At 45.2% G+C, this 219,855-nt stretch overlaps 5 protein-coding genes across 8 annotated transcripts; 2 read left to right on the top strand and 3 right to left on the bottom strand.

The window, feature by feature from the left end:
* Positions 1 to 1,972: 1,972 nt before the first annotated feature.
* SPATA1 (spermatogenesis associated 1) lies at positions 1,973 to 51,256 on the bottom strand. Its single transcript, XM_048497846.1, has 14 exons — positions 51,073 to 51,256; positions 45,165 to 45,271; positions 41,416 to 41,533; positions 36,393 to 36,446; positions 36,086 to 36,305; positions 35,139 to 35,223; positions 34,259 to 34,395; positions 32,434 to 32,545; positions 32,056 to 32,107; positions 30,185 to 30,308; positions 28,010 to 28,135; positions 26,311 to 26,474; positions 2,959 to 2,965; positions 1,973 to 2,058 (listed from the first exon to the last, which is right to left on the bottom strand). Exons 1-14 carry the CDS (start codon positions 51,106 to 51,108, stop codon positions 1,973 to 1,975), a joined length of 1,428 nt encoding a protein of 475 aa, XP_048353803.1. The 5' UTR covers positions 51,109 to 51,256.
* A 1,973-nt stretch (positions 51,257 to 53,229) lies between these two features.
* On the top strand, positions 53,230 to 57,758 carry GNG5 (G protein subunit gamma 5). Its single transcript, XM_048496771.1, has 3 exons — positions 53,230 to 53,458; positions 56,037 to 56,178; positions 57,520 to 57,758. The coding sequence occupies exons 1-2, from the start codon at positions 53,378 to 53,380 to the stop codon at positions 56,160 to 56,162; spliced, it is 207 nt and encodes a 68-aa protein (XP_048352728.1). The 5' UTR covers positions 53,230 to 53,377; the 3' UTR covers positions 56,163 to 56,178; positions 57,520 to 57,758.
* Positions 57,759 to 58,621: 863 nt separating this feature from the next.
* RPF1 (ribosome production factor 1 homolog) lies at positions 58,622 to 65,041 on the bottom strand. Of its 2 annotated transcripts, XM_048496770.1 has the most exons (9): positions 64,780 to 65,038; positions 63,739 to 63,795; positions 62,371 to 62,451; positions 61,747 to 61,842; positions 61,118 to 61,271; positions 60,400 to 60,482; positions 59,927 to 60,108; positions 59,637 to 59,763; positions 58,622 to 58,760 (listed from the first exon to the last, which is right to left on the bottom strand). In XM_048496770.1, the coding sequence occupies exons 1-9, from the start codon at positions 64,987 to 64,989 to the stop codon at positions 58,719 to 58,721; spliced, it is 1,032 nt and encodes a 343-aa protein (XP_048352727.1). In that variant the 5' UTR covers positions 64,990 to 65,038; the 3' UTR covers positions 58,622 to 58,718. The 2 variants fall into 2 exon arrangements, 1 of the variants encoding a protein (XP_048352727.1); XR_007244548.1 differs by lacking the exon at positions 58,622 to 58,760 and having other exon boundaries at positions 59,680 to 59,788; positions 59,873 to 60,108; positions 64,780 to 65,041.
* Positions 65,042 to 65,069: 28 nt separating this feature from the next.
* Positions 65,070 to 166,816, top strand: LOC125432806 (uricase-like). Its single transcript, XM_048496769.1, has 9 exons — positions 65,070 to 65,251; positions 89,682 to 89,731; positions 154,755 to 154,973; positions 157,386 to 157,502; positions 157,738 to 157,816; positions 159,498 to 159,687; positions 162,471 to 162,594; positions 163,600 to 163,683; positions 164,379 to 166,816. Exons 1-9 carry the CDS (start codon positions 65,197 to 65,199, stop codon positions 164,520 to 164,522), a joined length of 1,062 nt encoding a protein of 353 aa, XP_048352726.1. The 5' UTR covers positions 65,070 to 65,196; the 3' UTR covers positions 164,523 to 166,816.
* A 3,048-nt stretch (positions 166,817 to 169,864) lies between these two features.
* On the bottom strand, positions 169,865 to 205,823 carry SAMD13 (sterile alpha motif domain containing 13). Of its 3 annotated transcripts, XM_048495714.1 has the most exons (4): positions 205,753 to 205,823; positions 190,885 to 190,969; positions 180,554 to 180,665; positions 169,865 to 171,724 (listed from the first exon to the last, which is right to left on the bottom strand). In XM_048495714.1, exons 1-4 carry the CDS (start codon positions 205,820 to 205,822, stop codon positions 171,581 to 171,583), a joined length of 411 nt encoding a protein of 136 aa, XP_048351671.1. In that variant the 5' UTR covers position 205,823; the 3' UTR covers positions 169,865 to 171,580. The 3 variants fall into 3 exon arrangements, 2 of the variants coding, with proteins under 2 accessions (XP_048351671.1, XP_048351670.1); XR_007244453.1 differs by lacking the exons at positions 180,554 to 180,665; positions 190,885 to 190,969; positions 205,753 to 205,823 and adding exons at positions 173,000 to 173,126; positions 175,967 to 176,679 and having other exon boundaries at positions 171,590 to 171,724; XM_048495713.1 differs by lacking the exons at positions 180,554 to 180,665; positions 190,885 to 190,969; positions 205,753 to 205,823 and adding an exon at positions 175,967 to 176,679 and having other exon boundaries at positions 171,613 to 171,724.
* Between the last annotated feature and the right edge of the window lie 14,032 nt (positions 205,824 to 219,855).

Here is a 219,855-nt window from a genome sequence, read left to right on the forward strand (position 1 = left end):
GAGGTGGCAGGAGAGAAATAGCTGAAAGGTGAAAAAGCTGAAACACTTTGCTTTTTAAGACTTTGGCTATTTAAGCTCTGCCCAGATAGTTGGGTGATTTGTTTTCAGCCAAAAAATACCCTCTGGAAAATGCTGAAATAGCTTTTTTCATTATTTTTTGGCTCAGCTTTATCCAATTGCACAGCCCTACCTTTAATGCCCTGTATGGCCTGGGACCAACGTACCTTAAGGACTGCCTTCTCCCAAATGAACCTACCTGTACAGCATGTTCATCTTTGTAGGCACAGCTTCATTTGCCCCACACAATAATTGGCTAGACAGGTTGCAACCCGAAAAAGGGCTTTCTCAATTGTCTGCCTCGAATGGTGCATTTCGCCAGTGGGTGAAGACATTTTTGTTTTGTTTGGCATATCCATAGTAATGCTTATGAGCCTTCCTTCTTGTTTCTGGTGTTGCTTGTATATTTTTACTGAGTCATTTTATAATTTAAATGTACTTGTAATCGTTCAAATGTTCTATCTTTTTAGAAAAAGACCATTTTTTTCTATCTCCTATAATACAAGAACTCAGAAACACCTAATGAAGTGGATGGGAAATGGGTTTAGGACAGAGAAAATAAAACACTTCTTTAATTGAGTAATTAAGTTGTACAATTTACTGCCCAAACATGTAGTAATGACCATAAGCATGCATGGTTTTAAAACAGAATTAGGCAGATCAATGGGTGATAGGTTCATCAATGGCTGTCAGTCATGGTAACTAAGGGGCACGTTCAGTGGTGGGATTCAAATAATTTAACAACTGGTTCCGGGGGTGGGATTTAAATAATTTAACAACTATTTGTTAACAAGCACCATTTTAACAACCGGTTCTGCCGAAGTGGTGCGAACCTGCTGAATCCCACCACTGGGCACATTTATGTTCAGTGACAGTGAATCCCCAAATATCAGTGCTGGGAGCTACACCAGAGAAAGGCCTTGCTCTCTTTGCCCTGTTTGCTGGCCCTCCAGGGCAAATAGGTGGTCACTGTGTGAAACGGGTTGCTGAACTAAATAGAGCACTGGTCTGAACCAGTAGGATTCTCTAATGTTATACAAATAATTAAAGATTACATCATCAAGGAGTCAGTTCTAGTTTTTGATCCTATCCTTGGGTTAAAGCTTTTCCCTTACTGAACAGCCAATCTCCTTGTTTAAATTAAAAAAAACTCTTACTATTAGAAGTGAACATATAGTAAGCAATGACTTGAAGCTGATACATAAGTAAAATTATGATGCTGAGTGTGCCTCTACTGTACCTTGCTAAAAGGACATCAGGAATGCTTCCATGACTGTCTGGGATCAGGGACGGAGCCCCTTCCCGGAGCTGACAGGGACCCACCATCAGCCAGGGACGCACCGTGGGAGGAGGTCGCAGCGGGTGGATCCTGTCGACACCTGGGTGGATCGCGGGCCGACGCAATGGCATTGGGGCAACCTTGGAGGGAGGGAGTAGCCAGCCAGGCTCCCTGAGGCTTCCTGCGGAAGCTGGGAACCACCAGATCGCCGGGGAGGGTGCCAGGACCAGTCGGCAACGTGGCAACGCTCCCAGGGACGTGCCCCAGTCCCTGACCTGTACCAGAGGCTCTGGTCAGGTTCCCAGCGGGGAGGCGGGGCCAGGCTGACCTCTCAGGCCAGGGAGTTGGCAGGCAACCAGGTCCCTGGGGGGCGCGCGCGGGGGCGGAGACCGGTCAAGCTGCCGGCCGAGCATGGCCACAGGTGTGGGAAAAGAGACCGGAAAGATGAGGAGGAGAAATGACCTTGGAGGGAGGGAAAAGAGATATAAGGAGCCCTAAGGAAAAGGCGGGGGTTGGTTGGTGAGAGGGACGGTGAGAGAGAGTAAGGAGGGTGTAGAGAATGTGGCAAGGAGTAAGAGGGAAGTAAAGAAGAGTAACGTGGAAAACCTGGCGAGGAGGGAGGGAGACAGAGAGTAGTCACTCCACAGGCAAACTGTGGGTCAAGTGGGTGCTCAGCACTTCACGCCCCCAAGACAGTGGGCCCAGGACGGACAGCACACCGCCTGAGCAAGGGAAGGAGGGAAGGCAGAGAGTCCTCTGGAGGGGGCTGCGGCGGGGCTTCACCACAGTGACTTAGGACAGGGACAGTTTGGCATATGGAAAGTAAAGTTTTTCCACTTGAGAATATTGTATTGTATTATTTGATTTGTATACCACCCTCCCGCGAAGGGCTCAGGGCAGTAAACAACGACAGCATAATGGCAAAACATCAATAATCATAACATCAAACTACAAAACATCATATAAATATAGCATTATAAACAGCAAAACATTTATGATAATAATATCATAAACTATAAAACATCAACAAACAGCATCATAAGAAATTTAAAAAAACATTGCTACATAGGATAACATTGCTACATAGTTGTACCGTGTTTCCCCAAATATAAGACAGTGTCTTATATTAATTTTTGCTCCCAAAGATGCGCTATGTCTTATTTTCAGGGGATGTATTGTTTTTCTGTGTTCTGTTCGTCGGGCATGCTTCCAAACAAAAACTTTGCTATGTCTTACTTTCGGGGGATGCCTTATATTTTGCACTTCAGCAAAACCTCTACTATGTCTTATTTTTAGGTGATGTCTTATATTCGGGGAAACAGGGTATATGGCCACAAAACTATTTTGTTTTTTAAAAAATTCTTAAAAATCCATTTCTAGCATGTAATTGAAAGGGCACGCAAGCCATAATAGCATGCATAGCAGATCTAAGTTAAAAGAATATGTTTATTATGGTAAAAAAATGCATTGCTGTTTTAGAGCATGTTGTTTAGGGCATGCCAATAAATATTCAATAAAGAATTCTAAAGGAATTCTTAATCCTATCTGTGTTTACTTTCTGGTGCAATCAAAGTTACACTTTTAATAACAGTGAATATCCTAAAGACTCATTTGCAAGTTGCCTTCTTCCTTTGAAAAAAGGGATACAAATGATGAAGAATTACCAAAACTGACCTAACAAAAACAGTGATCTATTATATCACGCTAGATGGGAAAGGAGACAAGCATTGGTTGCAGCACAGATTACTGTAGAGTTTTTGCAAATGAATGGCAGCTTCATCATTTTTCTTTCTCATCCAAAAATATCCCATGATGACAATGAGCTGTCTTTCATATTTCACATCTTCTACTGTTTGAGGTGATTAATACTACCTTGTCAGCTTTCCATCTGCAATACAGTTACTGTATATCTTGATGCTTGGGCAAATCTACAGCTTGGCATCATGCAGGAATAGATGCAGGAAGGGCTTGCCAAGATTTACCAAAGAGGAGATTATTATTAACCTTCCAGAAATTTGTTCTCTACAGACAAGCATACTCCAAGATCTGAATTTGCATTTTTTCATCAGACATCACCCTGTGACCTAGCAAAAGACATTCTGTTTTCTAACAGAACTTAAGAAGAAGAAAAAGGAGCCAATGATACATGACATTAAGACTGATTATTGCTATTTCATTTTCATGTACTTCATACATCCCTGGCCACAATGTTACATCTCCAGAAGAATTGTTCCAAATGGGTTTAGTGAACAATAGCTTAGATATATTCTTCACTCATCCCTAGCAGATGCAAACACAGAGAAATAGTGTCTGGATTTATACCCTCCCACTTTCTCCCCTGCAAAGAGACTCAAAGGGGCTTACAAACTCCTTTTCCTTCTTCTCTCCACAACAAACACCTTGAAAGGCAGATGGGGCTGAGAGAGTTCTGAGGGAACTGTGACTAGCCCAAGGTCACCGAGCAGAAATGTAGGAGTGGAGAAACAAGTCTGGTTCACCAGTTAAGGCTTCACTGCTCATGTGGAGGAGTGGGGAATCAAACCCAGTTCTCCAGATTAGAGTCCATCTGCTCTTCTTAACTACTTCACCATGGCCCTTTCCGCACGGGCCAAAAACGACGGCCTGGGGGCGGTAAAAACGCCACCCCCAGGCCACCGTTCGCACAGGCGGCGCTGCTGCAACGCAGCAGCGCAGACCTGACTGCGCTCCCCCTCCCCCAGGGCGGCGTCAGGCCGCCCTAAAAAACAACCCTTTAAAGGGTTGTTTTTCCCGCAACAGCGTGTTCCCGGCGGCGCGGTGCGAACAGCACCGCCGGGAACACGCTGTTTCCCCTCCCCGTCCCACTCACCGTGTCCCCGTCGTCGGCCTGCTGGCCGTCGAAGCCCCGCCCACGCTGTCCTCCGACCCCTGGAGGTCGGAGGGCAGCGTGGGTGGGGCTTCGACGGCCAGCAGGCCGACGACGGGGACACGGTGAGTGGGACGGGGAAGGGGGGGGGTGGGGGGGGGGGGGGGTGGGGGGGGGGGGGGGTGGGGGGGGGGGGGGGTGGGGGGGGGGGGGGGTTGGGGGTGGGGGGGGTGGGGGGGGGGGGGGGGGGGGGGGGGGGGGGGTGGGGGCGAGGGGCGGTGGGGGGGGGGGGGGTTTGGGGGGAAGGGGCAGGTGGGGGACAGGGGGGGGTGGGGGGGGGGGGGGGTGGGGGGGGGGGGGGGTGGGGGGGGGGGGGGTTGGGGGGGGGGGGGGGTGGGGGGGGGGGGGGGTGGGGGGGGGGGGGGGTGGGGGGGGGGGGGGGTGGGGGGGGGGGGGGGTGGGGGGGGGGGGGGGTGGGGGGGGGGGGGGGTGGGGGGGGGGGGGGGTGGGGGGGGGGGGGGGTGGGGGGGGGGGGGGGTGGGGGGGGGGGGGGGTGGGGGGGGGGGGGGGTGGGGGGGGGGGGGGGTGGGGGGGGGGGGGGGTGGGGGGGGGGGGGGGTGGGGGGGGGGGGGGGTGGGGGGGGGGGGGGGTGGGGGGGGGGGGGGGTGGGGGGGGGGGGGGGTGGGGGGGGGGGGGGGTGGGGGGGGGGGGGGGTGGGGGGGGGGGGGGGTGGGGGGGGGGGGGGGTGGGGGGGGGGGGGGGTGGGGGGGGGGGGGGGTGGGGGGGGGGGGGGGTGGGGGGGGGGGGGGGTGGGGGGGGGGGGGGGTGGGGGGGGGGGGGGGTGGGGGGGGGGGGGGGTGGGGGGGGGGGGGGGTGGGGGGGGGGGGGGGTGGGGGGGGGGGGGGGTGGGGGGGGGGGGGGGTGGGGGGGGGGGGGGGTGGGGGGGGGGGGGGGTGGGGGGGGGGGGGGGTGGGGGGGGGGGGGGGTGGGGGGGGGGGGGGGTGGGGGGGGGGGGGGGTGGGGGGGGGGGGGGGTGGGGGGGGGGGGGGGTGGGGGGGGGGGGGGGTGGGGGGGGGGGGGGGTGGGGGGGGGGGGGGGTGGGGGGGGGGGGGGGTGGGGGGGGGGGGGGGTGGGGGGGGGGGGGGGTGGGGGGGGGGGGGGGTGGGGGGGGGGGGGGGTGGGGGGGGGGGGGGGTGGGGGGGGGGGGGGGTGGGGGGGGGGGGGGGTGGGGGGGGGGGGGGGTGGGGGGGGGGGGGGGTGGGGGGGGGGGGGGGTGGGGGGGGGGGGGGGTGGGGGGGGGGGGGGGTGGGGGGGGGGGGGGGTGGGGGGGGGGGGGGGTGGGGGGGGGGGGGGGTGGGGGGGGGGGGGGGTGGGGGGGGGGGGGGGTGGGGGGGGGGGGGGGTGGGGGGGGGGGGGGGTGGGGGGGGGGGGGGGTGGGGGGGGGGGGGGGTGGGGGGGGGGGGGGGTGGGGGGGGGGGGGGGTGGGGGGGGGGGGGGGTGGGGGGGGGGGGGGGTGGGGGGGGGGGGGGGTGGGGGGGGGGGGGGGTGGGGGGGGGGGGGGGTGGGGGGGGGGGGGGGTGGGGGGGGGGGGGGGTGGGGGGGGGGGGGGGTGGGGGGGGGGGGGGGTGGGGGGGGGGGGGGGTGGGGGGGGGGGGGGGTGGGGGGGGGGGGGGGTGGGGGGGGGGGGGGGTGGGGGGGGGGGGGGGTGGGGGGGGGGGGGGGTGGGGGGGGGGGGGGGTGGGGGGGGGGGGGGGTGGGGGGGGGGGGGGGTGGGGGGGGGGGGGGGTGGGGGGGGGGGGGGGTGGGGGGGGGGGGGGGTGGGGGGGGGGGGGGGTGGGGGGGGGGGGGGGTGGGGGGGGGGGGGGGTGGGGGGGGGGGGGGGTGGGGGGGGGGGGGGGTGGGGGGGGGGGGGGGTGGGGGGGGGGGGGGGTGGGGGGGGGGGGGGGTGGGGGGGGGGGGGGGTGGGGGGGGGGGGGGGTGGGGGGGGGGGGGGGTGGGGGGGGGGGGGGGTGGGGGGGGGGGGGGGTGGGGGGGGGGGGGGGTGGGGGGGGGGGGGGGTGGGGGGGGGGGGGGGTGGGGGGGGGGGGGGGTGGGGGGGGGGGGGGGTGGGGGGGGGGGGGGGTGGGGGGGGGGGGGGGTGGGGGGGGGGGGGGGTGGGGGGGGGGGGGGGTGGGGGGGGGGGGGGGTGGGGGGGGGGGGGGGTGGGGGGGGGGGGGGGTGGGGGGGGGGGGGGGTGGGGGGGGGGGGGGGTGGGGGGGGGGGGGGGTGGGGGGGGGGGGGGGTGGGGGGGGGGGGGGGTGGGGGGGGGGGGGGGTGGGGGGGGGGGGGGGTGGGGGGGGGGGGGGGTGGGGGGGGGGGGGGGTGGGGGGGGGGGGGGGTGGGGGGGGGGGGGGGTGGGGGGGGGGGGGGGTGGGGGGGGGGGGGGGTGGGGGGGGGGGGGGGTGGGGGGGGGGGGGGGTGGGGGGGGGGGGGGGTGGGGGGGGGGGGGGGTGGGGGGGGGGGGGGGTGGGGGGGGGGGGGGGTGGGGGGGGGGGGGGGTGGGGGGGGGGGGGGGTGGGGGGGGGGGGGGGTGGGGGGGGGGGGGGGTGGGGGGGGGGGGGGGTGGGGGGGGGGGGGGGTGGGGGGGGGGGGGGGTGGGGGGGGGGGGGGGTGGGGGGGGGGGGGGGTGGGGGGGGGGGGGGGTGGGGGGGGGGGGGGGTGGGGGGGGGGGGGGGTGGGGGGGGGGGGGGGTGGGGGGGGGGGGGGGTGGGGGGGGGGGGGGGTGGGGGGGGGGGGGGGTGGGGGGGGGGGGGGGTGGGGGGGGGGGGGGGTGGGGGGGGGGGGGGGTGGGGGGGGGGGGGGGTGGGGGGGGGGGGGGGTGGGGGGGGGGGGGGGTGGGGGGGGGGGGGGGTGGGGGGGGGGGGGGGTGGGGGGGGGGGGGGGTGGGGGGGGGGGGGGGTGGGGGGGGGGGGGGGTGGGGGGGGGGGGGGGTGGGGGGGGGGGGGGGTGGGGGGGGGGGGGGGTGGGGGGGGGGGGGGGTGGGGGGGGGGGGGGGTGGGGGGGGGGGGGGGTGGGGGGGGGGGGGGGTGGGGGGGGGGGGGGGTGGGGGGGGGGGGGGGTGGGGGGGGGGGGGGGTGGGGGGGGGGGGGGGTGGGGGGGGGGGGGGGTGGGGGGGGGGGGGGGTGGGGGGGGGGGGGGGTGGGGGGGGGGGGGGGTGGGGGGGGGGGGGGGTGGGGGGGGGGGGGGGTGGGGGGGGGGGGGGGTGGGGGGGGGGGGGGGTGGGGGGGGGGGGGGGTGGGGGGGGGGGGGGGTGGGGGGGGGGGGGGGTGGGGGGGGGGGGGGGTGGGGGGGGGGGGGGGTGGGGGGGGGGGGGGGTGGGGGGGGGGGGGGGTGGGGGGGGGGGGGGGTGGGGGGGGGGGGGGGTGGGGGGGGGGGGGGGTGGGGGGGGGGGGGGGTGGGGGGGGGGGGGGGTGGGGGGGGGGGGGGGTGGGGGGGGGGGGGGGTGGGGGGGGGGGGGGGTGGGGGGGGGGGGGGGTGGGGGGGGGGGGGGGTGGGGGGGGGGGGGGGTGGGGGGGGGGGGGGGTGGGGGGGGGGGGGGGTGGGGGGGGGGGGGGGTGGGGGGGGGGGGGGGTGGGGGGGGGGGGGGGTGGGGGGGGGGGGGGGTGGGGGGGGGGGGGGGTGGGGGGGGGGGGGGGTGGGGGGGGGGGGGGGTGGGGGGGGGGGGGGGTGGGGGGGGGGGGGGGTGGGGGGGGGGGGGGGTGGGGGGGGGGGGGGGTGGGGGGGGGGGGGGGTGGGGGGGGGGGGGGGTGGGGGGGGGGGGGGGTGGGGGGGGGGGGGGGTGGGGGGGGGGGGGGGTGGGGGGGGGGGGGGGTGGGGGGGGGGGGGGGTGGGGGGGGGGGGGGGTGGGGGGGGGGGGGGGTGGGGGGGGGGGGGGGTGGGGGGGGGGGGGGGTGGGGGGGGGGGGGGGTGGGGGGGGGGGGGGGTGGGGGGGGGGGGGGGTGGGGGGGGGGGGGGGTGGGGGGGGGGGGGGGTGGGGGGGGGGGGGGGTGGGGGGGGGGGGGGGTGGGGGGGGGGGGGGGTGGGGGGGGGGGGGGGTGGGGGGGGGGGGGGGTGGGGGGGGGGGGGGGTGGGGGGGGGGGGGGGTGGGGGGGGGGGGGGGTGGGGGGGGGGGGGGGTGGGGGGGGGGGGGGGTGGGGGGGGGGGGGGGTGGGGGGGGGGGGGGGTGGGGGGGGGGGGGGGTGGGGGGGGGGGGGGGTGGGGGGGGGGGGGGGTGGGGGGGGGGGGGGGTGGGGGGGGGGGGGGGTGGGGGGGGGGGGGGGTGGGGGGGGGGGGGGGTGGGGGGGGGGGGGGGTGGGGGGGGGGGGGGGTGGGGGGGGGGGGGGGTGGGGGGGGGGGGGGGTGGGGGGGGGGGGGGGTGGGGGGGGGGGGGGGTGGGGGGGGGGGGGGGTGGGGGGGGGGGGGGGTGGGGGGGGGGGGGGGTGGGGGGGGGGGGGGGTGGGGGGGGGGGGGGGTGGGGGGGGGGGGGGGTGGGGGGGGGGGGGGGTGGGGGGGGGGGGGGGTGGGGGGGGGGGGGGGTGGGGGGGGGGGGGGGTGGGGGGGGGGGGGGGTGGGGGGGGGGGGGGGTGGGGGGGGGGGGGGGTGGGGGGGGGGGGGGGTGGGGGGGGGGGGGGGTGGGGGGGGGGGGGGGTGGGGGGGGGGGGGGGTGGGGGGGGGGGGGGGTGGGGGGGGGGGGGGGTGGGGGGGGGGGGGGGTGGGGGGGGGGGGGGGTGGGGGGGGGGGGGGGTGGGGGGGGGGGGGGGTGGGGGGGGGGGGGGGTGGGGGGGGGGGGGGGTGGGGGGGGGGGGGGGTGGGGGGGGGGGGGGGTGGGGGGGGGGGGGGGTGGGGGGGGGGGGGGGTGGGGGGGGGGGGGGGTGGGGGGGGGGGGGGGTGGGGGGGGGGGGGGGTGGGGGGGGGGGGGGGTGGGGGGGGGGGGGGGTGGGGGGGGGGGGGGGTGGGGGGGGGGGGGGGTGGGGGGGGGGGGGGGTGGGGGGGGGGGGGGGTGGGGGGGGGGGGGGGTGGGGGGGGGGGGGGGTGGGGGGGGGGGGGGGTGGGGGGGGGGGGGGGTGGGGGGGGGGGGGGGTGGGGGGGGGGGGGGGTGGGGGGGGGGGGGGGTGGGGGGGGGGGGGGGTGGGGGGGGGGGGGGGTGGGGGGGGGGGGGGGTGGGGGGGGGGGGGGGTGGGGGGGGGGGGGGGTGGGGGGGGGGGGGGGTGGGGGGGGGGGGGGGTGGGGGGGGGGGGGGGTGGGGGGGGGGGGGGGTGGGGGGGGGGGGGGGTGGGGGGGGGGGGGGGTGGGGGGGGGGGGGGGTGGGGGGGGGGGGGGGTGGGGGGGGGGGGGGGTGGGGGGGGGGGGGGGTGGGGGGGGGGGGGGGTGGGGGGGGGGGGGGGTGGGGGGGGGGGGGGGTGGGGGGGGGGGGGGGTGGGGGGGGGGGGGGGTGGGGGGGGGGGGGGGTGGGGGGGGGGGGGGGTGGGGGGGGGGGGGGGTGGGGGGGGGGGGGGGTGGGGGGGGGGGGGGGTGGGGGGGGGGGGGGGTGGGGGGGGGGGGGGGTGGGGGGGGGGGGGGGTGGGGGGGGGGGGGGGTGGGGGGGGGGGGGGGTGGGGGGGGGGGGGGGTGGGGGGGGGGGGGGGTGGGGGGGGGGGGGGGTGGGGGGGGGGGGGGGTGGGGGGGGGGGGGGGTGGGGGGGGGGGGGGGTGGGGGGGGGGGGGGGTGGGGGGGGGGGGGGGTGGGGGGGGGGGGGGGTGGGGGGGGGGGGGGGTGGGGGGGGGGGGGGGTGGGGGGGGGGGGGGGTGGGGGGGGGGGGGGGTGGGGGGGGGGGGGGGTGGGGGGGGGGGGGGGTGGGGGGGGGGGGGGGTGGGGGGGGGGGGGGGTGGGGGGGGGGGGGGGTGGGGGGGGGGGGGGGTGGGGGGGGGGGGGGGTGGGGGGGGGGGGGGGTGGGGGGGGGGGGGGGTGGGGGGGGGGGGGGGTGGGGGGGGGGGGGGGTGGGGGGGGGGGGGGGTGGGGGGGGGGGGGGGTGGGGGGGGGGGGGGGTGGGGGGGGGGGGGGGTGGGGGGGGGGGGGGGTGGGGGGGGGGGGGGGTGGGGGGGGGGGGGGGTGGGGGGGGGGGGGGGTGGGGGGGGGGGGGGGTGGGGGGGGGGGGGGGTGGGGGGGGGGGGGGGTGGGGGGGGGGGGGGGTGGGGGGGGGGGGGGGTGGGGGGGGGGGGGGGTGGGGGGGGGGGGGGGTGGGGGGGGGGGGGGGTGGGGGGGGGGGGGGGTGGGGGGGGGGGGGGGTGGGGGGGGGGGGGGGTGGGGGGGGGGGGGGGTGGGGGGGGGGGGGGGTGGGGGGGGGGGGGGGTGGGGGGGGGGGGGGGTGGGGGGGGGGGGGGGTGGGGGGGGGGGGGGGTGGGGGGGGGGGGGGGTGGGGGGGGGGGGGGGTGGGGGGGGGGGGGGGTGGGGGGGGGGGGGGGTGGGGGGGGGGGGGGGTGGGGGGGGGGGGGGGTGGGGGGGGGGGGGGGTGGGGGGGGGGGGGGGTGGGGGGGGGGGGGGGTGGGGGGGGGGGGGGGTGGGGGGGGGGGGGGGTGGGGGGGGGGGGGGGTGGGGGGGGGGGGGGGTGGGGGGGGGGGGGGGTGGGGGGGGGGGGGGGTGGGGGGGGGGGGGGGTGGGGGGGGGGGGGGGTGGGGGGGGGGGGGGGTGGGGGGGGGGGGGGGTGGGGGGGGGGGGGGGTGGGGGGGGGGGGGGGTGGGGGGGGGGGGGGGTGGGGGGGGGGGGGGGTGGGGGGGGGGGGGGGTGGGGGGGGGGGGGGGTGGGGGGGGGGGGGGGTGGGGGGGGGGGGGGGTGGGGGGGGGGGGGGGTGGGGGGGGGGGGGGGTGGGGGGGGGGGGGGGTGGGGGGGGGGGGGGGTGGGGGGGGGGGGGGGTGGGGGGGGGGGGGGGTGGGGGGGGGGGGGGGTGGGGGGGGGGGGGGGTGGGGGGGGGGGGGGGTGGGGGGGGGGGGGGGTGGGGGGGGGGGGGGGTGGGGGGGGGGGGGGGTGGGGGGGGGGGGGGGTGGGGGGGGGGGGGGGTGGGGGGGGGGGGGGGTGGGGGGGGGGGGGGGTGGGGGGGGGGGGGGGTGGGGGGGGGGGGGGGTGGGGGGGGGGGGGGGTGGGGGGGGGGGGGGGTGGGGGGGGGGGGGGGTGGGGGGGGGGGGGGGTGGGGGGGGGGGGGGGTGGGGGGGGGGGGGGGTGGGGGGGGGGGGGGGTGGGGGGGGGGGGGGGTGGGGGGGGGGGGGGGTGGGGGGGGGGGGGGGTGGGGGGGGGGGGGGGTGGGGGGGGGGGGGGGTGGGGGGGGGGGGGGGTGGGGGGGGGGGGGGGTGGGGGGGGGGGGGGGTGGGGGGGGGGGGGGGTGGGGGGGGGGGGGGGTGGGGGGGGGGGGGGGTGGGGGGGGGGGGGGGTGGGGGGGGGGGGGGGTGGGGGGGGGGGGGGGTGGGGGGGGGGGGGGGTGGGGGGGGGGGGGGGTGGGGGGGGGGGGGGGTGGGGGGGGGGGGGGGTGGGGGGGGGGGGGGGTGGGGGGGGGGGGGGGTGGGGGGGGGGGGGGGTGGGGGGGGGGGGGGGTGGGGGGGGGGGGGGGTGGGGGGGGGGGGGGGTGGGGGGGGGGGGGGGTGGGGGGGGGGGGGGGTGGGGGGGGGGGGGGGTGGGGGGGGGGGGGGGTGGGGGGGGGGGGGGGTGGGGGGGGGGGGGGGTGGGGGGGGGGGGGGGTGGGGGGGGGGGGGGGTGGGGGGGGGGGGGGGTGGGGGGGGGGGGGGGTGGGGGGGGGGGGGGGTGGGGGGGGGGGGGGGTGGGGGGGGGGGGGGGTGGGGGGGGGGGGGGGTGGGGGGGGGGGGGGGTGGGGGGGGGGGGGGGTGGGGGGGGGGGGGGGTGGGGGGGGGGGGGGGTGGGGGGGGGGGGGGGTGGGGGGGGGGGGGGGTGGGGGGGGGGGGGGGTGGGGGGGGGGGGGGGTGGGGGGGGGGGGGGGTGGGGGGGGGGGGGGGTGGGGGGGGGGGGGGGTGGGGGGGGGGGGGGGTGGGGGGGGGGGGGGGTGGGGGGGGGGGGGGGTGGGGGGGGGGGGGGGTGGGGGGGGGGGGGGGTGGGGGGGGGGGGGGGTGGGGGGGGGGGGGGGTGGGGGGGGGGGGGGGTGGGGGGGGGGGGGGGTGGGGGGGGGGGGGGGTGGGGGGGGGGGGGGGTGGGGGGGGGGGGGGGTGGGGGGGGGGGGGGGTGGGGGGGGGGGGGGGTGGGGGGGGGGGGGGGTGGGGGGGGGGGGGGGTGGGGGGGGGGGGGGGTGGGGGGGGGGGGGGGTGGGGGGGGGGGGGGGTGGGGGGGGGGGGGGGTGGGGGGGGGGGGGGGTGGGGGGGGGGGGGGGTGGGGGGGGGGGGGGGTGGGGGGGGGGGGGGGTGGGGGGGGGGGGGGGTGGGGGGGGGGGGGGGTGGGGGGGGGGGGGGGTGGGGGGGGGGGGGGGTGGGGGGGGGGGGGGGTGGGGGGGGGGGGGGGTGGGGGGGGGGGGGGGTGGGGGGGGGGGGGGGTGGGGGGGGGGGGGGGTGGGGGGGGGGGGGGGTGGGGGGGGGGGGGGGTGGGGGGGGGGGGGGGTGGGGGGGGGGGGGGGTGGGGGGGGGGGGGGGTGGGGGGGGGGGGGGGTGGGGGGGGGGGGGGGTGGGGGGGGGGGGGGGTGGGGGGGGGGGGGGGTGGGGGGGGGGGGGGGTGGGGGGGGGGGGGGGTGGGGGGGGGGGGGGGTGGGGGGGGGGGGGGGTGGGGGGGGGGGGGGGTGGGGGGGGGGGGGGGTGGGGGGGGGGGGGGGTGGGGGGGGGGGGGGGTGGGGGGGGGGGGGGGTGGGGGGGGGGGGGGGTGGGGGGGGGGGGGGGTGGGGGGGGGGGGGGGTGGGGGGGGGGGGGGGTGGGGGGGGGGGGGGGTGGGGGGGGGGGGGGGTGGGGGGGGGGGGGGGTGGGGGGGGGGGGGGGTGGGGGGGGGGGGGGGTGGGGGGGGGGGGGGGTGGGGGGGGGGGGGGGTGGGGGGGGGGGGGGGTGGGGGGGGGGGGGGGTGGGGGGGGGGGGGGGTGGGGGGGGGGGGGGGTGGGGGGGGGGGGGGGTGGGGGGGGGGGGGGGTGGGGGGGGGGGGGGGTGGGGGGGGGGGGGGGTGGGGGGGGGGGGGGGTGGGGGGGGGGGGGGGTGGGGGGGGGGGGGGGTGGGGGGGGGGGGGGGTGGGGGGGGGGGGGGGTGGGGGGGGGGGGGGGTGGGGGGGGGGGGGGGTGGGGGGGGGGGGGGGTGGGGGGGGGGGGGGGTGGGGGGGGGGGGGGGTGGGGGGGGGGGGGGGTGGGGGGGGGGGGGGGTGGGGGGGGGGGGGGGTGGGGGGGGGGGGGGGTGGGGGGGGGGGGGGGTGGGGGGGGGGGGGGGTGGGGGGGGGGGGGGGTGGGGGGGGGGGGGGGTGGGGGGGGGGGGGGGTGGGGGGGGGGGGGGGTGGGGGGGGGGGGGGGTGGGGGGGGGGGGGGGTGGGGGGGGGGGGGGGTGGGGGGGGGGGGGGGTGGGGGGGGGGGGGGGTGGGGGGGGGGGGGGGTGGGGGGGGGGGGGGGTGGGGGGGGGGGGGGGTGGGGGGGGGGGGGGGTGGGGGGGGGGGGGGGTGGGGGGGGGGGGGGGTGGGGGGGGGGGGGGGTGGGGGGGGGGGGGGGTGGGGGGGGGGGGGGGTGGGGGGGGGGGGGGGTGGGGGGGGGGGGGGGTGGGGGGGGGGGGGGGTGGGGGGGGGGGGGGGTGGGGGGGGGGGGGGGTGGGGGGGGGGGGGGGTGGGGGGGGGGGGGGGTGGGGGGGGGGGGGGGTGGGGGGGGGGGGGGGTGGGGGGGGGGGGGGGTGGGGGGGGGGGGGGGTGGGGGGGGGGGGGGGTGGGGGGGGGGGGGGGTGGGGGGGGGGGGGGGTGGGGGGGGGGGGGGGTGGGGGGGGGGGGGGGTGGGGGGGGGGGGGGGTGGGGGGGGGGGGGGGTGGGGGGGGGGGGGGGTGGGGGGGGGGGGGGGTGGGGGGGGGGGGGGGTGGGGGGGGGGGGGGGTGGGGGGGGGGGGGGGTGGGGGGGGGGGGGGGTGGGGGGGGGGGGGGGTGGGGGGGGGGGGGGGTGGGGGGGGGGGGGGGTGGGGGGGGGGGGGGGTGGGGGGGGGGGGGGGTGGGGGGGGGGGGGGGTGGGGGGGGGGGGGGGTGGGGGGGGGGGGGGGTGGGGGGGGGGGGGGGTGGGGGGGGGGGGGGGTGGGGGGGGGGGGGGGTGGGGGGGGGGGGGGGTGGGGGGGGGGGGGGGTGGGGGGGGGGGGGGGTGGGGGGGGGGGGGGGTGGGGGGGGGGGGGGGTGGGGGGGGGGGGGGGTGGGGGGGGGGGGGGGTGGGGGGGGGGGGGGGTGGGGGGGGGGGGGGGTGGGGGGGGGGGGGGGTGGGGGGGGGGGGGGGTGGGGGGGGGGGGGGGTGGGGGGGGGGGGGGGTGGGGGGGGGGGGGGGTGGGGGGGGGGGGGGGTGGGGGGGGGGGGGGGTGGGGGGGGGGGGGGGTGGGGGGGGGGGGGGGTGGGGGGGGGGGGGGGTGGGGGGGGGGGGGGGTGGGGGGGGGGGGGGGTGGGGGGGGGGGGGGGTGGGGGGGGGGGGGGGTGGGGGGGGGGGGGGGTGGGGGGGGGGGGGGGTGGGGGGGGGGGGGGGTGGGGGGGGGGGGGGGTGGGGGGGGGGGGGGGTGGGGGGGGGGGGGGGTGGGGGGGGGGGGGGGTGGGGGGGGGGGGGGGTGGGGGGGGGGGGGGGTGGGGGGGGGGGGGGGTGGGGGGGGGGGGGGGTGGGGGGGGGGGGGGGTGGGGGGGGGGGGGGGTGGGGGGGGGGGGGGGTGGGGGGGGGGGGGGGTGGGGGGGGGGGGGGGTGGGGGGGGGGGGGGGTGGGGGGGGGGGGGGGTGGGGGGGGGGGGGGGTGGGGGGGGGGGGGGGTGGGGGGGGGGGGGGGTGGGGGGGGGGGGGGGTGGGGGGGGGGGGGGGTGGGGGGGGGGGGGGGTGGGGGGGGGGGGGGGTGGGGGGGGGGGGGGGTGGGGGGGGGGGGGGGTGGGGGGGGGGGGGGGTGGGGGGGGGGGGGGGTGGGGGGGGGGGGGGGTGGGGGGGGGGGGGGGTGGGGGGGGGGGGGGGTGGGGGGGGGGGGGGGTGGGGGGGGGGGGGGGTGGGGGGGGGGGGGGGTGGGGGGGGGGGGGGGTGGGGGGGGGGGGGGGTGGGGGGGGGGGGGGGTGGGGGGGGGGGGGGGTGGGGGGGGGGGGGGGTGGGGGGGGGGGGGGGTGGGGGGGGGGGGGGGTGGGGGGGGGGGGGGGTGGGGGGGGGGGGGGGTGGGGGGGGGGGGGGGTGGGGGGGGGGGGGGGTGGGGGGGGGGGGGGGTGGGGGGGGGGGGGGGTGGGGGGGGGGGGGGGTGGGGGGGGGGGGGGGTGGGGGGGGGGGGGGGTGGGGGGGGGGGGGGGTGGGGGGGGGGGGGGGTGGGGGGGGGGGGGGGTGGGGGGGGGGGGGGGTGGGGGGGGGGGGGGGTGGGGGGGGGGGGGGGTGGGGGGGGGGGGGGGTGGGGGGGGGGGGGGGTGGGGGGGGGGGGGGGTGGGGGGGGGGGGGGGTGGGGGGGGGGGGGGGTGGGGGGGGGGGGGGGTGGGGGGGGGGGGGGGTGGGGGGGGGGGGGGGTGGGGGGGGGGGGGGGTGGGGGGGGGGGGGGGTGGGGGGGGGGGGGGGTGGGGGGGGGGGGGGGTGGGGGGGGGGGGGGGTGGGGGGGGGGGGGGGTGGGGGGGGGGGGGGGTGGGGGGGGGGGGGGGTGGGGGGGGGGGGGGGTGGGGGGGGGGGGGGGTGGGGGGGGGGGGGGGTGGGGGGGGGGGGGGGTGGGGGGGGGGGGGGGTGGGGGGGGGGGGGGGTGGGGGGGGGGGGGGGTGGGGGGGGGGGGGGGTGGGGGGGGGGGGGGGTGGGGGGGGGGGGGGGTGGGGGGGGGGGGGGGTGGGGGGGGGGGGGGGTGGGGGGGGGGGGGGGTGGGGGGGGGGGGGGGTGGGGGGGGGGGGGGGTGGGGGGGGGGGGGGGTGGGGGGGGGGGGGGGTGGGGGGGGGGGGGGGTGGGGGGGGGGGGGGGTGGGGGGGGGGGGGGGTGGGGGGGGGGGGGGGTGGGGGGGGGGGGGGGTGGGGGGGGGGGGGGGTGGGGGGGGGGGGGGGTGGGGGGGGGGGGGGGTGGGGGGGGGGGGGGGTGGGGGGGGGGGGGGGTGGGGGGGGGGGGGGGTGGGGGGGGGGGGGGGTGGGGGGGGGGGGGGGTGGGGGGGGGGGGGGGTGGGGGGGGGGGGGGGTGGGGGGGGGGGGGGGTGGGGGGGGGGGGGGGTGGGGGGGGGGGGGGGTGGGGGGGGGGGGGGGTGGGGGGGGGGGGGGGTGGGGGGGGGGGGGGGTGGGGGGGGGGGGGGGTGGGGGGGGGGGGGGGTGGGGGGGGGGGGGGGTGGGGGGGGGGGGGGGTGGGGGGGGGGGGGGGTGGGGGGGGGGGGGGGTGGGGGGGGGGGGGGGTGGGGGGGGGGGGGGGTGGGGGGGGGGGGGGGTGGGGGGGGGGGGGGGTGGGGGGGGGGGGGGGTGGGGGGGGGGGGGGGTGGGGGGGGGGGGGGGTGGGGGGGGGGGGGGGTGGGGGGGGGGGGGGGTGGGGGGGGGGGGGGGTGGGGGGGGGGGGGGGTGGGGGGGGGGGGGGGTGGGGGGGGGGGGGGGTGGGGGGGGGGGGGGGTGGGGGGGGGGGGGGGTGGGGGGGGGGGGGGGTGGGGGGGGGGGGGGGTGGGGGGGGGGGGGGGTGGGGGGGGGGGGGGGTGGGGGGGGGGGGGGGTGGGGGGGGGGGGGGGTGGGGGGGGGGGGGGGTGGGGGGGGGGGGGGGTGGGGGGGGGGGGGGGTGGGGGGGGGGGGGGGTGGGGGGGGGGGGGGGTGGGGGGGGGGGGGGGTGGGGGGGGGGGGGGGTGGGGGGGGGGGGGGGTGGGGGGGGGGGGGGGTGGGGGGGGGGGGGGGTGGGGGGGGGGGGGGGTGGGGGGGGGGGGGGGTGGGGGGGGGGGGGGGTGGGGGGGGGGGGGGGTGGGGGGGGGGGGGGGTGGGGGGGGGGGGGGGTGGGGGGGGGGGGGGGTGGGGGGGGGGGGGGGTGGGGGGGGGGGGGGGTGGGGGGGGGGGGGGGTGGGGGGGGGGGGGGGTGGGGGGGGGGGGGGGTGGGGGGGGGGGGGGGTGGGGGGGGGGGGGGGTGGGGGGGGGGGGGGGTGGGGGGGGGGGGGGGTGGGGGGGGGGGGGGGTGGGGGGGGGGGGGGGTGGGGGGGGGGGGGGGTGGGGGGGGGGGGGGGTGGGGGGGGGGGGGGGTGGGGGGGGGGGGGGGTGGGGGGGGGGGGGGGTGGGGGGGGGGGGGGGTGGGGGGGGGGGGGGGTGGGGGGGGGGGGGGGTGGGGGGGGGGGGGGGTGGGGGGGGGGGGGGGTGGGGGGGGGGGGGGGTGGGGGGGGGGGGGGGTGGGGGGGGGGGGGGGTGGGGGGGGGGGGGGGTGGGGGGGGGGGGGGGTGGGGGGGGGGGGGGGTGGGGGGGGGGGGGGGTGGGGGGGGGGGGGGGTGGGGGGGGGGGGGGGTGGGGGGGGGGGGGGGTGGGGGGGGGGGGGGGTGGGGGGGGGGGGGGGTGGGGGGGGGGGGGGGTGGGGGGGGGGGGGGGTGGGGGGGGGGGGGGGTGGGGGGGGGGGGGGGTGGGGGGGGGGGGGGGTGGGGGGGGGGGGGGGTGGGGGGGGGGGGGGGTGGGGGGGGGGGGGGGTGGGGGGGGGGGGGGGTGGGGGGGGGGGGGGGTGGGGGGGGGGGGGGGTGGGGGGGGGGGGGGGTGGGGGGGGGGGGGGGTGGGGGGGGGGGGGGGTGGGGGGGGGGGGGGGTGGGGGGGGGGGGGGGTGGGGGGGGGGGGGGGTGGGGGGGGGGGGGGGTGGGGGGGGGGGGGGGTGGGGGGGGGGGGGGGTGGGGGGGGGGGGGGGTGGGGGGGGGGGGGGGTGGGGGGGGGGGGGGGTGGGGGGGGGGGGGGGTGGGGGGGGGGGGGGGTGGGGGGGGGGGGGGGTGGGGGGGGGGGGGGGTGGGGGGGGGGGGGGGTGGGGGGGGGGGGGGGTGGGGGGGGGGGGGGGTGGGGGGGGGGGGGGGTGGGGGGGGGGGGGGGTGGGGGGGGGGGGGGGTGGGGGGGGGGGGGGGTGGGGGGGGGGGGGGGTGGGGGGGGGGGGGGGTGGGGGGGGGGGGGGGTGGGGGGGGGGGGGGGTGGGGGGGGGGGGGGGTGGGGGGGGGGGGGGGTGGGGGGGGGGGGGGGTGGGGGGGGGGGGGGGTGGGGGGGGGGGGGGGTGGGGGGGGGGGGGGGTGGGGGGGGGGGGGGGTGGGGGGGGGGGGGGGTGGGGGGGGGGGGGGGTGGGGGGGGGGGGGGGTGGGGGGGGGGGGGGGTGGGGGGGGGGGGGGGTGGGGGGGGGGGGGGGTGGGGGGGGGGGGGGGTGGGGGGGGGGGGGGGTGGGGGGGGGGGGGGGTGGGGGGGGGGGGGGGTGGGGGGGGGGGGGGGTGGGGGGGGGGGGGGGTGGGGGGGGGGGGGGGTGGGGGGGGGGGGGGGTGGGGGGGGGGGGGGGTGGGGGGGGGGGGGGGTGGGGGGGGGGGGGGGTGGGGGGGGGGGGGGGTGGGGGGGGGGGGGGGTGGGGGGGGGGGGGGGTGGGGGGGGGGGGGGGTGGGGGGGGGGGGGGGTGGGGGGGGGGGGGGGTGGGGGGGGGGGGGGGTGGGGGGGGGGGGGGGTGGGGGGGGGGGGGGGTGGGGGGGGGGGGGGGTGGGGGGGGGGGGGGGTGGGGGGGGGGGGGGGTGGGGGGGGGGGGGGGTGGGGGGGGGGGGGGGTGGGGGGGGGGGGGGGTGGGGGGGGGGGGGGGTGGGGGGGGGGGGGGGTGGGGGGGGGGGGGGGTGGGGGGGGGGGGGGGTGGGGGGGGGGGGGGGTGGGGGGGGGGGGGGGTGGGGGGGGGGGGGGGTGGGGGGGGGGGGGGGTGGGGGGGGGGGGGGGTGGGGGGGGGGGGGGGTGGGGGGGGGGGGGGGTGGGGGGGGGGGGGGGTGGGGGGGGGGGGGGGTGGGGGGGGGGGGGGGTGGGGGGGGGGGGGGGTGGGGGGGGGGGGGGGTGGGGGGGGGGGGGGGTGGGGGGGGGGGGGGGTGGGGGGGGGGGGGACACCAGATGTTATCTCCGCGTCTCGTCTCGTTCTTACGCTGACCGCGTGGGTCGACTACAAGCTGGTGCCGAAACCCGGGAATCCTCGAACCTCCACCCTGCTCACCGTCGCCTGGGGAAGGGCCGCGATACCGAAGTCCGCTGGATCGGCGCATCCAGGGACCACCGTTTCGGTATCGCCTGTCCTCTGGATCGGCGCATCCAGAGACACGCGTCCTAGGACACTCTCTCGTCCGACGGAACACCGGTGAGTATGGGAGCTTGCAAAAGCAGGGCTTATGACAAGCACGTTGACGAACTGAAAGCGTTAACGAAATGCGGCAGGGTCCCCGTAAAGAGAAGGGAGCTGCGCAAATTGGTTGAGGAGATTGAAGCTCAGTGTCCATGGTACCCAGAGGGGGGGACATTGAATCTTAAGGACTGGGAAAACATCGGGCGCACTCTTCACACAGAGCCTCGCGCGCCGATGTCGCTGCTACTGACGTGGAGACAATGTTTTGTCGCCATCAGCCTGCAGACCTATGGCTCCCTTGCTGTAGGCCGCCCTCCTTTCGATCTTTCACCTTCAATTTCAACCCCGGAATTTTCTCTATCCACTAAATTGGACGCCTGTCCTCCTTCTGCCCCCCTCACTCCTTCACCCAATTCAAACTCTCCCGCGGCTCAGCCGCCCCCTCCCCTTGCTCCGCCTTCATTTTCCGAAGCCACTGCACCTCCGTCAGCGCCACATAATGGCGCGGGTTTCAAAACTCTCGCAGAACGTATTAGCCACGATCTGCAGAAGAAAGAAACCCTGACGGAAGACGATGCCGAGATTCTTGCATTGTGCCCCGTCCACTTCACAGATACTGAGGGGGAGGGTGGCGTCATTCGACGGGTTGTCGAGTACCGCCCCTTAAGCTATAACATCCTCACTGAGCTCCGCAAAGCGATGCGGGACGTAGGAGTCACTAGCCCCTACGTGAGAGGCATGCTGGAGGCTATCGCAAGGAACCACCTAATGGTTCCAGACGACTGGAAGACCACCTTTCGCATGCTCCTGAGCCCTGCACAATTTGTGATCTGGGAAAGCGAGTTCCGCCAGCAGTGCATCAGCAGGGGAGCCGCCTCCGGCGGCGCCTACACAGCCGCTCAGCTTTACGGTTTCGATGCTTTCGCCAACCCCAACGATCAGATTGTCCTGCCTGAGGCCACCCTTACGGTCGCCTCTGAGTGCGCCTATAAGGCATTTATCAAAGTCCCCAATGCCGGCCAGCCAACCCAGAGTTTCTCCACCATCCAGCAAAAACCCCAAGAGCCCTATGCCGAGTTTGTGAACAGGCTCCAGGAGGCCCTCAAGAGGCAGGTTGACAACGAGGAGGCCCAGGGCGAACTCCTTAAGCGCCTTGCCAAGGAGAACGCCTCCGCTGAGTGCCGCAAAGCGATCACAGGCCTAGGAAGGAACCCCGAGCTGGCCGACATGCTCAAAGCTTGCCAGGATATCGGGTCTTTCGCCCATCAAGCCAGCCTTCTAGTCGCCGCCCTCTCCGCTGCCATGAGGCAGCCCCGAGACGAGTGTTTCAATTGCGGCAAGCCAGGACATTTCCGGAGGAATTGTAGGCTGCCCGGCGGGGGGGCCTACAACCCTGACGGAGGAGGGTCTCTCCCCAGAGGGCGAAGACCCCCAGGAAAGTCTAGGGCCGGGCGCTCCCAATGCCCGCTGGGGAGGCCCGCGCCCGGGCATCTCCCCAGCCCGGAACCAAGATCCGCACCTCAAACCCTTCCCCCGGAGCTCCCCCATGAGATCTTCGCTGCTCCAGCTCAGTATAGTGATCCCATCCCCACGGAGACCATTAGGCTGGTCTTGCCAAAAGCTTCCGCCGCTGAACAGGGGTTGTTCATCATCCCAGGGGTCATCGACCCCATGCACCAGGGAGCCATCCACATCCAAGTATGGACAAACATCCCGCAGAAACTGCCAAGTTCACCTGAACACCCTGCCTCTATGCTCTCACTTGAGTCTAATCTAAGTTCAGCTAATCTAAATCTCGTTGCTCGCTCCCCCTCTACGTCTATACTTCCTGCTCTGCTAGCCCCTTCTACTTCCAAAGTCACCATGCCTCCGCCAGTGCCCCAGAGTGGCACGCATTTCAAAATCTCTGCAGAGTCCACAGTCACTGAATTGCAACAGAAAGAAATGCTGACGGAAGAGGACTGCCGTTTTGAACCCTCCTCAGAATGCCCCATAGCCAATCCACAGGACAATGAGGCATGGAAAAGGGAAGATGCTCACACAATGGCCTTAAGCCAAAAGTCCTTCGTGAAGAAGAAGCCCCCTTGGCCCTCTCCAGCTGTAAGGTTCAAACCAAATCTCATAGCCTCTGCGCCTGTGCAAAGCCCTAAGCTCAAAGCTCCCAGTGGCAGCAAAATCGTCAGTACCTCAGAGAGAGCAAGATCTCAAATCAGAGTTGTAATCCTCCTTGTTACTTTATATGTGCTCTGTATGCCTATGTATGTTCTGTATGTCTTGCCCCCTTTCAAGAGACCCCTAAAGTTTTCCCCTCATAGGGGGGATTTTTCCATTGCTTCCAAGCTATGCTCTTGTGCTTCAATTAAAGTTTTTCTCCTTCTGATTATGTGTGCTAATGCCTTGAAAGGCTTCGCCCATTACAGCATCCGCCTTAAACGGGACACAGCTCGTGCGTGCTCCCCAGGATACCGATGGGACCTGCTTCAAGCCGCCTCCATCTTAGTTTAAACCTTCAAAACTTTTCTTCAAACCTCTCCTTGAGAACCTTTTCCTTCGTCCATCTGAGCCTACACTGCCACATTGGCGTGGCGCAAGTTTACATATGAAGCCAAAATCATTTTCATGCTCCCACATTCTCTGCTGAGCGCTCCCTGGCTAGTCACAGTGCCAAGGGGGGGTCTCTCAGCCACACCTATCTTACACAGCCTCCGCTGTGAAGGTAGGAAACGAGCTCAAACCGGCCAAAGTCCCCTTACGGGAGGGGAAGGTAGAGCTGACTTCCAAACCCTTCCCCCCCCGCCTTCCTTTCTGCACACCCTCCCTCTTTCTAATGGGCTGACGCACCCCACCTCTAGATCTAGGATCTGATAAAGGGTTTTTTGCAAACCCCTCTCAATTTGCTCCTGTGATCAAACCTCAAGCCCAGGAACTGTTTTCTTTGCATCTTCTCTGTATCTTTCCTATAGATGCTATATTACGATATGACTATAATTGTGAATTGTTCAAGTTACTTTGCAAAAAACCCACACCTTAGACGGTGATTGGGATCGTTTTACAAACAAACATCCGACCTGGATATGACCTCTCCCTTCTCCTAAGCCTTCGGGCAATTCCCTGCCTTGTATCTCTTAACGCCTTGAATGTTGCAAGTGATCGTTGTCGGAATGGGCCAACTGCGCCTAACGAAAGCTTGGCCAAAACAAACGAAAAAAAGGGGAGTAGTTCCCCCCCCCTATTGACCCAATCAAGGTCTCATCCAGCAGACCATATCCAAAGTACTCTTCTCTATTCTCTATCAAAAAATTGCCCGCCCCCCCACTCAGGGCTCGAGCCTTCCACTGTCATCTATAAGGACTAACTCAGCCAGCACGCAAAACCCCTAGGGGAAAAGCGTTGCTTGTCTTTTCTCTTCCATACAGGAGTCCAGCTCGCCATGCCAGACCAGCCCCATCCCGGAGATGGAGCGGGGCCTCCCTGGAGGATCCGACCCCGCCGCCCTGTCGAGAGGGCCCGATTGCCCCCCAGCCTGGGCCGAGATGGGAGGGATCTCTCTGGAGCCGGCACACCCATTCTTCCACAAGGATCACAGCCCCCGCTGGGGCCACCCCCCTGGGGGGAACGGCAGCCTGGGCCAGCTGTGGCTCAGAGGTTGATGCCGCGTGTTGCTGCTCCTCATCTACAATCGCTATTCTCTCTCCCTCTCTGCCGCCCCCTGGCTGAGGCTTGGAGTTGCAGCCAGGGACATTCCTGATAGATTAACCCTTGGAACTCTCCGCTGTTCTCAGCCGCTTGAATATTGTTGGAACACGCCTTCTCTCACAACCTTGCTCGTGAGAATCACTGAACCTGCAATGCTAAAGACTATCAGTAGCTCTCCCTACGTTCTTGAGAAATCCATGGACTCTAACGCCATCGCTCTGTAGCTTTGGTAGTCAAACAGCAAGAGCCATGCATTGGACAATTATGCAACCACGGGTTGCCTTCCTTCCGTACATCATCCAGCCTATGTATCGTTTAGCCATGTTTTATTGTTTGAATTTATTGCATGCCCTAATTTTTGAAGTTATGTTATTTGTTATTGCTGCATTTCCGCCTGTCTGTCTGCCGGGACTCTCTGCTACCCCAAGCTCCACCCCAGGAGCCCGGCCGCCGCCGCCGCCGCTCCGCTCTGCCTTTCGATCCCTCCTGTCGAAACGACGCGGTCGCCCTCTCCAAGGCGGAGCCTGTCTCCCTCGCAACTTCCCTTGTGGGAGCCCCCGGACTTGTTTCCTGTAACACCAAGACTATTGGCCGGCTGGCCTGTGCCCTTGCGAAGCCCATCAATTCTACCTCCATTGCTCTGGACGCTCTGGCCTCCGAGCAGCAGGAACTTCGTCAAGCGACCCTAGACAATCGTGCCGCTATTGATTACTTATTGTTATTACATCACCAAGGTTGTGAGAATGTACATAATATGTGTTGTTTTAATCTTTCTGATAATTTCCAATTGATTCATATGAAAGTACGTGAGCTGCAAGAAGTTGTATCTAATCTGAAGTATGATGTTTTGCCCCATTGGTGGTCAGCCCCTCTGGAGCTGGCTGCCGGGAGGATGGTTGAGTGTTATTGTACAGCTCTGCATTGGTTTAATTGTGTGCCTCGTTATCGGATCTTGTTTCGTTCAATGTGTGTCTAATATTGCCTGTAACGTGTGCAAGAAGCCCCTCGAATTTCCCTTACCCCGCAGCCAAGTTCTAATGTTACACAAGCAGCTTGGTCAGCTTGACCAGATGGCGGAGGAGACAAGCGTCCCTTTAAATCGCCCCTTAGCATTTCGGTCCCCCTTTTTCTAAAATGTAAAAAAGGAGGAGATGTAGTGATGCACTGCTGACCCAGCAGCACCGTGGTAGAACGTTGGGACGCCAATGGACCTACGGCCTTGCTGGTCGCACCGCACCCCCACTCCTCATCCCCCTATGAGTCACGGGTCATGAACTGTCTGGCTCAGTCACCGGGCGCAGGGACAATGGTCTTGCCCCCAGGTGAGGATTAGGCTCAGACGCTTACGCTCCTCTCCGCACGTAGCCAGGTGAGATCATGCATCACATGATGATCTCCAGGTCTCCCGGTCTCCCGCTCATCTCCCTACCCACCTCCTTTACACGCCCACAATGAAACCCTAATAAAAGGTGCGAGAGACCAGCACAGGGCAGAGTTGTCAGGATCATGAAAACCCGCGCTTCCTGTTGCTGATGCTCTCCGCCAGATGAAACCTCCTCCGCGTCTCGCCTATTCCTTAGCGACGACCCTGCGGGGTTGACTACAGCTACGAGGATGCTGGCATGTCTAGCTTGGTCTTTAGATGTTACTATTGCTGATGCTCCAACTGCTGTGTTTTTGAAGTTTTCTACCCTGAACACGCCTGATCTCGTCGTATGATAGTTACCTGGGAAATACCACCCTCCCCAGCAATCAAAGCCATGTAACATGATTTTCTATTTAGGGGCAGGCTTCGAATCAAACCAGCTGGAGAGTTTATAGCTCTCAGTTCTTCCTGATATTAATGGACATAGGTATCTTCTTCCCATTGTGCAGGCCTAAGAATAATTTCCTGGGAGTAAACCACTTTGAGTAAAATGGAACTGACTTCTGAGTAGAGCTGGTTAGGATGGCTCTCCCAGTACTTAAATATAAATAAGTGTTTTAAAGGACTGAAGCCTTTGTTTCATTCTTTCCTCCACCATTATTTGGAATGCCCTTTCTATATGATAATAATGAGTTTGTTAAGGCTGCAATTCAGAAACCACTGATTCTAGAAAAGTCCAACTGATTTAGTAAAACTACTCTGGAATAACGAATAACAAAGTAGTAAACAAACATAACAGATACCATTTCATATGTGTGTGTGTATGAATGTAGGTATTTATGTATCAGCCAATCACTGACATTGTAGGTACTTTATTTCATTATAGCGTAATACCATATGTGTGACCTTACATTGATTTTTATTCTACAGTATACCATATTGTGGTAAAACATAACTTTATGTTAGCTGCACTTCAAGGTCAGATCAACAAGCGCAGTACATTTTATCACATTTCATCTTCATTTATATTCTTTTTTATTGTGCCCTGTTAACGTTTCTTGTCATTTTAGCATCTGCTTCATAGCTAATGATCCCTTCTCATTCAGGTTTTTTGCTGAACACATTACCAATAAAGGAAGTTACTTCCACCTAAGTGTATATTTAAACCTCCAAGATGAAAGTTATGAATGGACCTTTTGACATATATAAAAGGAATACAGAAGATTAACTGTCTATTGTGATTTTTCCAGATTAATGCTCTCATTCAGGGACTTGAACCTTTTAAATATAACCATTCCTTCAAAAATACCAGCTCAAGAAAAACAAGAAAAACTGTAATAATGGAGAAGATTTTGAATATATATGGAGGCTCTCTCTTATGCTTGTACTTTAAAACGTAAAACATGCTTATTTGGATATACCATAGGAAGATTTCATAGAGGAGTTTTGCATGGTGGCAGAAGCCTCCGGAGCAACAAAGGGGCATGTCCAAAGAACCTCAACCTTTGAGGTTCAGGAAATTCATCAATCAAAGCCATTGCTGTGGGGCAGCTCAGGGCAGAAACATGGCAGCCACACTGCAGCACGGGGGGGGGGGGGGGGGCTGTGCAAACTCCTGATTGCATTGGGCCATTTCAGCGTGCAATATCGGCCATAGGTAAAGAAACTAAAATGGAACAAGCAAAAGTACCTTTGTTAAATCATTCCCTCTCTTCCGGACATGCCTAGCTTGTAGCTTTACCAATACTTTCTGGTAACGAAGCTCCAAATTTTCCCGCAGTTTGTTTAAATCTTCCTCCAAGGAAGCTGTGACTTTCTTGGTTTCAAAATACTTTTTCTTCCATAAGTTACGGGCTGTGAAACAACCCATATTAATACACCAAGAATAAAAGTAATAACAAATATTTTTCTGTATTTTACATGTCTGAAATATTAAATTCCATATATAAATATCAATCACTATGCAGCCACTATCAAGGCTTTCATAATAAAATTTACTCATTGATCACTAGCATATGCAAGCTCCAGGGGATATGGCTTCTGGCAGGTGTAAGACTTCCTCCCCAACCCCTCTCCAAAGCTCAAATGCAAGCCAGAGCAATGTGGGGGAAGGGTGGAGAAATGTGAGGAAGACACCAAGTAGACTTGTAAACGAGGCTCAAGCTAGAGTAAATTCAGGTGGACTTCTGAAGTAGGGTATACGCGTAATTCCTACCTTAACCCCCAACATTAACACTTAGGTAGCATCTCCATCCTCCTGAGGCTATGTGATTTCTTCTGATTGAAAGAAACAAAATTACTCCCCACTTCCCCTCTTTGTGCTCTTCCCTTCCACCAAAGAGGAGAGGTATCTTGACAAAGTGTAACTGCTTGATTTAAAAAATCATGGAGAGTCCTGAAAGCAACAAGAAGGGGAGTTCAGAGTAGGATGATACACCAGTGCAAGGATTATGAGTTCTTCCCCAGTCCCAGAAAAGTTTATTCCCAGGGCTGAGTGACTTGTGTAAACCAATAGTCAGCTGTAGTGAGGAGGGGGAAGGGGTTGAAATTGTTCCTTTATCTCTTCCTTAAGCATCTCTTAGGCCCCTTCCTCACATGCAGAACAATGTACTTTTAATGCACTTTTGCAGATGGATTTGACTGTGCAGAATAGCAAAATCCACTTGCAAATGATTGTGAAAGGGGACTGAAAGTACATTGCCTTCTGAGGGTGGGAACCACCAGGGTGAATCCTCTCCAAGAACCACACTGGACACTTAGCTGGGATAAACATTTGGCCATAGCCTGTATGGACTTCGCTCCGCTGAAGGGCTCTGCCGGGCAGACGCTCCTGGCAAGAGGTGATCCCCATTTTGCCGGTTCGGCAGGGCGGTTGCCTCTTGCCGCCATCGGCACTTCCAGATCATTACCCATGTGCCACCGCCAAACGGCTATGACAGAAAAATGCAACAACTGGATAAATCCAGGGAGAGGTGGGTGGGCAAATCGCTGGCTGGCCAAAGCACATGGCCAGAACAAAGGAGGGCTTCCCCTTTAAAGGGTCAATCTGCCCTCCCCCTTGGTGACGTCAGCCCTTGCCCAACATGGCCCGGGCTTCACTTCCGCCCTCAGTTAGGCGGAAGCGGTCACCTTGGCTCCACCCATCCCACCCCCAGAGGCAACGGCAGCCGGTGGGTGATTCACAGCTGTCTTTATTCTGCATGTGCAAAAGGGGCCTTAGATCTCTATAAACCGTTTTCAGAGATCCATGCCTTTATATTTATCTGGGTCTAGAAGCTTTATTGATATCATATTGTACATCTTTTTCCTCTATTTCAAGCCTTTTCTATAGTTATTTTGTAGTTCATTTATAAATATATAAATAACAATTAAAATCAGTATCAGCATACCATGATATCTCCTTCGTTTGTTCTGCTCAAGCAAGCTTTTCACTTTTTTACCCAGCTCTTCTCTAGTCTTCTCCAGATGCTTTCTTTCTGCCTTTATGTACTGCAACTGTCTACTCAGCTCATTTCCTGATGAAAAGAAATCCAACATGCAGCCAATTTGTGAAGATTAAAGGTGGAAACAACCTACCATAAGCAATTCTAAGTGTGCAGTGCTTTTAAGAAGGAAAGCCGGGGGTGGGGGGATCTGTAACATTGCTGTTGGCCAATTCCTGGGGGATTTAGAGCAAAGGGGTTGCTCTAAATCCCCACCCACCCAAAGAAATTTAAGGAACATTCACATGTTTAAAGGAGGGGAAGGGGGTATTGACAGAGTGATCTGGTTTGGAGTATTTGATCCCTGCACCTGGCTCACATCCAGTGGTGGGATTCAGCAGGTTTGCACAACTTCAGCAGAACCAATTGTTAAAATGGTGCTAGTAAACAACCAGTTGTTAAATTATTTGAATCCCACCACCGGAACCGGTTGTTAAATTATTTGAATCCCACCACTGTGTCACATCCCTCATGGATACCCTGTCTATTCATATAGCAAATGCTAGGCATTGTAGGGAAGAAGTGGTGCTGACACACAAAATCACACATCATAGAATATCTTCTTTGGTATTTCATTCATCATTTCAATTTGTATTAAAGCTCCAGTGCCACTTTAAATATTTCTCACTAACATTGTTAGAAATGGAACAAGAAGGAGTCTGCAAGGACTTGTGAAGGGCATCTCTCTTGCTCTCCTCCTATGGCTTTGCTTTACAGAAACGAAGGCTTAGAAGGCTCAGCAAGACTGTTGTGGCTGCCTAGCCAAATGGCTACTTCTCAGTGAATACTATTTCCTTAAAGCTACAGATGCTGTTTCAATTATTTGGGAGAATTTTAATCCCCCACTTGTACTTTTAAAAAAGGATTTCAGTTCTGCAAACTTGGTAGTTCCTTTGGGTTTGTATGGAAATCTGACCTTTGCTTCATTTCACAGATCTATCAATCCAAACTCTAAAGTCAGTTCAGAATTATAGATATGAGTCATTTTCAAATGATGTGTAAAATCAATAAAATATCCATTCAGAACAGCTCCAACTTACTAAACCTAATATATAAGGTGTAGTTAGCAGAGGCATACCTAGGGAAAATGGAGCCCGGGATAAAATCTGAGTTTTCTGCCCCTCCACCCCGTCCCTGGCTCCATTTCTCCTAGATATGGAGGGAGGGAGAGATTGAGCTGTCTGCCAATCTCATGAAGGAGCGCCAAGTTGGCGATGGCACCCAGGTCTACTGGCCGAACCACCGACGGCACCCAGGTCTACTGCCCAGACCCCAGGCCCAGTGCACCCTCCCCCACATGATTAGATGGTGTGCACCCAGGGACATGTGATACCCCATGTTCCCGTGGTCGGTACGCCCTTGGTAGTTAGAGATATAGTGGAACAGATTATCTCTGCAATTGCAGAGGAATTAGTCCCATTTTCACTCACTCATTCAGGATACAGTTAGCTAAAGAAAAGGCAGGCCCTTACTCTTATTGGGTTTAATTTTTGGAAACTGCTGTTAGTTATAAATGGCGAATTAAAGGCTCATAATCATGAGTATTTCTCAGAAGACATGTTGAAGCAATGCACAGTTTGGGTCATTGCCTTTAAGCAAATTTACTAGATAGGTGAAGTAGCAAAAGCCCTGTACCCTCACTGCTGCAAGCTTATGCCACTTAAAAAAATAAGTTGCTATTAAACTTAGAATTAAAATAATCACAATTACAGTTAATAACAGTTGGTCTAGTCAATTATACATAAAAAAATATAATTGGCTTCCATCTCATTAGCAGAATGTTCTTTATCCTTAATTACATTTTGTAACAAAAAAGGTTATTATAATAAAGAGAAATCAAAATTTTATGCTATTAAGCTAACTTCCTTATAAAATCTTATATAACCAAAACTCTTTAATATTCCACTTATTTATTTATTTATTTATTTATTGTTTGGACTTTTATACCGCCCCATCCCCGAAGGGGAAACTTAACATTTCATTTTAATGTCAAAGTATTTAAGCCATGTTGTCAAGTCAAAGTTCAACTACTTTTACTTAAAATATTCATTTCCATATGATATCTTGGAAGGATTCACTTACCCTCTGTTGAAAATACCCTGTTGGGAATTTGAGGTCTATTTATGCACAGAGCTAGCAGAGGCGGAGTAGGAGGTGAAAGATACTGGCTTGGATGTGTAAAGTTATTTATGTTATTCTTGTCAGACTAGAACCAAATGAAAAGTTATATCATGTTATTCCTATAATTCATGAAATAGAAGATAATAGCCAAATCCAAATGAAAGGGTAGCTCTGGCTTTACTTTTCATCTAACACTGAAACATTCTATCTATTGAAAATCCTTTGACAAAGATCCCTGCAAATCTGCCACAGCACCTCTGCAGAGGATTTTGTGGCACAGTCAAGGGCACACACTGTTCTTGTAAGTTTCTGGCTAGGCAAGCTGGATTATACCATTGATCTCTGTGGCTGAAGGTACGCCCTAGAATACATCAATGCTTCCCTGTGACTGCACATTAAGAGTAACAATGAGTATTTGTAGGAAAGAAAGCTGCATTTTGTTCCATTATTGATTCTTTCATCTTAGAATTCTCAATATGATTCCAAGGAATCCCAGAACACACACTTTGGGTTTAATTTTCAATGTGTCAGCACTTGCCAGTAAAGCAGGTGTGTATCTAGGATAGGATAGGCTGGGCTCAAACTCCACTTGGCTTGTGCTTGGGCTGGTCCTTTGTGATGCAGAAAGACTTGTGCAGGCAGTGGGTGACATTGGGCAGATGGCAGTGGTGGCTCTGGGGGGCCGCAAAAGAGCAGCAGGCCAGCACCAGCGCCCAGCAGTGCCACCTCCGCTGCCAGCCAAGTGCTGCCCTGCTCCTGTGGCCCCGTGCTCTGTAGTGCTTATTGAAGGAGTCACCTGACATCAGCCAAACTGGAGTTGCCCCTCCTGATTGGCAGGGCTACTCTCCCAGGCCTGGCCACTCATGGGCTACCTGACAGGAGCTGCACCGAGCCAGCTTTGGGGCTTCAGGGAACCAGGGGCAGAGACAAACAAAGCTGTGGGAGGAAGGCTGAAATGTTATGCTCGGGGGGGGGGGGGCATTTTCATGCTGTCTGGGAGGGTGCCATTTTTTGCTCTTGGGGGAACGCACTTTCATTGTATGTCCTCAGCACCATTTTCATAAGATCATGCAAAAGTGGTGCTTCTGACCAAGAGCAAACCCTGACATTTACTCCTCGCAGTTGTCATCATCAAATCATTTCCTCCATTTCATTCATTGAAGCTGATGTTTTTGCAAAGGAATAAAATGCTTTGCAAAACTCACCACTTCACCAGGTTGAGTCTCCCTCACTCTTCAGTAAATTTATTTGGTCCTGTGTAAATGCAGTATCATTAGCATATGTGCTGTTTCTGTTGCATGGTAGAAACATTGATTTCATGATGCAGTGTCTGGGTCAAAACTGCAGAATAATCACGCTCACGTGAAACCAGCTCCTCCCATGCAAACCTAGCTGACTACTACAGTCGTCTTCCTGGGCTCTGCTTTGTGTTTCCCCCCATTTTGTGATTAGGTGGGCAGCATACCCAGAAAGGACCTTTTTCATTGTGACACCAAATCTAGAATTTCCTTCCTTGGGATATTTATCTATCCACATCTATCATAGTCTTCAGCTAGTTGGTGAAAACTTTTTTGTTTCATCTGGTGCACTCTCAATAATTCTTTCTCCCTTTTTAACTGATATATCTCCACCTTAGCTGCTGGAAATGCTGGTGGCCCTGATTGGGTTGAAAGGTGAGATACAAATATTTTAATTTAATAAATAAAGACAGCATTAGTTCCATGTTACTGTACCAGTTTTTAGTCAGAAAGAACATAGCTCAAGTTACTGGAATTATGATAATAACCATTTTGGCCACCTCAAGTTTTTCACTGGATCCTTGAAAAACATACCTGGTTATCGTGCATGTCAGCAGCAGTCTCTGTAATATCAGGATGCTGTTGGCTATAGATGAAATCAAAGAATACTGTAACAACTACATTTAAACTAACAATACTAATTACATTTGGGGAGACGTTTAATAAGTCTAGCAAACAATACTCTGGGATGACAGGTTTCTTTATTTCAGGGTGGGGAAGTGAGCTAACGACAAATTTGGCAAGGCACAAGTAGTCTGAGGAAGCACTGAAGGAAGAGAAGTTATGAGAACAAATTCACAAGTATAATTATATTTGCCTGAAAATTAATTTACGCGTTTACTTTTTCATGTTAAGAGTTCTCAGCTGATTTTAAAGAACAGTTAATATCGTCAGGAAACAATATTTCATTACCTTTTCTTGCTGTGTAAATATTCCAGATCTCTATCTTCCAAGGATTCTGGGATCCCAGAATCTCCTGTAGTACGTCTTCCTTTTGCATTGTCTCCATTTTCTGTATTTGCATCTAACATTAAAAAGATTTCTTCTACATCAAACAAAATTCAATATTTAGCAATCTAACAACTAAAGCAGCATCATTAAGCAAGAACAAAAAATGGGAGAAGTGGAAGCTCAAAATAAATAAAATATATAAATAATTTATCAAATTGTCAGCTTCTATGGAAACAAAATTTAAGTATTTTATCTGGATCACACAATCTGGTTAAAATAACCCTCTAAAATATTATTTGGAGAACTGTAAATGTGCCAGAGGTTTGCACACACTGTTTTGTTTCAATTCCCTCCTCCAGTTTCAGGGAGCTCTAGTCTTAGTTTGCTGAGATTCCAAATAGAGCAACTATGGTTAGCTCTAACCTGCAAACTGTACTTTGTAAACCTACTTCAAATCATCATTTCAAATAATGATATGGTGGTTACTGCAAACCACCATTTGCTACAAAGTCCAAACCAGACATAGTTAGCTAGCCTTGAAACCAGGGGTCCCCGACATTTTTGAACCTGCAGGCACCTTTGGAATTCTGAAGGAGCATGGTGGGAATAGCTACAAAATGGCTCTCACAAAATGGCTAATGCAGGAAACGGAGCTAGCCACAAAATGGTTGCCACAGCTTACCTTCACTTACACAGTGAAAATCCTTGTGTTGTGGTGGCAACTGTTCCCAAATCAACATTTACAAAAAAAAAAAATCTACACAGCAAATCAAATCTCCAATATCCAATCAAAAGCCTTGCTGGGCAAAAATATCCCCTGGACCCATCCACTTTCTAAAAACACTCGATGTGTGCCAGAAAAGATGTCAACAGTCACCACTGCACTCCCAGTCACCAAACTGAGGACCCCTGTTTCAAACCATGCTTGCAAACCCATTTCAAGCAGCAGATTCAAATAATGATTTAAGGATTTATGCTCGTTCTGATTTGCCTAATTTGGATGTCATGCATTTAGAGCTATCCAGAAATCGAGAAAGGAACTGGTGCAGAACCATGATTCTGGGGATTGTGCAGGCTAAATGCTTAAAGGAAACATCACATTTTGTAGATATTGTAGTAATAGAGGTAAAATATGGTCCAGAAGCCTTTGCGGCTGGCCAAAGTTTTCTGATTTTAACATAGGCCAGGCAAGACATACACACATCAAGATAATTAAAGAACTCAGTTGATGTACACCCCTTTGTTTCTGTGTGACAGATAATTTCTCTAAGGAAAGGAGATTAAAATACCAGGTGCAAGCTGTTACCTTTTTGTAACAAGGTCTGATGTAATGTTTCAGGGAGTTAATGAATTTTGCTGAAGGTGTATTAAAAGTTTGTTTAAATAGGTTATATATTAGGATTAAAACGGTTTTAGAGAATAGCTATCTATGTATAGTTTAATAAATATATTAATGGAATTTATATAATATATTCTTGATTATGAATGAATAGAAAAAACTGTGTTCTTTGTGCCTTTAAAAGTTGATAAGCCTCTGCTTCACACAGTGTTTTAGAAAAAGCCTAGTTGACCAGGAAGAATTGGGAACCTGCCTAAAGACTCCCACTGAGATTTACCTGAAATGATAAAACTGAAAAATCAGCATTAGGTTTCATCATTTATGAAACCGATGCCAGGTTTTTAGAAAAGGGATAGTGGAAGTCAAAGCTGTATATTTGTTCAATGCTAACTTCAAATGCAAATGCAAAAGAATATAGAACATAATGCTGAAGAAAATCAAATGTACCTTTTTCCCTATGTTGGGTGAGATTTATTTCAGTCTCCTCTTGATCGCTGTTCTGATTTACATGAGGAACAGTCACTTTGTATTTCTCACTCTCTCTAGAAGAATCATGCTTTGCGGGGGGCTGTCTGCGAGGCTTTCTTCGAGGAGTTTTTACCGAAGATGAACTTTCAACAGAATTCTGTTCTTCAGAATTTAAATCATGCAGTATATAGGAACTTGTAGGAGGTTCCAGTTGGTCTATGTTAGAATGAATTTCTTCTCCAAAAAAAAGGGGGGAATATTATATATTGATATACTGAAATACTTCAGGTATACTATAGATTATGATCAATCGTTTTATGTAGTGTATGCTTTTAATTGACAAGAACTTTCTTTTCTATACAAAGCTGATTTTCTATTGCCATATTCTAGGCAAAACCAAAGTTCAGAGAAATAACAGATGAATCCAAGTCAATAATGAAAAACTACAAGAATAATAACCAATAGCTTTTAGGAACTGCCATATAGTATGCATTTGTAAGACGGGCAACTTCATCCAAGAGGCCAGGCTGCTGGCTACAATGCCACAGCTGTGCCACCCCACTGCTCCCTCACTGGCAGCAAAAAAACCTCCCCACTGCTGAGAAGCCCCCATTGGAATTAATTGACTTATGGCACCTTTCTAAGTACCATAAATCTGAAGTCCTGCCACTAGCATAAGGTGGTGAATGACCAGAAGGAAGCCAACTACTGTTGGCTCTTCCCCCGGCCACACCCCCATCCTGGCCCCACTACACTGGTGATGGCAGGGACGTTGGGCTAGCGCTGCCTCCGGTGCTGCGGCTGGCACCACAGTCCAGAGCCAGGGAGAGCCACAGCAGCTGCATGCTGATGGAATTGCCTCTCCAACAGGCAAGTGCTCTGTGGAGGGAAATCCACCAAGGCGGTTGCATGCCACTCCCACAGGCAGATTCTGTCCCCAATCCCTGAATGGGGCCACAAAGCAGAATTGGCCCATAAGTGAAAGAGTCCCTAGATTTTGTGGGTGATGCTAGAAATCTCCTAACTCCTAGACCATTCAGATAACAACAACATGACTTTCAACTCCCTCTGCTATTAATGCATCATCATAACTTGTCTGATTTGTGTAACCTTTAAACTACAGACTCAAAACCATCATGTTTATTATAGTAATGTTGCATTGCAAAGCTTTATGTTGCATGAAAAAAGTTCTTTATTGATAAATTATTAGGCAGGGCAGCCCTATGTTACATAATACTAGTTTAACATTTCAAGCTAATTACTTTTTTCACCAATATAATTTGCTGAAAGGAGGGTCTTATTCACATCCTGTTCATAACTAGTGAACCCAATTAAATACCTAGATATGTCATTCTCTACAGCAACAATCCAGTTTGCATACCATTTCCTTATACATCAAGTATATTAAATGCTTGTTTTGTGTGACAATTCGTAACAAACAATGGAAGACTGAAGCAGGTGGAAAATTTAAGACCATTCAACAGTATGGGCCTTCACACATTCGTTTGCCAACTACTGGAAGGCATGGTGGCAGTTCAGTTCTTACCAGAGGAGAAATAGATGAAAATCGTCAAAATTCACAGCAAATTAATGATTTGGCATTCATTGTAATTTGACCTGAATTTGAACATTAGAAGCAGCCTTAATCGTCTTCCTTCTTAAAACAAATTAGATACCTCATTGTTCCTTCTTTTTAAATTATGTTTTTCTTAAATCATTTCATTATATTATCATTCTGGACTCTGTTTTATATACAGAACCAGAGTACTTTCCTTTTCAGTTTCATTCTATCCTAAAAAAAACTACCTTTCTCTTGAGTCTGACTGAAATGATTTTTCAGGGAAGTCTCCAAAACTGCTGGATTTTGATCCAATTCTTGATCTGGAACAGCCAGACTAGGTGGTTTATGATTAAATGCATTTGCTAATTCACATTCTGCATTACTGGGAGGTCTCTCTGGAGTTGACAGTGAAGACGAATAAAAACTTTGTATTCCAGGTAACAAATAAAGCTCTGGATGAAATGCCTGAAAAATACAGCACGTTAATTTTAAAAGATTAAAAAGTTAGGCATTTTTTGTATACTCTTAAAAGTGATGTAGCAATATACATACATATGGAGGAGCAAATGATCTAAGTGTCAGTTCCATCTCTTGCTTGGCTTTTACCTTGTAATAAAAGCAGGAGAAACATTATTTTTTTAAAAAGAAACTGAAACAAGATTAGCATCATGCTGGTCAGTATCATTCTACTTTTTAAAAATCAAATTTTAAATTAACAATACAAAAAAGAAAGAGAAGAAAATAACATACAATTCATAATCGTATCCAATCAAAAGATACATAAGGCCAGGCTCCATCTTGCCAATATTCTTCAGTCATTACAGGATCTAGTATAAAGACCCAGTGTAATGTAGCAGTCTGTCAGAGTGTTAGACTAGGATCTAGGAGATCCAAGTGCTAACTCCCATTCTTCCTGGGTGACCTTGGGTCAGTTACACGCTCTCAGTCTAACCTATCTCACTGCAGTGCCGGGTGCTGTAGGGAACTCCCCATTGCGTTGAGACATTTCCCATGCCAACAACAGGGCACTTTTAACGTGCAAAATCAGCCTGAGAGAAAACATGGGGCATAAATGGAGTAAATAGAATAAATACGTCATTCAACCTTCTTATTACTCTTGAACTGATATGATTTTGCTTTTTGCAAAATAGAAAAAAATGTATAATGCAACTATGGAATATTTATTTGCGTGTATCTAAAGTGCTGATATGGGGACCCCGGAGGGTTTTCAAGGCAAAAGACAATTGGAGGTGGTTTGTAATTGCATGGGTTGAGTCAGTTCTGGAGAACTGTGACTAGTCCAAGGTCAACTAGCAGGATTCATCTGGAGGAATGGGGAACCCCAGTTCTCCAGATTAGACTTCGCTAGTCTTAATCATTACACCACACTGGCTCTCCCCATTTCCTGTATAAAGGCTATTGCTACTTTTATTGGCTTGAATTTACTAGTAATTTCCACAGAAAAAAGAAATTCACTTCCACTGGGCAGAATGTCTTTGCCTCTCCCCTCCTTGCAGTTGCATTTCATAGTATCCAACCTGTAAAAAGTTGCAAAGCGTCCTCTGAAATGCAACTTTTTATAGGTTGGATACTATGAAATGCAACTGCAAGGAGGCTGGAGAAGCAGATATTTCCCACATTGTCCACTACGATCTATGAAAAGTTGGCACTCTGTGGCAGGTAACACTGGTAAACAAAGTACCCATTTTCTCCTGCTTACTGTAATGTTTGGTGAGGTTTGGTTCAGGGGGTCCAAAGTTATGGACTCCCAAAGGGGGTGCCCGCATCCCCCATTGTTTCCAATGGGAGCTAACAGAACATGGGGGCTACACTTTTGAGGGTCTATAACTTTGGACCCCCTGAACCAAACTTCACCAAACCTGGGTGGTATCATCAGGAGAGTTTTCTAAAGATAGCCTGAGAGTTTGGTGCTGCTAGCTTAACAATTGCACCCCTGACAGCAGGCACCCTCTAAATTTCTCCCAGATTCTTATTTTAAATCCACCCCCTTCAGCATGGATTTAAAGGGAGAATCTGAGGTCCCCAGTTTAAACATTGAAAGTGATGCTATTTCAGGGTGGGGGAGAATCCACCTCAAAACAGCAACACTTTCAATGTTGTTTTAACTGGGGACCCCAGATTCTCCCTTTAAGGTGGATTTAAAAGGAGAATCCGGGCTCCCTAGTTTAAACACCACTGAAAGTGATGCTTTTGGGGGTTGATTCCAGCATCACAGCAGCCGCCCATGGGGTGGGGGTGCAAAACTCAGATTTTGCACTGGGCTCCATTTCCCCTAGCTACACCACTGCCCGGAGGGGAGGGCAGAAGGGACTGCCGGCTGGGAGCCCAGCCAGTAGGGGCGGGGCGGGGCAGGGGAGTCTGCCATCTCCAGCATCAGATAACTGCTTTTATAAACATTGAGGCCTGGGGGCGGGGCCATGTCCCCAGGGGTGGGTGGGGGTGTGGCCCAACCCCCCGAACCCACTCCATAAAAAAATCTATAGCCATGTCACTGCTGCATGGCATTTTGTCCACAATAGTCTCCTGATTATGAGAATCTGTTTTTCGGGAGAGTTCTAGGGCAACATTACAGTGAGGACATTCAACTCTGTAAATTCCTCGTGCTAGTGGTTTGGAGGATCTGGCCTATGCTTTAATAGACTTGCTTTACTGAAGTGCTGTATATCACTTTGATATTTTTCCCAAATGGTGTTTAATATATCTTTTAAATAAATAAAATAAATAAAATTTCTAAGGAGCTATTTATCAGATTAGCTGGTTAATACTTTGATTCATTTGTACTATTTGAGGTTAAATCAAAAGATAGTATCATCCTTAAAAAATGCCACCCAGGCCAATGGCTCCATGCTGCCTGAAAGCTCTCTGGAGGTCGCGGGGTGGCACTGTCCCTGGCCACTTCTGGGATTTGGACTGTGCCATAAGAGTCTTAGAACAGGAGTTATTGAATTCTTTCTCCTCAACTGTTTCCCCAGTCAAAACTGTCCTGAGTAGGCTGATGTGCTTTCCCTGCTGTATTTTCCTCATGAGGCAAAAAGTAAGTTGGATGAGATTATTTTGACTAAGAAAATATGAATTGCTACTCTGAAATAATCAACAATCTCCAGAGGTTGCATTTCAGTTTACTACAAAAGCCAGCAGTTTCACAGTGCAATTCTAAGCAGAGGTAAACCATTTTAAGTCTATTAAAGTCAGTGAGAATGTAACTCTGCCTAGGATGATTTCCCCATAATTTGTTCTTTGGTTCTCCTTTCAGTAGCTGCAAAAATAGCTGGTCCCCCAGCACAAAAAGAAATATGTTTTTATGTAGTTTGAGTAAAGCTATGTTGTGCAACTCAGCAAATGTCTGCTTACAGAGATATAATTATCAGGAGTTGCTATGAACTCTAAAACCCTATGAATCAACTTCAGCATTTTCTATAAAGCTAGAAAGGGTGTGTACGACAATTGTGTAATGTGCTTCTTCAGAATCCACAGAAAAGACTGAAACAATATTAATAGTAGCCTGGAACAAATGCAGCCTTTTCTGCACATAGCACTTAGATATCATGTTTATCTTGGAGGCTTGAAATTGTTTCCCACGATTTTTGACCACATACCTCCCTATGCAATATTGTTTTTGTTCACATTAATCAGTTTCATCTTGTTCACACAGGAAACAATTCATTTGGGTGGGGGATGATCATGCTGGACACGCCCCCCTATTTTTTCTCTTTTTGAGCAGGTGCTGTAGGGATGATGTGACCTGTTGCATCAGTAGTGATATGACTTCATTCAGTCTGTCCTGATGGATCATTGCAGGTGTGGTCCCTCAGTAGTGCCCGTAGTCGGTCAGGCAGAGCCACGTCCAACCAGGTGCAAGAAGGAGCCTGCTTCTCCCTCCCCCCGCATCTCTGAGTCCAAGAAACCAGCCCTGAGCTCGGCTGGAGTATCTCCAATGATCCAAACCAGATGAGCTGCAGATGCTGCTGCTTCCAGGGGAGAAGCTAGCACCCGCCTGCTGGCTCTTTATTCCCCAGCCTGACAGTCCCAATTGGGTCATCATTCCAACATCAGGTAGACCAGACCAGAAGTTTGGACAGTTAACAGAGCCCTGCAATCCTCTGGATATCCTGGAATCGTTTGCCTGCCATAGTTCTGTGAAGAGAGCCCTCCTAAGCAGAGCGAAGACTCACTGACTGGGCCTCCCTCTGATTGTGGCAATGCCAACAGAGCTCTCTCAATGAGTTGTGGAGTAGCCATAGACTCGCTCAGTTGACTTAGCAGGAGATGCAGGGGCTGCATTTGCTTGCTGAACTTTTAACGATTCCATTGTACAAAGCTGACCCCATTTGACAGCAGAATTGGCATTCCTGAGGTATAGCTGTCTATGACTGACTGCTTAAACCCTCAAGAGATAATAAATACAAGTTTTAAAAAGCGTGTTGATGATTACTTAAGGGATTTGGAGAATTACATTGTTGGGAGGTTCTCCCACCAGCCAATGGCATACCTAGTAGGGCATGAGGGGTCTCGAGACCCAGGCGCTACTCACCTGGGTCATGTGGGTGTGGCACATTTGGCCACCTGCCCGCTGCTACTCAGTTGCGACTCCCACCACCAGAAAGGCCCTTACTGATTGTCCCAAGCCACTGGCCTCAAACCCACCCACCCCTCGCAAGCCAGCCCGGCCCCAGACCTGGCTGCCAATATCACCACCATTGCTCTGGGTGCCAATGCCCTTCTCCACCAAGTAGGAGCCAGCCAGTCAGACTCTGCAGTCAGGCTTACTGCCAATCAGCACCACCAGCCCCTCCATGGCAGACCCAATTTGGTGGTTACCCTCAACTCAAGCAGAACAGGCCCATGATATGGGCTTCCTGCAAACCATCAGGGATGTAAGGAACTTTCCGTTGGGGATGGGGAATTAAAGTGATGATAAATTGTTCTGACACATTGTAGAGTTCTACATTTCTTGTAGACTTTCTCTAGGGTGGTCAGTATAGTGCAGAGGTACGTTAAAGGGTCAGATCTCAGCTGAGTTTGAATTCCTCACTCAGCCATGAAACCTACTTGGTGATTTTGAGCTTGTTACCTTTTCTTAGGGCAATCTACCTCATAGGATAATTGTGAGTCTAAAATCAAGCATACAAGTCTTTTCTCCTTAGAGAAAGGCAGGATAAAAATGAAACTGCTATAAATGAACTGTGATTCAAAATAGTTATGAGGCAGATATTCATTTAAATCCTGCTCTTAAAAAACTACCTACCAGAAGTAAAATGCAATTTGTGTTGCAGATTAGGGATTGAGGAAGCTATCTCTTGGGATGATTAAACAAATACCCTGTTAGGCAGAAACAGGTTTTGTCCCTGTACAAAAAGGTTTGCTAGATTACAGTGATAAAATATATTATTCAAAACATATTTATATATCATACATCATTTGGTCGTATATCTAGCCATTCTGAAATAGTTTCAGCCACCAAAAAAAATCACATCTTCAAAAGCATATAAACAACCTATAGCTATTCTCTGTAAACCATTGATAAAACTTAACAGAAAACACAAAATTAACTTACCAATGCAAGTTTTTTCCCTATACACTTCAGAAAAGTATACTTATTCACAACTGCATCTTCACCAAGGTGTTCGTGAAGATGCTCTCTCAGTGTTCTCAAGGTCATATGAGGCGAAACCCTAGAATGATACATTAGATAACTGCATTTGGTGCTGGATGGGTCAGGTTTTGAAGACGGGATGCTATAAAAGATGGTCAACCAAATCCAGAGCCCCCAGCAGCAGGACACAATGCCACTTTGGAGCCAACCACCTCCTCTAAGTTGTTGTAGGGAGGCAAAAAACAGAAAAAGACAAGGATTTTCTTCATTTTAAATTAGATTTTTTGTTATAGTGACAGAAATGAATTATACTAATATGGTATTAATGGTTTCTGTGATGTATAGAAAACATTGGTCCTGAAGCAGTAACTAGATGGGAGTAAGTTTCTTAACACGGTAACTTGTTTAACTGAAACCTGTAGAGGCAACTATATTCAATATATTCTACACACATTCTATGTGGAAATACTATGCACAGCTATTGAAAAAGAACTGTATATAATCTGCCATAGATGGTGATGATAAATCTTCTATACAAAGTATAGAATCTTACATCGACATAGCATAAAAGAGGAATGCATTCTACATTCAAGAACACTTAGCATATCTATGCAGTAGATCCAAGCTAGATTAATAGTCATTACATGGTCCCAGAAATGGAAGTTTTGTGAGGAGAGAGAAAGGACAAATTTCCACACCTGATCAGACTGTAATTCCCAGGATTCTTTAAGGCAGGGGTTCCCAATATAGTGCCCAAGGCAACATGGTGACTGTTTACACCTTTATTGGCACCCACCAAGTCTCTTTAGAAAGTGGGTGGGATCGGGTGGGGCTCTTGCCAAGGAAGGGTTTTGATCGGTCACTGGAAATCTGATTGTTTTAGCAGCAGCTGCCAACAGTGTTAGTCTTATTCTCCCTCATTTCTCGTTTCCACTACAGCTTCCTCCCTGTGTTTGGTTCTGCCTAATACCCATTTTTCGTTGGCTTCACCTCACGCAGCAGCCATTTTATGGTTGTGTTTACCACGTAGGTTGCCAGGTCCTCTCTGGCCTCTAGCAGATGATGGGGGAGGTAGGGTTGCCAGATCCAGGTTGGGAAATTCTTGGAGTTTTGGGGGTGGAGTCTACGAAGGACCTCAGCGTGGTACAATGTCATAAGAGTCAACTCTCCAAAGCATCCATTTTCTCCTGGGGAACTGATCTCTGTAGTCTGGAGATGCACTGTAATTCCGGGGGATCCTCAGGTCTCACCTGGAGGCTGGCATCTCCACCATCATCTTGTGTCAGAATTCAAAACCCGCTCAAAGACTTGAAAAGGATGGAGACCCTGGCTTTAGGGAAACCCATGAGTTGGATCGCACAGTCTTCTGAGCTGTCTACTCACTGCAGAAAACTTTCCCAGCCATAGAGAAATTCATTCCCAAGGTCACAAGACCAGCACAGAGTAGTAGTCATGTGATCAGAGGCTACAGTCAGGAGGGAGACAAGTTAGGGTTGCCAACAGCCTGAAGAAAAAATGTTCTGTCCCTTTAATAAATGACATTTACTAGTATGTTATTTGCCAGGTGATGTTATTTACCTCAATGCCATTAAAAAGCTTGAACTTTCATTTCCACGCATTAAGTTTCTATCATAGGGGTAGGCAGTGGTGTAGCTGCCACAGGGACATCTGGGGAAAAACACTGAGGGACATGTGGGGACAAACGCCCCGGGCTGGGCCTTGGGGAGATGTGCGTGTACCGCCCTGGCCAAGCAACTGCACTTCCCAGGAGACCTTGCGAGTCCCCCAGGAAGGCCTCTGCAGGAGTTGGGGCTCGCAAGGTCTCCTGGGAAGTGTAGTTCCTACCAGGCTGCTTTTTGTAGCCGGTTGAACTCAGGTAAGTGGAGGCACGTGGGGGTGCTGCAGGGGGTGGGGCCCGGGCAAGGATGTAGGTAAGGGTTCTCGGGTTCAAACCCCCCCCTTCATGTCTGAAGCTCTGCCCCTCTGTTTGTGGGTTTAAAAACATTTTTAGTGTTTTTTCAGTTTTTGGCCTGCAAGGGGCGCATTGTTTGGGCTAGCAGCACCAAACTTTCAGGGATTGTTTGGAGGGCTCTCCTGATGATACTACCCAGGTTTGGTGAGGTTTGGTTCAGGGGGTCCAAAGTTATGGACTCCCAAAGGGGGTGCCCCATCCCCCATTGTTTCAATGGGAGCTAATAGAAGATGGGACTACACCTTTGAGGGTCCATAACTTTGGACCCTCTGAACCAAACTTCACCAAACTTGGGTTGTATCATTAGGAGAGTTTCCTAAAGATACCCTGAAAGTTTGGTGCTTCTAGCTTAACAATTGCACCCCTGACAGCAGGCACCCCCCAAATTTCCCCTGATTCTCCTTTTAAATCCACCCCCTTCGGCATGGATTTAAAGGGAGAATCTGAGGTCCTCAGTTTAGAAGAAGAGTTTGGATTTATATCCCCCCTTTCTCTCCTGTAGGAGACTCAAAGGATCTTAAAATCTCCTTGCCCTTCCTCCGTTACAACAAACACCCTGTGAGGTGGGTGGGGCTGAGAGAGCTCCGAAAAACTGTGACTAGCCCAAGGTCACCCAGCTGGCGTGTGTGGGAGTGCACAGGCTAATCTGAATTCCCCAGATAAGCCTCAAGTGGCAGAGCAGGGAATCAAACCCGGTTCCTCCAGATTAGAATGCACCTGCTCTTAACCACTATGCCACATTGAAAGTGATGCTGTTTCAGGGTGGGGGAGAATCCACCCCAAAACAGCATCACTTTCAATGTTGTTTAACTAGGGACCCCAGATTCTCCCTTTAAGTTGGATTTAAAACGAGAATTTGGGCTCTCTAGTTTAAACACCATTGAAAGTGATGCTGTTTGGGGGTGGATTCCAGCATCACAGTATCACAGCATCACAGCGGCTGCCGGGGGGGGGGGTCGCTAAACATATTTTGCACCGGACTTTATTTTCCCTCTATACCTCTGCCCGGAGGGAGGGCAGAAGGAACTGCGGGCTGCCGGCTAGGAGCCCAGCTGGTGGGGGGCAGGAGAGGGCATGGCAGGGGAGTCTGCTGTCCCCGGCCTCGGAGAGCTGCTTTTATAAGCAATAGGCCAGGGGCGGGGCTTGGGGAGGCGTGGCCATGCCCTAGGTGTGGGTGGGGTGTGGCCCCACCCCTGAACCCACCCATAAAAAATCTATACCTACGTCCCTGGGCCCGGGCGCCATTTTGCCCCAGGCACCATTCCCCCCCTATGCCACTGGGGGTAGGGCATTTTTCCAAGACCTATTGGCAACCCTTAGCAAAATTGCTTTCTTCTGCCTCTTACATGACTGGAGTTCTTAGAAGACTTTGGAGACAAGGCATAGGAAAAAGGATAGTATGAATGTCACTTCCAGCTAAAACCAGGAAGTGTCATAACTGATGCGCTCGGATTTTGCCAATCTGTATTGTAAAACCATAGAGAACTGGAAAACCTACAGTGTCAATGACATTATTTCACAGTTTTTTCAGAACTCTCCCAGCCTATGGTCTTTATGATGCTACTGGACTCAAATCTTGTTCTTCTACTGTAGACCAACACTGACACCCACCTTAAATACAGTATAATCTGAACTGATTGTGAATGGAGGAATAAAATTTACAAAACTATTCTTCTGCCTTGTTGGACCTAAATTCTAGTTTTAAAAACCTACTATTTATTACTTCGATACAACTCACCTTATAAATCCAGCTGAAAAGAATTTGCTAGTAATATCCACTGGGACTGTATTCAACTTGAAGTTCCATACTTCTTCCGGAACATAAAAAACATGAAGTTCTAAAAGCTAAATGTGTAGAAAGAAAACTAGTCAAAAATCTTACCTGCAGCTGACATTGTCCACCGAAATATATTTTGTAGGGTTTTTTTTAAAAAAGGAAAGCTTCCCTTTTGCAACAAGAGTGTAAACTGCTCTATTTTTAATCACTTTATTTTCTGCTCTGTGGTGACAGAAGTTCTGATATGCTAACATGGATTCCCTCAACAGGCCATATAGCACCTCCCATCACAGGGCTGTTTCTGGTTTGGAAAACGACACATATGCAATGGGAAGATCCAAACTGGAAACTGTGAGGAACCTGTACCACATGCTTGACTTTTCCCATATATTATCTCCCTGAACCCCATTAACCTCTATAGTAAAACTGTGTAACACCACTGAACTTTGGGACAAGATGACTACAGCTCTGAATCCTACTGCTGGACCTCAGCAGTTCTAACACTATATTGTGCAATTTGCCTTAAATACTGAGGTATGGAGCTAGGTGAGAAGGAAGCTGCTCATCTTGAACTGAACGTGAGCAATATAACACAGAGGGAATGTGCTTCTCATTTCTGCCTTCTCTGTTTGCATCCCTGACCTTAATTTAAACCTCCATTATTGGACAAGAGCTCTATGCCCCTCACAGTGTAAAAGGTTCCTAAACAATATGATTAATTAAGATTGGAAACAGTGCTGTTCCTCCTGTTCTATCCTTTCACCAGGACGCTTTTAGCTTTGAATTACTTTTAAAAACTATGTTGGGCTCGCACATCACAACTTTGTTAATTTACAGCAGGTACATCTTTTCTTTCTTATTCCACTTTAAGCTGCATTCTCATTTCTGTGTAAGCAATACTCACACAGATTGACTTTTAGGCAGGAGCCACAGTGTAAGCTTGCTGTCAGGTTTTTTTTCCTAATAATGGTGCATTTTTAATTAATTGGTTTCATTCAATTGCACTGGTGTTATGTTTATAATTTTTCCTATAGGATTGTGTTTTGAAGTTATATCACGTTACATATTATGCATTTGCTTGATTTTCTGGTATATAAATGTTCCTTATTCTATACAATGTGTTCATATTAATGGTTTGTTTTATTTGGATTATAATTTATTACTTTTCTACAGTTCCTTATAACAGGTTTCCGAATTAACCAGTGCAAGGTTATTCATGATTGATAAAGATTCATACATCGAAACAGGAACTTAGCTGGCATCCTGTCCTCTGTTGGTATCTTCAGTTTGTAAATTGTTCTATAGAACTGCCAGAGGTTGTATCTAATATTTGTACTAAAATTGTTATTTGCTTGTGAATCTTTTGATGGTGTTTCTATTGGTTGCTATTTTGACTTTGGACATATTATGATATAATCTTGCATGTTTGTGATTACAGTGTTAATTCTTTGTATGTCTATTACATTTCACAATTTTTTAATTATGCATAGATACTTTTTGGTATTTCGATGCTCCTATAATAATTTCTAGACCTCTGATACTTTCGTTGTTTCTGTCATTCAGACATTTCCTTCTTTGTTGGAACCACCCATCTGCCCAATATTATGTACAAAGTGAATGCAAAACTATATCTAGACATCATGAAATATCTCATGACTCATCCTAAACCAGAGAAATGGTGAAATTGAATAATCAGGTTCTGCACATGCTTCTCTTGGATTCTCAAGGGGACACTATTTTCAAAAATACATTTTACCGGTTTGAGCTGAGATACTGGCTGTGCCCATGTTGCGGAAAATGCTGTTGGTTATGCCTTAGTATAGACATTAACCCATTACTGATGGAACACTTACCTTAGGCCTTTTAGCTGCATGGTGGGGCTGAAGTTGGGTCTCCTTGGTTTTCTCTCTTTACATGCAAGGAGGCAGCCCAGTCCTTCCCCACAGCTAATCTCAACAGTCCTCTGTTTCCTGGTTCTCTTAGTGCCACTTCTCTTAAAGGCACAGATCTAATTACTCTCAGTAGTCCCAATACTATAGAGCTGATATTCTCCCCTCCCTCCCTTGCTTTCCCCTTCTCTCTCCCAATCATCAGGGGGGAAGAAGCAGGGGAAGAAGTGGGGGAAGTGGGTTGGAGCCACAAACAGACCCTGCTTATGCTATTCCTTGCAAAAGTCAACTCTGTTGTATTGATACAGTAAAATGAGCATTAGAGAAACAGTAAGAAGCCAGCAACATGGAACAGGGCAAGGGGAAAGGCATGGACAGCAGTGTGAGGAGTGGGAAGGGTGGAGCTAGACAGGCTGGCTATGGGCGGATGTAAGACGTTTGGGGCAAAGCTGTGCTCCCTCGAAAATCTCCTTACTCTGGTGGTGAAGCAAAATTAAATTTGTGATACAAGTGGTTTTGCTTGCTGCAGAGAGACTAGAAAGTGAAAGTGGGGATTGAGAAATCTTGCTGTGACAGACACTCCCCCCCCCCCCTTCAATCGCGCAGCAGGTGCCTTGTGCATAATCGGCACTTAATCTTGTTTGGGCTACTTTAATATGTTTGTACATTGATTTATCCTTGAAAATAATTCAAAAGACTACTTGCTGCAGGAAGCATATTACACAAACTCCAAAAGAACTTGACTAGTTGCCAGTATACTTCCAGACTAAATTTGAGGTAGTTAGTTCTTTTCTTTAAAGTCCTAGGCTTTACAGGTCAGGAGTATCTGAAGGAAAGTCTTCCTCCAAGTCATGTTCAAAGAGGTTAAGTGGTAAAATCTTGTGAGTTCCTCCTCACATCACATCTCCTCAATGAAAATATGATTTACATTAGCTATGAACAAATCTTCTGTTTCTGGACGTAACATTTTAAATTGTTGTGTGCTTCTTCAAATTGAGAAGAAAGTTGTAAAAGGAAGGGGGTGAAAGGAGGATGAGAGAGCAAAGTGACTGGTTGACATTGGCAGCTTGGTCCATTCAGGCAGCCAAATGCCTTTCTTTTTAGGTAAGCATTTAGTCCTCATTTTTTTTGAGAGATAATGAATTATTTCATTTCTGCTATTGCCCCTTTTGGATTACTGATATGTTTTTAATTGGTTGGATTGAGTCAGCCATCAGCAGAAGGCAGTGACTGTTGTAGATCCTTTTACTGTTCTGTTCCTCCCAGAAGTCCCTTCCCAGGGTTGTGGGACCTGCATACACTAATCGTTAAGTGGCTGGGTGGGAAAAGGAAAGGGGATTAAATCATCCTATCTTTTCTCTTCCCTCTGTATTGAGAAAAGAGGTAGAAAAGACAACTTTGTAACAGAGAATAAAATAAAGTTTATTTGTTTTGTTTCCTAATTCCTCTTCTCTCTAGACTAGATTGTCCACAACTTCTGGTCTTATCCATTTCACTTGCAAGAGAAATGGGTGTCATTAGGAAAAGCTTTGTCTTCCATATTTATATAGTTAAATGTGCAATGCTAAATCAATGTCACAGCAAGAAAAAAGAGCTACTTCTGCTGCTTTAAATAAATTAGTCTGTACATAACCTGAACCGCTGTAATTCTCTAGTCATGCAAATAATGGAAGCTCTCATATGCCTAGCTAGCAGCTGTTGCAAAAATATCTACTCAACAGACTTGGAGTAGGAACTGTAACCCTCTGCTTACAGTTACCATTGTGAAAAACAAAGAACAGTAATATTTCAGCTTCTATTGTTGCTGCTCCTGCTGGACTTTTTCTTTGGGTTAGATTTTCAGTTATGCAACTGTTCTGAAGCAACTGGGCTTCTTGAAAGGAAATCCTCTCATTTTCTGAAAGTGGGGAAAACCTGAACTTTTCCCTCCTTCTCAGTAAAGGGAAAATAAAGCAGAACGTGTTGTGCCAAGCCTTCTTTGGGTTTCCCCCCTACCTTTGCCCCTCCCACAAAGGAGTAATTCCTTCCTTTCATCCCAGAGTCCTCCCATTTTGCTGCCTGCCCCCCCCCGCCCCATTGTTATTCCCCTGCAACCTCCATTTTGTTGCTGTTACTGGTTTGCAGGTGTGACACAGGGAATCTTTTTAATTTCTTGCTATTGCTGCAAGCAACTACCAATATACCGCTGGGCAAATGTGAAATGTACACAGATCAGATGGGGACAGGGGGCAACATGATCCTATTTTGTTCACTTCTTTCCCATTAGGGTTTGTTATAGGCACATACATCTCATCTCATCCATACACCTCAGGTGAGCTTCTGTGGTTGCCAGTCACCACTGCTACCAGTCACCTGTCTCATCTTCTGAGGTGGGGACATGACAGGGGAATTTGTGTTGCTGACCCAGCCAGCCCCTCCATCATGGCTCACATGAGGTCTATGGATAGTCGCTCACAGAAGTAGAAAAAAAAATAACATGAGAGACATGTATGTGCCTTCATCAAACCTGAATGGGAAAAAGGCAGACAGAATAGGACTGTGTTGTCCCTCTCCTGCAAGCCAGGGGGTTCCTATGAGCCCCCAGGGAGAGTGCTGGGGGGCCAAGGGGGGCAGCTGTGCTAGCCTGGCTCAGCTGGGGGGGGGGCTGTGACACAGTTAACTACAGGATTGGCATGAGTACTGAAGAAGAAGAGTTGGATTTATATCCCCACTTTCTCTCATGTAAGGAGACTCAGGGGGGCTCACAAACTCCCTTCCCTTCCCCCCTACAACAAAAACCCTGTGAGGTAGGTGGGGCTGAGAGAGCTCAGAAGAACTATGACTATCCCAAGGTCACCCAGCTGGCGTGCATTGGGAGTGCACAGGCTAATCTGAATTCCCCAGATAAACCTCCACAGCGCAAGCAGCAGAGCAGGGAATCAAACCTGGTTCCTCCAGATTAGAGTATACCTGCTCTTAACCACTACGCCACAACTGCTTGGGGAGGGAGGGGGGGAGGTCCGCAGGAGCCTCAACCATCACACCATCGATGGTTCTGAGCACAAACCAAAGAAAATTCCAGTAGCCAATATGGAGGTATACTGAAAACAAGGGGACATAGCTTATCTATGTAAGTCAGGGATGGGGGTGGGGAGATGGTCATTCTGCTGGTAGTAAATACAGATCAAACAAGTGGAAATTTCATGTCTAGATGCATGGATCTATTGATGTTTGGCTCTACTGTTAATACATATATAGGACAAAAATAATTTTTAATATTCGTGAATATACCAAGTTTATGAGAACTAACAAAGATAATCACTCCAAAATGGAAGCAAGATGGCCTTTAAACCAGACAGATTAAAGCAAGAAGAAGAGGGGGGAGGGGCAACAGAGGGCAATTTAGAACTATAATTGTTTGTTCTCTGTTCTTATTTTTAACTGTTCACATATTGTTATATTTTCATGTTTCAATAAATAAATAAATATTATCATTAAAAAGAGAAGGAAGAGAGAATAGGAAATGACAGAGCAACTGAAAAATCCCACCCACTAAGATTTGCACAACTGCGATTGATCTTTCCATGCTAATTTTTTTAAAAAAGAGGAACTCCTTCAAGCTGCACCTCATGGGATTCAGCACGAACTGGGGCAAGAAAAGGCAAATTCTCAGTGAATGGGCAAATCCTGCCCCTAGCAGAATAAAGAAAAACAGGCAGGGTATGCAGAAGTGCACAACAAAAAATGCTGCACAGGAAATTAAAATGAATGAACTGAATCTAAAGCGTGAATTAATAAGCGCATAATAGGCCTTAATCTATCCAAATACAATTAAACTTGCAAATATTTTGATTCCTACTACTGACAGTAAAATTATGTAGAGAAAATTAAAGATCTTCTTTATGTAAGTACTATTCTTCACCAGTCAACAACAGAAAATATTACAGCATAGTATATATTTAATTTTAAAATGACATATATTTTCTACAATTATTTCTCACCTCTGATGGCGGAGGTCTGATCTGACGGGATGGCATATTCCTTGGTGTTTGTTCTGACTTGCAGTGGTCTCTGGATGCCTTTTTTACTGTATTTTTAATAGCCAAGCATTTTTAACACATGAATGGTAAATCCTGTGTTTCAGAGACTAGATTTTGCTCATTTCATAATATTTCCGTGTTCTTCAAATGCTGCTTTTTGTGTGTTTTTTTAAAGGCAATTTTAGGACAACCTAAGACTTTGTTTCTTGCTAGCCTGAATGTTGGCTATCTTCCCTTTGATGTGAACACTCCCTCTGTACAAGTAAATATCACCTAAGTAACCGAGTGAATTGTGCAATCTAGGCAGTGTAACTGAGAATTGCTTTAGCAATCAAAGAACTGTTTTATATATGCCACTTTTCCTACAGGGCAACAATCATGTAGGATAAAACCTGTCACTTGAGAAGTGCAGTTTGAATTAAGACAATATACACTAGGAATCTTAGCAAGAATCCTATGTGAACGGGCATTCTGATACTTTACTGGGGTGGAATTAAATTTTAAAGTAAATGGACTAAAATATAAATTCCACAGATGGAAACAACACAGATTCAAACACATGTGAAATTAAGTTCCACTTACACTAAGTTGGGTGGTTTGCAGATCATATTGTGAAAATGTTTTAACATTCTGAGACTTTCTTTTGCATGGTACAGATTGAAGCCAGCCCCTGCACTCCAGCACAATGTTACATTACTCAAGCTGCACCTTACAAATCAGTTATACCTCATATACAAAACAAGGTGAACCAGGTGATTTCACGTGCAAGTGAATACAAAATATTTCTGATGTGTGAAATGCTTTCACAGCTTTTGGGAAAGGAAATTATGGTCACTGGATGTTTTATTTATTAAAAAACATTTTATACTGCCTTTCCGCCCTGTTCAGGGTTCCCAGGGCATGTATCATTAGCACAGCACAAGATACTGTTCATGTTGCCGACATCAAATACAGGTTCCCACCACACAAAGAACATTATTGAGGGGACCAATGAATATGGGCATCAACCGCTAAAGGCTTTATTATCTTTTGAAGTTTTGCTGTTTTATTCTCTTTCACACAGTACTTCATATCTCTTCCTTCCACATTAAATACACTGGCTGAAAAATAGATTGTAAACCTTAAATAAATTGATCCACATAGACTCAAGCTGATTGCCTGGCTCCTGCCCCTTCAGTATTGGAGAGTTTTTCCCTTTAAATAAATACATTAAAAATTGGGAATTTGCACAATTGCATTTGTACTATTCACTAATTTCTGAAGCTGACTACTTCACTATCCTGCCCCACGCCCTGCACCCTGAGCACACTGCATCATAGGGCACAATGTTGTTGATTCACTACATCAAACTTATAGCTATACTGCATAATTACAAGAAACAAAACTGCATTGTATTTTTGTATTCCTGTGCCTGAAGAAGCAGACCAGCACACAGAACTCCAACAGATAATACTTCTCTACATACCAGGTTCTCATTCAAGGCACATGAACAGAACAAATATGGAAAGCAATACCTGACAAAGATGACTAAGCTCATATGTATTTAAACTGCAAGGTTAACACGTTGTGGTGGTTACTTTAAAATAAATCTCACTGAACTAAATTGAACTTAGTCCCAGGTAAACATGCATGGGATTAAGCTGGATGGCAGTAAGCCAACACAAAATGAGCAGTGACAGGAGTGCAGACAGACATAGATGTCCTCTTATACTTATCATACACTATTTGTTACCACTTTCAACGAAGCCTCAAAAACAAGTTTTGGAGCAGAGCTGGAACATTTGGGACTAGAAACGATCCCCTAAGAGCAGGCCATTTCTTCGTTGACCAACACGGGGTGGGGGGGAAACACAGAAGCTGGACTGATCAAACTGGACAAATTTGCGTAATACAGTCTCTCTTGGTGAGAGGAAAGGAGATAAGATCTTTCAGAAGTGGTAGAGAAGTTTCCACAGCAACTACCTCTCCAAGTTTCTCTGTCACAAACTTTACATGGGATTTCCGGAAAAGCCGTTCCTCCAGCAGATGAGGCCCCTGCTTTTCCCCCTAAAGGCCAAGAGTGACCCCCGCAGGACAAAAACACTAAAACTCCCAACTGAAATCAGCCTTGCGCCCTTTCTTCCCCGGGCGGGCTCGTTGCGCAGGCGCGGAGGACCGAAGACTTTGCAAGGCGCCGGAAACTTTAGCGGAAAGTTTACGGGGCGGCTCCCTTAGCTCCGTACCGCCGTCGCCCTCTCGGCAGCAGCCCGTTCCCGACAAAAAGACCATGTCCAGCTCTTCCAGCGTCGTGGCCATGAAAAAAGTGGTGCAGCAGTTGCGCCTGGAGGCCAGCGTCAGCCGCGTGAAGGTGAGAGCTGGCGGGAGGGATTGGGGTGACTCGGCCGCCATTACACCGCCTCGGGGGAAGGCTTCTGTCGGCACTTCCCGGCTGGTGGCAGGGAACGCATTCTACTTTGCACAAGTAGAAATTAACAGGGTAACGTCGAGCATGTGCAGAATGACTTTGCCCGCGTTCCTTCCCCTTCCAGTCGGTCTGGCCGTTGTATGTTGCCCCGGCCCGGGGGAGGGGGCGTTGTGAGCCCACCCCAAATCGATCCCTGTAGGGTTCATCCTGTTCTGCTCCATTAAAAAAAAGGTTTGAGAATACGGGTTGGGTGGCTGTCTTTTCTGCAGTTGAGGCAGGGAGAGAGGAAGAGAATACGTGAGTCGTCGTCTGGCAACCTTATTTGGAGTCCGCCCTGGCCCCAAAATGGGGAAGTGTGTCAGTCCCGAGGAAGAAGGACCGCCCAGCACGGTTGACCAAGGCGGCTCTGACTTAAGCGAACCTTTGTGCTCCGGTTTAAAACGGGAGACTTGTAGTGGTAGAAATAGTGATATACAGGGTTTTCTCTTAAAACTATTGGCAGGTATGAAAGATCTTTGCATGGAAGGGAGACGAGCGATATAACCAGGTTCTTGGACCTGCTTTGAAAGGCAGAGCTTCGAACCAGAGACCTTTCACATTCATAGCAGATAAACCATCGCCACCCCCTTTTGTTACTTAAGGTTTTCTTTTCGCTTCTGGGAAAGGATTGCTAGGGAGCTAAGAGCTCTATGACCCAAAAGGTAACACCACAGAAAAAATATGGTTCGAGGCAAGTGCTTTTTAAAATGTGGGGATTTTTTTTAGCGACGACTCTATTAATTACAGGAATTGCAAGAGGTTGTTTCCACATATAGTTTGGAAAAAAAGCCTTACCTCTGTTCCTCTTTGGTAAAAATGTGGAGGTAGGTTTTTCTCAATTAAGACTGGCCTTTCAGAAACTTTTAAATTATGTACCGTGTTTCCCCAAAAATAAGATAGTGTCTTATATTAATTTTTGCTCCAAAAGATGCATTAGGGCTTATTTTCAGGGGATGTCTTATTTTTTTCCATGATTTTGCACACACACACACCCCCCCATGTGAACAGATCAGCTGCGCAGAGGAATCTGTAGGGCTTATATTTAAAACATCCTCCAAAAATCCCGAAAAATCATACTAGTGCTTATTTTCCAGGTATTTTGGGGGGTACTCTTATTTTTGGGGAAATGGGATGTAGGCCCTTCTGTTCTTTTAATCTACGGATTTGGTTATTATTGTTGATCAAATATTGTTTCCTGTTGTATGTATGTTGTACAGGTCAATTGACTGTAATAATAAATAAAAATAATTATGCATTTATTGCAGGCTTTAAAAATGTCACATATTAGTACAGTGTTGACTCAGCCCCCAATACCTATTAATGGTCACTAATAAGGATGTAAGGCAGGGATCGCCAAGGCTTTTGAGCATGCAGCAACTTTGGAATTCTCTCATAGGATGGTGGGCGCAGCAAAAAAAAAATGGCTGCCACAGGAGCCATCCACATGGAGAAAGTCCAAACACAAGGGAGATAGGATGTTGTGGGTTTTCCTGGTTGTATGGTCATGTTCCAGTAGTATTTTCTCCTGACGTTTCGCCTGCATCTGTGGCTGGCATCATCAGCTGAAGATGCCAGCCACAGATGCAGGTGAAATGCCAGGAGAAAATACTACTGGAACACAACGATACAACCTGGGAAACCCACAACACCCTAGTAGTTCCAGTGTTTTCTTGGGAATCGCTGCCCTAGTGATTCTGGCTATGAAAGCCTTTGACAGTACAAGGGAGATAATTTTTAAAACCTGTTGGGAGAAAGGAGTGACTGAGAACAGAAACCAGTACTGTGGTGGCAGCTGCAACTTAAACATTATTTTATTCTGTATAACCAATCTAATCTCCAGTGAAAAGTCAGAACCCCTGCTCCTGCTGGCCACAACCATTTTCTAAAAATAGTTAGTGGGCACCTCAAAAGGTGCCAGCTAGCATGATGCTGCCCATGAGACCTCATTGGGAACCTTTGATGTAAGGCTTCCTTTCTCACTGGCAGAAACTGGGTATCTGCAGAGCTGCTGCTGTAGACAAAGGCAAAAAGTACCTCCTGTCTGCCAGTATGGCAACTATATTACAAATTATTGAACCTTTTCAAAATAGCCATTACAATCTGTTGTCCAGTCTCATTCAAGACTGCTAGCCCAGATAGGTTGTAACTCAGGCAGCTCCAACTATATGTTTACATAGTATGAAACTGCAACTGCACAGTTGCAATTTAGGTTTCTCTCACAGGAACATAGTTCCCCTGAGGTCATAAGAGAAAATTACTGTCGTTTCTCAAAATATTTGGAGGGGTTCCCTTCCCCTTTCTGATTATATTTCTTTATACCCCACCTTTGTCCCTCAGCACCCAAAGCATTTTATATCATTCTCAACTCCATTTTATTAACTCAATAATCCTGTGAGATAGATTAAGGGCACTCAGCAAGCTTCCGTGGTACAACTGGGTCTGATTACAACTTTACTAAAAATGTGGATTTCTTCTATTCTAGGTTTCACAAGCTGCAACTGACTTAAAGCAGTTTTGTCTCCAAAATGCACACCATGATCCCTTATTAACAGGAGTTTCTTCAAGTACAAATCCATTTAGACCTCCCAAAGTTTGTTCCTTTCTCTAACTTGGTGTCTTTCATTGTAAGTTTTTTCTTTTTTGAACTTCATTGCATGATTTGAGTTTTAATCTATCCCTTGTCAGTGTGGTATAATGGTTAAGAGTGGTGGAGCCTAATCTAGAGAACTGGGTTTGTTTCTCCACATAAAGCCAGCTGGGTGACCTGGGCAAGTCTCAGAACCCTCTCAGCTTCACCAACCTCACAAAGTGTTTGTTATGGGGAGGGGAAGGCAACTGTAAGCTGCTTTGAGACTCCTTAAGGTAGAGAAAAGCAGGTTATAAAAACCAACTCTTCTTCCTTGTCCTATGACAGTGATAGCGAACCTTTTCGAGATTGAGTGCCCAAATTGCAACCCAGAACCCACTTATTTATTGCAAAGTTGGAGAGCTTCAAGCCGCACGTTATTCGGGAGTAAGCTTGGTGGTAGTCGGTGGCTGTGCAACTCTTCCAATGGGTGAATCACGACCCTAGGAGGGTTCACTCAGAAGCAAGCCCCATTGCCAGCAACCAAGCTTACTCCCAGGTAAAGGGTCGTGCTTTAGTTCTTCGCATGAAAATCAGTGGGGTTTAACAGCGCTTAACAGGGTTACCTACACTGCTTCCCCCAAAACTAGGTCTTAGGTTTAATGCTAATAATGAGCCCAGTGGCCCAGACCAGCCTAAATGTGTGTGGGGGAGCACTGTTTGCGCGTGCCCACAGAGGGCTTTGAGTGCCACCTCTGGCACCCGTGCCATAGGTTCACCACCACTGTCCTATGAAATGAGCAGTGCATACAACCCTATGCATGCTTTCCTGTTGTGTTGTTGGGTAGTATTCTAAGTAAAGTTTTGAATTTATGAGAAGCCAATGTCATTAATGTTCATAGATAATTTGTAATGATTTAACATAGATTTGAAGTATTTTCTGCAAGTGTTGACCCATATTCACACAGTCACAAGAAGTTAAGATTAATAATTCTGGAAAGGTTTACAGCAGTAATGTCAGTAAACTTATTTAAATCTGAACAGCTTACTTTTTATAAATTCTCAAACATGTTCAGACTATTGAATGAAATCCTGCTAAGTGTTATATGATGAAGGCTGGTAGATCTTGAGATTTTTTTTTTTGGCAGCATAACTCCCCACCCAGGAAAGGTTCCTTAAGAATGCTGACATTAAGACTAACCAAGATACTATTATTCACAAAGGCTTTTGACTCACTAAAGGGACAGCACTGTTGTTAATCTTTAGTAGTTAGGGATTTGGCTTTAAGTATTCCAAGCCAATTAATGTATCATATGAACTCTGTAAATGGTACGCCTAGGAAGATTTTTGTAAAGGAAAATAAGTATATAGTCACCATTCACTTTTGTCTGTTTTTCAGATCTTCAAATACCTTTTCATATTTGAATGTATGATGAAAGCAGAGTGGATTGAAACCTGCACAGGAATATCATCTTAATGTGCCACCTTAGTGCTAGTAATACTGTTAATGTTGTCAAGCCTACTACAATCTACCTCTATGAACAAACTGTATGTTAATTAGAATAACTTCTGTATCATGAGGGAATCAGTTTTATACTTAGCAATAAAGAGTTAACAATTTTGAATTTTAGTAGAAAACTTGTGTGAATCAGTATTTTTTCTACATTATTTTGAGTAACGATCCATATTTACCCCTATGAACTATTTGATGGAAGGGCACCTTTGAAAATTTCAGTATCCGCAGAACTATTCATTTCACTGATCTGTGCGATTACACAAAGAACAAAGCTGAATCCATCTGTATCCCATAATCTAATCATAGCGACCAACTACCTTTAAAGAAATCAGCTCACCTTATTTTGCACTTTTTGTGAAGCTAGTATTCAAACAATCTTCATTTTATATGACTGTTCAACTTCTCTTATAGATTATTGAAGGCTTTTAGCTTATAGTTCTACCTATTTAAAGCATTCAGTTGGAGGCTGTAAGAATGGAATTACTCTCTAGTTTTTACTTACCAAGTACGTTAACCACATGGATGCAATTATTCTTTTAGAGACAGTTGAAGAAACTTAAATCCTCTATTTGTACTCTTACCAATACTGTCATTCTACATTTCATAAAAATTACTCGTACCTGGCTTTCCTAACTACTATGAAAAATCTTTTTAGTTCTTGACATGGAAAAGATCACAAATCACGTTAAAACATTACTTTGGTCTTGTTTTGATAAGCAACTCAATTGCAACGTGTGGAATTCAAAATGTTGCCCGGAACCAATTCTGGTTGTGAGCTGTCTGCATTACAGGAAAAGTACTCACGGTAGAAAATTGTATTAAATGATAAGAAACTGTTGTGACCTCTTTGAGAAGGAGCCAAGACAAAGCACTATCAGGGAATGGAGTTGGTTACCACTGAAACATTCAGTAAGTCCTTCTGGCATCTGTAAATATTAGCACGTGGAGGGCTGTAGACCAATTGAACTATTCATACACATTGAGCTCTTTTTTTACTAAAGTTTTATTGCACCATAAAAGTAAGCTGACATCATCATCACTGGTTCTGTGTCCATGTTTCTGATCTGCTGCTGTAGATGCTCTTATAAGTGGAATTTCCTTCGACTTGTGTCCATTTCACGGCGCTGGAAAGTAAAGGAAACAAATACTATTCTATAAAAGAACAACACTTTAATATTAATATGTTTAAGGTCTTACAACTAGATCATTTGATTAAGGGCAACTGGTTAGTATACAGCTAATAACGGAAAATTACACCATTTTTAGGATCATTAACTGGCATATACAAACTGGCCTGTGCTGTTTATGAAGCAGTAATTGTACTATGTGCTTAGCTTACTTCTAATTCCTGTGGATGACAACTAGCGTGGTCTGGCTGTTGAGTGCCAACTAGGATCTGAATGTCCAGATTCAAATTCATACTAAGCCATGAAGCTTGTTAGAAGACCATGGACCAGTCACCTTCAACCTAACCTCCCACACAGGGCTGTTGTGAAAACAAAAGGAAGTGAACCATGGAAGATGAGTAAGATAAAAGTGCTCCAAATAGGGAGGCAACTTCATAGCTACCTCACATCAGCCTAGATTTGATAACGGGGCCTTTTCAGCCCTTGTTATAAAATGAGAAAAGCACTTCAGTCTCTCATATAGCTAATTAGTATGTTACCTTGAAGGGAACAGGCAAAGATATTATGAGGTACTTTAGGTATTTGTGTGTACAGAGGTCACTAAGCAGCAGTCAGTATCATTTCTGGAAATGAGCTAACAGCATAATTCTAGCCACTTTCCTGCACAGGTTGTGAATGAGTGCCACTCATATAACATATGAGTTATATGAGTAAATGTAATCTAACAATGAAGTGAATTTCACCATGAAGCATGCAGATATCATTTCAGTATTCTGCAGAGTTCAGTGAAATATCTATTGTTCACTTTGGTGCTGCCAAATTTTCAAGCATCTACACCAGTTTGTCTGTTAAAAGACTGTTAAAATATAATACCTTGTGAATCCACTCATATTCTCCAAACTTGGAATCAAATGTTCCTTTCTGAAGAGACCTCAATTTCAAGGTAAAACGTGGGCCAAGTTCTTGAATTGCCACTCTTTTTTCATTTTTAAAGATGTATCTTTGAAAGAAGATGAGCAAAATTATTATTATTATTTATTCGATTTGATAAACCGCCCTACCCCCGAAGGGCTCAGGGCGGTGTACAACAAAACGAGAAAACGAAATTAGTAGACATTAGCTAATTAAAATGACAGTAGTAACATAATGTTTCAACTACTCACCTATGAAATCGAAAAAAGATATAATCCCTCTGATTGTGAAATGTTGCCACCTGTCTACCAACAAACTGAGGATCATGAGGAAAGAGAGAAGCAAACATACGACCAATAGAATGTCCTAATCGTGTTGTAAAGTTGTTCAGAATTACTTCAGGCTTGTGTTCAGTGGGATCTTTTCCTTTTCGCTAGAATAAAGGACAAAATGTTGCCTTAAATATTAAACATAACAGTTACAGAAAGAGGCATACTATTCCAACCGGTATAACAGTTGTGCACAATCGAAGTGCAACCAACATGGCAATCCCAGGACCATGGTATTTTTAAGAAGAGATGAGCAGAGGTGGTTTGTCATTAACTGCCTCAGCACAGCAACTCCAATTTTCCTTGGTGGTGTCCCATCCACATATGAACTGTGGCTAACACTGCTTAGCTTCCAAGCTTTGACAAGCTTGGCCTACTCAGGGGTATAAGCTCACCTTTATTTCTTTACGTAGACGAACACTACTCATCTTAAAATGAGCAGTTGGACCATCAGGCAAATGACTTAACACAAGCCCATCTATTACAAGAGAGTTAAGGCAGCATCAATCTAATTATGAACAATGACATTAGTGTATAGATCAAAAAGTTGGCATAATGGAATCACATACAGTTAAGGTGATTTTTCTACAAATCCACAAAACACCCCTGCTTCTCCAAATTTCTTGCTGCTGTCGTCAGTTTTTGATGGGGAAGATGAAGGGAAAACCATGTCCTCTAATTCCATCTGCAAGATGTCAAGTGGTGGCAAGACTTGAAGTACAAAGTGCCTAGAACAGGCCTGCTTCAGTCCTGCCTCCTCACATCTGTCACCCAGCTAACTAGAGAAGACAACGTAGAAGAAGTGAGGGGAAAGGCTGGAAAGCCACAAAAATGGTGATGAGGGCAGGGAAGGAAGGGCTGGGAGCACAGAGAAAGTGGGGAATAGGATAGGGCATGGAATTCCCATCTCCATGAGTCTTGTGGGACTCCCAGTTACCTTTAATTTTTACCAAACAGCCACTAATACTATGAAGTAAAATATGTACATACAAACTACTAAAATAATATATGTACATACAAACTACTAAAATAATATTATCTGTAAGTTATTGTTCAATTACAACACTGATATCTGAATCTACTGCAGAAAGACTACTATTAGTTGAAGGATACTTGGTATTTTTCGATCTTCATTAATAACAATCAGGTCTGTGAAGTCCCTTGAAATACACTGTGGAATAATTCTTTTAAGAGCCAGTCCTCTTCGATAGTAAACATGTGAATTTGGAATGCACTTTGATAACTGTTCACAGAATCTCACAGTTCTCTGCAAAAAAAAGAGTTTAAACAGAAGAATTACGAGACATATTCTGATAATACAATGGATAAATCATCACCGCAACTCCACTATTGGGTCTCTTTAACTATTCAGTTCAAACCTGTTCCCAACTAACTTGTTTCAACAAAACCATAACTGCTGCTAAAATGACTGTATTAGATTTTAAAAGCTGTTATTCTTCAAACATAGTACAATATAATTCTTATGAAGCAGATATGCATATTTCAAGTTCATGGACATTTCTGTGTAGTAAATACTTTAAATGATCTGTCCAGCATCTAAGATGCAAGGCTATTGGAACCACTTGGGCTGTGGTGCTGAACTAGAAATGTTAGCTTTTGTCAGAAAAGAGACAGACTGCTTTAATTTGAAAATGAAAGCGGTTTAAACAAAGTAGTCTTCAACCTCACAATAGTTCAACTGCAAAACACTTTATCCACCAGTTTAAAGAATATGTTTTTACCCCTCGGGGCCTGTCAGATGTTGTAATAAGAATCTTTGGAACTGTCTGTCTAGTGAAGTATGGGGCAAATTCATCTGTGGCTTCATCCAAAGCAACCTAGAAACATAATGATTACATAAAAACATATTAAATGGTGTTTGCATTTCTTTTTAAAAGGAAACAAAGCCTTCAATTTAGGGATTGCACGTTTTATGGTACTAAGGCCCAAATACTCTATATTAGTTACATAAGTTTACTGCTTAATAAACTTGGGACAGCATTTTTTAGACATTAAGTAGAATGCATTCAGTTCAAAACTGTAAATTTCTTTCAGGTTTGTCTGAACGTTCAGACAAATTTTCAAGAACTCCAAACAAAACTGCATTTGCTTTGTCTTGTAAATCAAAAGGTCGGAAATCTAATCATTTATTAAGAAATGAGCCTTACTGCCTTGTGTGTCTTGACACAAGAGCATTTCATGATTTCCATGATTCTTTGTAGAATGTCATGGAATACAAAACAACATAATTTCTCAAGCACGAGCTGACTGTTAAATGTATGCAAAATCATAGCAAAAAACTTCAAAAAGATGTAATCCATCCTTGAGCATATTTTAATGAATACTATAGTTTTTCTAACAGTTACCTCTTCATCATTGGGATCTACTGTGGTTTCATCATATAGACGCTGGTTTTCAATTGTCTTTGGTACTGGTTTTGGTGGTGCCTTTAAGAAATACGACAATATTAATATATGAAATAGATGTGCTCCTAATTTCTATTAAATACTGCTCTATTTCTGTCATGTACTGGCAGCAAGATTAACACATACTACCTTAATACTAACTATGCCAAACTCTTAATATTAGGGAGGTTGCACTGAAATGCATCTACCTTTTGGTGGGAAAGTAGTTTTTTCCAGGAAATTTTAGTTCTAACTACTGAGGTTTGATAGCTTCTAAATAGAGATTTATAATGTTGCACATTATCACCAGCAAATTACAGTGGTTACAGTACAAAATCTTTCTCACAAGAGAAATGCAATGTCATAAACACTTCTACTGCACATGAAAAAAACCACTGATATTACACCACTAGCACATTTTAATGTCTCAAAACACTTCACATATAGTGGCATATATTCAACCTCTTGTGCACAGAAGGTACACAGGTGTGTTTTTCCTATGCTCACATTCATTTTTGTAGCCCCTGTCAACTGCTTAGAAAGCTCATTCATGGAGTCACACAATCCATGTGGCATTACAGCTAGGCTAGAGAGAGAAGAGAACAAGGAGATGATGTACTTGAAGAAAAGGAAAAAGTAATAGTCCCACTGCTTTGTCCTTCCTCTCTCCATCCCTCCTCCCCCTTCTTGGCTATTCCTCCTGTATTTGATGCTGATTTTTCCAGAAATCAGAAGGGGTTGCATAGACAGAGAAAAACATGGCAAAACTCCACATTCCATGGATGAAGCAGAATACAAGCCATTATTTCACTATTTATTATAGCCTTTCTGTAAGATAGACTAGTATTTAAATTTCTGCATTACAACTGAGGTGGTTGAAACCAAGACAGTAATTACTTATCAAAGGCCATCTAATGAATTAATCAAAGAGAGGATGTTTAAACCAAGGACATTCCAGATTAGAGCCAGCATGCTATGCCTGTTCCCACCGCTACTAGCAATTACTTTCAATGGAGCCATATAACACATGAGGGGGAGAAAGCTGAAATATAACATCATTTATTTTATCACTATTATAGTGATCTGATAATGCAGACAATTGGCTACTAAGTCCCCACAATCACACAGTCAGTGGTATGGCACCTAGTGGTTTGAAGTTCCCCAGCATCATGTACTACCAAGCAACAGTAACCAACTTCATGCTTGAAATGTAAGAAAACAAAAGAAAGTAACCTGTATTAGGAAACAAGTACAAATCAATGAACAGCTCTCAGGTTAATTAAGAACATATTAGATTCATCAAATCAGTCCCTAACCGTTTATTTCTACCTTGTCTCCAAGGGCTTCTCGCTCCTTTTTTCGCTTTTTCTTGAGGGCTAACCTTTCCTGGGAGAAGAAAAAAACAAAACATACAAATGAGTTGAAGAACAGAGAAAATTAAGAGTAATATATGTGTCTTCAAATGACTGGAAAGGCTGGCTTCATCACATACACCTCCTTACTCTCACCTTTCTGTTATTTGCAACTTTAAATATGTCTCAGTAATTCTCCCATAAACATACACTTCCCGAGTCTGATGAGCTCTGACTCATAAAAGCTTATGTTGAAAAAAGTTCTATTTTATTTAGTATGGCTTATGTAATTTTTCCCAGGTGTCTGATTAGAGGCGTAACAATTATCATTGTATAATGAATAATATATAATGTTTTATTTGATATTTCCCACTGCAACAAACAACTTTCCAATATAGGAACATGAAGGAATAAACTGCACTAGAAACTCACCTTTCAAGGAACTCAAGCCAGTATCCTTGAAGTCATCCTATTTTCTTCCTACTGCCATCCTGTCAATTAGGCTGAGAAGACTAGATATATCTTTACCAGCATGTCCTCAGTCCAACTTTAATACAATAAAACTGCCTGCTTCTCACTAAGTCTCCAGAAGGATACACATAGTGTTTCTCTGCAAACTCTTCTCTTTCCAAGATTAGCAAACTGGCACATATAATATGCTACCTTATTACACTCTGCAATTTATTAGCATTTGTCCACCTCCTCAAATTTTGCTGATGAAAATGGAGGAATGCCTGCAACATTGCACGTCTTATACTAAACAAACGAACTCAAAAATAAGAAACCACGTTTTTTTTTTTAAAAAAATTAACCACATCAGGCATTCCGAAAGGCAAAAAATTGGGAGACTGTTTTACCATTCTGGTAAACAGGTAAGTTGGAGCGCCTGCTTTCCTTTAATCAGACCCCTTTCCACGTACACTATTTCATCACGCACAGCCCTTCTCTACACACTCTTACAAAGCGCCAATGGATCCCCCAACTTCATAAAGCCAAAGCTGCTGTTCTTCCCTCGCACCTTCCTCTGCTGTTGCTTCCAGCGCAGAAACATGAAATGGCGCCGCTGCTTGTTCTTGATTTCGGAGACGCTGAACGACGGCGGGAACAGGACCTGGCCCTGCTCGACAGGTGCATCTCGGTCTTCCCCAGGGCTCGCAGCCTCCTCCGCTTTTGCTGCATCGCCTTGCATCTTCTGACGCTTCCCCCCTTTCCCCAGCTTCTCCGACATGTCGTTTTCACAACCCCTGACCTTTTACCCCACCTCGTTTTCTTCCGGGGTCATTTACCAATCGCTCACACGATGGAGCACGCGCACAAGATGAATCCGGGTTGGGCGTCTGCGATGAAACTGTTACGTTTACGGCGATAGGCTAAACAAGAACCGAATCATGCGCATGATGGAAGAACACTTTTTTAAAGCGGGGTGTTTGTGCGCATGACTGTAGAGTCCCGTTTCTCTGCTAGTGTCCAGCTGGATTATCAACAACCTGGTTGGTTTATTTGGTCTTAGAATGTCATAGAACATAGTTTGTCCATGCACAAATCTCCTGGGGGCTTCATAGGAAAAGGTTGGAGTCATCCACATACATACGCCCTAGTTATTGGAATCTTAAATTGCAGACCACGTGCATGCATGCAAGATTTGGGGGGAAAGATGGAGATGGCAACTTGGGCGGATTTTTTTTTGCAAATTACCGCTGGTCAATTTTAGATATATTAAACAGATCAGCAAATATATACAGTCAACCCAATACTGAAAGATATGAGGCCAGCCAAGCCTAAAAAACAAGGACTGTATATATAGGGATACAAGGCAATGAGGTATAAGCAGTTAGTTTGAGTGTAATTTCAACAGATACTTCATAAACCGTTCATAAAGATTGTTCATAAGGATATATTATGGTTATTTAACTGGATAGAAAGGTAATAAACACATATATAATGAGAGCATGTCATAAACATTGTCCATGAGGCACGAAACCTGCAATAGTCATATTGCGTTCCAGTCAGTAGAAAGAGTCAGTATCTCCAAAAATTCAATGAATCAAAGATATTAAGCTGAGTTGTGGTAGTTGACAGCAACAGCTCCAGCAAGTGATGAAGAAACTACGGCGACAGCAGCCACATTCGCAGAACGCGTTGCGCGCTAGTCCACGTTTTCAACAGAAATTTCTTCAGTGCGTTCAGGTAATTCTATTAGAAATAGAGATTGAATAGTAACTAGATGATTCACTGAATGTAGAAGCTGTATGCTGCTTTACTTAGCTAAACACACAAATAAGAGAATTCAATCTCTATTTCTAATAGAATTACCTGAACGCACTGAAGAAATTTCTGTTGAAAACGTGGACTAGCGCGCAACGCGTTCTGCGAATGTGGCTGCTGTCGCCGTAGTTTCTTCATCACTTGCTGGAGCTGTTGCTGTCAACTACCACAACTCAGCTTAATATCTTTGATTCATTGAATTTTTGGAGATACTGACTCTTTCTACTGACTGGAACGCAATATGACTATTGCAGGTTTCGTGCCTCATGGACAATGTTTATGACATGCTCTCATTATATATGTGTTTATTACCTTTCTATCCAGTTAAATAACCATAATATATCCTTATGAACAATCTTTATGAACGGTTTATGAAGTATCTGTTGAAATTACACTCAAACTAACTGCTTATACCTCATTGCCTTGTATCCCTATATATACAGTCCTTGTTTTTTAGGCTTGGCTGGCCTCATATCTTTCAATTTTAGATATATGCCAGGTGAAGATGCGTTCTATGCATCTAGTGGAGTACAAAGCTTATACCACCTGTTCTTGAAAGTCACAGAGCCTTTCTGGTGACTCCAGAACTTCCCCGACCTCCAGCCAGTGCAAGCTTCAGTAATGGACAGAGTGGGGCCCATACTCAAGCCTACCTCTGTGTGAAATAAATGGGTTTTTCTTCTTACCCTGCAAACTTTACACTACAGGAAACTGGAGTATAGCAAACTTCATGGCGATGGATGCTAAAACCCTAACCAAGGTGTCAAGACAATTTGCCCGTTGTAATGACCCACACTCTCCCTGTCTTGCAAATCAGTGGACATCAAGGAGAGTTTTTTGGAATTTCTCTGTGTTACAGATACAGCAGGAAAAGGGCTGGTAACAACTGTTGGGAAGGATGACAGAAAAGCACGGATTCTAATATTTGTAGCCAATGCATGAGATGGGTGAGAACAAAGTTGAGAGTTTTCCTGTGGGCTCAGCTAGGGATCAGGGTTCTGAGATAATTGGGAAATTCCTGGAGATTTGAAGGTGGAGCCTGGGGAGGGTGGGGTTTTGGGAATGTGGGGGGGGGGGGGGGTCATGACATGCCAATTTGTCCACCCTCTAATTCAGCCATTTTCTCCAGGGGAACTGATCTCTGTAGCCTGGAGATCAGTTGTATTGCTTAGGTCCATCTAATCTGAGATGAGCATTTCCGTGGCTGTGATAAACTTGTCAAACCTGAACTTACCTTCAAAGGAATAGATTGTATGTTCTTTATTGTTTGGTTCATTACAGAAATCCTTTTTTTCTTGGTGTTCTTCTGTCTGTTTTCTTTCATTCATTGGAGATATTTAGTGGTGCTGATCTCAACTTCCATGAGAAGACTTGGCCAGGAATCATTCAACTGTTGGGTTTTTTTTTACCAAGAGGCTCTGTTCCTTCAGATATTGATGGATTGCAACACCTACTACCACCGTGTGCTCAAAAAGAGGAACACACTTCCTTAAGAACTGATTTAAATACTTGCTTGGCAAACGGCTCCAAATATTCATTCTGACAGCACCAGGGCATGTAGTGTACTTCCATTCTGTCTCCAACCATTTTGTGCTGTTTAACAGTTCAGATCTTGAGTACAGAAAGCCTAAGACCACAGTTCTCATGCTCTAGGTTAGAATGGGATCCCTGGAACGGCAAATTTCACGTTAAGTGGACCTCACAACATTTAAAACTCTTCCTTCTGTGGACACCAATCCTGACTCATTTCACATTCTTCTGGTACATCATTACATGCTTGCTTTCTGACATTTACCTAAATCCCCCAATCCAATCTGCCGCCCACATCACCTGTTCCATTCCCAACACTTCCTTTTACTATCTATTTTAATGGATCCTCTATCTTGCCCCCAATTTTATCCCATTTTTTAGTTCTTCACCTCTTTTCTTTATGCTACTCTGGACTGAAATACGTGCTTCATTTGTTTTCATACAGAATTCAGTGTGGTGTAGTGGTTAAAGTGTTAACGATCTGAGGGAGGGAAGCGTTCCTCTGCAAAAAAGGTACTAGAGACTTACTTTATAAGAAAGCTAAGCATTTAGAGAACAAAACAAAGTTTGATCTAGTGGAAAAATTCATAGAAGATGTTAGCAGAGTGAATCTTTCCCTTGGTCTGAAGACTTGTGTTTTCCCCAATGCTAACTTTTAAGTATTGGAACAGCCTTCAAAATTTGCCACAAGATGGGGCTGCAATAATAACAAGTAATTGGATTAAAATGTACCCTTGTCTTCTGCAAACACAAACCATGAGAGGAAGAGAAAGAAAGATGATTGTACCACTCATCACAGCAGTACCATGCCCTGTGATACATTTTTCTTGCAATGCTCTTGAGATACCCAGAAAATGTATCTGGGACAACAGCTACTACAAGAAAGGAGGGAAAGGTCAGCTCTACCAGCTCCTTCTGTGAACTCTGTCTTTATATTTAACCCTTGATCTGAAACTTTGTCTATCTATAGTTTCAGTTTGGCCTCTGGGCACCAACAGAGTACAATTTAAACATAATCCAAAAGTGTAAGTTGTGTAGAGAGACCTGGAGATAAAGTATCATGTCAGAACAGACCCTAAAGCTCCCCCAACTCCGCATCTCTTTAGGCTTCTCAAGCCACTCTTCCTAGAAAGTGTACAATCGTAACATCATAAAACCGATAAACACATTAATCAGTGGAATATTCCACTTTTCCCAAAGCCTCTTGCGGAGTCATAATAGCTCCTAATAAAATGTTTGTGTGGGAAATTTTATATTTCAACTTCTCTGACCAATATTTTATTTCAACATATCTGACAAAGGGAGTTTTGACTCTCAGAAATGCATTCGCTGAAAATCTCTAAGGTGCTACTACACTTGAATGTTGCTGTTTTACTGTAGACCAAATAGGCTGACCACCCTGTGAAACTTCATTTCAAGGTGTTTGATTCAGAGCTGGGATTCAGCCGGTTTGGCCAAACCAGTTGTTAAAAGCCCCCTCATTCCTCCTACCCTGGGAGAGGAAGCAATACTGCTTTTAGCACCTTGAAGCCCAGGGCAGGAAGGAGAGCTCTGGCTCAGCATTCCTCCCTGCCCTGGGCTCCATCCTGGGGCGGAGAGGAGACTTCCCGAGCTGGAAAGCACTGGGGGGGCAGGGCCACCGCCGATGAAGATTGAGGTGGAGGCAGAAGCAACCATCGCCCTGCTGGCTGCTGTGGCTCCACCTTCCCCCTCGATCTCCATCAGTGGTGGTCAGGACCACCACTGATGGAAGTTGAGTCGGGGGGGCAGCAGCTGGTTCCAGTTGAGCGGGGGGGCTGCATCCCGCCTCTGCCCCCCCCCCGCTCAACCGGGACCAGTTGTTAAATTATTTTAATCCCACCACTGTTTTGATTCCCCAAAAGTGCCTTCTTCAGAAAGCCTCTGGCAACTGGTTGAAACTGACTGACTTGAGCAGCCTTGGATAGGGACTAGAGATTAGTTGTGTTAGCCATGTAATGGATCCTTCAGCATCTTTCAAGCAATTTGGAGGCTAGTGGATAAGACTGAAGCAAGAGGCCAGTATTGGAAGCCCATAGAAGTCACACGTAAGTGGGAATACAATGTTCAGTCCCACTTTGACAAATTGGCCTTGGAACTTGCAGCTAGAAGCAAGTGTCTAGGCATGCCAAATTGCAGTTGAACTTACTAGTAATTATAAACATGTTTTGTTGCATGGGTAGCGTGAGAACACATCCCCCCCCCTAAATCTATAAAACAAGAAGAACAATTGTTCTGTCTAGGGTCTCAAAAGACTACAAGGAGACTAGGGTTACAGTGCCTGTAATTAAAGTTACTGAGCTGTCTGGAAAAGTCTACTTATATAGAATAAATACAAGAGTTAGTAATTTCAGACAACAAATGAATAGTGTCTTTTCTTATGATCTGCTGCTGCACTTCCATTTATTACTTGTTTTATTATGTCTCCATAAAAGAGAAAATGTGTACAGTTTCTGGCATTTTCAGCTATTTTCATTTTATATTTGTATAGATGTTGTACAATATTTCTTTCTGTTTTTGATGGAGCTAATGAGGTGGTAAAACTTGAGCATGGTTTGGGGATAATGGAAATACAGTGTGTCATATTTATGTGCCATAAAACAATGTGTCATTGCATTTTTAAATGGAAACTAATTTTAGCTATTTTTAGCACACAGGGATTGATTAATGAAATGTATAGTGTTTACAAAGCTCATGAACCCTACAAATGATAAACACTATTTAATTATTAAATGAATAGCACTGAGTATGTAATTTAATGATTTTAAAATGAATATTACATTAGTAGTCTAAAGGGAACGATCTTAATTCTTATACATTCCTTATACACAAAGGGAAAGCAGCAATCTCACACATTCTTAAATTTGGAAGAATTAATATGAAGGCACTGTGGATGTATAATACTTTTGAAGTCTTTTCTCAGAGCAATCTTATTGAAATAAGGAATAAGTAGTGTAAGGATCAAAGTCTGGTACCTGTATCCTAAACCAAGTTTCTACAAATTTGTTGAGTTTGTGAGCTGTTTGGAATTCTGAGACACTATAGTGGAAACTGTGATTAAATTACACTTCACTGTATGAATGCTCAGGAGTTAAACTCAAGCTGCTCTTTCCAAGTAGTCTGTAGCTAGCCCTCATCTCACCCCTACCCTCCTTAATATCTTCTGAATTTAATCTTTGCTGTTTGGGACAATGCAGCCATTAATGGGAAGCCTGAGAGATTGGACCTATAGGTTATGTGCATGTATGCAATGAAGACTGAGGAGATTCTAGCTTTTTCCCTTCCCTCCCTGATTAATTTACTGTGGGAGTGGTCTTGGAGTTTTGTGGGTAGATGAAGCTTCCCTTGATGGGTGGGACAGCTATTATTAAAGAAAGATTGCCATTCTTGGGGAGAAGGACGCATGCTTTTAGGGTTGCCAGGACCCCCTGGTTCTTCTAAAACATTGAGGAGGTAAAAGAAAGGATCAACTCTTTGGTTTTGGGAAAATATGCTGTTAGTTTCATTTTCCAAAAGAACCTTCCATGGCTGCAAAGAGACATTTCCCAGCCCAGATATATATATATATATTTCTGTAGCCAAGCCAAGGGTACACAGCTGTGATGCACCACCCCAGTATGACTTCTTCACATTTCTAGTCAATTACCTGTAGGTTTGCCAGCCTCCGGGTGGTTTATAATTGTAATAAATCTGCACCAGAAAAGCTCAATGTACCACTGTATTTATAAACAAAAAGTAACAACATGGTAATGACACAATTTGCCAAATTCTTATTACAGTTAAACAATAGCAAACCAAAATTGGATGTACAATATCCTCAATTAACAAAAGACTTTAGACACAATTTATTCATGTGCATTATAACAATAAAGAATCCAATCAAACATAGTAACAACATAGAACAGAATGTGCATAATTTCATCATAGCCATACTATTTACTGCCTAGTAATTTTAAAGGTACCAGACCCTATGCCTTTCCAAGCTATACTTATTATGCTGTTTAATGGGCAACCAACCTCCATTTTTAGGTTTGATTTTGTAGTATTCTTCATAAAGTCCCAATTATCTGTGTGTCAAGAAATAAATCATTCAGTAAAATTATATAACCGAAAGGTGGTAGCTGGATCTCCTTGGATTACAACTGATCACCAGGTGACAGAGATCAATTCACCTGGAGAAAATGGCCACTTTGGAAAATGGACTGAAGTCCCAGCCCTCTCCGCACCCCCAAATCTTCAGTTGTTTTCCGACCTGGAACTGGTAATCTTAATTACCTTTTAGGGAGTGACCTGATGCTTTCTGATTATGTCTGTTCCATTCAAAGCTATTTGAATTTATCCCCAGGCCTGTAAAATACTTGGCCTAAAACAGGAAACACATAAACCAGTATCATGGTGCCCTGGGTGCCTCTGTCTTATTTGTTGAAAGCAGCTCTTATCAGTTTTGTTGGAGAAAAAATAATGTGCATAGGAATGAATTTTAAGTGGTTTCAAAACAGTACACTAAGATGTGTTGGTGAACAGAAATGTAACTGGGAGGGGCAAGAGGGGACTTGGACCCCAGATGCCACTTCAGTTTGTCATTTGGGGGCATGTTTGGCTGGCCATCCCTCTCTTCCAGTTGGGCAAGGAAGGATGATTGGGCTGGAGTGCATGAGCACAGGTGAGACAGGGGTTTCAGGAAAAGGTTTCAGGATTGCTGCTGGTGCAGATCTCCCAACTCTCTTTGAAGGAAACCTTCCTGGAAGAGCTGCACTTCCCCTCGCAGGTGCAGAGGGCAGCCCTGTGTTTCCTGGCAGTGCTTCTGTTGGGGATGTTAACCAGCCATGGTGGCTACTTCTGGCAGCAGGGAAGGCTGTGCACGCATAGCCACCTGCCAGTCCCCCTGCTTCGCCAGGTCACCTTTGCTTCTGTGATTGGCCTGACTGCTTGTCATGGCAAGCCTGTGGGTGGGGCTGCCCAGCTTTGTGCTGCACTCTCCTTCCCTAGTCCAATGCTTGTTTTTGTTTGGGGGTGGGGGAGCTGCCCTGCAGGGATCTTTTCCACCCTGCCCTTAGATTACTTTAGGAAGGAGGCAGAGATGGAAGGGTATTTCCCTCCACCACCTACCACTGCTGAAGCACCCCCCCTTTCTGCCCTTTCGCTCTTTGCTGTATTCTCTCTCCTGTTCCCTCCCCCTTTCTATCTCTTTCTACATTTTACATTCTTTCCCTCCTTTTTCCTCTCTTTTCCCCTCCCCCTTTCTTTCTCTTTCCCCCCTTTATCTCTGGATGGAGGATCATTACTAAGTAATAGTGTGTGAGGACAAGCTCTTGTGGTCTGGGTGGGTAGTGAGTTGAAAATGAACAGTGTGAGGCAGCAACAAAATACTGTATATACTCGTGTATAAGTCGAGGCACCTAATTTTACCACAAAAAACTGGGAAAACTTATTGACTCGTGTATAAGTCTAGGGTGGGAAATACAGCGGCTACTGGTAAATTTTAAAAATAAAAATAGATACCAAAAAAATGTTTTTAAATATTTATTTCAAAGAAAAACAGTATGGCATAACTTTAAAAGTTCTGAAGTGAAACCCATAACTCTCACAGACAGTATCTCTTCAGAGTTTCAGAGGGAAGATGCTCAACAAGATTCCCTTTTTAAAAAGTCCCTACAGGTTCTCCTTTATCACGGATAGCTTATCATTACACAGTGAAGATGCTTGCATGGTGATGGCAGCCGCTGCCCCAAAGCAAGTCTTTTTTGCAGTCTGCAAGCTCAGCTGGACCGAAGTCCCACCTGCTTTCCAAAAACACTGGGTAGGGGCCAAGAAAGGTGCTGGCAGTGGCTGTACCCCAGGGCACCCTGTGTGTGTGTGGGATTCCTGCCACCATGGGCTCCAATGGTGCGAATTTCCCAATGAGTATGGTTCCCTAGCATTCATGGTGCTTCCTGGCCTGAACAAAAATTCTGTAACATATAAATGTTATATTTAATATTCACACCTATTCACTGAATATTCACTGTGAATGAAGCTACTGGCCATATGTAGTGCAGCAAAGCAACAGACCAAGGCTTACTTGGGAGCTGCCTTTGTGTCCACATAGCAAGGAGCAGGTGCAGAAAAACACCCTTAGCTCCCAGCCTTTTTTTGCTCGCCACCCGTTCCCCCCACCTGCTCACCACCCGTTCACTCGCATATAAGTCGAGGGGGGCTTTTTTCAACACAAAAAATGTCCTGAAAAAGTAGACTTATACGCAAGTATATAAGGTAATGCAATATTGGGGTGTATCAATAAGGGCGTAACATCCAGATTTCAAAAGGTTGGAAGGGGGGTGCAATTTCAGAGCTTGCCCCATGTGCCATTTTCTGTAGGTACATCCCATTCAATGAAAACTTATTCTGAGTCACAACCTTTCTTATAATGACTGTACTCAGTGCCCAGATATATTATCTCCAACTTAGGTTGCTGGGCTTCTCACAATAGCAGGAGGTCTGATGACAGCAACCTTTATTGCCTGCTGTCACACTGAAAAGTGGCAGGAGAAAAATTGAAATGCTCATGCCACACATGGCATAATGTCAGTTCTGGGGGGAATCTGGAAGTGATGGTACATCGCTCTAGGGTTTCTAGCATTTCCCAGAGCAATGTAAAGTCACTTCTGGTTTTTCCTGAAAGTGAAGTCATGGTGCATCTGCTACCTTCACTCTCCCATGTCCTTTCCCCAAAACTTCTCTGGTAGTCATTGCTGTTTTCCCACAAACCCACTCCACAACGCACTTTAAGACCCTAATGGATTTCAATCTACTTGGTAGATTGTTATATGCTTTAACAAAATTGTTATATGCTTTAACAAAATTTAACATGTTCTTTGGAGATCAAAATATTGACTTTTCATTAACCAGGTATTTAGTGTTGTTTTTTAATTCGCCAAGTATGACTAGTGGCTTTGGCAGTATCGATGTGTATGGTTTAATGGAAGTTAATGTAACCAGCATGCATGTCTCAAGTTGTGTACAGAGCAGCTTGCATGTGTAAGTCTCATTCTCAAGAACTGTGCCTCAGTGTACTGTAATAGAGATGCAATGAGTTTCTTTATTAGAAAAATAATTATTGCCTAATGGGGCTAATTACAGACTTGGAGTCAAGACTCCTGATGTTGCTAATTCTAAAGTTACTAGTTCCAACTGTGTATGTCTGCAAGCAACTTGCTTACTTCTGTATGCCTCAGTATGCTTCTCTCTAAAGTGGGGATATTAACAGTTGCTCACTTTATAAAGCACATGAGATCATCAGATCAAAGACATTTAATGAGTGCACAGTATTGTTATTAATACTGTTGTCACCCTTCCTACCTTGTACCTGCATATGCATTCTACGTGCTTTGCCTACAAGATATTTGAAGCTTGTTGGTAGAATTCATGAAAGACATTTGTGTGCTTCTCAAAAGGAAGTTATTTGAATATGCAAAAGAGCCCTTGGCTGTAACATTTCTTAGTGTGTACTCACCATTTTATGTGCATTGCTAATTTCTTACAAATCGTCTTGCACTGTTTGCCCTTTTCTTAAGAAAGTCATTTTAATATATTGGACTTGTGTAACCTTGCCCACATGGCTGAAGCCACCCACTTCTTGTTTGCTGTTTTGCTGTATGAAGGGAATTAACAGAATGTTATAAAGAAGGAAGTATTTTCCAGTACATTCTTAAGAAAGCAAATGAGCAATAATGTTATTTGATACAGGTTTTTCTTGTATCAGATTTGTCAAATCCTACTGAAACAAATAGGATTGGTGTGCAAACAGCTATATAACTCTTCAGAGGACAATTCGCCCTGTATTACTGACGGAGAAAGAATATTGTAATGGAGCTCATTTACCAGCTGCCAAAACCTGACACTACTTATGAATAGAATGTTCTGCATTCATTAATATATATTAGGATTATATGGTAGGTGTGTCCTTGATGGCAGTCTACGAATTTTCTAAAAAAGAATGTAATATCCTTTACACGTAGGAGATGTTAAATTCCCCAGCAGCTATTATTCACTGGCACTCCAGCAACTGATATGAGGGAAAAATGCCATTAGTGACATCACAGTCCTCTTTAGAGTTGGCAACCCTAATAAGTGGGCTTCTTCAAGATATCTAATGTAATCCAGGCTTTATTTTTTAAAACAATGGTCATTTCTGCACGATCCAAATATCTCGGGTTGAGCAACGGAAATATCCTGGTTTGGCCAAGAAGTTCACACAGTTCCCGGTCCTAAAGCAGGTTTGTCCCACAATATTTCCCTACTTGGGATTTTAAAAAATTGCCAATTCGGCAATTCTTTTCAAAAATCCCTCATTGAACCCACTACCGTGCAAACACCATGGGAGCAGAACCATTTTATTTTTCCTACCCCGCCACCTGATCTCCTCACCTGACATCTGATTTTGACGTCATGTCAGTTTTCAACTCTGCTGAGCCACTAACTGTTGCAGTCTACCAACCGTTGCAACTTGATCTTCCCAAAGCATTCCCCCAAGCATGTTTTCTGCTCATGGTATTGACCGGGCACCATTTTGCTTGGGTTAATCAGGAATTGAGTCCTAAAATGTCCCTGTTTTCATTTCTGTACATATACTGGTTTCTTCGAGTGCATAGCTAGGGAGATGTGCACTTTGGGTTAGTGGGCATATCATGGGGGGTGGTGGTGGTGGTGGTGGTGTCTCATTTTCCACAAAAAAATGAGAATGTGAATGGGAATATGATGTGATGCTGTGCCTCATTGGGGGTTTTTGTGGGTTTTTTGCCACTTACCATGTTGAGGCCTGCACCAGGCCCTATCCAGAACTGGAAAGGGGGGGCTTTCAATTCAATTTCAATTTCAATTTCACTTTATTACAGTCAAAGACCAGCAAATTACAGTCAGGGACCGACAAATTCTATACAGCAAATTGCAGTCGTGAATCAACAAATTCTATACACACTCTCAACCTTAATTCCCCGTGTAATTGTAATATATAAATACCCTAAAATCAACACTGAAGCCTAATTTGTTTCACTTGTCCCATACATACGGTAACTTAGCGTTAAAATACATTCAGTCCATTACTTAGCGTTAAAATGAATCCAATCTATAACAGCATTAAAAATAAATCCAATCCATAACTTAACGTTAAAATAAGTCCAATCCATAACTTAGCATTAAAATATATTCAATCTATAACTTAGTGTTAAAATGAATTCATTCCATAACTTAGCATTAAAATGAGTCACTTAAGTTAAAATTATTCATATAGGCTTGCCTACTTATTGTCTTTCGGCCTGTTTGCACTCCCATTTACTCAATCCTAGATTAAAATAGTAATAATATTATTAATAATTAATAATGATTATGAGCCATATATATATATATATATATATATCTGTATCTCTAATACAATATCAGTTGCCTACTCACTGGTCTGCGTTTCTTTATAACAAATATACAAAATTTGGAAACCAATCTAGACCAGTTTGGATTTTTGTCTTCCAGGAGCTTCCTTATACATACATTTTCTGGATAGCCCCTGAAGTTAATTAATATTGGGTCTAGTATTTTGGCTCTTATTTCTCTAAAGTGCGGGCAACAGAGGAGGATGTGGCCTGTAGTGTCCATTTCTTCTAAATTACAGGAACAGATCCTCCTTTCTTTAGGTATCTTCTTATATCTCCCTTCTAGGATCGCAGACGGGAGCGATGCACATCTCACCAGGGTAAACGCCCTTCTGAGTGTATGTATTTCAATGTTAGATACATATGGGGCTGGAAAAGGGGGGGCTTTGTTTTTCCTCACTGCTGCCCCAAAACAACAGCCAATCAGAATTCTGGACACTGGGTATGTTTGTGCATGTTCAGATACACTTGTGCTGTAAATACAAAAGACCCGGGCTCATGCTAAACAAATTGGAGTATTTCCTCCTGGTCTTCACTCAATTCCTTCACAGAAATGGGCAGCCATGCAAAGAGAGGAACCAGGATAAAATAGACCCAGATTGTAAGATACCAGTTGTAACCCAGTATAATTGTGCTGTGCAGAAATGGCCAATGTGTGATTTTTTCCTGCTCAAAATTTGTTGCCCAAGGGAGCTACTTCACTTTACCTCATGATAGAGTTGTCCTATGTTCAGTTTTTTTAAAAAAGTATGTCAATGCTAATTGTTTTAAAACATCTGTAATAGTAAAGGGCTTAATCCAAGTTTAATAAGCTTTAATCCTTGGGAGCTTCAGAACTGTGACAGGGGAGGGGAGGCAACGAAAATACAGCATTCCATGCATCAGTCACTCACTATTTTGGCACCAGTTTGTTGTACATATGTAGGGCATAAAAGACGCAGCCCAATGAATCATATTAAATGACACAATCATCACTTTTAGAACTACCAAAGTGAGGATCTGAGAGATCATTTGGTGCTATATGTAAATCAAAGAAAGCCTCTTGTATACATGCACAATGTATATAGTTGCTGCATCTTGCATTTTTTAAAAAAAATTGTCAAACTCTGTAAAGAAAAAAAAGAGAAGAAAAATAGGCTTGGCTCTGACCAAGAGGAGGCTGCACTTAACAACTCCTCAGCATATATTTTTAAAATTCATTTGCAGTATGTAATGTACTACCTCCAACCAGAGGCATAGTTGGGCCAGAGGGCGCCCAGTGCGCACTCTGGCTTTTTCACCCCGCCACGCAGCGCCCAACCCCCCCCCTCCCGCGCGCGCGCAGCGGCATCCACCCCCCACTCTTACTTACTTTAGAAAACCGAGCAGGCTGGAGAACAGGCCTCCCTGTTCTGGTCTCCTGGGAAATGTAGTTCCTACCAGAACAGGAAGGCCTGTTCTGCAGCCTGCTTGGTTTCCTAAAGTAAGGGGGGGGGGGCGCTATGAGGGGGAAACACGCCGCCCCCCCCACGCCTCCCCCACACCTACTTTAGGAAACTGAGCAGGCTGCAGAACAGCCCTTCCTGTTCTGGTGGGAACTACATTTCCCAGGGTCTCCTGGGAAATGTAGTTCCCACCAGTAATGAAGCTATTCCATTCTCCAACCTGCTTTCGGTTACCTAAAAGAAATAAATGTTAATGGTGAGGGGCTCTTGAGGAAGGGGAGGGGTTGGGGGGATTTTGCGCCCCCCACGTAATCTAATTCCGTGCGCCCGGTGCGTTGCACACCCACTTTCCCCTGGGAGCTTCGCTGCTGCCTCCAACTATGTTCAAACCAATTTTCAGAAAAATCCTGGAATTATAAAGAATACAATAAATATGTACAATCACCATGTGAATTGAATGACAACATAAAGCAGCAGCACAAGCTCAAGCAAGTGGCACAATTTCTATACAAGATGGAGGCAGAATTTTAAGAACATGACATATCAGCATAAGAACCCTGCAGTTCATTTAGTCCAGCAACCTGTTTCACACCTTGGCCAACTGGAAAGCCAAATGAACAGAGCATAGAGGCTAAGACCTTCCCTTTCTAGCACTGGTATTCAAAGTGTTTACTTCCTCTGAATAAGAGACAGACTTGGCCTTTCTTAGTTGCCCATTGGGCTGTTGGCTGGCAAAATATGTTCAAAAAAGTGGGGTTTTCCATAGAGTTTTGTCCGAATCCTGGGGTGTTGCATCACTGTCATGCCAGCAATGTGATATTATTTTTAAGTATTTGCTGGAAGTGACACTACTGCATTGCCATGATGTCATCCCTTCCCCTGCATTCCTGCCTTCTCCTTCTCCCACTGATTGCCAGTATATGGATGGCAAACCTCCTCTGAATGTCCCTTTAATTGCCATAGCTAGTGGTTGCTGATGGGACTCCATGAACATGTCTAATTCCCTTTTAAATCACCTGTACTAGCAGCCATCCCTACAATCTCTGGCAGTGAATTCTATGATTTGGTTATTCGTTGAGTAAAGAAGTACTTCCTTTTGTCTGTTCTAAATCTACCGCCCATCAACTTCATTGCGTATCCCAAAAGCCTAGTAGTTTGACTTGAGTGCAGAGAGGAGAAAGTCTTTTGTGTGAAGATGGGTGTGCAAGTGAACAAGGGGACATATCATGGTCACCATAAGCCTATTGCAATTTGTTGCCTCTTTCCCTCATCACAGAAGAATCAATGTGAAGTTAATAGTTTACAAAAGCCACGCTGAATGCAAAAAGCTTTAAGCTGTCACTGAAAAATTAGCTTATGAGATGCCAGGCAAAGGGTTTAAAGTCTGGCATTCCACAAATTTCCTTCCAGTAGTTAATATTTGCCACACCAAGTGAATAGAAAATCTGAACAGTCTCTAATGCATTGCCCACATGAATTAAATCAGTTAAAACTCTTATAAAGTCTTGTAGGCTTATAACACTGTTGAGGCAGCGTTTTAAAACGCTGTCTGTCCACCCGATGCAGATCTTCTGATAGCCTTGCCCTTTCCTCTGCCATTATCTAGCGGTGGCAGAAAGGTGAGTGACAGACTGTGGGATAAAGAAGGATGTCCTCCTTCCTCCACTGGGGCAGCCGCATCCAAAGGCTGGGCATCCACATGAGGTGTCCTGGCTGCCCTGTTGTTTCCAAGGGGGCTTTCCAGTGTCCTAGGGAGGTAAAAAACATTTTTTAAATAATCCTTCCCGCTGCAAGAAAGCCTCCATTAAGCTTGCTGGACTTATGGCACCTTTTTGGTAGGGTTAAGTCTTAAGCTCCAAGTGCCAGTGTAGCAGAAACTTAGGATTTAACACTACCCCTTGGGTGGAAGCTGACTAGCATCGACTCGTCCCTCAGCCATGCCTACAAACTGCCCTCACTGCACTGGCAATGGTGCAGGAATGTTGGCATGGTGCTCTGACTTGCGTTCAACCACTGTGGAGGACCATGTGCCCCCCCCCCCCCCGGAACATCCAGCCCTCTGCTGGGGCAAGTACGGGAAGGGAAGACGAATCTGCCAGCACAGCCCCATGCCTCATCCATCAGCAGATTCGCTCCCTCTCACCAAAAATGTTACAAAAGAGTAGCATTGGTACTGTATGCTGAAGTATTTGAATTGTATGCTGAAGGTTCCAGGTTCAGTCCCTGACACATTTTAAATGGATCAGGTAGTACTTGATGGGAAAGACCTCTGGCTGAGACCTTGAGAAGCTGCTGCCAGTCAGAGCAGACAACACTGAACGTGAATGGCCAAGGATCTGGCTGAGGCAACTGCATGTCTTCATTGTCAACAGACAGTGTTGTTAGAGGGTTTTTAGAAAGTCCATTTGATGTTACATCAGAGTTGTCTTCACCAGAGTTGGAAGTGTCTTTGGCCTGCAGTCTTCCTGAGACCCGAGTTCTAATTCTTTTATGTTTGGAACCCAGATTGCAGCAGGGCTGTTGGATGATAGCATGGAGATCACTGCTTACGTGCAAAAGACCACAGCATTCCCACCCACACATAAACAGCTAACATTATCCCAAGAAACTGTAGGCAAAAAAAATTAATCTAAATTAACACCAGCATTGCTTGGAGCCTAGGAGTGGCAAATGAAAAGCATAACAAGCACAAGAAAATTAGGGATGTTTACTTGACAAGAATATGATAACATCATTAAGAAGAGTATGATTTGAATAATGCTTTAATAAAGAGACCTAACTAATGCAGTGTAGCATAGTGGTTAAAGTATCATACTAAGGTCTGGGAAATCTACCAAGTTTGAATCCTCCCTCTGCTATCGAAGCTTGGTTGGTGACTTCAGGCCAACTGCATGCTCAGCTCAGCCCATCTCACAGGGTTGCTGTGAGGATAAAATGGAGGAGGGAAGAACAACGTGAGCCACTTTGGGTACCCATTGGGAAGAAAGGCAGGATATAAATGTTGTGGTTTTAACTATGAATTTTCATTGTAACTTGCCCTGAGCCAGTTCTGGGGAAGGGCAGCATATAACTCAAATAATAAATAAATGAATAAATCTACTCAGAATATAAATAGCAGAGAGCTAGTTATCCTAAATTGTTTACAAAAGCAATGGGAGAGGAGCCAACAGTATAAAGATGAAGCCCATCAGCCCAACTGCTCAGTTCAATACTAGGTTGAGCAAAGCTTGGCTCCAAGCCTTCAATTTAAAGCTGGACTCAAGTAAGTCCAGCATCAAATGGGCCCACCTTGCTGGCTGGTATTTAGCTGCAACCCTATTTTGAACTTCATGGGGAGTTCAAGGGTGGGGCACAGCTGCAAGGGAAGCAGCCTGACAATGTACCACCAACATGACCTATTCAAGTGGAGCCAGGGGCTCTAGCACCCCCGTGCCCCCTCACTATGCCACCACATAGAATACCTACATTAAAGATAGTAAATTTTCTGCAAGCAATCTGATAATAGTAAGCAGAAGAGTAATCCAAATTATGACACAATGCTTCATATTAGCTTGGACATCAGGTGGCAGGCAAAGGCAAAACAGGAGGGAGCCTAAGCCCCTATGCCCAATTACAGGGTTTGCTTGACAGCATCAGGTGATATGCTTCAACCAAAGAGATCCTTCCCTGGCTGTTGTAGGTTTTATGGGCTTTATGGCCATGATCTGGTATTTTTGCTACCAGACCACAGCCCTTCAGCCTGGAAAACCATAGCAGCCAGTTGATTCTTGCTGTGAAAACCTTCAACAAGATTCTCACTGCTTTGCAATCTTCCATAAAATACTCGCACATACTCCTTCTTTCCCCTTCTCCCATTCATTTACCATAGCCTGGCCTGGTTTTCAAAAATGACTCCTCATGAACCCATTCAACTGCCTAACCTTGGGAGACCTATGATTTCCAATCCAGGAGCACCTGCCCAGCCTGCCTGGGCATTATAATAAAGTTAACCCCTAGGTGGAATGATAAATTGCCTCACAAAAGGGCATCACAATCGGGTTTCTATTTGTAAGGCGTGGGCATCACAATGTCAGTGATTGAGGTGGAGGATAGGTAAGGAATGAAAGCTAGCACAGGGCAAATCCAATAGATCTTGCTAAGCAGGTGCTTGAACCCAAAGCACACTGTAATAATTTGCCCCCTAGAAATTAATTTGTTTGACACAGTTACGTTTAGAACTAATAAGTAATATATAGAAAATCACTTCAAGAGTAGCTGCTGCAAATTACACTAAAGCAGAGCTGATTTCTTTCTTTTGGAGGGAGAGGGCAGGATTCCCACGTCTTTCAATACCTGCTTCACAGACACCAATTCAAGAGGCATCCCTACTGAGAGACAGAGAGCCCTTGGTGGTGGGATGCAGTGCCACTGCAGTGATGCCCCACTGCCTCCAAGAGGGCTTTTGGGCAGCTTGGGGAGCAAAAACCAGAAAAAACAAACCCTAGCTGCTGGAAAGCCCTTCATATGGCTTATAGGATTGGTTGGTGTCCCAGGACACCGTGGTCTCGACCCTAAACTTCAAGAGGGAACCCGCTAACATAATCTCTGCCCCTAGGAATGCCTTCCCACCCCTCACACTGGTGTCCGATTGGGATGTCAGCACAGCTACCCCGCAACCTCGACTAGGGGTTTTATGGTGGTGGCGCTAAGGGACGGGCGGCCACTGTTGTGTTTGCCTCCTCCACTGAGCTAAGTGTCCTGGAAAGGGCTGCGCTAAGTGTTTGAGATAGGAAAATGAAATGCCCCCCCCCCCCGCTCCCTCAAGCCTTTTTGCCCCCTAGATGGGACTGATAGTGAGCAATATTAAGCAGGTCTATTTTTTAAAAAACTACTTAGATTGTTTCAGTGGGACTTTCTCACAGGAAATGCTTTACACAGTGGGGCTTTCTCACAAGGCAATCCATAAAGGGTGGGGAGTGAAAGTGTTCAGGAGGCAGCGTGATCCCAGTACCAGCATAAATGCCCCTTGCACTAGCATAGGAGCCATTTATGACCATATAAGGGGCATTTATGGACATTTAAGACAGCACACAAATGCATATGCAAATCAGGGGATAAACTGAAGCATTATGGGGCCAAAACAACAACACAAACTCATGCAGAAAAGCTGAATGAGGAGGAGAGGCTTTGCTCTCCTGTGTCCTTCATTGTGGGCCTTCAGAGAATCCACGCCTGTGATGAAAAAGAGGATACTGGACCCTTGTTCTGACCTCGCATGGCTCTTCTAATATCTTGTTCCTTGCATTTAATTTGCCACTTCAAAATAGTGAGCTGTTGGACACTACGCTACAAATAAGGCCAAAGAGGAGCTTGGAATTTCAAAGAATTAGTTTAACTTTAACTGCGTATTTTAGTTGCAAACTGAAAAGGATTCTGAACTTGGAAGGAAGTTATTCTAACATTAAGAGCTGATTCAAATGTTGCCTCTGGAGTGGCACAGTCCTCTAATGGAACTGTAGTAGTGCTTCACTTTGCCTACTATGGCCGAATCCCCACTGGGAAATTAAATCTAGATCAAACCAAGTTTGAAAATAAACTGCACCTTTTCATCGAGGTTTCAACCTCCCCACCACATCATGTTTCCAGTGAAGACATCTAGGCCTATCTTGGATTCAAGAAATGTAACAATCCCCACTACCACGCGATCGGCTTGGCAGGTCTCTTTTGATTGGCTGTCGTGCCGTGTTGGGGCGGGACTTTTTTTGTTCTCCTGTAAAAACGTGCTGCCGTTATGACGTCAGAATATCAGCATGTCATCACGTCTCCCCTGCCCAAATTTTTGGTTGGTTCTCGTTCTTTCATGCTCTCGCAAGAACAGCACCACATGCACTGACTGGTTGTAAGGCATTTGTGTCTCGCTCCACGGCGAGAAATTTAAACCAAGATTAGACCCCTGATCCTCACCTCCAAACTAGATCGAAGACATGTTTGTTGAAAAAGTAGTACTTTCAAGCATGTTCAGCAAAGATGTGGGATAAGGGGGAGGATGAATGCCAGAAGCAGGATGAATCCTTGTTCATCGATCAGGCTGTGGGGAGTTCTTCCTAAATCCTTGATATTCCACGTGAGTATCACGCAATTAATTGACCGTGGGGAATCGGCCAATGAGGCTTTGGTTTTAGATAACTGCTGTAAGGAAATCATACCCCCCATTAACAATTAACCATCCCAGACAAAAAGTTGAATTTTTCAAGCATAAATATTCAGATTATTAAGCAATGGAACAGGCCTCTCACAGCCAGGAGTCATCTATCTTGCTCTTCCTGACATGAAGAATAACCTGTCTGCAGATCCTGTAAATCCATTCCGTCCTGGCACTGTCTTTAGACAGCTGATCCTTTGGTCAGATTTACATATAAGAGAGGTTGTTCTCAGAATTTCTGTTGCCCATTGTGGAACATCAGATTAGAAACAATGAAGACAAAATGATGTTTTGCCACTTAATTGTTTCACAAGATGGAGAACTTTTGAACCATGTTAGCTATTTGAGCAATAGTCCTGGAGGCGGTTTTCATGCTAGATCAGAAAAATGTGAGGAAACAATGAATAAGAGTACCTCAGGCTTGCCAGCTTCCCTGCTATGGCAGGCAATTTCTCAGTGCTGCTTCTCTGCCACTGCTCAAATCAGTGGAAAGGGGACGGGTTGGGAGAGGATGAAAGATGTGAACTCCAAAGCATTGCATCTGGTTAAAACTTGGAAGTGACTGTACGATTTTGACAAACTTTAGATTGGCAAAATCATAAATGGTTGGTGATGTCACTTCTAAGATTTAACTAGAAGTGATCCAGACACGTACAAAAAGTTTTTTTTCCTTAGGCCCCACCCCCACCAGGGTTGCAAGCATGTGCTAGTGCCAACCCTCACTTTAGAGCATGTGCAGTGAATCCTTTCAGAACTTGTGTGTAATAATAACCAGAACCATTCTCTTCTAGTTGCCGACTTTCCAACTCCACCTAAAAGATGCAAATCATTTCATGATACACACTTCACTATCTTTTAAGGGTTCAAATATATCTAAATAGCTAATTTAGGTTTGGAAGACCAGGTCACATCCATACCTCACCCAGGATCAATAAGCCCTCTTTCTATGAGCAGTATAAGTTCTGTGAGGGTTGGGATAAGGATTTCTCAGTTAATCCTCTGCAATATTATCAGACTCCAAAACCCAATTAAATTTGATACAGAATATAGAAATGTGTCTCATTACTATTTGGACATCCATTGCTTGAAAATTCCAACTTTCTTAGTGCAATCTTAACCAGAGTTACTTCAGTCACTTGCTGCAGAAGGTCCCATTCTCCTCCCCTGTCAGGTCTGCTGATGGAGGATGATTTGCCAGGGATGGGCTCAGTGGTAACCTTCAAAGACTCATTACCTGCACCATTCAGTCTGGCAGCAGCAGCCACAGCACAACTGGTCCTGACTTGACAACAGCCAGGGTGACAGAAGGACGGAAAGGCACTAATGGCAGCCACTGCGCAACTGAGCCAGATTTTCCCACATAAGCAAAAATGAGAGCTTCCTGCCCAAAAAGGTTTACAGGAGGGCTGGGAAAGGGGACAGATATGATCTGTACCATCTTAATATACAGTAGACACTTGAAATTGGCATCCCAAGTTTGTGATGCTGTTAAACCTGTGCACATGGCCCCTCTGCATGTTGGTAGAGGTAGAGCCCACTGCCTCTGCATAGATTGCTGACTATGCGCGGGGGGGGGGGGGATGTGCACACTGGGTGGGTTCCAAGGCCTGTCTGGTCAGATAACTTAAGTGGTGGTGCCTGCTTCACTGGCCCAACCAGGAGACTTGCACAGCAGTGGCCATCTCTCCCACCCCACCTGGCAACTCACATGGTAGCTTCTGTTTGCACTGCAGCATTGTGACTTGACCATGCCATTCAGAGTGATCTCAGGAATGGAACTCAGGCAAGGGTCTCCAGTTTAGGGCAGAGAAGACAGCTAGTTAGTTGTGGTACTGACAGTCCCTGATATGCAATCTTTTTCCATATTTATGTAACTTTTATTAATGACATTATGGCCATATCTAATTACCCCAGCTAAAAAGTTGGCATTTATCTCCTACATGTAAAACCACACCCGCCCTTTGAGGAACCCTGAAAACTCCCTTAGGGGTTGCTCTCTTAGCTCTTTGCCTAGATTTGTTTGCAGCAGTTAAGATTTTGCAGTAGTTAAGATTTCATCCGGTACAGTATAATTCTCCTCCTCCACAGGAGTTAGACCTGATCGACATGAACCTGGAGTAAGTTTCCAAATGTACTTATTGACCTCTGGGCACTTAAACAAAAAATTTTGATTTTTACCCTTTACTTTCCTGTTTAAGTCAACATTTTGGTTTCAAATTCAAGATCAGTTTTATTCTTATGAACTCAATTATTTTCCAGTCATAATTATCCCCTTCATCTGCTTTTCTCCCTACAAAGGAATACATACCCTTTCCCCACTAGTAGAATACAGGAATAGAATTAAATTCTTTTCTCCCATACTGTTCAAATGTGTACTCTTCATTACATTTCTTTAAAAAATTACAATTTTACAATTTTAAAAAGAATGTTTGGAAACTGCTTTTGCATTTTAGAAACTTCATATTATTAGCCCTGATTTTGTTATTATGAGAACTTAAATTTATTATGGGATATCTTAAAATGGAAATGGGGCTAGACAAAATTTTAAAACACAGGATCCGATTGAATTTCCGTGGCAGAAATCCACTGAACAACAAACCTCTTTCCCTCGTGGAAGGAACTTCTGATAGCAGAAATACTTTGGATTCAGCCCAGTTTCATTTACAGCGCAATTCTGAGCAGTTACACCCATCTAAACCTTTTGACTCCAATGAGCTTAGAAGGATATAATTTTGATAAAGCTGCACTAGGTTCTAGGGTCAGTAAAGATTTGCCTCCGTCTTTTGTTTTTGTTATCAGATATATCAGATATATCTAAGACTGCTATGGAAACCTACTGCTTCCTGCAAACCAACAGCCATTATTTATTTATTTATAAAAATATTATGCTGCCTCTCCAGGAACCTGCCTGAAGTGGCTTTCAAAATGAAAAAAATAATAAAAACAAAACAATGAAAAACGTAAATCATTTAAAAAACCAACCTAGCATAAAAATAGACCATAAGAACAGGTCAGAGAAAGCTTAATATAATGGAAACATTATAAAAATAGTATTTTAAGAAATCAACCCCTTAATTAAAAGCCTGGGTGAACTAGAACATTTTGGCCAGGCCCCTTTAAAAAAAAGGAATGTAGGTGATAGACGAGTCTGAAGAGGAAGGGTATTCTCTAAGCGAGGTGCCCCTACTAACTAAGCTTTATCTCTGGCTGCCAGCCACCTCATCTCTGTTGGTGGGGGTAAGAGAACAGGACAGATCTTAACTGGTGAGCTGTACAATATGGGAAGAAGGCAGTCCTTCAAGTATCTTGGCACCAAGCCATTTATGGCTCAATCCAGACGGGGAGTTGAATAAGTTTGGGGAGGTGGTGGGGCACACACTTGTGGACTTGCCCTCTCTGGGGCACTTACCCCGGCAGAGGGATAATTGCCCTGGTGGGTGGCTGCTGCGGAACCCGGGATGCCTGGGCATAGCACCTAGTTCTGTGTCACTGCTACCATATCTCCACCAGCCCTGCCAGCGCAGTGGAGGCATGCCGCAAACCTGGGGTGGAAGCTGACTAAGGTCAGCTCCATCCCTGGGAATGCCTCCGCCATGCCCCCGCTGCGCTGGAGATATGGTAGCAGTGACACAGAACTATCAGTTTCCACCCCAGGTTTGTGGCAGCTGCATCACATGCCACCCTTTTAGGGGATGTAAGTCTATTAAGCTCTATGGAGTGCTTTCTGGTAGTGGTTTTTTTCCCTCATTCTCCCCATGCTGCTGAGAAGTCCTCTGGAGGCAGCATGGTGCCACCATCCCTGGCCACCCAGGGGGCTGGATTGAGCTGTTAGGGTTTTAAAGATAAGAATCAGCTTTTTGAATTATGCCCAGAAAGAAATGGGCAGCCATTGCAGATCTTTTAGCACTGGGGGGTTCTGGTCTCTATATCTCACCTCTGACAATAGCCGGACTGCTGCATTTTGGATGTGCTGATGTTTCTGGACTGTTTTCAAAGGCAGCCCTGCATAAAGCACATGACAGTAATTTAACCTGGCTGTAATTAGAGCATGGATCACTATGGCCAAACCATGCCATTTATGGGGACCTGTTGACCCAATTGCTTTAACAAACATTTGTTAGGATACCTTTGACCCCCTAAAGCAAAAAAAAAAGTTTTAGGATGTAATTTACAACTAGTTCTGCTGTCTTACAATGAATAGTTGGCATTCTTGCCTCCACCTTAGGTAGTGCTGCAGGAGTATTTTGAGGCAAATCTAGTGTGTTCATTATACTTGAATTGACTTCCTTTGTTTCCCAAAGTTTATACTCTATAGTGTTTGAATAAGTACCTTCTCTTCCCCTCCCCCATCTTTAGCTTTTACTTTTCACCTTACTATTCTTCCCCTTCAGCTTTATCTTCCCTTCTTCATATTTTTTACCATTTTAATCTGACTCTTCCCCCCTTCCCCCCCCCCCCAGCTGTCACTAATGATTCTTGGCATATTCAGCCTTGCCTGGCAATCCCCAAAATGGCTGGTAGGGTCTCACAATGTAGTATTAAAGAATCTTGTTGTCACACTTTTCTTGAAGATGTAAATAACACTTGTAATTTGGGATCTTTTCAACCTCCAATATTTCAATCCCCAACTACCCCCCCACACACACTCTTCATGTTTTTCCTGCAAACTTGGGGTTTCTCTCTGGGTTGTAGAGAACCCCCCCCCCCTTCCTTGGCCCATTGTGAAAATTTTTTGATTCACATTCTGTGGTTCAGTTCAGAATTAGATATAAACATATAAAATAGGAACATTTGCTTATTTATTATTTCCCCAAAGCTATTCCCTGCAAGTATGATCAAGTGTTGAAATTTTTGCTAGCCTATGCACTGAAAGACTTTACCAAGATCATAATTAGATCACTGCGGGTATCAGTCCATTGTACAGGTGTTTATTGTCACGTTCTTCCTACTTTGTGGCATTCCCTATGGCAGAGGCAGGTGTGAATTCTGTTAGTGTCTTAGAGCAATTAAGTATGAGTGGATGCTTAGAAAAATATAGATGAGAAAAATCATCTTTAGTAACTCGTTACAACTTAAAATTCATTTAATTTTTCCCTAGACAGACATGGGAAACCTGGACGTTTGCTGGGACAATGTGAGTTTTCACAGGTAACATTATAATCACTCTCCAATTTCCTCCATTGCAATTTCTTTTAAAAAATACATTTATTGGAACATAAATTGGTTTTAAAAGTAGAACATTTGCTCTTTCTGTGTTTAATCAAAATGACTCAGTGGGGCCATTTATGCATGCAGTGCTTACCCATGAGTGGGGTTTCCTCACTTTTTTTCATTTACCCAAGAGGAAGTTCCCTGCTGATTCCTTTTCGGAGCCACCATTTTGCTTGCCCATTGCTTTCAGGTTGTTTCTACAACCTCCATTTGAGGAGGTTGCCTGCAGCCTTATTTGGGGGGAGGGGCATTTCAAGGTTTTATTGCTCCTGTGATGGATTCTAAATGTTAACATTAAAGAAGGAGGAGGATAAGAAGACCCATTGATCTGCCTGAAATGCTGGTCAAAGAGGGGGTAGAACTGTTCTTGTGTGGGTGTGGAAAGATAGGGAAGAGCAGAGAACTCAATGGAAGCCAAATGTACACTGGTCTCCTTCACACTTCACACTCCTTAGCAAAGTCACACTTTCACAGATTTCGGAAACCTCACGGAGAGTCAAAACTGAGGGCGGAGTGAGTTCTGGAGAGCAGGAAACCTATCCATAAACAAGAGTCTGATTCAGAGAGAATGTACGCTCACAGTGAAACAGACTCCAAGTGCATAAATGGTCTGAGACAAAATATGTTCTTAGTATCACATATGAAAGCACAGTGGCCTCATAAATTGAGAACATTGAAACCCATCATTTTGAATGTGCTTGAGTTTTTGTTTGGGGGTGTGGGTGCTATGTGTGACCCCTTTTGAAAGCTGAATCGTGGCAGAGTTTATCTTCAACTTGCAGTCAACAAAAGGAAGGAATTCCACTGGTACTGATACAGTAGCTGATGCTGTAACACCAGCCAATTAATTAGCAATGCTACCTGAAGCAGAGTTGCATCTACTGAAGTCAGTGGGCTTAGAAAGATGTGGCACTTCTCAGGATTGAACTGTAGGAGTCATTTTGTTAACTACAATTGTTTAAAATACATTAATTAGACTGGAGGTGAAGTTGGGGGGGCGCGGGGTGGAGAAAACTGTATAAAGCTAGAATCTGTCAGCCCTTGTGCCCAGTTTGATCCTGGCCTCAGTGTTTAAAGCTGGATCCAGACCAGTTGAGGACAGCATCAAATGGGCCTGCCCCATTCCTATATCCATGTGGAGATCAGGAGTGAACTGGCTCAACAGTGTTCAACTGCACCCCTGTCCTGAACTCCACAGAGAGTTCAGGACTGGGATGCAGCTGCGAGAGGGGTGGGGGAAGCCCTGCAATGCACCACCAAGAAAGTGGCACCTGGGACTGCAGCCCCCCTTCGTCCCCTCACTGTGCCACTGCTGTAGATCAGGCAATGATGAATGAATTCCTCCCCTACCAAAGAACGGCCTCCCCCCAAAAAACAAGGGGTACATGTCTAGTCATATTTCTATACTACTTTCCACACACTGCCCTCAGTTTAGAAGCTAGCTTTCAGTGGTGGCAGCCAAAACAATAAGGATGGGCACTGGCACTTCTTTCTAAGAAATTAAATGTCTGGGGAGCAGATAAAGCAGCAGGAAAAATATTCATTCACCACCAACTAAAACAATCACCCTGCACCCATGAGCTTATCTTACTGCTGGATAATTAGTACCAAAGGCACAGTATCCTTTATGCAGTTGTAATTTAATTTCTGCTAAATAGGTTACATAATTGGAGTTACCTTACATCACGTAGTCTGTGATCCTTTCTGTGTTCCCCTGTTATGATGATGCGTCTTTTCTTCACTTGCAAGGCATCAGATTATGCTCGAGAGTTTACATTAACATGACATAAAAGAACGTCTACAATTAACTTATTTCAGGGTGGCTTCATTTATTTCTTGAACAAAGAGATAGGGTGGGGATTAATAAGAAATCCTTATAGATTATTCTAATGTTTACACCCACACCCATAGAGTACATCTAAAAGAAGGCTAGCAACTTGGATCTGTGCAAATCTTTACCCAAGAAATATAAATATTTATTTTTTTAATGCATAAGACATTATAATACCATTTTTTCTTAGTGGACTGATTCATGATAAAGTACCAGGTTTAAATGCAAGATAATTTTTAAGCCCAATGAACAAATAAACCAGAAAGCTTACTGAAGGTTTCATTGTCTTCTTCAATGTCAAAATAGAGCTGATTGAAGGTAGCAGTACTGCAAAAGGCTTTCTTCTTGCCCCATCAATCTCATCAGATGCGAAAGCATTTGGAGCAAAGCCCCAGTGATCAGTGCCTTGGTTCAGGACTCATAACTGTATCTTGCAATCTACCATTTTTCATTTCATAAAAATGAATACAACCTTGAATTATAGTGGAAATGTGTAAATTATGTAACATTTAGGCTATTTTCTTTTCTAGTATGCAATAGGGTTGCCAACTCAAGAAATTCCTAGATAGTTGGAAACAGAGCCTGGGCAGCTCAAGGTTTGGGGAGGGACCTTAGCGGGGCCTGATGCTATAGAGTCCATCTTCCAAAATAGCCATTGTCTCCAGGGGAATTGAACTCTGTAGTCTGGAGATCAGTTGTAATTCTGAGAGATCTCCAGACCCCACCTGGAGGTTAAACTAGAGCCTGAAAGCTTGTATGCTAGGTGTAAGCAGCTGTATATATCATTGATATGAAAAAGTGTCTTTGTGGAGACTGAAAGACAAGTCCCTCATATTGTATACTACACTGTACTGATATTATTGTGTCATAATGAAGACTGAAGAATAAGTCTCACACAATTATACACTGTGTTGAAACTCTGGAGATTTGCACTGTGTATAGTATTAAAATATATAGTAGTAACGTATTTCTAAGTTTTTACAAGATATCCAGTCTTGTGACTGCCAGTTTTTTGGGTGCAAATTGCTCTAGTTTGTCTTTAGTTGCACTAACCCCCCAGTGTTGCACATGGTGGACCCACCTGGAGGTTGGCAGCCCTAGTTTACAGTAATTTCCACAAAGTTTTTGGAAATTATTTCAAATGAAAATGTTTGTTAATTATGACTTACTGTATTTCAACAGTACTGTATAGTCACAAATGTTTAGCTCACATGTGCATTCCCCAGGAAGAAGAAAATCTTATAAAGGGTTAAATGGAAATAATAAAAAGACCTTGAGAAACTTGGAAGCATTTTGCTTTGTCTGCAAAAGGCTTGGAACTGGGAACTTGCCAGGACTGCCAGCAGTAAAATTACTCATTAGATGTTAGCATACCTCTTTTTTGCTTCCATGTGGTTTCTGGTCGCTGCACTGGTATACTCCTTCAGTCCATGCATTCTTTACCTCCCAACCCTTCTTATTACCTATTACCCAAATCATTGCTTTTAAAAAGATCTAATTTTGAATACAAGATGTTGTTTGACAATTTCTTATGTGAATTAAATTCGTGCATATTTATTTACAAAATGTGTACCCCACTTTTCTGCCCTTATCAAGGTCCCTGAAGCTGCTAACAGATTAAAAAAGCAGCATAATAAAAACTCATCTTAAAAATTAAAACCAAACAAAAACACATAATACAAGCAGTTAAAACCAAGTTTAATTAATTACGAATACGAAGTTTTCAGTATTTGGGAAATGAAAATTTAAAGTGTGATATAGTTAGGTAAAGTTACATAGATATAGTATAGAATTCAGGAAGTACTGCTAAATATAATTATGACAACAGTGTGTGCTGCTAGCAGGCAGGGGTGTGGCCGGATCTGACCCCGCATGGCAAAGCAGGCCGCAAGCACAAGCGTGGGCAGGTCACAGCCCAATAAGTCAAGGCAGCCAAGTAGTAGTCAGGTCACAGTCCAATAGATCAAGGAAAACCGAGGAGCAGGCTAGGAATCAATGCAGAACTAGGCACACAGTGGTGACAGGTAACACACTTTTTGCACCCAGGCAGAAGCAAGGTCACAGCAAGGCTTATATAGAGAGCCTTGTTCAGGGGGCTGGGATTCTATGAGGAGTTAGTCCTCATCAGATGCAGAGACTTCTAATCCCATGAATTGCTGCCAAACGAGCACTCCTTCTGTGCTTCTGCAGTAGCAGCCTCTGCTTCTGTCTCCTATGCAACTGGCTCATCACTTGGTTCAGTAAAATCTGCAGGCTCCTCCACCTGTATGTCATCAGGAAGGGAAGGACTGGGCGTTGGCTCTGCTGCCCAGTCTTCCCCAGGAGCAGCCATCTCTGGCTGCACTGTATTCTCAGGTTCTGTCTGAGAGTCCTCTATGTCCTGGTAAGTACCCAGGGGTTGGCTCATGACACAGTGATTAGTGCATTTATGTGGAACTAACTTATCCTGTATTTGACTTGACTTGCTTCCTGAAGAAATTATTTTTGATCCCTGTTTACCAAATTTCAAGTCAAAATGTGGTAAAGATGATTTATCCAAAGATTCCCTGAGAGGAAAGAAGGGGTACAGACTACATTTTAAAGTTATAACATTTCTCATTGGATTTCTGTTAATGCTAATATATTAGAAATAGTGATTTAACAATAATATTTCAAACAAATATTATTCATAATTTTCTTTGTGCATTTTTCCCGTTCCCCTGTTGGCAGAATTTTCAGATGTTTTCTCAAAGTAGGAGTACATAGATTCCAATAAAAATAAATAATTGGATATACAAAATTACTGAATTTTGTTTATACTGTTTCTATCCAGGTTATTTGCCCCATGTTTAATGCTGTTGAGAATTAGGGTTTTGTTCTGCTTTCCATAGCATGGTGGTGTATTCATATATCTCCCAGAGTTTCCTGGGATTCTCTGCTACCTTTGCCAGTCCTGTTTTGCATTGAAGTTTTGTGAAAGATGTTGGAAAAATATAAAGATTGAGAAATATATGGAGTTAGAAAGAAAAATGATATTGAAATGGTATAGAACATCAAAACAACTAGCATATATGATAAAAGGACTTAGTTCTAAATGCTGGCACTGTGGAGACCAAGAGGCATATTATAGCCATATGTGGATAGAATGTGCAGAAGTAAAAAAAATTTGGACAATTGTATTGTTATATATCGAGAAACTGGTAAAGATAAATATTGATTTAAATAATGACTTAATGTTCATGGGTGTAATGGAAGACAGAAGGGTGGACAAACAATATAGTTATATGTATAAAATAATGATCAAAGCAGCCCATACAACAATAGCCTTGGGCTGGAAAGAAAAGAAAGAATGGAAACTTCAGAGATGGTTAGAATATATCTGGGAACAAGTGACACTTGATATTTTCGATATACTAACCAAAAATAAGACGTGGCAAGATAAACAGAATGAAATTTTGAAGATATGGATAATATACGTTCTTCGAGTCAACGAAGAAATATGGGAAAAGAGGCTACAGAGAATGAACTTGCTGTTTGTGTGACAAAACTATGAAGAAGAAGCAATGGAGGGAGGGAGAAAAGGGGGGGAAAGTATTGTTTGAAAATGTATGAAGAAGAAAATTACTATAAACTGTAAAATTCAAATGATACAATAAAAAATTAAATAAAAAAAGAAGTTTTGTGAAAGATGACAGCAAAGCCTGGCTAGCTACTGCGAGGATGGGAAAGTTGAGATTGTCTTGCCGCCCCTCCCCCCATTTCCTCTCCCCCTGCAGTGACCCTTTTTCTCCTGCCAGCAGAGCGCTTTTTTTCTTAATTGGAAATTGAGTATTATTATAGCATTATAAGCCCTGACCTGGATAACCCGGAATAGTCTAATCTTGTCAGATCTGTGTGTTACAGTCATACCTCGTTTTTCGCCGGTAATCTGTCTGGATTACCTTGGCAAAAACCGAAACCAACGAAAACTGAGGCTACACCGTTTCCGCAGGCGCAATGCAAAAGTCGCAAACTTATGCAAAAGTCTCCTTTTATTTCGTTGGCACGCCAATAAAATCCGAGGCAACCGACAAAAACTGGAGGCAACGATTTCCGAAGGTAACGAAAACCGAGGTATGACTCTTTCTAAATTCCCAGTTTTCATGTTTTAAAAAGTAAGCCTCTAGTCCCTTTCATTGTGAAGATATAAGGGGGAAACACAACTCTTTAATGAAAGGGGCTATAGACTATTTTTTAAATGAAAGCTGGGACTTCATCGAACCTGATACATAGGCTGTTCTATCATTAAAATGATATCATGATATTCATTTGCAGACCTTTAAAAAGGCTGAAAAAGCCCTTGTAGCTCAGTGGAGGGTCATGGCCATTGCTGGGGTACTGGGGCAAAGAAACTGCAGACAAATCTACCATGTGGAAACCTTGTTGTAACTGTAATTTATTGGCAATCTCAACATCAACAGGGGAACCACACAAGCTCTTCTCTATGTGGAAGTCTGGCTGTTCCACCTTCCCCAACACTGCCCCCAAATAGTCAACAATTTTCCAATGTCATGCACCTCTCTCTCTCTCTCTCTCTCTCTCTCTTTTTCTCACAAGGCCATAACTCTTCCTGCCACCTGAAAACTAATGTCATGCACCTGTACCAGAAGGGGTCGTATGCTAGGTTGTAATTCTAGAAAGACTGAAAGGGACTGATCTAACCCTGTTGAACTTAGTGGGGATTCCTTATGAGTAAATACACATCTGATTGAGTGGCAAATCTTCGATCCTAAATGCATTTAATTGGAAACCTTGATATCAAAGGTGTTTAATTTTAAGTAAATACATTTAGTTCTGTGGAATGGTATAGTATAGGCCAAGCTAGTCAGATCTCAGAAGATAAGCAGGATAGGTACTTGGATGGGAGATCACCAAGGAAGACTTCACAGAGGAAGGCAACGGCAAACTACCTCAGCTTAACCACTTGCCTTGAAAAACCTCTGATGTTGCCATGTCTGCTGCTTTATGGCATCTTACATTCACATTTTAATATCTTTGTATCTCAGCTTTCCACTGAAAAGGGAGCCCAAGGCACTTCATATACTAATAAAACAACACCCTCCGCATAGAAGTACATTAAAAATAAAAACCACAAAAGCAGCCTGTAACAATTTAAAATGTATATGTGTTTCATTAAAATGAGAGGTGATAGAAAGAGGGTGTGTGTGAAAGGGGCATGAGAGAGCAAGGTGATTGGTTGACACTGGAGAGTGACTGTGGAGTGTCTGTGCTGAACTGAGAGAGAGTCGGGGTCAGTTCTGCACAACACAAATGAAACATTTTCAGGATGAAATATAAAATGTTTCCTGTTGGAATTCCACACAGTTTCCATTTTGAAATCGCTGTATTTTTCCCTCACAACATTTTATTTCGAAAACACATTCTAGCAGTCCTTTTTCCCTAAAATGTTTCCCAAATGTTCCTTGCTTACCTGTGCAGAAAGCAGAAAATATTTCATTTTTCTTGCCCGTTGTTGCAGTCTTCTCTGCCCCTCTTCTACTCTGATACTTATGATTCCCCTACTGGCTGCCACTAAAGGTTAATTCTCTGGCCGCCCACCATTTTATGATGTTCCCCAAACACATTTTTCACCTGGCAATGAGGCTTTTTGCAATTTTCCTCATCTACACACAGTAATAAACTCATTGTAACTCCCCATTCCAGGAAAATGCCGTGTTTCTTTTCTTTTCTAGTCTTCGGAGGATTCGACACTACAGACATGAGTATTCAAATCAATGAATCCTTGTTGTGCCGCTTTTTATGGGCCAGGACAGATTCTTGCAGTTATTAGTATTATATTCTTATACTATTATATTCTTATTTAAAATACCATTACTTTTATGTAAGATAAAGGGTGGTGATTTGTTTGTTTAGTACTGCACTGTGGCGAAGAAAAGGAGGGAGGATGGGTGGGTCAATCAGGATAACTCTTAAAAGTCTTGAAAATTCGTCTCTGCTGTATGTGCAGTAGACGGACAGTAACACTTACATCCAATCATACCACCAGCAACAGTAAGATCCAATCAGAAAGCTGGAAAATTGGCATCTCTTTGAAAAATCTTCGTGGCTTCAAATCCATGCATGCGTATTAAAAGGGGGGGAGGAGAGTTTTCTGTGTGAAGGAGCCAAAATGTTTTACATATGAAACTTTGTCAGAACGTCTTGGTTTGTCACATTGTGGAACAAAAACATGAAAACAATTCTTTTCAAAATGTTTACCAAAAGTTTTGCAAACTTTTTAAAGCCTTTGTGTGGAATGGACCAGAGTGTGTGCAAAACTTGGGAGAGAGTTATTCTGTGCTGAACTGAGAGAGAGAGAGAGAGAGAGAGAGAGTCTGTGCTAAGCTGTACTGAGAAAAGAGAGGTTGCCTTTGCTAAACCTGTAGTGTTATATGGAGTGAGGAATTGCCCGAGAAATAGGAAGAAACATTGAGAGACTAGGAATGGACCCTAAAAGGGTCTCAGAGATATAGAGTGAATTGATGGAAAATGTTTTATTTATTTATTTATTTATTTATTGTAAATTATTGGTTGAAACATTTAAGATAAAGTACATATATAAATAAAAGTACATATATAAATAAAATTAATTTTGTTAAATGTGACCTGAGATCCCACACGAGTAATTTCCTCAGGACTACATAGCCCTTTCAATCTGCTTTAAAGCTCAGATACACTATTTCAGGCGAAAGCATAAAGGTGTTTGGAATTAAATTCTTGGTGGCAGCAAAATATGGATAGAGGGGAAAATAAATAAATAAACATTATTTTCCACCTATATATTTATTTGTAAATAAATAAGACAATGGGCATTTCACAGCCATTATAGAAAGAAAAAAAACAATAGCCACCAACATATTGCCAGCAGTTAATTAAAAGCCCTCTTAAATAAAACTATATTGGACATCTTCCTAAAACCTGACAAGATAACTATCCATCTGGTACCAGATACAGTCTTAATCTGCCCTTTCTTCAAGAAGTTTAGTGTAGCATATCTGATTCTCCCTTTCCCATTTAATCTTTATAATGACCCTATGAATCCTAAGGTTGAGAGCAGAACACTGTTCCAGAGGTTGAGACCACAAATAGGCTAAAAGTGTGATGGGAAGAATGTGTAAGCAGATGTAACTGAGAAGAATGTATTTGGCACATGGTTCAGAAAGGGAAATCAGGATATTAATCTGAAAAGCAAGATTTTTCAAAGGTGTTGCGTTAATTTGTGAAACTTACTCTGTGCAGTATGCTCTCAGGGGTCTTGATTAGTCATGAACAGTTTGTTCTGGTGATGTAATGTTTGTAGCATATTAACTTTGCTGAAGAGTTTTTGAGCAAACTGGTCTCACAAGCTTTGAAAAGCTGTTTTAAGAAAGCAGTGGTTATCATACAACACTGACGCCAGACTCCTAATTATTTCTTTAAATGCAACCTCAGAAAAGTCGCAGTAGGAATTTTTTAAAAAGTCTATCTAGTAGGCGTTTCTAGCAACACCTACCACGTGGAGGAAACAATGTTTTTCTCATGACACGATGATATAAATATGCATTCACTTATAGAGCATATTTCAATGTGATATTTGAGGCTCTGGTCCCATCCACCCTCGTTTGCTTTACTAATAACCTAGCTAAGAGTGAAAAGTAGCATTTATCTTCTTTTCACGACAGATGACTGAATGGTGCTTAGTTCAGCTATTAGCATGATGGAACACTGAAGAATGAGGCCCAGACCCACACAGAAATTTTCTCTGTCCTGCACTGTTATAACCTCCCAAAAACGTTGACGTCAATGGACGTAGAAGTATGTAATTCTGTTTGAGATTGCACTGTTACACTCACTCCCATGTACACACACAGGCATGAAACAAACCTGACTTCTCTAACAGCTTCCTTTGCCATTGGCTGTTGCTGGGCTGAGTAGCTAGGTATGCCAAGTCTTTGGACGGAGAACTTCCAGTTAGCCTTTGCTGGGCCCCCACTGTTGTTCTGTGAAGCAGTAGGAACAAACTTGGGGGGGAAAATCAGTGTCACAGTGATACTGCAATATCACATCCGGCATGAACCCAGAAGTGATGTCACTGCATCAGGCTGATGTTTTAGGATTTGTCCAAGTCTTGCCCTGGGCAGTGATGTCACTTCTGAGTTTGGACTGGAAGTGATGTTTCAGTGTCAGCATGATGTCAACTATGTTGCACCTAGCCCCCACATTATAATTGGTTGCCACTACTTGATTTTAATGGGAACTTCCACATACAAACTCCCCCATTGGGGCAAAATAACAGTCTTGGGGGAAATTTCAGGTCAGGAAAATAGTGCAGGGGGGAGGTTGAGGGGGTCTCATCCCCACTGGCTGGAAATGAATCAGCCCCTGTGGCGCTTTGGAGAGGAGAACCCATGGGGCCTCACAGCTGCAGTCTGGTTGCAAGTTCTCCTGGCAGTCACATATTAAATATTTCACCTCAGTTTAGGCCTGAGGATGTACAGTTCCAATGGCAAGCAAGTAGAATAGGCAAGTAGGTGCTAGTCTTCCAGCAGTGACTGGCTTCATCTGTTTCTGGAAAAGGGCCACTGCCCAGTGCCATAGCCATTTCAAATGTTATAAGTCAAATACAAAGCAATCTACATTGTCCAAACAAGGCAAACAAAATAAATTTAAACAAATAATTAGAAACATGAATATTGTCTCTCCCTACTTTTGTGCAGCAGCAGGGGTCCTGACAACCCAAAAGAAGGCACGACAGACCAAAACTTGTTGGTTGTTTGGTAGCCTTGCTTGGATCTGCTGTAAAATGCAGCAACAAAAATACCATAAATATGTGTGAAATTTTATTGAAATAAGTATAATTAGTTATTTTTATTGAAATAAGTTAATTTGGGGAAAGTGTTGAGAGCTAAGAAGAGGAAATGACAGAAGTTCTTCCCAGGCGTGATTACAGTTTACACCTTCAAATTCAGTCACCACACAGCATTCCAAATCACTCTGTAACACAGCCAAGAGAGAGGAAGCGTTCTGCTAATTTTCTCACTACCCCATTCATTTCATGCAAAGTACGGGGCTGGATACAATATCCAGAGGATAGGGAGCTATAACAATCCCTCCCCACCCAATCCTCAACACTAATTTTGGGGGTACAGAATGTTGAAGAGAGCTGCCTCTTGCTTGTGACCAGCCGGTGCAAAACAGAAGAGATTGCTACAGCCATGTTCTCCCTGGGGCTCTCCTGGAATTATAACCAATGTCCAGACTAGCAAAAAGGAGGACCCTAATAATTACCATCCAGTCAGCCTGACATCAATACCAGGGAAGATTCTGGAGCAGATCATTAAACAGATGGTCTGCCAGCACTTAGAAGGGAATACTTTGATCACAAAAAGTCAGCATGGGTTTCTGAAAAACAAGTCATGCCAAACTAATCTTATCTCTTTTTTTGATTGAGTGACAAGCTTGGTAGATGAAGGGAATTCTGAGGCCGTAGCATACCTTGATTTTAAAAAAGTTTTTGACAAGGTGCCTCATAATATTCTTGCAAGTAAGCTAGTGAAATGTGAACTAGACAATACTGCTATTAGATGGATTTGTAATTGGTTGACTGATTGAACTCAAAGGGTGCTAATTAATGACTCATCTTCATCCTGGAAAGAAGTGACTAGTGGGGTGCCACAGGGTTCTGTCATGGGTCCCAATGCTGTTCAATATTTTTATCAACTTGGATAATGGAATAGAGGGCATGCTAATCAAATCTGCAGACACCAAATTAGGAGGGATAGCTAATACTCCAGAGGACAGAGTCGGAATTCAAAATGACCTAGACAGATTAGAGAGCTGGGTCAAAACAAACATAATAAGTTTCAACAGAGATAAATGTAAGATACTACACTTAGGCAGAAAAATGTAATGCACAGTTATAGAATGGGTGACATCTGACTTGTCAACACTACATGCAAAAGGGATCTGGGAATCTTAGTAGACGATAAACGAAACATGAGTCAGCTGTTTGATGTGGCGGTCAATAAAGCCAATGCGATTTTGGGCTGTATCAATAAGAATATAGTCAAGATCGAGGGATGTAATTGTACCCCTCTATTCTGCATTGGTTAGATCTCACCTGGAATATTGTGCACAGTTCTGGGCACTGCAATTCAAGAAGGATATTGACAAGCTGGAATGGGTCTAGAGGAGGGCAACAAAAATGGTAAAAGGTCTGGAGTCCTACGAAGAGAGACTTAGGGAGCTGGGGATGTTTAGTCTGGAGAAGCATAGGTTAAGAGGTGACATGATAGACACATTTAAATATCTGAAGTGATGTCATGTTGAAGAGGGAGCATGCTTGTTTTCTGCTGCCTCAGAGACTAGGACAGAGAGTAATGGATTTAAGGTGAAGGAAAAGAGATTCTACCTAAACATTAGTAAGAACTTCCTGACCGTCAGGGCTGTTTGACAGTGAAAGTCACTGCCTCGGAGAGTTGTGGAGTCTCCTTCTTTGGAGGTTTTTAAACAGAAGCTGGATGAACATATGTCGGGAGTGCTTTGATTGTGTGTTCCTGCATTGCAGGGGGTTGGACTTGATGGCCCTTGTGGTCTCTTCCAACTCTATGATTCTATGATTCTAATATCACTTCCTCTGGAGGAAATGGCAGCATCTGAGGGCAGACTTGAGCATCTCCTATCCGCTGAACTCCCTCCTAATCTCCCCACACTGGACTCTCCCCAGGAACTATTTCCAAATCTCACACAATTTTGCAAGCAAGTGTTGGTAACCCAACAAAGGTCGGGGCTCAGAAGCCACACCAGTGCTTTTAGGCCTACCAATTTTCAAAGCATTTCCATGCAACTCTTTCTTCAACAGCTAAATATGTAAACTCATTACCAGCGTTGATTTACCACCATGCCGTGAAAAACTTCTCTATGGATGTTTTAGACAAAACTTTTATTTTGTGTGAGTTTCCACTGTATTTTAAGATTCTTAAAACACTGTATTTTAAGATCCATAGCTTTAAAAATGTGCCTAGTAGATGTAGCAGAATAGCAGATTCATGTACTGTGTGAAACAAACCGATTCAATTAAACTCATTCAGATAGCTAATACTAGATGGCTTAGATTCCCAGGAGTTTTACTATGGACAGAGGGGTTTCCCTTCATAAATTATAACTTTCTCAGCAGCCTGAAAGGCACTTCCCTATCCTTTCCTGATGATCCCTTGGGATGCCAGTTCCTCACATAATAACGGACAAACTTCTACTGCTGCACGCACCTGCTGCTGGTCAGTTCATTACAAGAGAAAGATACAGAAGAAAGGATGAAGTCATGATGTCCTTTTTGGAAGTGATATTACAGCCCACTGTGATGCTCAAGGAATCATTGGAGTATCACGGTAGGCAGTGACTTCTGGGTTTTGACTCAGAAATGATGTGATTGCATCGATGATGATGTTTTTCCAGGGCTCCTCCCATGCTAAACTCCAGTTATTGTCAGCAATAAACAGAAATCCTAGGGAATAAACTTCAGGTGATCTAAACCATTATTTGAAATTTTTTTACAAAAAGAAACATTACAAAATGGCTGCCAAAACCCAAAAAGAAACATTACAAAAAGGCTGCCAAAACCAGAAATATGCTAAGAGACTGTGACAAAAATACGTGGATGAATGCTGTAGAAGTGCGCAGCCACATAGCAGTATGATTGCCAACCAGGCACCATTATATTGGGATGGCTTGTGCAGATGCATTCTGACTGCTAAGTAGTGTAGAGATTTGAAAAGTCAAATACATGTAAATGCTCTTCTAATAAATATCAGGTGCTATAGATGCCCTAACCTCAATCCACCTAAATTCTGTTTATGACCTGCCATAGCCACCAGGCTTTATTTCTGATCTGTCAATGGCCCTTTCCTCACAAACCTTTTAAAATGTTTTGAGGCAGGAATAAAATGATATTTCTGTGGATCTCATTATTGCTTTTACCTGAAAAAGTTTTATTTCCAGTCTCAAAACATTTTAAATTAATCCCCTTTTAAAATGATTCTCTGGTTGAAATGTTTTCAAAATGTCTTCAGTAGCTGTGTGATCTATTTATTATGTTTCCTACACTTCTCTGCTCCCCTGAAGTTATTCCTCAGCAGCACCATTTTCTGAGCTTACTCAGGCCGTTTCCGCACAGCCTCCCTGTCGCCTCCACGCTGGCGAGAATTCCGCCGGCGTGGAGGCGAAGGCCGTTCGCATGCACGCATGCGAGCGGCCGCAGCAAAGGCCGGCAAACGGCAGGCGGCTCCACACGGAGCCACCTCCTTCTTCTGGCCTATCGTCCGCTCACCTTGTCCCCATGCATTAAGCCTATAGCTGGGCTTCATGCCGCTGCCCTCCGACCTCCAGGGGTCGGAGGACAGCGTGGGCGGGGCTTCGACGGCCAGCAGGCGACGACGGGGACAAGGTGAGTGGGACGGGCCAGGGAGACAGCGTGTTCCCGGTGGCGCAGTTCGCACCGCGCCGCCGGGAAGACGCTTTCCCCCCAACAACAACCCTTTAAAGGGTTGTTGTTTAGGGCGGCCTGACGCCACCCTGGGGGGGGGGAAGCGCAGTCAGGTCGCACGCTGCTGCCTGTGCGAACGGCGGCCTGGGGGTGGCGTTTTTACCGCCCCCAGGCCGTCGTTTTTGGCCCATGCGGAAAAAGCCTCAGTTCCCCCTCAACTGTTTATTTGCAGAATTTCTTTCTTTGGCCATTTCTCCACTGAGAAATTAAAGCCGGATACAACCAGGGCTGATTCCGCACGGGCCAAAAACAGCGGTGTGAAAATGGTGTGAAAACAATATAAACTCTTTCACAGCGTTTTAAACCTTTTTACACCATTTTAACACCGTTTTCACACTGCTGTTTTTGGCCCGTGCGGAATCAGCCCAGGTTTCAAAAGAAACAGCACCTTTTCATTGTGGTTTCTCCCTCTCCACTGCAGCATGTGTCTAGCGAAGACCTCAATGTCTACCATGGATTCAAGCAATGTAACACCCCCCACGAACATGTGTTCTGCTCGGCGGATCTGTTCTTCCTTGTCCTGATTAACTGTTGTGTTGTGTTGGGAATTTTTTTAAAAAAACTTTTTTTTTCACACAGCTACGTCATTATGTAAATGCATAGGCAGAATTTCTCCACCTTCTGATTGGCTAGTGTGCTGGAGTGGGAACACTACTCCGCCTCTGATTGAAAATTCATGTTATTTTTCTTCTCATTTTTACGTTCAAATGGAGTCAGACATAAACAATTTATCCAAATCATTATACCAGAGCTTTCTATTTATGTCCCTTCGTAGCCAAGCCCAGCGTGGCACAAAAAAAGGCTGCACACGATCTGCACACAGCCCACTGCACTCTGATTGGCAGGACGGTTCAAAGGGCGGGAAGAATAAGCCACAGCTGTCCTCTGTTTCTCCCCACCGATCCGGCTTCAGAGCGTGATTGGGAAAAAAGGTGCACTTCAATACAGATTCTGAAAAAATGCGGGATAAGGGGCGGGGGGAGTGCATGCCAAGACTGGCATGAATCCATTTTCGGCACTTAAGTGGTAGGGAGTTCTTGCTGAAACTGTGTTTTTTCTCATGAGTATCATGCGATAAATTGACCGTGGGGAATCGACCTTTGTTCTTTTATTGGGGGGGGGGGGAGTCTTAAAAGCATTGAGTATAAAAGGAGTTTAGAATGTAGCAGGGGAGTTCAAAAACAGATTCAAAACAGAACCAAAAACAAGGGGAGGGGACGTCACATAATGGTGTCCAGGAATTGTTTTGAGGGGGGAATGCAGACATACTTCATTGTAGAGGGAAGGGTTGAAAACATTTTAGAAATGTGTAGGAGATTTGTGTGGAAAGGGCCAATGCTCTCACTTCATCAAGCCCGCTAGGGATCCTCCTGTCCAATAGGTGAACTATTTTAAATTATGGGACTATAATTCAGAAAGGTGGTATGTGAAATGTAAAGACTTGTGTTTCACAGAGCGGCCACAATTCATGTTTCATTTAGGAATGCTTAAACAAATTAACTCTGTGCTCAGTTTTGTTCAATCTTTTAAAATTATCATTATTTAAAGGCTCATCAAATGAAGTATATGCTTATATTATATGATGATACATTGTGGGATTTTACATTTATGATGTAGTTAAGTTAATATTCTCATCAGAATATAGACTACTGTCATTGACAGATTTAATACAAGACAACAGTTTTTAAAGATTGCCATTGGGCAGATGGCAGCACAACACTCATCTGGCAGGGGCTCACCTGCTACTCATTCCAACCCCCTGGGAACACCACCGTGAAATCCACCTTTTTCCATGGGAAAGCACTTGTGTTCCTTCAGGCTCAGGAGAATGGTGTCCAGAAAACTGTGAAGGCAGCAGGACTGGGACACCTCTGGTACCTCTGCCCCAACTGTTTGGAATGAGCCTGTGACACAGAAGTGAACAGAATGCAGGACAGGGGTAACTCTGCGGGAGAATGCCTGGCCTTGCAGAGCTGGGTTGAGATCCATGCAGAGGGCTTGGAAGGGCACCCTGTCCAGGTGCAACTACTTAAGGCTGCAACAGGTTCTGATGGTAGGACCTGACTTCCTCCAATGCTACTATGCAACTCATACGTATTGTGTGAACAGGAGGTGAACCAGCCAGATCCCTCACTAGTATGGTGGAAAGCAGGGTGCATTCCAAGGTCTAGTGTTTCCCACTGTGCCTGGCCCCATCCTCACATTTCTCTGTGCCATGGTGACAAATCATGCAAGGCCCCTGCAGGGTGCAATTCCCACCACCAGTCCAACTGAATTGTTGAGAAGGTGCTGCTGTATGGGCTAGTGCTGGAGAATGCCGATTGTGGCCCAGCCAATGCCAGGGACAGTTCTACTACTGTGTGCCTTCTGGCAATGCTGGCACAGTGAGTCTTTGTGAGTCTGATGGTGGAATGACTTCTTTGGACCATCTCTGTGGTGTGTGCATCAGAACATTCCCTGTGAATGGGCAGGGGTGGAAAGTCTGCCCAGTGCCAAGACTGTGCTGTGTATGGTGATCCCACCCATCATTGTGGATTGCCCTGGCATTGAGAGCCTGTCCAGTGAGTGTCTATATTACCTGGGGTGGTGGCAGGGGTGATTCCTCTTGCTGCCTGATTACTCCTGCCTTTCCTCTGGAGGCAACTCCTTCAGTAGGGAGGCCAGTGCCAGACCACCTGGTACTGAGCCTGACAAGGGAATGACCCCAGAGGCGTATCAAGGGAAAGTGGCACCCAGGGATAACTAGGTCTCCGGGTGCCCCCCCCACTCAGGGGCGTATCCACACCCCCAAGCTACCCGCCCTAGAGCCTGGCTGCTGCTCTCCCCACAGCCTGGGGAGAGAGTACTTGCCGGCCTTCCAGATGTGCTTTTAAAAGCACTGGAGGGTGGGGCCCTGCCCCATACCACAGAACACCGGGTTCCCTGGAGCCCAGCTGCTGCTTTCCCCACAGTCTGGGGAGATAGCACGTTCCGGCCTCTGGGACATGCTTTTATAAGCATGGAGGCTGGGGGTGGGGCTTAAGGGTGTGACCCTGCCCAAGCCCCATCCCTGGGGGTGTGATTCTACCCCAAGCCCCACCCTCACCCTCTGTGCTCATAAAAGCAGGTCCCCATGTTCCTTTTGCTTTCTCTGTGTCACTTTCCAGGGGGTTGCCCCATTGCTTCACGTGGGTCTTACCTCTGGATGGACCTGCTTGGGATCAGCCCCTGTGTGTAAGGTGGAGGAGGCTTTCCCTTTTTTGGTCTGCTGCCTCTGTTCTGCATGATGGTGTCTTTAAGGAGTTTGATTGCATTCTGCTGGTATAGTCGGGCATTATGTGGTTTTTCCCCACCCCTCCTGAGGCTGGATCTCTGGGACTGCTGCTTTGTAGTAGGTCCCCCCCCCCATCTGCCACAGTTGTGATGTCCTTGTAATGTCTTTTGGCATGGCATCACTTCTGCTGGGGACACAGTGGGTTGCAACCAAGGCATTTGCCTGGTCCTTGGTCTCTGTGGGTCCTCTTTAGGGAACAGACCAGCAGTATTCCTGTTGCACTGACAGGTGGCTGCCTCTGCCTCAGTGATCATGAAGGCTGTGCTGTCAATCTGGATCTTGGTAGTTAAAGGCTTGTTCACTGCTCACTTACAGGGATGAAAAAAAATCAAAATTCCGCTTGAATGTTACAAATTTATTTTCACTAAATAGGCTGCAGTCCAAAGGACACTTTCCTGGAAGTGTCCATGAATTAGACTAGTTTGGGATTGCCCCCATTATCTCAGCCATGTTTGCATATATACACTCCATAATGATAAAGTCCTGATATCAGCTTTGTTATGAAACCTGTAGCCTGATCACTTGTGAGAGGTTTGATTAATGCTGCAAAATGCATTTCCAAAATCTGGACTACTGTCCATTGAATGAAAGGTTCCGTGAAAATACAGAAATTGGTTATCTATTATCTGTTTATATTTCCAATCTATGCAAAACTGAAAATTTCCCCTTGGATTTTTTTAGTAGAGATTGTTTAGTCTGTAAAGTCTTGTTACTGTTCACAGAGATGGTGTCCTCTCATTAGTTCAACGGTGAACAGGATCCATCCATGTATCTCTGTATTTCCTTTGTTGTCATAAAAACAATTTTTCATTAAAGGTTCTGCCCAGGGCAGAAAAAAAATGCAATGCTACTGAAAAAATTGGGTAATATTTACATCTGTCAGGCCAACCCCTCAATCATTGCTCCGCCTTACATATTATGAAGATGACACTTTGTATAAAGCACTAGCAGCAGCAACTACAGCCGGCAGTAGTTGCTGTTACCTTGAGGTGCTATTACCTTCCTGAGCCATCTCCAAATGGCAAAAACACAGAGATCAGGAGGGTGTTACCTTGCAGTAAGTCTGAACTTTTAAGATACTGTATTTTCTGCTCTAGGTAAAAGTTATATCTAAGCACAAAGATGTATTTTCTGCTCTGAAGTTTACACAAGATGCTAGGCAAAGCAGATTTGAGTAGTATGTATGTGCAGGTGTGTGGAAGAAGGTTTGTCTTTCTTGGGCAGTGAGGGTAATGGACAGACGAACTTTTAAATAAAGGATAACATTACTTAGTATGATTTTTTCTGTCAATTTTAGAATTATGTGATGTAAAACCTACACATTTACTAATAATTTCATTATAAAATATTTTAAAAGCTGCTTCCTAGTCCTCAAATGAATGAGGATTTACATTGTGTAAATATTCTGAGCAGTGGCTTCAAATGGTGGTTTCAAGCTTCCTGTCCTGGAATTTATAGAAGCCTGTGAGATGGATTGATGGATTCTCCTTGCATATTCTACCTTGCATATTCTACTTTATGAATTTTTCATGTTACAGCATGAAACTGAATGCAGTTTGTTTCATTTTTGTGTTTTAAATCATGTTTGGGATTTATACAATGGATCAACAACTAATTTTCAGCTAATTGATTTCACTATTGCCACTCTCATCACATATCATTTCAGCAATCTTCTGAAAGTATGTACATGACAGATTTATTGTGGGTTACTTGAGTGTGTAAGATATAGAAGTTTATGAAATTATGAATTCTATGAGAGTGTGATAGAGAGATTTTTCTCCTGTCATGCTTGGGCATCATCCAAGTTAAATTGATTAGCAGTAGTTTCAGATGCATTATTAGATGATACACAGTGATGGCTGTTGGCTTAGTTGGCTTTAAGAGATGTTCGACAGATTCACAGAGGGCTGTCACTAGCTGTTAGTCACAAACCTCCATTTTCAAAGACAGAAATCCTCATGAGTACCAGGTGCAGAAAACTGTCGGGAGGGCTGATGTTTTCATGCCCTACTTGTAGGTCTATTGTAAGCACCTGATTGGCTATTGCTGAAGGTACATTGCTGGTTTAGTTGGACTGTAAATCTGATGAAGGAGTGTTCTTGCTATGTAACTCTCATGCACTCAGATTCTGATTGTCAGACTCCAGTCCTACATATGCTCACTGAAGTCCCATCAATCCAAGTGGGAGTTATACCTGGGCAAACAAGTTCAGGGTGGGGTAGACATCATGCTCTTTTCTTAGGAATTGGAGCAGATATCAAACACTGCTGTTCCTTGGCAACTGAGCTGACATCAGAAAGCACAGGGAACTTTTGCCTTTATCTCAGTTCAAGAATTCTTTTTCAAGATGTGTTTTTATGGTTCTTGGATATTTGTATCACAGTGCATGGACCTTCCCTCCTTTCTTTACTTCTTGACCCCGGCATCATATATTAGTTTTTAAATCTTGGGTTTCAGTTGTGGGATGTAAATGGCGGTGTGGTGGATGCTTATGCATGATTCACTTGAGTTGTAATAAAGAATACATCACAGGTAGTACAATAAGCTTACAATTGCAGCAATGACCTGCTTCTTTTATGCATGGAGGTTGCTAGTTTCCTTGATAGATACCGGTATATAACAGTGATTCTATGCAAATTTTGTCCAGTCTAACCCAACTGAAATCAATTAGCTTGGACTAGAGCAACTCTGCATGAAACTGGATTGTATCTAGCAGGTCTCTCACACACACAAAGTATTCTCTGCTTGCAATGATGTGTGCCCCTGCTTGTAGGCCTTTAGTGTATCTGGCTTTATGCTGTGGCAAAGAGTATCAGGATGGTGAACTCTTACGACATTCTTATGACCTCAGCTGGCATAATTACCTTCAGATATAGCATTTACTTGACAGATGTGGTTTTATTCAATTTTTTCTCTGAATTATACAAGAGGCAGGAAGAAGCACACATTCTGTAAAACTTCCCTACCACCTAGTTTTAAAAAGCTTGTTTTTACTCTGTTTTTACACATTGCACATCAAAACTAGTGCTGTTTTCAGATCTTTAGTAATTATAATTACTGGGCTTTGTTTCATTGGTTTACTTTGTCATTGCTATAATTCAGTTGAGGTTACCAAGCTGCAGTCTGGAGAAGGTACTTTTTCCTTAAAATGTACTGATGAAGCAGGAAACAAATTAATTCTTTTCCTTTTCCATTTCACTGGCCTGCAAGCAGTAAAACACATGTTTTACCACGACTTGGTAATCTTAGTTTGGGTCAGCATGCCCTTGGTAGACAGCTTGTTATAAAATACAGAGTTTTTAAAAAAACATCTTCAGAAACAGAAGTCTGTTTGCAGATGTCCAGAGTAAGAAATCTTTCAAAGGCTTCAAGCCTCCTCCTCCTCTTTCAGTCTGTTCTTTGTGCAAGCTAATGTGGTAATGAAAATGGAAGCTGACTTTAGACATGGATGCAGTTAGTCATTTGTCGGCTTCCTTCAAAAAAAAAGTTCTTCCCTTCAGAGGAGAAGAAAGGAGCTTCCTCTCCCTCCTCCCAACTTAATTCCACACCATATCTCTAGGCCAGAAAGAGCATCACAGTGCTGATGCAGCTGCTCTCCCGGATTTTTAACATCAAAGACTCTAATATTAAAGGGAGTTGTAAGTGGATGAGCTCTGCATTGGAGGACAGTGTAGTGAAGCAGCATAGAGGGGAGGAAAAGGATAGGATTTCTTGTGCTGGAAATCCTTTTCCATTCCAGCTTTATCTACCTTGTTTCAGCCACTTCATCACTCTCAGCTTCCTGTCCCCCACAAGTATGGCCTCCCCCTCTAAACAGAAGGCCCAAAACTGTATCAAATGGGTGCCAAGTCTTCCAGTTCCACCTATCATGTACCATAATAACAACTTTCTGAGTGGAGGTATGTTAATTTGCTGCATCTAAAATAACAAAGAGCCTTGTGGTATAATGAAGACTACTGAGTTTGTCACAGCACCAAGTTTTCAAAATACTGTAATCTGAATTTAAATATTTTTGTTAGATGAAGCTGCCTTAAGTAAATTTTGGTTTTTGCCATACGTGGTCATGGAAGACATGACAAACCATGTCAGTATTTAATCTGAATTCAACATGAAGATGATTTCTTTGTCCTCATAATGCTGATCTTGAATAATACATATATCTATGACTATTATTAACAAAAACTGAAATTGTATACTGCACACCTAGTAAATGGTTTTGTACAGAGTCAGCGGCAAATTTTTGAAACAGTAGCTTTCTCTACCTTCTTCTCATGAACATTCAGTTGTGAATATCCTGGGCATCACTTTGCACACATAGGCTATTTACACACCTTCACATTGCATGTACTTTTTTTGGGGGGGGGGTAATTTTTTTATTTTACTGACCAAAAATTACAGAAAAGAAAGAAAAATTAGAAAAATGAAAAATAGGGAAACATAAATGATGGTAACATAACATGGATCTGCCTTTGTAAGCTGTTAATAACTCGCATACTGAATAAAAACAACCTTAATCATTAATCATTTAAACTATCTAATTAATTTAAATACATTCTCATTTATTGTATTTTTTAAAAAATGTGATAGGTACATATAATTTTATATACATAGAAAAATATTACCGGTACACTATTTTAAGAGGTCCTTACTCTAATCAAAATATTAAAATAATATATATTCTTAACTTACAATTGCCTATGCGCGCGCACGCACACACACACACACACACACATATATATACATGTATTTAAAAGGTATGCAGTGTATTTAGATATGTAAACTGCATCATTATAAATGACTGTGTATATGCCTAAGTAAGTCTTTCCATTGTGTAATACTTAAAATATGGCTCTTGTACTTCTTAATTATCTTTCAGTCAGAAAGTCCTTGTAATCCTTCAGTATACTTAAAATTTATTTTCATGTAATGCAGATTCAAATGGAAAAAATATATATTTTAAAAAGAAACCAAAAGAAAAATTGGACAAGAAAGGATGGGGGAGAAGGCAGCTTCTAAGAGTCCAAAGGCTAGCACACACTTACTGATCCTAGGTGTTTTCAGAACTGGTGGTCTATTAACAAAACCCAATTAGTTCACCTGTTGAATTGAAAGTCCCCATCTGTCCAGATCTTGGGAAGGCAATAACTGAGCTGTGCTTGCTCTTCAAGCTGGTGAGATTGCCCCTTTCAATAATGTCTCGCGGGTAGCTCCTGACAGCTCAGATCAGCTGAAGTGCCATTTCTTCGGAAGTCCGTGCATTCCCTTTGGGTTTGATTCTCAGTTATCCATGCATTTTCCTCTCTTTGGAACTCATTGCACTATGAGAATCCCTGCTGTTTCCAAAACCTGTCAAAGTGCGACTTTTTCTGTCCCTTCACAGGGAAAGTGAAGGAAATCAATGCGCATTAAGATTCCTTTGGGGGTTTTTTTTGCTCCTTCACTCCTTTCCCCACCCACACAACAGCAGTTTGCAGTAATAGTGTCCAGAGGTCTTTGGGCTACCATTTCAAAATGATCAGAAGGGCTTCCTTTAAAAAAAACCCCAAATACTGAAGATCTATTGCTTCTTGAAACTGTCATGAAATGTACATTGTCCTGCAAAATAATGCTAGACCAAAGATTGCCAAAAAAGAAAGAAAGATAGTATGCAACCTTCCCAAATGGAGGTTGCACAGAATGAACAAGGAAGAACAGTGGGGCAGATGGTGGATCAGCTCAAGTAGGGACACTTTGTCAGGGGGAGGGAGGGGAGAATTCCTGTGTAAAAAAACACCATGGGATAAACGTCTGCAAAGCAAACAGCCATAGCGTGAGTAGATCATGCATAAATGGCCACAGAAACTTTCAGAAGCAATTCCTTAATGTATTTCTTCCTTTTTCATTGCTGCTGAAAGAGAAACTAGTATGGTGAAAGGCTTCAGAGTTAAATTTTAAATGGTGGCATTCATACAATAAAGATCAGTCAGACTGCCTGTAGGATCTTATGAGCCCTTGACCACAGCACAAACACATGAAGCTGCCTTATGTTGTGAAAAACCCTTTGTACACCCTGGTTGATATTGTCTACTCTGACTGGCAGCAGTTCTCTGGGATCTCAGGCAGAGGTCTTTCATGCCACCTCCAACCTGATACTTGTAATTGAATAAACCAGGAGTTGAATCTAGGACCTTCAGCCTGAGCCACAGTCCCACCATGGGTAAATTAATCCCTGTATTTAGATTTCCTTCCTTATTCTGACTACATGAGAGAGGGAGAGGGGGAGAGAGAGGGGGGCGAGGGAGAGGGAGGGAGGGGGAGAGGGAGAGAGGGAGAGGGAGGGGGCTGTGGCACTCTCAATTAATTTTAGGTCAAAAGGGGGTGTCAAAGAGTCTGGGATATATTTCTACCAATGCTGCTACTACCAGGAAATGGTGTTCAGAGGTCTTTGCAGTAAGGCAGCCTTAAATTTCCTTATGAAAGAGACACTGAAGAAAGAGAACAGCATGTGATTCTGCTTCCTCCCTTGCAGCAGACCACAGATTGGTCCAACATCTTCACTCTAAGAGTGCGGGTGGTAGTATCCTAGAGAGTAATCTCAAAGTGGATTTTTGATTTTTACTGAAAATTACATGCACTGGCAAGCAGTGGCAGAGCTACAAGGGGGGTACGCTGTGCACCAGGCGCACGCCTGGGACCAAAAATCAACCCAGGCCCCTCCCCTTCCCCCACCCCCCTGTGGCGCTCCCCCCTTCCCACAATTACCTTAGTTCTTTTCCTTTTCCTAGAACTTTTTCAGGCTGAAAAAAGGCCTGTTCACAGTACAAGCTAAAAACAGCCTGAGGAACTACGGTTCCCAGGAGACCTTGGGGCTTACAAGGTCTCCTGGAAAGTATAATTCCCATCAGGCCATTTTTAAGCCTGAACTGTGAATAGGCCTTTTTTTCAGCTTGAAAAAGTTCTAGGAAAAGGAAAGGAACTAAGGTAAGTGTGAGAAGGGGGAAGGGGGGGCGGGGGGGCGGAAAATATAGACTGTGCACTGGGCGAAAAATATAGACTGCGCACCAGGCGTGGGGGTGGCGGGGCACTGCAGGGGGGTCATGTGGGGGTGGAAAATATAGACTGTGCATCAGCATATTTAACAAGCAAGATGAAATAAGCTATTTGAATGAAAAAAGCTTGCCCTTAGGAGGCAAACGAGAACCAGCATAAAACTGTGCAAAGAAAATGCAAGTGGACAATTAGAGTTGCAAAAAACTGATATTGAGGAATATATTAAAAACATTAAAACCAGCAATAAAGAATTCTTTAAATACATTAGGAGCAGGAAATTGGCTGGGGAAACAGTTGGGCTGTTGGATGACAATGAAATTAAAGGAGTATTAAAGAAGGGATATTAAAGAAAGGATAAGGCAATTGCTGAGAAACTAAAGGAATTCTTCTCATCTGTCTTCATTGCTGAAGTTATAAAGCAGATACCTATTCCTGAATGAATGTGTTTGAGAGGGAAGGATATGGAGCAAATATTGGTGAGAAGGGAGGAAGTTCTAGAACAAATTGCAAATTTACAAATGATTGGGACGAGATGGTGTCCACTACCATGAATTCTTCAAAGTGAAAATTGCTGATCTTATCACTAAAATATGTAAATATTCCTAAGATCAGCTTCTGTACTGAGCATAAGGTTGCCAGATAGTCCCTTGCAACTAGCAATGGGGGGACCTACCAGTGTTGCACTGAGGCTGTTTTTACCATTGAATTTTTGCCCAACTGTCAGAGCACCCCATGTTGTCACTGGTGTGTTGACATTACTTCTGGTGAGTACCAAAAGTGATGATGCATCACCAAGGGCAAGTGGGCTAGGCCTTAATGTGTTGCTGGTAAGACTCCCACCAGCCAGCTGAATGGTGCCTGGGAGAGGAAGGCCAAAGCAGGGCCCCCCTGTCTCCATCTGGGGTATTGCAATTCTAACTGAAAGACTGGAGAGGGGCCAGAGTAACACCCATTTTTTTAAAAAAGGATCCAAGGGAATCTGGGAGATTTTGAGCCTGTTAGCTTAATGTCTGTTCTGTCAAGTGTACAGAAGGGCAGTGGTCCTGTCTCACAAACCGTTCAATGTTCTTTAAAAATCTAAATAAACATGTGAGCAGGGATGAATCAGATTCTGTTTCTTTGGATTTCTGAAAGGCTTTTGACTAAGTCCATCACCAAAGACTTCTGAGCAAACTTCAGTTGGAAATTGGCTAAAAAACAGGAAGCAGAGAGTAGAAATAAATGATCAGTTATCACAGTGGTGGTGAACCTATAGCACGGGTGCCAGAGGTGGCACTCAGAGCCCTCTCTGTGGCACACACAAACAGAGTCGCCCCACCCCCACATACATCTAGGCTGGCCTGGGCTACTAGACTCGATTATTAGCATTAAACCTAAGACCTAATTTTGGGGAAGCAATGTAGGTAACCCTGTTAAGTGCTGTTAAACCCCACTGATTTTCATGCGAAGAACTAAAGCGTGATCTTTTACCTGGGAGTAAGCTTGGTTGCTGGCAATGGGGCTTGCTTCTGAGTAAAACCTCCTAGGGTTGTGATGTACCCATTGGAAGAGTTGCACAGTTGCTTCAAAGCAAAGCCACCGTCTACCACGAAGCTTATTCCCGAGTAACGCATGCCTTGGAATCAACCGTTTTTCCTAAACTAAAACCTCAGTATTCAGGTTAAATTGCCGTGTTGGCACTTTGCGATAAATAAATGGGTTTTGGGTTGCAATTTGGGCACTCGGTCTTGAAAAGGTTTGCCATCACTGAGTTATCACAATGGAGGAATATTAACTTCAGGGTCCCACAGGGATCTGTATTTGGACTGGTGATTTCCAACATATTCATACAAGTACAGTACAATTTAAAACACAATAAAGCACAGTAAACAATCCACAATAAACCAACATGGTGCATAACAAACCAGGGTGGAACAGTTGCCATAATAGGACAGAAAGGGAGGGTAAGGGAAAGAGGAAGGAAAAGGGAGGTAAAGGAGGCTAATAAAATGACTCAAACCATTGCTGCCCTCAACTATAGGCCTGGCAGGACAGTTCTGTCTTACAGGCCCTGCAAAATCAACAATCATACATGGTGCGGAAAGAATGAGCTCTCTCATAATACTAGAACCAAGTTGCACATTTTTCCTAGCTTGGAAATGTCTTGGAGATCTTGGGATGGTGACTGGGAGGACTGTACTTAGAAAGGGGAGGAAGTTCCACAGGGATGTGACGCCAGTCCATGATATACCATTTTGTCCATGGAGAACGGATTGCTGTCGTTTGAAGATTGACTGTCATTCTAGGAGAATTCCAACTACAATTTGTTTCAAGCCAATAACTCCTTTACTGAAGTTACTGGTGAACCTATTCCTTCCCCTGTAAATCTGTGACCCTATCTTATAAGTGAATTAATATGGAAGGAACCTATTGCAGTTGCGAACCACAATTCTCTTTCAGGTGAGCCACAAGCCTCTCCTATATCCACACATGCCATTTTGAATGCCCTGCTTTTACAATAGTCAGAAATGTACTTATTTTCTCCAGTTGTGGAGTGTTCACCTTTAGGCAGTAAGGGAAAAGATCTTATCCAGAAGCAAGGCTACACACCTTTCCTTTATGGGAAGATGGGAACATAGTGTGGCAAAAAAGGCCTGCTCTGACCAGAAGGCCCCACTCCACCCCGAGTGCCTGGTCTGACCAGCAGGCCCTACTTGCCCCTCTCTCTAGCATAACCACTGCTACCACAGACCATGGTAGGAATTGTTCACTGAGAGGGTCAGGAGAATCTTCTAGTTTCTCTTCTAAACTCTAAGGCCTTGCCTTGGTGTCTCCCTCTTTCCTGCTTCTGAGCACCAGAGTCAATATACTGCCCGGTGCTCTCCTGGAGAAATAGCTGCTTGCCAACTGTCATCCTTCTCCCGCTAGACACCCTGTTTAAAATAGCATGTTCAAGACAGTGGAAGTATATGTGCTACAGAGAATCATTACCAGCATCCAAAGTTTAAAAAGTATTTATTAAAAAGAAAATGTTTACAAGCATACTTTTAAATACAGCTCCAGACTGAGCAAGAGATCCAAAAGAAACAAGAGAAACGCAATTCCTCTGTCCTTCTTTCTATACATGCCCTATCAGGCGTTGCATATAGGACGGGCTCTTGAGCTTAGGATGTTGCAGATCTCTACAGAGTTTCCATTACCTGGATGTTTTCTGCAACTCCCCGGGACAGCATGTGGTCAAAATGGCTGCCTCCTTCAAACTCTTGACTCCCCTGACAGAAAAAAGAAAAAAGAAAGAAAAAAGAGCTTCCTTCTTGCTCTTAGGAGTTTTATTTGTTCCCTTTTTCAATCCACTGATCAGGTCAGTGGGAGTCAAGAAAACTTTTCCTGAAGCCTCCAGGAGTTTTCTTCCTGAGGTCCTTTCTAGCATTTTAGAACCTCCAAATCTCTGATCCCTGCATGGAGAGGCAGTTGGGAGGAGCTTGACCCACCCCATTGTTTCTTGCTACCTCTATTAGCATTTCTCAAAAGTATTCCCACAAACAAAAGATCCAAGTTTCTCTAAAGAAAGCATGTACTCATTTTTCCCCTTGTTCCCTTTTAAAGAAGAACTTTCCTGTAAGAAGTTATTGCTGAAGTGGAAAGAGTACCATCCTCTTCAGTGACTTTTTCCCTCCAGACATTTTTTCAGGTAGTGCAACGCTGCATCATAGTGTCTCAACTCTGTTTATATGTATTTGGCAGATGCACTTGCGATCATAGGTTCCTAAACAAAAAACTGCAGTTACGGTTACTTCAAGCAGTGAATAATAAAAGATTTTTAAAAATTTTAAATTATACACCAGTTATACACCCACATTCTGCACTAACCTCAACCTCCAATTTTGCACTCAGAAGAAATTAATTAGAACAAATCACGTCTGTCTGCATAAACTTGCACGGTTCAATATTAATATTAACCTTAACTTTTAATTTGTATATTAAGGACTGCGTGAAATACAAACTCTTAGCAAACAGCAAAGTGTCAGAGGTAGAGGTAGATGCACAGGAACGAAGAGTCATCCTGTTTCTTTCTTCTAAGTGAATGTCACATCCAAAACTCTTTGACATGTTCATTATCTAAAAACATTTCTCAACACAACTAAGACTGGATGCATCTTTAAAAAACAAAAACAAAAGGGAGATTATTGGGGATAATTTACAGATTTGTGCAAACTCGTGAGATACGACAATCATAATAATTGTCAAATAGGTGCCTGAATTTTGTAAATGTATTGATTCCAAGTGCAAATGAAGCCACTTCTCTTAGCCTGCTGAGGCGCATAATTTAGGTCTCCCATGCATGTCCACTGGTCTTCATACTTCTTAGAGACACACCACTTGGATTGATCATAATATGAGGAAAAGGAAGAATTCCATGGTGTCTTGATTAGATTTACATTATAGACATGATAAGGAAGGGAGCAGTTTGAGAAGAATTCATGTCCCTTACGCTTCCAGGATTCTACCAACAAATGTTTTCAGTTCTGGAGCAATCCAGGTTAAGTAGATATCTGGCAAATAGAAAAACATGAGAAATTATTATTGGATTGCCTTGTTATATTCACTTCATTTTCAGTTTTGAGGAGTACCTCTTAATTATTTCTTTTAAACATTTTGTTTTTAAAATCTTGGATGAATCAAACAAATCCAAGTGAGTTTTGAGGAATAGTTTTGTTTTGTTGGAAACAACTGGGCTGTCATAAGTCAGTTAGCTATATGTTTTACAACCCAATCCAAAGGGGTGAGGCAAATCTGCCTATGGAGGCAAGTGCGGGGCTGCTCCATCAGATGTGCCCCAGCGGAGAGGCAAATCTGCTACCGGGCAGAAACTCCTGTGCCCCTGCTGCCTCCACTGGTGTAGTGGAGGCGTTTCAGAGATGTGGCTGGGGTGGAGCTGACATTAGTTGGCTTCCACCTGACATTTGCCTGCCAGAACACTGGTGCTGGGAGTTTGGGCTTATGCCATGTTTTTTTGGTGGTGTGAGTCCATAAAGTCCAATGGAGGACTTTGTGGTGTGGGGGGGGGGTTGCTTTTTTGTTTTTGCTTTCTCGTGCCACTGAGAAACCCTCTTGGATTGGCCTTCTTGAGACGAATCCTATTCGTTGATAGTCAGTTGGTGCCTGTGTCACAATTTGGTCCAACTCCTCCGACTCAGCAGCATATCATGTCTTGGCTGTTCTTTAATGCTTGGGATTCAGGAGAGATGATGCATGTATGAAAGCACCTCAGTTCAGTTTCTATTGGTTTCACTGTAGTTTCACCATTGCTTCATTTCCAGCCAGCCTCAGTAAGGCTTCACTGTCTGCTTCTTCAATCCCATATCTAAGAGCAGCCATACTTATTTTATTTTTATTTATTTATTTTTTAAATTTATAAACCGCCCAATCCCCAAGGGGCTCTGGGCGGTATACAACACTATGTATGCAAAACATAACAAGGGTCACGATAGTGACCAAATACACTAAAATCCATTAAAACAATTAAAACCATTTAAGCAGCGGACAGAAACAATAACAATAGTAATGATGGTGATGGCGTCCCGTAGCCCAATTCCTTTAAGCCCAATTCCTTTAAGCCCAATTCCTTTAATTCAGTGGGGGAAAGGACTACCTGTGGAAGCTGGTTGGGAAGGGTGCCATAGCACTTTTGCCTTTATTTCAGATGCCCCAGTAACCTAAGCCTGACCATGACCATGAAGTTGGAGAGGTTCTTGACTATGGGATACTTTGACTAGGAATGGTAGTCCAACTTTCAAGCTATGTAATTTGGCTCCCTCTGTTCTAAAGTGTCGCATGGAGCAGTTGTAGACATTTGGATTGTAGCGTAACAGTTGTCTGTCTGATCAAAATGAGAAAGAGGTTAGCTAAGAGAGTGTTAAAGAAAATGTGGGAAGATGTTAATTGTTGCCAATTTCCAGGAGTTTCATGATACTATCTATCATTTCAACTCTTTGATCAGTTGAAACCAAACATGTCATATAAATGAACAAAAAAAGAGTAATGGAAAAAGAAAATGAGGGAAAACTACCATTTCTAGATGTCTTAGTCATCTGCAAATCGAGTCAACAGTTGGGCCACACGGTATACAGAAAACCTACACACACTGATAGATATCTGCATAAAAACTCCAACCTAGGACAGAAAAGGAGTACAATAAAAAGTTTGGTAGATTGTGCAAAAAGAATCTGTGAACCCCACCTCCTTCAAGACGAAGTCAGTCACCTAAACTGGGGTCTAATGGTTACTCCACTACAGACATCAGAAGAGCTGCAAGACCAAGAACAAACGACCGGAAAGAAGATAAACAGCCACCCAGAGGGAAGGTGTTCTTACCATACACTGATCGTTTAGGGAAACTGCTGAAGAAACATAACCTCCAAACAATCTACAGACCCACTAAGAAAATTCAACAAATTCTACAATCAGCAAAGGATAAGAGGGATCCTCTGACTTCTGCAGGAGTCTACCGTGTACCGTGTAGCTGTGGACAAGTCTATATAGGCACCATCAAACACAGCACCCAGACATGAATCAAAGAACATGAAAGGCACTGCAGACTAATTCAGCCAGAAAAATCAGCAATAGCAGAACACATGATAAACCAAGCTGGGCACAGAATATTATTTCAAAACACAGAAATTCTGGACCACTCTGACAATCACTATATCAGACTACACAGAGAAGCCATTGAAATCCACAAGCACAGGGACAATTTCAACACAAAGGAAGAAACCATGAAAATGAACAAAATTTGGCTACCAGTACTGAAAAACACTAGAATCTAGACAGTGACTAATGACTAATGACCACACAGACACAGGATTTCTCCAGGCAGTAAGCAATCAAAGGGATCTAAAGGCCAGGCTACTACAATGCAGATGCCCTCACTAATTGATGATGCTATCTTCATGGTTACTTACATACTAAATGGGTGGATCCCATTCAACACATGCAAATCAGCTTGCTAATTGCACCCTTTACACTTGTTAACAGGCAAATGGTTCTTTCTCCCACCCTGGACATTCTTCAGATATATATACTCCTCTTGCTTTACTACCATCAGATCCTCTGAAGATGCCAGCCACAGATGCAGGCAAAACATCAGGAGAAAATGCTCCTAGAACACAGCCATACAGCATGGAAACCACACAACACCCCAGTGATTCTGGCCGTGAAAGTCTTCGACAATACATTGAACAAAAACAGTCTCACAAGGTAGATTGTTCATGTATAAGAAAGAACATATCATTACCTATTTTTGTAAACTGATCATAATGGAATGTTATGCCAATTGCTGTCTGTCCATTTCTCTGTCCAGTTGAGGGATATTGATAGCCTAGTTGAGGAAATGTATGAAATTCAGGAATACTGTAAATTACTCAGAAACCTTGGGATTTGTCCAAAAGCAAAAACCCTATTTAATGTAAAAACGATAACATAAGAAGAGTAAACATGATTTAATACAACATTAAAGGAATATACAATCATACCCAAAGGATAATATTGTTTCATACATTCCTTAATGCTAATAATTTGTTATTTGAACACATAATTTATAATGTTTTTCTTTGGTCAAGATACTCCTCAGCCTATTGAATTATGGCTGAATCTTTATTATGTAGATTGTTTACAATGTTCATTAGGCAGCCAAGAAAATGAAGATACAAAGTTGAATTACTTTTTTGGAATCCAATTGAGAAGCTACTGTGAATACAACCTCAATTTTCCTATTTCTGAGCTTTCATATACAATGTTTTGTTTATAAATGGTCAAAAGGAAAATTACAAATGAATTACTCAACCTCTCTCCCTCCTATGGATTTATAACATATGGGTTTAGTGACATCTGAAAGTTCTGGTGTTCTGCAGAAATAACCATTGGCAACAACCATGAAAGCAATGCATGAACATATCTTTTTGCAAATGTCCTCTGTGATCATCAGTGATATTTAGAAAGACACTATGGGAATTTTTTGTGAACACCAAAGTCACAAACCTTTCCATTTTGAATTAATTCTAGTTATATGATTTAGAAGTCAGATTACAGGAAAATGGTTTATAATCCTTATCATCACACTCCTTTTATCAGTCCAGTATGACCTCCTTCTCCATGGACTGTGTAACCTCTACTACCAGTAGAACGAAGGCAGTAATCCTCAAAAACGCTTGCCTGGGAATAAAACCCACTGAATAGAGTGGACTAAGATTTCTACAAGACTTCTTAAGGATTGCACTATGTGACACCTCAAAAATTTCATTTTTTTCTTTAAAGGAGTCGTTAAATCATTTTTACTTTCTAAAACCATTGGATTATTTTAATGAAATTCTTTACCTATTTGCTGAAAAACTTCACATTATTTTTAAACATGATTGTGGGAATGGGTGTGGCTGGCTGGTCCACATGACTTGCAGTATGGAGGGCTGCTGCAGGTTAAGAGATCCGTCCTCCATGTTGCTACTTCCCCAGTGAAGTGATGATCACCCAGATCATTTCATTTATGCTTTATTGGTATGATTTTAGTCCAGTCATACAGGGAGAGTTCCACCACTTCCCTCTGGTGGGTTTTGCCTTATCACTGGCCTCCACTCTCAAACTCTCCAGATTCCATAAACCATGGCCTATGGATCCTGCCAACATTGGGTCCACTCCCTCATTCCATTCTCCGCCTTCTGAACCCAGTACCCACACACACAAGTGGTACCCCTTTCCCTACAAGTGCAGTTGAGACAGCCAGCCTACAGCCCCATTCCCTAGCCAGGCCTGACTCTGTGAATGGTGCATGGGTTTCAGCCTCTCTGTGACTCTTCTGCCTTCACTATTGGCAAGGCTATAGCCACATCCTGTGCAGGAGAGCCTGGCTCCATGCTCCTCTGCCTAAACCAGTGATGGCGAACCTATGGCACGGGTGCCAGAGGTGGCACTCGGAGCCCTCTCTGTGGGCACGTGCACACACAGTTCGTCATGTGAGGGACGGAAAATTACACCCCCCACACACGCACATCTAGGCTGGCCTGGGCCACTGAGCATGACATGCGCACACCACGGTGAGCAGGGAGGACTCAGCTGGCGGACCCGGTGTCTGTTTCTAGGTGGCTGCTGCCCGAGGGGGGGCACGGAGGAGGCAGAGATGCTAGAGAGGCGCAGAGTGGTGTGCACGGGACTTGTTGGAGGCTAGAGCAGGCTGGCCCCTGCTCGAGCGGGTGGGGCGGAGGAAGAGGGAGCCAACCGTTTTTTCAAAACTAAAACCTCAGCAGTCAGGTTAAATTGCCTGGTTGGCACTTTGTGATAAATAAGTGGGTTTGGGTTGCAATTTGGGCACTCGGTCTCCAAAAGGTTCGCCATCACTGGCCTAAACAGTGAAATATGCGTTCAGTGACATTTGAAAGTTCAGCCACCATATAATATTTCAGCACAGACAGCCCTTGCTACAGTTTTACGTAGTACCACCAAAAGCTTCAAAGCCTATGATCTGGGCATATATAGTAGTGTGACTGCTTGAATGAAGAAATCACTATGCATTTTGAAATAGTCTAAATTCAGAAAGTGATGTAAATAAGTTTATCTCTTATTCATTTAAGTATAAATTGGTGAACATGTTGCTTGCTAATGTGCTATTATGATAGTTCATTATCAGGACAATCCAGGAGGTGAATAATCATAATAATGCACTATTTAAAATGTGTAGGCACATTTAAGATGTGTGGATGAAAGCATTTGCTTAAATTCGCCAATCAATCAAGATGTTGATGACATTTCTCTTTGTTGGATTTTTCAGAGGCATTAAGATAATGTCATTAATTGTTCCTGATAACACCTTCCAGTGTGTAATAAGGTTTATAAAGTATTCATGTTTGAGGAAGGAACATGGATGTAGAGCCTACAGAAGTTTGTAGATTAATTTAATAAACATTGGATAATGTTTCATAGCAAGTTGAATGGTAAGAAAAGCTTGTTCCAGTTTTCAGTGGTAGATGTTAAGTGTTCAATAAATCACACTAGACATTATTTTAAGTCTAGTTTATTAACAGTGTTTTAAAAAGACATAGAAGAGAGACCCATTTATAAGTACGATGTTCAAAACAAATTACCTTTCGAATGACCATGTTTCCAACTATAATTCATTTTGCCTGGTGGACCATCATTCTACATCACATATGCAGTGATGTTTTTCTAAGAACAAGTGTTATTATTGTGTTGAAAAGGAAATAACATGACCCCTAACAACCTTCTCATCATATAATACAAACAATGGAACCGTCTAACTTAATTTTAAGCTAAAGTCATCTCACAGCCAACAATATTGCATTGGAAATGCTAGATATTACCAACAAATGAAACAAATGAAAAGAAAGTTCCATTTTGCATGTTTTGTTTTACAGTGCAGTTTCAAGCAGAGTGAAACCCACATGAAGTCAATGGATTTAGGAGACTCTGCTTATGATTGCAATGCCAAACTTCCAGTTCATCTAAAATGAAAGCAAAAATGCACATTTCCCCCTAAACTAGTGGCTTCCAGTCTGCATTTTGAGAAACCATGAAATTCTTCAGAAGCTCATCAGGAATTTCTTAATGAGAAGATCAGTAATGATGGACAAAATTTCCTGAAGGAGCTCTTGTTCATTTACTTCTCTTATAGTACATTGCCACAGGGAAATGTTACAATGCAGGTTAACAAGGCAGCCTGACAGAATTGTTCATCCCTCTATGTGGAATGGCTTTATGTGTCAGAATAGGACTGGTCATAGACAGAATAGGACTGGTCATCATAGACTGAGATCCACCCATGGACCCCCAGCAAATTTCTGATGCCCACTAAATGTATGATGGTTTCTGGAACTCTTGCAAAGAATTCCCTATTGGATGGCTCTTAATCTCATTCAGCAAGACACATCTTGAATAGTGTAAAAGGAAACTCTCAAGTTTATAGCTTTGAGGTAAACCATGCTGTTTGAGTTTATTTCAATCAGTGAGATAAATCCTCAACCATGTTTGATTGCCCAAGTTTGAGAGGAGAACAGATATAATTTCTTTATGACATCTCAAATCTATTCTTTGTTTTATCATCTTTGGGGGTTTTGTGTCATAATTGCCAATTTTGCTTGCCTTCCCTCAGGGCCTTGGAATTAGATTTTTTTTTCTTGCTGTCAGTAATAGGACTTTTCAAAACCCTAGATTTAGGTCCTGTTGCTGCATTCTTACAAAAAAGTGAAAGAGAAATATGGATGAGTGTAGAATTACAGAAAAGAGATAATTCATATTTCTTCCATATGCCGCATTAGTGGAAATGACCAATAATATTAATTTTATTTACATAGCTGTAATCTCTTCTGAAACAAATGGTTCCCTTTGTTAAACTGATATTCTTCAGTGCAAATCTCTTGATGAAAGCAAATTATCCTTGCCTGCCAATAATCTAGAAGGTCTAAGTGATAATTAAAACAAAGTTAATAATGTCATTTTGACAAATTTGAAGCTTGCTTGGAAATACTAAAAGCAATTTATATTTCTAAAAGAAAAGGACTGTTTTCTTTAAGAAAATATAAAGAGAGAGTAGAATGGCATGGAAACTAAATTCTGGGTGCAATGGGTATGCATTCCGAAGACTCTGTTTGCATATTAGCCAAGGGCGCCAACAACAGAGGAAGAATCCGTTCAAACCTTTATTGATTTCCAAAGCAGAGATGAATATTTCTTCTTCAAGTTTGTTTTTTTTAAAAATAATTTTTATTGTATCATTTGAATATTACATTTATATTAATGCTTTTTTCATTTGTTTTCAAACAATACATTTTCCCCTTTTTCCCCACCCCCCTATATTTTTCATATTTTTGTCAAACAAACAGCAGTAAGTTCATTCTTTGTAATCTTTTCTCCCATTTCTCTTCATTGACTCCAGCTTCTTTCATCCAGTCCTCGTATGTGGTCCATATCTTCAAGATTTCGCTCTGTTTATCTTGCCACAGTTTATTCTTCGTTATTATATAGAAAATGTCCAGTGTCACTTGTTCCCAGATGTACAATCCAACCATTTCTGGATTGTCCATTTTTTTTCTTTTTCTTTTCCAGCCTAAAAGCTATTGTTGCATGTGCTGCTTTGATCATTATTTTGTACATATAGCTATATTTTTTTATCTACCCTTCTATCCTCCATTTACACCCCATGAACGATAGAAATTAGATTATTTCTCTCAACATTAATCTTCACTACTTTCTCGATATATATAATATTACCGTTGTCCAAGAATTTTTTTTTTTCACTTCTATACCCATTTCCATCCACATATGGCTATAATATGCCTGCTGATCCTCCCACAATGCACCAGCATTTTAGGGCTGAGGTCAACTTTAATCATATATACTTCTAGTTGTTTTGGTGTTCTATACCACTTCAACATAACTTTTCTATCCAATTCCATATATTTCTCAATCTTTATATTTTTCCAACTATCAATTAGATTTTTCCGAGTTTTCCCAGTGTCTACGAGAAGGCCATTCCTTCTCCCATTTTTTTTGTTTCAATGTTCTTATCATAGAAGTCTCTATCATCAACCATATACTTATATATGTGTCCCAATATTTTCCCTTTACATTTGTTTTCATATAGTTCCATAAACATTTTAGCCCCTTTATACATTTCATCCTCTTGTCATTCATTGAAACCTTTATCTTTTTTTCCCAGATGCCCCTCAGGACCAACAACCAGTTCTCTCATTACCTCCCTAACTCTATAAAGGTGCATTTTTGTACAGTCATAATTTCTCCTCCTTCTCTTATCCATATTTGCAACAGTCCTGAGATCCCTTGTCTTTTCAATATTTTTATATTTATAAACGCCATCTTTTCCGGCCACACTTGCCAATGGTTGCCACATCCAGTGTACCGGGCATCCATTTACCTCTCCATTTTTCCCCATATATCCTAATAACACCTTTCTTGGCCCTATTGCTTGAGTTTGGTTCCCTCTCTTCAACTCATTTATTCAAATATTCCATAAGGCTCCAATCCTTCATTTTATTTCATTTTTCAAATTTTAACCCCATCCTTAAGCTATTTTTTCTTCATTTTATGTTCATCAGATTTTTAATCTGGAATGCTTCATAATACTCTTGCATTTTAGGGGTTATCCCCATCCTAAATAATTTTTAGATCATGTAAAATTATCTTGTTCATAATTTCTAGGATTTTTTTTTTGATTAAACACCCATGCTTTTCAGCTTTTCTTGTCCCATTCCTCAAATTGCTTCTTCTTAATTTCCTAAAGGGTACAGAGAGTTCGAGAAATAGATAAAACATTTTTTTGGCATTATCACACATTTTGATAGTGCCTTTGATTTTCCCTGTAATCGATAGGAGGTTTTCTTATCCCATTCTTTTTTAATTGTTTTTTAATATTTTTGTTCCATCTTTCCTCATAATTATATTTAAACATCTTCTCCTTTCTCTGTGTTATTATAATACCTAAATATTTAATTTTTTCTTTTTTTCATTAGTTTTTTCTATCTAGTTGTCTTTTTTTCCACGTTAACCCCATTATATCTCTGTTTTCCATGTTTACTTTTAATCCAAAGAGTAATTTTGAAGAATCTTCTAGAATAATTTTTTAGTTTCATTCATTGTGACATCTACCGGATTCACCGTTATTATTAATATATCATCTGCAAAATAAGTTCAATCTTATCTCTTCGTGTTTTACTTTGTATCCTTTTATCCTTCCATTATTATTAATCCTTTCTGCCAGGAATTCCATTGCCATTATAAACAAATGTGGCGAAAGTGGGCATCCCTTTGGCTTTACCCCTCTTTCCGATATTTTATTGTTCCTGTCCATCCATCATTTATTCTTATCTTTGCCTTTCCTCTTTGATATAACTCTCGTAGAAGTATTTATAAGTTGTTTTCCAAAGCCAAGAATTTTCCAAAGTTTGAAATAAATAATTGTGACTAACTGTATCAAACGCTTTATATACATCTAACTTTATCATTGCATATTTTTTATTCTTACCATGTTCTATTACGTTTAATACATTCCTTAGTGGGTTACTTATGTCTCTACCTCTTATAAACCCATGTTGCTCTTGTCCTATTAATTCCGGGAGAACATTTTTTAATCTGTTTGCTAATACTTTCGCAAAGATCTTGTAATCTTGATTTAATAGACTAATTGGTCTATAACGAGCAACAAATTGAAACATTGATACATCAATTGTTCTGCTGCCCTAAGTCTGCAAATATTAGTTTATAATATTCTAATTTGTTTTCTCTGATTCCTGATGAAATGGATGCTTTATGCAGACTCCTTTTTTTACTGGATAATTCTGATCTCACAAATTGTGAAATGGTACCAAATTTTTTATTGGAAGTGATGTATAACCAGTAGCCTACATTTATGCCATATATTTTGTATTTGAATACTGCTTTTATTATAAATTCTGTATTTTTGATATGATGTTATTTGATTTGATTTATGCCAAATAAAGGCTAAAGAAAAAGTTTGTATGCCACTAGGAATGGACCATTGTGACTGATCAAAAGTCTAGACGTAATTTGCAGCCCCTATTATAAAATAAAGTTGCAAGCTGATAGGGACTGCAAATTACGTCTAGACTTTTGATCAGTCACAATGGTCCATACCCAGTGGCATATAAATTACTTTCCTACTCTATATGATGCTAGAAAAAGTTCAAGGAAGCAGGAAAAGAGGAAACCCAACATGAGATAGAATAGATTGATTCGATAAAGGAAGCCACAATCTTCGTTTTGCAAGATCTGAGCAAGATTGTTAATGATCGGATGTTTGGGGGTCATTAATTCACAGGGTCACGATGTTGGAAGCAACTTAACATACACGCTATCTGAAATATAAACAAATTGGTTACATGTTAGCATAGTCCCTTAGATAACATCATTGCTATTAAAACTGTCTGCAAGAAAACCAATTGTGTGTTGGCTGGCTGTCCAACAATTCTGTTTGCATAATCCTTGCTGATGTTAATCAAGGATGTCTAGAACAGTCCTCCATTATTGCCAGTAGTTGGCTCTAAGTCATATAAAGTTACTAGGCTAGAAAATCAACATACATCTTGATATTAAATAAGATAGCATTTTCCCAGAATGGGTGAGTTCTGAACCCTCCCAGAGATAAGATACTTTTTTTAACCATGATACTTTTGAAGGTGGAATTTTGTTTTGGAACTGCTGGCCAAACAGGCCTGAGGGTGAGGGTTTAATGTCACTTGCAGATTTGGGACTAGCTGATGGGAAAATTGGTTAAGTTGGCCTTTCCTGGTATTTGTTAATTACTGTCAAGAAACATCTGCAGACATTTCCTTTTTAGTAATTAACAAACCACCTGGTTGGTTCAGCTTCAAAACCAGCCTCTTTATCAGTTTACTCAAATCTGCAGGTGTCATCAAACCCAACTCCATGTTTATTTGACTGGGGAAAAAGTTTAAATGCTAAAATTATTTTTCTAAAAAAGAATGGCTCTTTTTCACCTTGGAAGGAATTTCTAACAGAATTCATTTTACTATCCTAGCCAATAAAAGGCTAAGGGATGGAATGTTGCAACAACAAACCATCCACCAATTGACATTTCATCCCCTCCCCCTTCTTCCTTCCCCTGACCCAGGAGCAAGACCCAGCACCCCAGCTGGGCTGGTGGAGCAGTGGTGCCTTGGCACCCACTGCTCCACAGGCCCACAGAAGCCCTCCTGCCTCCCCCTCAACCCAAACAGGCTGCTCCTGGGCCATGGAGCAGTGGCGCCAGGGGATACCCTGTTTTCCCAGCCTGAAGAAGCCCTTTGACCTCCACACCCAGCCTCAAGATGCCATCCTGGCCAGCAGAGCAGCAGTGCCAGAGCACATGTTAACCTGCTGGCCCACAAAGCCCTCCCACCTCCCCACCCCACCCCCAACAGGCCAGCCCCTCTGGCAGAGCAGTGGTGCCTGGCTGCATGCTGCTCTGCCATCCCTGAAAAGTCCTCCTGCCTCCCCCCAAGCATCCCAATTCCACCCTTCACCTACACAAGCCTCACCTTCCCATCCTCCCACCAACCCAGTACTCCCCTTCCACCTCTCCCCCACACCAAGCCAAACCTTTCCACCTTCCCACACCCAATACTCACCTTCTAACCCTCGCCCATCCCAAGCTGCTCCTTTCTACCCACCCTCAATCCTTGACTTCCCACCTACTCCAAACCACTCCTTTCCCACACACAAACCACAATGACCAGGTAGGTGCAAAATACTGTGCCAAAAGCAGAGGCAGGGGGCACTTTGGCTCCAATTAAGCCCATTGTGAGGGAAGATACTTCCTCCCCCACCCTTTGCTGGGGCCCACTGCATCTCCCTTGCAATGGGTTTTGCTGCTAGTAATCATACTGGACTAGTGTTACACATTGGTAATACATGCGACACATGACACTTTATTTGAAGACATGTCAGAAGTGTCAGTTTGTACAAAATGAAGGAGCCAGATTTTTGCTTGGGGCAGCCACTTGGAATATGTAACTTCAGTGGTGCTACTTGCTTTCAGGTGCTGGCAGTCACCTAGGGTTACTAGCTCTGGGTTGGGAAATACCTGGAGTTTTTGGGAGTGGAGCTTATGAAGGGCAGGGCTTGGGGAGGAGAGGGGCCTCAGCAAGGTACAAAGTCTTTCAGTCCACCTTCCAAAGCAGCCATTTCCCCCTAGGGGAACTGATCTCTGTGGTCTGGAGATCAACCTGGGGGTTGGCAATCCCATAATTACCTGTAAAGCCCCTCACAGCCTAAGACCCTCACACATATTGAACCATATCTCCAGGTGAACTCCAACAGACCAACTATGTTCTTCAGCCAATCACATCCTTGTGGTGCCCTCTCTTTGTCTCAACTGTATGGCAATAGTTAGATCACAGACTTTTTCTGTGTTAGGTCTAGTCCTCTGGAACTACTTACCAGAATTGGTGCAAAGGATGCCTTTATTCACTGTATTCAAGAAGGCATTAGAGGGCATTTGATGGAGGGAAAATTGTTTGGGCAGAACTATTGTATCTTTAATCTGCATTTTTTTAGTATGTTACATTTCTTGTCCTTACAAATTCTTGTTGTTCTGTTAGCTGCCTTGAGCCTAAGCAGACAGGGTGGGATGCAGGTATTTTAAATGAATAAATGGATAGATGGATCAATGTATTCACCCATCCAAGAATATGCTGTCCATGATATTGTATATCAATGTGAAGATGCTAATTTTCTTGTCATTCACTAACAGGCTGAAAATGAATAACGTGTATCACATCATGAACAATTCTCATAAGTGCTCCCTTGCTTTGTTCCAAAAATTTCTGGGATTTAAGCAAGGTTTTCAAACTTTCTTCATTTTATATTCATTATCACTTACCTTAGACTCATAAACTTGGTAGATCTGCTGTAACATTTGTCCCAGAGTGCTCTGCTTCATGTTGATCAAATATTTACTCAGTTTCCAGGTTTGAGTGAGAGAATCCATAGACATGTATTCTAGCCCAGTTCCCACAGCTTCATGATTCATATACTTTGGTAATTCATAAATAATGTACCTGTTCATAAAAGTTTTAGAAATCAGCATCAATCTATATATTTGCAAATGATATCGAAAACCTAAACGTAAAAAGATATCTAACATACAAAATTGGTATTTTAACAACAAATTGTAAGTTGCTAATGATGAATCCAGTTTAAAAGGTTTCCTTCATATACATTTGGATGTATAGATGTACCAGGGTATGTGTTCAAGAGGTACAGTGGCAATTTTAGGTCATGGATTAGGAGGAAAATTAGGAGGTGATTTTAATGGCTTGTTTTTTGATGAGTGTGTTGCTAGTATAATGCAACCTATAAATTTACTCCAGTTGCATTTCCAAGATATTTGGAAATGTGTAAAAAATTCTCATGGGCTTAAGACCCAACACACATAATTTCCTTGTATACTGTATTGGACAGCTTCTCTGTTTGTACCTGTTATATTTTTACAAGAAGTCACATTTTCTGAGCTTTGGATAATCTCTGCTTCACGCATGGATTCTTCCACTTCACTGAGCAAAGTCTGAAGTTCTTCTCCAGCTTCCGGAGACTGCTTTCAGTGGAAGAGCAACTTAAGTTGGAGTAAGGCCCCTTGCTTGAGCTGAAGGAACTTCCTCTAGCCTAAGGTTGGAGCCACCCCTAGTTATTTTTGTTCCAGATGCTCAGATAATGAAAAGCACAATCATAGTATCGGCAACAACAGCCAACATAGCACTAACTTCCTGGAAACCACATTGTCATCCAGCAATCATAGGCAGATTCAGCATGGGCCAAAAACAGTGGTGTGAAAACGGTGTAAAAGGATTTAAAATGGTGTAAAAGGGTTTACGCCATTTTCACACCATTTTCACACTGCTGTTTTTGGCCCATGTGGAATCAGCCATAGTGTGATTCACCAACAATGCCATTTTATTGGAAAGTTCCGATCAACAGCAGAACAGGTGTTGATATGAGAATGTATCCAGTTCCTATTTCCTCCCATAGACAATTCATGAGCAAATTGACCTCCAGCATCTACCACAGATTAGTGGTTAGGAGCCCTGCATGCAGAACTCAGATGCTACCATGCCCCTAGGTGGAGAGTTTGCTGTCCTTCCCTATTCATAACACTGCACACAATGCGGGTATTTTTCCTTACACCCCCAATTTTGCTAGGCAAAGGTATGGCATACGGGGAAAGCACTGATTCCTGAGGGGCATGCCTTTAGCCAGCTCTCCAACCCTTTCCTCCTTCATGTCTTTCCACTCAGATTTCTTCCCTGTACTGAAATTGTTCAATTGACCTAAGATTTCTTTCCATCTCCTTCTACCAGTGTTCCTTCAAATTTTGTGTACTGCCAGTTGAATAGGATGCCCAAGATGCATTGTCATTCAGATTTACATTTCAGTGTAAAACCCTGGCTGATGCTTTTTGTTTTGCCTCACTGCTCTGCAGCAGTTCAGAAGCTACATTGCATTTGAATGAAACAGGAGCGTTTGGCCAGTTTCTAAAGTAGTGATGACACAGCTTCTTCTTCCCAGAAACACTTTTAAGTAATCCCTGGAAAAGTGCTAAAAATGGGGTGTGGGGTGGGGTGTATTTCATCAGACACTGAGGCCCCTTCCATACACGCAAAATAATGCGTTTTCAAACCACTTCCACAACTGTTTGCAAGTGGATTTTGCCATTCCGCACAGCTTCAAAGAGCACTGAAAGCAGTTTGACAGTGCATTATTCTGCATGTGTGGAATGAGCCAAAGTCAATTCTTGTTTCCAGTCACCTAGCCCCACTAACCATCAGTCTTCTGTGCAGAATGGAGGAATGGCTCCCAAGGACCTCATAGATGTGCCTTTCCCATCCTTTCCTTCCTACTAGCTATCCTTCTTTTGTCAAAACAACAAAGAGTCTTGTGGCATCGAAAAGACTAATAAATTTATTGTGACCTTCATTTTTGTGAATGAAATCCTGCTTCTTCAGACAGCAGGCTCATGAAAGCTTAGTCCGCAAGAATTGAAGGTGCCAAAAAACTCTTCATTGTTTTAGCTGCAGTAGATTCACACAGCTACCCCACGGAACAGTTTGTCATGTCTGCTTTCAAATTATCACTTGTTACTAGCTGCATGATTTTATACAATTCTGCATGTAACAACAAGTGTAACATTCACACATTAACAGCAAACTTTACTTGGAAGGTTTTGGATTCCCTACTGAAAGGGCTAAGCATCACAGTGAGAATAATAGATTCATAGAGTTGGAAGAGACCACAAGAGCCATCAAGTCCAACCCCCTGCAATGCAGGAACATACAATCAAAGCACTCCTGACATATGCTGATCCAGCCTTTGTTTAAAAACCTCCAAAGAAGGAGACTCCACCACTCTCCGAGGCAGTGAATTCCACTGTCGAACAGCCCTGACAGTTTGAATTGACGCAATAACCCTGTTCCATTTAATGAGGCCATTTAATTAAATTTCTGGGTAACTGACCTTTTATAAAAACAACAGAGGCTAATATTAAATGTTAATGCATTAATTGTGGCATAAGCTTTCATGAGCCAATGCTCATTTGACTAAATGCATGATTCAATAGCCACAGAAAAAGAGAGATCTCTATATTTCTATCTGCCTATCTATCTTTCTATCCGTCAGATGACCCAGCTTCCTAGGATGTAGGCATGTTAAATTATATTATGAAGCACAGATAAAAACAAGATCCAATCATGATCCAGTTTTGATCTTTGTACAACAAATCCCCTTTATTGTTTTGGCTGCAGACATCAACACAGCTCCTACCCTGGATATCATCTTTTATATTTTGGGTGGAACAGTCATTTACAGGTTGATGAATCATTTATTCATTTAATTAAAATATTTATATCATTCCTTTCCTCTTGACTCAAGGTAACATATGTGTCACAGTTAAAGCATTACAATTTAAAACCCATTATACCCTGGTAAAAGCCTTGGTGAATAAAATGGACTTGTAGTATCTCCTGAAGATTTCCAATGATGGCATTCCCTTTACCTCCTCAATAGGGTTGGAAGCCTCTAAGTAGTGGCCTGTGAGTAGACTTCTAGAACAGGAATATCATATCTTGTTGGGGCAAGCAAATAAATCATGCTTACCCCTCTCTGTCGGAATAATACCAGAACAGGGGCACATAGCCAAATATCTTGAATTATTAACTGAACCCCAACAGAGATGGATTATCACAAGGGCCAGATCCAATATGCAACTTCCCATTGAAAGCCAGAAATTACAAGAGGGTGGATTACTTATCCCATCCCTATATATCAGGATCGAGGGGTTGTCCACACTGTAAAAACCAAGTGGAGACTCTTGCTCACATTATTCTTGACTGTCCGAGATTTGTGGGCATTAGGTATTTCTCTCCCAGGCTGGCCCTAGACAAATCTAGAAGGGAGTGACTCTGAGGCCTGTTCTGTTGTGAAGCTTCTTGATTAAAACGAAAAAGCACAGATGTGTTCAATGCTCTTGGAAAAAGTAGCAAAATTTCTCTTACAAGTGACAGAACTTTCTAAGTAATGTATACTGCTATATACAGTCTTCCTGTCAGTGTTTTGAATGTACTCTTGATTTGTATTTCAAACATGTCTGGCAACGCTCTAGAACCTATTTTTAAATGCCAAATAAAGATGGTGGTGGTGGTTGTTGTTAGTGGCCAGTGATCTCCTATGAATGCATCAGATCTCCAGATGTCATAAATTAGTTCACCTGGAGAAAATGGTTGCTTCTTGAAGGTGGACTCTATGGCATTATACCCCATTGAAGTTCCTCTCCTCCCAAACTGCATCCTCTTCAGGCTCAACACAAATATTCTCTACGTATTTCCCAACCCACAGTTGGCAGCCCTACTCCTTAGGGTTCATGTTCCACAAATGGGAGCTACAATAAAAAAGTAATGGGCTCTGGTTGATGGCAGATTGTGGGAAACAACAAACTGAAGACCATAATTGATGCATAGAAATGTATTCCAGGAGGTGGTCCTTTATATATTGATTGATTGTGTTGTGAATGATATTCAGTTAAATGGTGTTTTCATGCTCTTCCCCAGCTTTCCCTGCATACTTTCCAAAGATGGCAGAACCACCCAGAGGTTGACAACCCTGCATTCAGGCCACTGCACTCAGATGCTTTTGTACACTGGAGAATAGCACTTCTTTTTCTTTTAGGCTCTCAGTTGTCAGAAATTACTAGTGCAGATGTGTGTGAACAAGGAGACTTTCCAAACTTGTGCATTAGAATAAGCCTGTAAATAGCTAGGGGCTGGGTCACCTATGGTAAAAATTTAATTAATGGCTAATTTGGATGTATGTTTAGGCAAATTACCATGGTAAAATTATTTGTGAGCTAATAATTGGTTACTCGACACAGTTGGGAAGTGGATTTATTTTCTACTTTTTAAATGGTGTTTTCATACTCTTCCCCAGCTTTCCCTGCATACTTTCCAAAATCTGCTTTATGCCAGTGTTTTTGAAAAGAGTGCAATAAAGACAGGGTGGTTGTCATATGGACAGGAATTTGTGGATCTTTCCCAGTCTCACCTGCATCATTGCCATATTCCCTACCCCAGTGTCCCTCCATTAGGGCTGCCAATCTCCAGATGGTGTCCAGAGATCTCCTGAGTTTATAACTGATCCCTAGACTACAGAGATCAATTCCTCTAAAGAAAATGGCTGCTTTGGAGGGTGGGTTCTAAGGTATTATACCTCAATGAGGTACCTCCCCTCTTCCAAACCTTATCCTCTCTAGGAATTTCCCAGCATGGGTTTGGCAACCCTAACCCCATGGCTGCCCATCCCCCCCTTACTCTAGAGGGCTAAAAATTAGATATTTCTAGATTACTGTAATGTAATAACATTCTAACTATCTATTGCAACAACATCTTTGTTCCCAAGTTCATATAAAAATGCCAGTCTGTGGTACTTTTCATTTCACAATTGTCAGGGAAAATCTAAAGCATCCACCTTTCCTCATAATTCCCCAAAGGACTAGAGTTCTCTCTCTCTCTCTCTCTCTCTCTCTCTCTCTCTCTCTCTCTCTCTCTCTCTCTCTCTCTCTCTCTCTCTCTCTCTCTCTCTCATCCAAAAGGATCCAGTGAGCCGAAATATGAGGTTAAACATTATTATTATTATTATTATTATTATTATTATTATTATTATTATTATTATTATTATTATTGGGTTTATAGACCGCCCTCCCCCGAAGGGCTCAGGGCGGTGTACAGTAAATAGATAGAGCACAATCAAATTAAAATACAATAAATATGAATTAAGATGGCTCTAATAAAAATAAACCCTATCCATTAAAATGCAGCTTATAAAAATTAATATTAATGTTAACTTAAGATGGCAACATGAGGCAAAGACTTAAACATGAACAAAGACTTAAACATGAGGCAAGGGGGGGAGGGGGGCGCAATGGCAGCCATGAGGGACTGGGGCAGGAAAATGTGTGAAAACCCATAATGTGGAAGCCCCAGTGTCACTAGACTGAATTGGCAGTTACAATGAAGAAATGGAGAAACCACAGGAAATTGCATATGTGTGGAAAACCCCATATTCTCAAGACTGAAGATGTGAACACAGAAACTGTCCTACAGGATATTACTTATAACCCTTTAAGTCAGTTTCTGTGTTTATTGCTTATCTTGTAGATTTGAAGATCCCATTTCCTTTGTAGAAGAATGAGTTAATTTAAGTTCATCCTGTAATTTTCATATGGTTTAGAAAAACACAAATTTTCCTATCAGATCAAAACAATGCCCCATTTGAAATAGTCAGTTAAATGCAGTTGCTTTGTAATTATTACAGTTATGACATGTGCCTACTGAAACTTCTTTAACCCTTCTACTAAAGCCTGTTCAAAAACTACAGTGAAAGAACATACATCCTGCACATACATTCATACATCTATTTGTAAGTTTTACTTCTGCTCTTCATAACACACATTTGGAAATCAGTGTGGGCTGAAAAAACTGACTTAAAATGGTGTTGTGGATGCAGAAGAGCCTTTTATTAGTCAGTTTATTGTCAATGTTAAAAAATGTTTCTTCTTGATGTTTCAGTCAGTGACATATTGTTGAAATGTGTTTGGCTGTGTACCAGCACAACAGGTTGCTTCAAAAAGTTTACTATGTAACACTGGGTTCTTAGTCAGCGGATTTCAGTGCATGTTGAAAATTGAATTTAAAATAAACCTTGCAATAGCCCCAGTGCTCCAGACTATGATTGTAGAGTAAGAAGAGCATATTTAACCCCAAAGGCAAAAGAAACGTGTGTCTTTCACATTGAATTGGAGAACAGATGTTTCCTCTTGTTCTCGGGCCTTTTGGGATTAGTGAATTAACCTACTTATTAATCAGCAGATAATTAAATATGCCTACATGAACAAAGACTTCATATTGTCATGGGTCAGCCTGCTGACACCTCCGCAGACTAGGAGGAGGTGGAGACAGTCAGTCTCAGCGCTGGGCTGATAACAGAGGACTAGTTGCAGGCAGGTGCTGTTGTACCATGCCCTCAGCCCTTCAGCTCAAGAACTGAAGCCAGGCCTGAAGCCCAACAACCATCAACCTCACCTTTGGAGCAAAGGAGAAGGCATGTGTGAGGTGAACTCCAGGAGAGATGGCGAAGTGCATGATTGGTGGATTCCACACAGGGCAAATATGATGGGTGTAGGGTTCAACACAAACTGTTTGGGCAGGGGACTTCACACAGGCCTGGTCCTCAAAATGTGTTGGCCCCATTTTATTTCCCTTAACCCCAAAATGTTCAAATATAGCTACAGTGGAACCTCAATTTTCATTGCCTTCGGTTTTCATCGGTTTCGGTTTTCATTGATTTTTTCAGTGAAATTTTTGTCTCGGTTTTCATTGATTTGCAGTAAGGTGCAGGGGTTTGTGGAGAAAAATCACCCGGACAAAGCTGTTGCAGGCCATGTCTGTAACTTGTTTAATGACAATGTCTTGCCCCATTTCAGACAAATCTTAAAGAGGCGTCAGAAACAGACCTCTTTGGACAACTTTCTGGTGCGACATTGGTCCACTGGCTCTGAAGCTGGTCCTAGTGTTATTGTTTGTTACTGTTTTCAGCATTAAACGCTATGTTTATTCACCAAAAAATGTGTTTTTGGTATGTTTTTTGGAGTGCCTAGAACGGATTAATTGGATTTACATTGATTCCTATGGAAAAGTTTGCCTCGGTTTTCATCGGTTTCGGTTTTCATTGATTCTTTTCGGACGGATTACCAACGAAAATCGAGGTTCCACTGTAAACCAGAGATCCTTTTGCAAAATCCCAGGTTGGAGCCGCTTCCACGCAAAAGCCAGGCAGAAGGCACTATTTCCCTCCCTTCCACCTGTTCAATGTAAAAGTTCTGCTATCTACCGTCAGGGAGAATCTGCCTGCCTGCCAATCTGTGCCTCTGAGTGCCTGACAGGGTACAAAGGCCCCCAAGCATGTTTTCTCCTTGTGGCAGCAAGGATGACCGATCTACAGGAACACATTCATTGCCTTGCCGTAGCAGGGAGGTCTGTTTTTCTAAAATGTTGCATGTTGCACATGTGCAGCTACACAGGTGCAGCTGATTGTATTGTGGGATGATCGGCATGGCTGCAGAGATTCATTTCTTTATGCCTGAGCAGCTATGCATGTGTTGCAGGAAATTTAAAAAAGGGAGAAGCGTCTCCATGCGAAGGCGCGAAAGCAACCCAAATTATTTCCAGGGGCTCCAATCACTGCCTGTCCAGCATGCATATAAACAGGAAAAAGGAAAACAGGATCCTTTATAACAACTGCAACCCATTATAAATTTGCTGTGTGGATTCTACCATTGATGGCTCAGCATAGATCAGTCTCTGACAGCAGTGCTGAGGCAGTGCAGGGCTGATGGGTTACACTTGGCTTGGAATACCAAAATAGCATAATGAACTACAGCTGGCTTATTTGTCCCAGCAAGGCAATTTCCTATTTAAGCACCAGTGAAGATAGGATAGTGTGGGATAGGGTTGCCAACTTCCAAGGTGTGGCTGGAGAACTCCCATTATTGCAACTGCTCTCCAGGTGACTGAGATCAGTTCACCTGAAGAAAAGGGATCACTTTGGAAGGTTGGCTTTATGGCATTATATCCCACTGAAGTCCCTCCCCTCCCACCCCAAACCCTGCCATTATCAGGCTTCACCCCCCAAATCTCCAGGTATTTCCCTGAAGCTAGCAACTCTAGCATGGGAGCAACATCTCACCACCTCTTGTGTACCTGCTGTCACATCCATTCTGAATTCTGGACCCCCTGTGAACTTGAATCTTCTGGACTACACCTACACCTTTTGGATTTGCCCTCTCCTGCTTTGACACTTTGGACTGCATGTACTGACCACACTTCCTGTCTCTTGAAATAGCTTCCTGCCTGACTCTGGACATATTCGCAGCATGCTTATTTTTGTGCATTGTTTCAGGATAATAGACTAATTTCTCAAACATAGTCAAAATAAATTGAAATTGTCATCACAGAAGTGATTCCTGTAGTGTGGCTTTTAAAATAATTAATAGTTGTGTATGTTTCAAAAATAATCCATCTTACGCTTGTAAAAATTCTGGTTATGATGAAATGCCCTCCACCCTAGAATTCACCCCATTAGAACTACATTCTGTTGCTGGCAGAAAGGAGAGCCATCAGCCCCAATCACAGAATGCTTTACTGCTTACAGGTCTAATGGCTTTGGTCAAACAACGCCACTGTTTGAATCCCACCACCATCGGAACCTGTTATTAAAATTTTTGGATCCCACCACTGTTTTCAATCCACTTTCACAATTGTTTGCAAGCAGATTTTGCTATTCCTCACAGTAAAATCCAGCTGCAAAGTGTATTGAAAGTGTATTGAAAGTGCATTATTCTGCATGTGTGGAAGGGGCCTGAGTGGAGACTAGGGTTGGTTGTAGGGGTTTCTGCCCTCCCAGAAACAAAAGGAACAGAGCTTGCGAGTCCATTCCTTCACAAATAAAATTAGTTAATTAATCTCAATGGACCAAAATTAACTGAAGAGGGTTGTTAGAATGATCCCTAACCCTATTTGGTATCAACGTATTATTCATGCTTAAATTTAAAATAATTTGTGATCCACCATATTTTTTCCTCCAAGGAAGAAAGAGAAAAAACATATCAAAATGATAATAGAGTGAAAAAAAATATGTGGTTTATGTATTCTGACATTTATTCATATATGTTCCTCTGGGTATAAAATGTTGCATTACAATCAGCCACAGACTGCAACTGAAGGTATCCCCTTTACCAAGTGATCTCTCTTCTCTTTTTGAGCTTGAGGTCCACTTCTTTTGCTGCTGCTGTTGTTTTTATGTGTCAAAGATATCACAAGGTGATCTTACTTTGCTAGTGTTTCAGAGTAAATGTTTTTATGTCACCATGTGCAATAAGACCTGCTTTGTAACATGGAGAGGATTTATGAAGGCATTTCCATACCAGAAACCATAAGCAAGCCTAAGGTAAAAACGGTTTGTTCAGTCATTTCACATGGTGAAAAAATACCTGAGTTTTGCCCTAACTGGACTGGCAGGTAGACAGGCATTTGACAACGAGGCCAGAAAACTTCCCTCAGCAATGGACAACATCATCCTCATAGGCTTCTGACTCATTAGAATTCCTCTGCCATTGCTTAGCAGCAATATAAGTCAACTCTTATACAGGGCCCAGTTTGTCTCTCTAGGCTAATTCTATCAAGAGAAGGATGCAGTCCACTCTAAAAATTATTATACCGTAGACATTTTTGAAAATCTAGATTGAAGCAGAAGTATCAGGAAATAGCTGCCAGCTTTTTCAGCATCACAGAAAATGAAAAAGCAACCTGAGATGTAGAGTGAAGTACGTGCTATTTTCAATGCTCCAGCTTTCCTGGGGCTTGAAATTATAATACATAATTATTGTTCTCTTGATCAAAAGAAACAACCTTCTGCGAATCGAGGACTATTTTGCAATTAGTCATAATGCAATAATGTGCCTAAATTACAAAGAGCACTAATCAGATATCAGTAACCTACATTTCATTTTCTAGATGTCATTCATTCAAAGGCTACCCTTAGCTGCCTTTAAGATTAATGCATTAATTATTCTTAGGGCTAAGTGTTCAAGTGACATCATGTCATTTCTAAGGTAATTTCTGTTTTTATTTTAATCCCATGTCCTCTCCTAAAACCCCTGATCAATTTTAACTACCAGTCAACTGGCTTGCCATCTTTGTTTCTGCAGGAAATTTCATTTGTCCACGGAGATAGGATAGGACCAAGGAGCAACAGCATACTCCACATACTCCTTAAACAACACCCAACCCCACCACCACCACCCAGAAACAAAACAGGATGCTGTCTAAGTAAAAATCCTGTGTCACCTTAAAGTACAGGATAAAATCTGACTTTTTTATTAGTCAATTTCTCTTGGAAAGAGATACAGCTTGGCTTTGCAATTCTCTCTTCTTTGAGCAGAATTAAATTGATGCTTCCTGTGGTGTATTAACATCTTCCTTAAATCCCAGCTAGTGCTTGTCTATTCCAAAACTTGATTGGACAGGAACAGAGAGAAAGGAAGTTGTCACTGCAGTTCCAAACAGACTTTATTAAACTGTGCTCATGTTTTAAACTATGCTGCCTTCTTATTCTGATGCCAAGCATTAGGACACAACACTTATTTGTTTTTCTGTTTTATTTCTTTGTACTCTGCCTTTTTCACAGGATCTCAAGACAGATCGCACATAGTGAACCAGTACTGTCTCAAAAATGGGGCATTAAACAACTAACACATTAGGATTTTAGAAGTCTGAAGCTACCAGTCAGAACTAAACCATAGCATAGGTATTTACATGACACAGTAAATGGTACAGAAATCACATAAATAGGATCCTACTTATAAGCGAAACACATCAGTATAGACCACAATCCAGTGGTGGGATCCAGAAATTTTAATAAGAGGTTCCGATGGTGGTGGGATTCAAACAGTGGTGCCGCTGCACACACACACCTCCAGTCCCTATTGGGTAGGGAGGTTGCTTTAGTAACCCCTTCTCGGCACTCAAAAAAAATGAGTAACCACTTCTAGAGAAGTGGTGAGAACTGGTTGGATCCCACCTCTGCCACAGTCCCACATCATTTATCCAAGCAAGGTTGTGAAACCATTTTGGTGCAGTACAAACCTATTACATGTGCCGAAAGCCCCCCTTGAATAGTTCTGTTTGGCATAGTTTCTGGAAAGCCGCCAGAAGAAGAAGAGGAGGAGGAGGAGGAGGAGGAGTTTGGATTTAATCCCCACCTTTCTCTCCTGTAAGGAGACTCAAGCCCAAGGTCACACAGCAGGAATGTAGGAGTGTGGAAACATATCTGGTTCACCAGATAAGCTCTGCCACTCAGGTGGAGGAGTGGGGAATCAAACCCGGTTCTCCAGATTAGAATCCACCTGCTCTTAACCACTACAAGACACCAAAAGAGTGGGAGATTTCCTGGCTTCCTTATTCCACAAGGGGGAGCCACATGGAGAAAGAACATGTACAGGAAGTTGTTGATTTTGCACTTTTGCAGATTGACCCCTGCAGAAGTCCCTGCCGACTTGAGCAAAGTTGTCATGGCAGAGCATAGGGAGAGAGGCAGTGCTACAAATAAGAGGGGCTAAGGTTGTGAAGGACTTTGTATGTGATTGCCACAGTACTTTAAACCAGGGGTCCCCAAACTTTTTAAACAGGGGGCCAGTTCACTGTCCCTCAGACTGTTGGAGGGCCGGACTAAAAAAAACTATGAACAAATTCCTATGCACAAATGATTGTAAAATGTTTGATTTCACCTTTCAGCCTTTCTGTCATGGTCTATTTTTAGAACAGTGACCAAAGTATGTCAAGTACAGGGTGGGCTCCAAATATTGTTGGGGAGGCTGTGGAATTCCTTCCCCTGTAAAAAAAAAAAAAGCAGAACTTTCCCAATGAAGCATTCCATCTAACCCAGGATCAGGTATCTTCCTGGGTTCTTCCTCCCTAGCAGCCAGCGAGCGATTCACCAGCCTGGCTGATGCCAATGGGAGTGAGGCGGAACAGAAAGCCTGAGAGCAACACATGAAGTAGCCGAGAGGGAAGGGCGGAGCAGGCGTTGCCACGTGTAAGGTTTCCAACTCTGGGTCAGAAAATTCATGGAGATTTGGGGGTGCCATCATGTAACTGCAATCAACAGCCGTTGGGGCCGGTTCCTCCTCTCCCTCGAGCCCCCACTGCACATGAATGGAGCCATCGCCGCCATGCCTGGCAGGCCGGATAAATGCCTTCAGGGGGCCACATTTGGCCCCCGGGCCGTAGTTTGGGGATCCCTGCTTTAAACTGAGCTCAGTAACCAGTGGGTAGACAATGAAGCGTCTGCAGAATGAAAGTAATATGCATGCTCTTTCTAGCACCTGCTTAATAGCTGAGCTGCAGTATTCTGGGCCAGGTAGAGTTTCTGAGTTGATTTTAAGGGGAGAACAAAGTACAGTGCATTACAGTAGTCCAGTCGCATTGGTGGGATTCAAAAATTTTAGTAACAGGTTCCGGAGGTGGTGGGATTCAAACAGCAGCGAAGCGCCAATGGGGCTGGGTGGGGCATGATGGGGGCGTGGCCAGGCATTCTGGGGGCGGGGCACTCCTTGGCAGGGCTGTGGCAAGGATGTAGGGCGCGCACGTCACAGGTGCAGTTTTCCTTCGCCCTGCCTCTAGATTCAAATAATGACTGTTTAAAGTATTAAAAAAGCAATACACCAAAAGGTAGTGTATTATTTCTTTTTTATACAATTATATTGATTGGTTTTAAATAATAACATAAGGAGAGAAACCAAAAACTGTTTACAGTTGTTAATATATTAAGAACTTATCTAATTGTCTATCACTCTCAACCCTCCCAACTAAAACATCCTATATTGCTTCCCTCCTTCCCATTTTTCCCTCCCTCCCTACTTTCTACTTCCCCTTCAGATTCCTATAACTACTTTATCTATTCCACTTGAAAGAAAACTAACAGAGGGAGAGATCCAAAATCCTTAATCTAAAAGAGTAGTTTAAACTCCTCTTTCCAATATAAATTTCAAGGGGAAAAAAAGAAAATGAAAAATCTTTACCTATAATACTTTCCCAACCGTTATACCAATGAACAAAAAAAATTAGAATTACTATATATTGTATTATTTCATACAGTTCATACACACGTGGGGGGTGCCATGGGGAGCAGGGGGCCACAGGGGGCCCTGCGGGTGATTTTGCATCCCCCACTTGATGAGATTTGTTGTACCCAGGGACAGAGATTACCCCCCTTGTCCCTAGCGGAGTTAATCATTAATAACTGGTTCTCTGAACTGAGAAAATTTTAGTAACCGGTTCTACCGAATAGGTGCAAAGAGGCTGCATCCCACCTCTGTCCAGTCGTGATGTTGAACATTGAGCTAAACACTGACAATGTGGCAATAATAAATAAACTCAATGTACAGAATAAAGATAGTCAGCAAAGGAAAATAGTTGAAAATCTCTTCAGGCAGGCAATGAGTTCCAAAAGGAAGATGTTCACATGTTCAGAAATTGTTGCTAACAATTGTTCACATTCTCTGGCCTAAGGCATTGCTGGAGACTGGAAACATGCACACTCACTTTTTAATTCATTGTTTGATTATTTAGCACTTGATGACTCCTATTTTAACAGGAGAGCTAATTCCACTGGAAATCATTGAATTTTGGGTCTACAGATGAGTTGGAGAGCACAGAATAGAGCAGTGTTGAGTAAGCACAGCAGGTATTCTTCTGGTCTGTATTCAAAAGAAATGCTGGCATACTTCCCAACTTATTGTTTTGACTTGCAAATTCCTGTTTCTGTTGTGCTTCCCACCTGTGTGAACTAAACCCATGAATTTTAATTTTTGCAGAATTTTTGGTTTCCTTGCGCTGAAATATTAAATTTATACATTTTAATACTAATTATGCAAAAAGTGGCATCAAAGTATCACAACAAATGCCATAAAAGAAACAAATAAATTGGAAATACTAGCAATGAAAATGGGTGAAATGAAAAGGCTTATGCCAAAAATGTACACAAACAAAAAAAAAAAAAGGATATTTGCTCATTTTTGGCTTTTGGATGGGAGACCTCCTGGTAAGTCCATGCAAGTATCTTGGAGTTCCATGATGGAAGAAAGCTGGAATATATCTGAAATAAATAAATCAGTCCTTTCAGTGTTACTGGGTATTCATGCATGCCAAGAAAGTGTTACTGGGTATTCATGCTGGGTATTCATGCATGCCAAGAAATTACCAAGTGATGAACTGGGTATGTGTGGCCCAGGCTAGTCTCTATCATACAGTATTTTTGCAGCACAATACAATGCAAAGTACTTTATGTTAACAAAATCAATTTAAGACAAGCGCCAGCAGATAAGTGATAGTATCTAACTCTCAAGTGCTGAAGACTTAAGGACCCATGATTGGCACAAGTCAGTTTCATACATTTAAATTGTTGACTGTGTTTTTAAAATATCTATAATGATGTGTTAGCTGGTTTTGCACCTGCTGTTTTGGTAGCAACTTATTACATGCCAAACTATTTTGTCCTACTTCTAAATCAAAGAGGCTTGCTAAAATTAAAAAAATCAATGAGCATGCATCAAAGAAAACAGGAATAGGCTTTTTGCACACATTTGATTTCTTTGTGTCAAGCATACATTACCTTCGGGTCAGATTCTCAATTGCACATGTGTTTTCCCCTCTTCAGAAGTTACTGTGCCGCAAATCAGAAAAGCCCTGCAATTTCCAAGAGTGGGCAAAGCGTGATTTTCCCCCCATGCCTGCACAGGGAAAGTGAAGCACACCAGCTTGCATTTTGTTCCCTTTGGCTTTTCCACTCCCCCCACCTTCTCCCACGCATTTAGGAGCAGTTCCGCTGGCAATTTGGGGGAATCAATGGGAGTCCTTTTTTTTATTTAGACACTTAATCTATACCAGAAGCAATAGATTGGGGGGGGGGGGGCTTAAAAAAATCAGAAACAGGCAGCAAACAACTACGCAAACCCAGAAGCAAGAGAAACAGGGCTGGCAAAATGGTGGCTAGGGGGAAGCAGCAGGGCATCTCTGTGCATGTAAACAAGGAAATGCAGGAAGACCCACTGCAAAGCACACAGCCTCACTAAAAACTGTGAGTGCACAAGGGGCTAGAGTCTAATGGATTTTTCTGGGCAGAGTTCTGAAGAATTGTCACCACTAGGGAAAAAATCTTGTCCTGAGCCCTAACACATCTATAAAGGGAATGCATAGCATATCATTTTTCTCACTTGGATGAATAATGTTGACTTTTTAAAAACTAAACTAAGTTAGCAGATTAAAAATTATGATGCTGTACAAAATATTTTCATTCTGAACAGAAGAAGAAGAGTTGATTTATATCCCCCTTTCTCTCCTGTAAGGAGACTCAAGGGGGCTGACAATCTCCTTTCCCTCCCCCCCCACAACAAACACCCTGTGAGGTAGGTAAGGCTGAGAGAGCTCAGAAGATCTGTGACTATCCCAAGGTAACCCAGCTGGCATGTGTTGGAGTGCACAGGCTAATCTGAATTCTCCAGATAATCCTCCACAGCTCAAGTGGCAGAGCAGGGAATCAAACCTGATTCCTCCAGATTAGAGTGCACCTGCTCTTAACCACTACACCACTGCTGCTCTTCATGATGGATCAGGTCACTGGTCCACCTAGTACATGATCCTATTTTGTATAGTGGGCAAGTTGTTGCCATAGAAGGCCAACAAACAACATAAAGGCCAAGGACTTCCACTGCTTTTGTCTCCTACCACTTCTATTCTATGGTTTTATCACCTCCGAACATGGAGGTTTCCTTTAGCCATCTTGGCTAGTCACCAGTGATAGACCTAGCTACCATTAATCTGTCTAATCCCTTTTCAAAACCATCTATGCTGATGACCATCACTACATCTAGGCCTAGGAGCCGTGTGGCGTAGCGGTTAAGTGCTTGCACTGCCACTCACACGGTCAGAATTCGAGCCCCCTGTGAGTCAGATATCCTGGCAGCTGACTCATGGTCAACTCAGCCATCCATCCATTCCTTGGATCGGTAAATGAGTACCTAGCACACAGCTAGGGGGTTAAGAATAGCCGGCGAAAGCAATGGCAAACTACCCCACAAAAACAGCTTGCTTATGAAATCACTGCTTGCAGTGGTACCCCAGGGTCGAACACGACTGAAGGGGAAACTTTACCTTTTTTTTTTTTACATCTGAGCCAGCAAATTTCATATCTGAAGTACTCACTGAGAAAAGAATTATTTTTATCTGTCCTGAATCTATTACCCATGAACATCATTGGATGACCCCCAGTTCTAGAACTGTAGAAAAGGGGGAGGAAGTTCTCTGCCCACTTTCTCCACCCAGGCACGGTTTTTATTAACCTCTATCATAACCATTCCTAAACCACTTTCCAAAGTTGCATTTTTTAAAAAACTGAAAGGTCTTAGTGTCTTGAATCTTTCCTTAATAGGAAAGGTGTTCCACTCTATTAATAATTGATTGACCTCTTCTGCACTTGTTCAGATCTGCAATATCCTTTTTGAGATATGCCCACCAGAACTGTGTACAGTATCCCAAATAGCTCTATACAAGAGCATTGTGTAGATTTACACATGGCTCTACACAAGTAGTTCTGCACATAGCTCTACACAAAGGCACTGCAAAATTGGTTGTTTTATTTTCAGTCCTTTTCCTAATATTTCCCAGTGTGCCTTTTTCACTTTGCTGCTCACTCAGTCAACATTTTAATCAAGCTTTTTGCTACTATTTTTATCGAGCTTTCTACCAGTATCTCTTTCTAACTTTGTCTCTACCAATTTGGATTCCATTAACATAGATTAAAAGGTAGAGGGTTTTTTTTTACTTTTTGTGTGTTATCTTCCACTTCCCTGTGTGAGTTTCATTTGCCGTGTTGTTACATGAGAGATCCTCCAGGAGTTCTTCACAATCCATTTTGGTTTTCACCATCTGGAAGTTTGTGGCCACGCCTAAAACATTTGTCGTTTTTCTTTCCTGTAAACTTTTTACACCCACTTGTAGCACTTGCTTTCACTATCCGGTTTCCTTCAAGGCTTAAACGGCAAATCCTCATTATGTTTTATATTTCAAAAAATGCCCTTCCCTTCTTCCATTGGGCAAATTCTTCCTCCGCATTAGTTGGATATTGATTCAAGGCTGGTTGAAAAATACTGTGCCTTAGATGAGGCTTGACTTTATACATGCTTGACAGAAACTTGAGAAATACAGCCCTGCCCTCCCCCGGCCCCACTCCCAAACTCTCCAGGTTTTTCCTAGCCCAGAGTTGGCAACCCTAGCAAGACCTCAGTTCTGGTACAGACCCTTTTAATGCCATAGCTGAACAATGCTAGAAAATACTATTGCTCCTTAAATGTGTGGATTGGATTTAACAGACCTTTGATCTGGTGAACTGTCTGTTCAGAAATCCACTGATGTGGAGTTATCCTTATAACAATTGGTTGCTTGCACAACGCTGAATTGAGTGAGCCTTTTAGTTTTTCACAGAGGTAGGTAGCCCATACCCGTATGATTGCATGTTGCAAGTTTTAACATTCTACCATACAAAAATAAATATATCCCCTGACCGAGAAATTCATAGCAAGGAGAAGACTACCCACAAGTGAAATTCTTGAGAAAGGTAAGGTGAGGTGTCAACCCTGTCCACCCTCCCCTGGGGCTAAATCCCCTAAGAGAAGCAGTTAAACTGGCATGTGAGGTGGAGTAATTTTCACATGAAACCTGTAGTACAAGAGGTGACTCTAGCCTGGAGAGTTAAGCATATTATCAGTGCTTCATGGGAAATTTAGTTGATGTTTCTGCTGTTTAATTGCAAAGACAAAAAGAACACACTTTGGAAGTAACCTCTTTAGAAGTCAAAGTGTTACTTCAAAAGACATAGCTCATCACATAAACCAACATCTACATTTTTTTTATATAATGCTGTAGCATAAGCTACTTGACAGTACCACAAGTACAGGAGATAAACTGGTTTGTGGAAATGTTGAGCAACATCGAAGGAAGGAAAGGAAATGTATTTGTAAACTATACAGTAGAAATTTATTTTCTTTGTTCAGTATTCATAATGATGGAGTATTTTTCTGGTAGTCAGATTTTAAATTACAGACTAAAATTATACATAAAATAGGTGTTACCAGGACTCAATACAGTGAGACTATTACCAAATGCAGAATTGAACCAAAAATATTTTTTCTCATGTGTTAGGTAGTGGCCCCAATCCAGAGATGGTTAAGATAATTTACATATTGAAATCAGTGGCCTGCATCCTACTACTGCACTAAGCAAAGTTTGACGCCTTCTTCCAGCCTGAGGAGACGAGACATCCTCCAACTTTAGTGGCTCTTCCTCTAGCAGAAGAGCCACCTAGGTTGGATAAAGCCTCCTTAGGTTGGAGATGCTTCCTTCAGCCAAAGGCAGAATTTGTCCCAATGCATCTTAAAGTGGTTGCTGTGGGCTTTCCGGGCTAGTGTGGCTGTGGTCTGGTAGATCTTGTCCTAACATTTCACTTGCATCTGTGACTGGCACCTTCAGAGAAGTACTTCTCTCTGTGGCCCTTTCCGCATGGAGCCGTTCGCACAGGCGCCGCTGCTAAAACGCAGCAGCGCTGACCTGGCTCCCCTACACCACCCCCAGGGCGGCATCAGACCGCCTCCAAAAACCTCCCTCCTGGAGGAAGGTTTTTGGAAAACAGTGTGTTCCCGCCGGCGCGGTGCGAACGGCACCGCTGGGAACACTCTGTTTTCCCCGTCTCTCTCCCACTCACCTCGTCATCCTGCGTTGCTCTACTGGACTGCTGAGACCCTCCCTCGCTGTCCTCCAACCTTTGGAGGTCGGAGGGCAGCGTGGGCAGGTCTTAGGAGTCCAGCAGGGTGACGAAGGCAACGAGGTGAGTGGGGGGGGGGACAGGGAAGAGGCGGCTCCGTGCGGAGCCGCCTCTCCCGCGCCGGCCTCTGCGGGTGCTGCTCGCATGCTCCCGTGCGAACGGCCCCCACCCCTCCACTGGCAGAATTCCTGCTGGTGCAGGGGCGCCCTTTCTGCAGTGCGGAAAGGGCCTGTGATACACCTCTGAAGATGCCAGCCACAGATGCAGGTGAAACGTTAGGAACAAGATCTATCAGACCACGGCCACACAGCCTGGAAAGCCCAAAACAACCAGTTGAGTCTGGTCATGAAAGCCTTCAACAATGCATCTTAAAGTGTTTGTGACTAACTTCTATTTATTTCAGACTTGATTTTTTCTATATTGAAGCTTTTGACTGTCTTGATCTCAGAATGACATAGATGAAAACTGATTTTAAAAATTACACTGGCAGTGTAGTTCGAAATAGATAAGACCCTGAAAGATTCATGACAGGATTTTTCTATTATATTTTCATCAGCTATCAGTTTTTCTAAGCAAACCTTGTCTGAGCAGGCTGGAAATTTGTCAGGGAAGGGGAGAACAATCTTTGCCCGAATCTCCTTATAAATAGCGCAGTGAAAGAAAACATGATCCATTGTCTTAACCTTCACCTGTAGCCCAAGGGCATGATCCTTCTGAATGAATACTGAATTCTGGATATATTTGGTATATCTGATTAAGTAAAAAGTGCTGCATGCTCTCAGGAGATTCTGTATTATATTTTCCAGCCTTGATAAAATGACACATTAAGCAGCTGAATGTGAATCTTTTTAGGTATGGAAAAATACCGATGACCTTCTTTATTGAGAGATGGGTGTTGCTGGGAAATATTAGTACCGTATATACTCGTGTATAAGTCGACCCGCATAAAAGTCGAGGCACCTAATTTTACCACAAAAAACTGGGAAAACTTATTGACTCGCGTATAAGTCGAGGGTGGGAAATGCAGTAGCTACTGGTAAATTTCAAAAATAAAAATAGATACCAATAAAATTACATTAATTGAGGCATCAGTAGGTTAAATGTTTTTGAATATTTATTTGAAAGAGAAACAGTAAACTAGCTCTGTAAGTGGAAAAGAGGGTCAACAAGAACAATATGGTACCAACAATAACTTTAAAAGTACAAAAACCTTAGCTTTTTTGTAAGGAAGGGTTTTAAACAATGGATCTTACAATAAAAACTGGAATGAACATGCCTGTTCACTGTGACTCAAAACTACCCTGCTTTTTAAAATAATAGTTCATTATTTTTAGTGTATTTATTTTGTAAAATTGCACATGGCAGGTGTCATTTTAGAAGGAACATTCACACAACCTGTCAGGGGAGGAATGTTTATGTTAGCAGTACCAACATTTCAGAGTATCTTTAGGAGACCCTCCTGATGATACCACTCAGGTTTGGTGAAGTTTGGTTCAGGGGGTCCCCTCAAAAGGGTAGCCTGGTGGGCCATTGCGTGGGCCACTGCGAGGAGCAGAGAGGTAACCTGGTGGGCCACTGCGAGGAGCAGAGAGCTGGACTAGATGGACTCTGGTCTGATCCAGCTGGCTTGTTCTTATGTTCTTAGCCCCATCCACTATTGTTCTTGTGTTCTTATGTTCTTAGCCCCTAGCTGGACTAGATGGACTCTGGTCTGATCCAGCTGGCTTGTTCTTATGTTCTTATGTTCTTAGCCCCATCCACAGTGGGGGATGAGAGCATCCAATTTGGAGGTCCATAACTTTGGACCCCCTGTTTTGGACCCCCTGAACCAAACTTTACCAAACCTGGTTGGTATCAGCAAGAGATTATCCTGATGATACCACCCAGGTTTAGTGAAGTTTGGTTCAGGGGGTCCAAAGTTATGGATCCTCAAAATGTAGCCCCATATACTATTAGCTCCCATTTGAAACAATGGGGGATGGGGCACCCCCTTTCAGGGACCATAACATTGGACCCCCTGAACCAAACTTTACCAAACTTGGCTGGTATCATCAGGAGTGTCATCTGATGATACCCTGAAATTTTGGTGCTGCTAGCTTAAAATCTGCGCCCCCTGGCGGCCAACAAAATAAAAACCCTAAAATATTTTTTAAAATACACCTGACTCGTGTATAAGTCAAGGGGGGCTTTTTCAGCACAAAAATGTGGTGAAAAACTCTACTTATACGTGAGTATATATGGCACTTTTATTAAAGGGAAACATTTTAGGAGAGAATTTTTATCAATTTGATGGTATTAGTAGTGTGTAGTAGGAGACTCATTGATTTATAGCTTGCATACTGTTAAGGGTGTTATGAGATTAGTGCTTGAGGTGTTATGAGATTAGTCAGCCCTCCTTTGTTGTTAGGTATCTTCTGTCTGGATTCCAATTTTCTCTCTGCTGTTGCCAGTTAGTCCACACATATCCCTTGAAAGGGCTGTTACTGTCTTATAACTGCCCTTTACGATCATGGGAGTCATTTGACCGCTAACACTCTAACTTTTTGCTCCCACTTCCACCCTCCCCTCTCTATAGGCTATTACAGTCTACATTAGGACTGCATCAGCCTAGCAAAAATGCAGTACAAAATGCATTGCAGCCATTGTCCAGATAGGAAAGCTTCAGCAAGCTCTCCTATTTGTCCCTTCAAGATGTTTCTCTCCCTCCCTTCTATTGCTTGGAAACCAGCCACAGGACAGGAAAAGGGCGAGAAGAGATTGTTCTAGACAAGATGCATTTGAGTTACAACCTGACCTGAACACACTATGAACATGATTGAATAATGCTAAAAATTGCCATAAAACTTCACGAACTCAATAGCGCTGCAGGATCCATTCTGCTGAAAAGTGTTGTAAAACACAGCATACTTCAGAAACTAACCAAACCAAAGATTGCCATTCCTAGTAGCTACTTCAGTTAATAGGACATTTCAGCCATCATTACCTAGTCAGATGAAGCTCTCTGGTGCAATATGGTCAGATTGCCTCACCAAAGTACAAATTTTGTGGTATACATTTAACAGATGAAGCCACTGTTTCCAAAGGAGTCTGGTCTTTTGGAAACTCATGCGTGTGTACAGCTCTTTAAATTTGACTGACAAGTTCGGATAACAATAGATTTGAGTAAAGTCTGATGGAGTAATGATACTTAAGCGCGCGGTAAATTTTGAGACTTTTTAAAGGTGGGAGAAGCTTGTACCCTTAAAGGGATTGTTATGATGGCATATAAACCAATTCTCTACCTCTGAGTCCCAGGGTCTCTACTCATCCTGACTCATTTCACACACATACAGTGCCTTGCATTGGTGGTGTTTGGAACTAATCAGTTAGTTGGCAAGAAACAATGGAAAAGAAGTGTAATTAAAGGGGTGGTTTCTCAGCTGTACAGATCTCATGGAAATATATTTTGGGAACTCTGTGTAATTCAGAAAGACAGAAACTGACATGCAATGTAATAATCCAAGAAACTGATATGCAGTGTAATAGTCAATTTGCCCTTTTTAAAGCAAAATGCCACTGTATCTGCACTGGCTTATAGAGCTCCATGTTGTGCATTTTAATAGGTTGGGGTGTTTGGAGTTTGAATGTTCTTAGTAAAGTAATAAGCATACTCTAACCAATTATGAATAGAGCCTCAAACATTTATCCCACCTCATATATCTTACATCTTTTGTGTCTTATATTTTTAACAAAGTTAAACTGTTTTTTGTTTCTGTTACAGCCTAACAATCTGGAATATGTGAATTCTGAATATGGAAAGAATGCAGTGAGACTCCTGTACATTCGAAGAGAGGGCAAGATACACTGCATTAAAGAACTGGAAATCTCTTTACATATAAGATTGAATAGTGTCAATGAATATGTGAATAGTGATAATTCATGTGTAATTCCCACAGACACCATCAAAAATACAATCCAGGCTTTGGCAAAATGCAGAGGGGTATGTTTTTAAGTGACTATGTTTGATGCTGTATCAATAATGTCTTTATGGTTTGTATTCAAGTGCTTCCTGTCAATTAGAAAATCAGTACTCACACACAAAAAAATTCTTGGGACAAACTGGCGTGGGGGGGGGGGGGAAAGGAGGCAAACTTTAACCACAATTATGGTTTCATATATGTTATGGCAGCAAATTTGTGATTTGTGAGTATCATGCAATGGTGTGACAGATTTACTATGATTCAAACAAAACTTATTTTCTAAAGGATGACAGAAACATTCTTACAAACTCCTCTCTAAGACTTCATCTGAACATTGGCAAGTTGTTGTATTTGTTGGGGTACAACACAAGGACTTAGCCTCTCCTCACCTCTCTATTTTCAAATCCTCAAATCGTCCCACAGAGCTGCTACCAGTACCCTTACTTACATAACTGCATCACGTGTAAATTTCACAATGAAGCTAACAGCAGGTCCATGATCAAAACCAGTGAGTAGACAAGGTGAAAACTTCTCCCTGCCTGCTGTCGTGGCAGACAGAAAAGAGTAGGTGTGTATCTGGAAGGACTAGAATTCCCATTGCACACATGATGCAAAGCTCTTGTAATGGTCCTGAACAACGCAAACACTTTGTAATGAACAGATGGAGCCTTAGGAAGGATTGCTAGGTTATGATTTCACTTTTATACATCTGCCAGTCAAAACTGAAAAATGAATTTGCTATAATACATTTACAGGTAGTAATATTAGAAAAAGTGAAACCACCCAAATGTTACCATTTGATATGAACAAACAGTGATTCAATTTTGGGAATATTGTTCTTCAATAGGTTTTTATCCCACTTCAAATTCATCTTCCAGATGTGCGTGGACTGGATTTTTTAAAAAGTCAAAAACATCTAAGTTTAGGGATTTTAAAAAACACATTTTTGAATAATTTTAAAATATAAATTCTAAAACTTCCAATGAATTTTCACTAACACAAAGAGGCATGTTTTCAGTACCACAATTTTGAGCAGATTTTTGATTAATCAAAATACAATAAATAATATTATAAAGCAGATGAATCATCAGTCACTCTTTTGTTTTCTTTCATGATATAACATATAGGAAATGAAGAGAAAACAAAAAATAAAATTGTACTAGGGACTAGTGAACCATGAAACTAGGTATGTGAGCTCAAAGAGTCTTTAGTCTTGTTTTTTTTTCAAACAAGTGCTCTATGGTAGTTGTAAAACTGCTTCATAAACTGAGATAAATTGTTAAAATAATTTATTATAGGATGTAGTCAGTGACGTAGGCATAATTTTTTAATGGGCTGGGTTCAGGGACAGGGCGACATCCACACGTGCTCCTGGGCATGGCCATGCCTCCCCAAGGCCCCCCCTAGCCTCAGTGCTTATAAAAGCAGCTCTCTGAGGCCAGGGACAGCAGACTCCCCTGCCCCCCCACCGGCTGGGCTCGCAGCCGGCAATCCCTTCTGGCCTCCCCTCTGGACAGAGGCATGGCTAGGGGAAATGGAGTCCGGTGCAAAATCTGAGTTTTCTTGGGGAGATATATGCAATGCTTTGGATTCCAGCTAGAATTGTTTAATTCATCTGTTTGTAGTTAAATCATGGATCCTCTTTCCATGGAGCATTCAGAACGTTTGCTTTAATGAAACTATCATTTATAATGAATAGGAAGTTTCACAATCAAAACCATGTGTTATGATCTAAACATATCAGATGATACAGTACCATTTTGAAAAAAAGATATCTCTGTATGCTGTCACCCAGAGAGATTTTCCAAACCTTAAAAAGCCGACTTTTAGAACAGGAATACTATATCCTGTTGGGGCAAGCAAATAAATCATGCTCACCCATCTCTGTCAGAATAATACCTGAACAGGGGCACATAGCCAAATATCTTGAATTATTAACTGAACCCCAACAGAGATGGATTATCACAAGGGCCAGATCCAATACTTTCCCATCGGCCATTACAAAGGGTCGTTACTTATCCATCCCTCTCCAGGATCGGGTTTGTCCACACTGTAAAAGCCAAGTGGAGACTCTTGCTCACATTATTCTTGACTGTCCGAGATACGTGGGCATTAGGAATTTCTCTCCCAGGCTGGCCCTAGACAAATCTGAAAGTGACTCTGACAGTTCTGTTGTGGAGCTTCTGCTAAACAATACAGATGTCATGCTCTTGGAAAAAGTAGCAAAAGTTCTTTTGCAAGTGACAGAATTTTCTAAGTAATGTATACTGCCATATACAGTCTTCCTGTCTGCGTTTTGAATGTACTCTTGTTTTGTACTTCATAAATGTCTGGTAACGCTCTAGAGCCTATTTTAAATGCCTACGTAATAAAGGTTGTTGTTGTAAATAGATATCTAGAAGTAATACTGAAAGCATCTTTTGTTTCACTAGATCAGAACAATAGAAGAATTTGGCCTCGAGCTGAGTGAGCACTTTCTCACACAATATTGCCATGTGATATACTGCAATGTCTTTATTCAAGAAGTGCCATGGCAACGTCTGGAAAAGGTATGTTGATCTTATAAATGTGCAGTTCTCTGCTCCCAAGAAAGAGGCTGATAGAGGATGGGCGTCAGTGGGAAGGGAGGAGGTGATGCTGAGGATTTGCTGGTTTGTGTCCTCAATATGTCAATATTACATTTGCTTGCAGATGCTTTTGTCACCTATATTGCCATTTTAGAAGTCTCAACAAAAGGCACTGTGGTTTTATTTACAAAGATGATTTCTGCTTCTTAATCTCTAGGATGGCGTCCCACATGCCCATGCTTTTCTGTATAGTTCTGAAGGAGTTCGCTTTTGTGAAGTGGAACGGAATTTGAACTGTAAGACAATAGTCATCATTCTGCCCATCTTGTATTTTTATTTGCCATGAACAGGAGAAGCTCTCCAAGATTATAAAAAAGAGAAAGAGGAGGAGTCTCAACTTTAATCTGAAAAAGTCATCTATTTTAACCCTTTCTGATCAACATGCCTGAAGAGCGAAAACAATCCAGAATACAGGCCTTTTTATTGTTTATTGTGTTTCTATCCTATTCTTTCTTCAGATTGTTATACATAGCATTTTCATGATGTGTTTTACCTCATGGTCCGGCTCAGAAATATTGGCTGGCCTAAGTGAGCTTCATGCCTGAAGCGGTGATATAATCCCCAATCTGCTCAGTCCTTGTCCAACACATTAGCCACATACAGTGGCTCTCGCTATAGGTTTTTTTTTACTTTAGTCCCTGTAGTTTACAGTGTGGCCTACTTGTTATTACAGCCCCTCTTTGGTAAAGAGGAGGAAAAGAAGCTCAGGCCGTTTCCACATGGCAGCGGAAACGGCTGGGTCGGCGCTTCTTGCGCCGACCCGAAGACGCTGGGACCGTCCGCACGGACGGTCCCGGGAAGAGGTGGGCAGCCGGCGCCGCGGAGCGCCGACGCCCGCACAACCTGGCTTGTCCCTGGGCCTCCGGCGTGTCGCCGAGGCCTGGGGACACGCCCCCCTGGCCCTGCGCGCCTGCTCGAGCGGCGCAGGGCAGGGGCATCCCAGGAAACCTCAGCGGCAGCGCCTTGACCAAAAGTGAATGGGCGGGGAAGTCGACGCCGTGAAGCTGCTGCTGTTCGCTCGGCAGTGGCTTCACGGCGGTGTATTCCGAAAAGAACGCTTCTTAGCGTTCTCGGAATACGCCGGCTGCGGGCCAGCCGGGCGGCGGCGCGGCGGCGCTGCAGCTGCGCCGCCCATGCGAATGGCAGCCTGGAGACGGCGTTTTTACCGTCTCCAGGCCGTCATTTTCCACCCGTGTGGAAACGGCCACAGATGACTTTCATTTGGCTCCATTCAGGCTTCTGACAGCAGACAGAACAATCCTTGGTTATGTGAAAGTACTTAAACTGCTGCATCTTTGGAGGTAAATGTAGAAATCAGATTATTTAAATCAATGATTTCAATTATGTAATTTTTGTAATCTTTGTCATTTCAGAATAGTGCAAACCACCTTGAGGGCCCTAAGGGGTCAAAATAATACAATATGAATTGATAAAATATACAGATGAATAAATAAACATGGGGAGAAAAATTCAGGGGTTAGCAATCTGAGGGGGAGCTTCATTTTTATTGACTATCACGTTGCTACTGTAATATCTGAAATGAGCTCTGGGTTAAAATCCATGTGTGTGTGCAGGATCGAAGCAAAGAACACTGCAAGGTATCCTGCGCAACGAGCTACTGAATCAAAGCAGAGCTACTTGCAAGATCTCTGTGCCCATGCAAGTGAAATATGCCTTGCTAAAACTATCAAGCAGACTTCCTTGAAAACCCTTTGCTACTTTGCTACAGGCTTAGTGAGACATGTCTGTAATAGGAATTACAAACAGGACGGACCAATATTGAAACAAATTACGATCCTGAGGAATCTCAGAAATTTAATTTATCTGCATTTTTGTTGCACTCGGACATACCCTTGCTCATCTGAAATTATTTGCTTGCAAAAATGTATTTTTTGTTTCTTGTATTTTGAATTATAGGTCCTCCAAATGTTTTCTCTGGCATTAAGGATCTGAAAATTATGAAGACAACCCAATCTGGCTTTGCAGACTTCTTCAAGGATAAATACACCACACTCCCAGACAGGAGAGACCGAGTGTTGTCAGTAGAATCGCTGATCAAATGGTGCTATGGTGACTGCACAGGATGCTTGGACTATGACTGCTTATGGTACAGTAAAAACCTGTGGGACCTCTTTGCATAAGAACATGAAGAGTCCTGCTGTATCAGACCAGTGGTCCATCTAAGACCAGCATCCTGTTTTTCACAGAGGTCACCAGTTGTCCTGGAAGGTCAAAAAACAGGATGTAAAGGCCAAGGCCTTCCCCAGCTGCCTCTTAGTACTGATATTTAGAGGTTTGCTGCCTATGAATATGGAGATTCACTTTACTTGCCATGACATAGCCTTTGATGGATCTAATCTCCTTGAATCTGTCTTAATTCATTCTTAAACCACATGGCCAGAAGTACCTCCACTGGCAGTGGATTCTACAAAGTGATCACTTTTTGAGAAAAGAAGTATTTATTTTTGTCTGTCCTGAACCTTTCTCCCACCAACATAATAAGATGCCCCTGAATTCTAGTATTAGTGGAGAAAAGAAAGTTCTCTTTATCAACTTTTCCAACCCCATGGATAATTTTTAAGTCTTCATAATCCCAGAGATGAGCCATTTCTCATAGGAAAGGTGTTCCAAGGCTTTAACTGTTTTGATTGCCCTCTTCTGCACTTTTTCATCTTTGCAATATCCTTTGTGAGATACGGAGGCCAGCACTGAAACACAACGCATATGGGACAATTACATATCCGTGGGATCTTGTGTTGTATAGTGGTTAGACTGTTGGACTAGGATTTGGGAGACCCAGATCTTAAACCTATTCTGCCTTGGAAGTTTTCTGTGTCACCTTGGACCAGTCACAGACTCACTGCTGAACCTACCTCACAGGGTTGTTATGAGGATAAATGGAGGAGGAATAAAATGTTCTTAGCCACTTGGGATCCCTGGTAGAGAGTGTTGTTGTAAGGAGAAAATGTAGGTGAGGAGAAAAATATAAGCTGCTTTTCGTCCCCTTTGGGAAGAAAGGTGAAGTACAAATTATTTGAATAAATAAAAATAACTAAAATTCTCCATGGTAGAGGAGAAGTCCAATATACAACAGGATAGACAGCATATAGCTATGTAGTTGTGGGGCTGGAAAAGGGAAGATGTTTAATAAGAGAGCTGTAGCTAAAACAGGCTTTACTAACCTGGACCCTTGAGAAGGTCAGTGTGGTTGAATGCCTGCTGCTTCTAGGGGTATTATCTTAAATGGACCTTTAGAATTCACCCTTAGCATTATTTAAAGAGTTGCTTTAAATTTGCATTTATTTACATGAATTAATATATTCAAATTTGCAGATGATCTTTTCCTGTTGGAAAGCATTGCTATTTATGAAAATTATTCCCCTCTCTTAAAAGTATTTTCTGAAATGATTTTCATGCAATCAACATATAGTTGTCTTGTTGTTATGTATACCACATTTGTTGTAGGGGACTGCTTGTTACAGTATTTTGTTCCTGGGAAAATGCAATACATTCCTTTGTTATTGCAGTTGCTGTGTGCTGTACAATTGCTGTACAATTGCTGTACAATTGCAGTGATAGCTGTACAATTATCAGAGGCAACTGTTGAATTTATGACAGGGAACAAAACTTCTCTCATGCCAACACAATTTGGTCAACCTGTTGTCTCTCTCTGTGTGTGTGTGGGGGGGGGGGGGTTAGTTCTTTAGTTGGACACTTCCTTGCTTTATAATTCTCCTGTAGAGGATTACACCTTTAGCTATAATTTATATAAAAGTGGTGAACCAGAGCATTTGCACTTTGTACAGCTTTTAAATTATTTGGCATCTCTGCACTCTCCCGTTGTACATCTCTGACATGGAAATGCCTATCTGCTCAGATTTTGTTTTATCCCCACCATACTGTTAAGCAGCAAACAGCACCATGACTATTGATCTCCTGTATCCACAACACTTTTCATCTACCTATAAAATATTGGGTATTATTCTTATAACATGTTCTTAAGGGCTCTCGGTGGTTTTCTATTCAAAGGACTCATGAAGTTCACACACATGAACATACACAGAGAGTTTCAGTTATATTGGAATATCAGGCATTCCCTGCCTATTCACTGGGCCCCACTTGACATGCTTAACTGATCATATAGAAAACATATTTCTCAAGCTGGCACATACATGTCATGAAAAACTTTCCTCTCTCTTACTTTCCTCAAAGCAGTGGAAAAAACCACTTCCAAGTGATTATGTCCTCAATCATGCACAGCTGAAGAGGGCACAGAAGGAGGACGGGAACCACCCAAGCCAGGTTGTAGCAGCTCATGTGGTGATTCATTAGTGGAAAATTGGCTTCCACCACTGCGCTCTGCTGCATTCAGTAAAGGAACTAGCACACTTCCTGGAGACCACTAAGAAGAGGCAGCAACGTTGCTGTACTGAGAAAATAGCAGCACTAGCCAGTGATGTGACTGTCTGTGGGAATTCCAGGTGCTGCTAACTGCCCAGCAGTCACACACCTGCCCAATGTTGCAGAAGCAGCCTCAGTGCCTTCGTAGCCTTTTTTCCAACACCCTTCAGTAAAGATGTCAGTTGGACAAATGGCCACTGGCCTGTTGTCTTAAGTTCATACATACACAAATAAATAACAGCCAGATTTGAGTCTAGTACCACTTTATAGACCAACAAGATTCTGTGGGTATAAGCATTCGAGAGTCACAGGTCCTTGCATCAGATGAAGGAAGTTTTGACTTTCAAGGGCTTATACACTGAAAATCTTGTTGGTCTCTAAGGTGCCACTGGGTTCGAAACTAGTTGTTCTGCTGTGGACCAACATGGCTACCCTCTAAATAAACAACTATCATTGTACAATAGCTAATTATTATGCATTTCTCTGAAGGAGAACTGCCCATGAAGCTGCCCTAGATGCCTTTGCTGGACCACCTGACTCTGGCCATTTCTCACCTTCTTACCAGAGAACTGTCAACCGTATTCAGACATACATCCTGGAGAGGATCCCACAGGTCAGCATTGCTATTTCTGCCTTTAAATTATTGTTGTTAGAACACATTACTGAATGTTCATTGAAAACTGATGAATATTCCAGAACTTGCAAAGAACCTAACATGTGATGCCATCAAATATTGCTAGATCATTGGTTAATCTAAGCCAGAAATATCTGTTTTGGCTGGTGGCAACTCTAAGAATATGTAACTGAAAATGACAAGAGAAAGGAAAATGTTTAAGCCTTGTACTGGCAAAGTGGAAAGCATGTGCTGTAGCCCCAAGTATTTATGATGTGACTTTTTCATACTGTCCATTGACATGCCATCACAGCGGATAACCAGTGATGATATGTGGGATAAACAGTGATGACATATGGGATGGGCTCTAGTGCACACATCATGTAATTTATTGCCTAAACATTATAAGATATTATAAGTAAGAAGGGCAAAGAAACCTGGGCTGGCAGCAAGTCCATGTTTCTTGTAATGTCTATCTTATGGGCCATTTGGGAGGGAGTAGTGGCAGTGGAACAGCTTTTGGGGTCAGCAGAGGGCTGCTCTGGTTTCTTTGCCCCTCCTGCTGGTGTAAGGGGCATCCCTGCTGGCAGACAGAGCATAGATTATGGCGTCTGGGTACCCCACAGCTCCATGGTGGTGAAACCGCTGAGCTATGGTGGTGTCTGAGCAGATGCTGGTGCAGGGGAGGGAGCAAGCAAGGGCGTTGATTCAGGTGGAGCCGATGTTCGTTGGCTTCCCCCCAGACTTTGAAGCCAGGTATGCCATTGCCTGGGATTTGGCGTTAACTCCATTTTGGGCTTTGGAGGGCTTTGCAGGCGGGTGGTGGACTTCTCCCCACGCTGCCTGAAAGCCCTCTGGAAGTGGTGTGGCAACGTGGCAGCAGTGCCATCCCTGGCTGGCTCAGCCCTGTGAATTGGGCTGTTAATCTTCAGCTGTAAAGGATGTCTGAATAAATTAAGATTGTATTGCTGATATCTCATGATAATGTACACTTTATCCTTCCAGGTTGATGAGGTGGAAGTGATCATGTCCAACATTCACTATTGTGTGGCAGATCTAGACAAACTGGGATTGAGCAATGACAAAGAAGTGAGAAATTTTTCTCTTGTAATTTCTGGGGCAAAACATATTACTTTAAAGCTGTAGAAGGGCGTAGAGGAAAGAACAAAGTCTTTGGGCTTATCTTTATGTTAAACTGGTATAAGAATTATGGTAAGAATTATTCATTGTTCCCAGGGAATCTTGAGAAACTGTCATTTTGTAAGGGACTGCTAGAATTCTCTACTACTGAGCCCTTCGGGGATAGGGCGGTATAATAAATTAAATAAATAAATAAATTAATAATAATAATACTACACTAGGGAAAAATGAGTAAAACTGAGACTCTATAATCTTGTTGTGCTTAGAATCTTTAAGTGTAAGACTTGATGCAAATTCATTACTTTGTAGCAATAATCAATTTGAGCTAACTAGGCCCTTTCTCTCTCTACTATGAACTAAGCACATAACTATACAATATGTCTGACCCATGTCAGGTATGCAGATGTCTGGCTGGCCCAAGCACATGGCCAGCACAAAGGTTTATAGGTTCGGCCAGCCCCTTTCCTGCTGATGTCCTGCAATGCCCGCTTGCCCTGCTATGGCATGGCTACAAGCCCACTTCCGCCCTTTCCAGGGCTGAAGCTGGGGGACTCCTCCCTGCCCATCCGCATTGATTCACAGCCACTCTTTATGAGCATTGCAACTGGAGCAAAAACATTCATATGTGTATCCTTTGTACACAGATCTTGACTCCTCAAGATACACCATTTGGCGCTTGTGCAACTACATTGCGTAGGAAGAAGGGCCCTGGAGGAGAATGCCCACAACCGATGGAATGCAACCCTCGTCATGGTGTTCCATGGAAGGGTGATCATATGATGAAGTGAGCAGCCAACTCCCTCCTCATCAGAACATTACATTTAACAACTCTTTTATTGCCATGTGTTTTGCTCTGTATTATTCTCCATAGTACTATGGTTCCACATGTAAATGTAACTGAATTTTTTAAGGATTACATGAAGGAAATCATATACTGACATCACAGTGAATTTCCTTTTGCTTCATTTGAAAAAACTGAATATTGAAAGAAGCTCACCTGGAACAGAATGATTTTCAAGCTTCTTTTAGAAATTAGCATATTAGGGAAGGTTTGTATAGGTTTTTTGCATACATGAAGATACTCAGTGAGTTCTTTAAAGCAATTAGCAAGTCTTTTGATTTACATTTAGAAGATTATATATGATATGTATATACAGGAGAGAGTGAGAGAGATTTATGTGCCAAATCCTGTGGTTTCAAATGGAGCTACACTAGCTGGGGATCCCAACCTTCCTCCATTTAACAAACCTTGAATTGTCCTTATCAGATTAAATTATAGCTGTTAAATGAGTCAAATTAATTGGTAGTAGTACAGTCTGCACAGATTGTATAACTTAGTCATAATTATAATAATTGATCATAATAGTAGGAGTGCAAAATGTTGACCAACAGACATTTATGTGCTAACAGTACTCTACTACTGCATTTTTGCCCTCTTCTTCAAAAACCTTGGAGTGTACATAAAGGGGCAAACAACTAATTTAATTTGTTTAATTGATAATAAGAAGAGCCACCTTTAATATCCTTCAACCTTTCCAACAGTTCCTTCACTTTAATACTTTTCTACTTCTAAGCAAGCAGATGTGACCATCAAAGCAAAATATATGTGTATTTGTATTTTTTAAATTGTAAAACTAAGATTCTCAGAAATGCTTGCTATATGTTAGAATTCCAAGAGCATTTCCCCCCTTCTAAATTAAGCTGGGGGAGACAGCAGAATGGAATACACTAATCCAATATTGTCTCTACTAGTGCGTCCATTTGCTTCCCGCCATGATTGTGTAGGGATCTTATATGACAAAAAAGTTATATCGCTCTTCAACTTTTACCCACACAAAACATATTGGACTAATCTAAAGGTTCAAGTGCCCATCACCCAGAGAAATGCGTCAAGGGATCTTGAATGATTTAGGGTTTGGTTACGACCTGAATTTTAATGCCACCTCATGATCCTCAAATTGACAACCCATTTGAAATATTGTGATAACTTGTACATACCATTTACTCTCTAGAGCATACAACTGAATACATTTTTTACAAAGCCAAGCTAGGTGAAGTTAGTGGAGATTAATAAGGCTCGATTAGATATCTTACTTTTACCTGCAACTCTGCAATATTCCCTATCTCCTACCATTTGCTTTTAAAGGTCAAAGTAGCATCAGCAATACAAGTCTTGTAGCCTGCTTGTCAAATAAGTTTCTAGAAGCTTTTCTATATCTATTTCATCTTCAGTAGTAGGACTGGCTGGAAAAAAGATTTCACATACTATCCAACAGATTGTCCAACCCTTCTGTTTTCAGAGAATAATTTGCCTTTGCTTATTGACAGTACCAGGTCCATTTCGCCTTTGGCTTTCTTTGGCTGTTTGAGCTTCTCTTTTCTTTGGTGAGTTGTTGTTCTGGCTCCAGTTCTCTGCACCGCATGCCACAAGTTGTTTTCAATTAGAGGCAAGAAACCCATTTCCTTTCTGTAGCAGACATGTTCTTGTTTTACTGAAGAAGGGAGCCATAGAATTCAACCCATTGTTTTTAACAAGACCTTTTTCCTTTTCTTCACAAGTACATTGAGATTGAATTTGTATTAACTCTGATGAACTGGTGTTCCTGATTTTGTTATAATACATGCTTTTGAGAAACTTATTGGATAGGAAAATTATCTCTCCAACATGCAGAAACTTGCTAGTACATAAAATTCCAAAGCCTCCATGGCTTACACCATAAGAATTTCAGAAGGATTCCAGTCTTTCCTGCCTTGGAATGACAATACTAAAGAATGGACATGACTTGGAATGTACATTACTTTGGACTCTTGTGTTGGCCAGATGATGACCTTGTATTTTGGTCTTTGGCATTTTTAATTATTTATCTCATGCCTACATCCTACCAGACAGCTACCTGTTGCATTTGAATGAGTTCTAGATTTTCTGTTTCTTAACATTATAATTTCATGGGGTTGGTTGTGAGGGTTCTATGTATCTTTTTATGGGTGAATAAAGAGCAAAGATTAAAAAAACTTGGATCTGTTTATTCAGCTAAATATGAAACTCTGTAGGTTTCAAAATATAAACTTTATTATACATTAATATGGACTAGTGTGTTTCATTGTTCATCTTGCAGATGTGACAACAATAGTTTGGATTTATTGTGTTGAAACGCTGGTAAAAATACCCAAAGTACTATGTCAAAAGGTCCTAATCCTCCCTGGACCTCGTAATGTCAGCTCTAGGATTTTAGGAGACCCTCTTAAACAGAATGGACCCTCTTAAACAGCTAAGGGGGCAACCATGTGACTAAAGAGGAACGATACAGACTGCTTCTAAAAGTTTGCTTTTCTCCCACATGGTGGTCACTCCATTCTTTTATTCACTGCCTACACACCTACTTCTGTGTTGCCACCCTGCCCTATCCCTAGTTATTACCTGATGAAATCTTGTGTTGTGTCTCCAGAGAAGTTATAAGCAGCATATATGTCTCTTTCTTTGCTCCACCCTTCCAGGAATTGACTATATCCTACTCATAATTTATTTGTGATGCATGGAGGACAGAGGGAAGGGGTGGGTGGCTTCTCTCATGTACCATGCTGGAATTTTTGAAAGGTTGGTACAGTATGAAAGATACTTGTGTTGACAGTGGGGTTACTGGATTACTTCATGAGGCAAGAATATTGGGTGTTGTCACCTCATATCATAGCCTAATCCCTTTAAGTATAACACCATGATTGCTGTCATGAGAGGGTGGGAAACATGGAAGACATGAGAAAGCAGGGTGTGGTGGGTATGTCAAAGGAAGGAAGTGGGATTCTAAGGAGCATCAGTGGTGAAGAAACAAAAACACCCAGCCAACAGGAGCACCTTTTCAAAGAAGTGCAGGGGATTGTTAGAGAAATTCAGACCACCTGAAGAGGACTTTCCAACAAGATTGGCAGTTTATTTATTTATGAAACCGTTGATATCCTACCTTTCCTTGTGGTTCAAGGCAAATTGTAATAATATTTTAAAACATTTTCTACTAATACCAAAAATAAAATAGCAAATCCCAAGACATATAAAGCTGCATGTCAGGTCTGAAATGCAGATGGTGACATTTTATAAATAAATAAATAATCCTCCTCATTGGTATATTTCTATACTGACTCCATTTCTGCTTGTTATGAAAATGTTTAAGGATGTGCCAGGAAAAAAAACGGCAATGCCATTTAATGTGCCAATGTATTTGCAATTGTCTCCTGCTCAATGGTCAAATAAAGGTCTTCGCTTGTAGGATTTTCCACTTCATCAGAGTTATTTTATTGTTTTCCCATATATTTCTTTTATATGCCTGATGTCTTCTCTTAAGTAATCCTTAATTCTTTATTGTTTTTTTATTATTCAGAACTCTGGCCTGCAACAGAATATTCCTTCTATGAAATATCATAATATTTTTGAGGTGGGGTTACTGAGACTGTCAGGTGGGGCCAGGGAAAGCTGTGGGAGGGATCTTTCCCAGGGTTTTCAGTCCCAGTACTTCCCTGTTTACAGGGTTGTCTGAAGATAAAATAGAGGCAAGGAGGACAAAGTAAGGTGGAGAGAAGTGGGCTATAATTGGAAAAAAAGAAAAAGAAATATAGCTAAAGATGGAGAGGCAGATAAAAATTGGTGGATGAGTGGGAAAGAGCGAAAGAAAGCAGAGAAGGCTGAGGATATGGGGGTGGAGGAAAAGAGGAAATAGTATAGAAAAATTGAGATGTGGAAAATGAGTGTAAACTTTTTCAAATGCAAAGAGGCTGAAGAGAAAACACTGAATGTACACACAACAGAAAGATTCTCCAGTAAAAGTGAGGCATGCATAGCTAGACCTGCAGCCAGAGGTGGGATTCAGGGGGTTCCGAAGGTTCTGTAGAACCTGTTGTTAAAATTTCCTTTTTCCTTTTTAAATTCTTAAAATATTTTTTATTAAGTGTTAATATTTTTATATTTGCTTCCTATGCAGACAGATGAAATCAACTAAGCCTAAGAAAACTATTGCAAAGCAGGCTTGCAGACTAGCCTCTGAGATTGATGCCATATATAAATACTGCATGCGGAAAAGGCCCTGGTTAGAGCATTCTGTTTCTAATGTTAAAAATCAAACCAGGGCTGAGCTTCATTGTGCGAAATATGTTAACTGAACGAGATCAGTCTCTAGTGTAACAATGCCCCACTGAAATCATGGCCATCCCAAATCCAAAGTCATGTCATTTAAAAGTAGAGGCTTGAGTAACTTTGGCCTTGATGAGGCCGTTTTTGCAGCTAAACAATCATATGCAATCACCAATGGTTTTAAATGCAAGACATTCCTGTGCACCAAAAATGATGCATCATAGAATCATAGATTTTGAAGGGGCCATACCGGCCATCCAGTCCCACACTCTGCTTAATGCAGGATCAACCAAGGGCATCCTGACAAGTTTTTATCCAGCTGCTCCTTAAAGCAGTGAGGGGAGTTCACCATCTCCTTAGGTAGCTGAGTCTACTATTTAATAATTCTTACTGTAATGTTTTTCCTAACATCCAGACGTTACCCTTCTACCTGTAATTTAAACCCATTATTGTAGGTCCTATCCTTTGCTGCCAACAGGAACAGCTCTCTGTGGGCACTATGCCACTGCTTCAGATACATATATAGTAATTATGTCCCTGCTCAACTTCCTGTTCTGCAAACTGACCAGTCCCAACTCTCTTAGCCTTTCCTCATAGGTCTAGGTCTCCAATGCAATAGGGCTCTCATGTTGCTTGAGATACACATTTGGCTGTGTGTTTCTGTAGGGATAACACAAGTAGAAGGCTGCTGACCCTCCTAGATTTCCCTTGCTGGATTGGGTATTAAGTATTGTGCTTTCCCAGTAAAGTGTACACAATTAATTTATTTTGTGAATGGCTTGATATTTGCAAAGTTGTTCAACCCATGATTCAAAACTTTTTATATCACTTCACAAACCCAGTGCCACACACCATAAATTATGGATAAACTGAATGTTTTTATTTCAGTGCATAAAAAATGGCTGTATAAGTTGACTCTAAAATGGTACCAGCCGAATTTAATCTTGCTCACCAGCGAGCAACAGCAAAATACATCAGTTACCACCAGAAGATTGTCCATTGCCTTTTCCAGTCCACTGTTCCAAATATTTTTAATGTTAATGCTTTGAAATTCCACTAGTCAAAGTGGTTGGGAAATCTGTGAGATGTGTCCAAAAGCAGGGTTGTCACCTTTATTACCTGAAGGCGCTCTGGCTTTTAAAGACAGCCTGAACAGAAAACATCCTGAAGGGCATTTCTCCAACATGGAAGCTTCTCTCAACCTGCAGCCACAGTGAAAGAAACATCTCCACCTTCCACTCATATAATTCTTAAAGGGACAGGAGCCTTGATAGAACAAAGCTGACAACCCTGCCAAAATATTTCTCATGTCTAAAATATTGGACTAAACAGAGAAAGGCCGCAAAGAATCAAACTTTCAAAAGAAACGAAAACTCAGAACTAAATTGAACCAAAACACAAGAAACAGCTTTGTTGATATATCAGGTCTCCAATTAACTGGAGGACCCTTCAACAGAGATATATACTCATAAAACAGCTTTCTCATAGTAAAATAAGTTTGTTACAGTACCACAAAACACCATTTAAAATATGAAGAGATTTGCATTTTTTACAATTTCCCCAGCAAAACTGCTATTAAATAAGTTATAAATTAGAACACGAATAAAACAAACAAAGCAACACAAATCTTTACAAACTCTACTTTAAAATCTGAAGAACAGTAGCACAAACTAGAAACACAGTGGCCGGTTACCTATGGGGCAGCCGCCATACGCTGGCAGCCGGAGCACACTGGGGCAAGAAAACTTGTCTTCCCTGTTGCTCACCAAGAGAGGAAGCTGGTTGGGGCAAGATTTCTTGTCCTGGTGTGCTTCCTCTTGTCCCACCTGTGCTTCTCACGTTCCTTGTGGAAGAGAGAGCACTTCTGGTGTGACTTTTTCACCAGAGTGGGGCAAGGGGGGGGGGGGAGAAGTGGGCATGGGTAATCGGCCAGTGAGCAGCCTTTCCTGCTCTCAAAGGGTTTAGGTCATTTATATGCACATTAGAATATACAATTAACAAACCTTAAGGTCAAAAATAGGAGCCCTCTGAAAAAGAGGTGATTTTGGCAAATTCAGAAACTCTTGCTAATGTTGCAAAAGAGCTGAGACTTCAAGTAAAAGCTCCAAAACCAGGATCAACTTTTGCTTACCTATCCTCCATGCACTAAGCTATAGTGCAATTAGAGTTACACTCTTCTGAAATCAATTGAAGATAGTGGACTTAGAAGGGTATTAATCTGTTTAGGATTTGACTAGGAACAATCCATTGAAAAATTATCTGGCATAAGTTCCATTGAAATAATGGGAGTTACACTGACTAGCTCATCAGTGCAGTCTTATACAGCTTTAGGTTATTTCCAAGAAAGTTGTGCAGGAGAACTTCACAGTGGATAGTATCCTCATGTTTTACTCAGGACTAAAAAGTCTATATCTGTCTAGTTTTCATCAAAGTTCCTTTTTGATATTTCTTTCACCTCAGAAGAGTAGATGAAAAAGAATATTTAGATGGCCATGTACCTCAACAGTGAGAAATGTCACGCTCTCCAGTAGTTTAACAATAACCATATGGCATATTCCTAAAGCTATCCAATAGGATATATACAAATATATATCTATATATCAGTGCCATTTGATTTAAATTCTTTTATGTACACATATATTCTTTTTACAAAGTTTCATTAACATGAAATCAAGTTACTTATTTTTAATGAACACTGGAAACACAATAAGGCCCCAATGTGATAATATGCTATAGGGAGTTGTTTTTGAGATGCTGTGTCTGTAGAGGCTTGATGTGATATTCATATATCTTCAGTGCAGGTCCCAATTTTAATGAAAGTCCAGTCAGCACATCATTCCTCGTCATCAACAGTAAAGATTTCCCATCGATTTCCTAAGTAAAAATTAATAATTGTGTAAATCACATTGAAAAGCAAAAGAATAATCCAATTTTGGTGCTGGGCAAACACTTAAAAGACAAGGCACTCAAAAATTGGGTCAGCTTGCAGGCTCCTCATCAGGTGACCAAGGAAATATGCTGCTACAGGAACCAGTGTACTCCTCAGTTACATAGCAAATGCTGCCCCACTTTTCTTCTTAGCTGGAAGCCTATGGCCAAGCAAATTTGATTTCCTATGCAGAATTTGCCAAATGCATATGAAATGCACAAATAGTGGTTATTTATGGAAAGGGAAAGAGTTAAGGTTACAAGGTAAACATTGTATGGTTTCATTTCCAGGGGAGGTTTTGCCAGGCTACAGTGGAAGTAGTCTGGTAGCCTGTCAAGACAGAAGAGCTGCTTAGCACAAGCGTTAAAAGTCAACCAGCCTGAGGATTCATGACTGGCTGAGGGAAATATGGAACTGACCTTAATATGCACAGCCTGTGTAATGACTCAGCTATTTTTTCAAGTAACATACATCCAGTCTCTCTCCTTGTGCAGACTATAAAGTATCAATGCCAAAACACATTAAAGGATTTTTACACTGAACACTTTGATAATTTGTGGTCTGAATGAGGAGATGGACTAAAAATAGCTGAGTCACTCAGCAGGCTCTGCACATTAAGCTGATACTCTTGGTTTACCATCACATGGGATTATGTCACCTTTCTCCAAGCATGAACTAAAGTCAATTGGCTAGCAAAAATACTACTTTCTGCTCAAACACTTGTGCCCAAAGAACAGGCTGGACCATAGCTCTCTACACGACACTAAAGCAATTAAGCTGTTGTGTCACCCATATTGCTGCAGGAAGAAATTCCGGGCGGTATGTAGGAGGTATCTGAGAAGAGGGGAGTTTGGGAGGGGAGAGAACTTAGTATGATTTTTTTTTGCCATAGAATCTCAATGTTGGAAGTGAAGGTCATTTTGCTGTCTCTTAACCTCAGACACCAGAGACTAAAGAGCAGGGGCAGAGCTAGGGGAAACACGCGTGCCCTGCACCCCTACTGTGGCGCCCCCGCCCCTCCACAGCCCAGCAATTCCTCGCTCCGGCTCTGCCCGGGGCATCGTGCTCCCCGCCCTGTTGGCACTACACCATTGCAAGAGAGTCAGAGAGACAGAAGGTCAATGCACTGGGCATCCTTTTTCTACTGCTCTGACACTACCCCTTTTATGAGTAAATTGCTCCTACTAAGAGAAATACTTCCATCCTTCTTGCTTTCTCACCTCCTCCACATACACGCACATTCATCTCCATCTTGCAAGGGCGAGTTACAGGGCCTGTATCTCCTTCCATCCTAGTTAGTTAGATTAGGAAACTATATTTACGCTGTTCCATCCAGAAATTGAGTTCCTATAATAAATGAAGTATATTCATTTAAATAGAAGAAGTCTCCAAGTAATTTTTTTATCCCTGGCACACACAGAGACTAGATGGACTTTGCTGTGCCTTTGAGCACTCTGCTAAATTACCAGATTTTTATAAATGAAATAAAATCTAACACTCCAGCTGTCCTTTTCTCCAGGGAAACTGTAGTCTGGAGATGAGTTGTAATTCTGGAAGAACTTTGGTCCCGACCTTGAACCTGGTAGACCTAGCTCCTGACCACAGGGGAAGAGCCTAAGTGCATAGGTTCTGAGTTCAAGAGCCAGTGATTGTGCATAGGTAGGCGTAGGGTTATGGAATAATGCCATGTTCCTTTAATAGAGGCTCAGAATTTGTAAATGGGCAGTTGAAGTTTCCATAGCATGGAGATATTTGTTGCAGATTTAACTGATATTAAAGAAGGCCAGTTTAAAAGCTGGAAACCCTAGCAGGGAATGGAGCCATCATAGTTGTGCCCATTTGCCAATCTTGCTCTGCTCATTAAAATCATGTAACGTGTAGAGGGCTCGTGGTGTGGAATGATCAGAGTTTGGTTCATCCCGATTCTCAGAGAGAATCAAGAGGGGTGAGGAGAGGCTAATAAAAGAACAGCTATGAGGGTGCAATTGTTTCTATTCTGAAATAGCTGCTGGCATTTCTTTCCTTCCCATACGGCGTCCAAACTAGCTGAATTCTTCTCCTCAAAGAGGGACACAATGAACTGGAGGAGACTCAGGCTGCAGGAGTGGAATGTGAATGAAGACAATTTAAAATCAGGATGCAGAGAACAGACAAAGTAAAAGCAGTCAAGTCTTCAGTCTGCATAAAACTAACAGGAACTCCCAAAGACTGCAATATAAAAGGAAGAAGTCCTTGAACTGACAGCAAATGCAAGTAATATTTAAAAGATGTGATCTGCTAAAGTGATGGATCACATCACGCACGTAGCTCAGTTATACAGAAGTCTGATATTCGAACTTCCAGTAATTTGCCAAACTGGATCAAGAGAGTGAAACATAGAAATACCAGAAATGCTCACTTCTGAGCACTGGGGTGGATTTCAAATTATATTTTATGCACCCCACCTCTCACAGAAGAAATAAGGCCACAGCCTACTCTGGTGCTCAGATGTGAGCATAGCTGGTATTTATGTGTTTTCTTAAATCTCTTGATCAAGTTTGACAAGTTCCTGGAAGTTTGAATATCAGACTTCTGTAACTGAGCTGTTATGTGATCCATCACTTTAGCAGACTGCATCTTTCAAATCTTACTTGTATTTGCTTATAATTCAAGGATATCTTTATTTTATACTGCAATCTTTGGGAATGCTTAAAAGGTAAAAATAGTCCCCCCTGTAATACCAGGTCACTACTGACCCCATAGTGCAGACCAATAGAATGTCACATCATGACGTTTACTGGGAAGGCTATGTTTATGGGGTAGTTTCCCAGTTATCTACACTTTACCCCCAGCAACTTGGATATTCATTTTAACAGCTTTGGAAGGATGGATAGAACATTTAGTCAACCTTGAAATGGCAATCTGAAACTCAGATGGAGTTAAGTCATGAACATGCCCGATCCCTATCTGAGATTCCTAAAAACGCCCTCCTAGATGAAACTGACCCAAGGCGAATTTCATTTGCAGTACACCTCATGAATCCTTTCATTGTATGAATCTGGAGAAAAGGATAATTGCAAGATGAGGAATGAAATGAGATTGAATCCAAGCCTTCAGGTAACACAGAATCAAACGGGGGAAATGAAAGAGAAAATTCTTGGCAGTGGAGAGGAAGGGAAAAGGAGGAGATGAAAAAATGCTGACCACTGAATTTCACCAACTGCACCTACAGAAAAGCAGCACATCCTACCTCACTTAGCTACTTTGAAAAAAGATACCCCAAACTGATCTGGGGCTATAGTAATCCATTGTCTGTAATCAGCAACTCTTTAATGCCAAATCCATGAAATTGTATCCATGCAAACCTTTGAGGCAATCAAAAGAGATACTTTACATGACAAAAAACAAACAAGGTATGTTTAAATGCTGATTGCATTTTTTTGCAAAGTTCACAGCATCCCTAGTTAGCAGAATTAACTTGACTAGTTAACTCTGACTAGTTAATTTCTGAGATTTACTATAGACCAGTGGCTCCCAGCCTATGGCCTGGGGAAGTAAGTCACAGAGTCCACAAATCCATCCAACTTGGGCAGGTCTCTGCCTTCCCAGGTGTACCTCTATGGTGGCCATGTCCCCCCCTCCCCTGCTGCCAACTCTTTTATCCACCAGCTGGCTTGCTGTAGCATGGCCAGACCTCCCCATCTGCTCCAAGCACCCTTCCAGGCAGGACATCCATAGCTACAGGGCTCCAAGCGTGCACTGAATCAGTCAAGGTGGCTTGCGCGCTTGCCTATATCCTTCTCATAGGAGACTTGAGTGGGGCATGTTGGCTCCCATGGCCTGCCACCTCCAACCTCCAGAGACAGATGGAAACACTTATGCCTTGAACATAGGTGTGCATTGTGAGGCTTTAAGGAGCTACTATTTAGCTCAGGGATCTGCAATCTGTGGCTCTCCAGATGTTCATGGACTACAATTTCCACCAGCCCCTGCCAGCATGATGGGAACTGTAGTCCATGAACATCTGGAGAGCTACAGGTTGCAGACCCCTGATTTAGCTGATGACTTCCTTGTGGATCTATCATTACCACTGAAAGTTTAGCTTGTCTGTAGTGTGGAAAATACACAAAGTATAGAGCATCATCAGAAAATTCAGACAGCAGGTGTGCCAGCACTCAGTTCTATTAAATAAGACAGCTGGTCCTTACCAGTAATAGTTGCAAACACATTAGTGAGAAATCAACTTTTCCTCAACTTCAGTGATTTCTTTACCATCCACCACAATTCTCTTTGTAATAATCTCTTTTCCGTTCACAATTTTTCTCGTAGTTGTGATTGATTTGAACCTGCCTTTCCCACTGCAGTTCAGAGATGTGGCTGAAGAACAGGAACATTCCCCAGTTATTTCAGAACCAAATGAAGTAAATCCAGTTCCTGCAATTGGAGATACCCCCCTGATGGAGACAGAATAGCAACTATCATTTCTGTTTCTTCTTCCCTGGAGACCTTGTTGAACTCCAGAAATGCCATCAAGATCATCAAAGATACCTAGTGAAAAAGAGTCTGTTTTCTTTTGTGCAGTCAAGCGTGGACCATGAAAACCCAATACCGTGCCAGCAAATCTTTCTTGGTCTTTATATTCATCACCATCATGTCTGCTTCCATTATCACCTCTCTGTCCTCTTTGTCTTTCTTTTTCATTTGTGTGCCTTAGGCTGGATCTGTCATAGGCATCCCTCTTTTTAGCATCAGATAAGACCTCATATGCTTTTGAGATTTCTATGAATTTTTTCTCTGCTGCTTCCCGATCACCTGGATTTTTATCAGGATGAACCTTTAAAGCCAGTTTTCGGTATGCCTTTTTAATGTTGTCCACCGATTCATTTCTTTGCACTCCCAGAATATTATAATAATTCACCATCTTCTCAAAATAGGGTCTTAGCAAAACTATTCACTTCTTCTGTTCTTAGTGAATGTCAAAAATACTACCTTGATACCTTTTGATATCAGTATCCCACTTGGACAGCATCGTACATTTTTCAAAAGAAAATCAGTTTGCAATATTGATAAAAACTGTGTAGCTCCATGCTTGGGATATTGTTTTAAAACATCTTGGGCATTCACAACAGGGGAAGGGGAACTGTTCTAACATCCAACTGATTTCAAAAGAGCACAAACAGTCCACTGCCAGGGAGAGGCTGTGACATCACCATTACATCAGCTAACAGCTAGATCTTATTAATTTGCATATTGCTATCCCATTGGCTATTATGTCTGTAATGCTAACCCTTTACAGGTGGCTGACAGAGAACAACAGTGCACAGGTGTGCAATATGTTGATTCTGGCAACTGACAAAAAGTGTTTAATTATATCTTAAATATGTATAAAGCACATGATAAGAGAAGATCTGCACTTATTCATACTCCCACTTATCCAAACTGCATTGGCACAACACATGATTTATCACAGATGAACATAATAGCAAAGCTGTAGACATTATCTGTAGATACTTCATTCCTGTCACTTAGTGGGATGATTTTAATGAACAAAATATATGTAATTTTAAATGTTCATCTTCGTAATGTCCTTTTTCATTTTTGGAACATCTTTAGATACATGTGGTGCAGAATATTACTTGAAAAGATCATTTGGAGGCAAACAGTATGAAAAAGATGTTTATGAAATAGCTTTATTTTTGACTTTTGCTTCCATTTAGTCAAGTTTCACAGACCTAGGCCGTTTCCGCACGGCCACAATGGGGGTTGGGTCGGCGTACATGACACCGACCCAACCCCCCTGGGACCGTTCGCACGGACGCCGTCACCCGGTCGACCTACTGTCTCTGCGGCTGTCCGGCGCATTGCTGAGGCCTGGAGACACGTCCCCCTGCCCTGTGCAACCGCTCCGGCGTCACAGGGCAGGGAGGCTGTGTCCCCAGGCCTTGGCAACGTGCCAGACGGCCGCAGAGACAGTAGGTCGACCGGTCACAGGGAGGGATGGCACCTTCGAGTTGCTGCCGTTCGCACGGCAGTGGCTGGAAGCCGCCGTTTTCCGTAAACCTCGCTTGGGTTTTTGCCATCCCCAGGGCACTGTTCATGGCCCCTGCGGAAAGGGCCTTAGTTTGCTGGCTTTAATGATTTTTATAAGGTTTTCTATGCCTTTGCATAATATTGAGATTTACTATGATGAACATAAACTCACTGGGTAAAATATGCAATTATATTGATTAGAAGAGTAGTTTTAAAACATATTTCTTTTAGAATACCCAGAGATTTTCCCCTGTGATTCCTTCACTTAAAAATCTTCTTTGGAAATACTGCTAGTAATGCAGCAAGAGAACTTTTGCCCGGCCCACTCAGACCTTTCACATGCCAAACCAGGCCAGTCTGGGAAAGGCGCCAAGCAGAGATAAGATAAGCAACTAACTTATAGCACTAACCGTTAGCATTCCATTCCCCCTCTTTACAGCCACACAGTTCTTATTGGCCACGTAAAGGCAACCCACCACCAAGTCAGCCCTTCTGTTGGAGGGAGTAACTAAAGTCAGGTTCAACGTTTTCACCATCCAAACTATCTGCTCTGAGCACACTGTCAAGTCATCAAAAGGCAATGTTTCCATTGGCAAGCTGAATTGGTCTTCAAGAGACGGGTCAGAGGCTCTACGTGAATTTATGTCAGAGGAGGCCCATTAACTCAAGGACCTTCTGTCCAGAGGCATCGGAGAACCCAGTGGAGAGTCACAACTGCATTCCCTGCAGGAGCTCTGGTGCATCGACCTCAATTAGAGATGTTGAGGACTAAGGGAGTGGCGTAATGTAGAAGAGTTTCCATGTCGAGACCGAGCAAGGCTGGTTGAGCGAGTCCCTTGTCAAGCAGGTGATCTAAGGGATCTGGAGCCAGAGAGTGCTCATACAGTGCTGACTTCAGCCTTGAGGCTCAAATTTGTCTGGCCTTTGGAGTCAGCTTTGCACATGCCTTGCAAATGCTAGAAACGTGCCCCTCACTGAGGCAGAGCAGGCAATCCGAATAGCTGTCATTTTTGGCCATTTTTGCTCTGCATTTTGTTTTTTTTGGGGGGGGGTGTTGTTTGTTTTTCACTTTAAAGACGAATCTATTCATGTACAGTTATTCAGACTCAATTTTGTAAAATTTCCATTTCAACAAAAAGTACAACAGAAACAGAAGAAGGCTACTGGATATAACATGTTTGTTTTCATTTCTTGAACAATGCCGAGCTCTTGGAAGCCATAATGCAGCAAAGCTAGGTCAAGAACAGGGAAAAAGAACACATCACATTCTCTCTGAATGGCAGCAAAAAGAGAACCGAGGGACTGCTCCCTCCCCCTCCGACCTTGTGACTGTTGGGCAGGAAAACCTCCTGCTTGAACAGCCAAGGGAAGGGAGCACTCTGTTACTAGGGAAAAAGAATGCTTGTGAAATTTTCTCTGTGGCAGGCCCTGCACATGCACAGTCCCATGAGGAATTGCACATAAGGCCATGAAGATGAAACATAGATCCACTCGTAAAATAGTGCAGACCAATAGAATTACCAACAGTAGAACTATGGCATTGTGTCTTACGGGAAAAATCAGCCATATTTCATACATCAGTGGGAAAGAAAAAATAATTTGAACAAAACGTGTTAGAGAACTGGCAACCATTTTTTCTTGAAATAGTATCAAAGTAGGGGAAAGCATTAACCATATGGTAAGTATTAACTATGCAGATCTCTTTCATTTTTATTTTCTATAATTTTTGAGTTTGTGTGCATAACAAATAGATATATATATATGCAGAAGAATATTCCTCAGACAACACTCAAGACAGTGAGCCAGATTCCCAGAGATTACATTAACCTTGTCTAGACACCTGGACATCATCACAAGCCTTCTGTTGCTGGGTACTGCTGACCATCCACAGCATTTGCCCACAAATGGAAAGGCCATTTCTAATTGCTAATGCTTGATTGAACAGAAATAGTACCCAACCTACGTGATAAAGTAGTTTGCCTCTGACAGCCAGACAAAAGGACAAGCTGAATACCTCAAGAAATATACGTGAGGGAGCATAACGTCAACAAGAGCAGATCCATAATTAAAGAAGAGCTTATGGATAAGCAAGTCAGCACATCCGGTATTTCCTTTAAGCCAGTGGAGATTTCATCATAATCAGGATGAAAATGAATGTACATTCCATGATCAATATTCATAAGTTATCTGTTGGAACAGCCAAGAAAATTAAAAAGAAGTGTTTCTAAAATACTGAGTCCTGCTTTGGGTGCCATCCATTTCCATTCAAGACAGAATCCAAGCAAGTGGCCATTTTGGAAGAAATGCCTGTCTTTGGATGAGAGCTTCAAGAAAGTCCTGACAACAATCTGATGAGATTCAGTTATAATTTCAAGACTGAGAAGTTGCAGCTTCTTATTTAAGGTTGTCCCGTGCCTTAGACAATATTTTTGGTTGATGTTGTTTGAGACCTACTGCTTTGTTCATTGGAATTCCTTGCTGGCTGATCAATTTTTTTTAAAAAAAATTGTAATCTGTCTTGAGTTTTAGCAAGAAAGGTTGTAAACAAAGTAAATAAAAATAAAATTTACCAATAACATTTGTGACAGAACTAATAAACTGACTATTCTTCCATCTGTTTAGTGTTCTACAACATGCACACATTCAACAAATTCTATCCTAAATTATATTTGCCTATAGTGATCTCACCTCAAGAGTCTTCTTATTTGCATAGAGGGCAAAAGTGGATATCAAAAAGCTAACATGAATCATCCAAACAGATTTACCTGCTCTTGAAAAGCATTAGCTTGTTCTTCAAAGCCCACTGTTCTAAAATAATTCACCACATCTGTAACTGCCCAGTCAGCAGGATCAGGAGGTCTTCCATTCTCTACCAAGCTACAAAGTGAAAATGCAGGCAGGTGTTAATATTGGTGTACAGAAGTACCACAAGCTGCTTCAAGTTGTATAACCTACCCATCATTCACTTACAGTGTATTTCTAGGCACATTTACTTATATGGGAATAAGCCTCACTGATGCAGCAAGATCTACTTCCGAATAAACGGGCATAAGACTACGTTGTCAAAAATGGAAGAATGCCATCAAAGAGGGAAGACTCAGGCCGTTTCCCCACTTTGAAAAGAAAAGCGAGGCTTACTGGGCTTTGTTAACCGCAGGTGTTTCTGAGCGCGCAGTCATGCTCCCCACTGCCCGCGCTCTGCGCGAGGTTTTGCAAAAGGCGTCATTCTGAACAGGGGCAGAAATGACACGCGCTGAGGGGTCGCAAGGGCAGCAGAATCAGGGCGGCTGCATTGCCACTGCTCCGGTAGTGGGGAGTGCCACTGGACCCCGCGTTACTTGGAGCGAGTAGTGTGCAACAAAAGGTGAGTGGGGAAACGGCCTCACTTATGCGTTTGATAGCCTTTCTTCACAGTTTGGTTCTCAAGATGGATTTGTTCAGTCATGAATCTTACATACTAGTAACGTAGCTCTGTAACATCGATTAATTTTCCCCTTTTCAACAATGCTGCTTTACCAGCAAATCAATATTTCTTTTCTGCCTCCAAGCTCCTCCTAAACTAAAGTCATAAGAGATATTCCATAAGATGCTTTTAAAGGTCATAAGAAAGACTATGGACTATCCAAATGAAGGATTAATTTACAACATATGAAGGGCCATCAAATTTCTTTTAGCAACCATCTAGAATGAACTCTGTGCAGTGTTAAGTGCAGATGACCCCATAGTAGGCCTTTCCCAAGAATCTTTAAGCACTCTTAATGGGATTTATACAGGATTTTGCAAATGTGGAATAAGTACGACCTACATTAAAATGTTCTTGGAAATTTTAAAAAGCCAAAATTCTGTGCAAAGGTAATTAATATTAAATACATCCATCAAATCTGAACTCTTCAAAGTGAATACATTATACAAATCATGCTATGTCTGTGCTATTTTTTATTTTGCATGATTTGACAATTGTCAGTGAACCATAAAGATCTGCCTCCTGCCCACTTAAAATCTTATTCAGTCATTTCTTCTATATTCGGTAGGTATTATCCTCACACATTAAAGTGTATTTTTGGAATCATGTCACCAGAAACTTTGATTTTTTTAAAAAAAAATGTAAGCCAGTATTCCTGGGGAAGCTGAATTCTGAAACCTTTACCACATTTTATGCTTTTGAGGATTGAGGATTATGCTATTGAGAATATAGTCACAGTGCTGTTTATAATCCTAAATCTGAATGACACCCAAAGCTCTTAGGAACCCTTTGAAACCCTCTGAACAGAAATTCTGTTTGAAAAACCCATAGAAAAGACAAATAGTAATTAAAAGCCACCCTGAACCACCAGGAAAGGTAGGGTATAAATGTTAATGAATTAATTAACATAAATAAAACAGAACATCTCCATTTTTCAAATCTCAAAGGGTCAAGTCTGAAATACTGGATGGGAACACAATTTCTCCACAATTTATGTGCTTAATGGAAGCACACTGTTCAAATTTTCTTACTACAACCATTCTTCTTTAAAGGCGAGCAGCCCCATCCAAGAGCTGGGTGCCCGGCCGCAACACAGCAATCACCCCTGTCCACCGCCCCCAAAGAGGCTTCCTGGCGGTGTGGAGAGGCTCTAAAAGTGCAAAAGCCTAGAAGCCTTTACGGGCTGCAACAGACCCTATGTTACCATTTTAGTGGCTTAAGTCGACTCCTCCCCTGGCCATTGCTCCTGGCCCATCCCCATTACTCCAGCAGCAGGAGCCCTGGGGCACTGGTAAGGTGTTCAGTGCTGCATTCCAGTGCCGGGGTGGGGGGATGCAATCACACACCAACAAAATAGCCTTTCTACAAGGGTAAGAGCCCTGGGGAAGGTGACTCCACCGGTGCGGTGGAGTACCACTCCCAAGAGCGAATTTGCCCCCCTCCCTTTGGACAAGGCTCGAAATTATCTTAAAACCATACAGACAATAGCATGTTAACGAACACAACAAAGATGTATTTCAAAACATTTGCTAAGTTAAATTTTTGAAAAGTGAAGTTTTCATTCATTCCTCAAATGATACACAGCATGAGAATATAATCTGGCACTGATTTTGATTATTCACATACATATTTAATTTGGATTCCATGCTAGGTATGCTTCACTCAGCACTTCACTTTTTTCTTTGGCTGGTGTGTTTGCTACAAACATTCTGATCTGTTTCACTCTTATTAGCAAGCCAAATCCTTTAATGCAGCAGCATAGCACAGAACATAATGATGCTCACTCAAATATTAGCATATGCTACATGCCCAGAACCTCCATATCAATGGGCTTCACTACTTATTTTGAGGACAGCGATACGCATGCACTAAGGATGTGGGCATGCCACCATGACTATGCATGCACCTTTCTAAATTAATGTTTCCATTGCCCCTTCAAAAACTCAAAGCTCTTTAAATACATCATATCAGTAATCTGTACAGCTCAACTATCTATCACTTTCTCACTGTTTTACTGATAGTGTAGACTGGGGATGGGGGTAAGTAGGCTGAAGCTACTGAGAGATATTGACTATGAAACTACAGATAATATACTGACAACTAAAACGACACTTGAAGTGGTGAATTCTTGATTCAGACTCTCAAACTCTATGTGGGCTTGAGCAGGGGATTTTTTTTGTAATAGTTTTAATACCTGTTTCCCATGACATGTCAAATTCCTCTTACCCTGCTTAGGTGGTCTGCCAATCCCTCCTGGCTTCCTGACCTTACCTGGATCCTGATTCTGCACAACTACAGACAGACAGTAAGAAAGAGGGAAGTAAAAAACAGAAAATTGATCTGAGCATAAGAGCTGTTCCCTACCGCTGTAGCCAGACAATTTTTATTTGGGGGCAGGGGAGGAAATGAGTATATCAGGAGGGCATCCATCACTATTTATTTTATTTATAGGCCCATTTTTCTACTTGAGACTCAAGGTGGATTACATGGTATAAAGCAATGTAATCAAATAGCACGAGAGATCTCTTAAGCAATGCAACAGGACTAGGGTTTAAAAATTCAAAAAGTGCAAAAAAAAGTATCAGACATGCTACATCAACCAATGCAAAAAATAGAATCACAAAACATGAAAACAATGCTTTAAGCTCATGATGGAATTCCATACACTGTGGCATAGACTGCAGCTCTGTTCTCTACTAGCTTTATAAAAATTCCCTCCCAAACAACTACCCGTATATATTCGAGTATAAGACGACCCAAATATAAGTCGAGGCATCTAATTTTACCACAAAAAACTGGGAAAACATATTGACTTGAGTATAAGTCTAGGGTGGGAAATGCAGCAGCTACTGGTAAATTTCAAAAATAAAAATAGATACCAATAAAATTACATTAATTGAGGCATCAGTAGGTTAAATGTTTTTGAATATTTGAATGGAAACTAAAACAAAACATGCTATATTACAAGGTTACTTCCCAAACCTGCTGAGTCACCCCTTCTTCACCTGTAAAATACTCTGTACTTTAAAAATGACTGTGTAAGCAGTAAGACAGGAATGTTATAGGTTTCTATGGTTTTGAACAGGGCTGGGCTGCTCTGTATTCTCAGTCTTGTTAATTCCAAGCAGGGCTACTATACTGTAAAACTAACAGTGGTAAGCCTTCCCATAAACTGATCGCAGTCATCTAAGACTTTGCCTGAATCATGTTTGTTCCTTTTTTTCCTTGTTTTTCTCCCTGCTGTATTCTGATGTAACAAGAAGCTGAATGAAAGACCCTAAATATGAATGAGAAATCAACCAAATCCTAGTATATGCTAGTACAACTATTACAGCATTTCCTGTCACATTCCGTGCTCCTCATTTTTAGGGTGATTGTACAAATTAACTCAGAGAGAACCAGTCTATGCAGACTGAGTGGCTAAGCTGTATTTCAGTGTGAAGATCATCACAGGCATTAACACTTATGCAGCATCACCATGTAACTCTTAGCTCTCTAGTACCCTGTCGGGGCAGGGACTGTGGGCAGCAGCTGTGGAGCTGAGGTCAGAAGAAAACAAATACCAGTATTCACAAATACAGTAGGAATGGTTAGGACCAGCAGTACATCCATCAGAGAACCTCAGTTTTTCTTGGGGCTTTTATAGCAGCTTCTGGCATTAGAGAACTCAAGGATGTGTTCATGGGTGGAGCTCTCTAAGTCTTGAACTTCCTATGATCTCTGAAACAGGCTCATCCTGTAGCTTGCCACATGATGATAGGAGTGGAACTCCCAATCCCAGGCGTGTCAGTTTGAATCCTTCCTTGCAAAGTAGGGTTGTCAATCTTCAGGTTGTAGCTGAAGATATCCTGGAATAATAACTGATCTCCAAGCAACAGAGATCAGTTCACCTGGAGAAAATGGCCACTATGGAAGGTGGATTCGATGGCATTTTTCCCTGCTGAAGTCCATCTCTTCCCCAAACTCCACACCCCAAATCTCCAAACTGGAGCTCGCAACCCTATTGCAGCTCCTGATTTAGCCCAGTTCTAAATAGTGAAGTGTGCTTAAACTGATTGATGCTTAAGCTTTATGATTATACTTCTGTACTCCTTGATCAGAATAGCACTTCTAATTTACAAGACTTCTTCCAATTGCCTATGACTTCATAGTCACTGCATGGCAGAAATCACAAGGTCTGAGAAATACTAGCATAAAAAAGAGAAATGAGAAAAACACATAACACCAGACAAACTAAAACCTATGTATAACCACTACCGCAGCATGGCCACTATATACATTTCTAGATAAACAGACATTGAAATGCACTCATTCAAAAACCCAGAGTTTCTGCACAAGTTAATTATGCTTCTCTGCAGCTTGCAATAGAAACCACCTTCAACTAGTATCTACTTCTCATCACATCAGCCACAGGGCGAAGTACTAAATCCATATTGCCTTGTTTTGATTACATCTCCCCTACAGCAAACTAGATAACAAGTCTTGTAATTCAAGGTACTTTTAAAGAGAGCTTTTGAACTATAACTATATATGGATATTTATTGCATATTAGCACAGTGTATTGACAGGTTTGAGCACACAGGGATATATATAATTTACTGCCAATCTGTTTCCAAGTTCAATTCAATTCAAGGCTACAACCTTTAAAGCCCTTCATAACCTAGGACCCGCATATTTAAAGGACCATCTCCTTGCATACATTCCTGTGCACCAACTACAGTTATCTTTACCCATCTTTACCCCACCATTTAGCACTGACCAGATACAGGCCTTATCCATTGTAGTTCCAGCTTTGTGGAATGGACTACTTGAAGAGGTGAGAATGGCCCCCTCCTTGGAGATCTTCCAGAGGTGCTGAAAGGTCTGCTTGTTTGCCAGGGCATTTGAGGGATTTGGTGGCAGATATCTTTTAAGGGGGAGTGGGGATTTGGGGCTGGTTATTTTCTCTTTGGTTTTATTTGTTTTAATTATTATTGTAAGACACCTTGAACCATGGAGAAAGAAGTGATATGAATGTTTTAATTAATTAATTAATGATAGCTAACAGAAACAAAGAAGTATACCTGTGAGTAGCATACAGATTGCCCATCCATCTACTGAGTTGCAACTACCTTTACCACCATTTAATCTGACCAGGATATAGCCTTTCAGAAGAAAAGTCTCAGCAAAGTAGCAGATGATACAGTTCAAATATCGGATGAAGTGAGCATTAGCTCACAAAAGCTTATGTTATGATCCATTTGTTAGTCTTTAATATACCACAAGAAATCTGTCTACTTTTTGGAAAGGTTTTTGCTTATAACCACAGTAGCTGTACCATTAATAGCAAACTGATGTGGATACCGGGGGGGGGGGGGGGGGTTTTTATTTCCATGCTTCAAAAAGCTTCACTTGCTGATTTCTGCATATCAAACTGCTATTAAAATCAGAAAAACAGAGCAAAAACAGAGTATCTAACCTAAGCCTAGATAAAACTTTTCCAGCCTAAGGAGCCTTTTTCCAACTTAAGCGATTCTTCTGATGGAGGCAAGGTTGCCAACATGCTTGGGGGAAATGTCCCATCCTTTTAATAGAGGTTTTAAGTCTGGAAATGGACAGCTGAAGCTTTTTACGGCATGGAGGTAAATAATGGGAATCTTTGGCCATTTATGTACTTGAGGTCTGCCCCGCAATGAGTGTACATTCCTTTCAGATCAGATGAGTGGTTGCACACACGACTGCCCCAACTCACTGTGCTGCAGATCAGAGAACCCACGCAGCTTCCAAACCCCTTAACGTGTGACGTTTTCTTTTTCTTCACTCATCTTTGTTATGTGTTCAGTTCACCTCAGTTTTGCTTACACTTCCTGCCTTCCCTTGCCTTCACCCTCCCATCCAACAGCAGCTCCTCCTTCTCTCAGCCACCAGAGCAACCTCAAGGGTTTTCTTTTATTTCTTTTTTTTCAAAGAGAGACAGAAAATAAGTGGCAGGCATCAAGAGAAGCGCCTGGTAAGGGACATGGAGGCTGGCTCAGTTGGGGGAGCTTCACAGCAGTAGAATTCCTAGTTAGCACTAAAAACTGAGGGAAACCCCCGCTGCAAAGAAACAAGCTATAATATGCACAATAAACCAACATCATCTGGTAAAGAACATCCCATTAAGCCTATACTAAAGGGACAGATTTTAGGCAAACCCAGTTTGGAGGAAGGCTTCAAAATTTGGTTAGTAGAGTTATAGGATACAGATCACTAGGGTTTGTTTTTTTTAATGGTTACCTGGCAACCTTAGAAGGCAGGCTTTGCTACAATCAGCTTTCGAGAATGAAAGAAAAAGTGAATGGTGGGGGGTGGGGCGATTTGTGCTATCCTGGTTTAAATGTCAACAAACTGCAGAAACTATTCAAGACTACATTTCCTCAAACTCCAGTTAGCCTTTCAGATAAGAAACTTCATTGTTGTCCAGGATTAATTTGTTGGTTCGAAGTCCATGATACAGAAGCAATCTCTTGTTTAATCCTTTATTTTCTCAACTGTCAATAGTTAAAAACCTGATGTATTATCTGCAACATAATTCAAATTGCATGGTGCACTCTGACTGTCCCATTGAGGCAGCTGGAGATGGAGCTTCCATCTGCCAGATCTTGTTCCCACAATGCCACCTACTGGCAGGCAATTCCATACACATTGTTAAAAATCAAGTAAAAGTCTTCCTAATTCAGACATCACCTTACAGTTTTCCTCAAATCAAGAGAGATGGGATCAGAAAGGGAGGACTAAATCCCCATGCCTTGTCATGCACTGTATATCTTCATCTAGAGGCTGGTGTTAATCTGCAATACTTGGTGCATTTTTGAAATTGCTGGAGAGAAGCATGGCTGGGAAATCGAAGTACTCAAAAAAGCAAAGAATAATCCAACGCCTCATTTTGGCTAAAACGTTAAATGGTCATCACAGAACCTGTGATAGAGCCACCTCTCCCTGCCTTCTAAAGTCTAGGACAGGTCATGGGAGACATCTCAAGCAGAACTGACACCGAGCATGGGGGGTGGAGTGAGCGGAGAAGGAGTTGTTTCCGGGCACTATTTCACCCCATATGCCTCTGGTAGCATGTATATATTTGGGTAGAAAAATCTAACTCCTGAAATTGTACTGCTTTGGAATCCAGACACTGATTTTCATATTTTGCTGTCTCAAAACTCATTTGTCTGCACAAAATTAGTATAGGAGGGAGAAAGGGTTCTATGCCTAGCTTTCTCCCTGATGTGCTAGTTTACTAAATGCACAGCCTTTTCCACATGGGAGTGACTGTCTAAGCAAATGATTTGTTCTTCTCCTGCATTCTAAAGTGATACAATCTGAGGAGGACAATATCATGTGCTTTTTCTCTGAACCTGCAAAATTGCTCAGTTGCATCCCAAAACAGCAGTAGGATTTTGCTCAAAGTTCTTTCTCCACAGCAACTGCTCTTGCACACTTTGCATGACTGGCTGAATAGCTGGCATTGCTTTATGTTCATGTTAGTCTACACAATATAAGAAAGTGATATCCACTGTATTAATCATAATAACCCAGTGGAGCAGACCACAATGATTTCCACAGTGTAGTAATTTTCAAATGCTATGCCACAAGAAACACCATTACTGAAATTTGTGTTGATGCCTGCTTGCACATCTCTGTATGATTGTCCTGTCCCTCTGCTGGGAGTAGATAGTTCTGCAGCAGCTCTGTAGCGGATATACGGGTAGTTGGATTATTCAGTGATGTAGTAATTGTTGCTCTTAGAGAACTGGGCACCTCTCTGCATTCAGTGTAGTAGAATTGCTGTTCCTAGGTAACCATCTGTTGCAACTCTGCATAAAAATTACTGCTCTGATGCATAAAAAGTACTGCTCTGATTCTGCTCCTTGCACTCAGAAGGCACATTCAGAACAGTGATTCATACAGAAATATAGTAGGCTCCAAAAGTAAATTATTATATCACTCAGGTGACTGAGTCTTCCAATTTTAATTAACTAAAAATGTACATCCCCTATCATAAGTTCTGGGATCACAGAGATCAAATAAACTTAAGGATAAGATACTCTGTTCTCAAGGACCTATGATGTGAACTCATACCTCTAAGGTCCTGATTCAAGCACAGATTTCTGTTCGCAGGACCATACTGGCCCCTAGAGTTAAAGAAAGCCTGGAGACTTCAATGGACAGAAAGGTTCCTCATGTCTTCCATGTACAAATGTATGAATGTGGCATTTTAATTTCTCTTTGCTTTTACATTTTGCCATTCTAACACATCCCATTTCACCCATTTTTGTTGCTACCACTCCAGATTAATTTTACAGCATTTTATGCTGCTTTTACTCATTAATACAAAAATAGTATTAAAATTGTATTAATTTAATGAGAAAAAGCGGTGTGAGGAAAGAGAAAATGGCATCTTAGCTGTCTATTTAGTATAGAGATGTGAGACAAAGGGGAAAAAAGATTAATTTTTTCCTAGGGTTCCTCCCCCAATTATCAGAATGCAAAAATTCGACATTTTGGAAAACTCCTATTAAATATTTTCTATTTTGGTAAGAGTACAGTAATTTAACACAAGATTTGCTCATCCCAAAATTTATAATGTGAAAAAATTAATGTAATACAATCAATGGTATTTGAGAATAGTAAAATTGAAGTCAGATTGAATACAATTTCATGGGTACATTTATTGTTTAAATGTAATTTTTCCACAATTAACATGCAGTACCATTTAAGATGATTATACAATATTATACAGTTCAGTATTTTCAATGCTGCTAATATTGGGGCAATTTCTGTCCAAATGCAATTGTTTTTGTTTCCTGCAAAATGTATATACCTTTTATTTTCAACATTATTTTTTCCTGCTTCTCAGGATATATATGGTAAGGGAGCCAAGTAATTCCCAGCTCTCTCTTTTGTCTGGACAAATCTGCAATTTTCCTTGTAGAAAATTGAGGCATTTACACTTTCTAATTTCACAACCATGGCAAATAACATATGCTTGCATTTTAAATGATGTACGGTACTTGATGTTGCTTGATAAAAAAAAGTATTGCATATATATAACAGTTTTCCCAAGAATTTTGCATTTTATTTCTCTGGGAAAACAATTTTCCTGTGGCTTCAGCACATCTGGAAAAACTACATTTCTAAACTATTGTATTCTATCCTTCCTTTAAGGAGCTTGGGGCTGTGTGTATAGTTCTCCCTTCTGTTTCCCTTCACGGTAACCCTCAGAGAGAGAAATACGCCACTTCACCTCCTGCCTTATACATGGTAGCTACTGAACAGGGCTTAAGGGGCAACCCTAAAAAGAGTGACTCCAGTCTAAATCTGTTCTGCTCAGAGAAAGTGATTGGACCAAGGCCATCCGATAAACTTCATGGAAGTAGATCAGAACACAGGACTCTAGATCCTAGTATAACACGAATTGCTCTACCAAACTAGCATAGAAGTAAGAACTGGTGATGTCAGTTTTGAAGAAGGAAAAAATAAAAACAAACAGGAGATTTTCAAGTTAAAATAGTGGGGCTGCCAAATTTGGTTTCATTCTTCCTTCCTTGGCTTCAAGAAAAAAAAACTGAACTCCATTCTCCCAGTATGGCTAAATCAGGCACAGGTGGGACAACTTACTTTTCAGTGTCCAGAGATCCATTTTCTTTGTTTTCCATATCAATAGACAGCATAGGGAAGTCTGAAGTATCTTTTATGTTAGCAACTAGATCAGTAAGAAGGAGAGGAAGAAGAAAGTTATGTTAGCTTATAAAAAGTGACATGAAAGCAAACAGTTCAACAGAAGATATTAATCGTTTTCCTTGGCAGTTGAGTATTAAGTTGGAAAACAGAGAGAAGAACCCCTCCCACTCCCCCCCACATGGTTCTTCAAATCACACTCTGAAAGCAAATTTTGTAGATCCTGAAGCACTTGAAACATCTCCAAACAACACAACCGTCTTTTCAGTTTGAATTAGAGCTTGCTCCAGTCTTATTTGCTCAGAAATATGCCCTGCGTTTCTGTAGGACTCCTAAACTAATGTGCATTAGATTACAATCAAGCAGTGTATTCCTAAACAGATTTATACCCTTTTGAATCCATCAAAGTCAATGGGTTTACCAGGGTGTGACTCCATTTAGGTTTGCACTTTGTGTTCCAGTGAATCAAGACTGGGAACTACACGTATACTTTTATTTTATTAACCATGCCCATAGTTGCATTGGTATACTTTGACAAATCATTATCTGTCAGAATAAGTTTCCCTTTCATGAAAGAGGAGTAAGAAGAAGATGAAGAAAAAAGACAAATATGTATGGGGTTGGATCTGAAACTTCCATTTCAGTAATGGTGTTTTCCACTGGTGCAGAGAACCTTACTGCAATGGAAAAGGGTCTTTTCTGTCATTAGGAGCCGCCACTGTTAGCAGAAGAGAATCTTTGGATCCATGCCTTAGTACTAGAGGGATCTCAAATTAGATAAAATAGCAGAATGGCCCTTTCCAGTGCATCATACCTCCTTGTGGGAGAGGCAAGCTTTGCTATTCTCATCCTATGGGTAAAGCATAAAGAAGATGATGACCTCAGATCACAACAGAAGCTCTCTAACAAACTCTGGCGGAGGTGTTAATATACCAATTTCAGTTGCACCAATCCAGCAATTTCAGTTGCACCAATCCAGCAAGAGAACAGTATGAAGAAAAAATGTCTCTGCAAATAGGCAGGATATATGCTAATGGAGACGGGAATCTCCACCTGTATCTCAGTGTTCATCTGGGATCCACTGAACTGGTGTTATGTCCCTTTGGTGCAGAAGACGTCAAGGTCCTCAGACAAAGATTCCTTTAGGACTCACACTCACACCACCCAGAGCCATCCGAAACAACAAAAAGCGGGCTGTCAGCATGAAGAAGCTAGCAACTGCTTCTCTCCTTGTACATTATGCATCTCCCACAATTCCTTTCCTCACTTTAACCCCCCACCCCCAATAGCAGATTAGGGTAGCATAGGTAGCATCTCCTCCCACTTTATCTTCACAGCTACCTTGTGAGATAGGTTAGGCAAAGAGTGCTTAGCCCAAGGTCACACTTCCCCTTCTCTTCCCCTTAATAAAGAGCCACAAATTGAGATTTCTGTAGCCTAGAGATCTCCAGGCCCCATCCCTATCTCAATTTTGATGACCCTACACCAGGATGCAAATGATATGAATCTCCATTTGATGCTACTGATTGGTACATACAGATTGCTGACAGGCCTTCCAGAAGTGTGTTCTTGATCTCTGGGAGTTCAGGGAGTTCAAAGACTTGATAAAAATCAAGTCTTGTTGTCAGCAAGTTAAAGGAGTATACTGAACAGATTCAGTATGCGGGATGATTTTAATTTATTATGTGTATTTTTGTAATAGCCACATTTGTGGGAGAACAGTACAAGTGGCTGCATGAATTATTTTTCCCCTTAAAAAGCAAATTCCTATTTTACAAACATGTAACTTAAATAATTGATGGTGGCATTAGTAGACGACTGGAAAATGTCAGAATTCCTGTGAGTAAAGGTGGCAAAATGATTCTATTTTTCTCAAGTTATAAAATGATTTTTAAAAGTATTAATAGCTGAAGAAAAATAAAACCTTTTTTTGCTGATTAACTGGATGAAAATATTGAGATTACTGTTACCAATTAGTACAAATGAATCCAAAAGATTTTCCTTTTGTTCTGTTGAAAAGTCACACTTTTCCAGCCTCCAAAATTATTTTTCACTTTGTTTAAAGAACACTGCTTTTTAAAAAGAGGGATAATTAGAAAGGAATTAGCTCTGAATATTTGGGAAAAAATATCTTCTTAATATTGATCATTTATACATCTCTCTGATTTTTTTTAATATACATCTCAAAGATTTATACATCTCTCTGATTTTTCAAATTTCTGGGAAAACAGATAATATATTTGTCTGCACAGCGCTGAGATGTGTAAAGAACTCTGAAAACTGAAAACATTTTACTGGTGCTTATTATTATTACTACTGTTAATTATTTACTGTACAAAGACAAATTGAAATGTTAAGATATTCTATATAACTGAATGGTAGTTAACTTTCAGACTTACGAGGAACACATTTCATTTGGAAACTATCTATTTGTGGCATTTTTATCCCAACCTTCTCCCAACACATTCACAATGGTACACAAAGTTATTTTCTTTCCATCATATCCTCACAACTCCTCAAAGCTGGACTGAGAGAAGATGTCACTTTTTAATGTCACATTCTGAGCTCCATAGCAGAGTGGGGATTTGAACTAAATTCTCCTGGATCCTTTTCCAGTGCTAACCAGTATACAAAACTATTTTATGCATATTGTCTAATTTAGGTGTCTATCAAAAATCATTCAAGTAACATCAAAATATATTCTATTTGATTTTTTCAACAAAATAAAAAGTTTTTAGAAAGTACATCTGTCTGCAAAACAACTGAAAATATTTTTATAAAAACACATAGTTTTTCAAACCAAGCCAAATGGTTTTCACTCATCAAATAATCTGGCAAAGAAATTCAATTAGGAGGTGCAATTTGGCACAGTGAAAAACAATCCAGCTGGCAATCCAAGGGGTGCTGGAAGAACACAAACAAACGGCAGCAACTGTCTGAAGTTTCATTACTGCTTTTTAAAAATATAGCAGACTCTCCTAGAATTATTTTGAGAAAAAAAATTATTTCAAACCATAATCTAGGATTCTCACACATCAGTGAATGCCAGTCTTGCTAATGAAATAAGATTTTTGTCTTGTCTTGATCTTCTGGGCTCCAACATAAGATTTTTTTAAAAAAAATCAAGGAAGCAGTTCACTAAACAAAATTCATTGGGTAAAAATTAATCGTATGTCTGAGCAGTCTGACTTGAATGAGAAAGAGATGGGAGACAAGGAATACGAAAGCACATTTCAGATATTCAATAACAAACGCGCAATCTTCTTGGATATTCATGTACACTCTGCAGTTCCTGGACTTTTCTCAACTTGTGCTGGCTGTATCAAGCAGCATTTCCATCAGATTTTTTTTTAAATTCTGGAAGTCATGTCTGTGTAGCTACATAGACACAACCCCTAGAGAACAGCAGCAGCACAAGGCTTTGAAGCCTTGTAGCTCTGAATCTAAGCAGTTTAAAAAAACAGAACCACCACAAAATGGCAGCAGGGAAGCATTTCCAAGGGGGTAAGAATGGACAAATGAGGAGTTCTGTAAATGTTTGCAAAACGTTTTCAGAGGGTTGTGTGAAATGGGCCTATAATATAATGGTTTGGTTCCAAAATACCTGATATTGCCCAGCCTTGAAATTTGTGGGATTCATGGATGATAGGCCCTCAATAGCACGACCCAGGACAGCAACCCAGAAAATCCATGTTCCAATGGATATCTCTGAGAGGCAAAACAACAGAGGGAGGCTCTTGCTTGTTACCTTTATGTCTGGCTTGAAATTTTCCAAGAATAATCTGGCTAGGCAGTGTGGTATAGGAGACCCAGTATATGTTTGAAGGAAGTCACTCATCTTCTTTCTCAACCTAACTGAGGAGAGGAGGGGATACCACTTGGTGGAGATACATAGATAAGAAGTAATTTAAAGTGATTATTGCAAGGATGCTGACTTTAGTGCGGTTGTATGAAATCAATTACTGTGTAACAAGGGCAGGTAAATTACAGGTGTAGTATTGATACTCTTGCTGCCATTTATTCTTTTCCCTAGACTGCATTTGGCAGATCCATTTTCTGTGAAGGTTTTTTCAGGGAGCAATTAAAAATATTTTTAGTTTGTCCAAAAATGAAAGACAGACACCAGATTTGGGTTAAACTAAGGTTTATTAATTCTTAAAGCTGAACAGCAATGTATAAACCCTTGACCACTCCCAGTTAGAGTGAGCATCCTAGAGACTACCTAATAAGGCTCATAGGTCACTCTCTAGCAGGAGACCACGTGACAGAAGTCCAAAAGGGGCAAAAATTGTGTGAAGAAATAGCATTTGCCAATATGTAATGTCACTTGCAGGGTGAACCTGGCAGTGATGTTATTGTATCCTGGTGATGTGCTAGGATTAACAGGAAACTATGGTGAAACCATAGAATCTGAGAGCATCATGGTGATGTGATGATGTCACTGCCTGGTTGAACCTGGAATTGACATCACATCATTGACAAGCATCACCCCTTATGTCCCTCAGTGTAAAGGATTCAATGGTGTTGATGGTGAAGTAACCTTGAGTGCATTCCACAGCCCGGGCGATGGGCCAGATGCATCGGCGGAGACTTTATCTTTGCGCGGGAGATGAAGACTCCGTTCCCATGGGAAGCAGGAAGGGGGGATGGGGTGAATGGTGTTATAACCTGTGCTTCTGGCGGGAAGTGCCATTCCTGCCACTACGTGTATGTGAGCTTTCTAAGATGTCTTAATAAACGGACTTTTACACCCCAAAAGCCTTTTATTTCTGCTTCTATGGAATTCCTTACATTGTGGCACTTACATTCACTGACCCTCCCTGCGGTGAACACATGAATTGGGGAGAAAACCCAACGTCTCCTGACACACCCCCCTCCCTGGCTTCCTCAGTGATTGCTCCCGATTCTATTGGCATCCCACCTGCATATCATGATCTAGCCAGAGTTTTTCAGGAGCAGGAATGCGATCAGTTGCCACCCCACAGAGACACTGACTGTAAAATTGTTATACAACCAGGGGCGCAACTACCCAAAGGTAGAATCTACCGCATGAGTCCCAATGAGGAGAAGGAACTTCGTGCCTTCTTGGACAAGAACCTTGCTTTCGCGGGTTCATCACGTGCGGGCTACCAAACACACACACGCTGCTCCCGTTTTGTTTGTAAAAAAGAAAGATGGGTCTTTACGGCTTTGCACAGATTATCGAGGTCTCAATGCGGTCTCCCTGTCCAATAAATATCCTTTGCCTTTGATCAAGGACCTTTTAGATGCACTCGGCAAAGGGCGCATTTACTAAATTGGACTTGAGAGAAGCTTACTACAGAGTCAAGAATTGCTGAAGGCTATGAACACCTGACTGCGTTTAACACAAAGTTTGGACAGTTTGAATATTTAATAATGCCATTCAGGTTAAGTGGGGCGTTAGACTTTTATGGCCCTTATCAACGAAGTTCTCCATGATTTATTGTACAAGGGAGTTGTTGTATACTTAGATGACGTTTTAATTTACTCACAAACCATAGAAGAGCATGAAATATTGGTTCGAGAGGTATTGAACGCTTGCTTGACAACTCTCTCTTTGCCAAACTCTCCAAATGCTGTTTTCATCAGACCTCCATTGACTATTTGGGTTACCAGATCTAAGCCGAGGGGCTTGAAAATGGATCCTGCTAAAATTGGTCCTCCAGTAGCCTGCCCCCACCAACCATAAAGAACTCCAGTCGTTTCTTGGTTTTGCTAATTTCTATCGTGACTTTATACCCCAATTACGCTGAACTGACTCTCCCCTCTCACAGACCTCTTACGCACTAAGGGTAAAGATCCACTGTCCGCCAAGCCAGGCCCCCCTTTCCTGGTCTGAGGAATGTCAAACAGCCTTTCAACTCTTAAAATCTGCGTTTACCACGAACCTATCCTAAAGCACCCTGACCAGATCTCCCGTTTGTGGTTCGCGTGGATGCCTCGGACAAAGCACTTGGGGCAGCCCTGTTGCAGAAAAATAAAGATGGTAGGCTGGTTCCGTGTGCTTATTTGTCTAAAATTCTCTGGTGCCGAACTCAACTGGACTGTAGGAGACAACGATCCTGCGCCCAGCAAAGTAGCACTCTCCACTTGGCCACTGGCTGGAGGGGGCTAAACACCCCTTTCAGGTTTGGTGGGATCATAAAAACCTGGCAGCTCTTTCCACCCCCCTCAAGATGTCCACAAAACAAACTTACGTTGGGCGATTTCTTTTCGTTTCTCTTTTACAGTCCATTTTTTCCCTGGGAAAACCAACAAACTGGCTAGGCGTGCTCAGCGCCACCGGGGGAGGGGTGGAGCTGCCTTACTGAGACATTCCACGCGCTGTTCTTTCCCCCTCCCAGTTGGGGTTGGCTGTCACCGATCTCAGCGTCCACTTCTCCTCCACATTCCTAGTCTCGTCTCTCCTTTCCTAAGGGGAACTGGAGGAGGCCGGGCTGCCACGAGAAACCTCCAGCGGACGAAGGTGACTCCCAATTGCGTTTGGAGAATGGGTTTGGCGGAGGGAATGTTGGTCGTGCCTCCCCCCCTCCGCCCAAGCAGGTTCTTGAAGCTTACCCGCGATGCCCGTTCGGCTGGACATTTTGGCTTTTGAAAACTCTGCATTTAGCCCGCAGGCAGTTCTGGTGGCGCGCAATGCATAAAGACGATTGAGGCATACATTAAAGGCTGCTTTCGGTTTGTGCAGAAGCCAAAACCATCCGGGAAAGCCCCATGGGCTATTGAAACCTCTCCAGTGGCCTCCAGCCCATGGGAAGTCATCTCCATGGATTTTATTACAGATTTGCCCGAAAGTCATGGCAACACGGTTTTGTGGGTGGTGGTAGACTTATTCTCTAAGCAAGCCCATTTTATTCCATGTGCTTCCATCACCTCCGCTCCTAAGTTGGCACGGCTGTTTATTCAACATGTTTACCGTCTCCATTCCGCCCCCGTCAAGGTGGTCTCCGACCGCGGCCCCCAATTCATCTCAAAGTTCTGGAAAGCGTTTTTTGGGGTTGTTGGGGGCCGCCCCGGCCGTCGCCGCCCCCTACCACGTTCAAAGTGGCGGCGAGACGGAGAGAGCGAACAGAACCCTAGAGCAGTATTTCACGTTGTTACACCAACTACCACCAAGACAATTAGTGCGAGCTTATTCCGTTCTGCGGAATGCGCCTACAACAATCACGGTTCATAGTAGTACAAAGAAAACCCCCTTTGAAATTGTCTGGCCGCTCCTTCCCTGCCGTTGCCACAACTGGCAGCTTTGGACCCCAGAATTTCAACAATGGATTTCATCCCTAGCCGAGGGATGGAAGTCGGATCAGACCGCACAACAAGCAAAGGACTCCCAAAAACTGCAAAGCGGATAAAGCACATTTCGGATTTTCCTCTGCGCGTGGGCTCCTGGGTGTATCAATCTACAAAAAACCTCAGAGGCGTGCAAAAATAATCCGAACTTGGCAAGAGATTTGTGGGACCTTTTCAGATTACTAAAGTGATTAATGATGTCACTGCCCGCTTAGATTTGCCTAACTCTCTTAGTAACATCCATCCTGTCTTCCATTCCAGCTTGCTCAAGGAGGCGCCCGCTTCCGATGCCTGGCACGACCCGCCGGAGAGGCCCCACCGACTATTATTGATGGCCACAAGCACTCACGAAATTGGCGCTATCCTGGACTCTCGCTTTGTCATAAGCGCTTGCAATATTTAGTCTCTTGGGTGGGATATTCCTCTGGGTATAATCAATGGGTTTATTCGGAAAGTATTGAAGCCCCCACCCTTGTTTCTGCTTTCCACCGCGCCTTTCCGCACAAACCTGGGGGGGAGGGGTCTTCTTTAGGGGAGGCAGAGTGTAAAGGATTCAATGGTGTTGATGGTGAAGTAACCTTGAGTGCATTCCACAGCCCGGGCGATGGGCCAGATGCATCGGCGGAGACTTTATCTTTGCGCGGGAGATGAAGACTCCGTTCCCATGGGAAGCAGGAAGGGGGGATGGGGTGAATGGTGTTATAACCTGTGCTTCTGGCGGGAAGTGCCATTCCTGCCACTACGTGTATGTGAGCTTTCTAAGATGTCTTAATAAACGGACTTTTACACCCCAAAAGCCTTTTATTTCTGCTTCTATGGAATTCCTTACACTCACCAACAGGTTCACCCTGGCTCCACACCTCACATGCTCTTTACTTATCCTTGCCTGCACACCAACATTGTGCCAAGAGGTGCTAACCATCAATGCCATTTGCCCTGTGCTGGACAGCATGAGATCGCAGGCACTGGTGACCAGCACTGAAAGAGTTCCCTCCCCAAGGGAGGACAGCAATGGACTGGTTGGTTCAGTAACCCTCTCCCCTCCTCCAATCATAAGATATTTCAGGTGACTGTTCATTGCCGAACAGCCCACACCTAACTTGTCACCTTCATTAAGAAGAAGAAGAAGAAGAAGAAGAAGAAGAAGAAGAAGAAGAAGAAGAAGAAGAAGAAGAAGAAGAAGAAGAAGAAGAAGAAGAAGAAGAAGAGGAAGAGGAAGAGGAGGAGGAGGAGTAGTTTGGATTTATATCCCCCCTTTCTCTCCTGCAGGAGACTCAAAGGGGCTTACAATCTCCTTGCCCTTTCCCCCTCACAACAAACACCCTGTGAGGTAGGTGGGGCTGAGAGAGCTCCGAGAAGCTGTGACTAGCCCAAGGTCACCCAGCTGGCGTGTGTAGGAGTGTACAGGCTAATCTGAATTCCCCAGATAAGCCTCCACAGCTCAGGCGGCAGAGCTGGGAATCAAACCCGGTTCCTCCAGATTAGATACATGAGCTCTTAACCTCCTACGCCACTGCTGCTCCTCTACTCCTCTGCTACTACTCCTCTACTACTACTAAACTTCTGCTCCCTATCACAGTCTGGAACAGGCACGAACAAACAAGATAAACCTTTCCAAAGTCATTTAGAGAAAACTTTCAAAATTTCTGCTCAGCCCTGAAACAACTATCTATTTCCATAGGGCAAAACTGGGAGGGTGTGTGGTGCAGCTCTGCCAAGAAAGCTGACTGGTTGTACATCCCCTGCAAGTACACCTGGTGATTGGCTGGGCAACAAAACTGCTATCCCACCAAATGGCTGTGTCTTCATTTTTAAAACTAAGACGACAACCAACAACAGTTTCATTTCCCTAAAGCAGCAGGTAGAAAGAGAGAGAACCAAATCTCCCCCAAAGCTCAGGGATGGGTTATATTATCATAAGAAGCCTCAGTTTATCCTCACAACAGCCCTATGGGGCAGGTTGTAATACTGAGAGACAGTACTATGCGCAATGAGGAGAATTGCATAATTCATTTTCTGTATCCAAATCCTTAGAAGTTTTACTGTCACACATTCTGTCACACGCATTGTATAACTGACATTTTCTCTCATGTGTTCATCACATGATAACTCCAGCATGATAACTCCAACACTACTAGAACCTTCATATCAGCTCATATCAGTAAATTTATCAATGAATCACAAATGAAGTTATAGATAATGCACACTAAGTAATCCAGAGATGTACATGCACATATTAATTTACCTCTCCCCATACCCTGTGCCAAATCAAAGTTGAGCTGTTTACACTATAATATCTTCAGCACTCAGGTGCAGTTCAGCCCTGCCAATACCAGTTATACACCACTGGTTCGTGACATTATCATTCAAAACTCTTTAGGTGTAATGGTTGCTGTATCAACGTTAAAAGGTCTTCATTGTGTTGTTAACCATTCATGCCACATAATCACAGCAATAATTATTATAATAGTTACAAAACTATAGGTATCAAATAATTGGCACAATTGAGTAGGAACTTCTGAGCAGGGTTTTTTGAAATTAATGGGAAGGAATTGCATGAAAGTACATCTGAACTCTTGAAATTGTCCCATTCATTTTCTTTTCAGCAGAAGTTTCCATAAGATGACACCCACTGGAAAAACAAAGTCTGCATTATTTTTACAACTGGATAAGCTTTCTTTATTTTACAGAAAAGACAACAATGGCCGATTCCCCACAGGGAAATTCTATCTAGATCAAACCAAGTTTTAATTGGGGTTTCAACCTCCCCACTGCAGTATGTATTCAGTGAAGACATATAGGCCTGTCTCGGATTTCAGAAATTTAGCAGCCACCACCACCACAGAATCTCCTTTGCGGGTCTCTCCTGATAGGCTGGCGTGCCATGTTGTGGTGGGAACTTTTTGGGGCGGGAACCTGAGGTTCACTCATTTGCAAGGATAAACGTTTAAACGTTTAGGCGTTTAAGTGGGTTTTCACTCATTTGCAAGGATAAGCGTTTAGGCATTTAAGCGGTTTTCACTCGTTTGGAAGGGTGAACGGTTAATCGTGTAAGTGGTTTTTTGTTATGCTAATCGAAATTCGGAAGAGGCTGCACACTCATTGCTCAGCGCCTGCCGAGAGCTGATTGGTTGCTAGACTTGCGTCACGCTCCACGGTGGGAATTTTAAACACGTATTGGACCCCTGTTCCTCCCCACGAAACTAGATTGAAAGTGTGCTAAGGAGAAAAGTGGTACATGCAAGCAGGTTCTGCCAGGACACAAGATAAGGGAGAGAATTAGTGCCAGAAACGGGATAAATCCCTGTTCGTCGCTCAAGCAGTGGGGAGTTCTTCCTGAAACCTGGTTATTTCGCGTGAATATCACACGATTAATTGAACGTGGGGAATCAACCCATGGTCCATTTTGCACAGCAAAATTTAATATCCTGAGGATGCAAAGAAAAGTGTCTTGGGAAGGAACTTTTCCCCCAAGACATCCTCAGAATGCTTTATTTCTGCTCAAGCCGTCCTATTTTGAGGATGCTTTAAAGTGCACCTTTTCCCCTAAGCAACCTGCAAGACGTCCCCTGCCTGGCTGTGGGGAGCTCAGAGCTCAGGAGCACCTTATTTTTCCTGCCTGACTGGTAAGCTCTCTAGTCAGTTTCACCCTCTGCTTGCGCCCAACATTTTGTGTGCTGCTGAAGGGATACCTCCTGCTTCCATTTGCCTTTCCCCCACCCACACACTAGCTCTCACTTCCATTTTTGCCACAACTCATGTCGGTCATTTTCTTCCTCTTGTGATTCTTCCTTCCACCCACCATTTGGTGAAGGTTTTCCTTGGAGGTTTCCTCTGGCTGCAGCTTCTCTGTCCATGATTTCACTGTATAAAATACATGAATTAAATTAGTTTGGACAGGCGATTCAGTGCACATGTCGTCTTTCCGTTTTTGTTTATTTTGAGGGAGGTGTATTCGAAGCTATGACGACTCAAAATATGTGCATGTTGCAGATCCTCATTTCAGGTTGTTGTAGCTTTGAAGGCACCTCCCTCAAAACAAAACACCGAATTGCCAGTCCAAACAAATTTTATTCATGTACTTTATACAGTGAAATCAGGGGAAGATGAGCTGCAAGCAGAGAAAGCCTCCAAGAGAAATCTTCAACAAATGGTGAGCAGCGGGGAGAATCATGAGAGGGAGAAAATGGCGGGCATGAGCTGTGGCGAAAATGGAAGTTAGAGCTAGTGGGGGGAGGAGAGGCAAGAGAAAGAACTGCTTTGCAGCAGTGGCGTAGTGGTTAAGAGCAGGTGGTATCTAATCTGGAGGAACCGGGTTTGATTCCCAGCTCTGCCGCCTGAGCTGTGGAGGCTTATCTGGGGAATTCAGATTAGCCTGTGCACTCCCACACACGCCAGCTGGGTGACCTTGGGCTAGTCACAGCTTCTCGGAGCTCTCTCAGCCCCACCCACCTCACAGGGTGTTTGTTGTGAGGGGGGAAGGGCAAGGAGATTGTAAACCCCTTTGAGTCTCCTACAGGAGAGAAAGGGGGGATATAAATCCAAACTCCTCCTCCTCCTCCTCCTCCTCCTCCTTCTTCTTTTTCTTCTTCTTCTTCTTCTTCTTCTTCTTCCCTGGCAATGATTTATTTGTCTGCATTATGCAGACAAAAAAAAAAAAGCCAAAGTGGTTCTTTTCAAAACGTCAGCAAGACATTTTGTGTTGTGCATAAAGGGCCCATGTTCAGCTATATATAAGATAGGTTTGCTATTATGTGGATTAAATAAAGCCAACCAATTGCTTTCCCTTAATTAATGCAGTACAAAATTCCATTAAGACTCTGCTCTATCCTGGTATGATTTGAAGGGATTTAAAAGAGAAGACAACACTAATATATGTTTTATATAATGGATAGGAGAGAAACAAGATAATTATTCCTTGATGTAGTTTGCCAGTCTGCCAATGGATTTTTTAAAAAAAAATCCAGCCACACTCAGGTATTCCAACAGATGTGTCTCTGCAAAGTTTCTTTGTTGGATTTAACATCAAATATTTTTTCTGTTAATTCATTGGAATCCAAAAAATGTGACCCGAAGAAGCCCTGCTGATTCTCCAACAATGTCACAAGTATCATGAACAACAAACATACTTTAGGTGAGTTGTACAGTTTGCTTTGGATATTTTTGAAGCATTCTTTACAACTTACCCACAGCACCGCAGCTTGTCAGGATGTGTTGAATATTTGTGAGATGAATTTTTTTTGAGGCTCAGTGGAACTCCATAGGGGTCCATTCTGAACAGCACAAAAAAGATGTCCAGGGGACATCTCAAAAAGAGGCAGTTTCTTGGTGCTTTCCAGAAATCAAAGGCATCAGAGGGGTAAATGGGGTGTTTCCCACCTGACCGCTTGGCTCTTTGGTCAGTTTTACCCTCAATTTGTGCCGGACATTTTGTGTCAAGCTGAAGAGATTCTCCCTGCCCCCATTTGCTGAAGGCAGCCCCAGGATGTTTGCTCTGCAGGCTCTAATTCTGGGTGCCTTTTCATCCCAAAAAGTACATAGCTATACTCAACAATTTCTGCCAATTCTGGCAATATATAGTTTTCCTATTTTTTTATTTTCAAGGAGTTATTTTCATAGCTACGCAGACACGCAGAAGAGAATCTTAGCCACTCGAAAGATGGGTCTGTTGCCCCTTGAAAAGTATTGGTTTGACCTGCCTCTTCAGACTGAAGAGTTTTTCTGTGCAGTAAGAAATTCTAAGTTGGTTCACTGAGGGCCGGTCAACCTAATGCTTTCAATAGGTGGCAGACGCATCTTCTGAGTGGCTAAGATTCTCTTCTGTGTATCTTTGTAGCTACATAGCTAGCTCCTCAAAAATAAAAAAGGGGAAATTATATATTGCTGGCAGGACCAGCTGAGTACAACTATGTACTTTTGAGGCTGAAAAGGCACCCAAGATCAGAGCGTGCAGAGCAAATGTTCTGGGGCAACCTTCAAGAAATGGCGGCAGGAGAATCGCTTCAGCTGCACATAAAATGTCGGGTGCGAGCTAAGGAGGAAACTGACCAGAGAGCTTACCAGTTGGGTGGGAAACATAAGACGCCTCCTGAGCTCTGCATTCTGCACAGCCAAGAACGAGATATCTTGGAGGCGGCCTTTCCCAGACTCTGCCCACACCAGGAACCACCCCCAAATCTCCAGGAATTTCCAAAGCTGGTGTCAAAATCATCTCTTCATCATTTCAAGGGTGAGGGGCCTAGTACTAAAAACAGTGTTCTGGTTTTCAGGGAAATCCTGGTTCTGTAATATACTGCTCCAGCCTGTAAGGGATCATGTCTATTCTGTTGTAATTGTCACGAAGTACAAGACATTCTTTGTTCTCCCCCAGGATTTAAATAAAGAGCTCTCAGGTTTGCTATATCAGTTTGCATCTATGGCCTCTATTTGGATATTAACAAAACTCAGGGGTTTTTGTAGGCACACACCCCTCATTCTTTCTATCCCCATGTCACTCACGCCCCTCCTTCAAGCATTTTCTATAAGATGGTGGCTGTCCTGCTTTTATTTTAATTTTCCCCTGAAAATAGTACTATAATTGCACTCAGAATTCAGTGCCAATTTCTGTGTTTTAATATTATCCACTTCAACACAGTCAATTTGATTTATAACTTTGAAAAAGAGAGAAGTAGGAAAGGAGGAAAAATTGGATCTGATCTTTGAGAGGGCAGGGCAACCTGGTGGATCAACAAGCTTTCCTTTTCTAATCCATCCTAGGAAAGGTTTTAAAAACTGGCTGTGAAATTAAGCAACATAATTTCTTAAAGCTGAAGGAAACCTGTGTAGGAATTACTTTGCACTCTAGATCACTGTCCTAAATCACCAAATGGATTTCAGCTTAGAAACTGCATAGCTTTTTATGTCCTTCCAAGTGTCAGAATCATGTCATAACGAGAAGGGGGGGGGGGCTTTTCACACATCACGCAAGGCAAACTTTTACCAAAATGCAGCATTTCAACGGGAATTCAGAAGAGATTTGAAAGAACCCTAATGTTCCTCCCCCTGCCATGACTTCGGAAGGGAATTAGAGCTGCTCAAAGAGACACATCGAATAAAGAACGCAATTTAAGAAAATCTCTCGCAGCAGACCTGCACTTTTCTGCTTGACTAAGTTAAGCTTCTCTCCATGAAAGCACAGAAACAGCTGGCATTTAAATAAATGGAAGAGAAATCACTACATGTTTTCACAGCCCTCGAGTGTGCAATAATAGTCTCTGAACGTATTTCTTTATCCATTTGGGGGAATCGTCGTTAGCACGTCGCCAAATCTAGCTTTTTTCAGTTTTGGATTGGCTAAATTTCCTTAAACACACTCCAATGTAAAACATGCCTTTTGAAAGGAGCTGCTTCGGGGAAGTGCTCACCATTTAACTGGGTCAAGAACAAAGAATTTGGGGGGAAAACATTTAAGGGGGGGGGAACGCATTCTAAATGGAGCGCATAGCAGAGCTCACTTACCTTTTTCATACATATATACAAATATAGCCAGCAAAAGACTGCCTTCCTTCCAGCACAGCAGCAGCCACATGCAGAGTTCCAACTAGAACACAGTGTAGCCAATCAGAAACAAGCTGTCATGGAAGGAGGCATGCTGGGAATTGTAGTCCACAACTCTAACAGACAGCTGTGGGAGATCTTATTCAGATATCCACCATGAAGATTCTGGATTAACTGGATACATGCCTTAAATAGCAATCTTAAACACCCTCATGTTGGAATCAGACCAGTTCAAATCAAGGTACTCCACAGTCTAGGCTCTGTGGTTAAAAAGTCAGAACTTGTCTGTGATTCAATAGCATAGTAAAAGCACAAACATGTGAAAGTTTGATATTGATATTAAAACAGCCCAAGGATGGAATGGGAAAAATGAAAGCAAATTTTGTGCTGCATACATGCTTCGTCCAAATATTAAAACACTTCTCCAAAATACCTTTAAATTATTCTTTCTGCCCAAGGAAGGTGTAAGCTTGCTCCAGGCTGAGATAATGGTTTTCAACCGAACAAGATTTTTGAACAAAAAATCCATACTAAAGACAAAATATCCTGTATTCATACTGAAGGCAAAAGCATTCTGAACACTGTCTGCAGACCTGGGGAAAAGAACTAGTGCTAACTGGTAGAGTGGAATGAGAATATGATGGGGATTTTGCTAAACACCTAAAAAGATACTCATTAAGTAGTTTGGAAATCACCTGGGATTCTTTTGAACTAGAGATGTAAAGGCCTTGGGGAGAAACGGGGGGGGGGGGGAATAACACGATGCCCCATTCCTGCTTTTCAGAGCTCCTTTTTTCAATATTTCCAAGGGAAAAATTGGGAAATGGGGGGGGGGGTGCTGAAAAAAATTGATGAAACATTTTGTCTTTTAGAATTTGTGAAATGCTTTTAAAGACAAGGTGGGCATGCCTTAGACATACAGACTCTTAAATCCAAGATATATTTCTACACCTGGAAGGATACCTAACATTCATGAGGGGAGGATACATTGCTTTTCAGCTGTAGCATATTTTCTGTTTGACTTGTGGTTGATATTGTAATCTATCCCTCAAACCACTTTGACATGCAACCTAACTGTCCACTCCCAATCTCCAAACAGAAACCGTGACAAGTTCCTCCAATCTATCCAATCCACTCAATTTTCTTCACAAATTCTCCCTGTCCCTTAATTGCTGAAATACTATGTTGTTTTCCTTCTTCCACAGATTTCAGACTTTTGCTGCTCACAATCTGCCCTGTTTAAGATTTTAAAAGTGAATTACTAGCAACTCTCCAATTAGGCAGGGCTCTGTAATAATACATGTGTCCAGATCAACTTGCTTTCCCTAAAGCACACAACAGGAGTCCTATTTATTTGTTTGTTTGTTTGTTTGTTTGTTTGTTTGTTTAAAACATCTCTACCTTACTCTTTGCCCCAATAGTGCACCAAATGTAAATACAGCAGTGAAAAGCCATATAAATTATACCCAAACCAAACACTGAACAACTAAAACAAATCAAAGTGGGATAAGACTGAGAAGAATCCAGTGGCATATTGGAGTCACATGTCCCTGGGCGCAGGCCATTCAGTCACATGGGGGTGAATTGCCCTCCACACAGCCAATTCTCTGGCAGCAGCACCACCTCTAGGCTCCCATTGGGCAGCGCAGGTGGGCAGGGATGGGTGCTCTGGGCTGGGCCCCCCTCTCTCCTGGTGGGCTGTGACGTTGCACATCTCATTATCGTTGGGCTGGCTGGCACCGGAGCTCTGGGTGCTGCTGTCAAAGTCGAGCAGGTGCACCAAGATGGTCAGCCCCAGACGGATACCCCACCAGCACCACCACAACCACCCCGCCCCCACCGGGCTCCCCCTCCCGCTCCTCCTGGCCACTGCCCTCTTCCCCACAGGAAGGACCCTCCACCGAAGAGGCATGCAGTGGCCTTCAGGGAGGCAGAGGGGCTGGCAACAACGCTGTAACTGGAGCAGGCCGTACCTGGAGTGGCTGGGGATGGGTGGGTCAGCTGTGAGGCAGGCCAGGCCTGCAGGAGTGAAAGGGGTAGGGCAGGGATTGGAGGTGGCTGTGGCACAAAGAAGGAGGAAGGGGATATAAGGAGGGTGAAGGGAAGCACTGGGGCAGGGGAGGTTGGAAAATTCAGGTTTTATTCCAAGCTCCATTTTCCCTAGATACGCCTCTGGAAGAATCCGTATAGTCACGTACACTTTCCTTTTTCCATAGTGGCTCAGAAAGGGAAAAAGGCAACAGGCCCTGGTTGTTAAGAGTTATTCTGAGGCCTTCTGCTCTTGGGTGATTAGCTCTCTGGCTAACTGTCATTGACAGACCAATCCTTCACTAATTCATATGAACTTTTCTTTGGAAAACAACAACCTTGAAATTATCAACCATCACTAAAACCTGTAGTGTAGCACCTATAATTTCCCAGCGGTTGAGATGATTGCTCATTTGCATGCATATTCTACTTACATTTTCTCTCTGACAACACAAATACCAGGCTGGAAAATGGTGGTAATAATACATGAATCAGAGAATTATCATAGTTATTTGTGCTTAGAGTGATACCTTGGGATCTAAAGAGCTGTTTCATGCACAGAACTTGTACACTGCTCGTAAGGCTTGTGTGCTCTCTGCCTGTCTGCCCCCGCCCCGCCAACACAACTATAATCCTTCAAGCCAGTGGTGGGATTCAAATAATTTAACAACTGGTTCCGAAAGGACTCAGTGGTGGGATTACAACCAGTCCTCCAAACTAGACAAAAAATTAGCTACCGGTTCTACCGAACTGGTGCGAATAGGCTGAATTCCACCACTGCTTCAAGCCCTTGCCAGGACAAGCTGATTCTGAAAATCAGTGGAACTTCTGGAGCAGTTGCTGACACAGGACTGTTAAAAAATGCAAATTGTAAGGGTGGGTTTTTTTGCCATCAAGTCACACTTGACTTATGGCCACCCTTGAGGATTTTCAAGGCAAGAGACATTCAGAGGCTGTTGTTATTATCTGCTGTTTGCATGGCCATGCTGATATTCCTTGGGGGGTCTCCCATACAAATACTGAGCACAGTCAACCCTACTTAGCAGGTGAGATCTGATGAGATCAGGCTAGTCTTGGCAATCCGGGGCAGGATGTAAGGGTGGTAGACTTCCTTTTTTAAAATACATCATAACCACTGAAGTTATAGAGCTCCCAACAAATCATTACCTGCAGTCAGAAACACAGGGACCACTGGAGTCCCTTCCTAGAACTTCTGCTAGAAGTGGGACTCTGGAAAGTCACTCTGGAAAACTGGACACCAGCAACGTGGGAAACACAGAAAATCTAGAGGGAGATGAGCCTTGTATCAAAACACCAATGTTGCCTAACAGCCACAAGATGGAACTGCAGGCCTGGGCTCCTTTCATTTATCAAATGTTCAGTTTATGACTATGACACACAAGAAGAAGTGGCAGAGTTTAAGTATAAATTCAGGAAAAGATGCTAAGTGTAATGAAGAGTTTCAGGGTTAGGTTCCGTCTAAAGCAAAATCAGCAAGGATTCTAGTCTGAATGTGACAAATGTCAATAGAATAATATTTTGGACAAGATTTTCCAATTGAAACCATATTTTGCAGGAGTCTAACTTCTAATTCATAGGCTAATCCTAGTGTCTAAACTGGATGTATATCTAGGCAGATGCGTACAGGATAGCAGAATCTGGGACAAATGGCTCAGTTCAGATCCTATGGCAAGGATATTCAACTGGGAACATAAGTTGCATGGGGCTGTGCTTTGATATAGATACTAAATCATAATTAAACAGGTTGAACATATTGCATGTGAAGAAAAGCAGATAGTGGCAGAAAGTGCTGTTACATCACAGCCAACTTATGTCAACCCCATAAGTTTTTCAAGGTAAGAGACGTTCAGAGGTGGTTAGCTATTGCTTGTCTCTGTATCAGAATCCTAGACTTCGTTCATGGTTTTCCATCCAACATCTCAGTGCCAACCCTGCCTAGTTTCATGAGATCTAGCAAGATTGGGCTAGTCTGGCATATCCAGGTGAGAACAAATGTAGTGCTACCCTTTCTTGTTATATAGATTGTTTTCCTCATATCGGAACTAATGTGTGAAACCTTAACGTCTATATTTTTATGCTGAGTTACCTCCTTAAAGCCTGACATGATATAGACGGTCCAATCCATCAGAGGGACAAAGTGAGAACACCAAAAAAGGCTTGCAACAATATTATACACCTTGAAGTAACTATTTAAACTAGTTAAATACAGGCTTGAAAAACTGATCATGAATACTTACTATAGTGATTATTTTAGCACCCAAGTTTTCCACAACATCAATGACCCTTTTAAAAATACAGCAAGACAAATAATAATATATTCTTGTAGAACTAACAGACAGCATATTTTATAAAGATACTGATTTTTTTAATTTTCAAAAGCATTTTGCTATATTTCACTTGCTTCTTTTGAACACATATTTTGAAGCTGAAGACTGATTAAAGCTTGTTTAAATATAAAACTATGCATTCATGAAGACAAATTCTGTCCATAATGTTTTCTACTTACTTGGGACAAATAGGTCAGTTTATGACAGTGGAGGGATTCTGTGTTGAATCCAAAGGACATACTGGCACCTATAACAGCAGAAGAGCCTGATGGGGGAAGGAGGAGACACTGCTGCCATTTAACCTCTGGTATTCCCTCTGTTCACATATACTGCAGGGGCCCAATCAGCACAGGAAAGAAGAACTACCCCCTCCACCACTTTCAGTAGAAACTTTAAAAATGGCTGACTCCTTCACAGAAATACTGTCTGTGACAATACCAGGCAACTAAAGTAATTTAGTATTGCAAATCTGCTATCAGGCCTACCTGACTAAAATGCTCAGGGGTGATCTTGAGATGAAAAATGAAAACAGGGCTTGAAATCAGGGAGGCATCCAAAGAAGAATTAGTTTTTACAACCGTATACCCCACTTTTCTTTACCTTTAAGGAGTTTCAAAGCAGTTTATTGGTGACCTTCCACTCCCCTCCCCCTTCCCCACAACAGATACCTTGTGAGGTAGCTGGGGCTGAGAGAATTATGAGGGAATTGAGACTACCTCAAGTTCATCCAGCAGGCTTTCATATTGGAGGAGGGGGAGAAATGAACCTGTTTCACCAGATCATAGTCCACCACTCATGTGGTAGAGTGCAGGGGAATCAAACCCTGTTCTCCAGTGACTTTTAAGTACCCTCATATTGACTGAATAAATGTTTGAGCTTTAGAACAGCTGGTCAGGGAACCAACTAGAGGGGAAGCAATTTTGGACATGATCATCACTGGTGCTTTTCAGGACTGATTGGAAATAGTGACCCACAATGACATCAAATTTATATGTATGTGGGAAAGTGCCAGGGAACAACACAGCCATATTTTACTTCAAAAGAGGAAGCTTCTCTAAAATATAAAATTTAGTTAAAAAGAAAGTTGAAAGAAACAGTCAAGGGGGTCAAATCTCTAGAAAAGGAATTACCTTTACTCAAACTCTTGATACTAGAGGTTCAGTTAGAATGAACACCACAGGTCAGGAAAGAAAGTCCAAAAGGGACCAGCATGATTATGGAGCAGGTTGAAGAAAGCGATTAGAGTGAAAAAGGCATTCTCCAGAAACTGGAAGTCTTACCCTAACAAGGCAAACAAAAACCAACACAAACTTGCTCAAAGGAGATGTGTGCATGCAAAATGCCATCAAGTTGCAGCTAATTTATGGTGAACCCAATAAGAGCTTTCAAAGGCAAGTGAGATACAGAGGTGGTTTGTCATTTCCTTCTGAAAAGCAGGTAGTCTCCTATCTAAACACTGATCCTGCTGAGCTTCAGAAATCTGATAAGATCAGACAATATCATGCCACCTTCCCTTTGTACAAAGGAAATGCAAATGGGCCATTAAGGATGTAAAAAGGGATTTTGAGAAATATATTGCTAAAAGCATTAAGACCAACAACAAAAAACTTTCTTTATAATGCATCAGAAATAGGAAACTGACCAGAGAAGCAGTTGGACCATTGGGTGACAATGGAATTAAAAGAGCACTAAAAAGGTAAGGCAATTGCTAAGAAATTAAATGAATTGTATTGTCGAAGGCTTTCACGGCCGGAATCACTTGGGTGCTGTGTGATTTCCGGGCTGTATGGCCGTGTTCTAGCAGCATTCTCTCCTGACGTTTCGCCTGCATCTGTGGCTGGCATCTTCAAAGGATCTCTGAAGATGCCAGCCATAGATGCAGGCGAAACGTCAGGAGAGAATGCTGCTAGAACACGGCCATACAGCCCGGAAACCACACAGCACCCAAATTAAATGAATTATTTTCAGCTGTATTCACTGCTGAAGATATAAGGCATATGCCAGTTCCTCAATGGATGCTGCCAGAAAGGGAAGTTGTGGAACTACGGCAAATAGTGGTGAGAAGAGTGAAAATTCTAGAACTAAGAGAAAAATCACAACCTAACAAATCTCTGGGACCAGATGAAATTGCTGATCTCCTAGCTAATATATGTAACATGGCCCCAAGATCTGCTTCTGCTCTGGAGGACAGGAAAGTGGCTAATGTCACACCTATTTTTTTTTATGGATCCATGGGAAGCTAGTTAAGTACAGCCTGGTTAGTTTAACATCTGTCCTGAGTAACTTGATGGAACACATTGTTAAAGATAAAATTGTAAGACACATAAAGGGACAGCTGCTGAAAAGAATATAGAATAAAAATGTTGCTATCATGCTGCTCTTATAGAAATCTGTGGTGATACCTGTGGTGATACCTGGCAATGAAGTCATTCTGGCACTTGACAAGGCAAGTGAGGGTGGGGAGAAGAAGAACCCCAATTAGGATTGGGCAGTCATTGCATTTTAAGATCACTTTAAAATGATACTGAACCCTAACTGTAGGTACAAAGACACCATTACCTATAGTTTTGGCCCTCAGTGTAATCAGAAGAAGGAAAACGGCCAGTGCATTCTGTCCCACCCTTATCCACATGTAGATAAAATCAAAAAATCGTAAGAGTGGGAAGGGGTCATACAGGCCATCTACTTCAACCTTCTGCTCAATGAAGGATCAGCCTAAAGCATCCCTAACAAGTGTTCATGCACCATGCTTGAAGACTGCCAATGAGGGGGAGCTCACCACATCCCTAGGCAACCAATTCCACTGCTGAACTATTCTTACCATTTAAAAAAAACCCCTAACATCCAGACTGGTATATTTTCACCCATAATTTAAACCCATTAGTGCAAGTCTGATCCTCTGGTGCCTGCCTTTCAAATACTTAAGAGAGCAATCATTTCCCACCTCAACCTACTTTTCTCCAGACTCAATATTTCTCAGATCCCTCAGATTTTACTGGCCCTGATCATCCTTGTTGCTCTCCTGTGCACCCACTCCATTCTGTCCTCATCCTTTTTGAAAGGAGGCTTCCAGAACTGCACACAGTACTCCGGGTGAGGCCTAACCAATGTGGTGTACAGTGAGACTATAACATCTTGTGATTTGGACGTAATGCCTCTGTTGATATACTTTAAGACCTTATTACCCTTTTTTGCCACTGCATCACATTGCCTGCTCATATTTAGCTTACAGTCCACATGTACAGTCATGTTCAGGCACACTGCCACTCAGAAGTACATCCCTCATCCAGTGTGCATTCTTTTCATTTTTGTTGCTCAGGTGTAGAATGCTGCATTTATCCTAGTTGAACTGCATCTTATTCATATTCGCTCACTTTCCCAGTGTGTTCTGATCTTGTTAAATTCTATCTCTGCTGGTGTGCTTGCTACTACTCCCAACTTGATATCATCTTCACATTTAATGAATAGTCCCTCCATCCCCTCATCCAGATCATTTATACAACTACTGAAAAGTATATAGTGTCAAGTCCTGTGGTTCCCCACTGGACACTACCCTCCAATCAAATAAAAAGCCATTAATGACTAACTACTCTTTGGGTGTGGTTCTCCAACCAGTTCCCTATGGACCTAACTATCCCAGAGTCCATTTTGCAGTTCTCCAGTTTATCTAACAGAACATCATGGGGAATCCTATGAAAAACTTTAGTGAAATATAGGTAAACAATATCAACAGAGTACCCACAATCCATTACGTTTGTCACTCAAAGAAGGAAACAAGATTGGGAACAAATCCGTGCTGACTCCCTCAGGTCACCAAGTTGTACTTCAGATGCTTGCAAATTAACCCCTTTTAAATTTGCTCCAGTATCTTCCCTGGGACAGAGGTCAGATTGCCTGGCTTGCAGTTTCCTGGGCCATCCCTCCTCCCTTTTTTGAAGACATTCACTTTCATTCTGTCTTATGGAACATCTGCTGTCCTCCAAGAGGTCTGGAAGATGATGGACAAAGGCTCTCTGGACAGTTATTTGAATGCTATTGGGTGCACACCATTGGGGCTTAGGAGATTTGCAGTCTCCGAATGCAGTCAGGTACTTCTGGAACTGTAGTCTCCGACTTTAGGGCATATCCCCACAATATACTTCTCTGGGATGGTGGTGCCATTTGCCATGTAGAAAAGCAGAATTGATCCAGAAAGTAAGCTACTGTAAATCTCATGCAGGGTACAGATACACTCAGTGGTGGGATTCAGCCTATTCATACCTATTTGGTAGAACTGGTAGCTAATTTTTTGTCTAGTTCAGAGAATGGTTGTAATCCCACCACTGAGTCCTTTCGGAACCGGTTGTTAAATTATTTGAATCCTACCACTGGATACACTAAACAGGTTCAGGAGTTACAATTCAAATCCATGAATGCCTTCTAGCTGCAATGAAATCCCCCCCTCCCCCCGGCAATCTTGTGGCATCTTTAAGACTTATACATTTATTGCAATATGAGACTTCATGAGCCAGAACTCACCATTTCAGCTGCTTAAAGTGTTACATTGTTGGCAGTGTACAATCAGAAAGGTTTAATTTGAATTAGGCCCAAATTTGGGTTTCTCACATCGAAATTCAATCCATCGAGCTAAGCACTCACCAGTCTCTGCACTACTTAGTTACATAACTGCTAACAGCTTTTCTCTATTCCAGCATTCCTCTCTCTCTCTCTCTCTCTCTCTCTCTCTCTCTCACACACACACACACACACACACGATATTTCAGAAAGCACCACTATGGCTTATGTATCATAGAACTTATGTTCTTTTTGGGGAAGCAGTCCTATATAAAATATTTATTTGCCTCTTCTAACGTAAAAGCAGAAACCTGGAATTAGGAGCAAAAAAGTCTTGCCAGCAAACTTGAATGGTGTTCTCAAAACAACATATGTTAACAGTACAAATTTAACCGGAGCCCCTCGGGGATAGGGTGGTATAAAAATCGAAATAATAAATAAATAAATAAATAAATAAATAAATAAATAAATAAATAAATAAATAAATAAATAAATAAATAAACCTATCTGATACTATTGTAGAAAAGGCTGAATCCCATGAGCTACATAAAGCCCAACTATTCATTCATAGGTACAAGCATTATATGAAGGTGAAATATGAAGCACTAATATAAACCAGTGTACTGTTTGGAAAGAACTCCAACAAGATCATTGTATCCCAAGCAGATATCCATAATTTTAAAAGGATGTTGACGGATTATAATGATGCTTCGGAGCAAAGTCAGGTACAAATGGAAAGAGAAGGCAGAGCAAGTGGTTCTGTACATGAACTGTAGGAACTGTACATGAACACAGAAAAGAATGCATTAATTCTTTTCTCTGAATTAAGTGCAAACTATGAAAACAGGTGGTGAATTTTCCTTTCAGTCTTCAGGCAAAAGCCATTTAAAACAATATAATTCCTTTTACAGAGCAGACAAAAATTAAACTGCTTCATTTGTGCCTGATCTTATCTGACAGACGGATGGTACAAGAATAGGCTGTCCTTGATTTTCGGTGGTTTCAAGCAGTTGCATTGTATCGGAAAGCAAATTAGTCACCATTGGAGATCTCCTAATATGGGGAAGATATGCTTTCTGTAATGCATGTTGGCAAGCAATTTTTGCATATGTTGAAGCAATTTTTAATTTATTTTATAGACTTCCTTTCACAGACTCAAGGTAGATTACATGGTGCAAAACAATGTAATTAAATAGAACAAGAGATAAGCAATGTGACAGTACGGAAGGTTACAAAAATTAGAAACAATGCAAAAAGCATCATACATGTCAAGTGTAGCAAAAATGGAATTACCGGTACAATAGTAGAAAGCAGTACATTAAGAGAAGGAAAATGCATACAATAAATAAGATAGCATACATGTAGGCACAGAAATATTGTTATACTATTTCTCCATTACCTTCTTAAAAATGTTCTCCTGACAACTCTATTTTATAAAATTTATGAAATGACAGAAGGATTGGAGTCTTCCTGACCCCCTCCCCCTCAGGCAGGCCATTCTGCAACACAGAATGCAATATGGCGGTTGTGCAGGAGAAAAAAATCTTTTTGTTATTGAAATTTTAAAAATCTAATAGAAGACACAGAATGCACATGAACAAGTAGCTGTCAATCTTACCTATATGCAGGGAGGCCCCCTTCAGAAAGCTTTGCTCCAATTTTATTTTTATATTTAGTTATTTGTGGTCTGCCTTTCTCACTGAAACTCAAGGCAAATTACATAATAAAACAAAATAATGTAAACAAAATTAAAAATAAAATCCACTACACAGTCAACACGTTGAGTCAATACATTCAACAATATAGGATACCCAATAAACAATGTAACAATATGATTTTAGAAATCTGAAATCAAGCAGAAAATCTGAGACAAACTGGGTAATACAGAGCCATGTATATAAGTACATACTACCCTGTTTCCCCGAATATAAGACATCCCCTGAAAATAAGACGTAGTAGAGGTTTTGCTGAAGTGCGAAATATAAGGCATCCCCCAAAAGTAAGACATAGCAAAGTTTTTGTTTGGAAGCATGCCCGACGAACAGAACACAGAAAAATAAGACATCCCCTGAAAACAAAACATAGCGCATCTTTGGGAGCAAAAATGAATATAAGACACTGTCTTATTTTCGGGGAAACACGGTATACACAATTGTAGAGTCCACAGTCCCTTTCGCTTCTTTAAAACATCTTTCCAAGTGGTTCTGTTATAGTGCAGTCCTGTTATGTTTGAAAGCCCTCCTGAACAGTTGCATAGTTTGTAGAATGCCAGGAAAGCAGGAGCTTTCCTGCCATCAGGCAGCTCATTTCATTGGTGGGGCAGAAACAGACAATGTATGTGTGCAGGCAGTGGTTGATGTTGACTATTTGCAGTGTGGCACAGGCAGATGGTGCTGCTCAAATAAGCTAAAGTTTTGTGACAGAGCTTAGGTGGGCAGGAGTCCTGTAGACACAAGGGTCCAAGGCAGTGGTGGGATTCAAATAATTTAACAACCGGTTCCAGTGATGGGATTCAAATAATTTAACAACTGGTTGTTTACAAGCACCATTTTAACAACTGGTTCTGCAGAAGTGGTGCGAACCTGCTTAATCCCGCCACTGGTCCAAGGCCATGAAGGGCTTTTTATGTGACGACCAGTACCTTGAATTGATCCCAGTGACAGGTAGCCAATGAAGTGATTGCAAAATGGGTGTAATAGGCATACTCTACCTACTCCTGATATTAACTGAGCAGTGGCATTCTGAAGTTTCTGAGCTGACTTCAAGGTTACAGTGCTTCACAATAGTCTAGTCTTGAAATCACAGTAGCATGGACCCAAATGTAGCATGGACCAATCGTGGTAGGGAGTCATCTTCCAGGCTAAGTGAAGATAAAATGAAGAGTTTTTTGGAGCTGCATTATCTTGTTTCTCTAGCAGAATCATAACAATTGACAATGCCTTATCTGTGACAATACCTTGCTCTCCAACTCCCAATTTGACTATTAAGCAAGTGATATGTATATCAGATCACATCATTGGTCTGCAAAGAAGTGTTACATTAGAAAACATGGGTATCAAGGAAATAATTCATAATTAACTATGGGTAAAAACATTGTTGAGGATGATTCAAAAACAAAATGGGAAGCATACTTTATGATACAATTTATTAAAATATGGTTTCAATGTTGAGGGATAATTTCATCATTGAAATAACTATTAGTCAAAGAGGGAGGATATTTGAGGGGGGGGAAGAAAGATTTTTGGACAATTAATTATTTGAGATACAAGGCACCTGTTACTGTAATTACAATGTAATGTTGAAACAGAACAGGTAAACGACTGCATGGTAAAACGGATGCAAATTTTTGGAGAAAAGAGTCTTTGGAGTAAAGAAATTGAATTTACTGAATGTTAAGTATTAAGAGAAAATTGGTATGTTTTTAAATGGTTCATTACACCCAAAGATATTGCTGAAGCTAACAATTTATTATAATGTAAAATGCTGGAAATGCCAAAATGCAATCTTTTATCATGTGTGCTGGACATGTGAAAAACAAAGAAATACTGGATTATGATTCATGATGAAATACAAAGTATGATGAAAATTAAATTTGCATTAGATCCTAAAATGTTGTTGTTGTTAAATATTTTTCCAATTAATGTACAAAAAATGTATAATGAGTTGTATATGGTTACTGTGGCTAGAATTGCATTTGCAGGAGGATTGAAAGCAGAACAACCTCCAGATTTTACAGAATGGATCAACAAACTACCAGAATGCATAACAATGGTGAAGTTAATATCTGTTATTTATTTATTCTTGGATTTATACCTTTTCCTCTACAGAGGTCTCAGGGCGGTTTACAAAATTAAAAACAATAAAAGTATCATACAAAATCATCATAGAAACACCAAAATCAAACTTCTAAATTACCCACCCACGTACCTTTTCCCACCCAGACCAGCAGCCTCCAGAGCAGGCATCAAGGGGTTCAGAGACTGAAGACCTGAGTGAAGAGGAAAATCTTTGCCAGATGCCAAAACCCATAAAGGGTTGGTGCCTAGAGAATTTCCACGGGGAGGCTGCTCCATAGTCTAAGGCCAGGTTCTCCCATGTACTCCCTCCCCCCACACCTTGGCAGGGGGAAAGACCACCAGGAGAGCCCCCCCCGCAACCTCAACTTCAGTGCTTGGGCAGGTTCATAAGGGCACAGGCGCTTCTTCAGATAGGTGGAACCCAAGCTATTTATGGCTTTAAGCATTTGGGTCAAGACCTTGAATTGGGCCTGGTAGCAAATCTATGACAAATAACAGATAGCCTACAACATTTAAAAAGAAATGCAGTGTTTGGTTTTTTTTTTTGGACTATATAGATCAAGGTTTGAAACAATAAGTGACAACAATGGTCATATGGATGAGAAAAAATGCTATATTTAGATCTTTTTAGGTTTGAAAATTTTAAACAGAATATTTGATGCAAGTTTAAGATGTTGACAGATGTAAGTTCACATACCACTTTTTCTGTAATACTCATTTTCTATTCTATTGTTTTTTAAAAAACTAGTGGTGAAATAGCCATTTACAAAACAAAGCCATTTTGTGTGTGTCCTTCCACAATTCAGTCCAATTGCTAAGCAGTTAAAACTATTTTCACACACTCCATATTTTTTTAAGGTAGCGCCTGTACAAATTGAACTGAATGGGGAACCTACACTCTCCCACAGACCACTGGCTTATCTGGAAATAATCTTCTGGTGTTCCTGGTCCAAGAAATATCTAGCTATCCTCAACTAGGGCCAAGGTCAAAAAAGCCCTGGCCCCAGTCTGGTGGAAGTCTTTTGAGTGAGACCAGGGCCCTGTGGGGCTTAGTTGAGTTCTGCAGGGCTTGTAAGATAAAGATGTTCCACTGGGCCTGCGGTTAAGGACAGTGATGGTTTACTGGTCTTCTCTTCTTCATTACCCTTCTTTCATTAATCTCTTTCTTTTCTCCCCTCCTCTTGCTTTCGTTTCTCACATTCACCTCTCATTTATGGTACCTTTCTAGTTCTTTTGATGGGCCCAAGATAGACCTCATGGTTCCCTGTTAACCCCTCCAGGATCACACTCTCTCCCTGATTAAGAATGATTCCCTCACTTAACCTGCTTAAATCAAA

This window comes from Sphaerodactylus townsendi, linkage group LG05, assembly GCF_021028975.2.
Source record: "Sphaerodactylus townsendi isolate TG3544 linkage group LG05, MPM_Stown_v2.3, whole genome shotgun sequence".
NCBI lineage: Eukaryota > Metazoa > Chordata > Lepidosauria > Squamata > Sphaerodactylidae > Sphaerodactylus > Sphaerodactylus townsendi.

Bases quoted from the DNA above. Each gene is read 5' to 3' on its own strand.
- GNG5 (XM_048496771.1), top strand. From the start codon at position 53,378: ATGTCCAGCTCTTCCAGCGTCGTGGCCATGAAAAAAGTGGTGCAGCAG. The intron at 53,459-56,036 runs GTGAGAGCTGGC...CTTCTATTCTAG, and splicing joins CCAGCGTCAGCCGCGTGAAG to GTTTCACAAGCTGCAACTGA.
- LOC125432806 (XM_048496769.1), top strand. From the start codon at position 65,197: ATGACTGTAGAGTCCCGTTTCTCTGCTAGTGTCCAGCTGGATTATCAA. The intron at 154,974-157,385 runs GTATGTTTTTAA...TTGTTTCACTAG, and splicing joins CTTTGGCAAAATGCAGAGGG to ATCAGAACAATAGAAGAATT. The intron at 157,503-157,737 runs GTATGTTGATCT...CTTAATCTCTAG, and splicing joins CATGGCAACGTCTGGAAAAG to GATGGCGTCCCACATGCCCA.
- RPF1 (XM_048496770.1), bottom strand. From the start codon at position 64,989: ATGTCGGAGAAGCTGGGGAAAGGGGGGAAGCGTCAGAAGATGCAAGGC. The intron at 61,272-61,746 runs GTAAAAACATAT...TTTTTTTTGCAG, and splicing joins CATCTGACAGGCCCCGAGGG to AGAACTGTGAGATTCTGTGA. The intron at 58,761-59,636 runs GTATTATATTTT...TTTACTTTCCAG, and splicing joins AATATGAGTGGATTCACAAG to CGCCGTGAAATGGACACAAG.
- SPATA1 (XM_048497846.1), bottom strand. From the start codon at position 51,108: ATGCCATCCCGTCAGATCAGACCTCCGCCATCAGAG. The intron at 35,224-36,085 runs GTAGTTTTTTTT...GGCCCCATTCAG, and splicing joins CAGTCAGACTCAAGAGAAAG to GGATTGGGGACAGAATCTGC. The intron at 30,309-32,055 runs GTATGTTTTTCA...ATTTGGTTCTAG, and splicing joins CTGACATGCACGATAACCAG to TCTGACAAGAATAACATAAA.
- SAMD13 (XM_048495713.1), bottom strand. From the start codon at position 176,679: ATGGTGAATTATTATAATATTCTGGGAGTGCAAAGAAATGAATCGGTG.